This window comes from Tyto alba, unplaced genomic scaffold (assembly GCF_018691265.1).
Source record: "Tyto alba isolate M040663 unplaced genomic scaffold, T.alba_DEE_v4.0 Super-Scaffold_42, whole genome shotgun sequence".
NCBI classification, from domain to species: domain Eukaryota; kingdom Metazoa; phylum Chordata; class Aves; order Strigiformes; family Tytonidae; genus Tyto; species Tyto alba.
In genome coordinates this window covers 14,286,039-14,535,046 of record NW_024881318.1, presented here as the reverse complement: position 1 = coordinate 14,535,046, position 249,008 = coordinate 14,286,039, and the positions used below count along the sequence as shown (strand labels likewise).

The following is a 249,008-nucleotide window of genomic DNA, read 5'->3' as shown; positions in this document are numbered from 1 at the left end:
TGTGGTTTTTTCCTTATTCTTCTGTGTTTTCCCACTGGATTTATGTAAAGACTGTTAGAATTAATTTCAAACCTACCCACAAACACTTGAACGCATTAATCCGCTGATTAATTAGAGTAACATGAGAGTCAAAGCTTTGCCAAAGAGTATTTTCTATAAGGTGAAATTTTCAAAAGTCCTGTCAAGAAGAAGCTATGGAGGACACTGGGTGCTGCAATGGCAGCACTCCAGTGTCCATGAGGTTGAAGTGCAGAGTGGCAATGAAGAGGACCCAACAGCACCATAATCAATTTCTGAAGGAAGAACAAGAGCCTGTGCCCCTTTGCAACGACTCTAAGGTTGTTCTTCCAAGCTACACATATTTGAGACAACGTTCATTGAATTGGCTTCCAAATTCCAACACAAAGGATCCATACAAACAGCCAACACAGGACTTGTCATTCAGGTCTAATCTCCTGAAGACCCAGGTAATTTTTAGATGATTTTGAACTGAAAAGGTCTAACCTGAGAAGGACTTTCCCCTGCACTAGCCATTTCTCACGTTCTCACCACCCACACCCCATGTCAACAGCAACAGCCACAAGTATCACATTTTTTCCTGCAACTGAAAGTACAAGGATGTGGATTAATTTTGGTCCTTCTACATATTTGGAGAACCCCTTGTTCTTGCTTCATTCTGGAGTTCTCTTCATTCTTAGAACTTTCTTCTGCTTCACCTCCCCCTTTTAATATTTTATCCAATTCATTCCACAGCACTCCCACTTTCTTAGCTGCTGTCTTTATACTTGCTTGCTACCTCTTTGACCTCAGCCACAGCCATTTCTTCATTCCTAGACTTAGGTTCATCTCCTTCTTTTGACATGAGGGTGGACCCAACCACAAAATCATCTGGCCATGGGGCTTGTTTGGACTAAAATAGCTAAAAATTGGGTAGGCTGTTCTGTTAATGATTTTTATTGGCACTGAAATCCACCTCACATAGATTGGCAATGACTTTTTCCCTCATCTGTGCTTTCCCCTTGGACTTAGTGAACCTGCTCATGTAGGGAAGCTCAGCACATGTGGGAGCACTTGGCAGAGCAGGAGTGACTCAGCGTTATGAACTTAACTCTGAAGTCTCTTGTCCTTGCCTTACACTTTGGTCCCTGGGTAGCACTGCCCCAATAACCACACCACTCACTTCCTCCTTTGCAAATTTCTGATCACATCAGGGAAGGCTGCAGCCTGCAATGTCAGTTGTATAAATATCAGTGCCTGCATAAAGGGTGTACTTGTATGCTGGGTGTCTGAACTCCCACTGCAGCCAGCATGGTTTGGGCAGAGGTTCAGCTGATCAGCTGCAGCAAGGCAGCAGTGAGTTTGCTGTGACCCATAGCTGTGGGAAGAAGTTCAGTCTGTTGCTTTTCCAGTAAATGAGCTGTTTTTTTGGCCAGGCAGCTACCTCCAAACCATGGTGCTTCACCTTTGTACCCTCCACTTTTCCACTAGTCACAAAGGGCTAGCTTCGAGTGGGATGGATTTAAATTCATGCCATTAGGACCTTATCCTAGGGCTGTATCTGGGAGAATGACCTTCAGTCATTCAGCCTGTGTTGCCTTTCAACAATGATCAAGATACAAAACTGAAGACTTACTGACAGTGATGCTTTCCCAACTATCCTATATAGTTCAAAAGGAGCACTGATGATCTTAGCTTTCCCTTACCATCTTTTAACTGCAGTTTGCAACTCCTGAACTGCAAGGTTTGAAGCTTGTCCTGCTCTAACACGGCCGGTACCAATCACTGCAGAGAAGTGGCTGTGTCTGGTGCAATGTCCAGGGCTCATTTCCTCCCAGACAACTTCATCTGCAGCTCCCAAAACAACACAAGTGCATTTCTCATACTAACCGTGGGAGTCACAACTCCAGAAAAGCCTTTCTGTGTGGTGCTAAGGGTTTCCTCACAAACCCCCAAGGCTCAGCCCTAGATGACTGAATCTCCTCCCATAGCCTATGATTTCCTCATCCCAACTTTTCTTTTTCTTGACTAGTCCTGGCTGGTGAGAAGCTCCTTGTCCTGGCCAGTGAGGAGCCCCTTGTGTAGAGAAACAATAAGGAGCATACTTCACTTTGGGGACCACTCACACGTCTGTTCTTATGAGCACCTGCTGTGGCTACAAGGGGTCAGATGGGCATCTTGTCCCAACTGCCCTTGCTTTGACAGAATTTCTTCATTCTCTTGCTGTCAAAAATCAGTGTATGATACATAAGAAACACAGGACTGAAAGGAACAGACTGGGACATTGATGCCCATCCCTTGAATATCAGAGAGCTGCTTAAAAAATAGTGTAGGAGGAACATCCAACTTGCAAATTTCTGTATTCTAGGAAACAGCAGCACAATCATAAAGTGAATAATGAAAGACCAAAGGTCCCAAAATATATTGTATCACAGGTGAGGAAAGATGATTTGTACTGGCAAGTGTCCTTGATCCCTGCAGAGGATGTGGCAAGTGAAACTGTCCAACTGGTAGCACAAATGACACCATGACACTGCAGAGGAAGGGAGAAATAAATCCCATGTTTCTGTTACCGTGACCAGACTGTGGGAAGAAAGTGAAATGGACACAAGAAGGCAATGTCATGAAGTGACCAGATGCTCTAGGACTGCCCTCGCCTGTTGGGAGCTACTCAGCCAAATCAATTTAACTGCTCCTCCAAGGAACTGATAAACTGGTAGAAATCCAAAGTAACTCAATTTGAAGGGACGCCCTGGATTCCTACACATGTGCATCCATCTCCCGGGGTATGATCTGAAGTGTGCAGCTTCAGCACTGCCAGTTTGTACAGAAATACTCCCATACCTCACCAGCAGCTGGGAGCCAATATAGTGCTGTAAGGTACATGCCAAATGGAAGTGGTCAGAAAATAGTTTCAGTGGGTGTGTGCAGCATAACATGACTCATACTGATCAGGATGCGGTGGAATGCCACTTACCTGCACCAGGGAAGAAAAGGTGCGTGGCTAGAAATTCCCTTTCTCCATCAGAGTGTCCTGCCTGGTACTCCAGGCCCTTAACAAACAATGATCAGCTGGGGAAAATCGTAAGAAAGCCACAAAGGCACAGCCTCTTGCCTTTAAAAAGAAAGCAGCAATTTGCTGTGGTGACTATTGATCTCATCTTCCTGGCACCAACACCTGCCAATGTAATACCTCCCGATGTTCTAAACCAGAAATTAAAATAGTCTCTCTCAATCATTTGCAGCCCATAGGAGATGGAGCAGAGCCAAAAGCCTTTTGGTCAAAGAGCTTTCATCTAGGTTCAGCTGCTCAGATTACACTGAGGGGGAGATAAAGCTAAACTCAATTCTGCAGGGAATGAAGTCCAAGATCATCTCGTCTCTGATGTCCAGATCCCACCAGATTTGGGATCTTATGTTTACAAACTATCTTCTGGCCAAAATTTTCATTGCTCTGGCAGGGGAAGGGCTGTTGCAAGGATGGGAAGCCTCTCGGGTACCTGAAATGTTTGCTGTGATCCCATGAGAAATTAGGTTATTTGATGGACACAGAAATCAGTGGGAGCTGATGGAGATCCACTTGTTTTGGGATTATGTTCTCGGACTATAAATCTGTCTCTTCATTTGCCTATGACACTGCACGTGCCCAGCTGCACAGGGATTAATGAGCCACTGCAGCAAACCCCAGATGTGTCCACACTGCGTTTAGCACGTATTTCCTAATCATCATCAGTGAACTAAGTGCAATCTTGGGGGGGGGAGGGGGCATGCTTGGGAGGGCTCTTTAAAAGCTAATCATGCCTATGTGAATAGCAAATTCAATAGCTGAGGGCAAAGCAACAGCCCAGCTTGTTAGAGCCTCCGACTAAAGTGACCTTTGTAACACGGGTATTACACAAGACCTCCTGCTGTTATTTGCAAGGCAGTAGCTGCCACAAACACATATGCTGTATCTGGTGACACTTCAAACACTGTCACATGCACACTCCTCAGATACACATCAAAAAACCCAGCTCATACCACTGAGGAATTAGGATACCCCTCAGTGGGACCCCATGATTGAACACAGAGGAAATCCAACCCATGCAGAGCCAACAAAAAGCCTTGGCATTTCACAGAGTCTTCCCACGAACTGTGCATATGGGAAAAATGGTCTGCACTCATGGGAGAAACGGCACTTTTGGAATGGTATAACATCACCTGAAGCACTTTATAATGACTATACAGTGTTTAATCTCCTCTAGCGTCACAGAGATGGCCTAGTCCTGGTTGTCCTTAGCCCGTGTACTCTCCCTGTGAACTCCACTGCCATGGGAGAGGAAGCACTGGTGCCTCACAGATGTGCTAGGATTGCTCAGCGGGCAAAGGAGGATGGGGCTGCAATGGATCTGCCCGTTAGTTTTCCAGAGGGTAATCACAGGGGACGCTGAGGAGCAGTGTCCACCACTATATGTCCCATACAGTGGCAGTGCAGCCCTGCCCCCCATTGCCACTTCCATGGTTTTCTGCACCAAGTGTGTGTGGAGGGGTTGGGAGATGCGTGGATCTGCAGGGCGCAGATCGCTTCTGCAGTCCCTGCAGCATCACCCAAGACATCTGGGATTTACTTCTTTCAGCCCCTCATGGTTTGCATTAGATACTGCTCTGGCAGTCGATTATCCTTCACATGAAAAAGTCAGTGGCATTCTGAGAGGATTCCTTTAAATACCACGTCACATCTATTATGCTCATAAACACTTTAACCATAATTCCAAATTAAATACACCATGCGCATGTGTATCTCCACTGTCTCTTTTCCAGATCACAGTCACATCTATCCTGTCAGGAAAAGTATGGAGACAACCTGCTGCCTTCCATTAAATTCTCCCTAGTAACAATGATATTTTGTATATTTTATAGTTGTATTTTCTGCATTAGGTCCTTATTATATTACTACAGCTTTTGCTGGCTAGATGGTGATAAGATGTCCCACTTCAGAGAGGTCAGGGTGAGCTCAGGGGTGTCCAACTGATACTTGCTTTATTGATGTGCAGCAGCACAGCATTCCATAGGGGCAGGATCCCAAAAGGGGACAGAAGCACATGGGAGTATATTATGCTAGCATTGATGACTGGGACTGGGTGACTTCTTGACCTGTTATAACTCAAGTTCTGTGAGCTTTGAGAAGAAAACCTCTGCCTGGTGGCAAAGGAGCACGGTCAGGATGGAGTCAGAAAAAAAAAAAAAAAAAAGCCATCTTATAAAACAACGCCCAGGGAGCCTAATGTATTGGGGAGAGAGTATTTGGTTGCCCTGTGAAACATCAAATTTTAGCTATTTAACCAAAGATCTATAATGTCTGTGCTAATACAACCTGGCATAAATGGACAAAAACCCCATTTATTTCCCTGGAGATTTTCCCAAGGAAACTGCATGACATTTTTATCAACAGTTTGCACTTCAATTGCAGCATCACCTTGGCAGTAAATAAGCTGTATATAACCACAGCTGCGCCAGCACCGCCACAAAACAGGCATGCCAGGTCCTGGCACTGTCAGCTTCTGCTTTTACTCAGTGCAAGTTTATTTTATGTTAGATTGTTCCTTTATCTGCTCTCCAGGTGTTTAACAGAAATTCATGTTCCTCTGCACTTACATGGCTGAGAACAAAGACCTGTATTATTCTCATCTCTGCGCAGACTGACAGCTGGCGTTTAAGCAGTGAATTCCCATTAACTGAAATGGAAGTTGTGCATGTAAATCCCTCTGCAGCCTTATGAGAGAGGAATAACCTGATGGGTGCACAGGACCTTCAGGATGTGAAGACAGAGTTAAGGAGGGCATGTTCTTCTCCCAACAATTTAGAAGAACCTGGAGGGGGAGAAGGCAGCAGCAGCTAAGTCAGTGAGAAATGCACACAGCAGTGCACACAGCCACAAGGGTGCTGGAGTAGTAGCTCTTGTTTGAGGTCAATTATTGCCATTTCTCCTGTTGGGGTGTGATGCAGTATCAGAGAAGATCCTTCTAAAATCTCGGAGATATATGGAAAGGGGAGCAAGTATTTAATTTAAACACCTTATTCCCAGCATTACAATTTGTTATACCATGTTTGGTTTTCATCTGCTGCTTGCAGGGTAAAATTAGTTTCGGGCCCCATAAGAAGAGAGAGCACTTGCTGTTTTTGATAGAGTGATGAAGGTTTTTCCGGTGCATCTCCAGAAGGCAATGACACACAGCCTGAAGCTAGAAATGTGCTAATGAAGGCACACAGCAGAAAACTTAATCAAAGACTCTGAGATACTAAAGGAAGTTAACTAAGATTGCAGTAGTACTTTGTGGCACCAAACACCTAGTCAGGAGAAATAAAGAAAGGAGGCTTTTTAACAAGGAGGTGAAAAAAAACCCACAAAACCCACGTCCCTCTAGTTTGGTGTGGCACCGAAAAAAGCTCAACCTTTTTTGGTGCCTCCTCCCCTGCAAAGATGTGGATAATGTTCAGATAATGACAGGACATCCCAACTGAAAATAATAGAAAGAGAGGTGGAAGCTACATGAGGCGTAGTACAGCCATTGAGAAACTGCATTCTTAAGCATGATATTCAGGGTGTGTTTTGTTATTTTAGCGTCTTTTTTTGTGCCATATTCCATTATTTCCAAATCTGCATTTTTAACTTTCTTATAGCCTTGAATCTTGGCAAGTGTCAAAGTGCTCCTCATCCAAGATGAGGCACATCTCAAAAGCAGAGCTCTGCAATGCTCTGCCTATTGCCCAGGATGGTGCCTGGCACCCTCCTGGTACCCCAAGTGTACAGCTGCCCATGGAACTGCTTAGGCAAGTTTGACAGCTAGTATTTGCAGGGGTTGGGTGAAGAAGAAATGTCTTCTAAGGACCATTAGTATCTGGTCAAGTTCCCTGGGATGAAGCAAGGTACTTCACATGCAATCACATGAAAACACATGTATTCCCTAAAGACCTTTGCAACGATGGTGTAACCAGAACAGAATAAATGCCTTGTGTCAGTAAATGAAACTTGTAATTTCTCTTAGAAAAAGCAGGATTGGATTAGCTTTGGGGGTGAGCGTGGTACAGAGATGTAAACAGATCAGACAGAGGTCTGAGTGTTTCTTTGGATGCCATCTGCTGAACAGGTTGTGTCTGCCCAGAAAGGCGTCAAGATGAATTTTTTCCTACAGTCTGATTGCTATTTTGGCCATGGGAGAAAAAGTAGCATAAATCACAAAGAGGTTCAACAAAAGCAGTGTCCCAAGTGAGTTTGTGGAGCGTATTTGGGAAGAGTATATTTACACTACTCCAGGAAAATTGCTGAGGATAAATATTGTTTGTAAATAAAATAAATAAAAACATGTTAGCCTGTCCAGCCCACCTGCAGCATAGCTTTGCAGCAAGGGTTGACCAAAAGGGAAACTGTGGTGACAACCCAGAGAATTATGATCTCTGACAAGCAGCCAGAGTAAAAGTAGTGTCTGGTGACCAGCTGTAGATGGAAAACCTCTTTGGCATGTGGTAAAGTTGCAGAAAGCATCTCTATACCTTGAGACTCTCGAAAATGTTTGTGACATGAGGCAACCATGCCAGCGAGGCATGAAATTTAAATGTTGCAACCAAGCATAAATTAAGCAAAAGCATTGTTCTCAGTCTCCTCACACCTGTATCAATACCTTTTGTACTGTTGTAAAGCCAAAGCTGTAGATTTAAGATGGAAAAGTAAACTAAATCTTGTTTGTCCAAGGAGAGAAATGGCAGGTGGGGAAAGCATTGGCAACGTTCCCAACAGCAACCAGAGTATAAATGGCACGCAACAGCTCTTATCAAAGGGCAGGGGAAGGAAAGTGAAGGTCTTAATGTTAAACTAGTAGGTAATCCAGATTGCCACTGAAATTGCAATCTGCAGTAGCTGCAAATCCCAGCAAACTCAGGACCACATGAATGGTGGACTAGGAAGGAAGCAATGGATGAAAGAGTAACACTGAATAACCTGTAGAGGCAGGCAGGGAGCTGCAGGGGCTCCTGGAGCGAGGCAGGGAAAGGGAAAAGGAGTCTTGTTTATCTACAAATCATAGTTATCACCCTGTCTACAGGGTATGCACCCAGCCTTGACCTTGGATCTACCGTAGTGTTGGCCAAACCTCAGTGTAAGCATCTCACACTGCTGTTTGTCACTGGAGCACATGGGGGAAAGAAAAGTCTTTTAATGGACTGTGATCTACCTACATTCCTCCTTTCAATGCTCCTGCTCGGGGTATGTCATTGGAAGTACTGGTAAAACCATGTAATTCAATTTTTGAGATGTCAAAATCAGTTTTAAATATATACAACTATATTGAAACATACACACAGCTACAGACATTACAGCAGAACTCACCTCTTTGAGCTTTCCTTCCGACTGAGTCTTGGGGAGTCAGGTGGCTTTTCGTCATCACCTCTGTATCAGTGTGCATGTGTGCAAGAACCTAATCTTGCTCCTCCTGGAGCCAATGCTGAGCACATGCAAACATTTATGGGTCCTAGACTGGGTCCATGAGTGTAAGGGACTGGACATCTATCCAGACTGAACACTGCCATGCCGAGTGTGTGGAAGGTGGGTCACCGGCGAGCACAGAGTAGTCACTCTAATGCAGACAACCAGCTGGCTGCTCTTATCCTGGGGATCTGTCTTGTCTGATGGTGATGAGCTATTCTCAGTGAAACTGGAAGCAGGTTTCCAGGATGACTTGAAGAGAGTCATACTGCCAGCAAACAGTATGACTTACTCTGATATCAGCAAATCAGCCTACTTCACTGTTCCCTTCATTCCAGTTATTTTTTTGTTTAAGCCTGGAATAGTGACTTTCAGTAATGCTAAACTATATGTAGGTCATGCGTAAGCTAACACCTAAAACCAAAGCTAAAGTGCAGTAAGTCACACATTAGACTAAATAGAGTTCCACAGAGAGTTTTTATCACTAAGAAAAATAAGTCGTTCACTTGAAAGGAAGTGAACAGTTACTTCTGTAATGTGAACTGCAGTGCTACTTTCCTCTGTAGGTTTGCAACCAAGTTAACACTGAGAGATAAAGAGAGTGCCTCTATCACAAATAGCATGGACTTAACCTTTCCTTTCAATACTGTTTTTGAACTAATTTATCATTTGCAGAGATATACATTAAGGTTAGTGCAGCAAGTTCACTTTAGCTAAAATCAAAAGGTTTCTTCCCCCCATAGTCTCACTTAGAAAATCTCCTGCTGGCTTCTGTGGGACTTTTGCCTGTGTCAGGATACCTGAATAATCATGTTTTCGTGGGCAGAAAGAGAACAATACTCTGTGGTGAAAATCCTTCAAAACATTCTAGAGTGTCTTACGCCCCCATTGAGAGTCACACTAGTGTCAGATATGGGGGAACATTGAAAGATTTCATATGTCAGAGCAGTGAGGATTTGGGGGAGGGAAGGAGTTATTTTTCTCTGTCATATAGAAGGTACTTTGGATGTGTTTCATCTAGTCATTTCTCCACCTTCATAAAGTCTTTGGGCATCCATGAGTTGGCATGCCTCTTTGCAGTGTGTCACATACTAGTTTAATGAAATAAAAATAGCTACACTAAGAAAAATATATCCAGTTGTGATTTCTCTATAAGGGTCTTAAGCAAGTGGTACAAATGCTCCATCCCAGTCTCACACTCTCCAATTTTAAAGGCAGTGAGACCATTTATCACTTCGTACACAACAGGGCAGAAAACAAGACTTGTTAATTGGCCCATCTACCAGTTTGAGCTAGAGCATCTCCTCTAGAGACAGTCAGTTATAATGCAAAACCCTTTATGATGGAGGCAAGACATTCCTGTGTTTCATGTCCTCACTCTTGAATTAAAATGCAATTGCCAGTCACGATAGGGAGAGCTTGGAGCTCCTTTAGGTTTAAGCACACAGAGAAGGAGAAGCCTGCCTCTGCCTCAGAAATTTTAAAGAGGGAGAGAAGAGGGGCCTAAATCCAGAGCCAGTAAAATGCACATGTACTTTCCCACAGACTATGAAGAACTTTGCTAAAACTTCACCGCAGTGGTCCCAACTCACTCTGTGTTTGGGTGTCACTGACACACTAAAGCTACATAAAGAAAACAGATGCAAGAGCCATTATCAACAACCAACATTTAAAGATGCAGAATAATTCAGTGTGCAAAAGGAAAAAAAAAATGCACAGGAAAAAAATAGCTGAAATTTGGGCCTCTATGCAAATTTTTACATTTTTCTTCTAGAAGAAGGAACAAGGAAATTGTCCTACCTGGCTGTTCTGTATCTTCTTTTGTACCTGAAGCTGTTTGTCACGACAGGCAGAAGCGATTGTTTTCCGCACCATACAAGAAGCAGCAGCTTATTCTAAAGTCCCTAGATGGTTTCTCCACAGATCACGCCAGGCTTCTCCCCAGCTCAGCTGCAAAGCTCGCTAGGGAACACCACGCTTTCCAGGATCTGGAGGTAAATCTGTGCAGGGGCACGCTGAACGCGATCCAGAAGTTACAGGATGTCTTGGTGTGCTTCGTGTACTCAATGGGAACTGCAAGAGAAAAGGCAAAGTTCCTGAAGCTGTGGGTGGAACTGTGTAGCACTGAGTAAATAAAAAGCAATTGATCACTGGACTTGGGTATGACATCAGGTATTACAAAGGTTTATATAGCAGAGGCAGAACTCTATTTCATCTAAGAGAAATGCAGCCTTAAAAACTAGCTGGTGCTCACTGCTTCAGCTAAAGCAGCAGCGAGAGATGCAAACAAGACATTGTGCTCAACTTCTGGCAGTCAACAGATTTATTTTCTTGGACAGCACTCAGATGGATAATTTAAGTCACAAAATGTATTCTTGCTCAAAGCTCAGACATTTCATTACCTCCCATAAGGACATATAAAATGTATGTAACTTCTGTGGGATAATCAATTATTTGTGGGGCTTATGGTGCCAAGTACAACAGGATCTTGATTCAGGCTTCTGAATGCTGTGGGTTATGTGAGTAAAACATGTAGGTTCAGCTTTTGACACAAAGTTATTTGTTTCAAAGCCCTCTTCAGCCTAAAAAATAGTTTACAGAGATAATTCTGAGATAGAGACAGAGCTAAACCATAAAAGTCACCTAAGTACAGCTGTGATAGGTTGCAATATGAAAACTAAAGATAAAAAAAAAAATTATCTAAATAATGACATTTATCAAACCACACCAACATTACACATTTTCCTACAATTAGATAATGCAAACTTCCAGTGCTAATTCACAAGCTTTGATTTGCTCCTGTAGGCTTTTTTGTCACCTTAAGTTTTGATGACATCTTCTGCCTGAAAAAAATCAGAATTCGTGTCAGATTTAAATAAATAAGGATTTTTTTCAAAGAAACCTTTTTTTTTTTTTTTTTTAACATTCCTTGCAATATGCTAAATTATTGAAGTGGAAGGCTTTTTAGAAGGTAATTCACATCTCCTAAACCATCTTGTCTCTTTGGGGGTTTTTTGTGCTGTTTGTTTTTGACTAATGAGAAGAGACTCATCAGTACCACTGTTTTCTGCAGCCTTTTTCAAATTAAACTTGTTCTTTGATTTTCAGTGCAGCAGATAGGCTTGCAAACACAGCAGTGAAATCTTACCATTTTATTTAAAGCTCTCCCAGTAAATAATGGGCCATGGTTATGACTAATAGGTCATATGGACACCTAAAGGAAGGATAGCAGACTGAGCAACACTGAAATCCTTTCTTACATCTGTGACAGATTCTGGGCAAGTCAGTTAATGTTGCTGTGCTTTATTTTCTTATTAATAAAATGAAATAATAATTATTTACTTTCTCAAGAGACCAAGTAGGAGGCATCAGGGGCTACAAGGTGTTTAGAAACACACCAGTGACAACTCGGTACATGAGAATTGCTAAATCTCTCTCATGTAACAAAGGCACAAGCTATCCCAAAGTCCTGGTAAAAACAGCTTTTTTAAAAATGGGAATACTCACCTTTTGGGGAGGTACAAATGAATAAGCTTTTTTCTGCTCACATTCCAGTTTTTGTATTAGTTCATGATACTATTATTGAAACAGAATAATGTCTTCTTAAGGAAGAAGATGCCACACAGTGCAGTTTTCAGGTTTAATACCAATAGTAATATGACAACCTCTCCTGCTAGCATTTTTCCTCCAAGCTCTACAGCTATGAGTCAGTGAGCTGGTAGGAAGACTTTTACACAGCATTCAGAATTGGTCTTGGAGGATACACAAAATTACAATTGTTTCCTGTCTTTGCTGTGTTGGTCACTAAAGTAAAAATAACTTCAAATTAACAATGGTTAGCAATTTGAAACTAAAAGTACAGCTTGACATTAAAGCTTTGATAGCATGAGAACTCCCTCTGCTTGGAGTTAAAAAGCTACTCTTTAAGAATGATGCAATTTTTAAGGGGAAAAGAAAGACATGCTGCTGCCTAATGGAAAGTCATTTTGCAAGAACTGCTTACATGATCTTCTCCCCCCTTAATGACCCTCAGATCTTTCCCAGAAGATTTCTTCCAGACAAGCTCTTCAAAAAGCTGTTGTCCCCTTTACAAAATACAACATATCGGGGAGTGTTTCCCTTCTCTCCCATCTTCTAAACTACGGGTGGGACCAGTAACCTATTCTTCTTGTCCTCTTAAATTCAGAGTCTGTTTGTAAAGAGCTACTGAGCATGTTTCTTCATCCTCAGTTTCTGCTTTAGAAATATCCTGCTCTGTTGTAGCTTCCTCCTGTAGCTGTAATGTGCTGGGAAAGAGGCATGGCAACAGACAGATCTCTCATGATTTCTTGGGGATGCTCATCCTGCCATCAATAAGCACACCAACCACACTGGAATAAGAAAGTTTAGCATGACACTGAAGCAGAAGATATTGGAGTTTGGCCCTGCTACATATCCAGACAGGATGACAAAAACAGTCTAAACTGAGGCCTGGTCCTAAAACACAGACATGTCCATCAGCCATGTAATTTCACCCAACATTCTGAAAAAGGACCAGATCTACTTCATTATCTGGGACCTGCCATGCAGGCCACAAAGACCATGCATGTTATCAGCTGTACTTAATTAAATATCTAAGAACATGTATTGGTTAGGTGTGAAGAGAAATGGGCACTTCGTGTTAAGGCCACCGCCGATGAGACTTGTTTAGTACAAATCTTCCTGCAAACAGAGTAGTTGTACCACAAACCATCAGTGCAGTTTCATGAGACTTTGGTTTCAACACAAAAAAACAACCCCAGCAGCTCCTGTTTGCCCCATCCTCAAACTGGGAGCTGCTTTTGCAAAACAAAACTGTGTTTGCATTTTTATTGGATCAGTTCCTTTATCTAACTCACTGACATAAAAGCAAAATCTGCACCATACAGTGGCAACAAGCTGGTGGGGGTCTGGTGATGTACACTTGAAGTCATCGATACACAAATCAGACCCACAGCCTTTTATTTTTTTTTTCCTTGGTGTTTTTTGGTGTTTGTTTTTTTTTTTTTTTTTTTCAAAACTGAGCTGCACACAGACTTGTGTTGTCACAACCCATGGCACAATGAACTGTGATGCTAGGGCCCAGCAGAGGTTAACTTTTTATGCCAGTATTATAGCTGAAACCAGTGTCTCATGTAAGTGTGCCTTCACACATGGGAATAATACCAGCAAAAGAAGTCTCCCAGTGGTGCCTACAATATGGGCCAGAGAGAGGATGTTACTGAGATTAGGGAAGATGAGAACTCCTGCTGTTGAATATTCAGCTTGACCGTTTACTGAGAACCCTGTTTTATGAAGTGTATTTGCAGCAAGGCAGTGTTAACTTGGCTTCAAAGACATGATTCAAATCTCTGGAGGGAACTCCCATGTATATTCACGACAGCTACCCAAACTCACTTGCAGAATTTAGAAGTCTCCTACTGAGAAATGTGTCAGCAGATGCTTCCTGACATTTAATGCTAAACACCCTATAATGAGGCTATAAACAGCCTTTCAGTCCAAAACATATGAAGGAATAGCACAAGACCCCAGGGAGGGACAGCTTTGTAGAAATGGGGTTGTTGTTCCTGATTAGGATTCAGAAAGACCTTCCTGGCGTTGTTAGTTCTGGTTTGATTCGTTCTAAGGCATGTCAGACATTTGTTGCACAAACAGCCTCCCTTATGCTTGCACCATGATGGAAAATAAAAAATAAAGGTGTAAGTAAAGAAAGGGTGTCACAATCTGAGTCTAAAAGCAGCACATGGTCATGTAATCATTACAGCCCACTGCTGTCATGAGAACTCGTGAGGGAAGTTTCCATTTTAACTTTTGCAATAGTGTAGTTGTCACCTTCCAGTGAATTTCAGGAAGATTCATGTGCCTACTTCCCTTTGGCTGCTGTGAAAAGTCTCAGTTTCCCAGCAGTTTGTTAGAATATCAGTGACATAACCTTTAAAGAGACAATTTCTGAGGCTTCTGGTGAGATGAGGACTTTTAATTGGTGGCTGACTACCCAAAGAGAAACCTTTCAGCTCTCTGAACTATCTTATTAGCAGCTAAATGTAGAGAACATTGCAAGAAAAGAACATTAGAAGTCAGGAGAGACATCTTTACAAAATGTCAGCTAAAGAACAGTAACAGAATAAAATCTGGTCGCATTGAAGGTGAAACTCATCCTCAGATAGGTGTGAACAGTGTATTCAGAGCTCATACTGTTAGAGGTATGACAAGGCTTGTGCAAGCTTTCTGCTCAGTTTCAGCTCACTTTTTCTGTGATTGAAGTTAACATCATTAATGTTACAGGACTTTGAACTTACCACAGGATCATAAATTAGAATTTGACCCCACACACCTAACTGTGCAAACATGTAAAAGATCACAAAATGTGCATTAAACTTGTAGTTGTTTAATACACATAAACTCCTACAACTGAAAGCACTTAAAACCTTATTGCAGGTGGTCACTGACATACCTCTGTCTAGCATCATCCATCCTGAATTAATCAGCAAGCTCTAAAACATCACCAAATACTTTTATAGAACATATCACATATACAGTTACAATAGGGCTCATTAAAGAGAAACACAGTGCATAAAGGAGCTCAAATCCCCCACAAAAGCAGATGCAGACACACCAATACCCATTCTAGTGGAGGAGAAGTTCTGTCAAAGGACTTCCAGGAACATAATGTTTGACAAATTTATAATACAGGATTATCATTAAAATATTCCCTCAGAACAATAGACAAAGCAGAGTAAATGAGACCTGGTTTCCCCTTGAGGAACAAGAAATTAAGGGCTGTTTTCTGGCCCAGTATAAGTCAGAAATGAAGCTACAATACCATGTGCTAGTCAAGGATTGGCCTGAGCTTTCGAATTTTCCAGGACAGGTGGACATCTCCAACCTGCAGCGTTAGGCAGTCAGTGCCAACGGCCCTTAGCAAAACTGACCTGAAGTGTCCAGCAGATGAGAATACATCCCACTGCTCAAATTCCTGTCCGTTGTTCACCTCAGCAGCTTTGGATGATTCAGTTTCCATCCTCAGAAGCTCCTGCCCTGAAGGACCCCTCAAGGCGCATCCCCCTCTTACAGCATGACTCTCACTGAGAGTCCATTTACAAAGGAGTCATTAATTAATTGTCTCATGCCTTAACAAGGGAACAGCAGCAGGGGCACCCATCTCACACCTGGATTTCCTTGCCTGCTCAAATCCACCTTTTTGCCTCAGGAACGGTGGGTTATTATGCAGATTTGAATTACTGAAAATCTCATCCAGATTTTGAATCTTCATTGTTTGATGTGTCCCAAGGGGTCCCTGAGGCTGCCAAGACTCTGGAATAGGTTTATGGAGGAAAAATTAGTCAGGAATTATATTTTTGTAGGACCTTTCACACATTTGCATGTTCTTCTGAGCACATGAATAGTTTTCCCTCTACTCCAGGGACAGTAGAGTTAAGACAACATCACAGACATACCTACAAACTTCTGTTTTCCCCAGCAATGATATTTAGGCTTTTGAAAAGACGCATCTGACAAATAAGAACAAGAGAAATAATTTCAAAAATGACACCCCCAAATACAGTTTATATTCATGATAGAATAAGTTAAACAAGGATGTTATTTTCTCAGCACCATTTCCCATTTTTTCCTAGATGTTTTTGGAATGCCAGAGTATGTTCCTTGTACACTGGGGACATCAGATGTTGAGAGATGCAGATTCAAAACTGCTGTGAAGATGCCTGCGAAATCCCCCAGCTACTGAAATAAACTTTTGGTTTAGCTTTGCAAAATCATCAAACTTCCTGCCCTCTCCCATCTCCTCTCAAGAAAAGATAAAGGCTTGGTATAATAGGTGCCCTACTTACCTAAGACTTTGATCTCTCACAACTCTGTGCTCGTGGAAGTTGGAAATTATTTCTGAAGGAGCCCCAGTGTACATGACTTTACAACCCAGCAAGTCACTGTGCTTTCCAAGAGGGCTGGCTTCAGCATTGCATCTGTGATACTTCAAAGGAGAGAGGAAAGTTATTTTCTATTTTCTGCTCCAGTTTCCCTCTCTGCTGCCTCTGGACACTGTCAGCCCTCGAAGATGTGATGTTTCTTGGGGCAGGCTCTATGCTGAACTTCTAGGAACCATATCCAAGGAGAAATACACTTGTGAGGGGCTTTGGTTTTCCTTGCAGGAATCAGAGTGTGAAGTACAACCCATCAGATATATTTGCCTTTGCCTCAGACACATACACACACATGTATGCACTTCACTTTGAAACAGCTACCTCAACCAGCAGGCAAGCCCATGACTAAGCCAGTGCTCTCCTGCAACCCCATGGACAGAGTGCTTAGACCTTGCCAAAGCATGGACAATATTTTGAAGGCTTGGGTTCCTCCTCCCTCATTTAACTGCAGAGATCAGTTCACAAAATTATGCCTAAACTGGTCACCTGTGAGCCTTTCCAAGTCTCCAGCAATGGTTGTGTACCAGTTCCCACACTGTTGGGTCTTGCCCTTATATGCAGTCTATCACTGCTGGGTGTCATACCCTGCTTTCTACTGGGACAAAACTTGAGTAAATAGTGTTTCTCCTTGGGGACACTTGAGATGTCTGCGTGGCACACTTGGGACAAGTCATTCATCTGGACAGTGGGAGGAAGATGGGGTGTCCCACACATGCCACTGTGCCCACCCTGGGGACAACTGGGACTCTTCTATGCTGGCAAAGTTGCCCTTCCAGTTATGCCTTCAGTTTGGATGGTTGATTTAATGATGAGTGATCAACACGGGGATACATACTGTGATTGCACAGCCCATGGCACCATTGCATGCGTTCATGAAGAGGTAGAAAAGTCATATTGCCCAACAGCATGAAAATTAACCAAAGTTTGAGTCATTCTTCAACCTTAATGCTATTTTAACAATGACCTTATGTATATAGTAAGGCTCTACCATCTCATTTAAAATATTTTTCCCAGAAAGCTGTGATTTCTTATTATTTTTGTCATGTTTTATGAGCCTTTGTTCCAAGTTCTCTAATAATGGACTCATTGTGCTGTATTGGAGCAATATCCCTGCCAGACCTGTCTTCAAAGAAAAACAATAAACCTGGCAGGAAGAACCCTGTGGTTGGTTGGAGTGGCATCAGGCCATCAAAACCACAACACTTGCAGGATCTCATCCCTGTGTTTCTGCACAGCGTCGGATTGTGCAGTATCACCCTACCCAAGGTAGGGTTCTAACAGAGGTAGGACCTTAAATGAGTGGTGGAGGATGTGTTACTTCTGGCTGAAGCCCCCTGTGCAGACCAGGACTTGGGCACACTGATGCAGTGGGTATATGAGAAATCCGCTTGTGCTGCCATGCTATAGAGAAAAGAAGGTTTGCTTTCACACCATTTGACAAGAAAATTACTTTATCATCACCAAATACCCCGTGTCAGAATTTCAGTGTTTATATTTCTGCAGAATTGTCCATTATGTAGTTGCAAAACAGCCAATCCATTCAAATGACAAACTTGGGGGCCTACAGAGCCATAAGGGCCTCCAGAGACCTGTGTAGTCTGGCTAAGAAATCTAAGCAAAGGCAACACAAGTCCTCCAGCATTGTTTCTGCTGCAGAGATAAACTAACTATGTTATTTTCTTGATTGTGTTAGAACTTGATGTTGCATTTTCTTCATTATTTGCAATATTAGTCACATGGAAATAAATCCCTGAAGATTCAGAAGGCTTGTTTTTAATAGGAAAAAAAAGATATTTTTTCCAAAGATTCCTATTCTACAGAGCTATATGGTCAGATTAAATGCTCTGAGAAACTGTCTAGAGAGAAAAGAGAAGGTTGTAAGAACCAAAACCACTGACAAAAATATCTCAGTCCTCAGAGGGCTGACCTGCTATTTACCACAAGCAGGTGACAAGATTAATTGAGTGGCCTCCATCAGGCAAGGCCCTTTTGTTGAAAAATCATTACTTGGGACAGAAATGCCAAAGATGCTTGGAAAGTTACTTGAAGCTGCGAAGAAGAGCTGGGTGGAAGCCTTCCACAGAACAAGTCAACATGACCTGAAAGAATACTTCTGCTTCATCCCAAATCCATTAAGCAGTACAACATCATGTATTTGAGCAAGATGTACCAACCAGACATTTAAGAAAAGGGAAGCTTCATGCTACCCATAATGCATGGAGGAGAGACTAGATCAAGCCTTGCTGCTTTATGGGAGAGGTGGGAGAAGGAAATACATATATTTAGTTTTAGCTTATTTCTAACTAGCTGCTCAGTGAGTTGGAGAGGGGGGAGTACTGACTGATCCTTCCAGGTGACTCCTGAAGTACTGAAGCATACTACCTGGTAAAGATTTGTTGTCTGGCATTTCTTTGTTCTGGACCTAATTGCGAGCTGATTGGGTTTATGTGGGTTGTTTTCAGCAACTAATGCTTTTTTGGTAAACCTGCAACTACACAACCCCAGTCAAACCTCTCATCTTTTGTTGCTCTGAACACCTGACCTCCTGCCACCACTGTGTAAAAGTAATAACCAGTGGCTGGAAGACTCAAACCAAATAAACAAGTGTTAGCAAACTAACCACTTCCAAACCATTAACCAACAGAGTAAAACACCAACAACCAATATTCATTTCTTAGTGTTTTAGCAGCAAGATGAAGAGTATCATTCTGGGAGAGGTGACAGACACATCCAAAGCCACTGAGCTCAATGCAGAATTAACTGGGTGGTGATGAAATTAGATCATTAGATGAAATGATCTACTGGTCCTTCCCTGTCTCTATGTCTATGGATGTTACACATACTTCAGTCATTGCTTTGGTGGAGTATAGGAAAAGGCCATAATAGTCTGTAGTGAATAAGGCAGATGGAGGAGTGGTTAACTATGAGAAAACGGGTGGGTTCTTCTGTCACGGAAGTTGATGGCTTTTAATTGCTCGAGAGGATTACTTTTAAAACTCATGTTAGTGATGCTTTCTGCCAAGTCACGCTTTTCTGTCAATCCTTTGAAACCACATTGTATGACTCATGAAACTCACAGCATGGACAAAATTGGCTACAGCATTAGCACTTGGTTTACTGATGCTCATTATATTGCAAGAGTGGTGCTCTGCAGAACAGACGTGAACTATTATCAGGGGTGAGCTATTACTGGTTTGGGGATGGCACCAGACACTGGAGTCTGAACAGTAACAATGTCGAGGAGCAAAACACATTTCTCTATCTCCCATCTCATCGTCCTACACTGTACAGAGAAAAATTACAAGTAGGATGTCCTCTAGCCACATTCCCTTCTTGTCCCCCTCCACTATTTCCCTTTGGTTCAAATCTCATGCACATTAGCTAACAATTTTCAAATTTCAGCAAAATTCCTGATTGCTACAGTTACTCCAGGTGGCACAGGTGAATCCTGCAGATTTTTTCAACATCAGAAACAAAGGAACAAACACAGACAGAGGCACAACTCACCTTGATTGTCTCGACAAAAAATGTTATGAAATACAAGAAAAAGCCAGTAAATGACTTGTCAAGGACAGAGAAGAAAAAGACTTCCCATGCAAAATGTGTCAGCCTCCATTTTGTTTGATGTTATTTTTAGTGGAGAAAAGCATTTGCTAGCATCACTACATCTGTGAAGTTTAAGGGTTGTATATTGCTTACAGAGGTGTCTTTTTATTGTGAAATGACCCAAAACAGACTGAGGGGGAGGGAGTGATCACTGAGTGCCATCATACCAAGTATTAGGCGACTGCTGGGAAGTATGGTTTGTACTCACTGGCTCACAACCATAGAAATCCTGGCTTCTGCTGGCACAGAAACATAGAAACCACATTTGACATGTGAGCTTGTAAGTCACGCAGTGGAAAAGGTTTGGCTTGTCACCCTCATGTTTATCCTTTTTTGAAGAGTGCTCCCAAAGAAAAGAAAAAATGTCACTGCCCTACAAATCTGTAAAGCAAAACTTCCTCTAGCAGAGGTTTTTCTTTCATTTCCTTCATAACTTGTCACTTTCAGAGAACGGATTTGATAGCATGCAGCACTTGCTGGGTGACTAGAGCCTTTGCCCCTCCTTCATTTGGGAAGAATGGCAGGAGTCTAATTAATTTGGACACCAGCTGAAAGAAGCAGATGTTCTCCAGTTGTTTTTTCTGGTTCCAGTGTCTGGATTGTACTACAAGCTCCCCCTGCAGAAAAATGTGGAGGGATTGCTCGTGCAGTGTTATCAGATTAAATAAAGTGTGGTTTGGAGAAATCAGTTGTAATATAATAGCTTCACATTCAGCACTGGCTTTGGTCTCCAACTTCTGCTGAAGGCTGGTTTGCTAGTTCCAATGGGGAGAAGAGGGACAAGGAGGGAAATGCCCAAAGACTTCACATATGCAGCATGTGGGGGATGATGGTGTCTGTGAGAGGGTGGGTGGTTTTGTTGAAAAATGTTTCAAAATTGAATAAGAAACTTCCCTGAAACACAGAGGGTATTTGTGTCCTCAGACTCCACACACACACACAAGGGAGTAAGTTGTTGCTGCTGCCAAACTTTAAGAGAAAACCTTGGTCGCTATTGTGTGGATTTATTGCATCCGCAGTGGTCATCCTCAGAAACTTCCTCCTTTGATGAAACAGATGACCTGATCTAGGCTTGGCTCCAGGCGCATGAAAATAATTCCAAATAAGGATCTACAGCCTGACAAACTGCTGTGCTTGAGAGAGGGATAAACTGACCATGTTTAGCAGCAACTTAAAATAAAGGAGGTTTTTTTGACTTCATCACCTCTTGCAGCTGCCAAAGCGATACACCTCTCCGTACCTCTAGCTGTGATTTGTAAGGAGGTAAACCACTATAAATTTTATATTCTGCTTCTGAAGATGCTGACAGACAGGGTTTGTGTTCCTCAGTTTGCCAAACACTAACAAGAGAGAGTCCTGGGCAAGAGCATCTCAGGAGCAGGGAGAGAGGGGTAGGAGGAAGATGCACAGCAGGCACTGTGAATGCTGCTTTTTTTACAGAATTCGCATAACTCAGATGTACCTCCCCATTGGTTTGTTCACAGACTTGATATTCTCACACTATCTGAATTATAGGTAATAGATGGAAAACCTTTTGGCTGACAGTTGTCATTACAGGGAACTAGCATCCCAGCAATTGGTGAATAGCTGCTATTAATAATGGCACTACCAGATGTGACAACTGACAGGTTTTGTCACCACATAGTCACAAATATGATAAAAGGAAGTGTTATTCTAGGTATGGTTCCAATAAGCAGTAAAAACACTAAAAAGAGCAATTCATAAAAGCACTATTGTCCAGTGAAGATTTATTTGCAGTTTAAATGCAAGGGTAAGTAAAGGGGGTTTAATTTCTGAAACAACAAAAATCCCCATGTGTATATAAAATCAAGTAAAGATAAATAAGAACTGGTTAAAGTTTATCTGAGTTAATCTTGCCAAGGGAACAGAGAAAATATAAAGGTTCTTTGAGGCACACAGCTAGAAAGCACAGAGCACTACGTACTTTGTCATGGCAGAACTTGAAGCTAATGCTTTTGTCTCAAAGTGAAATCGTTACTGGGCTGGAAGAAGCCTTTGACACAGTTTGATGAGTGCTGCAGGCCTCTTGTCATCCTGAGTGCCTGAGGGTGAGATGAGTATCTCCAAATAAATGCTTTAGTCTCCAAGTACTCTGAATCTTATCTGATATTCCTTGAACTTTCAATATATTTACATTATTTATCACATGGTTTCATATTGTACTGAAATAACTAATGCTACACTTCCAGACTTCTGCTTGTCACCTGTAGGCTGCCAGAAACTATCGCTCTTCTTTCCCAATGTGCAGCTTCTCTAATTTTCAGTGTATTTTGCAACGCGCAAAAGGTGCTAAGAAATCAGCTCAAGCATCTCACAGTCTTGCTTTTGCTCAGTGCTAAGCAGGAGTGTGGGTATGGAGGTCTCCAAGGTCAGACTGACAGATGTCACCAGGGTCTGGGATTAGAGAGGCACAGTTCACCTGCCTGCTCTTCTGCCTATATTTGACTTAGACACATTTAGGAGTGAGTAATTTGCTAAGGGGGGGTTGCAGTGCTATGGTTTTGGCTTGCTCTCTCTTTGTAGCTCATCATGCTTTCTTGAGATTTTGAGGTTGCTGATACAATGCTGGAGGATTTCCTTGGCGCTCTGGTCTAAGGGGGAGCAGAGTGTTTGTTCCTGGAGTCTCCTGTGTCTAAAGCCTATTCTGTGGTCATGGGTGACTGAGGGACAGGCTTCAAAGGGACCCTGGGGTCCCTTCTGTCATATGCTCTTTTTCAAGAAGAAGGTGGTGAAGGACAGGCAGATGAAGAAAATCCCACAAAAGAAGAACTTGGCCTCAGAGGGACCATCCACAGAGAAACAGTCTGGAACAGTAAACGAGGTAACAAAAAATGCTGCACTATGGTCACTAAAAGTTTGGAGGGCTCCAACTCATCTGAATCCTAGGGAAGTATCAATTCCATGCTACCCTTCTGATAACACCAGCATGTGGAACCAAAGGCTTTGGCAGCAACGATCTATTCATCTGTGAATGTGGAGGTTATGTGACTGGAAAATAATGTGCATAATATATAACATATCCAAGTGATTTCCAACTTGTTAGGCTGACCAGAATAGCATGCAAGTCTTTAGAAGAAATCTTGAAGAAAAAAATAATAACAGAAGGGATGGAAATTGAGACAAAAGGAAATGTGGGTTTGGCAAACCCAGAAAGTGCAGGACCAACTTGACCCTTACTCTGACAAATTATTTCCCAGATCTAACCTGTCAAAGACATACATTTCTGTAAGATGTCCCCATTGCTTCTGAGATGACCAGGGAGCAGTGGCTGCTTGCAGGACTAAATGCACGATGGTACGAGGCATTCAATGTATTTTGGGAACCAGCTGAATCCTACCACAGATTGCAGCTGGGCAAACCTAATTCTAGGGCAAAATCTGGCAGCTCAAATCTAGGTGGAGTCAAAAAAACAATTGCATACAATGTCAGATGGGAACTCTTAGTGAAGTTGGAGGAGGCTGAGGTTAGTGTAAGGACTACGAGGTGACATAATGGAAATGGGCTGAGAAATATGAGAAGCCTCCAAAGGCAGGGACTGATAATGAGAAATTATTCTTAAAGCTAGGGAAAAGTGATACTAGAAAGGCTGTACCTTAGAGCAGATGCAAAGAAATTATATGCATATGACTGGAAATTGAGAGCACTGCTTACAAACAGAAACCCAGCTCTTGCCCAGTTTAGCAGAAGAAAATTTAGTGGAGATGGCAATGTTATCCAACATCAGGGGCTACTAAAGAGACTTCATCATGATAAAAACTACTGTGGTGCAAGAACAAGTATTTCTAGATTGGACATAAATCATAGGCAGCATCTGAGAAGATAGTTTTAAGTATCAGAGAACTGAGGTTCTGAAGAAAACCTTCCAGTGTCCACACTCCTGGTTTATAGGGGAGTTTGGGGAATTATTCCACAAACCCCAGAGAGAGCTCAGACCAAGTGTATGTTCCACCAAGCCCTAGAGAATACTGCCAGCCTCATTAGCTGTACTACACATGTTCACAGGCCTACATCCAGAGTTTTCTCAAGGAGGGAGGAAATGAGAGCATAAGAGCAGAAAAGGAGGAAGATGATGTGTCTGGAGGAAGTCCCATGAGCAGCTCGACCTCCTTCACTGCCACTGTGCTGCCTCCTCCCTTCCTGCTGCTCCCAGAAACAGGGAAACTGAAGCCCATGCCTGAAGTGCCAGCAGCCTTCTCAGTCTGTCACAGTCTCTCCCCAAACCCTCCCATTCTCCTGCTTGCTTTCTCGTCTCCAACTCTCAGTTTTCTCATCTCTTCCAGGAAGACTGATAAACTGCCCTGCCCACATCTGCCCTTGGGTTTCTGCTCTCTCCCATCACACACCCAGAAATGCAATGTCTTTTCCCATAAGGCCCTTTTATCCCCATCACATGCTCACCAGCACAGGTCATCCCTTTGAGTCCTGCTATCTCACACCCCCAACTTACTTTTCTGACTAGGTCCCAGCCCTCAGTTGGCCACAGCTTTAGAAGGGAATTTCCCAAAGATCAAAAGTTCTGTTAAGTCCAAAAGCCAGGCCTTCTTTCTCTCTGTTCTTAGAACATTATCTATTTTTTTAAAAATAAAGGCTAGAAATAAAAGGACTATTAACAGCTCTTTACCATCCACCAAATCTCAGCAGGGTGGCTTCTTTCTCAGGTTTGCTCTGAGTAATGCTGATTTCCCAAGTTGCAACAACCTCTTCAACTTCCCCTTCTGGGTTCCTACAAAAGGTCTCCTTGTCACTTGGGAGGTCTGGCAGTGTCTGCTCCCTGCTCGCTCCTCCCAGCAGCCTGCCAGTATCGTCTGCTGGTAGCCTGGAAGCATTTTTTGAACTCCTGACTATTGCTCTTAGGATTAGGAGCAAACTGCTCCCTTCAGAAGGCTTTGCCCTGGAAGCTTGTCCACATTTGGGATGCTGGACACTGTTTTGGTCCTCACAGCTCAGAAATGACCCATATAAATGGAAAAGGTTCAAAGAAGGGCACAGATTATAAAGGGTTTTGGGTAAATGGATAACCTGGGACACTACAGCCTCAAAGAGCAATGACTATGGTGGGATATGGTAGAGGCCTACAGTATCTCCCTTGGTGAAGAAAGGGTGGATAGGACCACACCTTCGCATCTTTCTGAACAAAAGAATGGAGAGCATCAAATTAAATTAGTTGGAACCAGTTTCAAAACAAAAGAAGAGAGGTCTCTATGCAACAACATGTAAATCCACAGAACTCCTTTTCAGGGGCTCAAGTAGGGATAGGAGAAGGATAGATTAGGACTAACTAAAGAGAAATCATGGACTCAGGAACATTCCCCAAGTTAAAAATTACCAGCACCACAAAGTGCATCAGACGTAAGGATCATTAGTTTACCTTGTTCTTACTCTTCTCTGGACAGCTGCTTGTAACCACTCCTGGAGGCAAGATTAGCATAAGATGGGCTCTTGGTCTGAAAGCACTCTGCTCTTCTCACAGACCCTGCAGAAAGCCCTCGAGCATGAAGAGTCAGAGCATCGGCAGAATTCACCCACCTGCCTCCAGCATCCAGCTTCTCTCTCGCCCCTCCCCTGTCCCACCTTAAGTCAGTGTTGCTCCACGCCGGGAACAGACAGCAGGCAACTTACCACTCCCTGATGCTTGTCATCTTTGCCATGATGTTCTTGGAACTGCCTTTTCCACTTTAGGATAGCTGTTTCCACTCCAAGTACACCTACATATATATATATATATGTATGTATGTATGTACGTATATTTATAAAACATGTATTCTGTTTATTAATTTATTACTTAACACACAGAGTGCATATCCTATATCCAGCTGTCATTTTGAGGAGTATTCGGATAGGGTGAAGCTATGTGCACAGAATAGTATTGTTGCCACGGGTACAAGAAAAAGTCTGAGTGTTTGTAGCTTGCATCTGCAAGATTTTTCAGGCAGGAAAGAAAATGTGAAAGTGTCACAATGAGTGTAAACCCAAGAAATGAGGCAAGATGGGCAGATGGTTTTAGACAAACTTATTACAAAGCAATGCTTGTGGAAATTCATTCTGTGATTAAAACGTTCACAAACTTGGTTCGCAGAAGCAGTAGACTGGTGGGTGAGCAATACATTCAGGACCCATGGGTTCCCCAATCTGTTAGTAACAGCCAGACCTCTCACCCTGCCCAGGCCTCTTCACCACAGTTACAGTCAGCCATTTTCCTTTATGTAGCTCTTTATTGGTTTCTCTCCACTGCAGAACTCTCTTTAAAACCATGCTTTAAACAACACATCACATGGGATATGCCATCAAACTCAGCAATTTCCCCATGAAGAAGCCAGAAACAGGAATACAGCTACAAGCTGGACTGTGAGTGAGCCGAGTTACTCACATTGCTGAGCATATGTTACCTAAGGAAAACATGGCATCTCAGATCACAAAATTTTGCAGACCCGCATTATCATGAAATATGAGTGTCTGAATTATGTGAGCTTGTCTGCTGGAAATTGGCAGCATCCCCAAAAATTGAGGAGGGGGAATAGTCTACTTGACATCAAGAAGGTTTATTCTCTCATCTCTTGTCAATACCATCTACAGGGTATTAATGCTCCTATCAGACTGAAAACTATGAATCAAGCTTGGTATATAATTATTTTTCTTCAGGTGTTATCGGTAAAGTAGCCTATTGCCTGCCCAAGTTTTTGCACTCAGCATCTTCAGGAGACTACCTGAGTATAAAGGAAACTTGACTTAAAGGCCAGATAGGAGAAGAAAAGGAAGTTATTCTCTATGCTTTTCTGTGATGTCTCAGTGTATTATCAGAAGCCAAGAAGTTCAGGGAAAGATGTCAAAGATGGAGGCACCGTGGAGGAGCAGGGAATTGTCTGACTCATACCTCTTGCCGGGCATCTACAGCACCAAAGAAATATCAGTGTACTAAACGACAGTAATTTGCAAAGATGCAGTAGTGATTCTGCCCTGTGTGATTTAGCAAACCCAATTAGTTACACTTCAACAGACAACTCCAAATGCTGCTAAAAGGGTTTATTAAAGACTGTGCTAACAGTTCTCATAACAATGGCACGTACAATGATTCAAAATCATGACAAATAGCGTGGAGTTTTCAAGAGCATTATTATAATACACCATGGACAAGAACAAAGCAGATGTGCCGTCTCAGAACTCTACGAGCAGGCCCATGAAATACAGGAGTTGTATCATACAGCTATACAAGTAACAGAGAAAATAGAAAAAAGAAAGAGTCATTGAATATGCAGTCCTTGAATTTATTGACAGTATTACAGTACTTTATGGGCAAGGACTGGCTTGTTCCAGCTGCACTTTCCGGAGCACGAGGGCATCTGGAAAGTGCAAAATAATCCCCAATACAATAAATACCCTCCAACAAACATACCTCAGGTGCAATCACTACTCCAGACCTTCCTGCTTACAAATTTTCAGTCAGAAATTCTGACTTCCCTGCAATCACTTTGCTCAGGACAGTGTTTTGTTTTGCAAGAAAACAAAACCAGGATGCTTCCTTAAGACAGTGCAAAAGTATTTTCAATGGTATTGTTAAATCACAGATTACTGACAATCAGCGTGGGTCAACCACAGCACGGCCAACAGTGACTTCAAGATCTGAACCAAATGGACCTGCTGCACCTTGACCAGTGCTCCAGACTGAGTGCTTGCAGAGGGGAGATGTGTTACTCTCTCCCAAGCAAGCCATCATTTCTGGTGTTCATAGTGAGGAATGGTCTCAGCTACTCCAGGGTAACAAAATGCTACAGAAAGCCTGCAAGTATTATATTATCCAACCCTATGTCAAAAAAACTAACAGAAGAATATATATAGCAGCCATGTTATTTGTCATGGCTCTAATGTTGTTCCCTTCTTTACCGTGTCAGTCACGGTAGCCAAAGTGTGACTTGCGGAGTTCAGCAGCTTACAGCAACCCCATGGTGATGCAGGATTCCCAGCAGCACGTGGGGATTTATATTCTCCGAGGCACACCACTGAATTACAACAGCAGGGCAGCTGCAGTCTGCTTCTGGTGTGTTGCCTTTGCAGCTTTTGGCTATGAAATCTTAATCCCCTCTACACTTGTCCCACTGGTCTCACCCATGCTCAGAGCAGCACATCCATGGTCATACATTCATTTGGTGTGCCTCTTCAGAGCAATTTGCAACTTCCTTTTTAAGCAGACGTTGAGGTGCCTGCATATCACATTGGGACAGTGGCATAATCTGTGCCAAAACATCCCCTGGCAGCTCCACAGTACACAAATTTAATGAGGAATAACTGTGCTTTGCCGAAACCCCAAATCATTCTTCTTCTCCCAATTTCCACACAGTTGTGTATTTGTATCGTAGTGTGATTATGTAGAACCTTTTTAACGTCTGCCAACTTCAGAGGATAAAAATCACAGTGCTGCATATCAACAAAACCCAGCATAATTTATATACACAAAGCAGAATTTGCATCTTAAATAAGAAGATTGTCTTATTCTCTATGGTGTCTTACCCAGCTACTAAAAAATAAATAATTCACATCAGATTGATGGATTTGTTTCCTGTACAGCACACGTGCGCTATTGGAGCTGACAAAGACAACAGGAAGAAAGCTTTTGTAATTAATAAAAGAGAATTGTTGAACACTCGCACATATTGGCACAAGGCAGAAGAGAAAAGGGAACAGTACAGAGCTGAGCTCAGGTGCCTTCCTCTGTGGAGCGGGACTCAGATTTCAACTTTACAAATTCCCTGGCAACTTCATCATTGGCTCTCTGAGAGAGAATCCTCAGGACTGTAAGTCCAGTCTCATCCATGTGAATCCTGCGCCCGAGGGGACACCAGCAAGCACAGCTTCCTTTGTCCGCTATGTCCCTGAGCTGCATCACTGCTATCCCCAGTACCCGGTCCTCCCGCGCAAAGCAGTAGTCCTTCACACAGACTTGGAGCTCATAGGCATCAGGGCCGTCTTCATTCCCCAGTATGCTGAAAAACACACACAAGTTTACTTACAGTTCCTCAGAATGTACAAGTTCCTCCGCAAAATAAAGGTGTCAGCAGCTGACTAGAGTGCTCTGACGAGCCACCGAAAACTCCTTTCTACAGAAGACCCTGGTCAGAGAGGCAGAAGCAAAACCTATGGCATATGGGCACTTTGCTGATTTACAGCTGATAAAGACAACCTGGATACTTAACAAGAAAAAAATGAACAACCCTTATCAAGTTGCCTTTGCATCTGTGTGTGTGTGTTAACCTGTGAAATGAGAGAAGCGGAGAACATTAAAGCCATGCTAATAGATTTTCAACTCAGATGACTTTAAACATTTCTGCTTCTGTTAAGGGTTGCTTCATTTCAATAATTAATATTTTAATTAGATGAAGTCTTTGTTAAAGATTCAGAACTTTCCATTAAAGCAAAAGCTAATAAAAATATATCCCCAACCTTTTTGATGTTTCTAAAATTAAAAGAATAAAAAAAAAAAAAAAGAAAAAGAAAAAAAAGGAAGGGACACACAAAATCTCTTCATTTAGAGGAAGCCTGCCTTTCCTCACGTCAAAGAAAAATTATATGGACAGTCCCTCTCCCCCAGGATGTTTACAGTATTTTTCTGGCCATCTCCTCTCCTCTCATTCTTACTGTACAGCTGGGTGAGCACTAGTCTGTGGCTCCCTTTGTTGAGCCTTCCAAGAAGGAAGATGCCTTTGAAATAATGAAAGCCAAATAAGAAGAGATCAATACTCAGTGTTGAGAAAGACTGCAATTTTAGCAGTGCAACTTAACCAGTTCCAATGGCTGTATCCTTGGAAACATGTTCACAAAGCATGTCCCACGGGTCAAGTTTAGATAAAAACACACATTAAGATTAAAAGAACTAAAAATATGTAATGAATTTTAGCTTCGACTCTACCAATAAAAGCCAAAATATTTATTAAAACTATGGAGCACAGTAAAATATGTTCACAGGACACGCAGTGCACTTCAGAAGGTAGCCAAAGGACACTGCTGGTACAGAACAGACCTCAGCATGCCACCCACAGCAAACACTGCCATCATCTAGCTTTTCCTGCCAAGACACCAAAGACTGGGCCAAGCTACTGGTTCACGTACACATCTGGGCCTTGAGCAGGCTGCTCCTGGACACTGGAAAACCCTGTCCTCTGCATCTGCACTTGTCAGACCCCCAGGCTATTTTTCACACTTACAAGTGAAAGGTTTCATTGTATTTGGGAGCCCAGTTGTTGCTCTTTGACTTGGTTGTAAACTTCCTCTTCTTGTCACTCTGATGGGGCCCAATCATGGTGATTTCAACAAATGGACGGAACATGCCAGACGTTTGCCACTTCAGTTCATTGGCTGCCACAACTGGAAAAGACAGTCACAACCTGTTTTACAGTAAATACTCATTTGTTCCTATTGCTCTGGACACCCTTCTGCTCTGCTCTGCTTTCTTGTTTCAGAGGACAAAGTCCAACCCAAAACATGCCAGTGTCCTGGCATGCATGGGCAGGACACTTTTGTAATGCAAAGATATGCTTTTTTGCTCTAGTTTAAGTTCTGTGAAGGGAATTTAATGCTTGGGACAGCACTTAGCTTTTGCCATATGCATAGTCAAGAAATTAGTCCAAAAAAACAGGCATTCCTGCAGCTCCAGGCAGGCTCCCCTGCCAGTTCAATGCTTACATCTACCTTCTGTGTGGGATGAGGAAAAAAAAAAAAGGGGTATTTTGGAGGCCAATATTAAGGTCTCGAAAACGAAAATGAGACTGCAGGTAAGACAAAGCCCATGAGCTGTGGGTGGTTCCAGAACCCAGAATTATTAGGTCTTTAATGCTCATTCTCTCTCAGGTCACTGTGGGGAACAGACTGAAGCACAGGAAATAGCTCTGAAAATCAGTTTTTGCATTGCAGTGTACATTCAGCCAGAAGAGAGGCCTGAAGAGCTGTTTATATAAATCTTCAGAGGAAATTAAAGTAGTTAAATATGCTGTATTCTAGCAGAGGAGACGAAGGAGGAAGAGATGGATGGGGTGAATCACTGCTTTGGTTATTTTCAGAGCAACTCTTCAGGGACCAACATGGCCTTCAGGACGGGGGAGAGGAGCCTCTCAACTCTTAGTGGCTCTGCGATCTCTCAGTTTACACTGAGCAGTTTTGCAACATCACCCTGTCATGCTGCCCCTGTTCTCTGCAGCGCAGGCTAAACTGCGGTGCCTGGTGAGAACCATCATCTGATTTTTGTTTATTGGCAACAATATGTGAAATTAACAACAGGACTGTACACTGCTGTGTCACTGGCTGGACAAGCTCATTTGCTTTTTCTTTACATCTTCCTGATGGGAAACAGGGAAAACAATTCTGAATTCACATCCCATGATCTAACACAGAAATATAATGACTGCCAAGTGGAGATCTGCCTTGACACAGTCACAGAGCCTGAGCAGTAACACATGCTTTGCCATACCTTTCACCGTGACCTTGTGTTCACCAGTTCCTGGGTGGGTATACAGGTCAATCTGAATGGACACTTCACCCACAGGATCATCCACACCAGAGCCTGTTGGAAGAAAATTGACACACCCCCCCCCGGTGCACGCATGGATTATTGTTTATTGGCACCCATCTTATGGCCTCAGCAAAACCATTTAGTGTTTTCACAGTACACCTTCCAAATCCAGCTTTTCAGTCAACACCGATAATGTTAACATTAACGGAAGATAACATCAGGCTTGCATGCCCAACACTCATAAACACTAACATTTTTTGCACTCCACCATGAAGATCACATCCTGTTGAGAATAGTAGTAAGAATTTTAAAAGAATTTAAAAGACCTAAAGCTCGGCAACAGACCCTCACAGAGAGCAAGGAGTTTTCAGAGGTTCCTGCCAAGCTATTATGTGTACATGCAGTCATTCCAGTGGTGGGCATTGCCATTCCTGTCTGGTCAGGGAAGAAGGGAGGGACAAAAAAAAAAAACAACAAAAAAACCCACACCAGAGAGGAAGTTTAGGAAAAAAACAGACAAAGATGCACGGAGCCATAGTGCAGTCTCACCCTCCAAGAACCTTTTTCCATGTTGTACATCAGATAAAAGTTGTCATCCTGAGAACCCCTTCACTGTTGTGTATCAAAAATTATGAGAGAGAAGCACTCACAACTTGCCTACTTATTTCCCTGCATCAGTTAGCAAGGAAGAAAACAAGATGGAGCTTCAAAGAGCAAAAGAAAGCATGTTGTAACACAGGGAGAAGATCTCATGAACCTTACAATTCATGTATTATGCTGTTTTCAACTTTTTAACTTCTAATCATAATTATCATGGAATGACATTTTTCTGGGAAGGAAAATCAAGATGTCGTGTACATTACAGAAGACTGCTTTGCAAATGAAAATGAAGTCTTTGATAAGGTAGTGAGATTGATTTTACTTTCTCTTTGATAATTGTCTGACCTCAGGTTGACAATTATCAATGCTGTTGTAATTGGGATACCTACAGGGTAATTGAGTACCTATGAACAGCAGTGTTACGTTGTCAATTCTGAGGCTAAGGCACATTACTAAGTGAAAGAATTGGTGTGTTTGAAATTCAAGATAAGGAGCTTGAAGGATATAATTAAACAAACATTTTGATTAGATAGATTTAACAAGTCAACTTTCACAAGAACAGTCTACAGGCAGCAAAAACACTCATTTAAAAACCAAGAGGTTGAGAGCTAATCTGTGCAATTCTCTGAAGAGAATTATATGGCACAGAACGGTAGGCAGTGAAAGTCACATTAATATACAAGTATCTAAGAAAACAAAACAGAACCTCAAATTATTATCTTAGGGTAGTTTCTCATTCTTGACCTGAGTACAATAAACAGCCTCTAGGCTGTGACATTTGTACATGATCTCGAATGTACTGTTTTCTCTTTGCTTAGAAGGGCAGTGTTCCTTCTTTCTGTAAATAAGCACAGAGCTTTGAAATTGCTAGGCTTAATTACTGACCTGACCCATCTGATGGTGCGGGTCTGTCACTCATACTGTTGGCATTTCCCATGGGAACAGACAAGATTACCAACAGTATATAACAACTTTATCAGGCAACATCTGCAGATACATCAGCTGCCAAACAGTCAAGTCTCCATTTTACTGATTTTTAGTGTAATTAATAGGTTGTAAAGGAGACACTGACAGCGGAACCATCCCATTACCTTTGAGGGAGACAATATTAAAATTTTTTTTTTCTATCTTCATTCTTTTCATACAAAAATCGTGTTCTATTAACTGAAATGTTTGGAGACAAAAAACCACTGTGTAGATGGCCAGTAAAAAATAGTCTGAGCATGTACAACTATGTGCATACACATGCTTGCACATTTAGTGACCAGCAGATTTAAATCGTGACATGAAAGTCTCATTGGTATTGCAAAACCGGAAGGTGAAATTGCAGAACTGAGCTCGTGCAATGGGTTACAAAAAGACTTTGGACAGCAAAAAATAAATTGAGAGATGAAACACAACAAGACTTATTTTTTTTAGGGCTCTCCTGGGCACCCAGACTTTTAGCTACCTCCCTTCAAGCCAGATGGTTCAAGCTTGGCCATAACCTTGAGTGCATATCAGACATTACCATGTATTACAGTAGCCCATTTCAGCAAACCATACACATGCAAATCTAGGACTTGGAACAGCAATACACAGCCCATGGTAAAGGGTAGGGGAGCAAGTCAATAGCATCTCTCAAAAAACAGTCCATTTTCGAGACAGCTTTCATATTCCATGAACAAATCTCAAGCTTGGGGACAGGCTCTCAGGCAAGGTACAGACTTCTAAACCGCACAACCTGTGGCTCTGTCTGTAGGATGCAAGCATTCAGTGAAAGTTCACTTCTACAGGGAGCTACAGGGAACGGGTCTCTCGAAAAGATTTCTGAACACGGGCAAGATGACTTCAAAAGCAAGGCAGTTGGCTAATGTTGTTATGGTAACAACATCAGTCTTGAACATACCCTTATCAGGAAGAACGTCCTCATTAGCGGTAAACCTAATACCTTTCCCATCATGCACTGAGACATGAATTCAAAAGGCAAGAAGCAAGCAGGATAAAGAGAGAAGAATATGAATTACAATCCAATTAGCAGTGTCTCTTAAAATACAAGACAAATATTCTAGCTCTTAATAGACAAAATATCCTCACAGATCTTCCGCACCAACACAGGCTTTAGAGAGCAAGGCTGTCTGCGTGTAAGGGATTGCCTGGGTTAAAACAGGAACAGAATATGTGCTGGTTTAACTAAACTGCAAGCCCTGATCTAACTTTGCAGAGCAAACATTTAACAGCATAGTGCTATAGAAGCCTGCTCAGTAAGAAAACGAGGGCAATAGATACCTTACAAACTGGAAGGTGTAGCCATTGATCAGTGAAGTAAGAAAGGCAAACAACATTTAAGTAGTTCTGCATGTAGCCATTTCCTCCGATAGGCTTGTGGGAAGCTCAACGTATGCAAAGGGCAACATCAGAGAGCTCTGGTAAGCAGATGTCAGCTGTAAATACTAGTGCTGCCTCTTCTGTCTCTCCAGTGCACATGCAGATCTCCAAACCAATCTACCAACTGGGGTTACTGAGACACGTATGCAAGCAATATCCTTTACTAGCCCCAATCCCAGGAGCAAGTCATGCCTTTCCCAGAGATACTCCATCATTGATTCCACAGATATTAGGTGGCATAGCTCAAGTCTTTTGTTCCCCAAACAGGGTCCAAAACTCTCAGGCCTACTAATGTAGATGATGATGATTTGGATCAGCTCAGTGGCCTACCATGTCCAGTACCTGTCTCCTAAAGTGGCTTAGATGACCCACAAAGAAATGTCATCAGTCAGCTATGAAATATAATTGATGACCTTGTAATGAGTGTATTTTATGTCCTAAACCAGAGCTTTGTTCTTTCTAAGTGACTTAAAAAAAAATAAAAATACACCCCACCCACTTCTGTGGCAACCCTCTATATTCCTGCTGTTCTTAGACTATGTTCAATTATCTTTGTGTATCTGCTAAACACTCACCCTCAGTGGAGTTTTATAGTCAAATCATGCACTGCATGAAGCTGCTTTATGATCTACATAGAAAACTAGCTTCAATTCATGGTCTGGATATATAATGGGAAACATTTGCCATAGAACAGCAGAGTTTGAAAACACACTGCACAAAACTTCCGAACTAAAATGTGTTTTGTGTAATTCTAATGGCAACAGCCAAGTTCCTGGAGTCCCTTGCGGGTGCAGCAGACTTTTGACCTGTCTGGCCACTGGATGTCATCGTTGCTCTGCTGGGACACAGCCATAAGACCATTCTCTCAAATACAGGCACTGACTAGTTAACTTTAGTGTTTTAATGCAGTATGTTTCAACCTAAGCAAGAATATATCATGCTGCTAAAGGCAGGGATGATTCAGTCCCCCAAAACTATACTCAACTTCTCACTTTAAAAACAAACCTTGTTTGATCAAGAATTCTCAGTACCTTCTCCACTGGTACAGTAATGTCAGTATCAAGTAGTCTCATTTTGCAAACAAGGGAAAAGTATGTTGGCTAGGGACTGCCTTCCCCTTGATTTCAGGGCTCAGTGTGACAGTGTGCTGACACAGGACAGTCTGTGGGGGCTTCCAGCTCTCATAGGCTTGGCAGGATATTAAAGGAAAAATGACCCCGAGCAAAAAGATGGCAGAAAGAGACCCCCATGGACTTGTATGACTTTTGCTGCTGAGATGTAGTAGCCCAATGCCAAGATTTGTACTTAAAGAGCCTGAAAACTTCAGTTTCGGTTTTTACCTAATCTCTAACAGCATCTGTCCCCTCTTCCTTAGAATAGTGAGATTCAGAGTCAGACAGTGAAGGTCCCTGACTAGAGACCAAATTACTCTGCACAACAATCTCAGATATTTACATGAAAGCAATGAAAGATAGAGTAAATGAACTGTTTACCCCTTCCAAATCAATGAAATTGCACCACTGTCACGCCTTCTCAGAGAGCTACCAAAGAACTCCAGTGATCCATCCCAGCAGCTTACTAATGTGTTGTGGTGATTTGTAATCATCTAGCAAGCACATATCCTGTACTGGCTGCAGACAAAACTGTGCTTTCATTGCTCTCCTAAGAGACTTTTCCCTTTACAGGCAGCATGTAGCTCCTTGACTCATCACATTGCTGTCAGTCTTAGTCAGGACTACACAGCCTGCTGGCAGCTGGCCTGTAACACAGGCACTGACTAGTTTCTGTGGTGGTATCTTGCTGAAATGGTCTCTTACACCACTGTGTAAGTCTCAGTACAGTAACTTTGAATTTCAATTAAGTCACCCACCCACATTAATTCATGAAACGTGACTGTTAAGTGAGGATTACAGAAAAAAAGACCACAAACACCCCAGGCCTTATGCTTCACATATTTCTGGTCTCTCAAAATGTAGTTGAGTGGGCAATAACCCCCTTTCCCTCCTTCCCAGTTTCAAAAGCTCTGAACTGTCACGTTTCCAGAAACATTACTGCCAAAAGCACAAACTGGCAGTACAAGACAGAGCAATTACGAACAGAGCAGATAGCTCCATTCAACTTTGCCAACACCACAAAAGAGTCTTACCCTGAGCTGTCTGAGTCTGGACAAAGGTTTTGATGAGAGTGTCTGTGGTCTGAGTGTAGAGAGAGAGAGCATATCGAAGTGACTGCAGGTCCGGACTCTTCTCCAAGAAGGTTTTCTTCAGACCATTCCCACCAGCATGGAAATATTGCTAAGAGTAAAACAGAAACAGGAAAACATACCAAGGAAGAATTGCAACCAGCAATGAACATTTATGTGCTTCTGTGTATGCGGATGGCAAAGAGATGGAAAAATTCTCAAAACAACTTCCGTACTGGAAATCCAGCTCCTAGACCAATTGTTAGCAACTGTCCATGGGTTTCTTCTTCCAAAGCACTTAAATACAAATACGCTGACTCCCAGCATGTGCCAGTCACCTGAAGCTATTCAGGTTTACATAAACATTGCAGTATCACTCACTCAGTGCCTTCACTGCTGTATCAGTAGCAACAGACTCCTGCCATCTCCTGAACTGGGACAGGCACTATCCTCCCAAACAGCATCTGGGGATGGAGCAGGGAACGACAGAGACAGAAATGGAATTACTTACTTTGATCGTATCCAGTGCCAGATCCAAAACAGCACACTGCTTTGGAGTGAGACTCCTAGTTTCTTCTCTCACCATATGATCCTGCAAAAAAAACATTGTATTTGACGTGAGTATGCTGTCAGAGACTAAAGGAAAAGGAGTTCCCAGTATCATCACTTTCTCTGGATTCATGCTGTGGCTATGTGGCCACAGTATTAATTCAGCTGTTTAAAGAACGCTTAATGGAGTCTCTCAGAATCATTTATTACAGCTTAACTTGATAGTAATCTCACTTTCTCTGTCCCTTTCAGGCACAGAGGAGAGAAATAATGAAAGGAACTGGACAGAGATAACTGACAATTTAAAATCAGTTTGTGACTCAGAAAGCTCAAGTCTGCTTGCTACCCCTGTCACTCTAGAGCAGCCACAACAAAACTCTCAAAACACTTCCTAAATCAATGAATTCTGACAACCAGATATTGGGCAAAGTTGTGGGTTGTTTTTTTTGTTTTTGTTTTTGTTTTTTTTTTGTTTTGTTTTTTTTTTTGTTAGTTTGTTTTTTTTTAATTCTTCCATCTACAAAGGTCACTAATTCATCATAACATTTGTGTAGAGGGAAAAAAAAAACCAACCAAACAAGCAATATGCTCTAGAAAATACCTTGGTTAAAAGAAGTTGTTGTTGCCATTAAGACCCACCATCTCTAACAGCAAAGAGCCAGGAATCACTTGGGAAGGGATTCCCTTTCCTGCAGTGGGAGTGTATCCTTGTTAGACTCCTGCCCGACTACGAGGATGTGCCACCCTTTGGCATTTCACTGAGCATTTTCTCTCTGAAAAATGGCACGTTTTAGGAAGTCAAAGCTTTGCACAAATCCAAACTCTAACTGAGCTGCGTGTGGGTCAGGCCAGCAGACTGCAGCCTGAGTGCTGAAAAATTCATGAAAAAGATGTAGACAAATCAGGCAAAGGTTACTTATTCCTACTCTGAACATGTCATAGTCTCCAATATGAGACACTTTCCAGAAGACACATCTACCGAGTTGTCTTTGAGTAAAGCATGCCTAGTGTGTGGCACCATGTGTGTGTTTCACACTGACAAACCTGCTGGCTATCTTGCAGCCTGGTCATCCTTCACACTGCCTGGTGTTCTTCTGATTCATTCATTATCCACCATGATCCATCTCCTGCCTGATGGAGACAGGGCTCACACAGTCTAGGCACAGTGATAGGAATTCGCCACGCTTCTCAGACATCTAGCTAGCACCTTTGCACAGTGCTACATTAAACTGTACAGAGGATGCCTCTCAAATCAGCAGTACCTCAGACAAATTTGCACTGTGCCTTCTTGAGTACTAGAGACATACCTCAACTTGCTTCTTTCCCCCACACAGGATGCTCCTGACCTGGGGACCTATGTGCAGCAGCACAGTGCCCTGTAAGCTGCAACGTATCTTATGTTGTGACAAGCTGTCCTTAGGGAAGCAATAGCTCTCCTCCCTCTTCTTCATGAACTGGGAGTAATTCAATTGAAGATGATGTGGCTTCACGCTTCAGTACACAGAGGGTAAAACATTCTTTTCTCTGTCTGACAGTCAGATTAAGTGCACAATCAGCCAGAGCACACATTCGTGGGAGAAGCCAATTTAGTCAGGGTGGTTTTGTCCCCAAGGCAGAGTGACTTTCATGTCTGTTGAAATGACTTTCTAGGTCTGCCTGCCAGATTCCCCACACTGTGACAGAAACCAGGTGGTCAGTGTTTTTCTCTTAAACACCTAAAGAGCTCATTCAGCCCTGCTCTGAGCAGTCACTCTGTGGTGCCCATGCTGCCAACGCACAGCAACACGCCACTGCTTTCTAAGAGAGTTTCCCAGTGCCACTTATTAACATATTATGTAGATATAACCCAGTGACTGGACCGGTAATGCTTGCAACTACACACAGAGGAGCCCATGACTGTCATTTTCCTGCACACCTGCCCCCTGAAAATCCCACATTATTCCTATAAAGGACTGCACAGAGTGCTACCTTGCACTTCCCAGATTGCTGGTAAGAAGCAAGCAACAAATATTTACATCAAATAATTATGCAACTTCAAGTAGAAGAAGTAATAAATAAATAAATAAATAAACCAAATAAAAACAATTTCCTGGTCTCTGACTCATCCTTGTATCTCCACAGGTACTCTCAGAACCACCTCTGTGGCCAGAGCTCGACTGGTTACCCTGGGGGCAGCACAAGGGAGAGGAGGCTGCTTCGCTCCCTGCTCTGGCTGCTGGCTATTAAGCAAACTGAGCAGAAAGAATTTGATAATAAATAGGAGGCAGATATGCAGCACCAAGGTGTCAGGTTTATGGTTGGTTTTCTGAGCATTTTAAAATATGCTGTGAAATCGATTTGTCATCAGGACAAGAGCCTGTCAGGTCTGTCAGTCTCAGTTTTCAGCTGAGTTATCTGATTCACTAGGTCTCTGTTCCCCCTGTGCTATTTAAGACAAATAAAGCTTAAAATCCATCCCATAATTTCCCCAGGCTTTTAGTGGAACTGCAAAATGCATGGAAGAGGGGCTCTGAAGAGCCATTTACTCTTGGCTTCCCTTGTTAGCTTGTATGTGCCTACAAAAACAAAAGGATGAAAAAAAAACCCAACAAACCAACATCCACAATGCTTGCACAGACCCAAACAATTTACACTGTTGTAACACCTGTGCTCTTCTGGAAACTTTTGGATGCAATGTCAGTTCACACCATCTATTTGAACTAAAGGTCTCCAGAATTCAGGTGGTAGAGTGCTTTCACACTTGTGTATGACTCTCTTGCCACATATAAAATCCTTTGTAACTGTGCTACTCTAGTCCTACATATGGATATGCAAATCAAGGTCTGAACACACACCAGGGCTCGCCTGATTTGCATGATTATGTGTATTTCTAAAAATGCAGTCCAGAGTTACCAAAGTTAACCTTTACAGTAACTGAACTGAAAACAGGCTGCTGCTGAGGGACGACCTTCTTCTGACCAGTGCAAATGGAAAACGGCAAAGCTTCCAACTCGTCCTTGGCAAAAGCCACCTTGTATATATTAAGAAATTCCAGTAATGAGAAAATATGGAAGAAGTCAAAGATAATAGTGAACGTCACTGAGTATGCAAGCAAGACACAAGAACTCACAGTTGCACAAGTGCACAAACTTGTCCTTGTGACGTGGGAGAAGAAATGGAGCAAATTCAGAGCTCTCCCCCTTTGACATCAGGAGTGCGTGTAGAAGGCAGGGATGGCTGCTCTTTCTCCAAATTCAGGGTTCTTGCTGATGTTTTTGAAAGGGGAAGGGGATACTCACAGGAAAAGGGAGTCACATGTGGAGGATGTGGTCCAGCTCCTGTTCTCCCAGGCTGGCTGCGGAGCTCCCCTCTCCCCATTACTCCCATGGAAGCGACACAAAGCACTGTGAGTGCAGGAAGCAGTGGAGGTAGCGCAATCCTCGTCCTCGGGAGCCACCACATCACCAGGGAGGAAGGACAGCCTGGCTGTGGAAGTGCACGGCACCACCCCCCAGCACAAGTGACAGCTATTCCCCTGGGGAATCACCCTTGAAGGTTTATCACTGTTAACTGCTATGTAACAGCCCCAAAATGCAGCTGGAGAAAAGTGTGTGCATCTCAGAACATATCTGCATGTCCAGATCACTTACTAGGATTGTTAATAAGCACTATGTTAAATGAATTGTGTACTGTCCTGGCTCATAAACATGTGTATGTAAAATGTGTCTGCTGTGCAAAGAAAACAGTCGTATAAGGACAGCTGTAACAAGGGCGCAAGACAAAAGAAAAAAAATGTATGGGAAAAGACGAATGAATTTTGAAACTGCACTAATCACTTAGGAGAATGCCCTTTGGTGTGGGAAGATTTCCCTGACCATGCTCTGCGACAGAGTTCACGTTCAACTCCGTTTTCCTTGCAGCACAGTTTGTGCTCTGTGACGCTTCAGATTTAGATCTCTTCTTGCACAATACCTGTTTTGTAGCACAAGTCAAACCACAACATAGTGCAATTTGAATGTTGTAAGGCGTCACTATTTTCATATCATTCCTGTCGTGACCACAGAATTAATGCTTGATTGGCTTATGATGAGGTGGCGTGCACTTAGTAATGCTCATGTCATGCACTGTCATGTCATGCACTGTCAAAACACATCAACATAGCCTTCATGCTAAATGCCAGCTTGCCTGTAAAGAGAGCCCACGCAGAAGGAATTTAGACGCAGGCTCTCTTCCATAAGCAAGCTATTTTTGTAACATTTCATATAATTCATCAATAGCTAGCACAATCGTCTTTCTGACTGATATATTCATTAATGTTATATCTGCATTATGCCTCACATAAGGGACTCCCTTTTATGCATGGGAATACAGAAGAACTGGCCAGATATTAGGAACTCTACTTTTTTAATTTTAAATTGATATACCAAACTGATCACTGTAACTACAGACAAAACTACTTTGATGATTAAACCCACAATAAAGTTTAACAGTTAACACAATGGTATAACTAGCAGAATGCATTTAAAAGCACATTTAATGCATTTAAAAGCATTTCCCTACAATTGCATTCAGCAACGAACCACTGGAAGCACAAGACATGCTATGCACTACTACACTTTCATGCTTACACAACAGACATTAACACAAGCCATGTAGGACAATACCTTCAACTTTGACAAGTGTCCCAGTTCCTTAGCAGCACTGAAAATCAACTGTGTGCCCTACGATTGCAAGAAGTTAGAAGGAAAAGGACAGGAAAAAAAAAATATTATAAACAAGCTTTGCATGTTTTTCCTTTCAGCAAGTCAGTCCACAGCTGGAACTTTATATAACCACCCTAAGGCCAGTCACAAAAACTCGTCTCCTTGCTAGTTTATTACTTAGTATAAAACTTGGCATTTCCGTGGATACCACATCGACAGCTATTTCGGAGCACATTATTCTGCTAACTGGCTTACTCTTGCTTACAGCAGCCACCCATTTAAACAGGATGCACCTTCAAATGGATTGCCCAGGCTGCAGGTGAAGGCAGTGCACTGGCTTTGCCTCCAAATGCTCCTTTAGATTTCAACCCTAAATACACATGAAGATAGCATAAGACTGGCCAAAGCAAAAGATCACACAACTAATGACGATCTCTCTACAGAAGTAGAGCCCAATCAGTGGGGCAGGGGTAAGCATTCACCAGATCAGAAACAAAACTGGATCTGAGCAGTTTTCGGGTGAGAGATCAGCAAAGTCCACTGAATACTACAGCATCACCTTTACGTGTCAAAAGTTTGGCCAATGGCTCTCCTTCCCCCACTGTGGCTTACTGATTCTATATGACCAATGAAGAAACAAAAAGGGAAGATAAATCCCAATGGTGGAAAATCTTGCTTCAAGTCACTTACATGCTAGTGTAATGGATTTTTACATACTTTCTCTGCAATGGTTACAACAAAGGTATTTTTCCTTTTCCCTATCACAGCACTTCTCTGTTGTGTAATATTCTTTTTACCTGGGTAGATAAGTCCAAAATTTATTGAGAAAGCCAAAAGCAACCAAAATAATTCTCCAGTCTCTTCTCCCAGAGATGCTTTATGGGATGTGCTGGAATTTATTTTTTTTCTACTTTGCTCCTTTTCATTCATCTGATCTTTACTTCTTCTTAAAAAAGGTCACAACTGCCTATTACTGTGCTCAGAATAAAACCCCAGCCTACTGTAATTCTGGCTATGAACTGCACATCTTTCACAGCATGAAACTTTGCCCTCCATTTCAGCCTTCTCAGGCTAGTCAGATTTGGGCTTTAGCACCATGACAAAGCTACAGGTGACCCTCTTCCCTAATTAAAACTCCCTTCTTTTATCTCTCTCAGGAAAGCCTTCAGTAGGTCAGGAGCACTGCCCTCTCACATGTGATCTTTGGCTCTCCTCGCTTGTAACTGGTTATTAGAGTCTATGTAAAAGTATGTGCGAATGTCACCACAGGTATCACTTGAGAAGGGCCTGGAGGATGTCCCAGCTGAACGCCTGAAATAGGCGTCACAGGACCAGACACTGGTGGGTGGCACTTCCAGTAGGGTCTTTTTGCTCAGGTAAACACCTGGGAGAAGCTGAAGCTCATTCTATTTGGGGACCGCTGGCTGCATGAGGGCCACATTTTCCCAAAGGTCTCCAGTAAATCCAATACTTTCCACAGCCCTCATTCCCTCTCCTTTACTATCCTTTCTCATCTCAGCAGTCTCACCCTCCCACTTAACAACAACTTCCACGATCACTCCCCACTCCAAAATCCCTCAAATTGTAATGAAGCAAGATGTAAACCCAGAATTATTATATTGCCCTTTGCCCCTGCCTATGCCACTCAGTTTGTTTTCTTTGCTGCCTTTTTTGTTTTAAGTCAGTAGTCTGTGGAGCAGGAACATGCACTTGCAGAGGACACTCTGGGAACTGTGTTCTACCGCAAAGATCATTGCTGAAATTATTTTTTTTTTTTCTAGGAATAAAGTTAATGTCAGCCTCACTGATGGGTTCCCCTCATCAAAAAAGTATCTTTATACCTGCTGCCTCCAGCAGCAGGTTCCCTTTTACAGAAGGAACACAGGCAGACAGTTTACAGCTGTAACACTGGAAAGACTGAGAACTGCTCTAGGGACACTGGGCACCCTCCACCCATTACAACAGCAGTCCAGAAGTGAATTTTTCGATGAGGTACTTCTTTAGTTTTGCCAGCTTCAGAAATTTCTTCAAGCTGAAGGGCTCTGTGACCTGAAATCACAACCTCTTGATTTGCTCTATCCGTAACCATCATCTAACCCTCACTGTTCCTCAGCCTTTTATGTTTGCTGAATACAAGTCAATGCAGAATGAACATTATTGACTTTGTAGCTAAACAGAAGCTGTCAATAACTGATTAAATTCACAATTCTTGGGAGGGGTAGGAGGGAGGAAGTGCTGGAAAGAACAACACATCCATAAAGGAAAGTTTCTGAAATCAGACCGGGAGCTTCACTAGCTGCCAATATCCAACGGGTAGTGTTAAGAAGCCCAGCTCTCAAACTGAAAGAGTGCAAAATTCTCTGTGTTTCCAGGGAGTGAGGTTGAACATGACTGCATGACAGGAGCAACACAGTGATTTCACTGTGGGCCACACCAAATAATCTACCAGGGAACGCAGCTTCATCCAGCGCTCTTGGTACCCAACAGATGCACCTGCTGTTCTGTATGATTGGTCACAAAGTTTGTTTGACTTATGGATCTTAAAACTTAAGGTTTTCATGTCTGTTGACCAAGCAGAAAAAAAAAAACAAACAAAAACATTTTTATAACCTGAATTTTGAAAAAGTTAAGTCAGTAGTCTCAAAACACAGTAACATTAACATTTCTTGATCCAGTATTTTCAACCTTCACTGGACACTTTAGTTTTTAATATACATTCCAACAACAACATTAACTAGCCTAGGCACATATTCTCCCCACTGCAGGCTTCTAAGGAGGGCAGGTTGGTAACACTGAGCAAAACTCAGTGACTTGATTTGCTTCAAAGAACAAAGCTGTTCAGACAACTACTCCTCAGTTCTTGCCCGCTAAGAAAATCCTCATCAATCAGTGCCAATCTCTGCCAATGTGAATCTCTGTCAATGTGTCTGCAAGGAGAAGTTATTTTAGTGTTACACTGAGCTGGTCATCAATGCTGGTAACATCTAATCAGAATCTGGACAGCTTCTTCCTCTGCCAAATGGCATTCTTGTAAAGAAGATGCTATACCTCCTCAGAAAAGGTATTTATTCATGGAAAACATACAATAAAACTCTATAGACAGCACTTATTCCAGGTGCGCCTCTAGGGAATGAAAACAACCAAACGTAAATATCAGGTAGTCTTGAGAAAAGCTACACACAATGGAATTGATTAAAATGTCAAGCATAGAATATGAGGAAAGATTAAGTCCTTATGAATTGTTTCTGCATAGCTCTGTGGTAAATACAGCAGGAAAGGGGACAGACCTTAGTGCTGGTTTTCCTGGTTCTTCCCATGAAATTACTTTTACCTTCCTAAACTTTTTGAAGACATGAAAGACATCTAGAGTCTGCCACACAAAGATTTTAAATTCCTTGTTAATGGTCTGACTGTTTTCTTCCCCTCAGTGAAGGCATTTAGAGAAGGATTATCAGCTGACTCAAGTCTAACTGCTAGAAGCTAATAGCACTGCACTGATTTATATTCCAAGAGGCTCAAACTCTCACAGCTTAACTGTCCTACTGCTCAGTTAACAAAGTTAGGAAACAAAAGCCTACTGCAAGTCTTTTGAATTCCAGTCCTTTTTTGGAAAACATATTATTACTCAGGCTTATTTTTCTGAGACATATCAGTGCAAGGAAATTTCATCTGGTATTGTACATCCCTTTCCCAGATTTTTTTTTAATCCCTACATTCAACAATGAGATTTGATTTTTTTTTATTAGCAGCATTTAAGTTCATTTAAAAAGCTTCATCATCAAGCAATGTTTGCTACCATGCACTAAAAAAATAAGACTATTTTATAGCTGTTGTGCTGTATGAAACACTGAGAAAATGGGCCTAAAAGTGGGGATGAAAAAGGGAAAGTAATTACCTGTCAGTACAGAGATCTGGGCACATGTGCAGTTCACAGACCATCATTTCATTCAAGGCTAAGAAAGCTTTTTCTCCTCATCACAGAGGCAGTCTTGGACTTTCCTGCTCCTAGCTAGCACAAGGGAGAGGATTCATTTAAACTAGCACAAGTTAAGAAAGGTTTCAGAAAACCTCTTAAAGCCACACTCTCCTCCACCACAGAAAAGCTCTGGAGTGTTGCTGCTTGCAGACGAACGTGAAGAACAGCCTGTTTGGAAGTCATGTGTAAAATCTGTCTTCAGCTTAAAGAAAATTTTGTTCTTATCCTGGACCATGTTCTCATTTAGTGAAGAGAAGTCTGACAAGTAGAAAAATGCACAGCAAGCACAAATGGAGCCTCACGTGAATGGCTGCAGCATACTGTATGAAATAAAAGAGAGGCTCCAGAAGAATCGTCTCTGTGTAAATTAAGCAACTGTTCACTGACCTGACTAGTTACTAATGGCATGCCATATTTTCATCCTAAGCATCAAGGGAGAAAGAAATGTAAAACTAATCTGTTAATATCCCCAAGCGTTGTGCACTCAACCCCAAAATAAGGATTCACAGAGATCTGTGTTTGAATATCCATTCATCCAAGACAGACAGTGCTTAATTAAATGGTGATCTTTACTTGAAACTAGTGAGGTGTGAACTGCTCGGTGAGTTACTGGAGATCATGTTGCCACTAATCTCACAACCCACAGGCAGTCAATGCTTAGAGAGGTAGAAGCCAGTCATCTGAAAGTCATTAAGGCACCCACAGCTCAGGTCATCAGAGTGAGAGGCTGATAACCGCCCTGTGCCCCCTGCAGCTTCCATGGGCAGTACCTGACTGCTTTCTCAACCCAGCCCCTCCCTACACAAAAACTTCCAGAAGCAGCAGAGAATGGAAGGAGCTCAGATCTTCCTTCCTGTGTAATACACGCTGAGCTAATTTAAGTGGAATAGATCGGTCTGGGGAGTAACGGGCACTAAAACACTGTGTAGTGACAGGGTCATGGCAAGTGACAAGTGAGACACTGCAGAGTGCTAGGAACCTTCTACTCAATTATGCTTTCTGTGACCACCATCAAAAATGCTTCTGCACCTCTAGCAATTTTACAGAAAGAAAAGAAAATATTCCATAAAAGGGACTCTCTTCTACCATGAATATCCACTATTTCTTAAGGGCTGCAGAGGAGTTTTAGGAGGTAAATCCTCATTCAGTGGTCCTTCAAACATGGAGAGGCAGCACTAGGGCTTTCGATTGCTGAGGGCTAGGAAAAAAGTGAGTTACACAGAAGTGAGTGAGCAGAGAAGTAGAATATGAAAGAGAAAGTACTGCTTCTGTCCACACTGCCAACCCCAAGTTTTTCATTGCCTTGCCCTGCCAGCCTTCGCTGCTAGTGATGATGAAAATCTGGTGGTGACAGAATAAATCACAATGTTCCAGGGGATAGTGGAAGCAGCTCTTTGCCCTTGTAGCACATCTAGCTTCACCACAGGTTCCCTGCTCAAGGACTGCAGACAAGGCCATTTTAATCATTGCATTGTTCACAACCACCTTTCTGAAACAGCAACTCTTTTCCAGTTTCGACTAGTTCAGCCTCCTCACTACGATACAATTGATTAGACAGCTAAAACTCGAGCTATGAACATTTTGCACTCAGACAACTGAAGATGTGCTTCATTACACAAAAAGAGCATCTCCATTTGAAACTGAAGTGATGGCAACAAGAAACAATTTGTAATTTAAAAAAAAAAAAAAAACCAAACACTGATTCCTCTCCCCACCCCCCCAACCCCAAAAAAACCCCACAAAATAACCGAACAAAACAAACCCACCAAACAAAAAATTTGAAGTGGCTTATAGCAACATCCGGCACGTTGGAAGAACTGGGTGACCACAGTTACTGCCTTCTCCATGATACAAGCACTGTCTCTCTCCTATTCCACCTTTATAATTCAAAACTAGCAAGTATGAAGCTTAAGCAGCTCCTTCCTGGTTCTCTCCAAGGCCCTTGATCTCACTGCTTCCATTCTGAAGGGGTCATGTTAATGCTGCACGTACATGATGATTTTGGCACCTGTTCCCAAAGGCTCCTTTTACAGCAATTCAACTGAGAGAAATTTCATCCTCATAAATTTAGACTTTTTTTTCCTTTCTTCTTTATAAATTAAAAAAGGCAAGCAGAAATGATTATTCCAAATTTGAGCTCCGAGCAAGCAGTCTTTAGCAAATTATGCCTCATGCTAATTTATGCTTAGTAGGTATGACAGCACACTGCATCTCAGCAGTTTTGTCTAAAGTTGTCATCATCAAGCCCAGAGACAAGGCCTTCCCTCTCAGAGCAAGAAACACCTAGTGCAATATCCTGGGTTGAGTGAGTGGTGGAGTTTTTTTGGTGGCAGGGGAGGGGGCTATCGGGGCGGCCCCCTATGAGAAGCTTCTCGAAGCTCCCCCAGCTCCATGTCAGCTCCACTTCTGTTTGGGAAATTGAGCCAATCGGCTGCGCCTCTGCGATAACGTATTTAAGAAGGGACGTGCTGACGGGCAGTCGGACTTGTGAGGAGGAGTTGCTGCAGCTGCGTGAACACCAAGGTCAGTGGAGGAACAGAGGAAGAAAGGAGGGGGGAGGTGTGCCGGAGCAGACACCCCCCTGTACCCTGTGGGGAGACGGCAGGGCGGCCCCCCCTGCCACCCATGGAGATCTACGGTGGAGCAGGCACTGATTTATGGCCTGTGGCTTCTGCTTGGAATAATCAAAGTGCTGTGCCCGAAGAAGGCCGGGGTCTCATGGGAAAAGGCAGCCCCGCTGCTGTAATTCAGTGCTGGGAGGATTGCAGCATGCGGGGGAGTCCCACGCCGGAGCAGCTCGGCAAGGGCTGCAGCCGTGGGAGGGAATCCAGTTGGAGGAAGTTAGTGACCCATGACGGAGCAGTGTGGGGAACGCTGCAGCCCATGGGAGGAATTCAAGTTGGAGAAAGTTTGTGGAGGACTGTCTGCTGTGAGACGGGGACCTCAATGGAGCAGGAGGAACAAGTTTTGGACACTCCCCTCACCGAAGATAAGGGAAGTGGCAACACTGACTGCACCCCCCATTCCCTGCCCCTGCGCCACTGGGGGAGGAGGTAGAGATATCGGGAGCAGAGCTGAGCCTGGGAAGAAGGGAGGGGTGGGGGGAAGGTGTTCCCAAGATGTGGCAATGCTTCTCACTGTCCTACTCTGTTAAGTGTTGTTAGTGTCTGTAATAAATGTATGTTCTTTTTTTTCTTCCCCTAACGAGTCTGCCTTTTGCTCGTGATCATAAAGGGGAATTTTTCCCCATCCCAGTCCTATCTTGAGCCTCAAGCCTGGCTCTCTGTCCCTTCTCATTGCTGGAGGGGAAGGGAGAGAGAGCTGCTGCATGGTGGTTGGCTGCCAACCAAGCCCAAACCACGACATGCAAGCTGCAGGTTTGCATCACTTCTCTACAGACTGCAACCCAAGATGTCCACTCAAAATATGTAGGCAACTGATCAATAGTGAAAACCACTATTGCTCTAACCACTACTGAAAAAAAAAAAAAAATCAAACAACCCAGCATCAATTAGCCACAGACTGCAAGTTTACTCCAACACAGAGATGAAAAGAAGTTCTGGATCATCTCCAAATAATAAGGTTGTAGCCCAAACCTCACACTGCCTTCAGCTGAGTGCCATCCCCCTGAGCAGCTGGGCATGCATGACTGACATTTAATCAGTTTCTGTGATTTCTCAAAACTTAAAAAGGGTTAATCTTCCATTGTTAAAAACATGTCTACATTCATGACACACATTCATCCAGCAGGTCCACACAGCTGAACAATTATATAAAAGACTGCCTGTGAAGGCAAACTATCTGGACATCTTTCCAACTCCCCAACATCAGACACAGAAATCATGCCAGCCTATACCGATGTTAAAGCCTTCTGGGGGGTAAGATATGGTGTGGTGTCACTAAAAAACAAGCCCAAATTAGCCCCATCTATACAGAGACACCCCTGACTAATAGATGACAATAACTAGGCAAAACTGTTTACAGATGTTGGTCTAATGCCATGAAGACAACACTAACTGCTCGATAATCCCACATAAATATCTCTCTTTAAAGCATTGCAAATCCCCAATTTGATATACTTGATAGCAACTCCTTACAGATCGTGGATTTTGAATTGTTCTTTTTTCTAGAGTGTGCTCTGTATCTTGCAACCCTACCGTAAATAGAGCTGCTGTCTTACTTTACTAGGTTATAGACATTTTTTTCCATCCTCAAGTAGGCTACATGCAGGCAAATTTACCTGGGCAGATGACTCATTAGGTCAAGAAGATGACTTACACAGGCAATGGCAACACCTTCTGCTATGAGTCAGGAAGGATAAAATGCTTTACCGTATGGTCTGTAAGAGGAGGCAGAACAATCAGCTTCTCCATGGTATTCATTACCACCCTCCAGAGCTCTTTCAGCACCCGTTTCAGCACTGTCTTTTCACACACAGTCGCAAACAGTGTCAGGCTGCAGGGAGAGAGTAAGAACTGAGTAAATTAAAAGAATGCGATTTGCAAGGAAAAGGGAATGGGAGAATCAGTGCCCCATCCAAAGCAGTTTGTCATAACGATTGCTTTAAGGGTAAAAATCTTCCCTTTTCATAAAGTACAGCCTGTCTTCACCCTTGGAGCTATAGCACTAAAGACATTTGTCCAAAATGGATTATTGATATTTCTGGTCTCAATCACTTCTGTTTATTGACCTTGGGATTACAGAAGGTATCACTAAATTAATGGTGGTTGGGAATAGTCCAAATAAGAGCAGGTACCACTGAACTGGTTCCCTTTAAGAAGATACTTCCTGATGCATCAGGTTCACAGAGTATATAGGAAAAAAATTACAAACAAATATAGAATAATAGACTTTAAACTTCAAGGGGTTATTATAATGCTTTTTCTTGAATACCTAAATTAATACTTCCCAGACTGTTATGCAGAAATTCCTGCACAGCTTTGATAGCTGCTGAAGTCTCTAAATCTTCCACCTCTATAACCACCTCAAAGCCTTTCTTGGATTCCTCTGTATTTTGTTGCAATTTCATTCACCACCAATTATCTGCCATATGTCTATCCGCTTTCACATGAAGAAGTTCTGCTTTATCTCTCTAGTTATTCATCCTTTATTATTGTACAAGCTATCAAAAAGGCTAAGAAATGTTAGGATATGTTCTGCTTCAAAATGATTGTTGGACTTTGGCAGTTACTGATCACAGTGGCAGAGCTACAAAACAGGAACTCTGCAGCCAGTAGCAGTGCACAGGTGATAACTGACGCTTCTCCATTGTGTAACATCCCCCAGATTTCCCTTCTTCCCATAGCTGGTTAGACAATAAATGAACAAAACTGAACAGGTACAAGACTGATGTGGACAGAGTGCAGGAAGCATTGAAAAAGACTCTCCTTCTGTAAAGGAGGTAAGAAAATAATCCAGGCTTGGATTATCATAATCAAAATTACTTGCTCCACAGCTGGACAAAAAGCCTGTAGCATACCAAGCTCCCAGTGATACAGAGGAAGGTGGCTTCTCAGGATTCATGAACGCATGCATGCAAAATGCTCAAATGAAAAAGCTCCTAGATGTAATGATTGCTGCAGAGAGTCATTTACAACATGGTGTCCCAAAAGAAAGATGGGGCAATCAGTACAGAGAGCAGCAAAAGAAACTATACTTTAAACCTGTAAAGCTTTGCATCTCTTGCAGCATTTATTATGAAAATTGCTGGAAAATTGCTTTCAAAATAAAGAGCTGGTAGGCATCAGCAAGAAGTTTAACTTCTACAGTGATTAAAAACTATTTCTCTTTGTAGTTCACGGCTTAGCTGATGCAGTTAGCCGCAAAAAGTCCCTGCATAGCTGAAACATGCCGCATGGTGTTAATGGCAACAGTTAATTAAAACAATGGATCAAGCTTATGTAAATCACATAGTTCAGAAGCTTAATTTCTAGTTAGAGCAGTACCAGGTATGATTAGAACACTCACATTTAACATGACTGGGAGACTGAGTAGTATATGTATGAAGTATGTAAGTATGGTTTGCAATATGTTTGCTGATTGGCTACAGTACAACTTGTGTAGGAAAAAAACCCATTGCTAGTAAAATTAAAATTTCAGTCTTTCCCACTACTTGATCAGCAGTGTGTTTTGCTGATTGGTGTAACTGCCAGGGGGAGAAAGGTGAACTGAGAGTGTCCTCTGGCACTGAATGAAAGCCGAAGAGGTGATCCATGGCTTGAGAAGGAAGCAGATATAGGAAGAAAAGCCATTAATTCTTCCTGAAAATTCAGAAGCTGGACATCTCAAGAACAATCCAAGAACATGGACCTATTCTTTCTTTCCCTGTCCTGTTCCCAATCAGATGCATTGTATGTGTAACATACATTTGAATGCGCACTTACTTTCCATCTAGGAAATCCATCAATGGCCTCAGGACATTATCTGCATCTTGTGCAACTGTGTTTCTGGCATTAGCAGTAACATTTCCCGTCCCTTTCACTTGACAGAGTATATCAGACATTTGCTTGACACACTCATCAATGCGAATCTGAAAGCTGAACAGAAAGGAGAGAGGCAAAAACAAGATTATCAGTGGCAGAGCTCTCAGCTCTAGTATACAAGGTAAAATATTGCAAGTTCATAAACCATGCACTCAGTTACTCTTCTTTCATGAGATTTGCTGCTTATTGTATTTGTTACCGGGGGCATGCTATCTGGTTCCTTATGCCCATCATCCACAGACAGCCTGCCACCTCTGAACATGAGAGACAATCGCATTTGAGAGGATTTTGCTAATTCAGCTTGCAAAAAGAAATGAACCTTTCCTGATTTCAAGAAACACTGTTATCCTTAGCTCAAAGCACCCTGCTTTAATCTTTGCTTTCTACACAAGGTGTTACACAGTAGAGATTAGGATACTGTATGGAGCAATGGCACAATGCACACACGACTCCGAGCACCCAGGAGTGCATTGGCAGTATGATGGGTTATGAGCCATCACGGGATAAGTCGTTAAAATAATAGAGACAGCCTGAAGGCAGGCACCGATTGAAACCAGTTCACTACCATGCAGTTCATGCTATATCAAAGTGTCAAAATGGGATGTGGGGCTCAGCTGTGCAATGAGTAGTGTCACTGTAACGAAGTGACATGCAAGGCATTAAAGCAGTTACTTTTCCATTTCTTACTTCTAAAAGGAGGCTCAAAATGAAATAATACAATGGTTAAAATGATTAATAGATCAGCAGAGCTGTCGACATATCAATTCAGTGAATAAAAGAAAATGCTTTGACATTTAAAAGAATAGTTACTAACAACAGGCGTTACAAGTGACATCTAGCTATCCACTAATGGCGCAGAGGTTTGAAACCAGAAGGAGAAGTCAGTGGTGGGAGCTAGGATAAAGAATTAAAAGCAGGTACACAGGTTTGGAAGTCAGCTTTCTAATTCCATAAGTGGCCTGAATTTCTGCTGTGTGAGCCACCTAGGGTATCTGAGTGTTGGGTGCTAGCACACAACTCCTCTGCCGTGTGGCTCTCACCTTCCTTCTCCACCCCATCATCTCTTTCCTCTCCTGCACTGCCACCTCCTTGCTCACTTCTACCCTGCTCCTCACTGAAGCAATTCCAGAGACCAATTTCAGAGCTGTCTCTCCATGCACCCTCCACTTCCACTTTCCCCATTTCTAGCAGAGAGTAGCGTGCAGCGGTCAGTTGTGGCTACAATGACAGCTTAACTGGAGACATAAATCACATCAAATAAAATAGTACCAAGCATTTCCTGTACTGCTGACAGTCCCTGTTCTATTACAGGCTAATCTCATCCCACAGTTCTCCCAAATACTGCATCAATTGCAGGACCCTGCTTCAAGACGCTGTAAACCCCCACCCAGGGGATGAAAAGTAACAGAATCCCTTAAAAGATAAAAATTAATACAAGTCAGAATTGTTGCCAATTGTGAAAAATTATAAATCAGTTATTGTGGCAACAGGTTCACCTGAAAGTGAAGCCTGTGTAGATGTAGAGCTTAACAGGAGCCCTGGGCAGCAGCAAGTCAAAAGACAACCTCACCTATGCTGTGAGACAGGGCCTTCTGCTCCCTAAATCCCACAGGAATTACCTCCTTCACTCCTACAGCCCCCAAGAACAAATCAGGAGCTAGCCTTGTGTGAAGTATAAACTCTTTCAAGGCTCCTTTTCTCTATGATATCCTTTAAAGCAGAAAATTCTTCTGTGTCCACAGGTAATTCTCTCTCAGCATAAAGGTGGTGAGGCTCTCTGGATGTGTACTACTTTCCCAGCAGGCATAATTATCTCACACAGATGAAGAACAGTTAAGATCTGCAGCGTCAGGTGTGCAGTGTTGTAGGAGCAACTGTTTACAGACTCTGCACAGAACATTGTGAATATCTGTCTTACCTCCCACATTTACATCCTTTAGAAGATCCGGCTTATACAGTAAACTGCAGCTCTGCTTTTCATTCCCTAATACTGTTAAGGAATGAGCAAAGCGTCTGAGCCATTTGAGTGGCTAAATTTCTGGCTGGCACATCTCTCTAAAACACTTCCTGGTATATATGCTGATACTGAATAATCTCTTTAAATTATATTTGCAAATGTCAACTGTACTCTAATTATCTTGTAGCAGTGACACCATGGAGACATGTTTCAGATAAGAAAATTAACCCCTCTAATTATGATTTCTCACTCATCCTCCATCTAATTATAAACTTTATCAATTCAGTTCAGTTACAGTTTCACTCTCTCAATTTCTTACTGTAGCATCCATTACTGGCAATGGGAACTCCTCACTTATCTCCCCACTTGGCTCTGTGTGCTGAAATCCAAATAGTTGCTGACAAATCCCACCACGATGTTTTGGTCATAAGTACTGCAAATCTGTAGACCATAGGATGCCAAGTTGGTATGATTTTCTTTATTCCTCTTACTCATGTTTCAGCTATACTACAGTTCATGCCTGCATTAATCTTGTTATATAGCACAACGTGAAGTGAATGGAGCTTATCATGAGAAGTGGATGTTTTTGAAGATCAGTTGGGAGCCCTGTATTTCTGGATTTTGCTTAATTGACATCTTTTATGGTTCACTACAAAATTATTATGAAGTTGAGCACACATTTTTATCCTCAGGTAAATGGTAACATGACTTGCAATAAAATTTAATTGCCATCAATTACTCTGGCAATACTTTAAAGTGTTCCTCCCCTTGAAACATTAGAAAACACCATTCACTGCAATATTAGAACAAGCCGATCTCAAATTCTAAACTTGTTTCCTTCTTATTCCAATATTCATTTAACAATCAGAAATCAGTCAGCTGTTTCATACACTAGAGCAGAACATTTAAACAAGAGTGTTGCTTCATAAATGCTAAGCTGGAAACTTGTTTCTGAGCAATAAAGGAGCAGGCAATTCTGTTACTGACAAGCACTACTTAGTGAAAAAAAATCACTCTGTGTAATTCAAATACATTTCACAGTTGAGAGATCTTCATGTTACATTTCTAAGCAGAGGAATACAGAAAAGAGAGACTTTGAAAACATTTCTCACTTCTTTAGATAGTCTCAGTATTTGAAAGACCATGAATCTATAACAAAGAGAAAAATATAATGCAGTTGACATGGGTTTCTCTTCTTAACCTGACTGAATGAGATTAGACAAAAGAAAGGAATGCTTCAAGGACAGGGACCTTGTTATACTCACCTGTTACCAAACACAGCACTCAGCTCATCCAAAACATTGTTCAGCTTCACCTGGAGCTCTTTGAGATGGTCACTTGCTTCTGCATCCAACTGTGGATGAAATAAGAGCATGTAGCTTGAACCCAGAGGGCAGTCTGCTGTCCTTTACAGTGCTGCTCTTCACTGTTGGGACTACTTTTAATAAGCAGGTGAACTATCTCTACTGGCGATCTGTGAAATCATCAACATATATTTGCCTGAACAGCAGCAAGTGGTTTCCCCAGGCTTCAGTACCCTTCGATACCCTTGCTGTTATTTGTAAAGTTGAGAAAGAAAGTGAATGTGAATTCCCTGTGGTCAACAGAGTAAGCAGGCTAAGAAACCATCAAGCACGGTGCATTACCTTGGGCTCACAGGTCACTTCACCCCTCTAAGGCTAGAAGGAGACAGGGATTTTTAGACTGAATGTTATTTACTTGTGCATTTCTCCGTGCATGGTCTTGAAAGATGCTATTCACCTTCCACCTTGCTGTCAAGAATTCAAACTGAAGACTGATCCAGTCACTGTTCTCAGAAGACTGGACACCAGCTTTTTTGAAAATCTGGCCACAATATCACAGCAGGAACTGGTGTGCATAGATTACTTTTGGAAAGCATGTCACCCGCTATGGGTATTAAGCACAAGTAGCTCTGCTCTCACATAGAGCCAGGCAGCTTTTTGTATACACCTGTTCAGAGGAGACTTCACAAAACAAACAAAAAAATCCACTACATGGGTGCTGCTGCCACCTTGGCACATTCTTCACGAAAGTGCTTGCTCCATTATTATCAGCCCAAAGCCACCTGTTTTTACATTCAACAGTGCCCTGTATTCCAGCTGTAATCATCCCTCCAGCCTCTAAAGAGCCACTTCTGAGCAACCTACCTGTGTGTACTCGTAACAACACATGTTGAATGTTTTGGGATCATTTGTTCTGAAAAAGTAACTTGTAAAACAGATTTACCTTTGTATGCAGGCAGGAAAGCTGCTTGCAAAGAAAAAGCCTTCCAGAAATGTTTGAATTTGGTATTCAGAGCTTCTGAGCTTCTGCTCTATGGCTGAGTATCTATTTGCAAATGGAATGAGCCCGATGGCAGTACAGTGGTTAAAAGTCAGTTTAGATTTTTATGGTATGTTCACGCATGCAGGTATACAGGATTTGAACATGACAGGAACTCCCACTTCCATATTCAGTACTGAAGCCCCCTTCATATTCCTCAGCATCTGTCAGAGAAAGCTAAGCCTTAGGCGATTTGGAATCTCATCCATTCATTCTCCTGTTGTAAGCTGACATGGAAAACTGACTCTGTTAGGCATTCGAACCTGTGCTAATGAAACTCTTGGATCAGAATTTAAAAAATAATTTTTAAAAATCCCAAGAAAATTATGATTACTTAAGCCTTATAACTTTAGGCATTGCTAGCTCTGATTATTTTTCCTTTATTAAATTGAATTTGTATTCCTATTACCGTTATAACTCCCTTGCTCTATGAAGGCTGAGGGAAGCTAAAGTCATGCCAATCAGCAGTCATTTCAGCCAAGATCATAGGTATCAAAGCAAAACCAGCATCTATTGGTGGTGGTTTGTCTTGCCCCTACATTAATCCTTCCCTTCTCTGACTATGTAAAGGCGCAATGAGTCACAAGCTGTCTGATTTGATAGCTACAATTAATGGCACTGAACAGTCCTCTGATTTTGGCCATTTCTGGTAGATGGGAGGCAGGACTAGTTCATGATTCATCAAAACATTTAAAGTAACTGCTTTTCCAGTTGAAAAAAAAAAAAAAGCCAGAAGAATTTGGCACAAAACATTTATTCCTCACTACTTACTTCTACTTTATAAGCTACTGGATGCATGTGTTACATGTCTATAGGATGCCTCAGGTCAGGATCAACAACCTGTTGCCATGGTTCACGAACCATGCAATTAATACCTTGTTTTACTGTGAGGTGACATGGCAAGCTCGCCAACTACCTCTAAGCTTCTCCTTGTTATTGTTCTTGTGCTCCCTGATCTGCCTGCAGTCAACAAGAAAGGCTGATTGCCAGCCCTCTACTGCAGGAAGCGACAACTGGAGCAGGGCTTTGCCCAGGGGATGAGCACCATTATCTGTGGTGAGGAACTCTCCTCCAAAACAGCAGCTCACAGCTCTCTGGGTGCAATTGGCAAGACAGCTGCTCAGATTTAACTTTGAGGTGCCCAGCCTCACCCTCAGGAAGCCAAACCCTGGTGGTAAGCATCCTGGTTCAATATCCACCAAGTCCTCTGCCATCCTAGAAAGGCTGTTGTCTTATGAGCAACTGCTGCTGTGGAAGGAGGAGTCCACAGAACACATTACAGATAGCTAATGCTTAGGTATTGGCATGCTTTAGCTTGAAAGCAAATTTCAGGGAATTACTTGAGTGTGATTTAAGTGAATTAGGAGGGTGCTGGTAGGTGTGTACTGCTGTTTCACATATATAAATTACACATCAGTTACAAAGTCCCTGTAGCATCTGCTATAACTGCAAACTATCCTTTACCAATATGGTGAAGCACTGATAACAACGCTCAAATGAAACAGTGTTGGTTTTGTTGCTGCTGCTCAGCCAATCAATTCTAAGCACATCAGCTATCACTGATAGCAGGAAATGCCATGATGAATCTGGCTGCTACAGTAAAGCAGAAAACAGTGTTAGGCAGTTGGGTCACTGCTGTATGTCACGTCCAGACCATTTCCATCAGAAGCTGGAGCTCATCAGGCTTATGATCTCCATTATGTGGGTGTATTGGAGATGATTCAGAGGAAGAAAGCTAATGAAAAGTTCTCTGTGCAAAGCATGGGACAGAGCCCACAGCAAGGTGGCTTCTGATCTCCGAACCAGTGCTCCGATTCCAGTGAAAATAATGGCAGACACAGCCATAGTTCTGTGTTTGAGACTAACTGTGCAATACAGAAAACTGAGATGTGCATGTAAAGAGGGAAGAGGTAACCCTATATTTGCATTTCGGGGAAGAAAGCAGGGCACAGTTAATTTCCTGCAAAGATGTGGGTCTTGGCACTTCAGAGAATCTGGGTCTCGAATTGTCATCCAAGCACATTCAGGGCTGGAATATCAAGTTCTTTGCTAATTTGAATGGTGGCATTTACAGCATAGTGCTATGAACTTCTGTTTAGATTGATCTTCTCCTGCTTCTCTCATGGATGAAATGGAACCCATTAGTCTAAGAATTTGCTGTGTTGGGCTTCCAAGTTTTCCAAGAGTTATCATTAGTTCTTTGGTTTCTACACACACTGATGAAGCATGAGCGATCAGAACTGGAAGGCTCCTCTGCAGCTGGAGAAACATAGCTCTTGCGTTTTAGAAGGCTGAAGATGTTAATTAATTCACATCTTAAAGCCAGAGAACCTGTGAAATCATCAGGTCTGACATGACATAGCAACAGCTAGAGAATTTTGATTTGCTATCCTGTTACAGCGTTATGTGAGTTCATCTGGCTCCAGCTTGACTTTTGTTGTCCCTCCCTTCACTAGCCCCTGGGAGCTCCCCTCTGCAGCGGTGACGGTGAGGCAGGGAGCTCAACAGAACCAACCTCCCTTTAGGGACTCACTTGCACTGAACTTTCATGCATCTTCTCTCTTTCCTGTAGGATTCAAGAGTAAGGAACCTGGAGTACTGAATCCAAACAACAGCTGCCAGATTCTCAGATACTACGGTGGCTTTAGCTATGGCATGTGGGATGCTAAAGAGGAGCAACCGGTAGATATTGCAAATCCTTTGAGAACATTCCTATCAAGTCTTGGCTGTTCCTAAGCCACCTTGCAATTTATTATTCAGGTAGTTAACTTAGGATTTAAAATGTGGGCTAACGCTGGCTAAGCATTAAGAGTTTCCTGAAGCATTAATTGTATAGATTAGCTTGAAACCGAAGGCATGAAAATTGTACGATGACAATGTGCTGCTACTCAGCAGCTAATTCTTTGGGTTTCCTAGGCAGTGCTTGTCTCTGATACCTCACATTCTTGACTTTGGGGAAAAAAAAGTGCAAAAAATGTCTTAAATGAGGCTTTCACAGCACATCCAGACTCCAGCAGTGGGCAATGCAGTACAGCACATTTTAATTTCAGTGCCCTGAGTTCATAACTCATGGAAAGCTAAGCAAAATAACAGACTGCAGAAACCCATCTCTCAAGCAAAATGAGAAAGGCTTATTCTGGTGTCAGGGACAGCGTAGAGAGCAGACTGATGTCTGCAGGAAAACTGCACAGATGGGTGGAAAATGCAGGTCACATTAGGTTTTATTAGATAATGTATGAATAATGAAATAAATGGGGCCAAGTTCAGGCTAACACTAACAATGAAACTATAGCCCACTTTAGCACAGAGTTAAATTACAATCTCCATTCTGTGGGTGTGTTGGAGATGATTCAGAGGAATCAAAGGTTTCAAAAGGTATTCATGTACCCAATTTCTGTCCAGGATTCACCCCCAAATTCCACTGTTCAATATGCTTTTAATGCTACCTGCCACTGCATATATGCTGTCCTTTCACAATATGCTTCGGGAATGTCTGAGAATGCTACTGAGCTACAGTGAAGCTGTTTTGATCCTGTGAGATCAACACATCTTAGAAGGGAAATAAAAGTATTAATTATAAATTAAAGTATTAATTATAAATCCTAAAAATCATTTAAGATACTTCTGTTTGTATATACATGTCTTGAGATCTCAAGCACAGACCCAAGAGAATCCCTCCACACAGAGCTCTCTAATGCTCTGCTGCTGTCTTTATTGTCTCTGACTCATAATGTTCACAGACTACAGGATGTCAACACATTAAACTCAGAGATGCTGGACAATTTTTGCCCTGTTTTGTGCCTTCTGAGTACTACAGTTGGAAAAATAATAAGAGAGGTGGGGGCAAAGGTACCACTCCTCATTTGTGGAAAAGAAGTCAGGGAAAGACTATATGAAGGAGCCCCATCTCAAAAAATAGTACTGGGCAAGCACCTCCATTCCCCATGTTGTGCCATTATACTGCAGGGTGACTATGGGTGAACCATGCCCCGTCATTTCCCTTGCTGCTAAAAGGAGTAAGTGATATGGGTTTCCATAGGTGTGTGTTTTGGACCCACTGGCAAAGAGCACTAGGTAGCAGCAGCATTTCAAAGCTTTCCAGAGTTGTGCAGTGCTACAGCTGCAGTTAGATCCGTGAATCAGAAGCAGATGAAGACACAAGCACACATTAATGGAAACCAATCCCCAAGATCTGGCTTCACACATGGTACCTCTAACATACCTGCCACAGGAACAATGGAATATTAGGTACCTAGCTCTCAATAACACCTTTGAGAACACAAAAAGGTAAACAGTTCAAGACAACCAGGACATACCACTAAGCTACTTTCTCACTTCCCCAAGGAAGCGGTTTCTCTTTGGGTAGAGCAGTCAGGATAATGCTTACTTTTGTGCAAGCTACTGCGTGATGTATAGTTGAATATAAATCAAATCTGTCACGGAGAGTAAGAACTGCGCTTCCTGAAGGAAAGGATAAAACCCATAGATGCATTGCCAGCAGCATGTTTGTCTACATGTTCTATTTTCAAAGCCATTGTCTCACCAACTGTTACTCACTAGTCAGGTTCAAACTGCATCAGAAAAAGGACTACTGAAACTAGGAGACAACCCTGCTTACTCTAGCAAAAACGAGGACCTAGCAGGTTTCAAGTCAAGAAGCAACGTACTACATAGTCACCAAGAGGGAAACCCCTGGGGATAGCAAATAATGCAGGCACCTAAGACAACATGATTTATTTCTGGTGATCAGCAGCAGCCTAATGAAATAGACAAGCAGCATTCGAAAAGAAAAGAAGAAACATCACTTCCAAAAACCAGCTTCCTGGTACGTTTGCCACATTTCTTCCTGTGTGTTTTATTCCTTGCAGTCTGAGTTTCTCTCCTCTTTTTTTTCTTTTGATTTCACAGTACAGAGGAAATAGTGGGTTCGTTACCTCTGTTTTGCAAGTCCTAAGGCAGGTTTTAAAGGGCAGAATGCAGAAAAGAGATTTAGGCTAGAAAAGGTAGCCAGTCTTAAATACTCTTTTTTTCCCCATATTTAACACATCATTAGGTGATATTTTCAATTTGAAATACAGAGAAACCCTACTAAATGGCCACCACTATGGAAAAGAGTAGCAAATTGATTCCTTAGGGGAAATTAAGTGTGCATGGATTAAAACTTTATAAACCAATTCACAAACATTTCATCATGAGTTGATTTTTTCCTGAAAAATGAGCATTGAGCTAACACTGCTATTACAGCTGTGAACATATAATGCTAGCTCTTGATGTAGGGCTCAAAAATAAGGATTGCTGAGATCACATGTAAAAGAATGACAGCAGTTTTTCTTGCCTAATGTAGTAAATGCATTTGTCGAGATTTTTGCCACTTCATAGAATTCTGCTACTGAGCACAAGGAATATCTGAAACAGCAGTACAGGGAAAAAGTGAGCTGTCCATCAGCCAAAGCTGACTTTCCTCTTGGCATACAGGTCATAGCATAGGCTCTACCACCACACAACCAAAGAAAATGCATTTAAACTTTAAAAGAAATTGTTTCCTAACATCAGCATCAGCAGCCTTTTCTTCATCTTCCTGAATCTTGAAAAGCAATGAAAAAAGAAGAGGAAAAAAAAAAGATACATGGATTATATCAGAACAGAAGTGGTGATCTGGGGGAGGAAAACCTTATTTCTATAAAAATTGTCACCTCAGAACAAATGGATACATCTGAGTATCCAACAACACATGAATACAAAACTCTTATTTGCATATCTACAATATATTAAATATTGGACTTTTAATACCAAAGGTACTGTCCCACATTTAAATGTCATGTAAAATGATTGATCTCAGACCTATCCATCTGCCTTCAGAGTTGTGAAACCACCAGCCATGCCCACATCCAGCCCATGTGAGCACTGTACGTGACCTTTTCTTTCTTTCTCCATGCTATTCTGTGCTTCAAAACATTCACTCCTGCATCTTGTGACAAATTTAGTTGAAAAGTCTTCAGGCATGGCTGTCTCCTCACAGTTCCAGTGACAGGTGTCATGGAGCTCTCCTTACAATGGCAGTCTTCAAGAATCAGTATGATGCAAATAACCTTGTAACAGTGCAGTAGGAATGAGTAATATTCAGTCTCTTAGCACTCTTACCTCTTTACCACCCATGGCTTCAAACATCTTCTCTAGCTGCACCCTCAGTTGTTGGATGTTATTCATCAGGATGCAAGGCTGAAGGGACAAAAGCAGGTGTCTGTTACTGCTCAGGATGCCAACACATTTTCACCCGTGGTACAGTCTGTGCCTCAACACCCTTCCCCAAGTACCACCAAATCTGAGTGTCAAATAGGAAGCAGGACATGCACAGATTTTGGCACTCAAACGTGAAAAAGTCATTTTTTCTCCAGCTTGAAATGGAATGGCCAGCTCCAGAGACCCCAGATCAGATGTCCGCTGTTGTATTTTTCTCCTCAATTTTATCACAAACAGAGAATGAGCTGACAAGACATCAGTGTCAGGACAAGGCCCAACTCTCTGCCATGCCCTGCAGGAGTCCAGTCTGTGTCACTTTCAGACTTAATGCTGCAAGATACTATTGTGAATGGTGTACATCCCAGATCAGAATGGGAACTGCTAGCCAAAGCTGCATTCAGAGACACATCTGGGTCCTGCCAGGCCAAGCCAAGCCTGAGAGCAACTGTCAAGGGCAGCCTGAGCAACAGACTCTTCCCTCTGCAGTTATATCTGCAGTGCAGGTGTAGGAGATAGCAGGACCTGCATGGGACAGACTCAGGGTTCAAAAATGTAAGGCCTTGTTTTATTTAATACACAGAATTTTACTGAATTCAAGATTTAACAGAAAGATAGTTATATGGAGACAACAGTAAACCAAGAGTGCTGCTAAGTACCAGATCTACAGAGCAATCTGTGCCCATTTTTTATTTATGTTTGTCCTGGGTTTGAGTGAGTGGTGGGGTTTTTGGTAGCAAGGGAGGGGCTACAGCAGTGGCCCCTGTGAGAAGCTTCTTGAAGCTCCCCTGGCTCCAAGTTCTGCCCCACCTCTGCACCAAGGCTGAGCCAACCAGCTGTGCCTCTGCAGTAACATATTTAAGAAAGCATGTGGTGAGGAGGAGTTGGACTTGTGAGGTGGAGTTGTGGCAGCTGCGTGAACAGCAAGGTCAGTGGAGGAACGGAGGAAGAAAGGAGGGGGGAGGTGTGCCGGAGCAGAGACCCCCCTGTATCCTGTGGGGAGATGGCAGGGCGGCCCCCCCTGCCACCCATGAAGATCTACGGTGGAGCAGACATTGATTTATGGCCCACGAGGGGCTTCATAGGACCAGTGAAGGTGGCTGCGCCCGCCCGATGGAGGCCAGGATCCCATGGGAAGAAGGAGCCTCGGCTGTTGTCGTTCGGCACTGGGAGGATGGCAGCATGTGGGGGTGGCCCACACTGGAGCAGCTCAGGAAACTCTGTGGCCTGTGGGAGGTCTTCTCAAGATGTGGTAATGCTTCTCACTGTCCTACACTGTTAAGTGTTGTTGTTGTTAGTGTCTGTAATAAATCTATGTTCTTTCTTTCTTCCCCTAATGAGTCTGCCTTCTGCCCATGACTGTAATGTGTGATTTATCCCTCCCGGTCCTATCTCAAATCCCAAGCCTGGCTTATTTTCTCCTTCTCAGCACTGGTTGGGAAGGGGGCAGTGAGCAGCTGTGGTGCTCAGTTGCCCTCTGAGCTCAAACCATGACAATGTTTAATCACCTCTGTGACACACAACCTAGGCAGGCAGCATGGAAGTTAATTTCAAGGGGACCAGACAGCCTTCAAGCCCTGCAGATCATCTTCAGGACCTCATTTTATTTTATGGCCAAGCAAGAATTCAGTATCCAAAAGCATATGAATGATGATAAAAACAATACTGAAAATACTTACATCAACATAGTTAGGTGTAATGTTAGAAACTTGGTTTCATCAGGACAATTACATGATTTCTCAGGGCAGAAAAGAAGCTCAGCACAACTTACCAGTTTCTCCTTGGAACAGTAGGACTGGAAGCCCTTGGAAAGGATGTCAGCATACTGCATCAGCACTTTCCCAATAGTCTGCAAAGATGAGAGCACCGTTACTTGTCCTCTATCATTACAGTAGAACTCCAGGAAATTAAACCAAAAAACCATCATACTGTTTTGCATCCTACTAAGGTAAGATAAACAGCTGGACATTTAGGGTATTACCTTAGCAAACCTCCTGTTGTAATGAGCAACAATTACAGGGTCTGGGCACTCCAGCTTCTTAATGATCTCAAAGCTCTGATTGAGCTGGGTGAAGACATCCACCACCGAGCAAGAGAACAGAGCATGCTCGGATGTTTGCTGGAACTAAAACAGAAGTACAAAGAGTCATTCTCAAATGAAAAAATCTGAAATACATCCACTTCATGGGTGTCTCCATCTGCCTTACTGGAGGCTGGACAACTTTACCAAAACCTGCACCTTCCTCAGAATTAGTCAAAAGCGCTCTGAAAGGCCCAGAGGAGCTAAACAGTCAATTCTGTTGGGTTATAAGTTTACTGTCTTTCACCAACTATGACATGACAAACACCAAGGAAAGGTAGCATGATGCTGAAACCCTTAATGAAAAGCATGGCTTGCCTGTCAGTTAGTGAGGAAAGGAGTGAAGAGCTTTTTTTATATTTTTCTTAAAATTTAGATATTAAAGAGAATGCTTACATTGGCATCACAGACTACAGTGCCAACAGACACTGAACAAATGGGAAGACTCTTTCTCTCCATCAGGAATACTCAGCAAATTAAGAACTAGATTACTCTATCAGTGGATTAAGGTCACATTCTCACTGCATGACTAAGTACCTGCGAGGTGTCTTATATTTCAATTACCTCTCACAAACACAGAGAGATGAGAGAGCACTAAGCCACTGGCTGACAGATTAACAGCAGCAGAAAAGAACAGACATAAATGAATGATATGCACCTTGCTATTAAACAGCTCTCTTTGTCCTGCAGAGAAAAGTCCTAAAATAAATGAGTTTCCGGTTGTTTAGCAAGCAAACTCTGTTTGTACGACACCTGAATTTACAAAGTGGTGTTGTTTGGTTCTGGGCACTGAAGGATGTAGCATCAAGTCCTCAGTTCAGTGTGACCTACATACCCCATCTTTCTTATCTCTCTCCAGAGCACCATGCAGGAATTCTAAGGAAACATCTTCATTTTCATCCAGCCACTGCATCACAAACTGCTCAAACCACCTGCAGGAGGGACAGGAAAGGCAGCAAGTTACAGCAAGAAACAGAGCACCCCAACCCCATTCAGATACTGCTGCTGTTTCAGCAACCATTGTGAAGGCTTGCCACTGTCTGAATGCCGTTATCTGTGTGTGCAGCCAAAGTTCCCAAAAATATTCCTACCTATACACAAGCTACCAGTGGGCAGGACCTGTATCATCACTTGGGCTGGACCAGCAGAACACAGCCTAGCCCAACCTCTGCAGACTTGGTTCTGAGCTGGTTTTGTCTCTCTCCCCTGTCTTTCCTCTTCCTTGGTACCTTACCCCGTTTTCCCCTTGAGCACCACCTTTAAATTCGAATCATCTCAGAGCACTCTGTCTTTTCTTCCTCTTTCACTCATGTGCCAGACTCAACATGGGAGACCTCCAAACCCACTATCTCTGCATGCCAAGAGAGACAGCACACTGTCCTGCTGCCCATTTGGGTGTAACATCTTTCATGTCAGAGTTGCAAATGTGTATAAAGGGAGGAAAAGAAGTGCCTGTTTTCCAGGGCCCTTCAGCCACTGCTTGCAGATACAGACATATGCCTGGAGTGTCAGGAAGAAGAATCAAGCCTAGGATTTTTCTTCAGTTTAATCCTGCACTCTCTCTCCCCTAGCCTTCTCTAGAACACCCATTTATATGGGCTGTTGATCTCACTGTGAAGATGCTTAAGTAAGATTAACTTTTCATGATACCATGGCACATCTACTAGGGCTCGCAGGAAGCTGATCAGCCCTGTAAGCAGCTCTTCATCAGTTACTTCTAAAGAAACACACACTTAGCTCATATTATGTACTGGACCAACAGCCTTGGAACACAGTCAAGTCCCCAGAACAGGCAGGTCATAGAAGCAGGACAGCAAAGTCTGTCTCTGTTCCTTCTCTTCACTTAGGAGGTCAGGCTAAATGGTAGAGCAGAATCCAAGAAACTTAAAAAACAGCCACTGATGTATCTCAAGGAGAGGCCTTACATGAGGTAGTATCTGGAGCTATCTTCTGTGCTGAACAAAAGGCTTCTACATAACCCCACCTTGGCCAAACAGGCAAGGTGAAAAGCAGCTTCAGTGCTGGGATCTTACAGCTGGGTTATCCCTCTGCCCTGTGGAACATATTCACATAGTACAATAGGATGTGTGTGTGTCTGTGTTTAAGCAACAACATATCACTTACAGCTTTATTTAAATGTCTGTCTAGGATTTGTTGTGTGCAAGTGCCAACATACCACAGCTGAAGCAAATCTTAATTTCAAGTATTACTAAACAGAATTCACAAATAAGGGAAAAAAGTGCCCATGTGTGATTTCAGTCCATACAAAAGATTGTTATATGAGCTTCACAGAGTACAGCCTTCTCTAAACAGGCAGCTGCATTCATAGATTGTGCTAATTATGGGCCGAGTTTGAAAGCATGTGCCAGACATGAGAGGGAGATCAAGAGCAAATTCACAGACAGAGCATACTAGATAGCCTTAAATGCTCTCTACACTTTGAAATATAAAGCACATCGATGCTAATATTGAAAATTGTAACAGACACAGTGTTAAATGCCAACAGCAACCTGTCTATGAAGCCCTATTTAATATAGACAGCAACAGTGGAATATTGTCACAGACATATGGACTTCCTGTATTCTGGAAAAATTCTTTCTGACTAGCACTTCAGGCTCCTAAAAGTCAGCACGTTTTGGAGTCTTCTGCAAGTTTCTTGAGCTTTCAACATTTTCATTTCAAGTACAAGAGTGTATTTTAAAGTGACAGCTCAATCTTTAGAAGAGAACTCAGGCAGTTCACAAGGAAGCAACTGCACATCTTCTGCCTGTTTCATAGTTCCCAACGTGCAAGCTGCTGACTGCTTCACATGTCAGAGGTCCATGCACAGGGAGGATTACTTGTTTGTGCCACAAGTTACAATTTTCACTCTGAGAAGTAGAGCAACTTCCTGCTTATCATTCATGCTTATTTATTGCACCACATTCACAAGAAAGGGCTACTCACTGTTGAGAACAGTGATTGCCCATGGCTACCATATGTTGATATACAAAATCAAGTGCGTAGGTACTTACTGTCTTACCAAATACTCTGAACAAAGGTGGCAAGAAAACAGGTACAACTGAGTGGCTGGTGATGGTGGTGTGTTTGCTCCCTCTCTCATTAAAACAAGCATTACCTCCAGAAAGGGGTTTAATATGAATATTTAAGTGCAAAGTGAATCACTCAGGCCAGATCAGGAACTTCTGTGACTACTTTTGCAAATCCAGCCTTAACTTTGTCCTTTATTGGCTGACAGGAAAACACAAGAGATAAATCATCTATAAATACTTTCAGTCCCTGGGCACATTCAGGACTAAAATGTGCTTTGACCTGTAGCAAAAACCTAGAGTTATCTTAGGCCAAATACCCTTTACAGTGTTTTATTATCAGGTCTCAGACAGCTAAGCAAGTGAGGGGGGAACTCTGAGGACTATGAAGGCAATATATCCAATACAATATTCAAAGTTATCTAGTACAGAAACTAGTAAAAATAATCTGATTTCAGGCAGAAGTCGGCTCAAAATGTTGTTATATGGCAAATACCTTCTTTGTTGTCTGCTTCAATTATTGATCTAGACGCAAACAACATAATGACTCACGCACCAGCACACAAGGCAGAGGCTCATGGTGCTGTTTCAGAGACATTTTGTGCTTGCAGGGGTCAGCACAGCCTGACTCAAGATGGCACAGCCAACTTCTCCAAAAAAGGTTTGCACAGAATAAGCCTCAGTTCTGCCTGCCAGGAAAGGGAGCAGTGCTTTGTGACTAAATGAAAGTTTACCTCTGTTGGCTGCAGAACAGTAACATAACACAAAAAGCTGCAATTTTAGCTTGGCCACGAGCCTGGCTCCTGTGGTCTTAGACTTTACAGGTGAATTAATCTTGTTCATTTGCTGTGTTGATGCATGTGGGTACTCAATGAACATCCTGTGGACCTTGGCAAGTGCAGAGGCAGGAAGGCAAGCAGAGTTTCAAAGAGTAAAAGAATAAATGCTATGTTTGATGAAGTGAGCCAGAAGAATTAGACAGGATTTCAAAGGAAGGAATGCCTTCCCCCACCAGAGAGGAGGTATTCTCTACTACAGTTACAGTACTAGCTGCATGTTAACAATCAGCATTAAAACAAAACACAGAACACTTCTTTACACATCTAAAAAGCTAGGGTTTTCCAGAAACTGACACTTTACAGCTTTTAGCTGGCAGCTAAAAAGTGAAGAGAGGAAGTTTTGAAGATCCACTTCCAGCTATGTTGCTACTTCAGTTTCAGAAACTGTTGCTGAATTGCAGAAAATAAGGAGAGGAAAAAAACTTCAGCTTCAATACTTTGGAACCTTCACTATATTCAATCATATCTCAAGGCTATCAGAAACATGTTTTTTCATAGTTTCCACACAAAAAAGGAGTTTGTGGACAGCCTCTTGACTGTGAAACACACAGACAACTCACCTGTTCTCTGGACAGGAACAATTTAGTTTCATCTAAAGAGTTTACTGATGTGCAAACCTGATGCATGGATTCCTTTGTTTAAGGAAGCTTCAAGACTAAAAATACTTGTGATGAAGCAAATCAGAGGACAAGAACACATTGTTGTAACTGATACCAAGGGTGTATTTTCTGGCAGGTGACAGTTATGGTTGAAACAAACATCACCTGTGTCTGACAATGTGGCTATTGTACTAAAACACAAGAGTGACATAACAAAGCCCGCGGCTGCAGATGTACATGATCACCGAAGCTCTACTACAAAGGCCAGCAGAGCAGAACAGTCTGCAAAAGACTGCAGAACAAAACTGAGCATCATTATCCTGATTACACAGGAGAAAAAGGGAGATTAAGAATATCTGATGGCTTGCCTGAGACTGCACTGACTCAGAGGCACAGCAAAGAGAATGGCGTTTCCAAAACTGTCACTCCAGCACCCTATTCACTTGCTGACCTGATTTGTTATGCAAGGTCCACAACCCAAGCCAAACAATTATACCAACTGCCTGAAGTCTTATTAGTACGCAGCTAGTACGAGGCTTGAGGGACTGCATGCACCACAGGATGGGAAGAGAATTCAAAATGCCAAACTGGAAACACAGTCCAAGGAAGAGGTTTTTTTTTTCTAAGAGGGGCAAGTGCAAAATGCTGCATTTAGACAGCAGTGAACAGTCGTATACTCAATGGGAAGAACAGCTAGGTAGGACAGTCTGTTGAGGGTGCCTGGGAGTTGGGCTGTGTCCCACTGGAAGCATCACTAGCCAACAATAGAGCTGAAAAAAAAAAAAAAAAAAAAAGAATAATTCTGCTACCAACCCAGAATGTGAGATCAGCAGTATGGCCTGCAAGGCAATTTAAGGCAAGGTCTAGAAGAAACATCAGTATTTAAGCCTGGGTGTTGTATGTTAAACCTGGGTGTTGTATGTCCAGATACAGAACAGCTGGAGAGTGGTGAGTAAACCTGACTTACGAGGAAAGCTGGAAACAAGAGGGAACCAGCAGAAGAGTGGGAAAAGCATTTTACTCTCGTAAAACAGAAACAATTTATTCTCCATGTCCAGGCTGGATATAACAAGGTCAAACTGAAGCAAGAAAGATTTGGAGGGAGAAAAAGGAGACTGATTAAAACCCCAAAACCTGATGGAAGGGGTAACACTGAAGCACAGGGAAAAAGGCTGCTTGAAGGAGATGTGGAGCAACCATCACTGAACCCCTCTGAAAACCAGTTATATACTGACCACAAACAACACACCTGCTCTTGTCTTAGGTCAAGTGTGGGACTCTAGCTACAATATTCTCTCCAGGTTGCTCAGACAACTTTTGGGGCTCATAAACCTTCTTCAGGCCTGAAATCTATTGCAGCATTTTAAAAGTTAAATAAAAGCTGAGAACAATTGCTTAGAGCTCAAGAGTGACAGCTTGTCTGATGTTTCCAACTAAACCACCTGGTCTTGCTAAAACAAAACATTATATTTGCTTAGAAAACCTGTTGTGTCTGTATACATGGCATTCATATACACACATACATACAGTACACACAGATAAAGCTGTATCTATTAACACAAGAATGTGAGCATGCATCCCGAAGTCTGCTGTTGAAGAATTGACCAAAGCCTACACAGCAGGCACAATGTGGCTTAAAGACTGTCTATGCCATTGCTAAACCTTTTGAGATCTTGGGAGATACAAGTAAGGTACAGTAAGGGATTGACAATGGCACAGAACACCAGAGGGGACAAACATGCACATAAACAGAGAAAATCAGGAGTGAAGAAAGGGTGTGTCATGAAGGCAGCCACAAGAGAACCGAATGACTACCCTCCAGGTAAGACAAGGAGACAGACAGTGGGGATTTACTACAGGGCACATAACACACTCACGCTGGATATTCAGGCACTTTTCCCTTGAAGGCAGGCAGATCACGAACATACTCATTGTACAGCCACTTCACTTTGAAGTGTAAATTCATATAGTCTGCACTTTTACACAGTCTGTGTTTCTCATGCTCTGCAAGGAAGAAAAAAAAGCAGTTAGGTCTGAATTTACCACTGTCATTGTATCAAGGACAGGAGAGTCTTATAAAGCATGTCCGCAGTATGCAATGGTTTTGAGGATAAAGCACCTATAGAGCCACAAAATCTTCACGACAGGATTTCAGCTACAGGCAGGGGTTCTTGGTGGTTGACCATGGGGGCTCTGGATTTTATTTCTGTAGCTCCAGTTAGTACTTCCATTTGTTAAAGATTTTTTGGTTGTCAAAGCAATAAAAATGAAGTAATCTCTTATAGCCTTTCCATTTAAAATATGACAGTCCAAATTTTATCTTTGCAGGAAACAAATCAAGGAGAGCAAATCTGTTTATTCTTGGATGTAAACAAAGGCAATACCAGTATGTTACGCCACATCCCCTAAGAGACAACCGTAGAAAGCATGAAGTTCTTTGAAGTTTGACAGTGTGAGTCACAAGCAAGTTCAAACCCCTACACAGGAGCTGGAGCCTTCTCTGATCCAGCTTGGAGAAATTCATGACACACTTCTTCCAGGAGGTAACTGTTGTTTTCTTTGTATTGCCTTCCTGAGCACAGTCCACCAAAGCAACCCATGGATACCTATCTGCTCTTGAACCTCCTCCTCCTGCCAGTTTTGGTATGCTTTTGGACCTAGGCTATGTCAGGACAATGCAGTAGTTCCTCCTTGTATAACAGACATACCTCCACAACACAACCCTTCCCACACACCTATGCTGCTAAAGCACTTGACATACTCAGACCTACGTTTCTGCAGAGATCATCTCTTTATATTGCTGCTCCCTTTTCTCTCTCACAAGAAGTGTATGCTCTGTGTCTTTGCTCTCAAGGCCCTTCACAGCCTACGTCCACTCTACTACCTTTCAGCAGTTGACTCTCACTTCTGATCAGCCCACAATCTCTGTTTTTAAACTACTTGTTAAATTCTCCCAGAAGCTCCTCAATGCTTTCTCCCAGGCCACCTCTCATGTGCTGACATTGGCAGCTCCTTCTACCGCACTGCTTTTCTTTAAAATCCTCCTTGAAAAGAATAAAACTAATTCATTTTTTTGTGATGCTAAGAGGACTCAGCAGCTGGCTTTTGCCTGCACTGGGATCCTGAATTATCAGCTGACCAATTTTGCACTGCACTCCCTTGCACCGCCTGACCATATCCATCTCTTTCCTCTGCCAGTCTTCAGCAGCATGAATACACTTTGGGCCAGACTTCTTTGTTCACTCAAGCACCACAGCAAGCTGCAAACCCATGACTACAGTGTGAGAGATGAGACTAAAATATACATGGTCCCAGCCTTCTAATCACTTACCTGACAGACAAGCTTATCTTACAGTATCATTTATTTTCATCTAAATATGAATTCCTACAACTATTTCAAAACATTAAGAAACTTCCACATCTCTCTTGAAGTTTCAACAACAAGAAAAAAGGTCAAATAAATTCTGAATTATCCAACTGAAAACACAAAACCCAAAGAACTTTCATGGATAATTATTCCACAAGCCTTGTCAACTCCCAAGCAGTGGAACACTCCAGTGAGTTATTTGCAAACTTCTGTAACAGTGTGATACAGATTTCCCTCTAATCCACATGGAGCAGACCCACACAGATACAATCTCAAAACCAAGAAATCCAACCTTAGTTTTAAATAAATTAATATGCCTGATGTTGTTGGTGGTTCAAATTGACAAATTACTTTACGCATGCTACTATTTCACATGTACTATGATCCATTACCCTCCACAGTGAAACTGCTTGTATTGGAGCCCAAGAAGGTCCATTCCTGTTTTACATTAATAGGTCTAGTATCTTTCTTGAGCACTAGAGAAGTATGAGTCTAAGTGTCTGAACTGCTGACCTCCCTCAAGAACAACCGCAGAAGAAAATGCAAAACTCTCTCCGCAGATCTAAAACTGAAAACAAACACAGCAATAACCATGCCCGCTTAGCTCCCTGTGTGAGTGAGGAAATCAATGGACAATTACAACTTCATTAACTCTGATATGTGCTGCCACCCTGGTGCTGTTCATGCATGCGGAAAGAGCTGTTCCTGCAGAGGGAAAGTCTGACTTGGAGGTAAAAAGGACTCAAATCAGATTTATTTTCTCAAAATTAAGCAGTGCACTAAAAGCAAGTAATTCAAGCCTTTTCCTGGTTTTATGGGACATTTAAAACACTACTAAGTTGCCGAAGAGGATAATGCAAAGCAGCCACAAAAGCATAAGCCCAAGGACTGCTACTAGGACTACCTAGCCATCTAAGCAGCAAAGGAGAGGCTTGATACCAAGGGCATAAAACTACAGGAAAGTAAAAGAAAGGAGAGATCTTACCACCATAAAAGAGAACTTTACGTATGCGAAAGAAAGGTGGGACTTGTGATAGAGAAAAGACAAAAGTGAACTATAACAGCTCAAACATGCTGGAGGACAAAGAAAGCCAACAAAGCCCCCAAAACCCCTCATCCCCAACAGTTCATACCATCTGCCTTCCCCCCTTCAATGGACACTGCATGGTTTTGATCAGCTGCTTTCTTTGTAAAGGGAATGTTTAAGTGCACTTGAAGGTGATACAGAAACACATTGGCCAGAGGTATACTTTGAAAAAACATTTTATTAAAAGTAAAGGGAAGAGCATCGGAGCCATCGGTCTTAGCACATTTCTGTTCTGCTTTATAACCTGCTGGCTTTTAAAGAGCTTAGAAGCAGCATCAGCAGAAGAGTGCACTGATATTTTGCAGCATCTGCTGTGTTTTATCCTGAAAAGACCTCAGAGTTCTGTAAGTCTCTCACATTTCCTCAGCAGATTTCATCTGCAAACAGTCTCCTCTGGAGAAGAGATTTTATGGTCACTGAGGCCATATTATTAAGGCATTAATAGGGAACTGCTTCCTAGCAGCACACTGTCTATTTTTCAGGCAGAGAACAGGACTTCCACCACATCCTTAATCTGTGGATTTTTTTCTTGATTGCCAGCCTACTTTCCATGGGTTAATTTCTAGCAAATAATGACGCATTTCTGCAAAGAAACTCTAATAGTTACTGTGGCTGTTGAAGCGTTAACACTTTAGACAGCTGGCATCTGTGAGTGCATCTGATTCCCCTCCCCTTATTAGAAGTGAAAATGTGGCAGAATGACTTATTTCAATCCTGCCTGCCAAGTCTACTCAGTCTCTCTTCCTATCAGAGATGTTTCTAATTTGCAGCTCTCCTAATGCTGATGTGTCCAAAATAATATGAAACATTGCTGTCAAGGATGACGTGGATTTTCTATTACTGTCTTTTAATGTCTTCCTAGTAAAGCAAGAGCAGAAGCCCTCTTTGCTTGGGGTGTTTGTGCTTTCTGGGTCACAGAGGTTTCACAGAGGACAGAGAGAAAACTAGTTGCCAGTGGGCTCACAAAGAGGTCATCCAGATGCTAAGGACTGGTCAGCATTCAAGAGGTGGAGCTAACTGTATGACTTTGAAAAATCACCCTCTACGCTACAGTGACTCCAGGGTAGCATGATCATGTCAGCCAAGTCTGGGCCACATGACATATCTATCCCATCTGTTTTACTCTTAGGTTGATGGGGAACAAGGGATGATTCTCAGTGCCTTGTCCTGTGCTGCCTTCACCAGCAAGGAGGGAAGGGCCAGGTCTCCTGTTCATGGTGCCCTGAGCTGTCACTGCTTTGGGGGAGAGAGAAAACAAAACAAGTTGGGTAGATCCTGGAGCTTCTTCTGTGTCTCAGAAGCCAAGTCTCCTTAGGGGAGACAAAGGTGTAAAACAGGTCTGCAGTGCAATTGCCTTCCAGCAGTCAAACACACTGCTGCTGTGACTATTACTACCAGTTGCTGAACATATTTTAAAGAGAAAATAGGCGCTTCATTTTTGTGACTTGAACATTTTACACATTAGCAAACTCTTCAGATTGTGCTCAAAGGACACATGCAGCATCCCTAAACTAGCAAGACGTCTGGTTCTGAAGCCCTTATGCACTGTATTTGAGGTATAAATTAGGATTTATACATTGCCCTGCACATGCTGCACGATGCACACAGGGGTAAGCTCCAGCTGGGAGAGGGATGGTTAGCAGCCACCCAGGGGGAAAAAGGAAAACAACTCATGCAGCCAAGCACTGCTGTCCAGCTCAGAGAAGCCATCTTCCACCTGAGCCTCCCAACTCTCTTCCACACTGCATACTGGAGAGCAAGGTGGAAGCAACAGGCTGGAAGGAAGGAGAGGACAGTTTCACACAGCCAAGCCCACACTCTTTCTACACCAAAGCCTCTGCACAGCCTTTCAGCTAGACAAAACTTTACTGCTGCTGCAGAGTGAAAGGGCCAGAGATCCTCAAGTGTCACCCCAGCCTGGAGAGAAGGAATAGAGCCACACATGAACTGGAGCTCTGACCTCAGCAGTTATTCTTTATCAGACTTTATCTACATCTTAATGCCTCTGACCCAGCAACAGGACTACTGCCCAGAGCTGCTCAGTCTACTGAGTACCATTAAAAAACAACTGGAATGACTCATCAGAACAGAAGTCTCCTTACAGCACATACACTCCATTTCTGAAGCAGCAGTATAGTCTTCCAAGTCTTCTTTGGAGATCTACTCATCACTGGCATAAAACTACAGGACACTAAACCTAATATTGGCAACTATGGGTAACAGATGAAAGTCTTTGCCTACTCACAACTAAAAACTCTACCAAGGAGCATGAACTTACCACTTGGTGAGGTGAATGAGCTCATGTTATCCAGAACTTAGGAACATAACATAAGGGAAAACACCATGAAGAAAGTTTGAAGCAAGTGTTATAACTCTGGGTTCATATGCACATATCTCCACAAAACAGATTAGTTTTTGTTGCAGAGCTCCTGATACATACAGGTCTCAGAGCACACCAAAAACATACCCAGGGATTACTCTGCAAATTGACAAGCAGGAATATGAAACTCTAGGTGTAGATAAACTGGCAGAGAAATTAGCAACTCAAACCGAGAAATGACAGAGCCAAGAGCTGAGGACAGCATATCTAATCATCATCCTTCACATCACTTAGTCTGTTTCCTTTAATTCTTTTTTTCTGTCATTGAAAAAAAAAATGGAGTGAGCTAATCTAGTCAACTGTATTTAAAATACATATAAGGCCTGTAATTGAATTACTGTAAAGCTTGCTCTAAAGGTTATCTTCATAAGTTGCTGGAGAGCAAAGCGGTGAGGAACCATGCTTGCCTCAAATAGAATTCTGTACTCTGAGGATTTCTTAAATATATATTTGGAGGAGACACACACCAACCCAGACTCTATCATTGTTCAATCTTCCTACAGGACTTGTATAGCTAGAGTACAAATACATGTACCATGCAGTTTTTCAGCTTTTGTTTAAAATGCAAACCCTTCCCTGTCCGTCAACTGCCTTTGTGTCAACTTTTCTCACCAAGAAATACTTTGAAGGGGGATGCTCTTTCAGCAAGTATTTGCTATACACTGGTGAACTCAGGGTGGAAACATGCCAATCCTTGTCTTAAGGAGCTCACAAGTGACTAGAAGGATGTCAGGAAAAGCTAAAATAAACCCAGATTCATTAGTGAGGACAAAGTCAAAGGAGACATGGTATGAGATGTGAACAGAGAAAACCTGGGAGGCAAGAGTTAACCTGGGCACTGGCAATCAAATAAGGCCATTTAAAAGGGGAAAATATCAAAGACGCCACTTTGACAGTCAAATTCACACACATAATCACTAACTTTTTTGCAGCTGCATTTTGGATAGAACAGGGAAAGGGAATCTTAGTAAAGTCTGCAACTAAATCTGGAGAGATCCAATTCTCATGGCTGCTAATGACGGAGGAAGATATGGCACTTTCAACACATGGAAGAGGAAACTGCATTATAAAATCCTGACGGTGAGCATACATGGGTAAGTAAGGACAAAATGGAAAGGGAAGCCAGAATGTTTCCAGGAGCAAACAGTTTCTAAGAAAAGTGAACATGAAGTTACCACAGTTGTCTTATCTCTCATGCACGAGCAAGCAGTGACAGTCACTATGAAAGAGATTCTTCAGTATAGTTTGTAGGTCTTAGCCCTTCTTCCCAGTGTCTGTTCTTCAACATGACCTCACAAGACAAAGGCACTGTGGGGTACTAGTGTATATAAACAGTTCCTACCATAGAAGTGAGAACATTTCATCCAGACCTACAGACTGCTGAATTCAAGCCTCGAGCTGGCAAAAGGTGTCCACCCTACCAGCACAGTTTCTACCCTTGTTGCATTGACAAAGACTAAGAAATAGATGGAGTTAGTCTTCTTCACTTACAGAGCAACCCCACAGACTGTTCCTGAAGAACAAAATGCAGGAAACTCTCTTAGTGGCAGCAGGTTTTTTTCTAGAAATCTGAAGAAAGAATCTAATAGGCTGTCGCGCTATAAATGAGCTTAAATCAAACTGGGGACAAATGGATTGAGCATAATTTTGTGAGTGACAAAAAGCAGTAGCAACTTGGTTTTGGAATACAAAAAATGCCGCTGGCAGCTCTGGCACTTCTGTTATATCATAATGCTTGACCCTGCAAAATACTGGCAAAACAAGTGCTACTGCAGCTGCAGAGCCAGTGGGAGCTGGATGGTCTCTGAACCTTGTAAAAAGATGATTACATTATGCCAGTGAATTTATAGAACTTAAACCAAGCTCAGAAACAGTAATCAAAACATCAGAAGAGTACTGCAAGTAGTAGAATTCCTTTCCAGGAGTTTGCTAGGGTCTGCATTCCTAACATTTTCAGAAACAGTAAAATTTCTCCTTTACTCGGAGTCTGATGGAATCATGCAAATATTAATTCAAAATTAAGACGTCTGCATCAGGATTTGTTCTAACAGCAAGCTTCTGCCAATGGCTTAGATCGTCTATGCTGTATCATCCAGGGAACTACAGTCATGGCACAACTCAGAGTCGGCCTACTTCTGGAGTCCTTTCTACCATTGTACATTGCATAAAGAAGCTGCAGCTGATCTAAACCATCATATCCTCAGGTCAAAGTAAACTTCTAATTTCAAACCAGCGGGGATGACAATAAACAGCTTGTGACACAGCCTGACACAGAGGTCTAGAGCTCGTGCAGACCTCAGCCTCAATTCTCACCCATAAAGCAGCTGTCCACAAATGAACCACTAGAAATCCCTGCTCCAAACAGTCGTGCTACTAATGTGCTTAAGACTCTTTTATGCCAAATGGATGAAGAACGAGAGATCAGCAACTAGTCAGCTGGTATCAGTGAGGAATTCTCTTACCTTCCATGGCATATTTCATATCCTGGGCAAAAAGACTCCACATCACCTCCGCGCTGATCTTCCCAACAGCGAGCTCCTGAGGAAACCTGAGGGGACATTTGGGAAAGGCTTTGGCATGTATCAAAGCAAAGGGTTATTCTGTATTCAGATCTGAGCTAAACTACAAACTGAAAAGCCCAACATTACAGATGCTTCCTTCACCCTAGATAAATAACCAGGTGGAAATTGCAGATTATGGACTGGACTCTGTGGCATAGATTAAACAACCTGAAAACAACACCGCTGCTGAAACTGGTTTTAACTCAAGAAGACAGGCCCTGCTGCCTCTCCTAGAAGAGATGCATACAGTAATTCTGGGAATGTGATCTCAATGTCCTTACACCTTTTTCTCCTTTCTTGACCATATTTCTTTTTTTTCTTTTTCTTTTTTTTCTTTCTAGGGTTACTAGGCTAACAGGTGAACACTAATCAGGTGTCCCCACCATGTTAGATCAATGATCGCTAAGGCATAACCCATCTCTTTGTGTATAATACCTTGTCATATATCTTCCTCTCCCCTGCCCTACAGGGCTGTTGAAGGAATATCCACCAGTTAAACAGACCGGTTTCGGGTTCCTTTGCAACGCTGTGACAACCCCACCCAATGCAATCTCCCAGTGTTGCACTGAACACGATGTTCCTAAATCACAGCGTAAGGTGTTGTCACCATGGCACCACTGTGTGCATTAATGTGCATCCCAGAACTGCTCAACATCAAAAAAAAACCAAAAGAACTCTCACCCCATTTTCAGGTGCCTCCCTGAGTTCAGGATTGTAATAATCAGGGTGTTTGTGCTTGAACGCCATCGTAACTGAACCTTTTGAAACTCTTCCATCCCAATCAAAAAGTTATTTATATAGACAGAGACAGATAAGACAGAAAGACAGACAGACAAGATAAGTACTTCTATAAATACACAAACGACAGAAGAGATAGAAAGCAGTTTAACAAATAAAGCAGAGCACACAGAGATTAGCATTGGCCATAGAGGACATGGAAGATTCTTACTGATTCAGGACTGGGGTATAAGAATTCTTGTCCTCTTCTATAATGGAAACTATCAAAGTGATGAGCTTAGGCCAGAAATCCAGGTTCCTGATGCTGGGGCCCTGTTCCTCAGGCGGAAGGTCCTGATTTTTGTTCTGGGAAGGAAGCCATTGGAAAACCAGTGTAATTTTAAAGGGGAAAGAAAAAGCTAGAAAATGTAGATCACCATACAAACTCCAAACACAAATTACCTGTGGACCATTTCTTCTAAAGAGCTTAAAATTATTAATATCTTTTGGCAACTTGCGTGACAATGTAAAACACAGTAACGTGCCAAACCATGTTGCTTACTAGTGGCCTCAAACTCAAATAATCCCTGTTTTGTCATTTACAATGCAAAGAGCATGTCAGGCTCCAGGAGACCTGCTGAGGCATCATTTGCTCTAAGCTTGTTCTGAATACTTGCTTTTGAGGCACCTGGATTGATGACTAACTACACCCACATAGATGCATTGTGTGTGCATTACTGCAGGGTGGCCATTAGAGCTTTCATGGATTTGAATCTAATTTGTGTCTAGAGGTACCTCCTAAAACCAGTGCAGGACACTGAGTGGTAGAAAACAAGATAAAATTTCACTGCTTGAGGTTTATCAATATTAAAATCAGTTTTCTTCATCAGTCCACATTTGCACTAATTGGCTTTTCCTCACTCAAAGATGCACCAAACCTTCCCTTCACAAATAACTGCTCATGAAATAAACTAGCTGAGGCTGGCAAAACAAATCGTAATTAATGTAAAACAATTATAATTCTCCACTTACTAATTGCTGCTCATTAACTGATTACAAGTTTTGTGCATTCAGAAGATAACAAGTCACATAATTTTGTTTGTGTTGCCTATCAATTAGTATTGTTATTATCTTAAGAAAGTCAGAAACTTGGATTTTTGCCCACTCATCAGCTACTCACAGGATCTGTCTGGTACTCGCGGCTGTACAGCTCATGACAATTGTTGAAAATGTACTCATAGGTGGAGTTGAGGCAAGCTTTTACACAGTCCTTCACAACCTGGCTAGCTCGGGGTGGACTCTGCAGCTCTTGGACCTGGCAAGGAGACAACAAAGAGAGTCAAACTGTCCATAAATCAAACAGGAGAAGAACAAGACACTGGTTTGGGAACTACCCAGGACTTATCTGCTTTCAGCGACTTGTGCTATCAGTGACCTGAAACCATGAATGAGTCGCTCTCCCCAGGCATAAAACAGCAGTGATAACACTTACATCCCTGCAGGATCATTTGGAGCATAAAAGAGGTTTTGAAGTGCCAAGGAAGATGCTTCAGAAAAATAAATCATGTGGCTTGATAGGTGTATAACCTGAGCTAAGCACACACAATTTCTGCTAAATTTACAGGCTTTTGCTATGAAGCCAGCAACCAATCTTTTCCAGCACTGGAAGAACGTACAAAAGACTAGCAGAGCACTTTACATCTCATCTGGAAAGTCCTGGTGAAGACCAAACACTCATATGCTTTTAAATACAAAAAACTTTCTTTAAGGACACCTTTCATCACAAGATTTATTGAATTTTAAAGCACACCAGAATCCTTAGGGACATGCCAACCAATAGGCCTTCTCCTCTTGCAGCAACAGCTCTTCTTATTATTTCATTGTTACATGGCTTTAAAAAAACACTGCAGGGTTACTTTGAACTAAACAGATATGCAGGCACTACCCTGCAAATAAAACTATAACCTGAGTCAATTTTGATATTGTCACCACATCTAAACTTTTCAGAGTATTTCTATAAAGCAAACTTTCAATACAGACATATTGTCTGATGAGCACTCTCAAAATAAAGTTCTAAAACATCGTTTACCCTGGGGCTTAAGAGAAAAATTTTAAGTACTTCTTGAAATAGCTCAAATGAAAGACTTGCTTTGCTTTTGATAAGATAAAAATTACTAAGGGACATGTGCTAATATACAGGAGTATTTTTTAAAAAGTTTAGAAACAAAAATCAGAATTAAAAATAATCTCATTACACATTGCTAGAACAATAAACAACTACAGAACCACCACATCAGCATTCATAACAACTTTCTTGGATCTCTACTGAGAGATACTATACTATACTTACCCTCCAAGAAATAAATTTTGAAATATCTACTAGACAAAAGATACTGAAGAGACAGTAGTGACTGATAAATGTTGTAGACAGTTTTATAGGAAAAGCTTCCTTATGTTATTAACAAAAGGAAATTATCTTCCTAAAACCAGACAACTTTATTTTTTCCTCTTTAAAAAAAAAATTATTTTGCACCACATTTATGACTGAAGAACCTCAGGGAAAAAAAAAACCTTTCATCTCCATGATGCAAAATACAGTGAAGTAAAGATAAAATGTGGATGTGCATTACATGGTCAGCAGATGATCTCGATTTTCCTTAAGTATCTAAAGCATGACAATATGAAACAGTAGCTTGAAAAAGGGAAACCAACTCCTGTGGCAAAAACTACAGAGGTCCCACTCCCATCCCCACCCATAGCACTACCTTCATCCTGAAAAAAGTGATGCTGGTCAGCAAATCCACTGTCGACTTCAGGTCCTGCAGCCGTTCGCGGCTGCTGGCTGGGAAGTTATTCTGTTGACAAAAAAGGGGAAATCCTGTTGGAAAGCACAGTCAGATCCATGCAAAGCTTCAAGCATGTGCTAAATGAGGAAAGTGTCTTAGAAGCATTTCCTGCTTGAGAAGCTTGTACCAGTCAAAACAATGCTCAATAAAGTAAGGCCTTTTTTTGCTGCAGGAGCTTATCAATTTGCTTAATTAAATAGCTTCTCATATGAATGTAAAGTTTCTGGATGCCAGAAGACTGACAGCCCTTGGTGGCAGCAACAGATTTCTCCTTGGCTGTAGAAGGAGCAAGCAGGAAGCAAAAACCTTGCCACGGGCAGCCCTGGTGTGTTGCTTGAGGTTGCTTGTACAGGCCCTTTCCTTTCTGCACTCACTGCTTGGTTTTTGGCTTCCCTTCTGACACAGCAAGAGGTGTGATATATTTATTAGCAACCTCTCCAGAGAAATAAACTGGACCGAGAAGGAAAAATGAGCATTATTCCAAATAAGAAGTCATGGTAACCACTCAGTCCCTGGTAAGATCCAATCTGCCAAGATAAGCATGTATCCTTCAGTGCCTCCTCTGCTCTCACGAGCATTTGTTTTACACGCTGTGCGCACCACCCTGATGTCCATAGCCATAGCTTCCTCTTCTACTCTCTCCGTTCCACTGAAATGAGAAGTTTCATTGTGCCTTCCAGATACATACATACAAACACACACATATGTATCGTGTATATATGCATGTAAATGCATATGCTGCATGCAGCAAGCTTTGCTTCTTGCAAGAGACTGTTCCCTTTCTGACCTCAGGCACTGTGCCCTTTCCTACATTCCCACTCTTTCCTTCCTCTGTCCTTTAACAGCATTCATGCTCTTCACCATGTTCTGACATTCAAGCTGATGTGATCTGTTTTGCTGCAAGTAAAATAGTAAAGGCAACCTTCACCTGAATTGTCTTTTCATATTTGCACATTCAAAATTCTTAGAGACAAAGGTAGAAAGGGCAGAGGGTAACAAATTTTCATTTATTACTGAAATCTTGCAGAATTGACAGCAATTGAGTATTTCTGTAGTTCAGCTAACCCCTGCAAGTGATTTTACAGTCATTTGTACATGCTCATTCCTTGACAACTCTCCTTTTAAAGTTAAGTTGTCCACATACAGGCTCTTTGGCACTCAGGTTATTTACCAAAATCAAAGACTTACGCGGGTCAAGATTTAAACACAAACCACTGGATCAACGTTGGGGACTGAATGCATGTTCTTGAATAGGAAGAATAATCAGGAAAAGATAACTTAATCTATATTGAAATTCAACCTCCTCTGTGCTTATGTCAGCTAGTGACCAACCAACAAAAAGAACAGCTAACATGCCTACAGAATATCTGCATTTGCTCACAAAACACTTTTCAAAATAATTATTCAGAGGGTGACCTGGAGCTATGCTTGAGAGGGGCTCCATCTCTACTTTCCTTAACCTGCCACCCTGCCCTGGAAGGAACACACATTGATTTGACACTTTTTCACAAATCCACACTGTTGGTTATTTATTGTTTTAAGTGCTTACAAATAGCTTGATTGAACTAGGGGAAGGGGGGTGGCTTAATCTGGGTAATTTAAGATGTAAATTGCCACCTCCTGTCTTGAAAGCTTAGAACTAACACCTTTCTCTTCCAGGACTTAACCTACCCTTCAGGGGTCTTAAAATAATTACTGAGAGTTCCCAAATTGCTTCAGCCACTTCTCTAAATATAATGCCAATTTGATAACATCTAAATTATTTAAACCACACAAATCTTTCCTGGTCCTTTATTTAAGATCTCACTTGTTTATCCAAGGTTTAGTTGCATTAGCCACCGGAAAGCAGCTTTTATTGAAGACCACGCAAACAGAAAAGGCATCACCACTACAGATTCCTATTGCCATGTGCTGATACTTTTCCCCCTGCTACTCAGCGGATGAGTGCTTTCTGTAGACTTTCCTTTACAAGTAATGTAGTTTTAGAATAGCTCTTTACACAGCATTCCTTTTATCTTCTTTTTCACCTTGCCCCTTGTCTTTGTTTGTCTTCCTAATGCACTTCTAATGGCCTTATGTTTCCCTCCTCTATGTTTTATTGTGTTTCAGATAAATGCAGTAACAAGACAAAGATCTACATTTAAATAAATAAATAAATAAATGCATACTTATATTTTACCACCATTTTTGAATTTTTCAATTAATTTGTCACTAATTCAAATAATATAGCAGGGAGGAAAAAAAAAAAAAAAAAAGCCAAGTCACTTATAAGACTACGGTGACTCTGGAGTAGCAAATAAAGAAACTAGAGAGTTTAAGAAGTCTGATGGATTGATGCCAACATCTGAAATTCATTTCTTGCCAATATGCTGAAGTCTGGGATGATCTCAACCTGAGGGCACATCCTGTAAATCCAGAGTCAGGGACAGTGACTCGAGTTTGCCAAGCCTAAAATAAGTGACAGCATGGCTGCAGGTCCTCTATGATTTCTGTTTTACTAAGGGACAAGTCTATTTTCCCTTTGTAGACAATACCTGAAGTGGCTGATAAAAATAATTCAGTTGATGAATTCAATACAACTTGCATTTCTGGGAGAGTATCAGAGATGAGCATAGTTCACAATCCTTTAATTATTTCAGAAGTTTTGAGAAAGTTACAATGGAAGAAAAATACATGGTTTAACTTCTATCCATGAAGAAAACAAAATGATGTATTCAAGCAACAAGCTTGTCATGGCAATTCCGAAAGACACTAAGTACCCAAAATATTAGAAACATAAGAGAAATGCAAATGGTGTGTTTCACCTCTGCCCATCAGAATGCCTGGAAGGCATCTGTTTATTCCCACTCACCCTGTACATTGAGAGATCAATCCGAAGTGAATTATGAAGCTGGTCCAGAAGCTTCACAAATCGTTCTTTCTGTTGAGCAGAAAACACCAATAAGCATTACATATCATCACTGTCCAATCAATGTTCAGAGGAAGCAGCAGGATATCAGGGAATTAGTGTCAGATCTCAGGAGAGCAGGAGAGAGCAGTATGGATGCATGCTATTGTGCAAACAGAATTTTCCTTTGATTTTTGGATTTACTCATGCTGTAATTATTTCTGAAGTCTACGTAACATTAGAATTGTCAGAAAAATACTCCATTATCATTCTGAAGTAGAAGCAGAACAAAACTTGCTCTGATTTCTAGTCTGCAATTTGCACCAAATTTATATTTAAGAGAAAATACTTATTCAGAGTTGAATAAAGCAATTAGATCTCTCCACTGGATTCTGATTTGGCATCATAAACACCACCTCATTCCATCTATAAACTCTCACTCCGATGGGAAGCATGAGCTTTTCCAAACGCTTTTCCAGCACACTTAACTCTATCATGGTATCCAAAAAACATCTTAACCATTAGGAGGATAGACTTGCTTTTTTCTTTCCCTTAAAGCAGTTGCTGTTTTTAAAAACAAAGTTAAGAAATCATCAGATTGCATGCTGTATTTTATCAACAGCATCACCACGCAGAGTTTAATATTATTTGCTCATTCCATACCATCTGTGCTCCAGTGTAATCTGAACACAAAGAATAAACACCACAATGCATTACATTAATTTCTATAATGTGTGATGATGATGACAATAAAACTGTGCTCTTTGTCTAGTCTAGAAGAGCTCCACAGTTTCCAACTCCTCACAGATTTAATGTTCCTTAAACAGAACACATTATTTATTGAAAGACAGAAACACCATAGGCAAGTTACAGAAGTCCAATTGTAATATCACCGAACACTCAAACATACCCCAAAATTGGAGGCTGCAAAGCGGTCTGAAGCAGACACATTTGTGGAGGCAGTGGTGTGCGCATAATAAGCATTGATATTGGCAAGTAAGGTGCTCATCACAGCTGGCACGCCTGGGCACATATATTTAGAGGAGAGACATGCAAAATGCCTGCAAAAGGACAGTTCTGTAAGTCATTGTGGTCTCTTTTGTGTAGCACAACTTGACTCTATCCTTTTAATAGCCCTGGCACCATGAACAGATAAAAGTTATGTTTTCTCCCTTTCTGTTAATTTCCAGTATCTCTGAGTTTTTTCAGAAAGATGCCATCTAGACAACAGATATGCTTGAATCAAGAGAAATCCCTATGCTACAGACCTTTCCTGGTCATAAAATAGCTTCTCAACTATTTGTTGCCAACGGCTTTTGACTTAGGTGATACTCTGGGTCCTGATGCCAGTTCCTAGAACCAAGCCTGACACAAGGAAATCTACATCATTTGCTGACACTTGAGGCAGCCACAGGTTCTGAGGTGACATGAGGCAGCATTAGTCGGAAAGCATTCAAGCACAGCGAGATCACAAACTAGTATTTCTGTGCTGCACTGATATGTGACTCCTTCAAGCTAACCTTTCCAGCCTGCAGGAAGCTCTCACACTCATTTGCATTTGCCCATTTAACTGTTCTCATTAAAGTGCAAGGAACCCTCCTGCAGGGAATCTCAAAATTATGCCAGAAGCATCCATGCTTGTGAAATGATTAAACAATCAAAGAAAATCTGTTAAACATAAGGGGGGGAAAAAAAAAAAAAAATCAGAGCTTAAGAGGTGTGATATTATGGCACATGGCAAGTAAAGTTCATTCCAACAGACAGGAGAGCTGGGCAATTTTAAAGCGGGGATCCTCACTGAGCTCCCAAACTAAATTTGGGAACTATTTTCTAAATGCAGCTTTCTCCCCAAGAGATTCATCACAGACATTAGCTTCTGTGCTAGTTGATCTACAAATTATTATAAGCAAAAAAGCTCCAGTGACAGAATTTCACGGGAATTCACAAGTCAGTATTTCAGACAAATACGATACTGACGCTTGAGGTTAATTTGCTTGCTACATGATACCTATGCACCAGCTGGTGATTTAGGCACTTGGTAATGAAAATAGACACATAAAATAACTTTGTTTAGCTTGAAGAAGGGAAGGCATGAGAAGTGGGGATCTAATCAATGTCTTAACTACTTAGAGGGGAGGGTTAGTGAGAAGATTGAGCCAAGCCAAAATCCTTTTGGAGGTAAGACTTTATAAAAGATAAGTAGCAATATGCAGCAGTTACAGCATAGGAAATCCAAGGTAGGATTTTCCAATTTGGATTTCAACCAGGAATTTCTTCCCCAGACTAATACAGCCTGAGGATGGGAGCCCAGACAGGTGGTGGATCTCCATCCTTGGAAATTTTCAACAAACTGAAAGAGGCCCTGAGCAGTCTGATCCACTAGACCTCTGGAGGTATCTTCTAATTCTTTTCCACTTTGGCTTCAATCAATTGGCAGAAAAGGTGCTTGTAAGGTGACATAAGTAAAAATCCAAGGACCCAGACCCTAAAACGTTCAGCTTCTAAAGTGAAAAAGATAACTTTTGTCTGCTATATTTAATATTAAATTTGAAATAAGAAATGAGCCAAGAATGGCACTACTAGTCTTTAAGAGAAAGAATGACTTATCCCAAATCCAAGTAAAGGCATAGTGACAAGGAAAACGCTCTTTGAAGATCAAGAACTGCATTAGCCTAGCTCCAAAGAGGACAAATCAGTGGCTCCATTACTCAAACTTCCTATAAATGCCTTTTGCAGCACCTGGGAAGTCAGTGACTTCAAAGGACTGTATCAGTTGCCACAGCAGGACAAACCTTATCCATTCTCACATCATCAGAAAACTGCATTGGGATCCTTGGGCAATATCTTTTTAACGAAATTTTTGAGTGCTCAAATAGAGATTTTAGAGTCATAAAATAGGAATGGCTCAGCTATAAATAATAAAATATCATCTACACTACCGAAGTTGGTGTAATTCCTTACAATTAGTTTCAAAGGTGCTCACACAAACTGCTCAGATAGATGGATGCTTAATTCCAGCACCCTCAAACATTAATTTCTAGACTTTGAGGAAGTCAGTGATTCAGAGACAGGCAGTCTCCTCCCGCTCACAGTAAGCCCCACAAGGAGCAGCTGTCACTGCCAAGCCTTCTATTACCAATACATTTAATCTTCTAAATATTAACAGTCACATCAATTAGTTATACAGATTATCTGCACTAAAGACGACATGAAATGCATCTTACGTCATGGCCTGATATATTGACTCAATGCCGTAACGCATTGCAAACTCATCCACAATCTCTTGAGCTGTCTCATCAAAATACACTTTCCAGGCATCATCTCCTTTGGCATCAGGGATCTTCACCACCCCATTCCCTTGCACATCTGTGAGATGGTGAAAGAGGTTCTGAAATACAAAACAGGAATGAAATTACACATGAGGTTGCTGAAGCCTCCAAGTGAGTTTCATGAAGAGCTAGGAACTGTTGAGAAGGCCCTAACACACATTTCTTTCCACTCCTTCCTCTTTCCTTCCCCCTACCCACTATGTATTTCTCTGCCTTTACCTTCTTTTCTTCTTGAGTGCTCCTAGCTGAATTTTTGCATGCATACCTATGACTTTACCCAGCAGACATTGTGAATAACGCAGAAAAATACTTCAATGCAGTGAAATCACAGACTAATTAGTTTCCTGAAACCTACACATTTCTGTCCTCAGAATGAAATGTCTTATCATGGACAAGCTATTTAAACCAACTGACGTAACAGTTCTGTATCAGCTTTGTAGTTATTATACAGCAGAACAGTCCAAACAGATTTTTCTCTCCTGTAAAGGACATCCTTAAGATCACCCCTATCAACTAGGCACTTGCATTATTATTCAGCATAACCTTTCACTTTATCTAACATTGCAAAGGCTTTCAGTTATCATTGCTGTGCAGAAATTGCACATTCAGTTCAGTGGGTTTCTCAGTAATCCTCAAATTCACATCACTTACAGATTCATCGGCCATTCAGACAGCCGGTTCCCTGTAGTAAGGGATGAAAAAAATCTAATGATCTCATTAGGAGCTAGAGGACTATGTTTTACACCACTGTTTTTCCTGATTAAATTATTCTAGCTGTAAATTATCTTCATTTTATGATGCACAAATGAAAGGTGATACTTAAAAAGAGACTTATTTGCAAAAATGAAGGGCAAGTTAACATGCATGTTCAGAAGGAAAAAAAATGAAACATCCTACCAAGCAGAAGCTATCACCGAATTAAGAACCCATTTAATATGTATTGAAGGACACAACACAGCCTATTGAAAGAACCCTACTGATGTTTTTCTAAGCTTTGCATCTGTCTGTTCCCTGGTAAGGCCAGAAGACACCACAGTCCAGTGTCTGGATAGATATGTTGTTCCCGTTGCTGAACATTCCTCTCTGTGATACATCTGTCCTGCTTAAACCTCACTGGACTTCATGATATTCCTGTATGTCAGGTGAAATGAGCTCTGACTATTCTTCCTTATCCAGGCACTCAAGGACTGACCCTGCCACCAGCTTCTCTTTGATAGAAAGACCAGGCATCATGGATATCCTAGACAGGGCTTTCCCTTTAGTCCTTCTCACAAGTAATATTTGGATTTCTCCCAACTTTTGCAGCATTGCCAGCCCAAGTCAGTACCCAGTAACTGCAGCTTATCTTCTCTTCCACAAGAGTTGTTCATAGCTACACACCAGTGCAGTAGCACAGATAAATTTATACAACCAATATCTGCATCACCCAATGGCCAGAGTCAAAGCCTTCTCCAGATAAGAATTTACTCATAAAGCATTTTAGTATGCCTCCTCTGAAGACACACATAGGTACAGTATATGCTGAAATCATCACTCAAGTAGATTCAGAGGTTTCTCCACATTAAACCTGGGAGGGGAGCGGGCAGGCTGTGAGTTGGACCAATGCCTAATCTCTGCCTGACAGCAGTACAGCTGTGACAGTGGGACAGACTAAGCCAGCCAGCCTCCAGCGCGGGGGAGACAGCCTCAAGCCTTCTTTGCCTCCCTGACAAATTCAGGTCTGATGATTCAGCGTGTTTCCAAGCCTACATAGCAAGGAAAAGAAAGCTCATCTAAGGCAAGGAGGAACATTTCCAGGAAATAAAGGTCAGAAAATTGCTTCTTCAACAGACAGAAGGAACGTGGTGATGACAGAGCTGAAACCACTTCTTACCTCATGAAGGCAAGTGTACTGAATGTGATACGGAGCTACCTTCTCCTCGCCTTTGATCTCCACGCTGATTTGCAGACGAATAGCCCCAGACACTGCAGACTTATCTGTTCGCTTCTCTAGAAAGAAAAGCCATCAGCAATTATATGCCTCATTCACATTCAGAACAAAGCCATATTGGGGTGACAACACTGGAGAAGAAACTGCTGGAAGCCCAAGCTTGCGATCAGAGTCACCATGAAGGAAACGTTCTGACTTTCTTTCAAAACACTGAATACTAAGTAGACATCAGCAAAACAACTGCCACAATACACCCTCAATCTGACACATCTAGCTAGAACTATGTACATTTTTAGACGTAAGACAGCTTTTCTGACAGCAAATGTGCTACAGGGTCTTGGATTCAGTCAGCTGAACTACAACCACCAAGGACAGATTTCTTATCTGAGAACAGGGCTGACTGATGTGGAATTTGTTCCTGATTTCACCATAGCCTTGAGTTTCTGGGAACTGCTGGTTGTCCCTATCAAGAAGGTTTTGAACCTCCTAGGTTTATTACTATGCCTGTCAATTCAGCACCATCTGGTTACTTGTCAGTATTTTCTACAACATTCTGTTTTGGTCACTGGGAAAGGTCTCAACAACTTCCCAGCCCAGTGCATTGCACTTGCAGGTCCTACAGACTGGTAAAATGCTTGTGTTGGCACAAAAGAAGGACACAGGACAGTAAACATGTCTCCAGCACAGGTGGAATTCCTATGCTGCTCCAAGCATTTTATCCATTGTGCTCTCCAATGCCCAACAGGAAAAACTCATCACCCTTCTGATATGTTACACTCCTCTTCATTTTAACTGGGATCAAAGCCTTGCAGCTGCTCCCTGGAACCATCAGATGTCCCTTGAAATCATGTGATCTATTCTTTTTTCCTTTCTTGCAAACCATCCAGATGCACCCCAGTGCTCTCAAACGTTCCCAAACTAACATGTGACATGTTTTCAGTCCCAAAGTCCTGCTCACCAAGGTTGTACCACACATCCATTTCTCCACTCAGAGTACGGACTTCAATGATTGTCTGCCCCAGGAAATCGTCTGACTCGCGTTTCAGTCTCTGCTTGACACGAGACTTGATGTCATCATCTTCATCCCACACTCGCACCTTGATCCGGTCAGAAGAATTATGGCACTCACTGCAAACAGGACAAACATAATGTTGAAAAGCACATAATGCAGCCAATATTTGTATGCTATATGCTCCACATTGCTCCTGACCCACTTGTGTAGTAGTAGAAGGATGCATACACAAAATGTAAACAAATGTCTATTTATTTAAAAGCACAGCATCTGATAAGGAATACACAACAAATTTTTGGTGCACTCTAAACGCTCCTCTGACCTGGTAGATACTGCACTTCAGATGCAGGCTGAAGGAGTGCCCTGCCCTGACTGCAAACACCAACTTCAGACTTGATAAGTGGCTGTGGCTTTCCTGCTTCTCTTCACTCTCAGCAGCAGCTCCCTGAACTTGGGAATTCTCTTCACTTCTGTTGCTTTTGCTGGGCAGCCCACAAAATCCTGGTGATAGCTAGGCTGGTAAGATCAGCATACACAGCCCAAAAATGCTGTTAAGCATCTCACTGGTTTCCGATAGCTCTCTCCATCAATGACCTTCTGTTCAGCTGTAGGCATTAAAGGCTACTTGTATTTAAGCATATGCAATATCTAGGATAGCACGGTCAAGGCCTATGACAAACACCCTTCATGCTATTTTCTAATGAAAGATAAATAGCTCAGGTGGAGGAAACTCTCGTACTTTACGATACTCACAAACAAGTAGTTCATTAACGTACAATAAATTACAATCAGATGATACAAACACTGCCTGTGAGAGGAAAAATTACAATCAGATGATACAAACACTGCCTGTGAGAGGAAAAGGGTGGGCTACAGTAGCTATAAAGTTGGTATTTAATTACTAGACTTGATTCTGCCTATGATCCACAGCTCAGACTGATAATCTGTGGCCTGGGCAGATCAGTAAAGACATTTCCATTCAAAAAAGCAATTTACTGTTTGTTGAACTGGCACTGTCTAGCTTAATGCCCAGCCAGAATTTTCAGCCACCTGCTCTTTTTAGGTGTTCAGATACCTTTTGTAGATTCAAGCAGGCTCCTGGATGTCAGAAGTGGGTAGAAGAACCTTTTTATAAGAGCTCTGCTCATTTACAGGGCATGCAATACAATAAAACAATTTGAATGCTCATATGAGACCATGACAATGGTGATTACTCACCAAAACCACTACAAATGTCTGCCCTCAAGGAAATAAAACCTATGAAAACAGGCAACTTCTGCTGAAGGCCTGTTTTCCAGCCTTTTAAACATTAACATGCTGCATCTGTTGCTAAGCAACAGGGAGAAGGAAGAAATGGGTCAGAAGAGATCTGCTAAGCCTGGTCAATAAAATGTGGCAGTGACTGCTATTTGCATGCTCTCTACCAAGAAATCACTTGGGCTCCTATTGCCAGCATTGCAATTCAGGGCTGCTTAACAGATGTCAATGCACCTCCTACTGATTTTTCCAGCACGGAAGAATACCTGGGAATTACATGGAGACAGTTAGAGGCAATTCCATGCAGTTCTGATCACAGGCAGAAAGTATTACTGCTTCCTGCCTTTGCCATGCAACGAAAGCTGTATTTAGAGTTCAGAAGAAAGAAGGTTTGGTATTTCTCTCCTGACTTTATTCTCCCTTTCCTCCTCCTCTACTTCAAGGATATCTTCCTTTACCAAAATCATGCAGCAAGCATTCACAAGCAGAGAATGCTTGGACTGCTGCTCTTTGTAGCTCTCATATTTACCTGAGTGCATTGCCATATCTACCAGCAACACATCATAAGCATGTAAAAGAAATTGTCTGTTCCTGACATGGTGCACTAGTATACATCCTGGCAGTACCACAGAGGCTCAGTGTTCAGAAGTGCATGGGTGCCTAAACACATAGATTGGTACACAGTGCTATTCATGAAGCACCTGCAAGTTAGCTCCTGACCTCAGACCTCACTTTCTGGCACACCAGTTCTTTGTTAGGACCTTTTTGATATTGTTTCTTTTCTGTCAATGGTCAGAAACTTGCTTTCTGCCCTGTAGGAAAACATTCACTGTTTAGACCTAAATCTACCTTTGGTGGGCCCACATGCATCATCCCATGCTCCTGGAGTGGCTGGCTATTATCTTTCACTTGGCTACAGAAGCATAACTCACTTCTAAGTGCTACAGGAAACTTTGCAGTAGCATTTACTGAGCTACCAAAGCTTCTATTTTACCACACCACCTTCTGTTGTTTTTAAGAGATTACTCAATTCGTATTCCTTATACCATTCCCATGACAGAGATTGAGCCGTATCACTTGCTCACAGAAGCTGAAAGCCTTGGGCTGGTGGCTTACCCATAAAACATCACTATCTTAGGCCTGTAGGAACAACAGTCCTTGCTTTCAGTGCAGCAAGACAGTTGTGTCAACACCAGTTCACCTTCTGAAGAGCACCCCAAAACATAACCATGAACACCGGGTGACTTGGGCTTGCTGACCCGTAACAGGCTTTCTAACTAATGAGAAATAGTTTCCAATTTGTGACAGTTTCAAGACTCCATAAGATGGTGACTAACAAGCTCTGCTGCTAGAAACCTTCCCTTTCATTAATACAGGAGCTGGCACATTTCTAAAGATGCCTGCCCCACTTCTTGCTACATTTTTGATTTTTTGATTTCACTGTGTGCACATATACATCCATCTAGTTTCCCACAGCTGAGCTCCCACAGCTTTCCCAAGAGGATGCAGAGAGAAGAAACACTCTGACCCCATTGCTCTGAAGAAATTACCAAATGCTTTCACGCCCATTTCAGAGTGTGAAAGACTGGAAACCAGGTTCCCTTTGTACATGGATCACAAATTGTCTCTTTCTTTTATATCCATATTGTTCTCATTTCAGTGATACCATTTTTATAAAGAACTTACTTTCATACTTCAGGCTACCAAATAAAGTAACATTTTCAAGAAACAGCATACCAAATCTGTAAGAAAAGTTAAAATCATAGAATAGTTTAGTTTGGAAAAGACCTTTAAGGTCATCAAGCCAGCTGTTAACCTAGCATTGCCAAGTCCACCACTAAACCATGTCCCTAAGCACCACATTTACATGTCTTTTAAATACCTCCAGGGACAGTGACTCAACCACTTCCCTGGGCAGCCTGTTCCAATGTTTGACAACCCCTTCAGTAAAAAAATTTTTCCTAATATCTGATCTAAACAACCTCTGGCACAATTTGAAGCCATTTTCTTTTGTCCTATTGCTTTTTACTTGGGAGAAGAGACCAACACCCACCTTGTTACAACCTCCTTTCAGGTGGTTGTAGAGAGTGATAAGGTCTCCCCTGAGCCTCCTTTTCCCCAGGATGAACAACCCCAATTTCCTCAGCTGCTCTTCAAAAGACTTGTGCTCTAGGCCCTTCACCAGATTTGTTGCTCTTCTATGGGCACACTCCGTACCTCAATGTCTTTCTTGTAGTGAGTGGCCCAAATCAAATAAATAATGAATTTTTTTCCATTTAATTTTTCTGCCTGAAGGCAGTGGTTGCAGAAGCAGTGGAAGCAGCTGAGCCAGGCTCTTTTGCTTTGCTCTCTACCCCACTCTCTACCTTCATTTCTTCTGCCATGTACGCTTTGGCCTCAGCCAACCCTGAACCACCAGTTCCCCACACGCATCCCCTGAATTGTCAATATTCTGGCCTCTTCACACACCCAGCTAGCAACTGGGCTGAGGGGAAGCACGCGAGCACACGAAGCTGTAGTTAATTCTGGTCTGCACACACAGTGGCATGCCCACACACACGCTAATTGGTATATTGGTGGCTAAACAGAACAGGCAACTGCTGAATTTACACTATAGTGCCTCCCACAATGAAGTTAGCAATTTGTATCCTCCTAATGTAGTTCCAACTTTTTCAAAAAACAATTGTATAAAATGATCATTAGTTCTAAGACCTCTACTCATCTGTAAAGGCTGGCCCAAATTGGCTCAGGCAATGTCAGGGGTCTGGGACAGAGTATCACATGTGCCTCATCTCCTCTAAAAAGTGGAAACAAAAATGAAGAAAAGTGTCTAAAAACGATCAGAACACCATTTTTGAGCCAGTGATTCATACTTTGAAGCAAAAAACACAATGACATTTGTGCTGAATTTACTAATCATTTGCTGCTTACGGTAACAAGGTTTTCAGGACTGTTACTTAACCTCCACAGGAATGCTAAAGCCAAAGTCATAAGCCTTGTTAAATTATGGCAACACTGACTGACAGTTTGCAAAAGTTCTGCCATAAGAAATACAAGGATATACCTATAAAGCCATGTGTCCAGCAGTTCACCAAATAATCTTTACCCACAGCAAAGATCACAAGTTTAAGGCATGGAGACTAACAAATTGAAAACAAATAACCTTCTGACACCATTAGCTCACGCTGGTGAATCTACACTCATGAAAACAAACAGTCTGGTAAATAACTGTAAGGATGAAGGTCCATTTGTATCACATCTGCATGGACATTTCTTCCCAATCAATTTCTCATCTCAAGGAAGGTGTTATCAACACGTTAACCCTGCAGGACGCACCAAGCCCCCGCTTTCACTCCACTAATGCTGTGGTGAGATCCAGACTGCGAACCTCCAAAATGAACTGTGCACACTAGAGAGGTGGGATGCCAACATGACCCTATCACTCCCCACGCTCATTTTACATAAAGATGTTTCCTTAAATTATGTTTTCTTCTTTTATTTTCTGCCTGAAGAACAGGATAACCCAGAGGTCCCAAATGCAGCCAGGACTCCACTGTACTTGGCAGCTCCCAGAGCACAAGACAGCCCCCCTGCCTTGTAATGCTGACAGGCCAGTAAAGACAAAAAGCAACAAGCAGATGTAGCAAGAACAAACAATGTAAGTGGGGAGCAAAAGCAGCAACAATATTTTGCAGATTTAAAAGTAGATCATTCAAGCCCAGAATTAAATGGTCTTCTTGTGTTTTGATACTAAAAAAAAAAAATAATTATGGTTCAAAGAATCTAGTGATTAACTATCTGGCAATATTCTGTGAGAAGTTTCCCTTCTGCACCATGGCAAACGCAGCTCTCAAGAAGGGCCTGTAAAGTTTCACAGTCCTGTGCAGGGGACACTTCATGCAGTGGTAGAAAAAAATTAAGTGCAAAGCTGCTTGCAGACATAATGAATGAGAGTGCAGGAGGTGGGAAAATGCACAGGTGAGAACAGATCAGCAAGACTTTAGGACCTGTGATCATTTTAGGAGGAAAGTTTTGCTTGTGAGGAGCAAAGCTTCAAATAAAAAAAGCAAAGCAATTGTCTCAAAAATGAGAAAGGAAGGAGTAATTGTAGCAACCAATATGAGAAAGCCCAGTAAGGAGTTGTAACAACATACACAGAGGGAGCAGAAGAGTTGTCTATGGGAAATGATCTGGCTGAAAAAGCAGGAAGATTTGGATGTGGTTCCAATGAAGTGTCTTGACATGGCAGAGTCCAACTGGCAGATCCGTTGTGACCAACCTCAATGGGAACGGTAGGCAGAAAAATTCTCAGGACAGGTACATTTTTAAACAATGCTAAGACTCTACTAGGAAGAAACAAGGGTAGTGGAGGAAACACTGAAGGCAAAATCAGAGTGGTAAGACAACAAAGCTCAAATTCTTAATAGCATAGCAGTTAAGCATGACAGCACCATAATATGCCCTGAGATGCAGCTGTTGCTGTCTAAGAACAAAGAAATGAGTTTTCTGTTCTTACCAGCATGAAGCTCTTTTCATAGGGGAACAAGTACAATAATTTTGCTGTTACCCAATGCTACAACACCAACTGACAAATTCATGGTGCGGCCCTCCTAACGACAAAGAGCAGATAAAGTGATTCGAAGCATTACATCCTTAGCTACATTAACTCAGCCTCCCAACAGGCACTTGCCACAAGGCATCAACTCTGTGTGCCAATTTAAGTTTCACATTGGTAACTGCAAAGGGAAACAAGCAAGATTTTATCAAAGTGCCATTTTCAGCGTCTGCAGTACCTGGAGAATAAAGCAAGTAAGACAAACTGAATGGTCCCTGCCATGCAGTGAAGGGAGGCTGAGGGTGCAGAGTTACAGTGACATTTATAAACACAGTGGTCTCCTAAGGGGAAGTCTTAAAATACAGCTCTGCAACAGTCACTTATAAATAACCACAGTGATAACTGAAAGATGCTGAGCTTGATAACAGGCTCAGCAGCTGAAAGGAAAATCGTGGAACTGAATAGAAACTTTTGGGTGATGACCCAGTGGTTAGCTACACGATAGTAACATTCCCAAAGGATTAACAGGAACGTATATCATGTGGGGGTTCTGCATGTCCTAGTAAAATATTGATTATCTGCTAGCAGGAGACACTGCATTTATTTTAAGTCCATTCTTTCTCACTGCAGAAGAGTAACTAACATGCCTCTTGCAAACTGTTCACTGACAATGTAATCTGTTCCAAGCAATGATTTCACACCAACCATTCAAAGCTTCAGACACAGATGTACTCAGACCATACAACTTCAAGGGGATATTACTGTAAAATGAATGAGTCAGTTTGTGCCTAGGCCAAGAAAAACAACAGTGTCCTGTTTGAAACCAGTAACTTCTAATTCTCACAAAGACTGGGGCACTTTCTGAATAAAAGGTACAGACCAGCAACCTCCAAATGAGTCCAGAGCTCTCCTTTTAAAATGGAAACTCTGTCCTGCAGTCAAGTTTACTCTCCTAAACACTGTCTGCTATTGTAACCCATTCAAATGGATGCTCAGCTTCAGCCTTTACAAAAAAAGATTCTAGGAAGCCTGTATTTTCTACTGACAGTCTAAAACTTGTCTACATGGGGAATTAATGTCTTGTTCTAGTTGTACTGAATAGTGCAAAAATATCCTCCCTCTAAAATTACTGGGCCGTTTCCTGAGGAAATTAGTTACACAGGCTTGTTATGAAAGCTTCTATGTTCCAACAAGTTTCGTGAAAAAATTACAGCTAGATGGAGAAGAGAAACCCATACCAGCTGCCATCCCTGGAAAGTCTGCAGCCACCTGGCTCTCATGTACCAACCAATCCAGGCAACTCAGAACCCACTGCAGGCAGGACATGTGCTGCCTTCTGTCCAGCCAGGGTTAAGGGCAAGGGAAGAGAACCAAGAGCACAGGGGAGAAACGTACATGGCATATGAAGGAGACTATCTATAAGCCAGCTCATCGTAACTATAGGAAAGGTGTTGGGGATTACTGCAGAAGGGGAATATGATGTAAAGCCAAGGGAAGCAGGGCTTCCTTTGCACATGTTCACAGAACATTTCTGTATTGCAGCAATGGCTGGAGTCCCTGATCAAGCTTCATCCTGCCAAGCATCACAAATGCAGAGTCTCTCCATCAAGTCTGCAAAACTCTGAACTGAGCAGGAAGATCAACCCCTTATTTTTTCATAGGTCTTCAAACTCCAATGAGAGATACAAAAATCCCTCTATAACACCACATTTCCTAAAGCTAAAAATGTAAATATACATAGAGATAATTTTCAGAAAGAAACAGGACCTACAAATCACCTGCTCAGAAAACATAATATGCTTTAAGAACTGGTAATCAACCTAAGCAGATGCCTACAGTGACACAGGCTAGTAATGACCTAAATAGCACTTATAATGGGAACCCAAAGTGTTTTCAACCTTGCCTTTTCTAAAATATGGTTCTAAATCTGGACTTCCGAATTGGGTCAAGCCTACCATAACATTTTTTTCTGAAAACACACAGAAAAGGAACAAAGTCATATTTAAGGAGAGGTATTTAAGTTAATATACTTTTCCATCCATCACTGTAAACGAGCACAGGAAAATTATTTGAAATAGGCTAGTGCAGCCTTAAAAATTTTAAAACTTGTGTTAATCTGCTTTTAATAAACTTTACTAAACCTGTGGAAAGAATTATATCGCTCGGCTGTACATAGGATGCCTCAGTTCACGCCATGGATTACAAAACAATGCTATAATTATAGTGACTGATGCACAGATTTCTGGCTCTATAGCCAACCTTTGAAAAGACACTGGAACTGTGATTGTATAAAAGACATTGGGCACCTAATGAACATCAGCTACAAACAAGTCTGTCTACCAAGACAAACAGAAAAATAACAGCAATTGCCGATACACACATTAGCTACTGACCTGACCTCTTTCTACTCACATATCTTGTGCCTATTTAAATGTTTAAGTGTTTTGAACACCAAACTTTTCATACATTTACTGCAAGATGGGCTTTCAATAACTACCAACACACCTTTCTCTCACTATACATTAACTTCCTTCTAAGAAACAAACACACACAACCCAAGCCTTTAAATCTGGCAATCTCTTGATTGTCCTGACAATTTCTTCTAAAAAAGCTTGGTATGTAATGGGTATTTTTGGCCTGCATATGTTCATTTAAATTTCCATTTGATTATAGGGTAGAAAATTTCAGAAATTTTAGAGTTGCAAGCTGAAAAATAATCCATAAATGCAAAAATAGAAGACGGGCATGTAAAAGACCAATGCTGCATACACTTGTAAATGACTCTCCTCATCTAACATAAGGTGAGCTTTGACATCTACTAATGAAACACCACATTGATTCCAATACTGAATGCTCTCTTGCCATTGATCTGGACACTGTGCTCATTTCCTTCATCTATTCCTGCTATTCCAAGGCAATTAAAACAACCACTTAGACATAGGCAAGATAGACTGTAGCATCATCTCTAATGCCCAACAGCACATTATCTGCTGAATCACAGACATGGCAATAAAATCTAAACAGTGGCACTGTTAAAACTGTGACATTTATCACGTTGCACTATCTATCTTTAAACACAGTATTTGTTGAAGCTCCTAAAATTAGAAGGGAACACACTGCAAATACCATGGTAACTACTTGGCATGGTAAATCAAGGTCCTTAAGGCTCCCACACAGACTTACTGCTATTGTGACTAGAGTTATTCAAATGGCACCTAAGTATACTTACTTCTTACCAAGCAGTAATGTTACCTTGGATTAAATTAAGAATAAAACCAAGGGTTTACATGCTCAAAATAGCACCAAGATTTTTATGACATTAATGAGTAGCTCAAAATTACTTTAAAAATAATTTTGTTTGTACTGTACTTTGTAAAGACAAAGCAAGGCTGATATAAGCCTGATTTTAAACCACAGATTTTGGTTGGCAGAGAGAGCTCCACTCAAGGAGATTAGGAAAAAACAGGGAAGAAAAAAAAGTAAAGAGAGAGAAGGTACAAAGGAAGAGTTTAGACATTAAAGGAAATAAAGATGTTTGAGGTTGAATGAGATCATCCAGAATCTTCAAAAAATACTTGCTGGGTTTCATGTCTCCATTTTGTTAAACTGAGTGTAGTGTTCACTTATTCAATAAAAGCAGGATAGAGTAATGCATTCTTTGGCCTTCTGAGAGTACTTGATATCTAAAGAATTGTGCCTGCAGCCTTTGCTTTCAATCCAGACATAGATACATTGCCCATCTTGAAGGCAGATAATCCCTCAAATGATTGTTACATTGATTTTCCAGATCTGAGAGGGGAGACTGGTAGTGCCACCAACAAGTGACAAACAACTGTCTTCAACTTTTGTTGGTCAAACACCAGTAGCAGGTCACAGCAACAGGTCAGGGGAAGTTTGTTTAGTCTTTTATAAAGACTTTTATATTACAAAAAAATCTTTAAAATATGTCTGTTAGCTAGGAACAAAAGTCACTGAGTTAAAGTTTTTCCTTTCTCTTTAGCTTTCTCTAGAAACATCAACATAGAAGCGTTCACAGAGCAGGCAATTTACATATACAGAAGTAAGACAGATGAGATGAACAGGTGTGCACTATATAGCTAAAGACATTGCCGCTCCAGATAGGCAACACTGAGCGGAAAAGAGACCAGTGCACCTCACAGGTGATGTGGGATTGAATACTGACAGAGGAGACAGCTGTCAAAGCACAGACCATACAAACAGGCAAAATGGGGCCAAGACTCATTGTAAAGGCACTTACAAGTAAAATTTCTCTTCCCATACAGGGTTCAGATTCCCAAAAATTGTTTTTGTCCTCTTCTTTGTTTTACCCACTTGAACAGTTACGTATGGATCGCTGGACCCAGTCTTGTCTTTGGCCTGCAGACCCTGAGCACACACCACTGGAAGGAAAAGAGAAGAGTTAGCACCACCATGCAGTATGACAGTGTGTCCACACAGCACATGAAGCAGCAGCTCAGACTGGCCAGAGAAACAGGAATATCACTCATGAGAGCTCTCCTGATAAGCTTTAGCTTGCGGTACACTACAGTGGCCTGAGGGTAGGAGTATCTCCACCTACTACCTGTACACTGAACAGAAAGAGACACAGGTCAGAGAAGCCTTTCCTCTGCATTCTCTGTAGCTTCACACCAACTCTCTTACTTTAGGCTCCTAGGATAGGTCAAGAGAACCCATGCCTCTCTCACTCACCTGTAATTGTGATCTTTGCTGACCATTTTGAGGTGCCATCAAGCACGCTTTGCTTCACTGTCTTCATCTGCTGAGCATGTGTCAGTTTGCTTTCACAGAACACATCTCTTATCAAGTCAAAGATCTCTGGCTTATTCCGCTCCCGGATTTTCATGCGATCCTTCATTGCCATGATGAAATTCTGGGTTCGGTCTTCAGCCCCATGCTTCGAGCTCTTCTCTGCTGCTCCTGTGCACCAGAAGTACATAATGCTCATCAGAAACAGACAAACACAATGTCATGTTTCACTAAATCTGGACATCAGGATCAAAGCCATGAGTTACCCTCCACATGATGGCTCTTGATATTGACTTTTATGGTCAGACTCCCCACATTTCAACATACACACAAGAGAATCTGGACCACTCAGAGCTGGGAGGGGATAATGCCAGAGGAGTGCCCAGATTCCTCTATAACCTGGGGTCAGGTTGCTCTCTTGATGACAGACCTAAGTTTAATACCCTGGCAGCTGAAGAAGACCCAGAAATTAGGTTCTAAGCACGCTCACTACCCTGGACTTCAGGAGAGCGGACTTTGGCTTCTTCAGGGATCTGCTTGGTAGATTACCATGGGATAAAGCCCTGGAGGGGAGAGGGGCCCAAGAAAGCTGGTTGATATTCTCCTGGACCAGCTCAAACACAAAAAGGAAACCTACAGAGGGTGGAAGCAAGGACAGGTAACCTGGGAGGAATACAGAGAAACTGTCCGAGCAGCCAGGGATCAGGCCAAAGCCCTGACAGAATTAAATCTGGCCAGGGATGTCAAGGGCAACAAGAAAAGCTTCTATAGGTATGTTGGTGATAAAAGGAAGACTAGGGACAATGTGGACTCTCTGTGGAAGGAAACGGGATACCTGTACAGTATCTAGCAGCTGGAAACGTAAGAGCCAGGCATAGGGTCTTTACTACATAAGTATTCAACTATATCTGGAAAAAGAGAGGGGCTTCTAGTCACTTGCATATTTCCTACAAGACTGAAAAGTTCATATAATTATGAGATAAGAATGCCCCCACAACCAACTACTCTCTACTCAATTCTGACAGTCATGTTCGCTCTCAATATTCAGCTGCTGACTACTGTCTCAGATGTGAGGCATGTGTTAATAAAAGCACTGACATGAGCTAACAGGGCAGACAAAGCCAGGTGTGAAATGAAAAGCAGGAACCCAAGATTGTACACAGTCTCTCTACATGCAGTCTGCAGCAATTTCAAGTGATGATCTTAAATCAGATAAATGAAACCAGTACAAAAGTTCTGTGAACACATTCAATCATATTTCTGTTTAGTTTAATATGCTTTTGCTTATTTTTCTTCTCTGGGATAATTTAAAGTAAGCTTTGCCCTAGAAAAATTATCTTCATCCAGGTGTTCACCAAATATTAAATTACCTTAAAAATAGGTATTAAAGCAGGTGCAAGTGTATGTAAAGGAACCCATCAATCACAGATACATAAAACTGTTTTCTTCTCGAAGAAGTGGACAAATATGATATCTGGAGCACCTTTCATATAAGTTTTGCAGTTTTGCACATGAAACAGTTTCAGCAGGTAGTGACCAAATACGGATAAAGTTCTATGAACACATACACGTAAAGGACCTCTAGCAGTACAACATAACAGACAACCTTGTTAGCAGGCTCAACAGGGTGCCCAGTGAGTAACACTGCCTGAAGACATCCATTTCCAGGGCCTTCAATCTAACACCTTTCACCGTTACTAAATTCACTTCAATAAAGAAACAAAACTCAATTATAACTTCCACCATCCAAACCAAAAAGAATAAAAACACAGTTTGGAACAGACCGTGACCAGTGAAGTTTCAGAAGTTCATTAAGGACACTGCATACCAAAGCATGCTATTAAAGACCTGGGTATAAAACAAGCCATAACTTCACATTACCTGATTTTTTTTTTTTTTCATTTGGCTCGCTAGAGGCTTATGTTCAGTATTTCATTTAGTACAATTAAACGTATCTGCCCCTGAGTTTCCTATTGTTGGCGTAAGATGAAATGAAATCAAAATACTGGAATTAATTACGCAGTCCCTGCTGTGTCTCCTCAACGGCGATGAAGAACTAGCACCACCCAAAGCGATGTCTCGTATCAGACAATCACCTAGCTCTAGACCCAACATTTATTTAAGGAACATAAAGCCAAAATGATACCAGGGGCTATACTTTGAACTTCAGATAAGAAGTGCAATTCAGCTTTAACAGAACTAGGTCTTCTGCGGATGGAGGTGGACTCTAGGCGGTGTATGCAGAGCTACAGAAAATGTTTGAGAAACTGGGAAAGGCTGAACTGAACAATTTGCGTTTCCTGGCTGGAATTCTGAAATCTGTCATGATCCCAAGAAACCAATCTTACGCTGATCTTTCTGATGTTAAGAAAATTAAGAACCAAATTAAAACATTAAGAATTTATATGGTGCTCTATTTCAAAACCATTTTCTAAATAAATTACTAGTGAGGCAGCTTGCAAATATAAATGTTTCACTGTTAATCACAGTGAGATGGGACAAGAGTTATTGCAGTTCTGGGGTGGCATGGTCTGCATCATTGCCTTAACGCAAGCACTTCAGGAACATCAAATGCTTCTTCAGAATGCAAACTTGCACAAATGAAGGAATTCTACTTAAAAACACATTTAACATGCCCACCACCCCCAGAGACACTGCATAGTGCAATTATTCCTCTGCAAGGCTAGCAGCAGTCCGGGGCATCCTGGGCTGCAGGATGTGTGAGCCATGTCACACAGACCCCTAGAAAGCCCTTCTGCCTCCTGACTTTCAGAGGAAATCCCCCACCTCCATTCACGCTGCTCCCCCCACTCCGCCCAGATAATTTTCCCAGGTAAGAAGGCTCCATTATTCCTTCCTTGGGAAAGGTGTCTCCCCCTGCAGAGGATGCACCTGAACTGCAGTGCAAAAGCCAGAATCAGACAGACACCTTATTTAACAAGAAGGACTAAAAAAGAACAGAAACCCTCCATCTCAACAACATACTCTTAATTTTAACACCTGCTTGTTGGTTCAAAACCACCAGAGATTCCAAAACCACCACTGGAGGACTAATATGATGTATATGATATAAACCCAAAGCATGTTACTATACTGGGTGGCAAAGGGTGCTCTTCCTGCTGTTAGACTTGAACCGTATTTATTCAGCTGCAAAAAGAAGATTTTGGCCAGTGTATCAGCTTTTCAAGTAGTCCTATAAATGGCAATAGAAAGGCACAGGAATATATAAGTACTGTGTACAGTATCATACAAATGCTTCTGGGCTTTCCTTCTCTCTTCCTTTCTAGGACTGAATTATGAATCAATTTATGACTGGAAACAGAAAGCAAATATGTCTATATTGGGAATTGTATTGGTACAGCTATTAGTAAACCACCAGTTCTGTTATCCTATGCTTTAACAGGAAAAAAATCAAGAAAGCAACACTGGCAGGATAGAAGACAGCTGTTCAGTAGGCGGATAATGCTTAGAAATTATATATTCCTGAAACTTAAAATAGATATTCAAGTTTCAAATAAAGGTATCCTTCCTCCTTCTGTGCAAATATTTTCCTACATAGGATTCTAGAAGCAAACAAGTGTTCATCACCATGGTGTCTAATCATGATTTGACCCAGAAGCCAAGATGATTATCACAGGAGTGATTTAATTGGTCTCACTAAAGGTCCACTCACTGAGCTGGTCTCTGGACTGCAGTCTCTGAATTCAGAGTGCAACACACACAAGTTTCTCATCCAAAAAGCTGCAAACATACCTGATTTTCAGTCCTGAGTCAAAAAGCACTGAACAACTCCAAAGGTGAACCAAGACCCCAGGAGCCAAAACAGTACCAAAAACAGGGCATTCAGTAACACAGCCCTGATAGCTCATGTGAAGTTCTCCAAGGTTTGTTCCTCCAGTACACTGTAAAGAAGCTCTAATAAAGATATACAGCTCATCACACTCACAACACAGATTTCATGTTCAACAGTAGTTTGAAGCTCATTTTCAAGATCTCCAGAGCACCAGATTCTGATATCCTAGGGCAATTTCTTTTCTCAGGTTTAATTGTAATCTACCAAGGTCTAGAATAGAATCACTACAAAAAAAAACAAGACACAGTTGCAGAAGCTGATTACAACAACTTTTCAAATGCTAGCCCAGAACTGTATAGGCCTCTCTTAGGAGGATCCTGCTAGCATAATATCTTTCCCTTCTGCCTCTTCATAATTGTGCTTACTTTGCATCTGTTGCTTGGTATCTTACACATCCTTCCTCAGCTTTACTCTCGCTTTCATACCAGCATTGCCCAAGCCATTGCATTTTAGTTAGCGCTACCAGTGCTCAGGGCAAGAGATAAAAGCTCACTTTTTAAAAAGCTTTGCATGCCATGGGGATTTTAAAGAACATCCCTCAATCCATTTTCAGCCAAGAAGTAAGAAGGGAAGTGTACCCATGAAGCAGAGGTTTCAAGTACTTTCAAGAACAGCAGAAAGCTAAGAAGAGACCGTCTTCCCTTGAGCAAATACTTATGACATTATGATAAAAAGGTAAGCACCCCATCGTCGGAATAATATCTTCTGAGTACCTACAATAGAGAAACATTCTCAGAGAAACAACCTTGTGCCAAGAGAACCATAAACCAGGTGGCTGCAGTACGCATACCACAACTCATTTCAGTTTACTGTACTTCAGACATTGCCACTTCATGGAACAGCCCTGCTGAACCAGTCTGCAAATGGATTTTCATTCAAATTGCAACAAAGCATAGCTAAATTTGAGTATTTCCATCACTGCAGTCCCACACATTTGTTGATGGTATCAGATACTCAATTTCTTAAAAATATAGAGGCTAAGAAAAACACCCAGAAGAAAAAAACAAAATTCATTCTAACAGATTTGGGGAAAGAGATCCTTTTATTTCCCCCAGAAAGACTGAAGGATAGAAGATGGATAAATAGCACATCCTGTTTCTAAGGAATAAGACCCCAGGTGTCTACCCAAAATTGCAAGGCATAGACAATGGAACCGTATTTGTGACCAGCCTGAAAATTTGTTTTACTCCAATGCAACATTTTCTGGAAGATTTACAGAGACTGAAGTAAAGATATATCCAGAGGCATCAAGGTTTTTTCAATAGAATTGTATTTGTTACCAGCCTGAAAATTCATTTTACTCCAATATAACATTTTCTGGAAGCCTTACATAGACCTAAGTGAAGATATGTCCTGAGAATGACTTTTTTTTTTTTTTTTTAACCAACAGCAACAACCAAGCTTCTGTTAGGAACATATCCCTCCTGAGTTTAGTATACAAGAAAGTTCATTTTTTAATTTATTGGATCTCTAAACTGTTGCTTGTCCCCAAGAAACTCCATTTCTTATTCCTCAAGCACAGCCTTATGTTCTTCAAACGTATATAAAAATTAATTTAATTTTCCCATTTTCTTCTGTCCTGGTAGGTTAGGTTCCAGTTAGAAGGATTTTAGCATGAACATGCAAGACAAAGAACACAGTTGCCTGAAAAAGCCTTCTAGTAGATATCTAGTGTTGATAACATTTCCCAACCCAGTGGCACATCCACACATTGGCTGCACTGTCTTCCTAATCTCCCAGCACTACCTTTCCTCTGCCTTGTCTGTCTTTTAATTACACAATTGCCATCTTCAGTTTCCTTTATATCTCCACCCCAGATGATGACACCCACCACACTCACAGTGGGTACCCTCACAGAACACCAGCTCACAGTCTCTGTATCTTCCCTGTTCAGATGCTGGGCAGCTTCCAAATAACTCAGTAAGCGAAGTTTTTGCTTGGTTGGGTTTCACCTTTCTACATGCTTCACAAGTTTTCAACGCAGTGTACTCTCAGTTGTTTCCTCTATTTCTTTAACTCTGCATGCTGAAGTATCTTGTGTTTACATTTAGAAAGAAAATGTGCAAAGCAAACATCTGCAGTCCCATAAATAAAATAACAAGTTCTTATCTAATGCTTTGCCATATATGAAAAGTAGAGTTGTTTCCAGTTTTTACTTCTATTCCACAGAAAAATGAAGACTATTGCCATCATCACATCCCACAGCCCATTGCATAAGCTTATTTAATTCCAACTAGAGATTAGAAAACCTGCCCCCATGGTTATTCTTCAGCGGCTGTTCCAGAGACTCCCTGTTCTCATCACTGAAGTTGTCTTCTACTTCCACCTTTAGTTTTCTTACAGTGAATTTATTCAATTTTTTCTTTTGCAATCAGTAAAAGGTTAAACAGACCATCTTCCTCCCTGCTGCTTATTTCCCTCTTCCCCAACATAGTTCAGACATAAACAGGTTCAAGCAAGGATTAAGCCAATTCACCGAGCCAACACTGCCAGCTATTAAACATAGCATCTACTGCTCAGAAAGACTTTAAGCCATGGATAGCTATAAACTGTAAGAGTAAGCCAGAGTCACAGGAGCCCTACATGTGTGTCTTACACCTCTGCCCTGGGCTCCACAACATCCGTTTAGAAACATTCTACTGGGACAGACCTAGCATGGCTGTTTTTACTTTTTTCAAACAGCATTGTTCCTGTCCTCCTCCTGTCTGACACTGCCAAGCCTCTCCTTTGAAAGAGTAACACACGCATATCATCCTCTCTCAAGACATTCTCACATTTTCCCCATTACCACTGAACTCTCTCCAGTATCCATCCCAGTCCAAAGTCTCCCTTCTTGAGCATGGATAGCCACAGCTATCCTCTGCAGTAATATATTTCCTCTTAGTCATTAGCTAGTTCTTAAATTTAGTTTTCATCTATTGTTTTTGACTTCATGAGCTCTGTACAACAGCTTTGTGTCTGTGTCCTCACGGCTGCTGGTGCAATCCTAATTTTCCTCTGCTCTCTACAGCATTTTCCCCACACTGAAATATCACAACTCTGCTGCAACATTATAACATCATGGACGTGCATCTGGATGCACAGATCAGCAGCTTTTCATCTCAAATACTGAAAATCATCACTTAGCACAGGGTTCTGGTGAGCTCCAGAAACAAATAAAGTTATCCTCAGTCTAAGTGACCATCTACAACAGATTGTGTCAGAAAACTGAGTTATGACTTAACTACATTCTCCTGAACCAAATGCAATACAGCAGCTCCTTGCTTAGTCACAGAAAGGTCACAACAAAGCCAAGGTGTTAACGACTCAATTGCTTGAATGCTATAAAGATCACCTTGTAACCCCCAAAGACAAATCCAGAAATGCTAAGCAACCAAGGAACAGAGATGTTTCACCAGTTATCAGCTGTGTCTGACAAATAAGCCATTGCAAATAGCCCCAGTTCTAACTATGACTGGTTTAAAACCCTGCACACATGAAAAATACAAGCATAAACAACATCCATTTGTGGCTATAAGAAAAAACAAGTGACCTATGATTCACAAAGTATCCCTTGCTGGATCATCCAGCCTGACTTTCCCAAACAACCAGAGCTTGAGGCAGATATAAAGAGTCAAATCTTGTATTCCTGTAGTCGCTGGCATGGATTTGCAGTAAGTGTGTTCAATACTTCACAAACTTTTCTGATTCCTTAGACTTAGTCCATCAAGCTGTAACGTCAAGAAAATCAAGAGTGAAAAGAAACAGCCCCATCTTCCTACTCAAGATTTAACACATATGGCAGAAATTTCTATTCCATTTAGACTAAGATATTTTGCTCTCAAGCAGGAAGATAAATTTGAGACCAAACTATGAACCTGTTTTACAAGCAAATAAAAATAAGTGGACCAAGCTAGATGCCTAAATTAATACTTTTTCTATATATATATATTTTGCTTTAATCAAATTCCTTTTGAACTTCTCCATTGTTAGTGTAAGGTCTCATTTATTCTGCAGTCACAGCTCTTTGAAGAGCTCTTTGAAGACAAGGCTTAGTTTTTGAACACTGCAGATAAAAACAACAAAATAAACAGAAATGATGAAATACTGCGCATACACTCAAACAACACCTTCCTATCCGACGCATCATCTCTGCTGACTCAGCCCCAGGTCTCTAGAATGATTCAACCATGAGACCCAACTGTTAAAAAGACAAAATGCCTTGCCAACCTGCACTTGGTACAGAAAATCTGAGCTCAGTCCAAGGACTCTCTCCCCTAAGCAGGAACCCAGTGCTGCTCTGAAGAGCTTAAACTAACAGGCTGATGACTGAAACAAGCGATCTGACTGGGATACCAGGGCAGGAGGGACAGAACAACCATCAGAGCATCCAGCCTAGTACCCTGTTCACTCAGGCCACTGATTCTCTTCTATGCAGGATATGTCAGCAAACAGATGTCCTGAGCTGACACAGAGAAATTAAATATGTTACATAGGTTAAAACAAAAACAAACAAACAAAAAAAAACAACTAGATCTGAAAGAGTCAAGAATTAAACCTTTCAAAGCACATCAAGCACAGTGTGGCAAAGAAGTTCTTCTGGGTCAGAGGAGCTGTCTGCATCCGCAGGGCAATGGGGGTAGGTTTAGCCCAATGGCACCTTTTCAGAAAATACAGTCATTTTAATAAATGCAGCTTCACTGGTCACTGAGGTATCACCTATGCATTTAGCAAAGCTCTGGTAACACTTTTGGAACAGCCACGCTCTACTGGCCATTACTCACTCTGTAAGCAGTCAGCGTTGAGCAAGTCTTGGCACTTCTCGTGGCACTTGACTCCGCATTCCCCGCAGCGCATTCCCTGCCGTGCTATGCCCCATAGCAGCCCCTCGCATTCGTAGCAGTAGGTAGGAGTTGTGGCTGTCCACACTTCAAAGTTGTGCGGAGTTGTACAAGAAATGGGGTAAATTAAGGCTTGCAAGGTCTTCTTATAGACATGAGATTTCTGAAAGCAAGAGCACACATAAACGAACAGCCAAGAAGGTGACTGAACCTATTTTTGCTGGTTAGCACATGAGTTTTAAGGGAAAAGGCACAAGCAGTGCAGTAAATCTACACTTTTGAGGTAGCCAAATTTGTCAAACCTTTACAAGCAGCAGCAGAAGACACCCTTCCAAAAATGTTTTTCCAGGCATTTAAAAAAGTGGAGGAGATGGAAGAAAAGAATTAAGGTTTGTGGATGAGGAATATATTGCATAAAGCAAGTTTTACACACTGTCCCCCATGGTAGATAGCACAGAAGGAAATGGTAAGACTATGTTTTTCAGGATCATATTGACACATTAAATGTTATTTTTTACATGTTTGGTTTCTTTAAACAAATGATACAAGAAGATTTACATCTATATTTTTAGACATCTGTGAAGCTGGCTCTGCATCCCAGAGAGCCAAATTCCCTTAATTTGCTTACTAAAAGTTAACAGGAGCCAAGCAACCCTCCCACTTACCAGCTCTTCATCTTTGAGAGATGTTCTAGTGGCCATTGCTGAGGTAATTCCGGCTTTCCGGGACTGAACCAGTGACTAAGAAAGAAGAAAGTTTGTTATTCATCACCAATTCAGAAATGCACTGACATATGCCCAGAGATGCAACCAAGGGGACTTTGTCATGCCAAACACCAAACCAGCAGTTTATTACATTCAAGTTGGTTTCTTAAATGATAGCTTACATCTCAGAAGAGTCAAATGCATACTCTGAAAGGTCTCCCACTTCTTTCCATCTGCCCACAACCAGTGTCACTCTGGCAAATTTTTATTTGCTTCTCTGGTAAAAACTGGGAATGAAACCTGGGTTCATATCTCCACTTCTATATTCTGGTAGCAATGGTAACTTTGCTATTGCCTAAGGTCACTACGTGGGACTCACTCTTCTCTGTCTAACTTCATTCACATCCAAAAGGAGATTATTTAATCAGTTTTACAACACACACACACACACACACCTCTCTCCAAATGTGACAGTGAAAGGTTTACAAATAAACAGAGTAAAAAGAAGAACAGAATGGGTTGGGAGCACAGGTTTGAATGTGCTGGTATATCACATTCATTGGCCATCACTGAACACAATGAACAGCATTTTCCCCTCAAAACTGCCTCTTTCATATCATGCCAACATCAAGTTCTGAAGTATTGGACAGCACAGGACAGTGCCTTTGCAGCACCTCACACTGGCATACAAAGGACTTCTTCGGCAAGCCACTCCAGTTAGATGAAGCCAGAGAAGGAAATTAAAGCTAGCAACACCTGCTTTGAAATAATGAAACACTATCAGAAACCTCAATTTATGTTCTGCTTTATGTTGTTTGAAGACAGACTGAAAAAGTTCATTCCATCAGTGATGGAGCAGGATAGAGTGCTGGATATGCATGCACTGCAATACTGCAGGTTCAAAATAAAAAGCAAAAAAGCAGAGGGAAAATACGGTAAAATAATTTTTGTTTCTGGTGAAGACTTGCTGGATAGTCTTCAGCTCCACTTACCATGGCCTGTGGAGAGAGAGAATGAAAGCATACAAAGGAAGTAACACAAGTTAATGCCATTACTGCAAAGATTTGAGGTACAAGCAGTCAGTAAGACACACATTAAGCTTCTCATGCATAAACTGTCAGAGAGAATTGCATGCACCTTTCCGCATGAATTATAGGATATGGAAACTTTGGTGTTTCAGTTGTTATAGCATTTCTCACAAGTATGAAATTGCTACAGGTACTTAACACAGCCAACAAAACCATTTGTCCCGCAGAAGCCTGCTTTCACCGTATCACGTAAGCATATGAAACTTGTCCTTATTACTCTCTTGGTTCTTGTGCTTCCTCAGCGCAAAAGCTTACTGGCAATATTGCAAATTGCTTTAAAAATCCAAGCACATATGCTCATTTATCTATCCTCTGAAATTCTAACCTTCTGGTAAGTTGCCAAACCTCACATGGACATTGTAACTTTCCCTAAAGTATGTGATTTTTAGGAAAACATTTAAAAATAATGCAAACCTAAAAATAATCAAGTATTCTGTGCAGGATAAAATGAACATGAAAAAATATCTTAATTCTGCCAAATAAATTAAATTGTCTACAAAACCATAGCTCGTTCTCACTGAGATTTTTCCAAGCACAACTCCTAGCCCTTTAGTGTAAGAATTAATTCAACAAAACAGGAAACTTTCAACTTCTTGAAGTAACAATGAACATTACTGTATGTCAGAAAGTAAAGCCACTTGTACTAACGGCTGTGCGGCAGAAGAAAAACAAATCCCTTACCAGATCACTGACAAGTGGAATTGGCTTTTTTTTGCGTAGATCAGGCATGCTATCAATGCCATAGAGACCACCTGCAGGCCTGGAAATTCAGGAATGAAAAAAAAAAAAAAAAAAAAATCAAAAATCTCACCAGCAGTAAGAGACATTAAAAATATGAACAAAAAACTTCATTAAAACATCAGTCTCCTTGCTAATATCACAGTCAATGAGAACAGGAAGAATCAGTTCACTGGAAATGCAACTTAATAATAAACCTAAGTTGTTAACTTTGTGAAAGTTCATTTTCCCATTCTCAGTTCTGAGGTCTGAGCTAGCTCAGAGTATGCTGGGCACATCCTTGCAGAGCACCCAGTGCTTCAGAGTCACTGCTGCCAGCATGGTGGGTGAAGGCAGCCTTATCCCTACCGCTTCTGTGGGGCACAGTTTTGGCAAAAATACTTACCCTACAGCAGAGTCAAAGCTCTGTGGCAGTAATTCACATGTGGCTTAGTCCGTGATAACTGAACTACATGCCTCTGCTTTCAGAAGTACCTTTTGTTACTCAGGGAGAGCTCAGTTTATAGTTTACTATTGGCATTGAGTGTTATGGCAGGAAGGACTCTGGAAACTTGAAAACATCCTGTCTGCAGTCTTTCTCTATCCCCTGTGTCCATTTAATTAACTTAGGGTTGGGGGAGTGAGTAGGGGGACGCTTTACTGGAGGAAGAAAAATCAGCCAGATTATAGTTAAGAAAGTGTAAAGTTAATGCTAAAAATGATTAAGTGTTTATCTTCTTCACACGCAACAATCCAGGCATTCTTGCCTGGTGTCAGTGGTTGGGAGGGAGCATGTCAAAGTGGATCAAACCCAGGGGGGCAGGACACTGCTACCCGTCATCTGATTCTAGGCCAGAACATACTTAATCCTGACCCTTGAGGGTCCATATAATTATTAGGAAAACCTCACATCTGAGGAGAAAGGAGATTATTTTTATTTCTATAAAAGGTACCATTCATGGTGTTCAGCATTTCAAGTCATGCAAACCTCTACATACAAGAGCTGCCATTCGCTGTTGTAAGTGGAGCTGGAGCAAAAGAGCCATGACCCCAGCAACACTTGGAGCCTGCTGAAATAAAACACTATAACCTGCTTCCTTCCCAAGGAGACCAGCCTGGATAATTGTATCTGGAACCTGCCATTCAAGGGTAACACCACATGGGTGTAAGCCTGTGCTGAAGAATGCCTGTTAATTCAGCTTAAAGCCCCCCTGTAAATCAAATGCATTCATCTGTAAGGCCTGAAGATATTGCTTTTGGCTAAGGTTGGAAACTGAGCACACACTTCTCTGCTGTTGCGCCTACCATATTCATCCGGAACTGAAGAGCAGTCCTGCAATGTGACACCCTCCCTTCAATGACCACCCAGCCCACCAGGCAAAATTCACAGCCCCTCAGTGTCTCACTCATCCTTCCCATCTCCACATTGCCCTTATGTCTTGGTAACACTAAGAATATGGTTCCCGAGGTGCTTTTACTGGCTACAGAGACTGTAAGGGAACCCTTTGCCTCTCTATCCTTAGCCGTTTGTTTTCACCCCATACCATGCTGGCTTACACCTTTTTGCAGTTGCACGATAAACTGGCTGGCACTTTTAACCTGTGTGTTTTGCTGATTTGGTACACCACACTGAGCTGAAATGCTTCAGGAGACCATAACTACAGGAAAGAGGAGTATGGGTCAAACTGTTCTTACTGCAACAAAAGACACACGTGGAGCTACTCTTTAAAACAAATCTAGGAAACCAACTTGCCACTACAAATTTGCCCATGCCATGAAAATCGGGAGGCTGGTGACAAAAAGCAACCTGCACCCCTCAGCAAGCACAGCACAGTCAATCCCACTTTGAATACAGCCGAAAATCAGAACAACATTCAGGGCGGCCAAACCTCTGTTAGAGCAGGCCGTACTCTAGGATGGGCTAGGATGTCACAGCAGAGCCTAGCACAAGGCTGTGACAAAGAGGGAAACAGTCCGTTACAGACCGAAACATGCCATAGCACTTCCAGTGGTAAAACTGACTCTTCTGATGAGGCGTAGGAGGGTGGCACGTCCGAGCCAGGGCGGAGTTGACAGCTGCTGCTGGCTGAACGAGGCTGGTGGGAAGGGGAGCCGTCACGCGCAGCTGCGCGAACGGCGTCGGCTCTGCGTGCAGCGTGAGCCACACCGGCCCCGCCGCACCGCGCAGCCAGCGCGAACCACCCGCCGTCAGCGGGACCTCGCAGCTGGGAACGGAAGACAGACTCGGACAGGAGAAAGGTGGAGATTTACAGCAGTTAATTAAAACTAATGCGATATTTGGCCAAGAATGAGAACAGTTTTCCAATGCTGGAAATCCCTACAGGGAGGCTACGTGGTGTTCTTACTAGAGGCTACTCTCATTTCCAGTTGAGAATTCCAGAAAAACTTTTTGCCCAAGTTACACTGCAATAATCCCTTCTGGCTCATTATAGAAAAATCTGACACATATCAAGAAATATCTGCATAAAGTCTTTATATTGTCAGAACTAAGACTGGTCTCGTTGCAATCAAACATGGAATTTTGTCTGCTGCCCTAATGTCACAAACCCTTTCCAATACTAGCAATACTGTTCTGGGGTAAAATTGGTGTCAGAGAAGACTATCCTGATGATGCCATGAATTCCAGCATTATTTAAATCACAACACAGCTTATTGGTAAGTCTTGGGTTACAGATATATGTCAAATCACTTGAATTATGAAAGCAGATGCAAAACAGAGAGTCTATAAGCTGAAAAGATGCAACAAAATGGTCACAAGTAAAAATCCAGAGTCATTGCTCCTGCTGAAAGTCAGTGGTACAGCTGGGAATTTACACTTCTGCACAATTTCCAATGATTTTTTTTTTTTTTTCAATTGAAAGGAAACTGTGATACTTTGACATTTCCCAGGAAAGAAAAACATTAAAATTGCATGTTTTATAAAGTCAAGATGAGCCTGAACAAGTTATTGTGCTTGAGAAACATGTCCAGTTACAAACTGGTTTGTGGCAAAATATTTATAATAGACTGAGGTTAATGACAGAACCAGTTGTAAGCCAGACTGACAGAGAAGCAGCATATTTGAAAGGTGCTTGTATTCACCAGTGAAGAGAGGTACCCTAGTACCTAGATATTTATACACTTTTATGTATACAAGTTGTATACATATAAGTTATGACCTTTTATCTTGTTAATATTTTAAAAAAATATAAATCAGCAACAATTCTTAATTTTCAAAATTATTCAGCTTGCTGTGCTTTCAGCTACTTCAGTCTCTTTATATAAGAACAATCTCTACTTCACTTAACAAAATTACAGTGTTTGCACAGACAGAAGTACTGACAGTGCCTCAAATACGAACACTGTAGATTTATATGTAATAGGGTAACTCTCCTCTTCGATGCATATAGAATTTATAGCATTATTATGGGGCACTGTATTGAGGAGTGAATAGCATTTCTGTATGAGAAGATAATTTGTGCTAATAAATAAAATATACAGATATGAGATGACATACCCAGAGACTGGTCCATAATACCAATTGTACTTTTTTTGAAGCTATCTCTCCAAAACCACTGATTACAGGCAGGGACCTACTGTTGCATTATGCTGAAAATTAAAATAGCTTGAAGCATGTATTCATCTTTTAATACAAGTTTTATCACACAAATGCTTCCATTAAATCTTGAAAATTTAAGCAAGCAAAGATGGCTTGCAATGACAGAAGATGATTACTTCCTTCAAAGGACACCACTACTCAAACCTTTATATGAAAGAATTTCAAGCCTAAATGCTTTAATATACTTTGTGGCTAATAAGCCACAACATGGCGAACAGTGGAATTAAAAGCTCAACACCCATAACCACCTTTTCTGGAAATCCCTTGTACATGGGGATACGGTGAATAAGCCAAACTTTTTCAAATCTACACTAGCCAGACTGTTTTGTTTTATCTTGCACATAAAGGGAAAAAAATTACAGACTAGAGCAAACACTGCCTTCAATTGACAAAACACATCTGTAAATATTTCAGGACTGTAGGTGTATTCATCTTGCAGGCTGGGAAGTCATTTTGTGTGCGTGAACCAATAAACTCAGTACAACATCTCCTTGTTAAAGCAGGAGAAGGTGCCGTTTATAGTAGAATAAATCACTGTCTCCTGCTCCTGCTAATTGTCAGTTCTCCAGCAGCCTGCTCAGTGAAGTCCCAGGCTCCTTAGGTAAGCATGGGGTTGCTAGGCAGCTCCAGGCATCCGCAGGTGTGGAGGATGCTTTGGAGGAATACGACATTGCAGAACAATGGACTCCAAAAGCAGAAAGCTGTTTAATGAAGCCTTCGATTTAACTGTGCATTTTATGAGGGAAGCTTCCTTCAGTAGTATGAAAATTAACTTACATGTGTAGCAATCCAACCTCTTGCTGAGATTTCAGGGAAAATCTGCTGCTACGTCAGCTCCTAATGAGTGCACCACCACAAAACCATACTGCCCTAATCACGTACAAGGCACATAACCTAGCAGCTTTTAAAATATGTCATTGTCATTTTTTTTTTTCCAGAGAGGATTATAGGGGAGCTACCACGCTGGCATCCATTATGCAGAGTGTCATGCTGAAATTACACACAATCAGAATTTGTCTGCTTCATTTGCTGCAAGTAGCATGTTGTGGAGAGAATGAACAGCCTCTCACTCTCCCCTGTGCAAAAGAGTCATGATGATCACTGCTTCAGAAATAACAAACTGCAATGATTTCCAGAGTTACTGCAGATTTGACTACTACAATGACCACAGAAATCATTGCAAAGGCAGAAGACTTCCCCAAAGGTACTTTTTTCTTCTAAGAGCAAAAGACACAGCAGTCTTTCTGAGCTATTCTTTCCCTTCATTGGTGTCATCAGTGACTGATTCAGGAAAAAGGATCTCATCCAGACCACTCTGTGGTGCTCAGCAAGGATTATTTAATACTGGTGCCATAAGCACTTGCCACCATCATGTTACAGGTTGTACATTACAACTACAACCTTGCTCTTCACAGATCTTGAAGAGCTGCACAGCCTACCTCCAGCTGTTTAAGAGGAGACTCTTAAATACAGCAGCAGCCTAGCCCTAAATGAGACATGGCCACTTGATTAGTCCTGACAACAGCCATTAGAAATATCAGAAGTGCTGCTTTTACTTAGGTTGAAATGCAGACCTCAAAGTACACTGGAATTATAAACACAGGGAAACAAGAACTCAAAATAACACTTACCCTCCTCTGAGCCAGGGTGGTTTTGATGGATCAGCCTCATCTTGACCCTTAAATGGGGGAAAAGAACAATATGAAATAAGTTTCTGAACACACCAGAAAAAGTATTCAGATTAATATTCTGAGAACAGGATAATGGACCACACTGCATGCAGGCAAATGCATACAAAAACTCATTCAACCACCTCCAATGACTAACATGTCAGCACAAGCCATACAAACACAGAAAGGCTATGGGATTTCATTGAACACCTAGGACTGGAACCTGAAGAGCCTGTTCAGTGCACCTCCTCTTTCAAAAGGCAATAACGAAGACCAACCTTTTTTTTTTTTTCCAACCCAACAAAAACATGAGTTATTGGAGAGCTCCTGTTACTGCAGGCCACCACTTATATGAACATGGTCGTAATGAAGATGTTATAAATTAAAAGCACCTGTATGAAATGCACAAATGACCAATCAACGTGAAACTTCGTACAAACACTTGTGAGCTTTGTTCATGATCAAATGTAAAGACTTTAGCTCCCTAAGCAGGGAGGTCCCATTGCAGCTCCACCCATTCATATGCAAGCATTTAACTTCCAATAGGTGTCAAACAAGGGCCATCACTTGCAAGATGACTGTAGGTGAACTGGGATCTCACAGTGTGATAGAAAACACTAGACTGCAAACATAAGGATTCATATTCATTAATTCAAACCATGTTCTTATGTTCATAATAGGAGTGTATTTATAAAGTGATGTTTTGTTTCTTTGAAAATCTTCAGTGGACTGATTACAGCTGAGGAGTGCTTAAACACTTGCAATGTACCTGGAGGAAACAAAAGTTTTCGGATAAGGGGAAAATGGTTTACCTATAACTGGAAACCTCTTTGTTCCAGCTGACAGTTCATACATTCTCCCACACTCCCTGAAATAAAAGCTGGTTTCAAATAGAACGAAACAAGACACACTGCTAACAGCTAACACTCTAACCTCAGATAAGCACATCTGCCAAGAGTATAAAGAGGCTGCAACTTGCACACAGTGGAAAACAACGTATCTCCCAGCAATGGTACTAACAGCCTAAGAATAACACCAAAGCAAAGTAGTGTCTGTCAGGAAATAAGATCCAGTTTTATGCAAGATAAAAGAATACAGCCCAAAAGAAAGATTCTTTTTTTTTTTTTTTCTGTCCTCTGCTTTGGGTGAGCTGCGCAACCACAGATTGTTCACAGGTGACAGACAAGGTCTCCAGAGAAGAGCAGAAATAACCAAGGAAACAAGTTTCTGTCTGAGGTCTCAACTTGTACAGCAGCTAAAGTCCAAGCGTTTTATTTGTTAGTCCTACAACTCCAGGGCTAGGCAGATCCAAAGACTACATAATTTTTATTATTTTATTTCTAAACAGGCATGAACAACATGACATTACCCATGATGGAATGGACACTCCAGTTTTCCTACATGACCACCCATGCCTGCAGAGCAGGCAGGAGCCCAGACCCACGGACCAGTGCAGGTACACACTGCCTCACAGTCGGAGCAGCACACCAGGCTCCAGGCTCCTGCAGCCTGGATGCTCTACACATCTCTCCACTCCAAGCCGGGCTTCCAAAACCCCTCAGACTGAAACCTGCATTTCCTCTGGAGGGATCTGAATCAACGGTTGGTCAAGAGAGATTTCACGAAGCAAGTGCAACCAGACCCTTCAGAGCACACAAGGGAGGACACCTTTACCTATGCATCTGAACACCTAGAAGAGCCGTGTCTAGAAAGCAATCATAAAATGGAACGATGTTCTATGTATGACAGAGAATGTCAAACACACACGTGGCAACTGGCTAAAGGAATTAGTGTAACAGGGTTTTCAATCAGTTTATCTGAGAAATTCTAAATGTAAGCGACCAATATTTGAGACACTGACAGACCACAAATAGCATGGGCAATACAGCAGCTTGGAGGCCACAAAAGCATCAAGAACTCTGTTCAGAGGAAGAAGATCCAGGGAAAGTGGTTACTTAACTGATCAATAACAATTTCCTACAGGCAACCTCAAGTCAACAGAGTATGGCCATGGGTGTGGATGCAGGGAAGGGATCAGGAAATGATCAGGAAACAAACCTCCATTGTCTCTCAGATTTTGACACATGCCAAGAGTCCAGATAAACTGTACTTCTGCTCGTTTACTTTAATTACTTTTGCCACGCCTTTTAAACATGTAAATAAAAAGAAAACTAGATAAGAGAAAGAGAGCTTCTCTAGGGTCAAGATTAAAAATCATCTGGGTACAACAGCACAAAACAAAAGAGTGAGCTTGAAGTAAGTGACTGTATTGATACAGGGGCAGGGCAGGTAATGGCTGTGTGGAAACAGGAATTATCACCTGCTGAAAGCAGAGATAATTTGCTCTAGGCAACATTGTTCCTGGGAAAATGCTGAGAGAACCAGCACCTGACATCCATCACAGGCTGATGCCTTGAGACTATAGAAGAGCCAATGCGGTATCCACAGTTAAGGTGTGTGGAGAATGAGGGCAATGCAATCTAGACTAGCATAGGCTCATTATTGGCTTCAACAGCTGGAAAGGTTTCAGAGCAAACATGAAGGAAAGAATTAACATGCAGGTAATCAGAAAACAGGAAAAAAAAAATACAGGGCACACCAGTTTTGGAAACATACTTTGTTTGACAAAGCAACCATTTTTCTTTAGACCATAAAATGAAATATCAACTCTATTTTCATTTCAGCAAAAAGCTTTTGATGCAATGTCATGTGATGTTAATAAGGCCGGATAAACTAAGAAGGAGTAGGGAGCTTTAAGGTAGGTAAACAAGTAACTGTAACTGAGCCAGCCATGGACAACGCAGTAAGGAAGCTAGTGGGAGTAAGCAGGATCTTCTGATAAAATCTGCCAATGACAAACATAGGAGAATTATTGATACAGAACTCAGATGTCCAGAGGTAAGAACTGATGGCAGTGAAGATTGCAACAACAGTACAAATGGCAAGGTCAGAGCCCCAAAGCCTGCTGTGAATTTGACTGCATACATGGCATTCCTCCTTGGAGAAAAGCACGTGACAGCGGACGTGAGTTCTAGGCATCACACTGGCCAGGAGCCACTATGATACAGCCATGTAAGGAGAGACTGTCAACCATAGAGTATGTCCAGTGAAGTGTGACCATAGAGATAAAAGCATAAATACCTCTGTATTGTGCTGGCGAGATTCCTTCAGAAAGGCATATACAATCATTTTATTCTATATCAAAGTAAAAAGAATTCACAAAGGAAAATGGCAAAAGCAGCATGAGGATGTGAACGCAATATTATAGGGGGAGAACAAGACAGCTTGCTTACTATAGCAAAAAGAAGCTTTTTCTGTGCTTATTCAATAGACAGGAGAACATACCTTATGGAAGAACTGCAGCTACATATGAAGAGGATGAAAATTCGAAGGTGTCTAACCATGACAGTTCTGCAGTAGCCCTTCGAAAGGAGAAGCAGACATCAAACCTAACCAGTTTCAAAGAAGAAAATTGGGCACTTTACATAGAAGGTAATGGCATAATATCACACAGTGACAGAGGGCTGACAGCCACCACAAAGTCCTCTGCAGTGCCTTGTTGCACTGACATATGTAATCAAAGAAGCAGAGACTACATTCCCTACAAGTGATAGCATGAGGGTTAACAGGGTCCAGACACCTCAGGGAGTGCCAGTTAAAGCAAACCATAGTTTACACCACTGTTGTGGGTAGGAACATTTCATATATTGCTCTTCATTTAAAGAGGGCAAATGGCAATGCTGTTTATACAGATTGGCTACAGCTGGGAGTTTCCCCACCATGTGAAGGCAGCACTCCCACCAGGACAGAGGAGGGCTCAGCTGCTCTGGGTCTTGTCACCAGCCAGATCTGCTCAAGTTCAGCCCATGACAACAGCCTGGCTCACTTAGAGCCTAGGTAAGCAGAGGAAACAACTGGCAAATGAGAACACTGGAACAACTGTGAGGGATTTTAGCACTGTCCATCCCAAAACAAGTGGGAGGGCAAAGGGAAAGCAGATACGTTTTAACACCTGGACATCCACATTCTGCATGTCACAGAAAGTGTTTTGCTGTCTTATGCTTCATTTCTCTGCACGGTTCTATCACTTATCTTGCCTTCAAAGCAGCCAGACCAGTCTGAATCTGAAATTTATTCTTTTTTGGTTTTAAATCTCCAGTAAGCACATAAAGCAGCACTGAAGAGATGGAGAAGCAAACATGTAAAGAAAACAGCCCATCACGCCTCTATTCTTTTTGTTTTATTATTTTATTTCTAATGATGATGGATTACAGTTTTACACCTATTGTCCAACAAGTATCTTTAGTCAAGAAAGTGCTCGTCACCCCTAGTAATGCAGTATACTCACTCACAATAAAGCATGCTGCAATCAGTTGCTGAAAGGTCTTCTCCAAGCAAATAAAGTTTCTTATCAGCCGAGAACCAGTTAGCATAGTAATGCCAGTGATGGAGTAGCACAAATTTAAAACTCTGGATTAAACAAGTCAACAGACATGATCATTTAAGGCACAGTGTTCAGTCATAGCGATGGCAATGTTTGGTGAAGCCTAAAAAGGAAACTAATTGGAGCTTTGCCTACTCAGGAAAAGCATCAGCTAGGCTTCCTAGTAATTTGAGAAGTCATTTAACCAAGCTGCAGTTTGTAAATTTTGGAATTTATCTCATATAGAAGAAGATGTTTTAATGGACAGAACAAACAATTACATACTTCTGTAGAAGAGAAAGTCCATAAAACGGACAGAGACATAAAAATAAAAATCACCAAGTGTGGAGCAGCACAAGGAAAATGATGAACATCCCCGGATCTGTTAGCCCTTGCCATGGAAATCCATCTTTCCACAGAAAAGGCTTTCTAACAATGTAACTTTCCATCACATTTAATTACTGTGTCTAGCACATTATCCTCTTTGATAAAAAACAGATGTAAAGCATGGAAAGCTACTTTATTTAAACAGATAAAAAAAAAAAAAATCAATAATTACTTTATTTGTTTTGAAAATCATCCTAACTTGTTTTCAAATACCATGCTTCATTATTAAACCTCAAAGACCTCAATTTAGCTATAGATTAATCGGAATCGGGCTAAACCAAGAAGCAACTGTTTTACTGTCTAAATTAAACTTCTGGTCATGCCTAATTAGACCATTTCTTCAAGGGTATTAGCAGAATCAGAGAACTAAACCATCCCATTTAAACTACTCAGTCTTGTGGTTCAATGTCTTCATTGACACAGTATGCTACGTTTTACGTGGAAACCAAAACTGCAACAATCCAAGGAATTATTTTAAATTCACTGTATTCTGCAACAACACCGATTTAAATAATGACCGAAGGGCCCCAAAGGAAGCTCCTTCCACCTGATATATCTTCCAGTACCAGTCTTCCAGCTGCCAGATGAGCAGCTAAAAGGAAGCTTCAGTGTTTTTGCACTGAAGCCAGGACAGAATTTGATATCACCATTTGACACCAGTTATCTCCGCATTTCTGAAAAAGCAATAATGGACAGACCAGTAGGAATTGAACCAAACTGCTGACACATGAGCCAATAAAGCTTAGAAATGCAAATTTATCAAACCCAAAGGATGAGATACGCATGGAGGCCCAAAAGCCATGCACCATTCAGCCTACTCCAGGAAGGATTTAGCCTGATTCATGCAACTAGAGAAGAGGCAGAAGCACACCAGGCACTGAATCCACACAGCATAGATTTAAGAAAATAAACCAGTTGAGAATCCAAAAGCCAAAAATTTCTCTATGTAGGTCCAGTTGCAAACACAAACTAAGATGTTACACAGCAGTCAACAAAAAAAATTCTGCAGACCCTCTTAGGGCAAGTTACCTCTTGCCCACAGGGTGATAAGCAGAGAGGCAACGGGTCCATGAGTGGAGAGGCAATACCTACAGGTATTAAGGAAGAAGTCCTGCCCTTCCCATGGGGCACACAGTCCTGCTCAAAGCAGAGAGCATCCTATAGCTAGCTATAAAGGCGTGGGATCTGCAGCAGACACCTCCCAGCGTCCATGGTCTTGCTTAATCTCAGTATTATAGCCCATAGTGGTAATTCTGGCTTTAAATACTGTAAGTGTACAAACCAAATAGAGATGGAATGAAATAATACAACTGAGCAAAAATGAGGAAATACTTGGTTTGAACAAGACTCATAAAGAGGAAGACTAGAAAAGACAAGATAAACAATTTGTACTCTGCTAACACAGTGCCTGTGCAAATTACACATACCCCACAGAGCACTGAAGGGAGGAGCTCACTCCAAATATTCGTTTCCCTCTTTGTACAAGGTGATACACACTGAACAGACTCTTAAATCATACATAGTGTTAACAATTCCTCTGACAACCATAACATGCTAAACTGAATCTCAGCGCCTCAGTGGGAGCAACTGGCTACATGAAGACAAGGCATGCACACACAGGAGTTTCAGAAAGATGCTGGTTACAAGGGACAACATGTACAACCTGGAGCTCTCCTCTACCTCCTTCTGTGAAAAAAAAAGAGAAGGAGAGGAACAAAAGTTAATAGACCAGCTTTCTGCCATGAGCTCTGTAAAATGATTTCAGAAAGTGGGGTAAACATTTGATGCAAGTTGATAAAACATTTGTGCAGCGGAGAGTTTTCCCACATGCTCCCTGGGATGTACACCAGTTAACCAATCTCTACCAATTAATCTCAAATTAAATTAATCAAATTTCATCCATAACTGCACATGCATTAGAATATAGCTCTTGAGAGCTGATTTTTAGAGTTACAGTTCCTGTTTTATTAACTCAATTTTATGTGATCTTAGCGCAGAATTGAAGCTGCTGTTTACCATATTGGAAAGAGAACCTGTATTTATTACAAAGAGGAACAGATTTTTTTCCCTCTTTCCCCCAGACTGGATCCACTGCCTGCATCTGAAGCATCCCCCCTCACCCCCTGTACATTTTGCCCATTACGAGGAAACTGGTAGCTCCCACGGAACACATTTTGCTTTTGCAAATACCATAATGCAGAGAGATATTTTCTGGTTTTATAAATCTAGGCAATTCTCATCTGAGAAAACAAGAAAGTCCAGAAGCCTCCTACACTAAATCTCATGTTTATGGATAGGCAATTTTAAGACTAGTAAAGTTATATGAGAGTCATACTCAAAACTTCCGGTACAGACATGATATTTTTTAAGTCTTCCAATCAGATAATTCTGTATCTGCATAGAAGAATCATATTACTCATTTGCGTACGAAAGATGGAAGGGAAGGAATATCTTCATGGCAACAAGGGCCACTCAAATTGGTTTAAAAGCTAAAATAGTTTCCAAAGTTACTGTCTATGTACGTGTAATTATACACATGCAATCACTAAGACAGGAAAATGGAGAAGCTATTTTAACTCAATCACTAAGGAGAAGTCAAATTACTTTAGCAAATGAAGTGCTGGATTGTAGCTAAAATAAAAACCCTAAGACATGCCCGCATGGTTCTGCATCAGGGAGGAATGACTCTGGACCACTCTGCAGGTCCGGAGCTAATGGAGGAGAAAATGCAAGTGTCAGGATGCTGCTGCCTTTTGCATAACAGCCAGTGCTGCAGGACCATCATGTTTTGCAGTCAGCTCTTGTAAAGACCTGCTGACCCGGAAAAGCTGAGGGAATGTGGGGTCTATCCCAGACTCTGACAGGAATATGATTTTTTGGGCACAGACACTTCTGACTGTTACCCTCTACAGTGATTTTCTATATCATCCTACTGACTGTCCTGTTCTATCAGGCAAAACCTGGTCACCTAGACAGACTCAATTCTACTCCAAGTCCCCTGGTTTCATCCTTCTATTTGCAGTCACCCCAAACCCTTCAAACCCAAGCCCAATCCTTGGTCCCTGGGGTTGTTTCAGTGTGTCTCAGGCAGATCCGGACTTCCCTCATTCCTGGGTTTTTAACTGATTTGCACTTGAACCAGATTCCTTCCTGACGTCTCCTGTGAAGTCTCTGAGAGCAGAAGATGCAGAAGACCCGGACTCATGTCCCCTCTCAGGTCTGCCATGGCTCTCAGTCATGCCGAGCAGGGAAAGCCCCACTTCAGCCCCTGGCTGGAAAACACTGAGGACAGATGGAGTCTCTGGCAGTGCAACAGCTCAACTGCAGCAAGCTACCAGTGAGCATATGCAAACAGCACATTTTTCAAAAGCTTATTCATTTCGCTCATTTGGGGTTGATTTCCACTGAAAGATCCTTAACACAGACTAGCACTGCCAACTTTTAAGGCCTGAGGGCACTGGAGCTTCTCAAATACAGGTCAAACCTATTTTTATACAAACACAAAGCAATAAATCTTGCATTAGACTAATTAAAAAAAAATATTTGGGGTTAAATTCTGTATGTATCTTTGATTTCTCAGCCCCTTCAGTTTAAAGCTGTTAGGGACAGTTTCATGCCAAATATAAAGTTTGGCAAAGCTCAGATCAACTGCAGACAAAGATTTCAAAATCTTCTGATTATGTCTCATTACAACAGGTGTGCTCACAGCATCATCAACAGTGACTATGTTAAACCCCAATCACAGAATTCTTTCACCATTCCAATTCTCAGCAGTCAACTTATATCTACAAAAATCTCTACCATTTTAGGGCTATTTTTAGACATACATGAAATCAGACTAGCTTCATCTTAACTTACTTTTTTTTTTTTTTAATTATTTTTTCAAATTCAAACTTGAAAAGCTTGCTCAGATTTTCAGGGGTTATTTTATTTTTTCTCTTTTGACTTCAAATTAAACACAACAATTATTTACATGCATCTGCCAAATTCTAAATTATTCTGGTAATTTGCATTTGCGTACAACTATAAATAATTTAAACCTTTACGCCAGTGCATCATCTCTGATTCACTAAAACACACAGATTTACCAACACCTTCAAAGTTACCATCCATTCCTTTGCTGCACACTGCTGCCACACTCATTTATTAAAATACCTTGAACTGAACTTTCAAACAGCTATGAGTAATGCAGTGGTTCAGGCTCAGAATGAAAAAGCCAGCAGGCAGGACTGGGTTGTCAGTGGACGTGACCCAATAACTTAGAAGTCTATTAAGAACAAATTACATTTTTAAAGCAAGGCATAAACAGTCATCGGCAGCTGAGAAAAAAAGCAAACCAACAACCTTTCACTGTGAGTACAATGCTTTTTCCAAAGGAAGAAAATAAGGGCCTGGCTCAAACTTATTTTGAGTACACTGAAGAAGCACATAAAACTGTTGCTTCAGTTTCTCGGAAAAGGCATGCCAAAACAACTCTATTTCATACTGAATTAGTATATGATTAATTTTACCCTGCTCTCCAGCCCTTGGCAAGTCAGTCATCCCCTTCTCTGTCTGGCTACTGTCAAGCTGTTTTTCACCCACCACTTGTTTGCCCGCTTGCTCCATCCTGCACAAGCACTGCTGCTTTGATTTCACCCCTCGACCTCCTCTCCAGACAGGCATGCTCTTCGCATCCCAGCTCCCCTGCCTTGCTCTGATGGTCTGGGCTGCTTTGCTTCCTCACATCTCCTCCAGGGTTTTTTCCAAGTTCTTTCCCTTTTCTCATTACTAATCCAGTGTTTTCCACTACCTTTGACTCCTGTCTCTCAGAGCACATTTCCTACATCATGATTTCATCCTACACTTACTATTATAACTTCAGTTACCATATCTGCTATATAGATATGGCTTTATGTGAGTGTCACACAAGCATCAACTCTTTGTCACATCATTAGATGATGTTCAGGAGAAATGAACCAGGGAAGCTCAGGAATGCCAATCCACCCTGGAGCTGGATCTAATGTACTGAACTACAGCTGTGATCCTCCTCCTCCTTAACTGTTTTGGCTACTTCTTGCCTTGTGAACACGCCTGTACTGCTCAAATTCTGCTGAGGTGAGCAGCCCCCTCTCACATTCAGAAACAGGTTATTTAAATATTTTTGTTGCACTGCGGGCAAATGCTAATCCAAACCACTGTCTGTTCCCTCGGGTCCTAAAATTAGGACATGAGTCCAGGACTTGAGCACTAGGCAAACACTACCAGGAAAAAAAAAAAAAGAAAAAAAAAAAAGGAAGGGAATTAACAGAAAATAAAAATAGCTTTCTGAATTAAAAAAAACCCCACACTTTCATCTATACTATCTGTATTTTAGTAATCTAAATATTCCCACACAAAAATACGTGTCTGTGCCAAGAAGCCTGCTAACAAATCCTAGAGTTTCCCTCATTAAAAACCTATTGTTTGAATCAACTCTATACTAAGGACCTTGTACAAAATAAGAAATAAGAAAGCAAATAGCTGATTACAACCTTTATGATCTGCATAACTAAGAAGGTCACTGGTACAGAATTCAAATGCTGATTGACAGATTTTTTCTTCATAGCAAAAGCACAGTCCCTGGGAAAGACACTTGGAGTGATGCAACTCTTTCAATGGTAAAAAGAGCACTTCGATTATTCTGACTAGCTTTCATGATGGCAAGGAAAAAGGTTAACAAGGTATTTGATACAAGGAGGTTCACAATAAGGATGTGAAAACTTCAAGCAGTAATTCCAGTATCTTCCACTCTTGAAACAAAGCCTCTTCCATTAACTCTAATGATTTGAAAAGAGATGACACTGAGAAAGTTTTCTCACTGCCTGGAGAGGGAGGGGGTAAATGGATCTATATTTCAAGGTTAGGTTTCATTTTACTGTATCAAGGCCTATCAAAACATGGTCCATCAGAAATATGCTGTTCATTTCTATCTCCCACCTCATCAGAAAGAGTTAACCAGCACTGCTCCACCACTTTATCAGCTTACATCTGCTGTGGTCAAACATTTCATTATCTGTGCTGGCAGTAAGGAATGTAGCTCCACAGGAATGGAAAATTTCTCATCTCTTGGACAAGTTATGGAAACAATACCAAAACACAGGTCTCAACTTTTTTATTTTTATTTTTAAAGGTCTCTACTAGGATAACATCTAGCAGTGATTAAACACTTGAGAACTCCCACTTCGTGATGGAGCCACTTGAAGTCTGGATCCACTCAACTCCCAAAACTGCAAATCTGGCTACTTATAGCTCAAATGCACACTTTGTTATCACATCTTAACTATTTAACAAGAAACCAAGTCACGAATTATGACAAAAAACCCTAACACCTGCTATTTTGAAGATGCACTGCAAATCTCTCAAAAAAAAAAGAAAAAAAAAGAGATGAAGCTTGCTAACTGTCATTTCAGTGTGTTACACAATAAATTTTAGGGTTTTTTGGTCAGTACTGTAAGTACAGTGCATGTACTTGCCTTCATAACTACTTGCTCATAACTTCTAATAAACTATTCACCCACAGATGAAGTGTTGGCTACTGGCTGCACAAATACCAGATTTTGACACGTCCTTAAAAACATTTTTTGGGTTTACCTGAATTTGTCTCCTCAGCAGAAATCCAGTTTCCTTCCTGTGCTAATTCTTTTAAGAGTCTCCTACGCATTTGTCTCTTTTCCCTCAGCACATTTTTGAAATTGTTGATGCATTTGTTCAGGTAGATGGTCTCTGCGCACACCTTGTCAAGGCTCATGGGTCTGCACTCCTTTGTTGGCTCAGGTAGAGAGTTCACATCTTTTCCAAGCTCCTCAGGAGGTGAGCGCTGCCCGGCAGGCATTTCAGAGTCAGATGCTGGCATCAAACTGGAAACAGGAGGCTCATGTGGAACAGAGGAAAGACTGGAAGGAACAAACTGCATCTGAGCAGATGCTTCGCTGTTGACAGTTGTGTTTGCCTGGCTCTCGGAGGACTGACTAGGAGGGGTTTCTGCAAAGTTGTCGGAGCTGCCACACATACCTGAACTGGTCAGCATAAGTGTATTGTCATCATCCATCTGTAAGCCACTATCATTTTCCAAAAGGATTTCAGAATCGCTTGTCTCCAGCTTGTGAAACACCACCTGCAGAGCAGACCTGAAGTGATGAATAGCTTTCCCAAGCTTATTAGTGTAAAACTTCATGTCTACAAGATCAATGTTATCCCGGGAATGGTCGAGGAAATACTGGGAATTTTCCAGGACATCCCTGAAGACCTGGTCAGTTGGATCTTGATCATTCAGGTCCATTTGGATCATATCTTTCAAGCTGTCACTACTATCAGCCATTTCATCTGTTGTGTGATCATAGCTAATGGTCGTCACCCCACTAGAAACATCTTCTCTTTGAGTGTCAACTTTCTCCACACCGGTAAATTTGCATGGGCTATCACAGTCTATTTCAATTTCTTCTGCGGTTATCCCCTCATCTTTATCTAGAAGGGAAGAATAATTCTGAGGGACATTTTCAGTGTCAAGCCTGTGGTCACTACCATTGCTTGAAGCACACATCTGGCTTGCTTGGCCCAAAGAGTCAGATGAGCAGCAGTAATTTCCATCACCTGGTTTGGCCAAATTGGTCACCTGTGGATTTTGCAGAGGTTCATGAAGGGCTTGGTGAACGTCACTGTCATGTGAAGGCTGGTCACTGCAGCTTACTGTTTGCGCTTCCTTCCCAGTTTCAGGTATCAAGTTGCTCTTCTTAGTGGAGGTTGACTTCTGCACAGAATCAAGTCTCTCCCCTACACCCTGTGTTTTCCTGCCCGTGCTTTTATATTTAACTTGGCACGAGTCCGTTCGAATGTGCCCAACTGCATCAGTTCTCTGAGCTGCATCAGGATTCATTGAGTTGCGATGATTTTTCTTGAAGCCAGACTGTGAAGAGACTGAATCTGTTTTGCGGCCCCTCTGGCCATTCTGCCGCTTTTGCTCTTCACTGGTAACAATCCGGACCCCTGAGCTTTGAAGAAGGATGGACTTCTGTAAAATAAAGTCCCTCTGTTCACAATTGACAAGTTTCACAACTGCTGGTCTTGGCATTACTGTCTTGCCTGTACCAATATCTGATCTATAAGCATCTTTTATATACTTACTGCACTGTATACCATTGAAACAGTGATATTCAGACAAGAAGCTGCAGATAAGTTCTACTGTGTTTTCACCATCTTTTTCTGGGATGCCATAAAAATACAGTACTGGTTCTTCCTTGTGTACCTCCCTACTTGGCTCTCGAGCATGCGTACCCTGGCTTTTGCCAGTGGAGCCACCTTGCAGGCCTTCTATCTCACTCAAGACTGTATCGACGCAGCTAGAGACTTCATCCACAGAGCCTTTTATCAAGGTGAGGTGCTGCCGGAGCTCTGCAATCTCTGTCTGGATGCGGCTTATTCCCTGAAGCTCCTTTACGATATAATCAACCACATCAGCTGAGCGATCTCTTGACTGCCGTCTACGACTCTTGTATGTGGTGGACTTCTCCTGGGGAAAGCACCCTTGCCTTTCAGCTACCTCCCTCCAGCTCATGGTAATGCTCAGGGAGGAAAGGTCCTGTCCCTCAGACACTCTGCTCTTTCTTTCAGAAGAGGTCTGCGTTGTACCATCAGAAGAACTTGCCTGCAAGTCCTTCTTGTTCTGTTGAACCGAGCATGGTATTTTTACATAGCCATCCCAGTTCAGTTCCACCTCACCAACACACACTTCGCTCACCCCCTTGGAATCACATCCTCCATCCTGATGACAGTCCCCTCCACCAGTGGAAAACTCACTGCTGGCAGAGCTCCTCTTCATTCCACAAACAAACATGTCGGTTTCAATCTCCACTGGGGAGAGCTGGCAGTGATGAGCGTGGTTTGGATTCTCATCTACCTGGCCTTGAAGAAGCCTCTTCATTTTGTCCCGCAGAAACAAATGGAGTTTTTGCTTCCGGAACTGCTTCCTGCCCCACAGTTTTACAACAGGTTTTCTGTGCCGAAGCGCAATTTCATTTTCTTGCTTTTTCAATCTACTTCTAGCAAACATCATCAGGAGCTGCACCTGTGTTTCTCATAGTGCTACAAGTTGCACAAGCACACATCAATCACTTCCCAATGCACAACTCACATCCAGATTTTATTCTGTCACGAAGCTGCTACTGAAAGAGGGGAAAAAACATTACAGTTTGGTTCAGATCAAAATAGTCAAAGTAAACGAAGAAGCAGAATTAAAAAAAAAAAACAAACTAGCATCCACGTAAAAGCAGACAGAAAGAGGATGTGCTATTTAAAGTGTACAGACATCATCTTGGTTTTGGCCACCTCCCCAGATCAGGTCCTTCTTTGTTGAAATAAGTGCTCCTCACTCCCTCTTCTATCCAAGAAAGTAAAAAAAAAAATTAAAAAAAAAAAAAAAAATTCTGTGGCCATTCCGTTTTTCTACCAGGTTTGAAAATTTCTGTAAACTGAGCTCCTGGCAATGGTACACTGCAATATAATTACCCCTCTGAATACAGAATGCTGACAATTATTAGGTATTCTATCTATGCACATTTCCTTTCTTTTCAAGTTCACAATCTTCATCCTTTCTTGCTTCAAATCAAAGCAGAAATCAAGTTTAACTTGGCACAGTACCAGCTATCCCACAAGAACTGCACAGTGATGTAAAGTGTTAGAAAGACTGGACAACAGATTTTAAGTGTAAAACCTGTTTGCTATTTTAATATTTTGCTACCAAACACTAAAAAAAACCCAAAAACCTCAAAACTCACAAGCTCCCAAGCTAACCTGCAGTTAAATATGCCACACTCAGCATATGTATGAACAGGCTGAGCTGACAGCATGAAGATTCTGCACGTCATTTCTACTCCAACCCTCAAGATATTGCAGTGGATCATTTTCCCAATTTAAATCCCCTATATAAAGAGCAAAATAAAATAAAATAAAATAAAAAAAACAAACCACAAAACCAAAAAACCTATGTTAACTACTTTGAACTTTAATGTGTCTTCACTGCTGTATTTAATAAGCAACATCCAGCTTTCTCCTCCACATAGTAAGGCAGAGACACATACAGAAGTCCTCATGGAACCAAGGTGATTAGAGAACAACAAAGTTTGGACTTGCTGCTGAAGCACATATTCCTTCTTATACCCTTATTTAAGATCTATAGTAACTGCCTTTCAGTTTCATGATTTCCTAGTTCCATAAAAACATTTTTTCAAGCTCCACAGTACACAAACAATCATCACACCCAACTTTCAGCCTAAGTTATATCTTGCCAAGTGTGTCCAACTTGGCACAGGAAGGTTTTCTGCCATTTTGAAAGGAATAGCAACAGGGCTTCTAGCCTTGGTTTTGGTTTAGCTGTTTTCAGGCTGATATGTTACAGTTCACAGCGGGAAGTTTTTTGCTGCTCCATTCACACCTTCTTTGAGATATGGCTACCTTGGCTCTCCTAACGTGGTCTTTGCAAAGGGAGGGTCACAGGTTGTCCCAGCAGCATCCACTGGAGAATGCCAGACCAGGTGCTGAGCCCAGATATTTCACACTCTTACGCTAAGCAGAGGACTGAACACTACAATAGGTCAGTTTGCACTGCATGGAAGCCTTGATATAAGGCCCAGAAAACTTCACGGCCCAAGGGCCAGCTCCAGAGCTCACAGCAGCTTTCACCTGGTGCCTCTTTCAGACATCATACAAGTATGGCCATTTTCAAAGCATTAACTCAATATTTCTACACCTGTACTGATCCAAAACATGCTGCAGTGCAGTAATACTCCCAAACACATCCTCCAGCTCCACCTGACAGCCATTTATGCTACTACTAGCATTTTTCTTTTAGGGAACATATTCATCCTGGTGAGTATCTGTTTTAAATTTCTTTGTTTCACTTTGGGGGCAGCGAAGGAGCATGTGTTTTGATCTGGAGGAAGCAGCATTTGCAAAAACCAACCTCTATAATCAGAGCTAGTTAATATGCTATAAACAGAGGCTATGTCTGCGCTTCAGGTTTAAGCCCCATCATTCAGCACCTCAGCTGAATCTCCATATCAAAGGCAGTATCTGCCCTTCTGCAAGGTAAACAAATTCCCTGTTAGATTGATTGTCAGCTTCTTAAAGAAAACGAGTTTTAATTTTATAGACTTTTCAGGCCATTGGTCCATAAAGATCAGGTTTTCTTTTTAATGTCTTTCTTATTTAACTACTCCCTCATGGAACAGGATTGACCCAAGAAATATTTGCTCACACTTTCTTCTTCCACCACGTACATAGTTTACCTTTCACTTGAGTGGCTAACCGGTCATTAACTACAGAAAAACACTTTTGTATCCGTCTTAAGAACTTAGCTCTCAGAGAGCGAGCACCTGAATTCAATGGCAGCCAAAAAGAGCAGCTCTACAGTTACGGCTCCCTACACATGTTGCTTGAGGGTAGCAGAGATGTTCATTTCAAATATTTTCCAGCATATCGAACCCAAGCACTAGGAGAAAAGCCTACTCATGCTTGTGCAAGGATTCCCTCAGAAAGCTCAATGTTCATCATGCTTCCTTCTCCACTCAGCTTTCAAGGCACCAGCAGGGCTTAATGATCACTTTAGTTGAAAAAAATAAATCAATGCAACATGGAGTTTGCTCTCATTTCCGTTGTCTGCTGCAACACTCAACAGAAGCAGTTTGTTACAGATACGGAGAACGCTTTTTCCTGCTGAACATTTACTTGCAGGACTACAGCCGTTCCAAAGCAGGCAGTTCAGTGCAAACACTACAGTGCTGTAATTTTCATTTAAATATATATATATATATATATAGTGTTTGTGGTATATGTATATGTAGATATACAGAAATGCTTATTTCATTGGAGAATTTCGAAAAAACATCTTTGATTTCAAATACCAGCATTACCATTCCAGCTTGCCCCAAGAGAGACAGAAACCATTTCCTCCCAGGCTGGGAACAATGCCAGAGCAGAACACAAGGACAGCAGCTCTGGCTCAGAGGGAAGCCACTCTACCTATCCCTACAGTGGGTGGAAATGAACAGAAATCTCCATTTTCACCAAGAGGCAAATCACCACCCACTTACAGAATGCCAAGAAACAGGTTAAGAGAATGGCCCTCTTTGCACCTCTCCCACAGGCCTTCTCCCTCCATTCCCCCTGCTTCTACCACCCCAGACTCATGGTCAGCCCTGCAGCTCTGAGTATTTGCCCACTTCATCCTGTGGGCTGGCCCCACAGTGCCTCTGCACCTCCTGCCTGGGTCCTTCACCCCTCCTCTCTACCCAGGGCTCTGTGTGTGCTCCTGTTCCCTTCCACTGCTCCAGATTAGGTGCTCTGCAGTCACCTGTCCCCTGTAAAGATCTCTTAATGCCTCTAATGTTGCCCATGTAAGGGGCTACTTCTTTGTAGCATACGCAAAGTGACAATGAAGGCTAATGCAGGTTCAGCCAGGGGAAAAAAAAAAAAAAAAAAAGTAGATCCTAATCTGGATTCAAATCCTTGCTGAAATCTTTTTCTCTTCCAGAATCACACCAGGAGTCACATTAACACATAACAAGAAATCAAGTCTTGAAAGAAAGAGTATTTGCATCCTGGTATCCTGCCAGATACTGCACACCCTCGCTGACTACACAAGCTTTGTTCTGACTGCCTTTTTAGCAGTCATTTCTCTCCAGGAGAACTCCATGATCAGTTCAGCACAGCTGTCTCTCGGTGTGCGTGCACAGGTACCACCATTTCTACATTCCCCAACTTCCTAAAAGGAAGACAGGCTCAAGCTAAGCAGGAGTAAGATATCACTAGCTTTACCTGGGGATGCTTGGGTTGTTTTGCTATTCCCATGAGTGCAAAACTGACAGATTAAGATTTTAAACAGGGGAAACAGGTGAGCTACCACAAACACACCTTATTACCTTGTCACTGGGCACACTTCTAAAATATTCTTGTAATACATGAATAACAGTTATTTCTCCTCCTGACGTATCGATTTGCGATGACAACAGGAGCAAAAGCATAGCATGCCAGAATCGAGTGAGAAAAAAGAACATGAGAAATCCCACGAAGGAATAAAATGTAATTATGAGATCTCTGCTCATCAGCTGGGGATTGGTTGTACTTTACACTTCTAGCACTCCTGGGAAGGTCAGGCTCTCACCAGGAAGAGAAGAGATGGCTGTGAGCAGCACCTTTACTTCTGTGACCCACTGGACAAATGTGATTCAAAACAAAGGCAGCATTGTGGTATCTTCAGTACTGCTCCACACAGCAGTGAGCTGGATGCAGCTGAGTGGAAGACTAGGGGGTGAGAGCACAACATCTATGTCCATTAAACCTCTGCTAAAATGAGGTTCCATTAAACCTCTGCTAAAATGAGGTAGGTTATCTGGTTATCTGGCTTTTATCACACTATGGGAAATACTTAGACACCTTTACCCCACATCATCATGTTAGAAGGTGCTGGTACCTCAGGGTAGATTTGATGTTCCATGTCACCAGCAAAGAGGTATAAAACCAGTTAACTATGATCAAAACAACATCTCACAGCAGCCTCTCTGGCTATTGACTCATGCCACCATGGTGTTGAATGAAATCTTTTAGATCAGATTATATTTACAGTATCTTCCACACAAAGTGGTACTGAATTACCTGTACTAGCAATTACATTAGGAAAAGCAATAAAATGGCTGATAAATGGTCTTGCTACTTTATAAAGAACCATTTAAACATGAAGAATACGAAAAACTAAAATGCAGGACATTCTGGAAAAAAAAGGTTTTGGCATTAACAACAGAAAGAAATCATGGCTAAGGCTGCCATAGCAACATCGCCCCAGCGTTCTGCATGCTGAAACAACGACTCTTCCTGGGAATATTATAGCATTTTTGAACACATTAATTGCTGAAAGAATCCTAACAACAAGGCTTGACAGATATGAAGGGTTACTGCCAGCTTTGCTGATGTATGACTTCTGGAGGTGAGCATGCAATTTTCTAATTAACATGATTAGGCTTAATTTTGGGTTGGATCATACCTAAACATGGCACTACTGCTTGTTTCTGAGAATATGTCTCTTTTCAAACCTTCTCCTGATAATTAACAAAAACACTAACTTTTGAGCCCTGGCATGAATGATCGGAACGAGAAGGTACTGAACTGAGCGATCCTGGGTGAAGAGCAGCAGGACTGGAGAACAAAACATACTCTTGAAAAACATGTTTACCTCAGGACATTTCAGCTAAAAGTAATAAGGTATAGAGGAGACACATGACACTTCACAGTGGATTAAAGAAGAAATACATCCAAACCACTGAAAAGATGGTAGTTACAAAAGCATGAAAGTTATTTTCAAAACATAACAATGTGAGCAAAGAAACTATCACACAGTCCCTTGGTAGCCCTTTCACAGTCCCTTTGAAGACAAGCCTCAGTTTAGGTTCTTGTTCAGGAAATACTGCAGGAGCCGAGTAATCACATCCCAGCACCACTTGTAGAACTTCCCGAAATTTTTAGGCACTTCCAATTATGTTCTCCAGGCTCTGTCTGCATCTACAGGTTTCTTTTATATCAAGTTGAGCAAAGCCTGTCAGAACACTTCAGTGCAGGCATCAATGAGAGCCAGCCTTCCTCTCTGTCATATTTTAGAAAAAACACACACGAAATCTTCCCAGAGTGGTTTGACAGATGTGACAAAGGGTCAGGTTTAGCCAGTCAGTCACCCTCATGGTGGAAAACTGATCCAGGCAACACTGCATATTGGCTGAATCAATTACACAGTGCTGCACCTCCCACATCACAGTTATTTCTCACCTTTTACACAAGGCCATTCAACTGAAGCAAAAAACACCTCTGAATATTATATTGCTGTACCAGTGTTGCTACAATGTGAAAGAACAGTAAAAATCACTAAGTATGAGGGTAGAACACCCACTGAAGTGCTGAGAGTGCATTCACCAGTGTAAAAAAAAACGTGTTGTGAAACAGCATGAAGTTAAATTCATGTAATTAAAGGATATCACTATGCAGTAGAGCAAGGAGATGGCACACCCTGACTTAACTCACTAATATGCCCTACAAACGTAAACAAAAGTTGGGAAGTGTGCCTCAGCTTTCTGTAAAATGGGACTAACGTTGGTCATCCACCTGGCATCACTTCTGTGAGCACAGATGGAGGGGGATTGAGATGTTCAGGCCTTTTAAGTCCAGCTGTCTTAGGAGCCCCCAGAGCACACCTCAGCACCAGGCAGACCTGCCGTTCTTTGAGACATGCTCATTCCCTCTGCAGTCACATCCTTTTATCACAGCTTTCTCTGCGAGCTAAAAGCAGCAGTGGCTGGCATAGTGATGCACCAGTTGTGGTAATAAATGAGGTCTGTCATTACCTGGTGGCCAAGAAAAGGCGTCATCCCAAAACAGAATTAGGGGTTGTCCCTGAGCTCAGAGGGAGGCACAAGCTGGAAGCTGCTGACTGTGGAAGAGCAAGGTTTATGTCTAGCCAGCAGCAAGCTCAGTTTAAGGCACCTACCTAGTTCTGAGATGATCCTGTGTTGAGAAAAAGGCAAAAAGGATAATTGACTACTAAAAAAAAGAAATCACATCTGCTTCTGTCGTTCTTACCTAAAGTTAGTTCACTCCTTAGCAGCAAATACAAAACCTGAGCAGCAGCTATGAACAATTTAAGAGCAAACTGAGAAGCAATTAAATTCAGCAGCCGCCTTGTTTCCAGAGCATGGGGGTTTTGTACACAGCTGAATCAATCAGTAAATGGTTTACCCATGACAACCTAGAACACTAGTTGTTTCTTAAAACAGATTTTTCCCAAATCAGGATACTGAGGACCAACTATTATATTGAACAGGTGAGCCAGGTGCAGCAATCAACTTTTTCTTTAAAGGCAACAGCACCAAGAACTGAAACACAAGTACTGGAGCGTACTGACAAGCTGGCTGGCCTTGGAATCAGAAGTGTAGGAACATCTGCTAGGCTTCGGGGAAAGGTTTCTAATTATTCAGCTAACTCTAACCAGAGAGCAGGCAGACAGCACTGCCAGTATAAACTCAGTGCTTCGGGTTTAAATAAGGTTTGTGTGCATCAGTATGAAAATGCTGAAGGATGCTAAGAGCTCTGCCTAGACTAACAGAAACAGAACATGCTGTACCTTTCCTCTACTTGTAATCCAATTTACAACACAGTGCTGAAGCAATAGTGTGAACTCTCCAAGTGCTGCATTTCTGACAAGAACCACCAGGAATCACTCATCCCTAAGAATGTTCTCAAAACTCTGATTACTCACTGAGGAGGTCTGGAGCTGGTTTTCCAGGAAACCGTGCCTCAGCTCACAGGGACACCCAGGTAGGGGAGGGATAGGTAGCACTCACCAGCTCAGAGTGACAAAATAGGCGATCCAACTTCTGCTGTCAGGGGGGTTCTAGCACAGCTGCAGTACAGGCTGGTGCTACATGATCTTGGTCACTGTTTCTGACCTGTCCTGCACTCCTCTAGAGCAGACACTTGGCAGCATTCAGCCAGGCTGGGTGACAGTAACGTAGGCAGCTGATGGAATAATTAGGGTTTTCCAGCTCAGGCTGCTAAACTGCAGTACTTGGCAACTAAAATCCTCCTAGGCTAAAACTGAAGCTTTACTTCTATAAGCTTTTTCCTTTTCATCTCGAGGACAGAAGACCTGAGCATTCTGTATTAAGTCTCGATGTTTATCCCCTGAAGGCTCGCTTCATTAGCAAAAGAAAGCTGCCCGTATAAAAGGAATGAAAAGTGAAAAGGTATCTGAAACAGTCACACCATCTGCTCTGATTCACGAGCTTGTACAGGATCCTCATCGCTCCTGCATGCCAGTCATTTCATCTCATCTCATCGACTCACAAGCTTCTCAGCACAGGAAATCAGGCCAATGATAAATACCCTGAGTTAAAAGCAAGCCCAGTTTTAATGACATTGAAGGAAGAATCAAACCAGTAATTTAATTACTCACTAGCTATTTGCTTTTCAAGTGATCATATTTAAATTATCCCCAAATCCCTTTCCCTTTAATTCTTCGCATAGTGATTCTGATGTCAAATTCCATCTGAGATACAAACCCTCCTAACAGAAAAGTATGAGAAGTAAACAGACACAACCTCAATTATACCAGCAATAAGATATCCACAACTGGTGTCTAATGGGTGAACACAGAAACTAAGAAACAGAGCATACAAATGAACAGACTAAGAGTAAATTCTTTTTACAAAGCACGTGTTTAAATCAAGTCAGCTTCCAATTGAGCTATTGCACTGCTAAAGTAAACACACATGTACACAGAGCCCACTCAAAAAATAAAGAACAATTATCCTTGGTTGACGCCTACTTGCAGTTTATAGTCAACTACTTCATTTGTTCCAATCATTCACTTACCTTGCTGCTTCAAAATAAAAGCTTAAAATGTAAAGGAAACATATAGAATTAATATAAAACTACAGAATACAATTGTTTGTTCTCATAGAAAAGACAAGTCCTGAAGGATTCCTAATCTTGTTAAAGGTTCACCAGATAATGAACTTTCACTACGGAGATTATCAACATAATGTTGGTGTCCCATCTCAGGTATCAGGGAAAGAAACATTAAAGGCACTGAGAGTATCCGGTTCCATGGCAGCACTAGGATGAGAAGCCATGTAAAGTTGAAGGCATGTTTTGAAGGGGGCCGGGGGGGAAAAAAAAAATGCAAACAGCTACTAAAAATCCAAAAAGCAGCAAGCAGCAAAAGCCAGTGAATGTAAAAGCCAAAAATGCAGAAATCCTGTCAGCTTCCAGGAGTATCCTTTAACAGAAATTCTTTAGTTCACTGCCACAGTGCATCTTTTCCTTTTCTCAGCCAGTACCAAGTACAGTTAAAACTTGATCCTTCTCTTCAGTTGTGACTCAACAGAAAATATTGTACTTCAGAGGCAGAGAGAAAGCTGTGCAGCTATTGCTACTTTACTCCTCCTCGTCAGCTGCTTACTGCCTAGCTCCTCACACACGCAGCATCCCCGCTTCACTCGCGCACGAACACTCCTCGCCTCGAAATGATTCTCTACTTTATTATCCATTCAGAAGGAAATACGAACTGATGGAGCCAATCTGACTAAAGACAAAACGCACTCCTTTAGCATTACGAGAGCAGGCAGTACAGTGCAGAGAGCTGATCTGTGCTGGAAGAGCACTCTGCCTGACTCCTGACTGCGGAGCAGGGGGGCTGGGGAAAAAAGCCCAGGACTCAACATAACGAACCAGCTCCAAGAAGATTCTTTACCCAAGTCTGATATAGACATTTATTTTTATATCTCCTGTTCACCCCCAGACTAACCCACAAGATTCAGTGATGCCCTTGCTGAAATGAATTGTATCCAGTTTCCAAGGAAGGCTAGTACCAGTTCTGCTACTAGTGTGGGGGATTGAACACCCGTTGATCTTGTGTTTCCCAAAAATAAAAGTCACTTTGTTACATAAAAGAATCACTGCAGAAGTGTTGTGCACAGATTCAGATCCACTCACATTGTACCGACACTTCTCTTCTGTGAGTGAGCAGCAGCAGGCACTCATCTTGCAAGAACTGCCTAAATTAAAAGTACCATTTACTTGCCCCACAAACTGCTCCAGGGGCATCCAACACACTGCTGCTAAGAAAATCCCCCTGGCCAGTGGATCTACATTCACATCCTCCTTTTCACAAATACTCCCTTCATCCTGTCCCACTTCCTCATGCACCAAACACAAGCACCCACCTCCTTCCCAAATGCTGTTTCTCTGCCTTTAGTACGAAAGGCACCCTATGGGAGCTGTGCACATTTCCTGGTTTTGCTCAAAGACAACTCACTGGATCTTTCAAAACAGAGTCTTTTCACAGTGTGGGGTGGGATTTTGAAGAGGCCTATATGACTTAGCTGTGGAAATGCCACTATCCTCCCATCTGCTCAAATACCTCCTACCTCCTTGTGAGCAAGCCTTGTTGTGAATTACACTTCCCCTCCAATCTCTTACCTACACCAACATGAACTTTTATTCACCACTTTCTCCACGAGCATCACTGTGCTCCCAATCCTGCCCTTGCTGCATTGGATATTCTCCTGGCACCTCCTACCCACTGGTTCCACAGCTCCATCCCAGCACCTTCCTGAAGCGTCAGCTGACAACAGCCAGGCTGGTGTCCCCATCAGCTCATTCATTTAATGGATGTAAGCACAAGTTTTGCACACAGGTAGCCTAATGCCATGGTTCACAATACCTTGTCTCAGCAGTACCACTGGTGAACAGTACCCCCTTGCTCTTTCCATGTGCAGCCACAGCATTGTCCCTTGCAGCCAGGCACAGAAATCAGACCAAATTCGTTTCAGACCTCCTGTAAGGCTGGCATTCCTCCGTGGTCACTCATATCCCTCCATCCCCCAGAATACCCTCCCTCTTTTTGCTCTTTCCTTTGCTTCAGGGGCAGGGACCATAGGTCAGATTTTCAGAAGCGCTTTAGCTTGAAATGATTTTAAGAGTCTGACACCGAGTTTCTCATTTTATGTTTGCACCCCACCAGCAGAACAGGGCTCCTACCCAACTGAGGGCACAGAGTTCCACTGCAATAGAAATCATTGCTGCTAAACACAACAATTACAGCGCTTGAGCTCAGAGCTGAAGCTCCGTATCAAATTCATCCGCATAAAGATGAAGACTACCCAACTGAGAAAATAAAAACACAAGCCAGGATTTGCACAGCACTTGGTATCTTCAAAGCTCTGCATATGAATAAGACAAAAAAAGATCTTGCCGGGGGTCTCTTTCACAGCAATAGTTTTAAAAAAAAAAAAAAAAAAACCATCCACCAGACAACACATTAACTCTCTACAGCACCTGAAGCATCCATCAGGCAGCCTCCCAGGCTTTTACATGGCTTATTTCTTCCAAAGATCCTACTAAAATTGGAGCCAAAGTCAACTTGACATGGCTGCCTCTGTCCTCTACATCTCTTCCCTCCTTGGTCTTTGCCCACCCCTGCAGCCATCAACACCAGACATTACCACATCCAAGTCAAAAAAGTACTGGGGCCAAACACAATCCTCCAGTTGAAACTCCTGAGACCCAAAGAGCCTGTGCAGATTTCCAAGCACCGCCACGTAAAATCCCAGTATTTCCATGACTGTCTTACAAGAACAGAAGTAGAAAAAAGACATGGAAAAAGTGAGCAAGTCTTATTAGACAAAGAGACAGGAGACACTGCTAATGGGGGTCATGAGCAATGAAGCGCTGGAAAATGTCACAGCCCTCACCATAAGTCACACAGAGCTGGAGAGGAAAATGTGGCTATGAAAAGACCAAAACACAGATGCTCTCACAAGCAAGGAAGATTGCACCTTTCAAACATTTAACAACCCTTACCTAATGCACAGGAGATTGACACAGGCCCTGTTTTTCAGGGATGTTTTGTCTACTGAAATAATGAAGATAATTCAGGTTTGAGAAAAATAGGCACCACCTGAACGCCAAAAAAAAAGCCTATGGAAAAGAGCATGGTTTACCATAAGTCACAGAGCACTGAATTATTTGCCTTCTACTAAAGAAATAAACTTCCACTTAAAAATTTAAATACTTCTTACTGCGATTTTTAAGTCCACCAACAGATTTTAATTTTAGGTTGAGCCAGCAGGGAATTATTAAAACTGATAAAACCAGGCTCAGCTATATAGGCCAAATGCTTTGATGTCTGTGAGGTATACATTACTCTCTCTTCTTTTTTAATCCTCATTATCTATTTCATTCCAACTTCCTATAAAGTTGTGAATTACTGATGAAATTATAAAAGTAAGCAATTCCTTCATGAGCATGAGTGGATTAACCAAAAGAAAATGAGCATGCTTTGAGCATAGGTCCTGCTCCTCCCTCTCCCACACTCACGCCTTCTCCCTGGAGGAAGACAAACAAGAACACTTCCAGTGTCCTGGCTCTTGGGAAAGTACAAAACTGGGTGGCTAAGTAAGTTAGAGGATAAGAATGGTACATAGAGAGATGAAACAAAGAGACAAGAGGGGAAAAAGAGTCAAGAGAGAAGAGGGAAAATGTCAATGGAGAAAGTCTGTCTGGAACATCAGGGATAAATTCTGTCCAACTCACACTCAGGTTTAATTCATCTCACAAATGGCCTCAGACACCTCTGACCCAACAGTTCTCTAAATTTTTTTATTTGTTTCACTGGAAAAAAGCTAAGAAGTGACTGTCGCAAATAAAACTGCTCGCTGCATCTCCCTAAAGATTGAATTCTCAATAAGGTAGTTTAAGTTCAGTGCTGCATTAGACCTTAGAAGTTCAAATATACAGTGTAAAGTTCATCAATTGATTCAGCAGTGAAAACATGTTGTTTATTATCTTCTTCAAAGCCACAAGAAGATCAAAACAATCAGCAGTCTAAAAACAAAGTGTTAATGGAAAAGCAGTGACCTCCTGCTGTTTGACAGCTGTCCTCAGTGTATACCATGCTTTGAGGAGCTGTGTAACACCACAAGCCAAGCAGTGCTGCTGGGACAGAAGCCTGGCAGAGAGGAGACTGTATATTCCAATGCATTTAAAACCACCCTGTCAATGCTGCTTCTGTCATTACAATAGCTCTAGAATACACTTACAAAACAGATGCTTAAGGTGTTACTTTCAGATGAAAGAACAAGTTTCTTTAAGGATTCTTTTCCTCTTCGGAAAGGGTAAGGCAAGGTGCAAGGGCAACCTACAAGCACAGAAGGGAACAAAGGCTCAGGTACCTCATACAGCACCTTGAAAACTGATAATGGCCAGACATTAGCCTGGAAACACTTGAAGAAAAGGAAGGAGATAATGTTCTGCAAAGCTCCAAAAGTTCTCCCTCTTTCAAAAGGTTCTTCCTCTCATAAAAGAAAAAGTTGAATTATTTGGTTTATAGAAAGACAACAAGAACAGCACTGGCATGTTGAAAATCTGCTAAAGATCAGAGGTATTGGGACTGTTTACGTTCCAAAGACAGGCAACATAAGTCTATTTGTTTCGAACAGGTGAGACCAAACCACTTCCTGACTCATCTTCACAGGAAAGACATTCACACTCCACAGTTAACGTTATTTGACTGTAAGGATATCTGCTGAACCTTGAGACATGAACATTTCTGACCTAATAGAAGGAAAGGCTTTCGCACAGCCTGGGAATAAAGGATATTTCCAAGGCCAAGAATTAGTAAGATTCAAGCAGTGGGATTTTTATAAGGTTAACGAAAAAATGAGTTAACATAGCACTAATATTTTTGCAGAGCTACAAATCTTAACACTTCACAGTGTAGGCCAATCTTTATCCGGCAGGAATTGATCAGAGACCTTAGAGTTGCCTGCAATGAGTCCTCCCACCTCCTTCCCTCTGAGGCTGATGCTGCCACAGTCAGAAACTCCTCCTGGGGCTAGAACAGATCTAGTCTGACATGGGAATTTTTAAGCTGCAGAATCCTTAAGGGAGCGTTGGTCATAAAGTTAGAAAAGCTCAGATTAAAATCATCCTCCATTTGATTTGTTTATACTCATCAGTGTCACTCACAATGACAAAGCCTTTCCTAAGAGATGTGAGGCAGCCCTTTAAGTACACGGGCTAAACCTGATTACCCCTTTCTTGTCTCCATGTGGATGTTCGCACTCTTGACTTTTGGGATACAGAACCAAATACTATCAGCTCTGCAACCCGGTGCTTCACAGAAAAGGCTATTTTATTCCTCATCCAGTAAGTTCCAGACACTTCAGGGCACAAATAAGCCTCACCTCCCAGACATCATGCTCCTTTCAGAAGCTGCTGCTGAGACAGTGCCAACCCCACTTGTCAGGGCTCACGCCGGCCTTCAAAATCAGAGTGAGACTTTAAAAGCAAAGCTGTCTCAGGTGACAGCTTCTGGGGTAATATGTTGTTTTCTTGTGCCCCAGCAATGACAAACACAAAACCTTCCTTAAGTGTGTTCCCGAATACAAATGAATGCACCCAGAGCTCTTGGGGTTTCGGTTGCCCATCCAAAAGCATGGGAGCCCTTCTCTAGCTGAATTGTCATTCTCTGTTTTTAATCAAGAAGTACAAGTAGAAGATGGACTCTTAGCAAATCTGTGCTGTCCTCTGTAACTCACTTGACTTGAAAATTTTACCAGCTGGGTCTCCCCATTCCAGAAACAATTATCATACTGGCTTTTTAACTAGAGTCGGCTTGAATACCTTAGGTCAACAGGCAGTGAGGAAGCATTTATTGCAGAGAAAACCCTCCCTCTGCTGCTTCCTCCTTCAAATTACATCTCTCTCCCTCCTAATGGCAACCAAAATATAAGGACTAGATACTTCATTAAATTGGAAAATTACAATCAATGTCTTAATTGCACATCTAATTAAATAATCATCATCACTAAAATGCAAAGGCATCTGAGCACAGGCACGTGCTGGGACTGGAAAAACCTTAAATTATACTCTCAGAGTTGTAATTGCTTTTTTGATCAAGAAACCTGTGAAGGAAAAGTTGCAGATGTCATGAAATGTAGACCTCAGGTAGACATAACAGCCTTCAAACATGAACTAGTTGAGGCAAACACAAGGGAAGTAAACTATTCAGCATTTCTGTTGTAAACACATAAATAACAGGCTTAACTTGCATCAGTGGAAAGCTAGGTTACACATCTGGAAAAGCTTTTAATCACAAGCGAGCATGGATTGTCTAGGGAAGCTACAAAATCTCTATCCCAGAAGGGTTTAACGAGAGAAAGTACATACATTTTTCAGGCATGTTTTTAAGAAAGATAGTCTAGTTAATCTCTTTATATACTGCCTGGGTCTCATTTTTTTTTTTTGCTTCTTACTTATAAATCACTGCAGAGCCTGTCTCAGGTAGGAAACTACATGGTAACATATATACCTGCTAACAGTCACAAAGTTGCGCGAGCCCCCACGAACGGTCTGCACGACAGCCCAGCGGTCCACAATACAACGGTTTAGTTCAAAAACTGTAGATAGAGCATGCTTTCCTACCTGAGATTGACAGTGAGAACAGGGAAATGGTTTCTGACAAAAGTGTTCGCGCATTCTGCAAAAGGTAGGTCCAACACATAAGGATTTGGCTACAGGAATTCAGTGCCTTGATCCTTACAGGGTAGCACCCAGTATGAAAGTAAAGACAATTACTTCTCCAGTAGTTGATAAATCCCTTTCTCAAACACCAGAGAGGGTGTCCTAGTGCCCACTGAACAAGAAATTATTTAATACTGTTTCTTTCATGTTACTTGAAGCATGACCACATGCATTATTTATTGTACCACAGTCAAGCCCTACCAATACATGCAGTTACATCACCATTACATGCAGTGAGTTAAGGAGTGTTCTTTGCACTCGTCACCATATTACTCAAGTCATTCAAGCTTTAATTAATGTTTCCATAGCATACCTGTGAAGTGAGAGAGTCCTCATTACAAGTGAGGAATGAGGGCAGAGTCAGGTCAAGACCTTCTCTGTTTGGACAGCTGTTTCAGGATAACAAAAGCCTGACTTAAGCCAAAAAAAAGCCAACCTTAAGTTTGGAGCATATCAAACACTATGAAGTCTGGCTTCTAGCTCATTCACTTACTGCTCTGGTAGCTCATTTCCAGAATCTTAAATCAAATAAGCAAAAAATCAATTAATGGATCAGAGGAAGATGCAATGGAAAAACCCCTTCCAAAAGTCACCATGGTTTGTCCAGCATCATGCAACAACGTGGCAGACGAGTAACAACTAATAACCTGATGGAGCAATGCCCAGCTACCTCTGCTGACAGATTGGTCAGATCTCTCAGGCTAAGACAGATCAGTCTACTAGCACTTTCTTCCTTATCTGCCACAGATGCACCAACTTTCAAAAAGCAGAGAAAGAATCTTTTTTACTATCCTACCTTCATCTTTATGACTTCTGGCTTAAATAAGTAGGAATAATTTCATACATTTATACTCCCTGCAGAAGGCAGTGGTTGACTAATGAACCAAAACACCCCATAAACACTTGTTATGAACCTCATATACGCCTCTGTCAGTCTCTGAGGACACTTAGTAGTGTAGGCACTGAAAAAGAAAAAAGGGCTACTGCCACGCTGTAGCTCTGACAAAACCGACTCCAGCAATCACTCCCGTATTAATAAGCCCAGATACAGCTTTCACACCTCTAGTAAGGGCACTTGACAGGCTCTACAAAATGAGCCTGAATTAACTGGGTCTAGAAACTCAATCAGTCTGCTCCCCTGATTGGGAGGGACAGGGGAGGAAATTTAATGCAAAAATTGAAAATTACTGGATTTAGAAAGCCTCTGCAAGGGGATGAAAATTGCACTACAAACCAGGTTTTGATGACACAGCTGACCTAAGTCAAGGGACTGAGAGGCCAATTAGCCCCTTCAGCAAGACTGTGACAGGAGGGACAACTCACCCAAATACTGAGCAGGGATGGCAGGGGTCATTGCAGTAGCTGCTGCCCCTGCTCTGTGCTCTCAGGTCATGGAAGCCACCCCACCTTCACCGAAACTGGAAACAGGATGTGAAGACTGGATGAAAAGGGGATGATTCTAGCAGTTGTACACAGTTGTATATTAACTAGCTATTACTACTGCAAGCTAAAAATAGAATGACTTAATTAGGATGAGTAACATGCATCCATGTCACAAAACATGAAGGAGAGTTGCACTTGCTTTAAATTAAGTTCCTTAAATTAGGCATAACAAAATTCAGAGTGAATACACCAGCCAATTTATAGGTATTTGTGTAGACAGAACTGGATCCTTCAAGTACCCGTTATATGAGTTATCACAAAAACACTTGCACGCATTTCAATCTGCTGCACTAACATGATACATTGAATAAAAATAGAAAAATTTAAATGAATTGCAATAAAATTTAGCACTCAGTTTCTCAATAACAGTTTCTCAAAAATGTGTGTTATCTTAAAATACAAGGTGAGTATTGACTCATTAACAAAAATAAAAACAGATGGAAACATGGTTAAAATAGACTGATCTTTTACATAAAGCGATCTCTATTTGTATTTCATACTCCTGTATGTAACAACTTAAAGTACTGACCAAAGTGAGGCTAAATAGATAAATCAGTTCAAGGCTAAATCTAAATTCCCTTCTAGCTGAATAGAACTATTATCTCCTTTTTAGTACACATCACCAATTTTGTCTTGATATTTTCTGCTGCTTTTCAAGCTCTCCTAGAGAATAATTTGCCAGTGTTAGCTTTTAAAACTTTTAGTGAGTATAGGTTCAGTTGCAATTTACTGTCTAAATAAGCAACTGAAATCCCATAGGGAATTTTTTAAAATCTCATTTAGAACAAACCTGTTTACAGACTACACCATATTTTCTGAAACTTAACACTTGAACATTTGTCAGAAAACAAAATTATATCTATGACAGGTTCATTAGCAGGCATGAACTACTAATAACTACCGTTCTTCAATAAACCCCTTACACAGTCTAGCATCCTTAATATCTTCTTTACAACTGCACAGAAAAGCCACCATCCAAGAGGGGCTGCAATACAATTTTCACAATTTTGCTTCAGTGGCAGCATTTAAGTAGCAAATACCTCTCCTATGCACCTCTGGTTGTGCTCCGAAACCCACAGGGTCCTGTGGCATGGCACAGCTTGGCAGCAAAGGCAGGCAGGTGGGCAGTGTGAACACGGGGAGGCCACACTATGAAAAATAGTTATGGAGGCTGTGGTTCCACAGACATTTCTCACAGCCTACTTAGAGGCTTCCCGGATGATGAAGTACCATTCTTTGCTCCCACAAGCGACTGTCATATAATAGCTTTCATAAACAGACTCATTTTTAGATTAATTAGAAACAGAAAGGGCAAAGAAACCCATTTGGAAGCTGTTCACTAACAATTAGAAAAATCAGTTTCTGATTTCTAGCCTGGGTCTGTTCATAACCAGCTTCTATCCCTCTGTTCTTGCGCTAACATTAACCTTTAGCTTAAATAGCTGTAAACTTGCCAATATTTACTCCCATGCTCTATTAGTACATGGCACCAACATCTGCTCTCAGCTTCCAGTCTGCTAAGCTGAGCCACAATTGTTTGGTCTCATCTCACACATCCTCAGCAGACCACCCCAGTGTCCCCTCTCCCGCTTCTACAACTTACTCTCTGATTTTTGCAATAGCCTCCATCTTCTCCAAACTGTTTGCTGGTTTCCTACATGGCATATTAGAAATACCATAGAAATACAGGCAGATGAGACCTACTGCCCACCTGGTCTGTCACGGTGTAGCACAGAATATAAAGCTGCATGCAATTAGTGTTTTTACTAATTTCCCAGGCGGTAACACTTTCTTTCCCAATTATTTCTACAGCCTCACACACTAGTGAGGGCAGACTAAACGAGCCTACAGTTACCCAGAGCGGCCCTTCCTTCTCTCTTCCTGATCCAGTGCTTAAACAGGATACTCCCATAGGCCCGACAGTTGCACCGCTGCTCACCTGGTACCTCATCATCTTGCAAGCCTGAATGCACAAGCCACCCTACACAGCAAGACTTGCTGCCTATGGCTTCCCAGTAAATTAGCACTCAGACTTATCACATCCCTTCCAGCATCTGGTACCTGCATGCTTGAGCAACAGATGAAAATCTCAAGCTACATTCGGGATTTCACCCCAGCTTTATGACTAAATTATCTTTAGTTTTAAGGCACACAAAGGATGAAGCTGTCAGTGCGCTCAGGAAATTCTCCCTGCAGGACCAATAACCAATAGCTCGATGTTCTCCAGCGCCTTCCAGCAGAGGATGTACGTTACAAACCCTGCGCACAGACCGCCAGAAACGGCTGCAGGCATTTCCTTACAGATTCAAAAGCCAAGGAGAGGAAGAACTGGTCCCATGTTTGTCACATACAGGTTTCAAATGAAACCAATGGGGAAAAGCCCTTTTGAAAGTGCCAGTGATTAACCATCCCAGCAGTGAAAATGAATCCACAGCTTAACCCAGATCAAGCTCATCTGATCAGTTTTCCACAATGTCACAAAATTGTTCAGACTCCAAATATGAGCAGGCAGTAGACAACTTGTTGGTGGCCATGATATGTCTTAAAAATCCTGTCCGGATGCCAAGAAACCTGGATGCAAAGAAAGTTCCTGTATCACCTAGAAAGAACAATGTCCTAATGGGCAGCATTCATTTGCTGTACCAGAAGACCTTCAAGTTGCTTGAATTCAATAAATAAGTGACATTAAAATGTGTAGAAAATAAAAATGCTACTCTATTTTACATACTATGTAGAACTAGCCAGAACTGGAGTCCCGCTGTCTTCAGGCATTATATTAAGCATTATTAACAGAATTTTGACTTCCAAATGCCACTTTTACAATGAAAGGGAAAAAAAGCAATCACTTTATTTAAACCCAGATGTACAGTACTAGAAGATTCCAGTTACAACAACCCTTACATAATTCCAAAAATTAGCTCAGAAGCATGAAAGGCAACAGTGCCCAACATCTAAACAAGTTGTATAACCAAGCAGCTTGGAAAACAAGAAACAAGTGAAAGAAAAACAATATTAAAAGGCAAAATTATCATGTAACAAACCCCTTTTTTTCTGACATACTGCTTTTTTCTATTAAGTTATGATGTTATGCAAAGCCTTTACTAACATTGCATGACCAGTTAATGCTTTGTTTATGATACCCTTATCCAGTGATGGTTAGCTCATCCTTTCCCCATGCTTTGTAAGCCGAAGCCCACTGCTATCTCTCCAGTGCAGCATTTCTTGTACAGATTGCTTCAGTAATACACAACACAGGGAAATATCCCCTCCTCCCACACAGAGCCTTAAAAATAAGAGTGTGAAGTCTGGCTCTCCCAACAGCCAATGCTATTTTTAAGGGCTGCGTATGTGGCAGGTAGGAGTCCCCCCTCCCACCTCTCCCATTGCACCCCTATTCTGAGCAGAAGGAACTCACTTACTCCAAAGCTAGATGAAGCTTTCTCAGTTTCTACTGATGAGCATCATTCACGAGTGCCATGTTGAGGTGGTTGGGACACCGCCGGTGTCTGCACCCCACTCTATAACAGATACAAGCCTCAATCAACAGAGCACACTGCTGTAATTCTTTCTGCCATTACATCCCCAAAACAAGGTGTAAAGAGAGGAGTTTTGTGTAAGGTAGCAATGGTTGTCTCAGCTCCAACATTTTTAGTATTATTCTACAGCCTCTGGCATATACTGTTTAGAGGACTTGGTCCACTGTCCAAACATCTGTGTTCCATTTTTCCTGAAAGCTTCAGACAACCGCTGCAGCAGACCCTGGGAAAAGACAAGCACTTGCTTGAAAAAGTACTAAAAAAATCTTGGTACAAGTGCAATCCGGGCAGCACCAGACAGGGGAAAATAGTTCATCCTGGTTCAGAGCTGCTCTATGCACATGGATAGTTTCTTCAGCCTGCAACACAGAAGTCACTTCTGGAGATAACAAACCAGATTGCATAGGAGAAATGATGCCAGAGACAAAAAGGCAGCAATTCTGGGTACACAGTCTCACTGGGAACCTAGAAGCTGTACAAAACGTAGGTCATCTATCCACATCACATCACCAGCCCTCTGTTGCCACCCACATCTTGCTTTCTGATCAGCAGAGGTACAACTTCCATGGAGAAGAAGGAAGGTGACTAAGACACCTTTTCCTTCAGCAAACACCCATTTATCAGAATCAAAATCTGTTTTACAGGATCATGATGAATTTGAGCAGGAATATTCATCTGGTCTAAGATGTCCAAACAGAGGAGGGAGTGCAGGGAAGAGTCATTCTCTAAGAGTGTTACAGCTCAGCAGCCAATGCACTTATCTAAACCATGAGAAATCTAGGTTAAAATCTCGTTTTAGGTCAGGAACTAGAGTCCTATTCCCCCTCATATTCTGGAAATAATCTAGTTTTAAGTGTTTGCTCTTCTACAGAGGGGTCTCCCATCTGTCATATACCAGTTAATCTCAAAAAGTCAAAACCAGAAAGTCTAACCCCTCACTCACCCCCAAAAACCACCACACTTTCCAAAAGCAGCAGCGACTTTCCATCCAGCTTCACTCCAGAAGTAAAACATTCACACATGCAGTGTTTCAAACACAAACAATGAGATAACAGCTGACTATTCACATTCATCCCAGTACTGTCATGATGTTACAAGTCAGATAAAGAGAAGCATACAGTTCAGCCAAATTGGATTACTTGAACTTAATGTGCAGTGCTTGCACAAAGTAAGAGAAGCACCTGGTTGTGGCACATCCTGTATTTGTAAACTATATCCCAGATGTTGCACAAAAACAGTCCCTTTTTTTTTTTTTTTTTTCAAGGAAATCAATGGAATAAACCTTGGAAGAAAAGCAAATTACAATTGGATTCCTATTCAAAGGCTTCATAAGAATTTTGACTTATAGATATGTAGAGTTTACAAGACAAAACTAAAGAATCAAAGTTATAGTCCTGAATACTACTATAGATCAGTAAAAGAAATAACATGTCAGGATTCTTTGCCTTCTCATAGAGACAACCCCTAGTCTTGCAAGCCCACAGGAAGCTTGCAGTGAAAATGTAAAAGAGCATTATAAAAATTTAGCTATCCACTCTGCAAACTCCTGCAACAAAGAAAACTTTCCAAATTTGTTTGGCTTTTTTCTAACCAGCAACAGGAAGGTATGGAGGAAATCTGTTGTCACTGAAGGGGACAGATGTCCTGTGTGTCAGGGAACACAGACCATCAACACCAAAGCTGTTTTTTAGCAGAGCTGAATAGAAGTTGAGTGTCAGTACATTGATATGTTGAGAGAAGCTTGCAGAAAATCCTGTTAGCAAATGAACAGGCTTCTAGCTGCTGTGGTCATTATGAAAAGCATTTCTGACCAGCATGTTGCTTCATAAGAGACCATTTCTCTTAATTTCAGAGTAACTACTCTAAAAAGGGCAAGCCTGCTGACTTTTCCCACTGGAGATAAGGTTATCAAAAAGCTACTCAAAAATTACAACATCAGCTAATAGAGATACAACACTGTTTTCTTGTGTGTACATACAAATGATTATCTCTTTGCTGTAATACAACTGTGAACATTCACTGTAAAGCAAGTTAAAAAATTATAGTAGGTCTCAGAGAATCTTAGTAAGGATAAATAAACATGCATTTTATTCCAAAGAGATGCAAATATGCAGGTGTCTTATTTAAGCCACTCAGAGATTAAAGAAGCTTTTCTTCCTCCAAATACAGCATGTCAGCTGAACCTTCCCTTGCACAGAGGTAACCAGAAGTGACAACAGACAGAGTCTGTTCAAGCACCAAGGAATTGCTCTGCACTAAAGCAGCCTTGGGAAAGCCGTGAAGGGCTTTGGGGAGTCCCACAAGACTTGCTAGTCTGCAAACTCAGATGCAACATGGGGAAGTAAGATTATGGCATAGGGAGATATACTATGATATCTACAACCTCTATTACTGTTGTATTTAAATGCTTTCTAAATAATTATTGTGCAACCCCTAGGGGATCTGAAAGCCGCATATGCATTTTATAGATAAGGTATGCAGAAAGCACTTGACTGCCATTGCAAGCACAGGCACCTGACAGCAGACTGCACTACAGCTGGCAGTGACCCTCAGATCTCACCTTCCCTACATAGACTTGATCTCCTCTCTGGTGTAGGAACAACAATTTCATGAACACAAGGGTGTCCTGGAGATCCCCACCAACCCTGATTCCTGGGACGTTTGATCAGCAATGCTGGTATTCCAGTGGAGGTTGAAGATAACCTTCATAAATACAACAGGTAGAAAAGAAGGAAGACATTTAACTTGAAATGTTTTTTCTGTATCAAGAGAAGTTTCTAGTAACTCTCTGTTAGAGTCACAGAGCTTCAGTTTGCTTCTTTGCCACTGTGTAGGAGGCTTTGAAAATTCAGAGCTTACTCATCTTCACGGGACTGATAAGAAGACACCTAGGCAACAAAGCTTAAGGGAAATAAAATGCCAAAAGTAAACTACTGCACAGACTGCAGTTCATGAGAGGTGGAAAGGAATAGTTCCTAATCTTTTGGTGACTGGCTCAAAGCAGGCATGTCTTGGCACTAGCCATCTGTACTGGTGTACAGCACGTGGTTTTACTGATCAGGTGGCCCAGATTCACATGTGGGGAGCTGGGGCAGGCAGATAATTTACAATCAAACTAGGAACCAAAACTAGCACCAGTTAATGCCTTGCTGTTCTCCTCACTAACAGTGGAAATCCAGAAAGGACCCTTCAGGGCACCTCACAGCTACATAGAGAACAATGGTGGTTTGCACCAACAACTTGCTTTCTCAAAATCAAATTACGGCTTCACACTCCAAAATCACCAATACAACACCCACCCTGGACAAGAGCTTTAAAAAGTAAGACCCTGATGGTTCTTAAATATTTGTAGGTATTTGATTAGAAGTGCTGACTGTGAAGCTATGGGGCATGGGAAAATAAGACTGAGGATACAACTGGATAATTGTAAGACGAGAGGATAACAACACCATGAACTACATCTGCCACCTTACTATATGATGTAGTTACATAGCAGTGAAAAAGAACAGACTATTGACATTCAGCAGGGAAAGACAAAGATTAAAATCAAAATAATTGGTATAAAATGGTATCTAGAAGAAGAAAAAACTCAAGAGAGAACACTACTTCAATGACTTTGTTTTGAAATGAAAACAAGTAAATTGATGTATTCAGTCTCCTGATGTAAAAGAGGAAAATGGTGCATAAGACTTTTTCCCCCATAAAAAAATTCAATGTAAGTGGATAAAATCCCAGACCCCGCATCCTCCTTTAATACTTAAATAGGCTTGAAAGAACTGGTGAGAGGGACAATCTAGTGATATAACTGAATTTTTGCTCTTCACCAGTCTGCCCATTCTTCTGTTATACAAAATTCCGGATTCAAATTTGTGTAATTTTAAGTCACACGGCCATGTCCCTAGCTGAAGGCTATTTCAGTTAGAGGGCTGTAAGCTGAAGATGCAATAGCTATGTGTTTGCTGTTCTGGAAAAGAAGCTCCCACAGAGTAACTGCAGCAGACGAGCTATCAATTAATCCCTCTTTGTAGACAAAGCTCTCAGTGTGAAGGTGAGAATTATTGAGTCACTCCTCTCGGGACTGAAAACTCTAGTTTGATTCTGGCATAATTAAGTTTCCTCTTCACAAACACAGAAGGAGAACAAGCAAAACAGCAGAAGTGAAGAAAAAAACATGTATGCTACCACAAAGCTTTTATAACGTGCACAGTTACAAATTTATGTGCCATTTTATAACTGTCAAGTCTTAATTAAAATACTACATTTCTCTGACTCATGGTGCTGTAGGATGTATGTATATTATTCACATGAATATTAATGTCTTCCCAGGTAGGAGGCTGAATTGCTCAGGGGATTTATAATCACATCACATATGGAAACTTCTTGGGTGTCTTTTTTTTTTTCCCCCCCCCCTTTCAAATTTCAGCCAGATCATTAACAATTAAGAGTCATGAGAACAATTTCATCAGCCTGTGTGACAGAAATCCAGCAGTTCAGATCTGTGAGCTGGATCTCCACACGTATTAATGAAATTATATTGCACATTGAGGAAGGGGTACATGGAAAGAGCTGGATACATTGCTTTGAACAATAAGCATATAAGCAGTTGCTCTAAGCACTGGAACAGATGAGAAGGATAGTCCACTGGAAAGCTTCTAGGTAATGATGGAAGGTAGGAAGATGTTAACAGGGTGACTGGAGAAACAAGACATGACCTTTTCTAACCACCAACACCAAGAATCACCTGGTTAGACTATTATCACAGGGACCTTTAAAATCCTGATACTTTTCTGGATAGTCTGTGTTTGTATCACTGACTTTCAAATAAGGCCTAAGAATAAGCTGATGATGCACAAGGTGCAGAAAGCAATTAGCAGAGATGCTCTTCTAGATTTGAGCAAAAGTACCAAGAGAAATGAGGATGTAAATGCATCTGAGAAAATGGTGACTCTTCCTGATACCTTACAAGGAAGGGAATTAGACAAGCTAGGAAAACACCTTTGTAATTCAAGAACACAAACTAATAAAAACCTAGAAAATTAGTAGCTAGAGCTCATGAGAAACAGGCTTAAAGGACCAGGGAGTTCAGAAATTGTTAACAGTTAATAAAACAACATTAACACAGAGAAATCACAAGGTATCCCAGTGAAGAGGAAGGAAAGGACATACAGTGAGACCTGTCCTCTTCTTCAGAGGGCTTGAACCCCTCTCTTCATGAGAAAGTTTTTAAGGACAAGCATGATTGCACAGGAAATAAATCAAAAGGCTGAAGCACAAAATTAAATGTCTAGCAGTGAACACACAATACAACAAAAGAACCATGGCTGCTACTCATAGGAAGACAAAGCTATCATCAGGTGGCATTAAGAAGGCTGGAACATTTGATGCCTTAATTGCTTCAGATCTTCACTGACAGGGACAACTGCAGTCAGGCAGCTGACAATTAATGTTGGTTTTTTTTAAAAAAAGGAAAAAAAGCTTAGCAAGTTATAAAAAACAGGCTGCAGTAAAGGAAAACAATTCTGCAAGGAAACAGATAAGGTAGTTATTTCTAAGCCAGCTGGCCCTGGTAAATCTTCATCTCCAGGCACTAGGTTGCAACACTGAAAAATCACAAAGCACTAAGAACTTGAAAAAGAATTTGAAGATTTTAAAAGGGCAAAGCAAGCATTTGTAAGTAAAAAATAGGAAGAGGAGGACTTAGATAATTATGAAAGCACTGACTTTTTCCTCCCTCCCCATCCTGGGAATTGAAGACTGGAACAAATAACCAAATTATTTGCAAATCTTCTAGAACATAAGGAGAGCAATAACAGCGACCATGGTTTCATCAAGAGTAGAACTGTGTCAAATGCATTTCACTTCCCTCTATGACAAGGTAAATTAGTCTTAGAGGTGGGAGAAGAACAGTAGAAGTTTTCTATCCTCAGGTCTGGATGAAACTGCTAAAATAGATGCAAACACACTGGAAAAAATTACACTCAGTGTAACTAAATTCAAAGAATGCATCAAGCAGGGTCCCTCAGGCACCTCTGGTAACACACAGCCTGGCAGCCTGGGTACTACACAACTTTTTCACATACAACTTAAGAATTTGTAGGAATAACAGAGCAGGAAGAGATAGACAGCAATGTGCTTAAGGAGTGAAAAAAACAATTCTGTAAGAACAAGTGCAAAGCCATATTCAACTGTAATCCAACACAAATATAGCCTAGGGAACAACTGACAAAGCCCTTCAGAAGGAATCTGAGCTCTGGAAAGGATAAGAGGGTAACTATGCATCAATGTTAGTCTGCAATATAAAGGCACTATCACAGCAGGATACCTGATATCTTGGGATATCAGGATCACAGCCTGGAGAACAAAGTCTTCACTGCTCTGTAGTACACATGAGCAGGCTCTCAGATGGGTTTCTACATTGCGATTTAGACACTGAACTTCAGGAAAAATAAAGAAAGGAGAGGGGGAAAAAAATAAATAAAGGCTGATTAAGGAGTGACTGAAAAAAAAAAAAACTGACAAGAAAAGGCTAAAAGAAAAAGGGTCATTTAGTGAACATGAGAAGAGTGTGTGGGGCTTCATCCTCTCTTTGCAGCAGCCCTTCACTATTCCAGAGAGGAAGGGAATTGTTCTGCTCCTTTACTACCTGTCCTAATCATGAGACATGGATTTATATGGCACAAGAGATATTTAGAGCAGAGGTTAGAAAAAGCCTTTGGACAACAGAGACAGCTAAGCCCTGGAGCAGGCTACAGCAAATCTCTATCTCCTATGTTTTTTGTTTTAAGGGAATTTTGGATCAATAGCTGTTAGGAGTGGTCAAGGAAAAGCAAATCATGCCATTTTGCTATCATAACTAGTGTTTCTCTAACAGTCATCTCAAAGCAAGTCTTCCTTCCAGTTCAGCAGAAACACGGAGCTTGATGCTGAACCACCTCATGGACCTTGTGCTCTCCTAAAGAATAAAGAAAAAAAAAAAAAAAAAAAAAAAAAAAAAGATATCCAGGGAAAGGCATCACTGACTCTCTTGCCCCTTCTAGTACGTTTGTGCGCTTGTTTTAAATAAGGCACAGAACTGTTTTGCTTCAATACTCTACAAAACCACAACAGAAGTTCCTTTTCTTCTTAGATACTAGTAGCATTCTCAATTTTCACTTTCCATGTCATACTGAGAGTTTTGACCCAAATCCCTTCTGGTCAGAAGTGAAATAAAACAGTAATTGTTAAATGGGCAAGAATTTACAATCCATATAAGCCAAGGGGAAAACTATTTCTGCTATGGCTCTTCAGATGCCTCTCCAGATAAAAAAAAAAAAAAAAAAAATCCTAAAAATTTGCAACAAATCCAGAAGAGAAAGCAAGTCTTGCTACTGATAGATAGATACTGTAAAATAATTTATTATAAAAACAAGGGAGCTCTAGAAGATAGTATTTCTAAATGAAGTATATTAATTTTGCACTTTGGGTAGTAAGCAATAGTTTATCATCTATAGAATATGAACACCATATGTTATCTTTCTGTAGGAACACAGATGGATGAAAGCATAAGACTTTTTTTTTAAAAAAACACACAACAACTTTTTGGGTCTTAATCGCTGTTTTCTAAAACAAGAGTGTTTATACTGTTGAAGAACATGTCACAACCTTTTCCTTTTGACTTTCCAAATCAAGATTATTTATTTTTAAATCTTACTTTCATGAGATGGAAATACCAAGACTTCTTATACACCCACTTTCAATTAGTATATATAAAAATATTTGATATCAAGTTTCCCAAGGAACATTTTCACACGACAAATAATACAGATAACTCCTACTAAGCTAGCAAGCTATCCTCAAGTTGCCTTGAGAAAAAGTCTTTATTTCGAACAGTTTAACACACATCATTTAGTCTCAGACTTTATTACTATTTACAAATTCAGAGCTAATTTCTCTGCTTCTGCATCTTTTCTAATATTAATCTCTAGTTCCACACAATGACGCTCAAAATGTTTGACAGAATTAGATAGCTTTAAGACCATCATAGTATGTTGCAGTCCTATACAAAATATTTGACTGAATTTTTGTCTGAAAAACATCAAAACTGTAAGAGGTGTCTTACAAAGAAGAAAAAAATGAAACCTTATACCACAGATCTAAAACCCAGGTAGCACAGAGAAGGAGTGGAGCAATACTCCATCCTACCTCTTGAAGCCGCAGTCGAACTTTGCTAATGGCTCTAATCCAATGGGCTCTTGCTGGAGGAAATGGTGGTGCCTCGTTGTCACCACGGTATCTTAAAGGCAAGAAACAGAAAATCACTATATGAAAAACACTCACCTGTAGCATTAAAGATTCAATGTTACACAGTGTAATCACAGCTTCAGCTCCAGAAGCTGAAGTAACCAACAGGCTCCAGTCATCATAGCCCTGCACATGCTCTGGGAAGTAAGAGGCTAAAGCAGAGGTTTCCTTATACACAGGAACAGTCTTGGAAACTGATGAGCTGAAAGATATAAGCTAGGATACAATCCAGCCCTGGGAGCAAGATGTCAGTCAGAATATAAGGAAAGCAGTCCAAGAGACCTCATCAAGCCAGTTCAACACATTGGTATTGTAACTCTTTACAAGGACATGTAGTGACAGGACAAGGGGTCATTAAACATTCTTCCCTGTGAGGGTGGTGAGGCGCTGGCCCAGGGTGCCCAGAGCAGCTGTGGCTGCCCCCTCCCTGGAAGGGTTCCAGGCCAGGTTGGACGGGGCTGGGAGCAACCTGGGCTGGGGGAAGGTGAGTTGGGACTAGATGATCTTTAAGGTCCCTCCCAACCCAAGCCACTCTATGACTCTATGAAAACTGAACACACAAAGAGGTAGATGGAAGGTTTTCCAAATCCCTGCCTGTTGCAGGTCCCTTCTAACCACTCACTGCCTCTTTCTACTCATCCCTACTGCAACAAATTTATAGTCCCTCTTTAGTGGCAACACTGGCAACAGGGCTCAGCTGTGTTTCTCCCCATTCATTGCACCTTTCTCACTACCTTTTCCTACAGTTTTTCAAGAGGGCGTGTGCATCTGGCAGCAATGCTCCATCTCAGTGTCTCCAGTATATTTTACATCCCCTAATCTCATGATACATTGGGCCTTAGGTTGCATTCCTTCTTTTGTATATTGCTGAGCAGCAAGTCACTGAAACAAACTTCCTTCCTTGTCTGCAAAGCACCCTGCACTGCTGTCAGTATTTAAAAAAAAATAAAACAAAACACAGCTGAGAGCAACATGCATCCATGCTACGTATCTAGCTCAGGTGCAACTCTAAAGATCAATGCTCAGAGCTCAGTTCCATGCATACTCCATGGAGACAGGAAAGCACTGCCAGAGAGTGGAGAGAAAGAGAGCCAGTGATGCAGGAGTATCTGAGATAGATGCCTAAATTAGCCTGAAACAGACTATGTGAATAACCTTCCCTGTGAACAAATATAGGCCAGCCATTCTGGGACAAGATTCCTGTGGCTCTGTAGGGAGAAGAGGAAAGTGAGTCAGAGTTTAAAAACAGTTTAACACTTTTTCTAGTCTCGTTTTCCTTTTTTCATCCTTAGTGTAAGGGTTGCCTACACAAGAACTACTGTGGTTAATTCTCTCATATAAGCACAGTGACACCAGCTGCACCCTCTAAAGGGTACAGACAGGCAGACATCTTTCCATGGATCTAACTGAATCAGATCAAAATAGTTCCTCACACTTATGAAAGTATAACCATATCCATGCTAGCGGCTGCAATGACTAGAATACCTCAGAAGAAAAAAGTCACTCCCAAAGTTAAGCAGTGAAATTTGAAATTCCTGTAAAACCTGTACAAAATCCAGCAGATTACTGCCCAAACTTAGCGGAAATACTTTTGAAGACTGTCTTCAATACTGCTGACAGCTTGGAAAGCCCAAGTACAAGGACAAGAAAAACTGCCACAGTGAGTCAGAGCAACATGTCTGTTCGTACTGTAATTCTACAACCTACAACTACATAAACACTAGCTCCAACTGTGGTAGCCTACTACACAAGGAAAGAACTAGTGCAGCTCTAACCATGATAACTATATGTAGTTCTTGGTTGCTCACATGTAAGTTTGATCACACACAAGCAGTGGAAGCAGCTATCTTTGGGCCAGACTACATTAATCAAACCAGAAACAGAAAATACAACAAATGAGCTTCAAAGTACTAGCAGACATTCCCCTTTACATGCATAGCATCCATAGTTTAAGCTTAGCCCATGTCTCACAAGTAACTGGTCCTGCACACAAAGATGTTTCACAGATCAGCGGCATCAAGTTAGTTGTTAGAGAAGGCTGCAAGAACAATGTATGTAATTTGCCCCAGGAAACAGCAGAAAGAGGAATCCTCTTTGAATTAGTTGAAAAGAACTTAGTCGTAGTTTCACCTACCTCACTTGGGGTGCTGCACCAACATCCTTAGGCTTCTCAAGTTCCAGAGGTAACTTAGCTGCAGAATGGTCTGCACATTTTTCCTCTGCCTCGCAGACCTTCTCCTCCTCTCCTTTACCACATGGCTCCTCTTGCTCCCTGAGCCATGACTGATCATTCTTCTGGTAGCTACCTGAGCTGTAGTAGGAATGATTCGACTCTCTTTCCTGGTGATCATCTTCTTGCTCAGAGCCATGGGCACTTTCATGGGAATGGTCCAGCTCACTTAAGTGAGAGCTCCCCTGGCTGACATTACAAGAGGAGTCATATCTACTACTGCCAGCAGGACTATAAGAGAGTAAGAAAGTCCATTAGAAAAAACAGCGGCTTAGAGAAACACAAAGCAATCTAGACATCTAACAAACTGCGTGGGACACTAAATATTCCTGAAAAGATGTGTTATGAAGTCATAATTAACTATTATGCTCCCTGAACTAGATCTAGCATTCCGAGCCTCAAAACTTTGGTAGGGAGTAGAAATACTTCACACATAGCCCACCAGTATATAGACTATATGGGCCAATGGTCTTTCTTGCACCAACTGCCTATTTTTTCACTTTACATCAGCCAGAAACTGTCAATGAAGATATTCTAATAACCAAACAGCAGTAAGAATGGAAACATAGCAATTCAGAGTGGAAGCGTTTCTGTCTTTTGCAGTTTCACTGCAGCTAAGGTCTTTACCATGACCATTTAAACTGACTAGTGTTAAAAAGTACGGTTAACTTAAAGTTAACTTTATTTTTATATATATTATACTGTTATGATAAAATACATTGCAGTCAAGATTAAGGTTATCAAGACTATCAACTAAAAACTTTTTACATAAGTAGAACAATTGTTCAAAGGGAAGCTACATGTCTCACTAATAGAGCTTTTTTGAGAATTAAATGAATACTGAAAACCAATGCCACAGGGGTATGAACTCTGTGATTTAGGACATCACTTCCAGGACTGAATTCCTAGAAGCCTCACACAAAACAGTGGACAGAAATTTATCATGCAGTCAGGAAAACTACAGCCAAGAATTAAGCAGCACTAATGTTTCTCTCACTTGCACACTTAGGAGAATTTGAAGCCAGATAGAAAGCTTTGGGAGTGCACTGTTGCAACTGTATAATCAGAGGCACAAGTTTCACCTACATCACACAGAGATATACATTTAGCAAGTGTCTGTTTTGATTTTTGAGGGCAATTGTAACTTAATGCATGCACAAGACTGAATACAGACTCATGAAATACTGATAGCTTCCTCTAGTGGCTTTCCTAACTGCACAAAACAACCTTTGCACAGATTTTAAGAAGAGCAAGCATTAGAATACCTTCACTGATATCTCTGGAAATGTTTTAAAATCTTCAGTAATGTGAAATGAGCCTAATTTGTTCTATAATACATCAGCAGTAACTTAGACTTCTCTCTAAAAATAAAATCCTCTGCCTTGCATTTTGAAAACAAAATGCACATTCCTTCCAATACATTCTACCTATACTGTTACTTTTACCATTGCAAATACAACATAATTATCACTCAACAAGAAAGCAAAGTGAGTTGTATGCATCAGAATTAACACAGAAAGAATGGAACTTCTGAAAGGCTAATGAAATTAGCACTAAAAGGATCTGAATCAGTGCAACAGAGTATAAGAACATGGGAAATGCAATTACACTTACAGAAAAAAGAGTGGGAAATGGTGAGAAAATGATCTCAGGGCTTCTACATAACTAGTGACCTCAGTTCACCACATCCTCTGTGACAGCTATCAGTAATACTCCAAACACTTGACAACAAACAGGGATGGGATTGATCTACAAACATCAGACATCAAGGCCAATATCTACTGCTGCAGTATTGCATTATAAATGGTCAAAAACGTGAAACCATTTATTATGCCACATTTGTAACTAGCCTTTTCTCATCCAGTTGTTCCACACTATTCAGAGCAGCAGCCTGCATGCTAGGATGAAGCACTGCTCCATTAGGAGCAGAATCAAGCTCAGTTTCTTTCAGTTCGGGCTTGTCTGGTGTGTACTCTTCTGCCTGATCTTCCTGCTGCAGTTTACCCGAAATCACGTTCTGCTGATCTTCTGACTTATTATCAAACTTCTCTCCCAGTTCTTTGCTGGATGTATCATCAACAGGGCTTGCACCAGATGGTTCTTCGGCAAGTTCATTGTCCATAGAGTCAGGCTGCTTTGAAGACAAGTTTACTTCTATATTTGCATCAGTCAGTTGATCTGAGGCTGCAGATTTTGAGTTTTCATTTGAACTGACTGTTCCTAACACCCTGTCATCTGGTTTTGACAAAGCCTGTGGTGGTACATGTGGTTCCCTTTTGGCAGAGGCCTCCCTGTTGTCTTTTTGCCAGGGAAAGGAGAAATCTATTTTTTTCCCAAATACAATTCCTTGGGCACTCTCTGGCTTACTCACCTTCTCCTCACTCCCTCCTTCAAACAGAGTTGAAGAAAGTTTCTTAAAGCTGGACATGAGGCCCTGATCCACCCCTGCTTTATTAACAGAAGGTTGCTGCTGAGAGAAGAATGACCCAAATGGCTTTCCACTATCAGCAGATGACATAAAGCTAAATTTTGGCAAACTGGGCATGTTTGGTATTTCAAAGACTGTTTTACTACTGTCTGCATCTGGAGGAATGTTATTAGGTTTACTCTGTTTCTTCAAGTCATATTTGGGAACAATCCCTTCTGCAGGCACCTCATCATTTGCTAAATATTTCTCTTGTTCAGCAGTTTGCTGTTCTACCTCACTTGTCTTCTTTTCATTCGGCTGGAGGAGATGAACACTGGGCTCATCAGCTGGAGCTGTAGGTTCTCTCCCATTACAACTGATCATGTCTTGCTGATCAATACCAGCATTGGCCTGATTCCCTGTAACAGCAGGCTCCAATTCAAGTATAGCGCACTCATCCAATTGGGAAAGGTCTGTGTGTGCCCTATCAGTTGGGGCTTCCATTTCCAGGTCAAGCCCATCAGAAGAGCCAGTCTGAAGGATGTCAATGGCTGTCTTGTCTGTAGGAGGAGCAGTTTGTTCCTCTGTTACAGGTGAAGACCCCACATCTAGTTGGCATGTATTTACATCTGTCTGATCAGTGACCTCAGTCTGCACTGCATCAACTGCATCATTGAAATCAGCCTGGCACGGCTTAGTATCTACCAACTCAGAGTGTTGTCCTTCGTTATCTAAATGCAAAAACTCAGGGGCTTGATTTTCACTAGAGACTACCGTTTCTGGAGTGATCCTCAAAGGTTCCTCTTTACAAGTTTCTGAGTTCCTATTTTCCTCAGTTTCTGTTTTCATAGGAGACTCTTTTGTGGAGTTCTCTTCTGCTGAAACAGGTAATATATCCTCCTTCAGAGAGCTCGTGACATCTCTTTTAGACTCTCTGGCTGCAGCTGTATTTCCTGTCTCCCTAGAGTCTTTTGCTAGAACAGACCCAGTGACATCTTTTACACTACTGCTTTGAGGTTTAGAGGTAGATTTTGGAGGCATCTCTTTTGGAGATTCTTTTGGACCTTTAAAGATGCCAAAGAGATCATTTGTGAAAGCTGGTGCTGGGCCACTTGGGAGGGATGTGAAACTAAAGAAAGAGGAGCTTTTCTTCTGTGCAGTAGGAGGTGCCATAGGTTGAGGTTGGGAAAAGAAATCAGAAAATGTTTTAGGTGGTTTCATTTTTGTCATGAAGCTTGAAAACATTTCAACCGAAGAATCCAGTACTGATTTATCACTCTCAGATTCTGTAGGTTTGTTTTGCCAATTAGATGCCTCTGGCATTTTAGGAGAGGAGTGTAGCTCTTGTGCTTGTTGCAACCTGTCACCAAGAGTTTGTTCAGGTAATTTGCATTCTGGCAACTCATGCTGTACACTTACTTCTTCAGAGACCGCTTCATTTTTTGTGTCACTTGTAATATTTAAGTCATTTAGAATCTGGGTATCCATTTCATCACCTAAGGCCATGCTATGATCTTTCTTTTCAGAAGCTTGATCTTTTGAAGAATAAGGCTCTTCTTTATTAATAGGAAATGCAGAACTGTCCATTTTCCCTGTGCTACCCAAAGTGTCATCTTCTGCCTCTGAGGAAACAGTCTGAAGGCAAGGACCAGAAGCAGCTAAAATGGTTACTGCAGTGTCGTCAGTCTGTGGAAGCTTCTCTAGGTCTCTCTCTTCAGTTATCTGAGCAGCACTTTCTACATTTTCCACTGTCAGCATTTCTGATTTATTTTCTGGGATCATGAGGTTATTAGACACTTGTTTGCCAGTCACTGCTGCAATAATATCATCAACTTCTTTTTTATTGTCCGCATCTTGTCGCCTGGCAGAACTGCTGAGTTTGACACCAGAGTCAGTGGAAATACTTTGCTTCACATATGGCTTAGAGTTCACTGGTTTAGCTGGTTTTGTATTATTCTCCTGTTCTGGAGCAGTTTGTGGCTTTTCATCCAAAAAGGATGTTAAATTGAAGAAGCTAAAGCTAGTACTTCTTTGAGGTGTGCTCTTCTCAGCAGTTGGACCACTGGAGAAGAAGGAGGGCAGATGAAACAGCCCCTCAGTTTCCTGCTGCTTCCCACTAGCAGGAGCAGTAGCAGGTGCTGAAGGCTTTGGCTCATCTGATCCAGTGAAGAAGGAGAATATGCTCCTACTGACTGACAGTGCTGGCTGTGATTTTGAAGCTGTGATATCAGGAAAGCTGAACGGCAAACTGAACCCTGACTCTTCAGATGTCTGATCTGGCTTTGGTTTTGCCTGGTTAACTGTGCCTCCTAAGCAGTTTCCTCCTTGTTGCTTTGGTGTAACCATGGGTATGCTGCTCTGCTGCACAGCTGACTGACTCAATTGGCTTAATTTGGGACGTACACCCATTGGCATCTGTGAAGAGTTTCCAGGAGGCACTTTTTTATTCTCAGGAGACAACTTCTCAGCTTTTCTGCTTCCTTGTTCCATTTGCACACCAGGGCTAGGAGAGACCTGCATGGCCATGCCTTCTGTTCTCACCCTTTCCTTAGGGGTAGAGGACAGACATGGAATATTAGCACTCTGAAGACCCCCAGACTTCTCAGTTTGTTGTCTTGACTCAGCCACAGTTCTGCTATTGTTTTTTGGCGGAGTCACAGTACTTGAGGTTTGTTGAGAAGACACAGCCTCCACTTTAAAGAGCTCTCCAAGGGATCCAAACAGTGAAGAGATGCTGGAAGTTGCCTTCTGTTCTGGCTGTATCATCTTTTCTGGTTTATCACTTTGATTTTTTTCCAAATCTGGTGATGGCTGTGGTGCTTTGCTTACTTGCGTTTTAAAGAAATCAAAAAATCCAGAACCTTGGGTTGTGTTGGCAGTTGACCTTGCAGGAGAATCTTCTCCAAGACTGAACAATTTCAGAGCGCTTTTAAATAATGTCTCCTCAGGCTCAGTGCCTGTCTGGTTCTGATCTGGCTGTGACTGACTAGGTTCATTAACACTTGCATGCCTTTCAAGATGCCTGGAATTTGGTGTTGCTTTAACAGGTCTCTCTTCGTGTATGGGCCTGCCATCTGGAGCAGTTTCGCGCAGTTGAGATTTTGTTAATCCTGTTTTTTTAACATGGATGTTTTCATTCTGATTTAATTCTGGCTTTTCATTTCTAGCAGCCTCCAAATTAAGTTCTGATGAAGCATTTCTTCTCTGTTCTTTTGTAGCAGGAAACTTCAGCCCTGCTCGTGCCTCATCTAATTTTCTATTTGGTGCAAGTGATAAAACATCAGCTTTATTTTCAGATGATTTTGACTTTGTGTCTGTTCTCTTCAAGGTAGGATCTTCTGATGTAACAGGGTCAGGACCTGAAGGCTTTCCAATTAGTCCACCCAAAGCAGAAAATAAAGAGCTAACTTTGTTCACTGGTGTTTTCTTATCTTCCTCAGTCTTTTTTGCTTCTGTTACTATTTCAGTAGGTGACACTGTTTCTTCAGCTTTAGGAGCAGATTGAAACAGATGGAAACCAAAGAATCCTGATGACCCACTCCCAGTAGTTGTCACAGGGACAGCCTTATCCAATTCCTTGGTGTGGACTTCCTTACTCAGTGATTTATCAAAAGCCACTCTGGAATGTATTCTGAGATCAAGGGTTAGTGGTGACTCCTCTGAATAATTCAAGGTTTCCTTCTCAGGTGTAAAATCTACTTTGAGTTTTTGAAGTTTATAACCTGAGAAGTCTAATGGCTGCTCTCTCTGATAATAAATGGACTCTTCAAACATTTGTGAAAACGTCTCCAAATTCATATTCATTAGCTGATTGCTTCTCTGCAAAGCTACTGACAAATCCAGAGGTTTATTTGTTGTATCATCATCTAAAGACTCTTCTTCAGCAAACCAAAATAGCTCATCTTCACTGCCAAGAGGGACTTTAAAACCACAAACAGCAATTGTGTTGTCTTCTAGCACAGTTCTTGGAATGGAATCCATCTGAAAATTATAATCCCAGCAGTCCAGGTAGGAATACGTTTCAGGAGCACACACATACACATACTGTCCAGTGGGATCAGTGAGCAACGAATACACATACTGGCTATCACTGTACATGTAGTATCCACAGTCACCATCTTCTGATGGCCACCACATACCCTGTTCAAGCAACATTAGCCACTCTTGATACTCCTGGCTACAGGATATGTACACAAAGTTCTCATCCATACTTAACGTTTCTTGGTCAATTAGAGAATACACAGTCCCATCACAGCCAGAGGAGCAGCTTAAATCCATGGGCAACTCTTCGAACGAGTAACTCCCATCTCTTTCAAATGGTGGAAAGTTACTATAACTTTCATTGAGAGAATTAGCAGTCCATACATCATTTTCTTCTGAACAAACATCTTGAAACGCTAACTGATCAAATGACTCATATGACATCACACTTAAATCTAAACTCTGTCCATCAAAATTGGCATTAGTCTGCCAATCCATCACATTTGCATTTCCATCCTTTTTACAGAGATTCACTGCCATATCATTTTCAGGCCAGTTCAAGAACTGAGGGGGTGGAACAGAGTTCTGGCTTAACACATAGTAAACCGGTACTGCTATCTTATGAGTGTCAGCCAGTTCTCCTACCTCATAGTCCCATTCAAAGCTAGAATGGCTTCTTGTTTCCTGATAAGCTGAGTACTGCTCTGTAAGGTTACAGCTTTTATTAGTCAAATTGAGAAATTCATTTGATCCTTTGTCTAAGAGAGTTGTAAAAACTCCGGATTCTTCATCCTGATAAAGGATATGCCTGTTATTTACAGGCTTTCCAGATAAGTCCTGTATCTTGTCTTGAGGATCTAGAACATCAGGGAACACAGGATGCCCGCAGTGGGGAACATGGGGCTCAGTTGTTCTATTTATTCTTGCACTGGACAGGTGGTCAGTAGTTTTGGAAGATTCCATCGTTTTCACATTATCTAGCTTCTCCTTTGGTCTGGGCAGGAGATTTTTTAAGAAGCTGGAAGCTTCTTGCTTTTCTATCGTGCTGCTTTGAATGTCAGAAGTCATTCCAGAGTCGCTGGGTTTTGTCTCCAGGCTAGAATCTTCACCTCTGTCAAAAAGCTTCACGAAGCCTAGAGAGTTTGTCTTCAACTTCTCTTGCTTACATTCAGATACATTTTCACTTGAAGCTAATTTAAATAAACCAGAAAACAATCCAGGAGAAGTGCTTTTCTGGCCATCACTCTCACTTTTAACAGTCAAGTCCTGATTAGTGGCTGTGTTTTCATGGGAAGAAATGCGAAGAAACCCTGAAAGAAAACCTGGTGTGTGCTGCTTCTGCATATCATCTGTACTTGAAGCTTCTGGCCCTCTGGCTGAAGAGGTGGATTCAACTGAGATGTCATTTAAGGCTGGTGCATTTAGTCCTTCTTTTGTCAATCTTCCTTTTAAGTTTCTAGGTTCTTCCTGAGTAGTCTTAGTTCTCTGCTCATCTCCTGCAGCCTTACAGGTAGCAGAGGCACTCTCCTGGTATTTTTCTCTATTGACTTGGGCACCAGATAGGTTTTCGTTGTTCATGGTTTTTGTTTGCTTGTGTTCCTCTTTATGGTCTGATAAATTTGGAACAGAGCTAGATTTTAATGAAATGGCACTTTTTGAATTACTGGTTTTGTCTTCAAGCAAAGAAATGCCACTAGAACTCACATGACTTCTTTGGTGCTGTGAAGGTGCTAGATTTTCTGCAGAAGAAAATTTAAATAATGAAGGAATAAAGCCTCCTTTTTCATTCCTTTGTCCTTGCTTTTCTGAAAAACCCAACCCACTGAAAAAAGGAAGTTTTCCAGTGAAAGGAAATGAGTGTTCTTCATTTGATGAACTATTTTGTCTTATATCTTCCTCAGACTTAAGACGTTTAAAAAGCCCAGATGTACTTTCTTTCTGCTCTTGTTCAGTAGTATGAAGCAACAATTGACTGAAAGACTTTTTCAGTGGACTGAAAATGCTTTCAGATGGTGTACCCTGATCTTGTGACTGTGAATTAAGTACTGCATTACCTCTGTTTTGATTGTTTCCTAGTCCATGACCCGTAGTATGCTGATCCCCTAAGCAATTTGCAGAAGGTTGTTCCCTGGCAGTGGGCGCACCCCCTTCCACAGTGGCATCTGGCTGATTTGTGACATAATGCACATCTGACTGCTTCTGTGGCACGTCCTGCTGCTTGGGAGTCAAGAGACCATCAAAATTGCCTTTCAGACTGAAGGAACTGACTGAGTTTGCAAGCCTACCAAAGATTGAAGACACAGAAGTGCTATCTGCATTCACTTCTGCCTCGCTTCTAGTCTCACTCAGCTGTATCTCTGGAATAACACTGCTGGTCCTGACTGCTGTCTGTCCAGATGGTGTCTCATTTCTGTTTGCCCCATCAATGTTCACAGCATGGCTGTCCTCTTTGGTGTGCTCCTCTTTCATGACTTCTTGTTTTGGCACTTCCTTCTCAGAGAAGATCTTTAAAGGATTCAACATGCCTAGTACAGAATTCATAACCGAATGTTGGCTCTGCTGGCTGCCAGCAGTAGTTTCTTGTGATTTTTGGAGATGTGGTGCAGAAGCGTGACTGTCCATCTCAGTGGTTTGTGGCTTGCTGGAGTTTACGTTGTGGGCTCTTTTATCACCACTCACCTGGGATGGTAGCAAAGAGTGAATGGAGAACTTTGTGTCAGCTTTATTATCTGCTCTCACTCCAGAAGATGAACTCTCGCTTTGGGACTTACTAGAAAATACATTCGGGATTCCACTTTCTGATGAGTTTCTGGTTTCTGTCTTCTCTGGAGTGGACGAAACAAGCTTTTCAACAGAGGCTGTGAGATGTTTTGTGCTTGACCCCACCTTTTCAGTGAAAGAGCTGAACAGAGAATTCACTGTACTCTTCACACCTGACAAGTCTGGGAGAGATTCATATTTGCCCTTGGTACTCTCCTCTGGAGCAGGATGTTTGGTCTGTTCAGTCTTCCCACTTTCCACTGAATTATTAGCATTATCCTGCTTCGGTGACATACTCTCAACATTTTTTCTCGTCTCTGGCAATGTACTGAATTTGCTGATTTCTTCCTCCTTTTCGGCCAAGTATTCTGAAACAGACTCTACCAGACACTGAAGTTCATCCATCGTGTCTATGTACTCCTTGCTGGGCTCTTCAACAGGAGACAGTGCTAAGTCTTGCATAGAATGGCCCTGCTTGATCTCTTTAGTCTTGTGGTTTTTATCACAGCTAGATTTTAACTGTGAGCCCAGATTTTCAGGGTAGTTAACAGTGAAGTCTCTCAAATGGCTGATGTCAGAATCACACCACATCTGTGAAAGTGTACCTAGTTCCTCCATTTCATCATCTGAAACAGGCGAGTACTGTAACTCATCAGATGCACTGCTGTCAAATTCCTCAAGGATATCCACAGGCACAAAAGTGTTACCTGGCATCCCCATGAGTTTCATGTCTTTACTGTTACTGAGGTGCAGTGAGCCCTCATGGTTCACTCCCTGCTTGGGCAACTTGCCAGTTTTAACCATTAAGCCATTTTTGTACGGACGCAGGATGGGATAATCAGGTAACTGTTCCTTACTTTCAGAGCTGCTGGTATATTTTCCAGTTGCATTATATACTTGGAAACCATCATTAGGTTCAGAACTAGTTGCCACGCCATTGAAATAAATCGTTTTTTCCCCAGGAAACTGCAGACCTTCATTACTTTGCAGGCTTATTTGTTCACTCTCTTCAAAATTGTATCGCAGCTTCTTTTTTCTTCTCCTATCTATTGTATCATATTCCTGAGGATACCTAGGGACATCTACTGACCCTGACTCCACACACACATTTTGGCAGCACCTTGATCCTTCATCGTGATTGAAATTTTCAGGTTTGGAGAGAGTTTGCATCTTTATGTTTGTTTCCTGCCAACTTCTATTTTTATGATTCTTTTCTAAGAATTCCTCTATTAGCAGTTTTCCTAGATCTTCATAGTTACTCTCCTGTTCTTCTTCTCCATCTTCAGAGTTAAATGGAATGATCCTGACTCTTTCGTTTCTATCTAGGGATCCTTGTCTAAGATGAGAAATAAAGAGGGTGGGAGGGAAAGGAAGAGAGGCAGCAAAAAAAGTAGGAAGGGGAAAATAACAGTTTTTTAAAAAGCTCTAAAAAAGACAAAAAAAAGAAGTAATGAAAAAACATACATTAAATAAAGGAAAATTAAAATGAGAAATGTTCAGAGATAATAGAACTGAAAACCTGCCCACCTACCACCATTACATTTCAGTCAAGCAGTCAGAAAGAAGCAGCATGAGTTATGATATTCTACCGGTTAGAGTTTCACAAAATTTAGAAATGGCTGTTTGAAGAACAGCTTTTCGTGATCAAGTAAGGGCACACAGCCTTGGCTGTACAAGTTGTTACTTTTTTAGGCATACTGAAAAAAAGTCACTTATTACAGTAACAGGACTACTTTGAGATACAGTGCCTACACACAGCATTCCACTATGCTGTGCGTGCACTTCGGTCACTCCAGGCTGCTGACTTTGTTTTAGCAGTACTCATAAAGCACACAGGCACTTCATTTCTCCCAAAGGTGGCTACAGAGCAGAGACTGCACGCAAAGACACAGGAGGCATTGGACTCCAGTGAAGTAGGTATACGGGACAAAATGCAAACAGTGCACATGAGCAGCATGAGAAGCTCCAGCTACACCACCACTCTTCTCTGCTGGGAGGGCTCTCATTGCAGTTAGTGCCCTCAGGGGACTCGTATCAACACAGAATGAAGATCCTCAGAGCTGTTACTGGATCAGAGAGCAAAACAAAACACTGGCTATGAATATTAGTCCACCGTAAGTTACAGATGCTTTTGAGGATCTGCACTTCCCATTTATAATGCATCTAAACAGATCCAGCAATCTCTTTGTGTCCATTGTGGGAGAATGGATTAAAGCAGCTAGTGCTTTGCTATCAAGCAATCTGAAGTTTCCTAGAAACCCAAGTAAATGACCCTTGGGATTTTGGAATTAATTCCTAGCCTTTGATCAGAAGGATTATCTCAATTGTTCAACCACCTGAAGCCTAGTAGCAAGAAAGCTTTCTCTTTACCTAAATCTCACAAGAGTTTCTGCCGGCCTACATAAACAGGTAGAAAGTGGATGTAAAAAAATCAAAATGCTCATCTGAAAGATGCACTTCTGCAGCTGCACAAAGCATCTTTGACTCTCAGCATTCATTGCTGAGAAGCAAGGAGCATGAGGGTATGCATGCCCTGACCCCGTAAGAGCAGGGCAAGAGAAGGGAAAGGACAAAGGGCATATGAGCATTGTATGGATACTGCTAATACAACAGTCTTCACCTTGAGAGTTGCCTGGGGCACCCCAATATGGTACTGATGGGATAAACCTGAAAAAGAAATAGGTCATTGCATTTTCACTACTTCTGGCTTAGTGCTTCATTTCTACCAGTATTATCTAACTTACATTATTTGGAAAGATACTAATTACTTCAAATGAGCCCTGTTGTATACAGTTTAAAACACTTACTACACTTCTTGCTTGCAATTTTAAGCTGGTAATTGAAATAGTTTTCTTGAAAAAGCTAATGAAATTTAAAAGACTCCCAAGGCCACTGTAGTTACTGGATCAAGCCCTTCCAAATCTCAGCTGAAAGCAATGGGAGCTACATGAATGCCTGAAGAGCCATTAGCTGTAAATGCTGAACCAACAATTGACTAGTTTAGGCGTAAAGGAAATTACTTTTTTTTTTTTCTAATTGAGCTTCACCCCCCATAAGTGTTTCCCCTGCTATTCTACAAAGCATTCCTTTTACTAGAAATAAAGCAATGACAAGAAGTCCAACACCTTAGAGGTGAAAAAGATTACAACATCAGCCCAGCATTAAACTACCACAGATCTGAAACAGAGCCAAGGCAAACAGCGAGTATCAGCTGAAATGTACCACAAGACCACTTCACAGCAGCAACAGCAAGGAGATAAGCACACAGGCTGCAAAGAGGTTAACCCACCTATCAGACAGTTCTAGAGAGCGCCTGCTCTCTAGCGAGCACTGGCGGCTTGTCATTTGGCTAGACTCAGATGTAGACTCTAGGTCAGTTCGGCCACTCACAGTAGAATCTATGCTATCATATCTCCTTGGAAGTAAATAGAGCAAGAGCAGGGAGACATGGAGGACACATGGTTACACAAAGTGAACATTGCAATGAAAAGTTAATGTTTCTAAAAAAACCCAAGGAGAAGATGTCTGCTATTCCAAAACCAAATTGGCTGTTGGCAGCAAAACACACTGCAAGCATAAATAAGAATAATGCTTGTTATCCTTAGGAGAGGGGGAAATAAAATACATACACTTCTATCAAAGGAACAATCATGTGTAACAGCTGATAAAGAGGATCAGAACTTTCCCAGCCAAATTCAAATGCTGTAAGAAAAAATCCAAGGTGATAATACAGCCAATTTCAGGTGAAGCATTTTGGCATAGACAACTTCTTGCCCAATTCAAGATAGCGATCGCCAACCAGAGTCTCCAGGAGCACTGATTTCATCAGGTGGCTGCCTGGTCCATGGCACTTGGAGCTGCTAGGAGCAAAAGTCAAACAGCAATACTCAGCTACAACTGTGTTTTGAAAATATTTAAGATCTACCCACGTGCTTCTCTTCAGCCAGCTCTTGTTAGAAATACCTTTCTGGTAAGAAAGAGAATCCCACATAGTTTCTTTGGAAAGCTTATTTGCATTTTCTGAGTTTTAAGACTAAATATGTAGCAAAAAAAATCTTGCCAGGCATGTGGAAAATGCACATGGGAACAGGAATGCTTAGAGGGAATCAATCACTATCTAGGACTTGCCTTCCTGGAGTGAAAGTAATTTTAGACCAGAGCAGACTACAAAGCTCATAGTTTTAAATAAACTTTATCAGTCCAGATCCTTTCATATCAATTCCTTCAGGATATCAGAAAAAGAATACATATTCCATCTTGGTATTCTTTAACAATTCAAACCAGAAGTGCTTCTTTGGAAGGTCTTACACATACATTTATCCATTAGATATAGTTAGCAGTTCACACACCTCTGCTTCCAAGCAAGGTGAGTCATGAAAGGTTACTTGTATTATCAACACCACACCAAGAAATCACATAACTGCAAAAACATCCAGCCACTATTGGCTTCCCCAGACTGGAGGCCCAATACCACTGTTCAGCTTGGCTGTTCCATAAAGAAAAAACTTCAGGTCATCATCCCTAACTCTCAGTAAGATCTTCAGCAATTTTACCACAGCCAACCAGCAGTACAGAATACCATGGGAAAGGGAATAACTTGCTTATATAAAGATATTTCATGGGCTAGAAAAAGAGCACTAAGAATGACATGTCACACAGCAGTAAAAGCATTTTTGTTGGAACATTTGCCTCTGTTCCCTTAAGTCTCAATAACGGCAACAACATTGAGTTACTATTAAACTTCAGCTTTTACTGTTAAAGACCATAAGGCAAAAAGAGTAAAATTTAGCCACAGTCATACAACCATGAGGATAAATGAATTCAGGTTCAGGCTTCAGGAAACAAGAACATTCTTATCAAGGGGAATAAAGTAGAACAAATCCATTATAACGTATATCAAAACCTGCACCTCTAACTGTAACAGTGTTTAAGTGACTGCCCTTTCCTCCCACACTAAAGGCAGAAGCAGCAGCACGGCCTCTTCTACACACCCACTCTTACCACTGACCAGCACTGTCCAAGTTCTTCTGCTTTACCCTTACATTTAATTCATCCTTTATTTGGAACAGCAGTTTTATAAAGTTTCTACAGTTCCCAGCATAACCAGGTCTAGTTCATAGCCATTGATCCTGGTAAGTTAATGCTGTAATGCTGTAATGCTTAAAGAAGATAAAAGCAGCTGTGAAAGTACTGATATATGGTCAAAAAGCTAATTTATAGCAAGTAAACAATCTTTCATACAGCTGAAAGGAAACCAAAAGAGAAAATACAGTCTTCAATGGTGCTACTTGACAACAGAAAAAAACCCAACCACCTAATCAGTTATAGACTGTCTTCCTGAATATGCTGTTTTGGCAGAGCTAGCAGAACAGGACCTAATCTGTAACAGAAAATAAATCTGCTCAAAAAAGTACCTTCTAATAAGATAACTCTGGTAGTGTGTGTTTCACTGGCTTGGGAGGCACACCCATGCACTCATACCAGAACAAGCAACTACCCAGTGCTCTGGCTTTCAAAAGGTAAGGTGAAAGTACAACCAAAAATAAATTACCTCAGTGTTCAGTGTGTCTTTAAAAACTAGTTCACTAAACTGCCAGATCTAGTTTAACATATAGCCTTACAGGTTCTTCCTGGTTCACAGCAGAGTCTCGGGGTTAACAAAACACTTAACACCTTCCTAACAGAAACCTTTCAGAGCCCTTTAGCTCCTCTCCTCTGCAATCATGGCACCTTCAGCATCTGCTATGGAAAAATCAGTGGGAAAAGAAGAGGTACCCAGAAGACAGCACCCACCTGATAGCCACATGCTTCTGATAATCCAGATCATAATTATGTAGGGAGTCAGCACAGGATTCCCGCAAGACCCCTTGCTGCTGCAGGCGTGACGGTACAGTGAACTGGTGCACAGAGGCATTGGGCTGCGCAGTCGTGTGGAACGGGGGAGGAATGCTGTTACTTGTTTCACTGCGATAGTCACTATCTCGATCATCCACAGCACTGTCAGCATCTTCAAAGGCTAAGAAACAAAAGCAGTTAAGGGCACAGCTCTCTCAAGTTGCCTTGCTGGGACAGTGAAGCCCATTTAGCTTTTAAAGAATGACAAAAAAATGCTATTTCTGCTATGGATGTATCTCCAACTGGTAGCTGCTTATAACCTCCAGTTCTTTCAAGTACGTATCAAGAAATTCCAGTGATCACCTCCATACCCTTGTTTTCCACTTCCTATCATAGGAGTTTATTTCTCTTTATTTATTCCTAAGAAGCAAATTAAGATATTTTTATTTTAAAACAAACAAAAAACAAATAACCAACCACAAAATAAAACAAAAAACCAAGCCACCCCGATACCCAAAATTTCAAGTTCTTTGCTGCTGCCAAAATGAACATTTAGAAGTTGTGGAAAAAAAACCCAAAACATTCCTTTGTGGAAAGGAGCTCTTTCTTGGAAACTTTTCAGCCTCTAAGCTGTAATACTATCTCTTTGTCTCAGCTAACTTAACCAGTACTCTGGGATTCTGGATTTTTTTTTTCTTTTAGTACCTCTTTTTTTTTTGGTAAAAGTATTACTTTAAGATAAGAGAAACTAATGAAAAGCACTCAGTAGGAAAATCAGAACTGGGAAAGCAGCTCTGCTTATAAACAATTATACTACTTCTTATAGGGAAAAAACTGCTACATTAGCTTAAGTTTAGTAGTCAGCACTAATGATAACCTTCACAAGGGTAAAAACTTCTTTCCATTGAGCCCCTTTCCCTGCAGAAATACTTTTGCTTGCTAACCGTTCAGAAAAAGAGAACACAGAGTTATAGCGGGGAAAGATATCAGTAATACAATATTGATGTATGGCTGTGTTTGGCTGTGCAGGATGCAAGGCTGTCTTTGCTAGCTTGAACTGCAATACACACACCATAAGGCAATAGAGTGCACCATTAACATGCCTGAAACAAAGGAAAAAAGGATCAGCCATTATAGACACTCTCCACCACCAAAAACCTGTCTAAAAAGGACAATCAAATTAAAGCCCCCTCTGGTAAGGTATTCAGTGGTGTGTGTCCTGCACAGCCTACATTCACCATGAGGCTGACCAACAAAGTGAAAGTGCTGTTTTCATGCCAGATCATTAAAAAAACCTGAATTTAACTGCTGAAATTCAAAGTAGATGGAATTTAGCAACAGGGAACACCTTTTCCTTCCACTGACGCTTCCCACACCTCCAATTCAATACCCATTTTTTTAATCCAAGGTCAAATTTGTTCTTAGTGATCTTTACAATTTCTTCCCAACTGAGTATGACTATATCAGTGTCCTAAAGTGGATGGAAGAGTAGAAAACAACCTCAGCAGAAAACATGTCTGCAAAATACAAACCACTTGAAAAAAGCCCAGCTCTAGTCTCTTAAGTACAATCAATTCAATTTGATTGTCCACACTGAAAATGGAGTTAAACCTCCTGCTTTTTAGTAGATTAAATGCTGCAGAATTCTTGTCAGTCTCTAGTCAACTGAACAAAAATGAATAACAATCACATAATGCTTTACTCAGCTTTATTAAAAGCATAGTATCCATCAGTTTTCTCCCAAGCACTGAACTGCGATAAACACTCAAGATGTGCTACACAAAAATTATTTGATATGTCAAAGTGCCAAACCCCTCTGAGCAGGGGCAAACTGACAGTCTGTGGAGCAAGGGCTGATCTATTTGTAGATCACAAGGCACACACCATCCTCAGAAAGATGAGCTCTTACTCAGCCGAGCAATGTCATTGCTCAACACTAGAGCCATTACCATCTTACTGCACAAGAATTAGGTTTACTGGGACAGAAACACTGTTTCGAAGAGCTTCCTAATGCCTGGCTTTGTTGCTCAACTAATTTCTTCTTCCCATCAAATGTAACTCTCATTTAAGATAAAGCATAAATAACTGTTGTGATACAAAGTTCTTCCAGCTGTGGCTGCATAATCATAAGCAGTTGTAGGGGCTTAAGGCAGCCCACCTGAGTTACAGATTCCAGATCTGCTAAAAGACACAGACCAACAGCTTTAGGGATAAACAATTTCTCACCACAGCAGTGTAACAAATACAATTCAGTAGTACAGTTACCTGGGTCAAAAAAATAGTGAATCCACTAACTCACTACTACAGGGCTAAACTTAATATCAGAGTGTGAACAGACTTACACAATTATGGTTATCAGGAAGCAGGACACAGCTTCTCCAGGTCAGCAACTCTGCCCAGCTGACAGGCTCAGAGATTTCCAAATTCCCTGATCAGACTGTTGCAGAAGTACAAACTGGATTTGTTAACTAGTCATCACATCTCACCTGTGCACTATCAAATGAAGATTTCCCATATGAACCACAGTATCCCTAAGCAACACCTAAAAATAGCAGATTAGCTTAAATGTTTATCAAACATTTACAGCATATATGTTTATAAAAGGTGGCACCAGAACTTACCCAGTTCTTACTGGTATTCAGCATGAGGGAGTCTCTTAGAGGTCATGACACAAAATGCCTCCCTCATGACATGTTTAAAGGATGCAAGGGTCCAGCTATCACAGACATTGATGAGGTGGGAACACATTGCTTTTTCTGATGTATGCACCATGCGCCTACGGGCATCCGTAGATGTTAATGCCAGGCAGAAATCCTCAACTGACTCATAAATAAGGGCCAACTCCAGAAACTCTTGTTCATTCTGAATTGCACCTACCCTATAAGCAATCTCACTTTATTTAGCAGAAGTGTTCACAAATAAAGACATTGCTCAGCCTGATTAACAGCACCAAAACCTGGTTCATAGATGGCTTATACCATATTACCTTTCACAAGAAAGTATAATGCGAAATGCCTGCACATGGTGATGGTCCCATTCATTAACATACCTGACAAATTTTCTTTATGCAAGAGACTGACAAGAACTTGCAGAAGCAGCTTAGGGGATGCAGCATCCCTTCAAAAGGAGAGATCAGGCATTACAGCCCATGTTTCAGCAAAACAGCCTTCACAACACACATGGCGTGATGAATTCAAGCACCATCTTCTTCAAACAGGTGATACAACAAGTCTTTCATAAGGAAAGCTGTAGCTTAGCCTCAGTCTCTGAAGATCAGTTAATTCATAACAAGATACATAGCAATAAATATAAGGAGTCGGTAATTGTTTTATCAGTTTGAAAAATTTCATATATACCAAAGAGCTCTCAAGGGTTGAAAACTGTCTCTTTGTCACTGGACTCACTGTGTAAAAAGTGGGGAGTAAGGCCGAAGGGGCCTGGCAGAATCATGCTGTTCATGTTTAGTAATTGAATATTCATGCATATAGGCAGCATAAGAAGAAAACTCATTGGACATTCACATCACACAACAGGATTTTTACAAAGAGTAGGGAAAACCAAGGAAGGAGATAGCTTCTCTGAAACAAACTGCTTTCTGGAAACCCTGTTATTCCTCCCCACTCCTGCCTCTGGAGGTTGTTATTTCACTGCTACAGGGCAGAACACATACAGCTTTTAATACACTGACCTCAAAACCACTTTGCACAGTCCTGTCATGCCAGCTCTACCAGTCACATTTAACCTCTGGCAACCTTCTTTACATCAAGCTTCAGGACAGAAAGGAAAGCTAACAGGAAAAATTATTACAGGTGGCTGGATGAATGCACTTTCAGAAACGTTTTTGTTGTTTTAAGGTTCCAGTGCACAGCAGTAGCTCCTCTCGAAAGGTTGAAATTGGCTCCTGCTATTCTAGCAGTGATGTGTCATCAGCTGCTGGGAGCTGTGGTCCAGTCCCTAAATTCAGTTATCCTCTACAAAGTTGAGCAAAAACTTGGACAAAAGCAGTAAGTGCAGCACAGTCAGGGAGACAGGAAAAAGGGGGTTAATGTAAGGTTCTGGATCCCCAAATCCACACTATTTCTCCAAAATAAACCACCAAGCTTTTCACAGATTTTGTCTATTTTTATAACAGCTCAAGAAAGTATACTAACTGAAGGAAGGACTTCCAGCCCAAGTCCAGAAGAGATCTCTGCCAGCTCCACACCAGAGCCTTTGCAAACCCACCCTTCATCCATTTAAATGGCTTTTCATGATAGCTGCCAACAACTTATCTCCTTAAGTCTCAGACCCCAATACTCCATTGTCTACCAAACCATCAGACACTTCTGACAATCACATACACATTCTGAAATCTTATAATCAAAATGCATACTAGGTTAAAGAGGACTGTTGAAGTAGCAAGGGGGGATGGGGGGGAAATCTCAAAGACACAAGGGAATTTTTTTGAGGCTCTTCTACAGCTCTCCATGGCTCACAGGCTTTGAGAAATTATTTAAGTGCAACTTTGCAGGTCATTATTCCACCCCATTGCCCTCACCATTTAAAAATCCATTAGCAATTTGCATAATTTTAAGACAGCAAGTTAGCAATATCCAGTCTTTATTTTAGAAGCTTTCATAACCTTGTTTCTCCCACTTGAAAATACTTGCTGCGGCTGAAACACTCAACAGTCAAGAACTGGACTGACAGTCTGAAGTGCAAAGACTGCCTTGAACATCTATCCTACTTCTTTCAGTCTATGCCTTTCCTGAAAATGAAACCAGGTCAGCAGTACAAGATGTCCCTTTTCTAAAGAGCCCTCTGCCCAACCAGCAAGGCTCTAGGCTACAGCACTCCTCTTGCAAGAAGCTCTCACCAGCAAAAAACTCTTCCACCTACCAACATGTTGTTTCTGCTGCTTCCTTCTCACTTGCTGTTGTAAGTTACAATTAGAAATATATTTTTCATTATATTGTCAAGCTAATGGAGTTCACTTAGAAACATTATCAACACTGGCTAAAACATGCCTATAAGGATGCTAATATGATTTCAAAGAGGACAGCACAGGAAAGGTGAAGTAGAAGGAGGAAGGGAGTGAGCTTCATTAATACAAATACCTTTTAAAACACCACACCCCAACACTCCAGGTAAACAGGAGAAATATCCTCTGCACAACCCTCCTAAACCTCTGACTGACCAATGCCTAAGCACCACACTTCCCTCCCAAACACACAAAATTGGGGAATAAAAGAAAGCTATTTAGGACACTAATCTTTGCTTTAGTAATATACAAAAGTTTAGTTAATTCTCAGTTATTCTACCACACCTCAGAATAACACCAAACAAATGAGACATCCAACATTGACAGCATGAAGAAGTTGGTCAACACTGCTGATGCCTAAAGAACTTATGGTTTGATCAAAGACAGGAGAAAACAAGGAGGACAAAACATGTTGTGGGAGAAGAAACTGGGAAGTCACTGGTGAAACTTCTAGAATGCAGAACAGGTTCATGAGTGAAAAGCAGTGTAATATTAGCTGGACGTTAATCTTAAATTACTTGGATGTAGTAAGAGTGTCATTTCCAAATTCCATTATGTCAAAAATGGAAAAGAATCAGGCAGAATCTCCTCTCTGCTGGCTGCGGTCACAGGGATCTTTCTCTGCATGCTTTCCTCAGCAACATCCTAGCTCTTGGTTTTGACACAGGGAAGAGATACCTTCATTTTACGACTGATGGATTAACCTTTGCAGGTCCAACAGGCAATAGAAGCCATGCACTGCATCTTGAGCAGAACCCTTGCCTGGTGGAACCTGTAGGACTTCCATAAAGTTAAGATTCTTCATGCACATTTTCTGGAAAAATAAACAAAAATCTCACAGCCTCTGCAAAAGTTATTACACCAGTCTTCAGGTGCAGGCACTAGCTCTGCAGATCACAGACAGCTGCAGCATCTTAGTTTCATCTTTCCAAGGATGGTAAGCACTAGTTAAAACAAAGTTCTATCACTTTTGTCATGATACTGTCACTGAGCTTGAATATGCTACAATACCTGCAACACTTCTGTCACATTGGTGTACACCAGCTATTTCTGATTTCAGATTAGCTCCTATTTGTAGTATTTGGAATTTCCATGACCACTTCCAGCATATCTTTGAATCTTTGTAAAACAATCACTACAGATTCCCTTGTGTTTTGCAGTTACTCCAAACACTGATTTGGGTTTATTTGAGTATGAAGACGAACACAAAATTTGTATACAAGTGAAAAGACAGAATCACCTTCACAGGAAAAGAATTGTAGTCCCACTCTGCCACCTCATCCTCAAATTTCAGTAAAAGGCACAAGCAACTCATTTAAAACACAGCCAAAACAAAGCTAAATGGTGAAAAAAATGTATGGCCATCCATGCAAATATGAAGATTCGATGAAAGTAGAAGAAAATACAATGAAAGAGATTTTCTATATGCATGAATATTTCTACTTTCCTCATACTGGAGCATGCTGTATCACTATAGGATCAGAAAACTTGCAAGAAATCAAACTGTTACATACTCAGCTGCTCTCCCCATCCGAAATAACTCCAGTTGCCTGCATGTAACACAAATGACAGCAAAGAATAGGATTGGAAAAAGAAAGCTTAGAAAAACAAACCTCAAGCAAACTTTTAATGTATTTAAAGTGCTTTACAGATTGCAAGCTTGAAAAGGTAAGATAATTTTTTCTTTATAAATACAACATTAAATTTATTTTGGGGCTTACTCTTCACTGTCCAGTTTGTTTACAAGACACTCTGAGATGAAGGTCACTATAAACTCTAGGAATTGTTAAGTAATCATGCATTCATTAACACAAGTAGACAAAATACTTATCAACAGACTACTTAGCAAGAGCAGTTACACACTGTTACATTTTAGTACACATGTTATCAGAATTACAGACAGAATGTCCAAGAAATCAGAATCCAGTTAAGAGCAGTATCTGATTCTAGGCTAAACTATGCCAGTCAAGTGGCAAAAGTTGCTTCATGTTTCCGCTTCTGCCCCCTTTCCAGAAAGAACCACACCAGTAATAACAGTGTGAAAAACTATCTTTGTGCATGTAAACTAGTGCTAATTGAAAAGTACTCTCTTAGATAGGTATACACACTGGTAAAAAACTTAAGAGCTCTCATGGCATCCCAGGGATGCAAACAGTCACAAGTTAATTTTATGATAGTAAGCAAATCTGTCCATGATAAAATTGAAGGTGACAACAAATTCTTGATAAATCCAAACTGCAAGTTGGTAAGACAGCCAAGTTATTACTTATCAGTATCCATGTTGTCACCCCAGAGTCACACTCAGTATGATGGAGGTACCAAACTACTACATGCAACTCTCAAAGCAGCTTGGAAGCATGCACACAACTTGCAACTCCTGAAGAAGCTTCAGAAACACCACTTCTAGAAGATAGTGTGCAAAAAATGCTTTAAAAAGTGAAGTTTACAGAAGTGTTGATGAGTAAGTACAGCAAGCAATAAACACATTCTTCACATGCAGGCAGAAAACAAGCAAGAGCTTTCTATCCTGGCTACCAGCTTCATCTCTAGCTACCGGTCAGACACACGTTTCCAGGAGGGAGATAGCACAGGGGATTCTACAAATCCCTCTCCTTGTCCTCATTAATGAGATTCACGAAGTTAGAATGGGCTAGTTCTTGCTTTTAGCTAAAATTGCAAAAAACAGTTCTGGAAAAAAAAAATACCTTTGTCCTTAAAAAAAAAATCACCACCAGACTAGTACTTAAATAAGCAATAACTGGACCTGGTGAGTAACCTGGCTTCCAAAGGGTTTAGTCCCTATGCACATGTATTACAGAGGGGCTTTATTACCATTTCAATTCTATAGGGAAGGAAAGGTGGACAGGAAAAAGAAAAAATAGGCACAGATGTGGACTATCCCAAGGGGAAAAAAAAAGCAAATCAGGGTCTAACCCTCTCTCCCCACCTGGGAAATAATAGTGCATCAGAGCTACAACCAGGTTGGTGCTGTCTTCTCAAACACAAAAAGTTTACAAAGCAATTCAGTTCCTCAGATACATCTCTTCAGGGTCCATGGACTCTAGGCTCTTGCACGCACGTGTGGTGTTTTACACAGGCAAAGCCATAGCTGAAGTTTAAGTGGCACTTGTATTAACTAGTAAAGCTTCAAAGGTGGGTCATTCCCTTCTAACTCCTATGGGAGTAGTAAGAGGAGAAAAAAAGTAACACGTATATGTTTGTTTTGGTTATTAAAAACAAGCAGCTCTGACCAAGTATGTGCATGGAACAAATTCAATGATATTTTTTACTATGTTGATTTAGAAAGAATCACTTATTAAACTGGTACAATGCTGAAAATATGCTGTGTCCATGAAGCATAAAAGGGTTACTACTCTCCTGTCTACAGGAATAACAACTTTTTTCTTGTTTACAGAATTTAACAAGTGAGAAAGACTGAAGTCCAGAGTCGAGCACCAGCAGATGACAGCGTGAGACATGACAAATGCTGCTTCTCTGGTCCACAGCAGCAAGAGTGACAACCCACAACTTGGACAATGAATCTGAGCCACCTGTGCTGGCAAGATGAAGACGAATCCAGATGCATCAGAAGCCTTACAGGATCCACCAGCCACTGTTTACATGACCCTGACCACAGGGCTATTATCTCAGGCTTGTTTTTTATAAAAATCCACAGAGCGTCTAATGATCAGCTTTGACAGAGGCCTCAGTGTTTTCCAGGGGAAAAGGAGAGAAGAAAGAAGAAAACAACCAAGCTCACAAAGCAAACAGAAGTAAAACACATACAGCAAAGAGAGATAAGAAGGGGAGTCAACCAGAAGAAAGGGTATGGAAACAAGAGGCAGTGGGAGCAGGACCATCAGAGAGGAACATAGGGAGAGGGCTGAGGAAGAAAAGCAAAAAGTTGACAGAACTCTGCACTGAGCTCTAATTTGCTGTAATAGTTGACATTAAAGAAAAGACAATTTCCTATTAATAAGTCAAACAATAGCTTCCACGTATCTCATTTCTGAAAAATCTCAAGCCACTAACAGATGGGATAGCAACCTCAGCACCTCCTTCCACCATAAGGTTCCTATCTCTGGTAAACAGTATGAGGCAAAGGAAGCCAACATTCAGGCATTTGCAGCCTGGATTACTATTAAAGATCTGGGAAAACTCTGCAGCAGCACAACATTATTCCACTCAGACTACCTGCTAACTGAGCCCATGTCATTATTCACAGATGAATGCACATGCAACATCCAAAAGCAACTGGGGAAGCAATATCAGAAAATACTATAAATTTCCAAAAACAATATGCAGTATGTTGGCCCAACACTACTCGCAGTTTCAAACTACAAGGAGAAAACCACCAAGTACTAAAAACAAGCCTTGCAGATACAAGGTCTGTCCTTGTAAGAAACATTACCACCTCCCCTACACAAGAGTCCTCAAACTGACAGTGATATTCCTGAGCCAGCTACTCACCTGTCTACCTTACCAAGTTCATAAGGAACAGCATGAAAACCCCACAAACTTTCAAAAGCAGTTTAGAGTCTAATGTTTCCATGCCTAAAACAAATAGCAGTTGATGCCAAGTAGGGCAGGGTGGAGAGAAGAGCAGCTGCATTTAGACACTGGCTCCTTATCCTGCAAGTTTTCTCACACTGAGAAGTTGGGTCTTGGCTAACCAGGGCACACTACAACTAGAGACTAACTGGGAAGGCAATGCTGCAGGAGCAAACAGAAAGAGATGCAATAACAGAGAGTAAGGGATTTTCAGCCAGAATCTCAAAACTCCGCTTTTGTTTGTTTTTACTAACACCCACTTCACTTCAGCATCTAACATTTTGGATAAAAGATGAATTTATTAAAGATTCAACACATATGCTGCTTCATTTAAGATTCAGGAGCTAACAGTATATATCTCGGTCCTTCAGCATAATCGCAGAAGACCTAGGCTGACAGTCTTGATATTTTGAAGGTTAATGAAAACAGAATTTCTTTTTAGCCTTTTGAAGTTGTTTTTCCGCTTCATGAAAGTAATATGCATAACCTCCATTTGTTAAGAAAAAATCCCTTCCAGATCACCTTCATGAACAAATTTAAGCCTGTACAAACTTGAATTGAAAACACAAAGAAGTCCACAGAGATAGAAAATGTAAAGTTGTAATTCTAAAAACATACAACAAAAACATACATTAACACTGGAATAGATGATACAGACAAGACAGACTAGTTACCCTGTGTGCTCTTACATATCAACAGTGCGTGTCTCAGTTATCACATTATTTTGTATTCATAAGTTTCAGTACTCAAAAAATGAGGTTTCATATAAACCTCCAATTAAGGACTAAGTGATACCAGCAGCCTGGTGCCTTGGAAGCTACAACATTCTTGTCGTTAACACATTTAAGTTCCCACAGTTAGCTGAACATAACATATGCTAGTTCTGTGTCTCAATTATGCAACTATTCAAAGAGGAACTCCTCCTCTCCACTTCACACTGTCAAGCCTGGATCAGCAGGGACACTGTAGAAAAGCAGAATATTCCAAGTTTTTAATGCAGTTTAGTTTGATTGCCTGTGTGCCATTTTGTTTCATTTCTGTTTACAAGTCTCGGAGTGGCTAGGACATACTATCCCTGTCAGAACATTATCATTTACTGCTGTCCACTTCTTACAGTCATGCTGATAAATTATTTAACCCTCCTGTTATATCCCACGCTGAGTGAAGACAGAGAACATCTAAACAAATTTATGAAAGCAAACCGAGGTCAGGAAATTACACTGTATTTGGTGCCAATAAAGTACTGTTTATAGAAGACAAACAGAGTTGAGAAGGTCCTGGTCAGTTCTTTCTTCTAAGTTCAATAAATCCCCTTTTCCCCTGGCTGAGACCCTCACCACAGTGCACATAAATCTCAGAGTCCATAAAAATGTGCATTCTTCCAATATTCAATGTACTTCCAAAAATCAAACATGGTATTTTAGTGGAATAAGCTTCTAAAATACAAACCAAACTTTGAATAGCTTTTTATCATGAAATCAAGTTTTCAGTAAGCAGGATGACCATGAAAGTTTCATATCAAGTACCACCATTTCCAGTTCAGTTTTGGAACATCACAGCTGGGGGCTAAGACCACTTCACAAAAGGAGATGAAAAAGCACAGGAGGGAAACAAGCTAGAAGGAACTGGCAGACACAAGGACAGACACTAGAGTATGATGCTCAAGTACTCTCCTTGCTCATTACTCCCTCTTTTACACCACATTTTATTTTAGTTTAGCATTCAGCTTATGCTGAAATTTTGGAATGTTTTATTTCACGAAGCGAAGTTGTCTTTCTGGCCACCTTTACTGTGGCTAAACAAAATCAGGCAAAGCTGAGAATTTAAGTAGGCCTTGGATCACCATCAAATCACTGAGTATCCACCAAGTTATTACAAGCTTGTGCAAGTCATTAATAACTATGGTGAAAAGAATCAGGCAGAATGCCACTTAATTTTATCTACAATGGAAAAACTGTAACATTTCTATCACTACATTCTAACCTAATATAGCTGTCTCTATCTTACAAATTTCTGGACTACCAAGTTACACAGACTTTTAACTATGAGATGTAAACACAAGAACTAAGTTTTATATACTCCTCATGAGATACAATTTTGGACTACAGTGGAGCACCTAATGTTACCTATATGCACAATAGCAAAGAGGAATATAATCTTGTACAGCATTTAAAATAAAAGATTTGGTGCCTTTTTTATTTCTGATTGTCAGTAGAAAGTGGACTTTCAGTAGAAGCCTCATTGCTCAAGGACACATATCTATGGCTTGTGTATAAAGTTGAACAATAATTCATCTATCAGTTTAAAATCGTTAATCTATTTTTTTAAAAAGGTTATATTCCACTGTGGAAGCAAATTCAAATTAATTTTCTATTATTGCTATGACATTAAAGGATGACTAATAAAGTTTCAGAAGCCTTAAAAATAATCCCCAGCAGAAAAAAAAAAAGCAGCATTCATGAAGAGCATTAAACAAATTATGAAACCTACGGTGATTAACCAAGCATTTACTTTTTTTGATCACTGGTTATAGAGAAATATGTCAGTATTAACAGTGTTCAGCATTTAGGGAAGAGCTTTAGGTTTGGGGTTTATTTAAAAGTCAAAGCTTTATTTCCTTGTCAACACATTTCAGAATACAGCACCTACTCTAGGAAAACAACAACTATCCAAGTAAATTTAGAGGATCAGCAGCAAACCTACAGATCTGTTCTCCTCTAGAGTTCAGCAGTAAGTCAAACTTTGTTATTGTACAATCTAATATAACCAGTATTTTTAACTTCCATTTGCTGTGTACTTTTCCTTAGACATATCCAGTCCTGAGGTAGAAGCTTTATCCTAAAAATGCAAGCAGACATTTTAGAGAAAGACCTTGAATCTGTGTTCCTTCAAGCAGATCTATCATGCCTTCAGCCAGCCCAGGCAGTGAGTACTGCAGAGCCACAAGAAAACAAGTCTCCCACATGGGATTTACCCTAAACAAAGAGGAACAGGAGCTGCCAGTCACCCAGAAGCAGAAAGGCCAAGGAACTCTGTTTCCCAGCCCGTCAAACTACTGCAAAACAGCTCATACAATGGTTTCACTTGTACAGACAAGCAGTTTTTCCTCTGCCTAGCTTAATTTAAAAAAATGAAAGAAAAAAAAAAAAAGGCCATTCACGTATCCTGTTTTGAATTACACTGAACATTTTTTTGAGGACTGTTGTAAGGCTCAGTGTTTGCACCGTGGCCAGCAGTTTTACTCTTACTAGAGCACAGCTTTTCAATGACTGCAGCAGGATCTTTAGTGCCACCTACCCTTGAGAAGGGTAAAATAACCATTGACCTCCTCCTTTACTCTTCCCTAATTGGCCTGATCCAGAGATGTCACAAGTAGCTGCTGACCTCTGTTGTTTGTAACTGCAGAAGCATGTTGGTAACCGGAAAAATAAAACGGCAAGTATCTAGACATGTGGCACACATCTCCAAAACCAGGAGGGCAGCCTCACCTCTCAGTAATTGCAGCCTCACCTCTCAGTAATTGCAGCCAACTATGCTGCCTGCCACTGCACTATTACAGATCATATATCACTATAAACAATTAAGATGGTCAAGCTGTGGCCTGTTTAAAAGCATCTTGATGCTGCCTAGACTTGAAAGCCTGCTATAGCAGATAACTTTTTTATATATTGTTACCAAAGGGGGGGGGGAATCTCTTAATAGGATGTCATTTCAGCACATTGGCTGTCACAGGGTTAGTTCATCCAGTTGAACACTGGTGGATTGCACCCATCATCATCTTTGACTAGAATAAACCGCAAGATTCAACAACAGCACAAGATGGCATGCTCAAGTGAGTGCCCATGTATCCTTGGATGGCTACAACTTCATTCCATGAAAACAGGCTGCAGTGCATACCCTGGTAACCAACCTCTTTCAGCAAGAGCTTTGCCCAGGTGCCTTGGACCTACAGCCTGCCCAGATCTATGCATGCAGTGCCACCGCTTCTGCTGGCACCACACCACCTGTGCTGTGGAAATCCTAGCAGCAGGGTTTGAAAGCTCCAACCCAATGGCACATTAATGGCAACATAAATATGCTGGTATCCACACTGCAGCACTCTAAACGCAAAATCATTCCGGATGTTACAAGGGCTTGCTGGGGAGTCAGGGGCAGCAAAGGCAGTCATTTGGCTTTTTAGCAAAGCTCCTCATCAGTGCCATGGCAAGCACCATAATCTCAGCATTAGAATCAGTCTACGCAACAGAATGTACAAGCCTTCCTGATGCATCACTAGAATTGGAGCTCCTAAAAAGAGAACTAATGGGCATCAGTAATGAAACCTCTCAAAGTCAGCCTTTGGTACTTCTGAAATAGTAGTGAATATACAGATATTAACAGAATTTTGCCTTACACATTTTGCAGAAATAGATTTCTTCAAATATTAGTGGCAAAGAAGGGTCAACAACAAATAAGTCTGGAATCAAATGACATCTATTCATATTAATGTGTTTAAAATGTTTTGCCAAATTTTAAGGAGTTAAAAGTCTGCTCATGTATCTACAACAAAGCTGTAGCAATTTCTTCCTGCATGCATGTGCACACATACACACCATACACATTCCAGAGAGCATTTAGGGTTCCTTCTTATTCTTCTGGAGAAGATGTTGTCTTGCTCCTGTCTCTTTGAACTGCTGGCCGACCAAGCACAGACTAGCTTTAGTTCTTTTGCTGGTACAACAGTATATCAGAAAAGTTATTTCTTCCCTCCTTGGACCAATTCACAATCTAGATTCAAGCAACAAATTTACCTTCCTCTGAAAAAAAAAAAAAAAAAAAAAAAGAAACCCAGCAAAACCCACAATGAAAAAAACCCAACACCACAGCTTTAGTAGACAGGGATTTTACAGAGTAAAAGACAGGCAAGTCAGACTATGGTGTGCTGTGGTCTGTCAGGGTCTTACTGTGAAAAGAGCAACAACACAGATTCAAGGAATAAAAAAGTATATACAGACAAGGGAGGATAAAGCATTCCCAGAAAGATTATCAGTCAAAGATAAGAGGACAGACATTGGTTGACTCAGCAGCACTAAGGTTATCTTTTCTGAGAATCATACTAAACAAACCTGCTCGCTTCCAGATTTGCAAACTCCCCAACAAAAGCTACAGAGCAGTATTTACAGTAGCTGATATGAACTAAGACTACCAAATCTTCTCTGCAAAGGTAAAGAATACTTTTCTCATTCCAGTTTGCATGGTGTCTGTTGCAAGCCAGAGCTGTGTTTAAAATACTGGCAGAGTAACTCACTTATGGATTATAATGGACTTTTATGTTGCCAGAAATGATCTTGAGCATACAAAGAAAATAGATCTATACCTACCACAATAAATAACTTAGAGCTTATTGACTCAATGAATGCCATAGTAATCAAATAACATTTTTCAATCTGTTTCATTTAAAGTGAATTTCCAGACAGTAAAAGCTTGCTTTCTTTTTTAATTTACATTCCATTTCAGCTTTTGGGTAAAAGCCAATATGAGGATGATGCAGTTATCTAACAATGAGGTATCAGAAAATTAAGAATTACATTTAATAGGAATGCAAGCAAAACTGAATCCATGGCCACTACAGTGCTTTGCTTATTGCTTGGGATCACTGAAAATTAAATCAGCTGGAAGCATATGATCTTTCTAGGGCAGGAGAAATATATAGGGAAGCACAGAAGTTAGAAGGTAAAAACGAAATGGCTAAGTATCATGAAGGAAGAGGCAGCAAGTGCCAAAATCAGCAGGACTTAGAAGAGATTCCGTGTACAAGAACAGACCCACCTGCTTCATTTAGGAATAAGTAGGAAGCCTGAATCCTACATTACCTCAGAAATCACAGGTCAGGCTCTTTTAAGAACAAAGCAGCAGTTGAGACTGAAAGTGGGCTTGAAAGCTCCATATCTCCAGAAAATTAGAGCACCTAGTCTGGGTTGAGATTTCCCACGGCACCATTCCAAGGCAGCAGCCCACACATGACCAGAGATGAAAACCCACCCTCACAGACCAGATGCTGGCTTTCAGACATGGCCCAGCTCTCTTCTCTCACATTCTGCTCCATCGTTCTCCCCCTCTTTACTCAGGGGAGATACTAGAACAAGTTGCATCCATGCAGGAGATGGGGAAACAACCATGGGAAAAGGTGGTTTGGGAAAGGGAACGGACGTGTGGAAAATACAGCAGAACAGGGCAGAAGTGTAATCTGATGTTAACATATAAGGACATGTATTTCCCTGTTCCATGAACCTTACCCTGTCTGCTGGAGTAGTATTTTCCCCAGATAGAACAAAAGCGCCAGAATAGTCTTCTGAAAGTTTGAAGAGGGCTAACCAGGACACCAGTGGCATGTGCAGTTATATCGTTATTTCTTTAAATAAAAGCCATATGAAGTGTTTTGCTTCACTTTCGCTCTACAGTTAAGATAACTTCATATGTTTTAGTATTTGGAAAGATATTCCCATGGGTCAAAAACTACTCACACTAAAGAGTTTTTTTGCTCCTTCCAGATACTTAGTCTGTTATCCAGCTGATTGTGTCCTGCTCCCAGCACTGATCACATCTCATCTAGCACATTGTGATGGAAAATTGGATTAGTCTTACAAATGTTCTTGACGATATTTTTATTATATCTAAAAATGTATCTATCAATTATTTACCCACACGGTAAGTAAGAACACTCTGTATTCAACGTGTTTTAGGCTCCTATGTAAAAGGGGATTCATCTCCTGCGTCATAACCAAAGGTAAGGTCAGATTTCAATAGAGACACAATCAATGCATCTTCTGGGCTGAATTCTTGAGTTACAAAGCACAATGCTGCATTCAGGCAAGCTTACAATTCTTATGCACAGATTGATGCAGGCAAAACTCATTTTTCAAAAGTACCTCTACATTAAATGTCCATTTTATAATTGCCCATGTAAATAATTAGGTATTCATAGATGTTGGATACTTGCAGGCAGTAGATGAGCAAAAGTACATGCAGTGCCACAAGCTTTACTGAATTACTAGAAAATTCCTAAATACATTAACCACATACTGCTATGAAATATTTAACAACAATTCTAACGATTGTTTTAATCCCATGAATGATTACATTAATTCTTATGTGATATTAATTGTTCAAACCAGGGGCCTTCGATTAATCACTGTAAAAGGTCCCTTTCCAGGAAGATGCAGGCTGTTAACAGGTAACACAAAAGGGCAGCTACAGTTCTATTCTTCACTATGTCTATTTGCAAGAGGAGTTGGTCCTCCAGGGAGGAAACAGGCTACAAGTACTTGAGGATGTAAAAGCACCATGCTGTGGGAATAGGTGCAGCTACCTTCCCGACACAAAAGCCTTCTCCTTAATTTACCCATACATCCCCATCCCAATACATAGAAGAGTCCATCAAACCAGTCCCTCTCGAACAAAGGCAAAGTCCAGGGCACGTAGCCAGGAATGTTCATTTCTTAGACACTTCATAGTAGACTGGTTTTCTTTGATCTTTTGACACTAAGGGTTCTGCACACTGTGCCAGCATGATTTAGTCAAATATTAGTTTCTCAAACAAGATTTCTTATTTGTAGGCTTTACAAATCAAATGTACCCCTCTGTTTATTAAAAAAACAAACAAAGAGAGTGCTTTATTCTTTACATACACTCTTTTTTTAAAAAGGGAAGACACGCTTCGTGTTACCTAGTGTACCACTGCCGTAATACTTTCATATAGCTTTGTAAACGTTCCAGCTACACAACACATTCAGATTTCCTAGGCAACGGGTTAATGTCCATGTTTTGATGAAGATAGTTTTAAGAAAACATAGTAACAGTACACAGATAAATTCATTCTACTCAAAAAAGGTAAACACTACCTTTTCCTAATGTTAACATTTCCTAATGTTAACAGTTTTGTATAGATCCTAAAGTCAGCCTAACAGATAAACAGCCTGCAAAGTGTAATATGCACATCTTACAGGATTTGAAGTAGAGGATAAAAGATTACTTTAAATTATGAGGTTTGAATTTTATTACTGTTCTTGCCAACGGTAGATAAGACATTCATAAGAAACATCATTGATCTTTCATCTCTTGGACGTTAAAAGCAGTGTTTCAGAAATCTAATTCTGCAGACCATCAGACACAGTATCTCCTAGGTTACTTTTCCATCTATGTTTTCAGAAGAATAAAAAAATGCAAGATGAGATAAGTAGAAATTAGAAAAAATACTTTTCATCCATCAACACAGCATTAAAAAGCAGTATCAAAGAAATTAGGCATCAAGTACACAAACCTCTGCTGCATTTTGAAAGGCTACCTGCATTACCTTTCTTCATCTGTTCTCCTCCTCTTAATATGTAAATAAAAAGTCATAAAATTAATACTCAACACGTGATGTTTAAAGAGAACATATTGTGTCAAATATTACAGGGGTCTGACAACCTAGGTGACTTTGAAAACATTTTGTGTTCCTATTCCACATGAGGACACAAACAGGTTAAGGACTCAATGCATGATTTCTTTTTCCAGCATCAGAAGCTTCGGATGAACATTCTGAAGGGCAAAGTTTTTCATAACTGACAAAAGTTATTGGCTTCACAGAGATTTAAGTACTTCTAACAAGCAAATCTTGTTTGGGCTTACCATCGTTTGATAACTAACCAGAGAAGGAAATAAAGTACACTAAAGAAGAAAGATAATACCGAGAAGAAATAAAGTCTAACTTACAACACTGGGAGGCAGCACTGGGCAATGGTTTCTTCTGGACTTCCTCCTGAAAGGAATACTAAAGCGGGGGGGGGGGGGGGGGGGGGGGGGGGGGGGGAAGGAAAAAAAAAAAAAAAAAAAGAAAGAGAGAAGGAACACAGACTAATAAGAAAGCGAATAGTAACTTTATGAAACAGCTTTCAGAGTACAGCATACCACACAAGATAAAACATCCCTGATAGTATCAAAGCATTAAATATTCTCCTTAATATCGTATTCAGACATACTCCCAGAAGTCTCCTCTTTTCTCATGCCAACACTAGGTGTTAAAAAGTGCACATCTGGTTAAGGTGAAGTCTGCTTTACTACAAGCACAGGCCCTATTCTCAGTTGCCAAACCTCAAATTAGACATCTAAGAGATCTGATTGTTCACACCACAATGTCACTGTGACAGGGAGTTCAGAACAGAGTATAAACCCATTTATGTTTAGACACTCAGGCACAGCTTCAACTGTTCAAAACTTATGTTGGCTCACAGCAATATTACTGTAGGAGATTGAAGCGGTTAGATAACTAGTGTGCCCAGCAGGGCAGTAATGCAATGTTTGCCTAGACAACACTTAAAAACTTTTCTGTGATCCACTGTACATCCAAAGTGAAGAATTTTTCATCTCATTTAATACTAAATTAGAGAACATAGAGTTATTTCAATTAGCCAGCTCTGGCATTTTACAAAGCTGTTGCAGCATCAAAGCTTTCCCTAGGGGGATGCCAGTAGTTTTATTTTGTTATTCTCTGTCTCCTATTACAAAGAGATATCAGAAAACTAGGACAATTGAGCAAAATAATTGAGAACAGTATTTGCTAGGAAGAAAAGGTCTGACAAAAAAAGAAGTGTCAACCTTAGCAACCTAGTGCTGCAACCTGTGCAAAACATGGCCATCAGACAGCCTCTCCTTGGATTTGGTAAGGATTAATGACCAGCTCTCATTACATGGAAGGTGACAATCTGCAGACTTCCCTTGTGGCTATCTTACAATCTGTGCTATTTAAAATGCACAAGCAATCCTGAAAGGTGGTTAGTCTTATCATCAGCAAACTGATTGTGAAAACACAAACTGCTGGATCTCACAGCACTGACTGGTTGACAAAGTGGTTAAAGGAAGTCTGTTGACAAGCAATTTCAGCAGCACGGGACAGCAATAGGTTCTGAATTATTATACTCAGAGATCAAAAAATGGCCGTAGTTTGTTCTTTTTAAGGCATCAGCCCAACAGCTATCAGCAGTCCCAAAAAGAAAACTGAATATGATGTGTTTATAGGTTTGTGTCTTATGACACCATATAAAGTCTAAATGAATCTGCTTCTTGAATATTGCTGTGCAACTTCAGTCTGTTCATCCATTGTCTCAAACACAGATAGCTGAACTTAATGTACAGTAAAGAAGATAAAGGTACAAAATTGAAATGTGCTAAATACCACTATGCAGACTAGGACTCTGTTGCCCAAAAGCCATGCAAGAAGGTCTGTAAAGCCAAGTCACACAGAATGGATGAATGAGGATCAGTAGTTCAATTTCTCCAAATAAACCTGCTTCCAGATGGTTTCACAACACAGGGTTTGTTTGCTCAGAGCAAATAAGGTATTTCTTCAGGTAATGCACAATTAAGGTGCTGAATTCCTTTGCCACAACATAACTGACCTGGGTGCGTTCAAGAGGCAACTGACATCCACAGAAGAAAAATTCATCAAGTGTTGTTGAACACAAAAATACTGCCTCTGGCTCTGGAAGTTCCTGAGCTACAAGTCAAAGCAAATTAGGGGAATATGTAAGAAAGATATCAACCCCATTCTGGGTCACTGTCAGACATGGGACAAGATGAACCTTAGGTCAGGCCCTGCACAGGTGTTCTTACATTTTTTCATTTTCTCACTGGTGACAGGGAACATCCAGAATAAATCTGAGATCATGAGGTCACAGATACATGGTTTTGTTGCTAGTATTTGATAAACACATGCACTGAGTATGAAGATGGATTGCACTCCAGGAAAAGAGAAGTCTCACAAGGCTCAGGATACATTTCAGCAAGTACCAGTTCGATGAAGCACTAGAGGGCACCTACTCCGCACTGAAGTGCCTGGCACAGACTGATGATACAGTCCACAGGAGCAGGGAAGCACCACAGCAGCATCCCTGGCTGGCCAAGTCACAGACTGAGCTTATGAACTCCAAGAGGTGCTCAAACTTCTAGGAAGGCAGAAGAATTTGTCCTCAAGAAGTTATGTTTTTATCCACCCAAATACTGGTCTATCCTCAGTCAAAAAGAAAACCCACCTTATTTTTCTTCATCTGCACAGTAAGCCAAATGACTCACATAAGGAACAGAAAAGAATAGAAGGACCCCCAAACAAAAATGTCCTAAAGCCACTGTCAGAACATTGTGCAAGTTATCTTGCTAGGGAAAGAGACCTACCAAGAATTTAAGCAAGCACCATGTTCCAACTCAATGATGTTGACCTCGACACATGAGTGTTCTGGGCTTTTTTTAAATGCTGAACTTCTGGTACAGGCATATGTCAAATCTTATTTTGCAAACAGTATGAACTGTAAAGAAAAGTTTTAATCATGTAACAGTCTCTCTTTAAAAAACAAACAAACAAACAAACAAACAAAAAAACTCCAACTTTTAATTTATAGTTGTTTAGTCAAGTACACACTGGAAAAAACAGGAAACCAAAAGCATAGCTAGCAGGTATTGCAATATAAGATTCGTATAAACTGAGCCATTAACAGCTGGATTAGGACAAACCTAACAGCTCCAACAGCCCTCAGTTCCAAGAAAGATTCAGTATTTTGCTTTGTCTTCTTCCCTGAACCAGCCAACTGCAAAAATATCCTTTTTGACTCGATTTCATAAATGTTGAGGACCTTCTATAGCTTGTCAAAAATGGTTTCATTCTCCTCTGAGGTAAAGCATAGTATTACCTTTCCTTTGAGTGTACATGCATCAACAAAACAGTTCTTATTATTTAAGCACTTCCAACATGCAGAAATACTAACAGTACCATTGAGAAAAGTTCTGTAAAAAGTTTGTGGAAGATTTGTGAATGATGAACATTTAGTAGTTACCTTAATTACAGGGATCCAATACAAAGAAAAAAAAGCAAGTTATAAGGCATTCAGGGCTACCTTCATCTTTCAATTTAGATATTTACCTCATCATCTCCCAGCGAATTTATTTGTTCTAATTTTCTGGTCCAGTATTTGGCCTCTTCTTCAGGGATATCTATATCAAAAGAATAAGTCACACCATCTCATTAACCAGGCAAATTTGTATTTATCACCAGTAGCATTTAAACCAGGGAGGGTATTCCAATATCACACCGCAAAAAGCTACATGTAATTTTTAAGTAATAAGACTATCTTATGTTAGCACTCAGATGGAAAATGAACATTGTACATAGTACAGAGTTCAAGGACTTACATTGCTTTCTTGCTTAAAGCTGATTAACCAAATGCACACTTCACAAAGGTAGGAAAGAGTAAGACAGATTGGTTCAGATTTAATCCAAGTATTAGTTTTATGAAATGCCATTTCATACTGGTATTAATACACTTGCTATATGCATGTCAACACATAGTAAGATCAAGAGCCTCTTCCAGAGGTTTTTATAACCTCTGTAGAACATGGGCTCATTTTGAATAGCACATCTTACTTATGTACCTGGTGTAACACAAATTAAGTACAAAAAAAATAAACAGTCTCTTGTTTTCATTTGCAGGCAATATGCCAAATTTTTTGAGGTAATGAACAGTCATATTCACATGAAAGCACATTCCTATTTTTACAACACATTGTAACTTTGTTGTGAAATGAATCACAACAATCCTTTTACCTTCTAGAAGATTTGCCAAATTGATGACTGACATAAGGGGCATATCTAACCTATATATGTCCTCTCCTCTCTCAGCCACACAAACTGTCATCTTATGAAGCCAGTGACCTCAAAACATCTGGAGATAATAGTGGCCAGTGTATTAGAACACAACCTGCTTTCAACAACAAGGAACACACTGGATTTAGCAGAATCTGAATTTCAGAAGTAGGTTACTTCCTTGGACTATGAATTAATGTCTACACCTTTAACAGAAACACCACTGTATTTTTAGGCAACTAGTCTCACCCAGAAGGGGGGGCTAAACCAGGTCCCACTTGAGAAAGTTTTAGGGAATTGGAAACTTAGTGACTGGCTCTAGAAAACTTGCATTAAGTAACAAAAAGACAACTGATTTCTCCTTGGTTGAAGAGAGACTAAAGTTAATTTATTTTTATTATAATACCCAGAGTGAGTTTCTCTTTCTGATGTGATTGCTTTGTTGTCATATGCTATTAGAAAACAAGGCAAGAGAAACATGAGAGAGTCTTCCAGAATTAGAGGAGTTGTAGAAAAAACATACATGCTTTTGATCATCAGGGCTGTGGATCACAGCTGTACAGACTTATTAGATGAGCTCCACACAAATGAGGGGCAGCATGCAAAGGAAATCTGGACAGAATAGATCTAGAAAGATGACATCAATTAACTGAAGGGCTATCAGCATACGACCTGATGAGATTTAGGAGAAGAACTCCAACAAAGCAATCCAAACATTAAAGCAAAGCCTATGGAATTTTGTCTCTGAAAGCCACCACTCCTCTAAGAAATGAAGAAAAACTCATTAACTGAGGACTAATAGTCAGAGTCAAAGGAACTCAACTCTGAAGCCCAAAATCAAGACCATAGAGATCTAGGAGGGATGAAGCAATGGACTACCACCAACATTTCAGAAACTGCAGTTGTCGTACAGTAGGCTTCAATGCTTTCCCATAGATCAAGGTTTAGCAGAAGGCCCAGGCATTAAGGAGCACCATGCGTCTCCTGGATTTGTTCCTATCTTGTATTCAAGGTGCCCATTTCATAAACAGGGCTATCAGATTTTTAATGCAGGATTACTGCTACTCTATTGAAACAGCTTCTTACAGAGGTCATAGATAAAAATCTGCTATTGTCTAGATACTGGCTGCTTCAAGGACATCATCTTGAACTTAGAGAAACTCTTGTCATCAGTACTAATGCCAGTACAGTTACTGCACTGGAAACTTTAAACATGAAGCAAATGGCCTATGAACTTGAGTCAAGTTACCTGCTCAGAAGAAGAAATACCCAATGAGACAGAATTCTCAATTTTTTGAGGATGCAGTTTATAACTATTTTTTAGTTTCACCATCTATTTGTGTCTCACCTCTGCTACACTAACTTTTGCTTACAAGATAAAAAGCTGAACTAGTCCAAACAGAAGCCATCTGATGCCAGTTCAGGACTCAGCTGACATCATGCTTGGTAAACAAAAGGAACAAGGCCATATGTCAGTGAAACAAAACTGCTGGACAAAAACAGAGGGGAGATGGGCAGATATGTTCACTAGCTTCTGTGGCTTTTTAATTTGATACCAACACAGAAAGGCTGCAAGCTTTGCTGTCCTTGATCCTGCTGCCATCTTCAGCTGGAAGCTGAACCCCCTGTCTTCTCTGGGCTCCTGGTGTCAGGATGCAGTGAGGTCTGGTTGCTCCCTAAGGGAGGGGAGGCAAGGGAGACCCATGACTGGCAGGACAGGGGACTTGCGAGCCAGCACCCTGCCCTACAGCACCTGAGCAAGGTGAGCAGGGCAAGCCCAGAGATCATGGCCCGGTTCAATCAGGAGCCCAAATCAGCAGGCAGGTCCACAGTGACAAAGCAGGTCTGAGGTCAAGCCAGCAAGTCAGTCCACATCTGGTCCTGAATCTATGGGGTCCATAAGCAGGCAGAGACATGGTTATGACTGAGGAGAGAGATCAGTAACTTCCACAGCATCACTCATGAGTGAGGGTTTGGAGCTAAGCAGAAGTGGGACTCCTCATCCCAAGAGCAAGGGGTATAGGTGGAGGTCTCAGCTGAGGGTGCTCAGAGCAATTAGAACTGATCAGTGCACCCAGGGCCCTGACACCTGGAAACACTGCACCACCAGAGAAATAGCAGCATTGCAGTACAGAGACTTACTAGACTGAGGAAGGAATTAGAGGAGATTTTGCTGCATCTACACAGATCACCTCACACAGACACCCTCAGGTACCTAAACATGACAGTATTCCCACTTAGAGATCTCTAGCTTGACAATAACCAGGAGTTTCAACCCTAAAACTTTTCTTCACCTCAGGCCTGGTGGTCCTTGCTCTACTCCTTGGACATCACCTTGTGCCACCTGAGTTTTTCCCTAGTAGTAGTAAGTCCTGAGTTGGGTCATATCCCAGGTAGGCGTGAGTGAGAAGTGCTGGAAGTAAAAGTGATACCCCTTCTCTCTCCTCACTTTCCTACAAGCCTTCACCTGTCTTCCTCTCTTCCCAGCCCCAATTTCTTTCCTTCCCAGAGGTACGGGAATCTTCACAAGTCTGCACTGAAATAACTTTGCAGAGACGAGCATTTCTCTTTCTGTACAGTTCCCAAGACAATAAAACAACAAAGCACATTTACTCCACCTGATGGCTGAATGCAGATCAGCACACTCCCAGCCTGTGAGTGCTCAGAACACTAAAAGCATTTTCACTCCAATAAACAGCCTGGCACAGACCCAAACCACTATAGTTTGGAAGCCAAAAGCATTTTTGAGCACTCTAATCTGTGATGGACTTGCACATAGCCACTTCACTTCTAAAAAAGGGGGAAAGATTAAAATTGCTTTTAAACAGCACCATTTTACACTTGAAAAGTAGCATCTTGGAAAGTCTGTGCCAGCACGCATTGACTACATCAAGACAATAATAGCTAGACTGTCTTCTCCCTACCAGCAAATGTTGTAAACCAACCAAGAAGAAAAGCTGTTTCTGTTCCTTGATATGTCTGTCTTGTCCTGAGAAGAAACAGATACAATCAGCGGAAAAAGCTGCTCTAGCCTGTCTTTGCTAACAACCACTTCCTCCCATCAGGAAGGCAGTTTATTGCCATTTTAAAAGACTACAAAGCATAAAAATGCTTTGCACCATACAGGTTAATATCAACTCTCACTAACACTTCATATTTTAAATGCTCGTGCTCTGCTGCACTTTTCTAGAAGATTTACAGTCATTCTGTTTCTGCGAGATTGAACATTTAAGAACATAGGGCTGGCAGAGAACATTAGAGGACAGTCCCATCCCCAGCACCACAGTCCATCACATGCAGATGCTCACCACCAAAGGCCCCACAGATCTGCTCTCTCTCCTATACAACACAAACTAACGTCACACTAACAACACTACTGAACGCAATGCAAGAGCTGCATCTGGAACATCCAATGGGACACATGGAGGATCTATCAAGGCCACCACACATGTTCTTTGTCCTATTAGAAATCTGGTCATTAACAAAGTTTAACTGATGGATGACCTCAAGAAAGGTTATTTTATCTCACCAGGAGCAGAGACTACAACTCTCACTAGCATCTCTTAGGAAATACTTGCTTCCCAACTCCAAACTTGATCAACAGTTAAAAACAACTTCATATGAAGTAAAACCACAAAACCCTTTAAGTTGACTTCATCAGGTAACTACCATTAACAGCATCAGCATGTTCTGCATTTATTTCATCTTTAGCTGTTGCCAGTCTCCTAAGTACCAGGAGAAGACATACTGAGGAAGAAAAATTCTGAACACATCAGGTGAATGCAAAAGCAGTAAGGTAATCCAAGATAAATACAGTGCAAATAACAAACCAGTTTCTAAACCTCTTTCCATCTACAATCGTGTTTTACACCAAGAACTTCAGCTTTTCTGGTTTTCAAATTCATTTATTCTCTTTTACAACCCCTTGAAAACTTCTCAAGCTCCACCTAAATACAGAGAAACATTATAAATACGCAGACTGAATAACCTGGGATACTGCATTCATGTGTCTAACCTAAATGAAACAGAGCAGCCAGAAGCAATAGAAAATGCACAGAAGCACAACCAAACAGAAGAACACACTATTTTTTTAAAGCTGTTACCCCACACAGCTGTATTTTACCAGTCTTGGAAAGCTGCACAAGCTATGCATTTGCACACGTATCACACTGGTTCTCATGTATCTACAACAGCCAGGAGATCTTCACCTGGGAAACAAAACATGATACACAATGTCCCTAAGTGTCATTGCAAACATGCTATTATTAAAACACTACCTTTACAGCAACTGGAGCTGCTGGCATAAGAACTTTCACAGCAGATCAGTGATCCATGTAGTTCTCTGTGTAGGTATAAAGCAGCAGTTCCCAGCTTATATGACAACACAGTCTTAACGCGTCGTGCACTAAGTGTCCATACTGCTATCCTCCACTTAGAGGAAAACTGACCTGCAAAACCATCAGGAGAGACACAGAGGCAGTGCTGTGAGCTGAGATACCTACATGCATCTATCCAAGTCTGCAGGATACTGTACTGCAAGGGCGAGGAGGCAGAGCCTAATCCATCTCGCAGGGTCCTTCTCTAACCTAGAGCCGATGGCAGGAGACATTGAGTCATGGGGTAAAAGGAAGCACTGCTGGAGAAGGTGATATGGGTAGACGCTATCTTCTAGAGGAATATCCCACACTCTTGGTGCCTACTGCTTTTCAATATGCTTCTGGCCTTGCCGTGGCAGGACAGACAGAAAAAAGAAGTTCTAAGAAAAACTGCAGCACTCTTCAAGTGAAGAGCAGAAGCTTTGAGAGAGTGAACTGATGCACCCATTTTTTCCTTGACATTATGAAGCACTGGAGAGGGAGGTAACTTTTCACACTCTAAAATAAAAGCCCTTTAATACAGCACTGTGGAGTTGCTGTTATTTCAGTGTTTGGCATAGTGAGCAAAAGTAACAGACATGCTTTAAAGGATCAATTGTATTAAAAACAGAATAGTCACAAAAAGCTTGTTATTTACTAAGTGTTTCAGTTTTCTGCGTGAAATCATACTTCTCAGAATTCTATGTTCTATAGAACATCATACATTTAAAAACAGTAGTTAAAAAACCCAAACCAGACAAAACAAACAAAAAAAAGAGTCCTGTATTTTGAGTATAGTAGTAAGGAGAAAACACACTATTACCTGAAATATTTTTTGCTTTTTAAATCCAGATGCTCTAATACATAATGGTTTACAGGGAGTGTGTTTTCCTATACTTGAAAAAAACCCAAACAAACAAAGAAAAAAAAAAAAACAATCACAAAACGTAATGCAGTCCGAAACATGAATTGCAGAAGAAAGCTAATTCTCTTTTGGATACTCTCCGAATATATAGAGATCAGAACTTCGTTTTCTTTTAAAGCAGAGACAGTTTACAAGCAACTATGCCAGAATGAACTTATATGAGAAGCTAGCAGCCACAAACCTTGCCTTCAGCTATGTATGCTCTCCCTCCCAGAAGCCTAAACACTTGCCTCAAAGAACCATTGTTTCACCTCACAAGAAAATCGAGTTGTTCCCCTTCTTACATAACAAGCAATTTCAGCAATAAACTTCCTACTGACAGGGTGACAGCAGCAGTGCATCACCAGGACATTTTCATGAGGAAGGGGGATGGCTCCACACCAACATTTAGACAGCTTAGTTGCCAGATACCTTTTCCCCTTTACACACTGGACTGTAGTTAAAGAGCAGCACCTATTACATCTATAAAACACTGCACTCACCCTGAATTGCACCATCCAGTGGACTGTGTGCTCAAAATAGCACACTCGGAGCACAAGATACAATTTATATTGATTGCAGTGCTGCAGGGCCAAAGCCTGCATCCTCCCTTGCACAGGGAAGGGGGGTATAAGGCTAACAGACCACCTAACTTTATCCACAACAGATGGCCAATCCTGACAGTTGCTGGCCAAATGCCAGTGGGGCACAAATGTTCCACCAGTGCTTAGAGCATGATACAATTTGCTCACACTGCCAGAGGGTTGGCAGCAAAAAAACAAGCAACAGGCAAAGGGGGAGAGATGAGCCTTGCAATGACAGACAACTTTGAAACACTTCAGTGCCCAATGAAGACAAAAAATACCACCAGCCGCCAAAACACCATCTCTGTTCTTGGTCCCAAGAGTCAGCTAAGGCCTTACTTTTGGGGTTTATTTGTTTTGGGGTTTTTTGGTTGCCTTTTATCTGGGGGGGAGGGGTGGGGGAGGGGTGGCATTAAGTAAAATTAAAAAATCACACTCAACTTTACTTGAGGTGGGTTTGCTCCAATCATCTATTTTTCCACATTCTGTACTTTTCAACTGCAAGTAATTGCCAGAAAGGCAGTTCTTACAACACCAAGTTATTTATATACTCAGCTAATGATAATGTTCAGGAGCACTGAGCATTAAATGTTTCACTAACTGAATTGCACACTTCTAACAGGGTTTAAGTGCACCTACCACAGCACATCTCTAACAACACACCTGATCTCTTCTACAGCCAAATTTGTTTAGATACAAAGAAGTGAATGTTCCCTGCTCAGGAACAAAATGTCTGACTGCACAATCCTGAAATAGTATTAATAGTTTCTTAAACTGCTGGTAGTCCAAACATTCCAGCATTCAGAGACCTCAAATCTTCCCTATTTATTCTGATCTTGTTAGAAAGAAGCCAAACAAGAAATGAACAGTAGCAATTTGATCTGCACTGAACTATTTTGACTGAACTGAAAATGAGCACAACTTGATTATAAAACTCAAGTTGTTTCCAAACACCTTCTCTCCACTGTTAGCAACCTGGGTAAGTTATTGAAATGCACTCACCAAATGGCAATTCAAATCTTGTGTCCAGCAAAATTTTATGAGGAGTCGGGTTTTTAGTTCCACAGATTTCATCATGTTTCATTACGACTTCTGCCTCCAGCGTAGACCACTCCCCAGGACCCTCCTGCGAATCACAAGCCACAGGAGAAGTTTCAAGTCTGGCAGATCCTTATGCAGTGAGTCTTACAAATCTGTTAACATAGAAGACTCCAGGAAGAGCCTTACAGTATTATCAAGGCCTGGTACCCAATTTTTACATCAGATGACATCCATTCAGCACATGCTGGCAGCTTTTCCTCCAAATCTCAAAGGCCTTTACCAAAACAAGCAGCAAACGCATCCTAGCAGAAGTACTGCCTTGCAGTGGAACTGTAAAGGTAAGCCCTCAAAGGCAGGCACCAAGGAGCACCTGGACAGCCAGATGAACCGAGCACCAGCTAGACCTTATGGCCATACTGATGAGCATCCCCACTCTTACCCTTTTACAGAAAATATAAACTCTCTCCGTGCTCAAATTCATTAATCTTAAATAAATACCCTGAAATTTGAGGTGAAAACCCCAAAATGTCTTGCTTAGCTGCAAGAACCACCAAATTCAGGGCAGTTACAGACATTGGCACATTCCATTTCCTACTTTTTTCAATTCATATTAGCATCACTAGACACCCTCTAATACTGCAACCAAAAGCTTTAAGATGATGATGTAGACATGCTCTGGGACTACCTCAAAGGCTGGCTTGCCTATTATCAGGGCACTCTCTTGTCTTTAGCAGGAACTCATATAAATTTGAGCATCAGACTAAGCAGTCAGTCCTTAAGACTTCGGGTACTCTCAATTATATGTGTTCCTTAATAGATTAAGCCCTTTTTTTTTTTTTTTTTTTTTGAGACCCTGGGAATGAACGGACACCAAAGACCCCTACTTAAACTCAGTTTTGGTCTCACTATAGGCAGCCTTCTTCAAAAACAAAACCAACAATGTGATGCCAACAGCCCTCTCCCCTCACCCAGCCTTCCTGACTTTGCAAGTGGAAGTTTTGCTGAGGAGCACAGTCCTGGGCTGCACCAGGCCAGATTTGTAACACGTTAACTATCAACATTGAAGCTGTTAGAATAAAGCTTCTGTGTCAGCTTAACCTCATCAGATTGGTGAATGGCCTTCAGAGCAATCCACACAGTCCCAACCAGGGTGTCCCAGATCAGTCCTTTGTTCCATACTTCAACAATTAGGCCCAGGTCCAGCCGACTGATCTCACTGCAAGAAAAGAAAAGGCAGCACAGGTGAGAAAAAAGCAGAACATAATCTATTTCTGCTTTAGGTTCTGTACCATGACCATGATTATACTAGTGAACTCTTTCCACACAGCTGTGTTAAGCTACAGAATGCTTCTGGAAGTGTCTAGTCAAGGTCGCTCACACCCACGGGGAACACTAGTTTCTGTGGACTGAATTCTCACAGTTTAACACAAAGACTACGAATTAAAACCCTGATCTATGCCATGCATGGAGTGCCAGCTGGGAACTTGTCTCTGCATCTATGTACACAGCAGGAGGAAATGTGTATCTTGGGTGAAAACCTAGAGGTGAGCTGTTCTTTGTCATCAGGCACGCCATTTCTAACAAAATGGGTGTCTCCTTTCCCTTGGCAGTGCACCAACACAAGTGTACTCTGGCACGTCCAAACAGGCCAATACTTATCTGTGAGTGGAGCTGCTGCATTCCCAAAGTAACAGTCCCAAATCCAGCATATAGCTGCATCAGCAGCACTACCTGTTGCTCAGAGCTGCACTGCACCACTTCTGCTCCAGCACTAGCTTCTGCCTCTGCGTGACACTGCAAGGTTTTGAGCCATGCAAATCTGTGGCAGCAAATGGCAATACAGCCACATGACCACCAGGTGCTAAATTCCTGGAAATACTTATCTAAAGGTTTTCACAAACATCTGTCTCAATAAGGAAAGGATGCATCTCAAATTTGCTTCTTCCCAATGCTTCATAGCATTTATGCCTCATTCTTCGATGCTGGTTTATAACATGCCTACTTAAGAACAGTGTTAACAAACACACAGCCTGAATGCTAGTAAAAACACGAGAGCTGTCTGTTGATTTGCAACTGTCTCACACTTATCATGAAGAAAGGCTGCTGTTCCTACTTCTTTGAGCTCAGGACTTCCCTTTAGTGCAACAACTAATCCCAAAAAGTAGGTATCTTGGACACACAGTGCTGCTGCCTGCTGTCCAAATGTATCCATATTAAGTTTGTCAAGGAAATTTGAAAGCACATTAATTGCCAATTCCTATAGACTGCCATCATGGCCAAAAAAAAGAACTGCTGTAAATCCCAGCAACTATTTGAGCTTTGCCCCAGAGACTTGTTACAACTTTCAAAGAGAATACTTTATCTACAAGGTTCAAGACAACCCCTACAGCTATAGCAAAGTACATCATTACCTATTTTAAACACAAATGCTTCTGTTCTTGTTTAAGACACAGAGATTGAGGTCAGGAGTGTCCAATACTTGGGTGACCCAGCCTACAAAGTTCAAATTCAAGCTATTACACAGGCTTATTATGAGTTTACTGATAGCATCTTGAAATTGAATCTCCAGCTCGCTCAGTTTGGATATAGCTACTCAATACGGCCAAACTAACAACTAGCCACCTGCACCATCACTGCTCTGCCCTCCCTCTGCTTGTCTTTTGGAAGATGATATTTATCTCATTGCGCAACTTGAAATAACAACAGAAACAACTGATTTTCTGCTGGCTGGAATAGTGTGAAGCCTGAAAGGGAAGGAAGAAATACTCTATTTTCAGGCATACTATAAAACCATGTTCTTTGCTTCAACATTCATTGACAGACACTGATCATAAGACACATGACAGGCTTCTGTACAGAACTCCGCAATACAGGTCACCAGATAAGAACAAAAAAATAGAAAGATTTTCAGCACAGTGGCTCTGATTGCCTTTGTGTCTCCCTTTCTCCACCTTCTGGTTAGATGCAGAATAACTTCAAAGAACAAAAGAGCTGAGATTGGAATTTGGTGTCACTCCCTTTCCACACACACATTGAATTTAAATGAAAAACGTTTCCAACAACTTCAACACCGATTTAATCATCATGTTCTAAACATTAGTTTGCACTTTCACTCAAGAGATGCTTGCCGCAAATATGAAGTCCTTTTAAAGATGCTTCAAAATTAGAAGATGTCCCCCAAGAATATATTAAAGTGCTTTACTGGTCTGGTAAATAAGCAAATCTCAAACAACCTCAGAAGCCCCACATTCTGAAGTGTTATGTCTCACAAGGAGTTTGAGGCAAAAACAACACACACAGATAGGAAGCATTTTCTAGGTTGTAGTCTATTCTACTATGCCTCATAAAAAATGTAAACACAGACAGTAAAAGCATCCTTCCCTCAGGGAAAAACCATGGTGCTCAAAAGTCTTTTCCAACTCCAGAAAGAAAAAGAGCAAACCAGTGAATAGTAGTATTGGTATAGCGGTGTTATTTCTCCTGGGACAACTCAATGTACACAAGATCATGCAAAACACTTTCCCTGCCACATGTAATATTTTCATTATAAAGAAACATCAGAACAACTGTGCTGTTGCCTGGCTAAAGCAGGGACAATAAAGGAGAACTAGTTCTGTTAATATTCTACTTCCATATCCCCTAGCAACTAATTATGGAGCAGCACGGCGACCTTACAGCATGCTAGCTAAGCTCACAGCTGATACTGGAGAGCAGTTCCAGGAGCTGTTTGAGATGAAGGAGAAAGAAGAGCAACTGGGAGAGCCATCATCCAGCACAAAAAAGTGCCATTCTTAAATCACTGGTTAGCAGCCTCTTCCATAGCTGGCCACGTTTAAAGGTAGTTCCTGTCCACAGGATGAGCACAAATAGCAGAAGAAATGAGTCAGTAATTTGGCCATGTGCATATGATTTGGCAGACAGGTACAATTCTCTGCCCCAACCTTACCCCAGTCCTGCATGATTTACATCACTGATAGTCACAGCCTCTGTCTGACCAGAAACTGAAGAGCTGACAAGATGGTGGCATTCAGGAGCACACATGTTTCACCAGATGCCAAAGGACAGGCCCAGATTCTCCATGAAGAAGCACACATCTCCTGTGCTGCTCCAAAAGCAGAGTACCACCAAAGAAGTGAGATGTGAGCACAGCTATGATGACAACACTGCACCGACACAGGTGAACTCCTCAAGCAGAGGCAAAAGCTTTCCACTTTCAGCAGAGAACTACCTGCTGTTGGGTTGGGAAACACACTCACTAAATCCCATGCAGGTCTCTTGCTACTGATAGTATGTAAATACCTCCGACCCACTCAAAAACAACAGCACTATCCTTGACTCCACAAGATGACACATCAGTCCCCCTGCAACAGCAGTATCCATGCCAAGTTCAGAGAAAAGCACTTCAAGTCCAGGATTTAGTAAGTTTAGTTCACTTCATCTTACAAAGCTACAGAAGCAGATGCAATATATCAATGTCATTCATCTGCCAGCAAAACAACCCCACCATTCTAAAAGATACTGGGAAATCCCTGGTTATGTGTCAGGACTATGAGGACCAGAGCAAACCAGAAGTGCCAACTGCACCAGAAACCCTGGGATTGCTGGAACTGGTTCTGCTGCTCATGGCAGGGACTGGTAGCCCCTCACACTGTAGCAGAGGAACTGGAAAACATATTCATGGGTACCGGGTCAACACACAAGAGCAGCTCCCATACTGAGGCAGCCAATCTCAAGGCCCTGAGTGCACTAACACCAGCCCTTAATTGCCCTGACCAGCCTCACCAGTGGTCTCTACCCACACCCTCTTCGTATGACCCAGGAACTCCATTTAAGCTTGGCTATAGGCCTTCAGTTCTTGCCTAAGCTATGTCATCGGTGTGCTTGTCTCTAGCTTAGCCATCCATGGATCCCATCAATTCAGACTCAACCCACAGACTGACTTTCCAGCTCAACCTCAGACTTGCCCTGTCACTATGGTCCTGACTGGCGATTGCTGGAGCATCTCTGACCCTGATTATCATTACCAGACACAGTCCTGAGCTTGACTTGCTAACTTGCACTCCCAGCTTGACCTCAGACCTGCCTCACTACTACAAACCTGCCTGATGACCTGACCTCTCAGCAGACACTGGCCTGATCCTTAGGCCTACCCTACTTGCGCTGCTCAGGTACCGTGGGACTGAGCCCTGGCTGGTGAGGACCTTGCCCTACCAGCCATCCTACCGCATTCTGCTTCTGGCTCCCTGTCCCTGCAGAAGCAGCCAGCCCTCACTGCATCCTGACACACAGGTCTAAAAACAGGAATACAGGTAACCTGGTACTATAAAAGGACACACACTACTCCAGCCTGTCCATGGCACTGGCAGAGACAATCTCTCAACACACATCTCCTTCAGCACAGGCCAGTGTGTACAAAAGAAAATAAAATTACTTAGGTTGTCACCAGGCTTGTGTATTTTACATACTTAAGTACTCCAATTTCTACAAGATGATAGCAGCTTGTTGTGGTTTAAACCCAGCCAGCAGCCAAACATCCCACAGCCGCTTGGTTACCCTCCACCCACCCGGGTGCTGTGGGAGGGAATTGGAGAGGCAAAGGAACACTTGTAGGTTGAGATAAAAACAGTTTAATAATTGTAATAAAATAACAACAATAATAGAAAACACAAACAGGTAACACACAATGCAACTGCTCACCACTCTCCCGCTGATACCCAACCTGTTCCCGGCCAGCGATCTCAAAATACCAAGATCCCACAATCACAGAAGCAAGAGGGAAGCCCCTCCTTTACAGCCACCCGTCCTCTACATACTGAACGGGATGTTACATGATATAGAATGTTTCACTGGCCACTTTGGGTCCAGTGCTCTGGCCGTGCTCCCTCCCAGCTTCTTGTGACCTGCACACGGGCAGGACATGGGCAGTTGGAGAGCCCTTGATCTCTCAGCAACAGCTGGAAACATCAGTGTGTTACCAGCATTCTTCTCATACCCAATCCCATACTGAATCCAAAACACAGCACTATTCTAGCTGCTAAGAAGAAAAATTAACTCTTTCCCAACCAAAACCAGTACACAGCTCCATACAAACAACAGTGCTGTGGAAGGAGTTAACCACAAGCACCTCATTGCTGCACAACGCCATACTTACAACATGAAGTCCTGTTCCCAGCAGGGCTGGTCACCTCGTACAGCTACCGTCGTGCTCTTCACATTTTGCACTTTCAGGGTCACATATGTATTGAATTTATCTGGGGAACAAGAGACAAAAAGTTACCTCCCTCACTTCACCCTTTCATCACATAAGCACAACATTTCAAGGTTTCCAGTCCATATATTGCATCCCAGGAGGATCTGAAAAAAGAAGCCCATATAGGAAGATATCACTGGGTTAAGAAGCCAAACGCTCAAGATGTTTTTCACCTGCCATCAGATTTCCAATCACAGTTTTTTAGAAATTCATACATGAAAATAAAACCAGGCAACTAAGCACTTGCAGTAAGTCAGGGACAAAGAGAATGTAAAATCCTGAAGAACACAGACGCTTTGTGTGTAAGATGCTGTTACTGAAATGCAGACCAGAGGAAGAGGCAACAGTCTGAAGGAATAGGTCCCATCATGTGGACCACACAGAGCAAGAAACAAATTCGCAAAACATACAAACAAGAAGCAGCTGGGCTGATTATATCTTCTCTTCCCTTTTGACCCAACTGCTCTTTGCATTCCAACCCAGTTTTCCACCCATGAGTCCACCAAGAACTTTACAGACCAGTCAGGGGCAGAAGGAAAATAGAGTGATTTATGCTAAATGTGCTAAACTGATTTCTATTGCTTAAACCAGCTGACCTAGAAAAACTGTTACACACATGTCTTGACAAGACAAGCTTTGTTTAGATGTTTTGCTTTTTATTTTAAATCTGAAGAAAAAGCCTGGAACAACTTTCTTCCTAGTTGCTGCTATCTCTTTGCTAATGAAATCAAAAGCAGCCCAGCACAGACACATACAAAGTTTGACTATTAGCATCTAAGAATGAACAAACTCCCTTTTAAGGGGAGTTACCACCTCAGACCTGCCTATCAGTTTCATCAAGCATGGAACAAGGCATATGCTAAGTAGCTAGAAAGCAGTGTACATATTTTAATATTTCAGTGTTCTGCTGCATCTATTCCCAGCATAAGTTACAACACAGTTCATTTTAATACCGTCAAATTTCTCAAGCATCATTGATGTGGGCTACTAAAGCATGTCTCAGCATCTAGCTTCATAAATCCTAACAGGGAAGAAAGAGAAACTACATGATCCAGGAAGAAGTGGGAGTCACTGAAAGTCAGATTCCCTCATATCTTGCTACATCACTTGAATCATCCTGGGGCACTGGGCTTGTCACTGAAACCACATGCTTCAGTTGAACTAAACCTAGACTACAGGACAAATATTTTACAGCCATAAGCAAGCTTCTTGATTAGAGAAAGCATAAGGCACACACTATCTCCCTTCCAGTCTGGGCACGCTGCTTTCCTTCCCTGGAAATTCAAGGCTGGTGCACACACAGATCTTGACCTGAACACGAAGTATGGACAAGGAGACCTGGGAAGCTTTCCACTATAACAAGAGAATAAAGCTGGACAAATAAGTCATGAATACAGCTGTGCAATTGCTTCAGATCTAAACACCTGAATGGGTGTTATTCCAGAAGCAAACTGCTTATTCTTTTGTAAACTGTACATGAAATTTCATTCAATAAATATATTTATAATGTAGCCAACTAAGTCCTTGCTAGCTACTGAACCACAGCAAAATAGCTGCCTAGACTGTAGATTTTGGGTGTCACCAGCTGCTTATTTTTATTTTACTATGCAGAAACAAAACCTGACAAATGGGATTTCAATCCCAAGCACAGCCATTATGGACTGCCACATAAAAATAATCACTTCTGCAGTACCATGCAGCAATCCCAATCAGGATCAAGGAGGCACTGAATCCAGACAGGCATGCATCAGTTCTGCTTGGTACACATTTTCAGATCCTCTTTTTAACAGGGACAGATGAAGGATGAGAGGAAGGGTCAGGGTGGGGTGGGAATTGGTGACAATAAAGGAATATCTTTCCTTATCCATCACCTGTTAAGATCAGGTGAGCAAGTAGCGGTGTCTTAGCAGTGTGGCACCAGGTCACAGCTTCAAGTTTGTTATTAACCCAGGCTGTCTGGATTCTCAGGACAGCTTTTGTCACTCCTAAGGAGAACATGGAGGAGCTGAGAAGAGGCAGATGAAAACTGGAGGAAGCAGCATGAGCAAGAGTGAGAGAGGTGGTGTTACCACTGCTGTGAGCAAGTAGAAGATGGCTTACCTGGCGGTCCTTGGAGTTTAGCTTTTTTTACTGTAAAAAGAAAAAAGGAAAAAAAAAAAAGTCGTTAGTGATTTTTGTCCTGCTACAGTTTTGCTTGAGTCAGAGCATCACAGGTCATTACATTTACGCAACATCTCCAGTGGAGGCCTGTTAGCTGGAAACCTGCACTTGTTTTAGCAGTTTAACAATTATGGAGACAAAACCTCTTATGTACCCCATGTCACTTCTCTAAATCAATGCATTTTAAAAATAAACATAGGATTAATGTTTGGAAAGCACTGTGATATGGCTAGATCAAAGGAATTTCAAAACAAGTCCTCTGCAACCAGAAGTTACTGCTGCTTAGCACAATGTCATTTCATACCATCTCACTTACAAAGTTACACTCTAGAAGAAATAAACATTTCTTTATGAACAAAAAATATCTCTTAACAGTGCAGAGCAGACTTTCAACCACAACTTGAAAATAATCAAGCCTGAATAGTATCTCTCTAGTAGGACATCTGTAAAACAGATTAACCCCCTATGCTAAACAATCTGCAGTGTAAACTCAAATGTCACTTCTCTAAACTCTCCTCTGTTAAATTCCAGGATAGTATTTATCAAAAACAATGGTTAAAACATAAAACAGCACTGGCTCTTATCTCACCAGATGGAGAAGGTTCTCCTAGGGGAGATTTTGTTTACATTTCTCTTTTGCAAGCTCATATCCTCACTGGTATTGCTAAGTGTAAGTACTACGAGAAGACATCTCTTATGCTCCAGCCAGTTTTCCCAGTGGAAATACAACACTAAGAAGAAAACATATTTAACAAGAGAGTAAGCAAGATATACCAGAGAGCAAAAAGATTTAAAAACTGTTGTAGCAAAGTTTCCTCCAGAAAACAAAGCACCCACAGCTTCCTAAAGGCTCACAGAGTCTAACTTCCAAGATAAGTGTGCTAGAAATGAACATTAACAAATAAAAAAAATAATGGCCCTTACACAGTTACATGCACAGAGCCGCAATGGAGTGTGATGCTGGAGAACACGCTTGCTATTTGAGAAATTCTCCTCTGTAAACATTTACAGTTCAGGTAGATGTTTGCATGGAAGAAATGCTGTACCAGGTATAGCATAAGCCAGAGGCATTTCAATCAGAAGTCAGAAGAGCTGTAGCCTTTACCTAGACTGCCAAGGCCCATGAGTCTTTAGGTCCAAAATAAACAGGTTCATTTTGTCCCTGGTTCAGGGGCTGAAGCATTCCTGATGCTAAAGCTAATGATGCAAGCAAAACACAGAATGATGGGGGCCAGTGTTCCTGCTGACTGAAGATACAGATTATTTTTTAATCTCCAAATCAGTCTGTTAAACCACTGAGGAACAGGCAGGGCAATCTACCCACTTTCTAGGTGCCTTTGGATATCACACAAAAGAAGGCACTTCGTTAAATACTGCTCTGGTGTGAGCAGACACCAGTTTATCCCTGAACCTCCTCTCTCCTCTCCTTTGAAAGAGGCAGGAGACAAAGAAGTGCAAGTGGTTGGGGGAAGGGAAAAAAAGAGGAAAAGGGCAGGGGATGCATAGCAAACTTCAGCTGGTCTCTCTCCCTGTTGGTAACAAGCTCCACTGTTGCTAGCAGGGAAGCAGAGGCAAACCCAGTGTGGAAATCTGTTATTATTTGTTAAAAAAGCAGCCAGAGTGGGCTAATGGCTCCTAGACAGAGACAAGAGACTGTCTCTGCAGCAAGCAATAGGCAAACTGAGACAGGTGCTGACTGTACATAGTGGTCTCAACTTCTAAATATTAAGAAGTTTGTTTGATGGAAGGCAGCAAACCCTGCACCGCCTTGGCATGCTGAAAAGGGTGCCTGTGTGGGGCTTCAGCAAGAGCTGTCCCACAGCTTGCAGCAACAGGGCTATACTGGGACAGCAGCAAGGCTAAACAAAGATCGCAAGCCTGCTACAGACCTACATAACGAAAATGGAATCTTGTACCTTTAGTAACTACCAGGAATGAACCCCATGCCTCTGTACAACCTGCATGTAATAAATTACACCTGTAGCTGCAGCAGGGCTTATAAGTAAGAGCTGGATCACAAACCTGGGATTCTCATCTCATCAGCAACTTTTGCCCTATCTGCAAGTTTCCACAGTATGTCCAAAGAGTTACCATGAAGACTGACTTGGACATGTTTTTATTTTGTTATCCCACTGGAAAACACTTCCTAGGGATGTGTAAAAATCATTGTAAAGGTGCAGTTCCCACAGCATCTCAGGATCAGGACTAGCTGTGAGACTGTGGGGTTCCCCCTACAACAGGGTGAGTGGCCAGGAGTCCAGAGCTGGAAGGACAGCCTGTGTGTCAGGATCAGGTACCATGTGCAAAACAGCGTGCACCATGCCACTGCTGAAGGACCACTGCTTTGGAAAGGCACATTAAGGTAGCTTCCCTAAGCAAAATTCCGTACCCATACCTGCTCCTTCTGTCTGGTATGCCAAGTGCTCAAGAAAGGACACAAAGGAGTAACTAAGTTGTGAAGAAGCCTGATGCATTAACAGCTAATTACTCAGTGTTGGAACAAAGGCTGAAAACTCATCACTACTCCAGGGGCAGGAGGACAGCAGGCTGATATCAAGCCATGTGAAACAGTACATTTTATTTTATAAAATCTGTATCACAAAAGGAAACCATTCTCTAGAGCTCTCAGCAACACAAAGTTTTACAGATACAGTTGCTTCTGCATTGCCACAAAGTACAAACCTGGAGACAAACTAAGTCAAAGGCCTACATCAGACATGTCCTGACCCACTCCCATTTTTCCCACAGAGACTTCTGCTCTCCGGGGAAGCCACATTTTTAAACTACCTCAAAATGTTCAATTTCATTCTGTATCAAAAGGCTTCTCTCAGCAAACTGGGCAGCACAGAAAGTCCAGCCATTCAGAGACAAACACTGAACTATGCTGAACTGTAATCCTTGCTGTCCTGGGAAGGATATCAGGGAGGGAATGAAAACAATAGAAAATTAGAAAGTAAAGTGAGACCCAGTACTTTGCACTGCCATGTGCCATCACTGCAAGATGCAGATGCACACTGATGCACCTGCTCTCACTGTGCAAAGATTCATTTAATCACTAAATAAGATGTGTGCATATTAGAGACAGCTATTGCACCTCAGTTCACGGAGCTATTAGAAAGCAAATGGGTTGATCTGAAATAACCAGATCCAAATTAGACAAATACAAAAGCAAATAAAAATGATGGAAACATTCAATTCATCCATAGATTTTTTTTTTTCCCCTCTAGAAATATCTCATCAATTTGGTGTTACTCCAAATAAAGAGATCAGGGGAAAAAAAAAAAAAAAAGAAAGTTGAAGTCTTGCTGGCAATGTAAAAAAAAAAAAAAAAAAAATCCATGGCAGGATTTGAGATGCTCTACGGCTGTCAGTTACAAATGTCTGTAGAGTCTGACGACTCCTAAAAACTTGGAAAGGAAAATACAAGCTAGAAATTGCAAAAACGGTCAAGAACCACTGTGTGAGGATGGAAAAACAACAGCAGAACATATATCAGAGTATTCTTAAACTCAGTTTTACCAAGAAATTCCTGCTATCCACTGAGTTTTTAATCAGAATGAAGGATATATATATATATATATATATTTTTTTTTTTTTTTTTCCTGATGAATTGCCCCATACACCAGCCAGAGAATTAAAATCAAGCATGCCAAATTACTGTGAGGTTCGGACAACACATTGCTCAAACCTCCTAAGCAGGAACATGCTCATATTCAGTTAAAGGGAACCTAAGTGTTGTGAACATCTGCAGATTCAAGATCGCCTTTAACATTTGCTTGCAAATCAGAGGGATGCAGACACAGGGAGTGCCTGAACAGATGGCCAAAAGATTACATCCTAACTAAATCCAGCACATGACTTAAAAGCTGGTCACTCACCACACTACACAAAATCTACATTCTTTCACAGAGGCCAATAAAGTGCCATGGAGGGGCTGTGGGAGAAATTAGAAGGATGAAAGGGTGCAGTTTAATTAGCACTCTTAAAAAGAAATGCAACACTGAAAGCAAAGCATTCAAAACGCATTTTCCTGATCAGCAAATTGACAAATAGCTTCCTCTTCCCTGTGAAACATGAATGCAGTTTTAATGTGTTTTTGAGAGCAGTACAACTTCTACAGTAGCTGTCCCCAACCGAGCAACAGAATCAATACGTATTTCCATTTCACCCTGTGCTTTTCCCACCTTTTCCACGTGCCCAGACTTCGGTGCACAGTGATATGCAGCATGAGGTGCAAAGGTTGCTTAAGCAACAGAAACAGGAGAGCACAGCAAAACATGCATACTACTCACTACTCCAGACTAACCCAACACACCAATTCACAGCCTGTGCACCCTGCAGCACGGACACAGAAGGGAGGGAATCCCTTCTGGGAGGGAAGACCTGGCTAGGCATTGCTCTAGCCCTCTGAGCCTGTTACATTTGCTGTAACTAAGCCTTTGGTAATAATTTTGATATCTGAACCCTGCACCAACAGCTATAGCACATGTCCTCACTGCAGAGCCAGAAACTTAACACCTCCCACACACTTCTTGAAAGCGATTTATAAAATCCATGAGCGGCTGGCAAGTGGTGTGAGACTGGTGCATCTAACAAGGACTGTTCTGGCCCTGGGGAATCCACGCAGGGACCTGTCTCTCAATCAAAGCATTTTACATGCACAGCCCCTGCACATCCTTCACCTCCCACCTAAGGGCAAGGAACCTTTGTCTCTCCCAACACTTGAATCCAAGAGGTGCTCCAGGCTGGAGGAAGCAAAGGCCATACAGTGATCTCATCCTGGATTTTAACTCAATCACTGTTTTGTTTCACATGATCCCTATAAAAGCCCTGCAACATCAGAGGTATGCTGTTAAATGCAACTGCACGTGCCACAGCAGAACAGCAGTACTGACTGTGCTGTGAAAATCTCCTCATTCCTTCATAACTCTAAGAAGGAAAGAGATGGATAAAACAGCAGTTTAATGGTTCTCCAGGCCTGTTACAAAGATTTGACATGTCACAGCCACCTTGGTATTCGCAGCCTAAAACAGCTCTAAAAATAAAGGCTCCACTGCGTTCTCATACCTTCACAGCTAAAGTTATGTTCAGAAGAAGAGGTTTTCCTGAAGTAGCTTAGAGGGAGAATAATTGCACAGGAAGCCCCAGGGAACCGCCAGCACTCAGCAGCACCTCAACAGCCTCTGCTGTAACTGCAAATAGCCCAGAGCAGGGCCTGTGTGGGCTCCATCTCCTTGCACCATAGTCCTGCTAAGCTGGGGTGGTTATTGCAGTTGAGACATTCCTTCAGCCTCAGGGGCCGTTGAGGGACAAGAGGCTTAATTCATATTTATTACTTCTGACTTTATACTTTGCTTTTCTGCCAGGGAAAACAAACTGCTGGTTTACATGCAAGCACTGTTCCACTCAAGCAGGAAAGAGAGCACTTTATGCCCCAGTGTATTTCCCTTCCAGAATGACGTGAGGGAAACACAGTGAGCACCTTCATGTACCAACAGATGTAAAAGCTGAGACCACATTCACAGTAAACAGAGGATAGCATTTTGTTATTGCTTGATGTGAATGAAGGGCTGGGCTGACCAGAGAACTGCTCTGATGCCAGAAGTAAAAAGAGTCATTGCAAAACGACACTTTGTTTGCTAACTGGCAGACAGCAGGAACATACCACAGATTTTCATCAGTTCCTGAAGAACCAAGGTTGCACCTAAAGGCAGAATTTTTATGACTTAGTACTTGAAATAGTCCTTCAAAAATCCATCACCTGTTTGACTGAGACAACTGTGGAGGAACCCAGATAGCCTCAACAGCAAGCAATCAGTACCACTCAATTTACCTCAGCTGAACAGAGAGATCGATCTGCTTTAATAAGTAGTCCAGAATAAATGGAATGGACACAATAAGAGTTTATTAATTTTTAATAGTTCATCAAAGTTAAAAAAAAAAAAAAAAAAAAAACAAACTACTTTTACATTGCAGTTCCTGTTCGCGTAGCAAAGAGCTTTCTACAATTTGACCACTCTAAATGCCCACAGGACAGCTTGACTCGCCTTTCTCAAGGCCTTGGTAATGACAACAAAGGGAAGGTACACTCCCTTCAGCAACCAACTACATTTAAAAAGCAACTACTATCATTCTTGGATTCTTCTCAAGAAGGAAGGGTGGGGGCAGGAAGAGATTCTATTCTGTTGCCTGTGGTAGCAAATTGATCTATCAAAGGGATTTCCATTTTGCCAGATGTCTTGAGAGTGAATTAGAATCCCTCCTAATTCACATGAATTAGCATTTTCCTGCTCAGATGATCTGCAAATTCATTACCCTGTCCTGAGACACACAAAGGTACTAAGTTTATTTGATTTACAACACAATTTCCAACAAACAGCTTTCTACCAGTGACTCCACCCCTTCTGCCCACTGGACAGTGACTGACAGCAGCTGGGACATGTGTGAATGCTTGGAAGGATTTTCCAGATTCCTGTGCTAAGAGGAGACACACTCAATACTAACCCCGTTTAACTTCAGCACTATCTTGTACAGGAAATCCGGGAAAGCACTACATAAAGTACACATCCCAATAACCCTCTCACACTGCCAAACCTCACTAAATGCTCCCCTGTTCATCTGTAAATTCTCTGGTCAGTTAAGATTCAGGGCTTGCACACACACAGGTGTCACAACCGCAGGTAGACAGCACCCCCCTTGCTTCCCTTCACAGCCCAGACACCCCATACCCCGGGTCTGATAGATGTTTCCAGTCCCGATAGGACACTGCAGCTGCTGCCTGGTTCTGCTTACTAAGCTTCACCCTAAACATTTGTTTCCTGACAGAGTTTTCACAGCCCCAGGGTCAGCATCCCACCACCTGTATGGACTGAACTTTGGTGAGCAAAGTACTGAAATGTACTCAGAAAAAGCCTACCTTTTATATAGAAAAAATATGTATCATTGTCTTGTTTAAATCTCCCTATTACTGCCACAGCCCATGGGCAGTGACATAGCACAGCGGCAGGATATCTGGAGTATTCCTTACTGTTTCATTCACATGAACTTGGGATAGATAGCAGGACAACATGCTGGCCAACCTATACTAAACTGAGCAAATCCACAGTTAATATACACTGCTGAACCCATTATCAAATGAAAGATATATCTGACTATTTTGCTCAATCATTCAGTCTGATCACCTTAGTGAACTAGGCAACTTCAGACCCCCTGCAGATAGTGTCACTTTTCAGCTCAGCTCTTGCATAAAACTTGCTAAGTGTACACATCACAGCTTGCACCAGAGGTTCATAGTGTTCTCCTTCTTCCATCCTTACCAAAGTTACCAGATAACTTAAACAGAACAAATTCAAAAAACATGGTAGGAAAACCTTTCTGGCAGTTGCAAACACTCCAAACAAAACCACATTCTTATGGCATACCTGAAGCAGAGGACCAACTTTGAAAATTCTCTGGCAAGGGTTGTTTAATTTTTTTATTTTTAAATACAACTCAGTCCTCATCAGCAAAAGAAGCCTTCTCTTAAAAGACTCTACTTCTCTAAAAGGTACTTCATGGAAAAGAAGGGGTGACAATTCAATTTACTTTGTACGACAGTTTAACCTAGTAGGTAGTTAATATAAGTAGGCTTCTAAACACTTTCAGTAACAAAATAGATTCAGACACAACACCTGGGTCTTGTTTACAGGTTAATCTGTTACCAGATTTGATGTGAGACTCTGACTTAACATCACACAGTTTTTCAGCCTCCTGAAGAGTTTCATATGCATTCTTGTTTGTTTCTTAGCTCAAGAACTCAACCATCTGAAATATTCCTTGAACTATTTCAGCAACATAAATTCACAGGTGTAGAATTTTTTTAATTGCTGTAGCATTTTCTAAGTAGTGCTGCAGAAGATATGCCACAGGCATTGCAGTTGTGAACAGAGTTTTGGACAGAAAAATTGAACATGTATCTCAAAGAAACACAAACTGAAAACAAAGTGTTTTACCAGGAGTACATAGGACAGGAAGAACAGAACTGAAACTATGTATGCAACTTGCAGAAAGCAACTGTGACAGGGAACAAAATGCAAGAGGAAAACTAAAAAGGTCTGCAACTGGTTGCTTCCCTGAAGTTAGAGCAGACATTAAACTGCTCTTCCAGGATCCTTACACCAGCACTTCTCTGGAAAATAGTATCAGGCAGCAAGGTCATGCTGTTATATGTTGGTTTGAAAACAAAATTTGAAGTAGGGCAACTAGGACAGGATAGTTTCACAAAGCAAAAAGGGAAGGGGGAGATTCACAAAACTGAAGGTTGCAAAACCTGGAACTGCCCTTACCTCTTGAGTTTGTAAGTAGGTACCATGATTTTACTAAAAAGCTAGCATAGAACAGGATCTACACTGGCACAATACAATCAATATACCACAACCATTAGATACTGCAAAAGGATTCCAGCACTTTAAAACATGCATATCATTTTATCCAAAAAGCCTCAGGAGATCTTACCAATAAAATGCTTAAAACATTGACAAGTTATTTTGTAAACCACAGCTCAAATCATTATTACATTAAGCATTCACACTTACTGAAACTTCTGCTTTGCAATATTGAAGCTGCCAGAAGTTTACTTACAGCTGATCCCAGAAAAAGCTTCCTGAAAGGCAGTAGGAAGCATGTAATTTATTTCAGGTAAGCAGCAGCTGAAATAAACTTGATAATATTGTCTCTTCTGGGAGGTGGGGGGTGGGGGTTGGGGTGTGGCAGGGAGGGAAGCATATTCATAAACCATACAGTCAAAAAATCTGGAAACAGATGCTGAGAAGCAGTAAGGAAAGTAGGAACATGCAAGACTTGAACTTTACAACCTCCTGAAACAGATTAGCACTACCAGTGAATTCGGAGTGCCAACAGCCCATAAAATATTCTCTAGTTTTTACATTAAATGTACTTGGAAATGAAAGAAGTGCAGAAGCTTCTACTTCCAGGCAGTTTGTATGGCTAAACACTGCACAGGAAAGAGGAGGCAGCGACAGTTTGAGGAGAGGAGTGGTACATGTCATGCTGGAATTCCCAATACCAGGACACTCTTCCAGGAATTCCAATCACTGCAGATGTTCTTCTAGGCTACAGGGCTATCTATCCCCACTTCTCCTGCCTGCATGGTCCCACAGTTCAGCTGACAGGCAGGCAGTCTCAGCACACTTCCCAACCAACACAAGCAGATCAACTCTTTGAGCTCAAGTCACCTTTCAGGTAACCAGAACAAGTTGAGAATAAATCATCTTCTGCCTGCTTTGGGACTTGCTGGAATGATAGTCTCACAGTGCCCAGACACAAATCTTTTCTCTAGCAATGCATCTCAGTATCATCCTTAAAGGCTGCGCAGAAAGTATAAGCTCCATCTCTCACGAGTCCCACAGCATGTGCTGAAATACAAGGTGCCTCCAAAGATACACCAAGTCTGCATGCTGCTCTCCAGAGAGCCCTTTACCTCATTACTCACCTTTTCAACTTATCTGACAATAATCATGACCTCAATGCAAACTGACAAGTTAATTCTAGCGAGGCAAGAGCCAGCATACTCAGATGCTTATATAGAATTGTGTTTTGCTGCTTTATAACCTTCCCACAAACATGCTAACATCTACCTGAAATTTTAACTTCGCTCCTAGCTGCTACTCAACATCTCTTTGCTACTCAAAACCAAAGGCCCACGCTCTGGGACACAATTAGTGGTGCACTCAAGCTATCTGCAGATGGTTTTCTTCACCAAGGAAAGATTCTGAAGTATTGGTTCTCCTGCCCTATTTCTCCACTGAGCACTCCAACCAACTCACAGGAGAGTATTCGCAAATGATACTCCACAGAGACCTTTTTGTCATATCACAGATGTTTGACATGTGGTTATTACCTCTCCCCCCACCAGCACCATGACAAAGACAGTCGGATTCATAACTTACTGTTCACAGAACATCAGTTGTTTAAGCCCAATGGTCTCACTGCTCAAATTGGATGCTGGAATTCCCTGAGAGCCACTCTGACATCAATGACATCTTGCACGTGTGTCCTAAACCTGGTATCTTCTACCCTGCAGACCAAGTAGCTCTTTGCACACCTTCAGCAGGAGTTTGCACTACGAGAAGTCATACCACAATAGGAAGGGCTGCAGAACAAATGCATTTAGCCGGGTATCTTGTCCACAGAAACACCTAGACAATTCCTAGGAAGGAAGATGATACAGCAGTACTTGCTCTATATGTTAATATGCCCCCAGCTTCTAGGCTTGGGGCCCAGAGATGACAATTTCAGAACCAGAGTTTCATACAGTCTGTTCTGCCACCAAATCTCCTCCATCCTCAATATAAGCAAGGCTTAGGGATGACAACAGGCAATTTCAGGTGAATTCCACCTTGGTATTTTTTCAATAACAAGGTGGAATACATGTTTCAGAGACCTTGCTGCACAATTTAGCCTCTTTGCTATACATCTTTGCTGTCATTTGGCAGCAGTATCAGATGTTTCAAAGCAGGCAGACAGCACAAGCAAACTCATATCACTCTCCACTGAGAAGAAAGGGACTATCACTCAGAGAGGCAAGAGGTCTTGCTACCTGTTTGACACAGCAAAACAGACTTTAAAAAAAAAAAAAAAAAAAAAAACAAAACAAAACAAACTAACCTAGATAGCTACCCTGCAACCACAACACACAAAAGAAAATCATTCTTGAAATTTTGTGTTCCTATAAGCAAACCTAAATCCCTTATTACTAGCACCACCGTTCCTCAAGGGTAGATACACACACATTAGCTGACTGAGTAATCCCTTCTAGCTTTGGCCTGACCCAGCACAGTCAGGCAAGCATCATCTCCGACTAATTGGTCTGGATCAGTTACATTTTTCTTGAGAACTGGGAAAACAAGCACACACTGAAGTTTTGTTATGTTGTACTTACAAATCAAGAGACTATGCCTTTGTGCAAAGTTCACTTTCCAAGAGGGGGGTGGGGGTGGGGGGGATGGGAAGCAAAGTGTGGAGAAATGGCTGTGATACTATTTGTGTAACAGAATATCTTTTAAACAAAAAGGAAATTTGAGGATGTAGCCAACTTCCCTGATTACATACAACAGCTCCACCTATATATACTTATCATCCAAACACTGAAGCCAGTTGCTAAAAAGCACAGCTAGGAAAAATCCTCTAAAACATATTTCTTCTTTTTTTGGCTGACCAACACAGACACAGATTCACTGAAGTTTCTGCTCAGCAGCTGCTTTGAACTGAGCAGTGAGGACAGGAACTTATTCAAATCACAGAGATTATGAGAGGTTAATCCTCCTGACACTGGCAACACAGACAACTCTGTCAGGTGACCTGGTTCCCCAACCAAGAGATGAACTAAGCAGTAATCTGAAATGTCCTCTTCTCTCCAATATTCTGTTGCAGCCCTTATTTTATTAGTAAAAAAGCAGTTTGAGTGCAACATACTGGAGTGAGTTACTGTGTTCATGGCTTTCAGAAGACATTCTGTTTGACTGTGCTTTGGTCACTTTGCTTTAAGGAGTTCCCTGCAGGTTACAGATTTCTCCAGAAATTTTAACTGGTTTATGATCAGAAGAGACAGCATCCTTACTCCTGAATCTGTACCTGATTAAGGAGAAAAAAAAAAAAAAAAATTCCATCAAATCTCCCAGAATTTTTAGATATAGAAGATAAATACTACTGGGCAGAGAATAAAGAGGGTTTCCAATTTCCAGTGGCATGAATTATCCTTCTTTCAAGTTCTGTGAGGTTCCGAAATACATTATTTTATATTAGTGGAAATGCTTTAATTGAATAAGGGAACAAAACCCATGCTACTTAATTTTACACAAAACAGAGTGCAACTCATATATGCCTCCAGCTGCCAAAGACTAAGGAACTGTGTATAATGAAAGCCATATCCTTGCACCAGAATGCAGGAAGACAGACAGACTGATAATGTATTAAGTCTGCTAGGAGCCAGTCTGGGTTGATAAACTGACTTTGCTGGCAAACCAATAGTTCAACTAGTTTAAAAGAAAAGCTTCAGTAAAAAAAAAAAAAAAAAAAAAGTAAAGAACAAAAATAAAATAAATAAATAAATTTAAATTAATTCAGAAACCAGGCGAACAGTCAAATTGGTTTGTTTGGGTTTTTGTATTTTGAAAATAAGACACACGTCTTTACAAAATAATTTCTTCCAAGACACAAAGCATATGCAGCTGCTGCTCAGACATTGTACATACAGGTAAAAGCCATAAAATCGTGCCAGAGTTACTAGTTCAAATCACAAGGCCTGGTCATGACAAGGTAATAGCTGCTAGAAGACACAAGTACTCTGACACCAAAGAAGAAAAAGCAGTAATTACAGATGGAATAAAACAATCTGTGTGGTTTTTGTTTGGCTGGCATGTGCTTCTCTCCTCAGTCAACAAAAGCACTGAAGTCATTTGTATAGTTTCCCAAATGACTCAGGTTTCCACACTCTCTGTTTCAGATTTAGTTTAAGAGATGCACCGTGAAACAAGAGTTGCTGACTAACCACACCAGAAGTGATCACCACCTAATCATAACCTTGGTATATTTTCCAGTTGTTTCTATTTAAGTTACAGGATTGTAAGCAATCAACCAACTGGAACACAGCTACTTGTCAAGCAGGACTGAGCACAAGCTTGCCCTGAAAGGCATCAAGCTAAAAACTGATAGCAACAAATATAACTGTTCAGAAATCTAGCATATTCACTGAAAGAGTGAACTCAAAGTAACAGTACATTTATGGTGGATTCAGTAATTTATTTTTTGTTCTTTCAAAGCAAAAACATCCTACCACACTACAGCAAACTATAGGCCCCCAGGAAAAACAGCACCTGTGTTTTCCTGCACCAAATAATCAAGCAGGAATGGTTTAGTCTGAAAAATGGTTTTAATGAAAACATTAACATTGTGTAACTTAAATATTTACTTCCTTGAGTTCACAAACAAGAGAAAAGATTAATATCTAGGAGATAAAAATAAGCTGACCATGAGCATTAAGAAAGAGTAAAGAACTATTTAGCATATGAGTTACAGTGTAACTGAATGAGATTCCCAGGAAGGAATGGGAGATCTAACACAATACTATTAGCAGACTAATTCTTTGTCAGTCTGACTTTACTCTTAGCATTCACAAATTGCTCAGACAACACTGGTCCATGGAGGGCATACACAAACTGTAAGAATAGGACAGTTTGATTGGCACCAACATTTTCTTGCCTTTTTTTTTTTTTTTTTGCTTAAGGTCTTGGGACATTGGTCACTTATAATATTCCCCCAGGAGGAAGCTGAAAAGGATGGTTTGGGGGGAATTCATTTTTTAAAGTTAAGTTTGTATAGACAGAACGTGTTTTATAAAATTCAGCTTAGAGACTGATACCCAAGCAAGCACATGATTATAACTCCACCTGGGAGAAGCAGCCAAATGGCTGCTCCCTATGGCAGTTTTACAGCATCTGAAGGAGCTGCATCTCCCAAACACAATTAGCATTCACCTGCCAATACTTTTGTTTTGACACAGCATGTACACAAAGAACTGAACCACAACCAGGTCTTACTAATGACAAGGATTACACCCAAGACTGTTCTCCTGAAACCCACACTGTTTGCTTCCATAAAAATCCAAGTGAAATTCCATCAGGCTAAATAACATTAGAATCAAAATCATTAACTAAAATAAACATCCTTAGGTAACAATTGAGTATGAGCAAGTTCCCTCACATGTAGTTTGGGTTTTTTATTATTAAAATTTCTAACTCAGCAAGATGCTACATCAAAATTTTACCTTAAGTAACAATTTGTCTATAGCAAGTAGTTGTCAGAGCACTAATTCACACCATAACAAATTTAGTGCTGTGAAGCTCATAAGACTGGAAAGGCACTTTGGGGTCACCAACTGTAATGTTGCATCATCTGTACCATTTAAGCCACTCAAAAATCATTCTTGACATCCAGCCTACGCTTTAATTAATGGCACACTTATACCTTCTATATCTTATGTCAACACTATCCTCCACCTTAATGCTTTTCCTCCCCCTGTGTTTAATTTCCTGATGGTTTTAATGGACAGAAGTCATAGAACCCATCAGTTTCTGTTTATTAGCACCATGGTGCTAAGTCACAAGGACTCCTCGACACCTCTCTTTTCACCAAGCTTTTCTTTTCTCAGAAATTCTTGTCACTTGCTTTTAAGTGCATAGCTCTTCTACATAATATCAACTCATTTTCATTAGGTCATTGAATCCTTCATGCGTTGTATTTACCTACTTCCAAATAGATTATGTCATTCAGACTTGTCTTAAAAACAATTTTGACACACACATTCCTACTTTTATTGCCATGCCACAAGCAGAAGACATCTATCTGCTTCTCCCACCAATCTTTGCAACATTGCTAGCTTCTGCTACAGCTAGTGTCTTACACACTTCACATGTATTTCACTAATTCCAATTTTCTTCAAAAATAGATGTATGCTATGGTGATTTGTGAGATATTACAAAAGTCTAAATAGATGCATGCTTTCATCGAGAAACAAAAGGCTAGCCCAGCACAATCTTCCTTTCATAAATCCACACCAGATATTATATCAAATGACCTTCCATACTGCTTCCATATGACTATAAAGTTTTTATTATTCTCTGTTTAAAGTTTATTTTAAACATTGCATATTATCACAGTCATGACTGCTTTTTAAGTCAAGACCCATACTTACCCACATTTATCACCTGTCTCCTTATCTTCCTACCAACTCACAGAAACCACCTTTCTTGTTCTCCAGTTACATGATGCCACTGCTTGCTTACAACAGTAGTTAAACTTTTAACAAAATTCAGATATCAAGTGTTGCATGTTTTATGTTTTAGCACTATGGGATACAGATTACCAGACTCAAATTCAACGTATTAAAAGTTTTGCTTCCACCCCACATATCCACACATCTTCTTCAGGGTCACCCTCATAAGAAACAATTCCTATAGTTCAGATTATATCCAGATCATCTTTACTCAACTCACTGTCCCTAGTCACAGCAGTCTGATTCCTTCCTCTCTGAGACTGGGTATTTCTGCTTTTCATGTGACCAAAGCACCTTCTGCTACCTGTTTTAATATGCTTTGCAACACATCAGCTTGTCTGCTGAAGTGGAAGCCCCTGCCTCAGCCCTGGACTTCCTGATCCTCAAGATACACCTTCCTTTACAAACTGATTTGTTGCCCACACCTCTCAGAGGTTCTGTGTTTGCTCACCATATCCTGACGCAATGATCAGGTGAATCACCAGCTCTGAGGTCACTTCCTAGGTGGAGCCTTTTCTGTTATTTGAGATGCTAATATTTACTCATGTAGCTTCACTGAATGTCATGCCCTTCTCCATATCCAAGCTCTTCACCAAAAGCTTCTTCAGTTTCTCTAGAGGCTTGACAGTTACTGGTCTACAGGTTTATCTGTTTAACTTAACCTAGTTTCAGTTGTGATCACTCAAACCAAGTTCACTTTATGTCCAGTTTCCCTGAAGCATCTTCTGTGCTTCTTAAAGCTACATCTACAGTTAACTCCATTGATTTTATGGCTTCAGTCACTACCTGATGATGAAAACGCCAGATAACACAGGTCTCTCTACCCAGCCGTTATGAAAAACATTCATTCTCTGGTGTGGGGAGTTAGTCTCTCACAGTGACAATACCCAGAAATACTTCTCTCTAACCATATTATGAGATTTCTACCCACATTTAAATCCTGGACTACGTGCAGTAGATCTCTTGCACTATCACAGTAAAATCTCTTATCAGCTCTTCCCAAAGCAATTTCAGCCCAGCTGGTTCTCTTTATCCACACTAATGCTGCTTTACAATTTTGCATCACTAACACACAGTGGAATTTTCCCAGTCACCTTTATTCCTCTCTTTCCAGAGCAGGGCATACCCTCCAACATCTCTGTTCCCCTCATAACCCCACCTCCTCGTGGCTCCTGCTAACCTTATGAGGGCTAGTTCTGAGTCCTACACCAACAGCCCTCTTCCCACCACTTTAGTCACAAGCTCCCCCACTTGATCACACTAGTGTGTTTGTACCCTCTTAAAAACAAACTCAGAACTACTAATGAAAATGTTTTGCACTTCTTACTTTATGCAACTGTATCATTTATCTCAGAATCATGTAATCCCTATTTCACTTCAACACCTTTATTGATGCTCTTCAAGCTCTTTCTTGATGTTCTATGAGGAAAAAAAAAAATACAATGTAGGCCCCCAGCAAGTATGCACAGGGTTAACTCACACATATTTAAACTTATGTCATGTTCTGCTCTGCTCCAATAAAACCTGAACACATTTCTATATCCTTGACCAAAGTGTCAGATATATACAGAATGGTAACTTCAAACTCAAGTTTACGGTAGAAGTAAAAGGTTTCTCAGTAGAGCTCTGTTAAACCACACTCCTCGCACCTAGCCAAAGTGTAACAAAACAGTGATTTAACACTGCAATCCACTGGGTCATGGTATGTCTTGATCTCTTTTTAACCATGGAATAATAAGTAAACACTTCTCATTATAGTCAGATTAGTCATAGTACAACAGTCACATACCTCTACTCAAGTAACAGACATTACCAAACTTCATTTTTCCCAATCCTTAAATACTGTAAGGGTGAGGAATATAAATTTTGTAATAAATTCTCCAATCTAAGGAAAGGCACACCAACTTCTGCTGTTGTGATGCTGAAGCTAGAAAACCAGTCAAAAAATACAAATTTGTCACATATGATGACAAACACCATAAAGTTGCCAAGAACTACAGAAAATGCTTCATCAATTTTAATTCAAAATCTGATCTTTTTCTAGATGCCTAGGTTGTTATACTAAAAAATACTATGTCCTACTATACTAAAAAATACTACGTCCTACAGAAGGTCATATTAGATGATTGCAACAATCCATTCTGGCCTTATAACTACAGCGTTTCTAATCAGTTAGTCTCCTCAAAAAAACCTCCTACTAAAATGAAGCATACACAGACTCCACTTATTTAATTTGATATGTCAAAATCTAATAATATTTTGCACATGCAGCAAGTTATACCAAGTAGGAAAGGCTGAAATAAAATTACCGTTTCACATCCATTTTTCCCTCTCCACCTGTCCATATCCATTGTTGAATGCCAAATTCAAGTCACATACTACAAGTTTAGGTTCAGATCAGGAGTTCAAGGTTGTGGGATGTTTGAACCAGAAAATAACAAGAATTTATTTAATTAAAACCCCCAAAACTTTATTAATGTATGAAGTGGCATTATGACTTTGGTAGCATTAGAACTCCCAAATCCAAAAATGAAGGCAATGTCAGCTTTCTAGTAATTTATGGCCCCTCAGACTCTCAAAGAAGAGCCACGTGAAGTGTGCTTTTCAGAGAGCCCAAACAATCTTCTGAAGTACACCACTTACTTTCCTTTAAAGAAGTCTGGGGATGAAGAATAACTCATGAAATTGGGAAGGTGAACAAAACAGGAAAGACAATTTTCTCAGAATGTGTAGTAGATTACCCAGCAGTCAAATTCCTTCCTTACCCAAAGCTACCTCAGCATCATTTCAATTAGTGTCTGGTACTCCTGGCCCTATAGCAAAAAACAGTTACTAAAGATTTCCAGAATAACAGTTTATAGATCTCCAGTATATAATTGCAGCCATAACACTCCACAGGGACTTCATTTGCAAAGGACTGTGGTTATTGCAACAGAAGATTGCGTGACGACTAGATGTGTATCATCACAGGTAATGAAAGTCTTAAGTCCCTGGACATTTCCTGAAAACACCTTCTGAGGTTTATACAAGCCCTCATGAAAGTAAAATGTCTCTAAAGGGTTTCTCTCTAGAAATATAAATATCTATGTATTCATATATAGATATTTATTCATTGGAAACTACTACATTTAAGAAGCAGAAATTTTCAGTTTACAACATAGGTTAAGTGAAATTTGACCCACAGTTTCTTCATCCCTTGCTTTTCCTGACTATATAAAACTGTTTTGAAATATCCTTCAAACATATTTTAGAGAAATTAAAAAAAAAAAAAAAAAAAAACACCACACAAAAAAACTACCAAAAAAAAAAACACACAAAAAAAAAAAAAAAACACAAAACTCTGAAAGAACTCAGTTTGCACAACAGTCTTTGAATAATCTGGTCAATGATTTGCTGAAAAAATGCCTTACAGTAAGTAACCTTCTTGTGATACTCAGGATGCCGACAGTTAGTAGAGAGCAGAATAAAGCACGCAGCTCCCTATGCTTGAAGTTTATAAAGCGGTCTGGCCCTGATCACGTATCCAGTGGCACCAATTATAAGATGAATCTCTGACAGATCCAAAAATTATGGCAAGACAAAAGAGGTGGCCAGTGAAAGGTCCCATGAAGGTTCAAAAGCACAGTGCACCTTTATCAGCACGAGGCTCCAAATCAGTGCCTCACTCTGGGGCTTCGCTCTCTGTGCACAGCACCACTACCCACCCCACTCCCCAGCTCAAGTGGTGCCCTGGTAGAGCTGAGCAGAGACAATATCTGTTGGCACAAAGTCACAAAAATGCCAGACAGCAGGACAACACAGGACAGATTTGCTGCAACATCACAGAAGTTCAAGCAACAACCCTTGTCTGTTCCTAAGACAACCAACCATCTCCCAGCCCAGGCCTTGGACAACAGCCCTATATCATCCTCCAGAAAAGGTTTCAGGCTATGCAGTCCCTTCATCGGTTCATTTTGCCTTATTCAAGCATGCCTGCATCCCTGCCACAGGGCCTGTACTACTGTGCTGCCATAAAAGCTTAAAAGAATCAAGGGTTTAATGGGCCACTATACTTAACTCCAGATCTAAACTCATTTCGTCAGGAGAGGCCAACAGAGGTGACAGCAGGTTGGTTATATATTGCAGACTTCATCTGGACAGAGAGGTGACCCAAGAAGTCCTTTAGCATGCAGTTTATTTTTTTTAATTATGTTTCTTAAACCGAGTATTACTACATTGGCTTGAACTGAGAAAATAAGCATTGAGTATTACAATACTCTAAAGTGTAATTCTGCAGTTATTTTATACCTAATAATTATGTCTCCGTGGTGGAAATGCTGGAGTCTGCTTAACAGAGCATTTAGCTGTAAAGAATTAATAGCCTTAAGTCACAGGAGCTTTAAGTAATAAGGTTAGAACCAGTATTCCTTAAAGGGACATGGTCAAATATGGAAGCCAAACTTCTTTTAAAACTCACCAACAGTTTTAGGCTAAAGATTATCTCAAACGAGACACCTCCTCTTATCTTTCCATCAGACATGCCATTCCAGCCCAACTGACTTTCCATTCATATGGGGTGTTCAACTGTAAGGAGGAGCATCAGGAACCTGAGGTCAGCACAAAGTTGTTGAAAGATCTTACCTTCTTTATGTTTCTAAATGCCCGAACTCTCTAAATACAGACAAGCAAAAATAGAACAAAATCCATTTTTAAAACACAGTTTCTAACCTATGCACCCTGCTCACAATGTTAATACAAATTTAAGCCTGGCCAGCAAAAGTAAGACATGCAAAACAAAGATGGTGAGGTTTACACATACCTGACAACACCTCAATTTAATTTTCTCTCAGCACAGGATTTCCATAAACTGGATGTCTCTGAACATACGCTTCCATGTTGAATACAGGTACCCAACTCCCTCATGGTTCTTTCCAAATGCCACCTCAACTCATCTGACAAAAGGATGAATGTATCGACACTCAAAAGCAGTGCACTAGACGGAACACAAACTAAGTCACAACTGTTAACTGGCAGTATTTCCTTTTGTTTTAAAGGTGCCCTCATCTAGCTGTCAGAGAGACAGCATACCTGCCAGTACCATGCTCCTCCTCCTTGTCACTTTCCACACAGCAGGACATGAATCCATGCCACAGCTGGTCTGTTGCACTCCATGCTGCACAAAAAGGAAAAGGTCACTAGTATCTGCAGGTACTCAGTGTGTTACTTGTTAGATAGAAGTGTAATTATTCAGCTACTCTAAGTTAATAATGGGCAAAATAACTTAAAAGGACATTAACGAACTGATTTTGAAAGCCTGGTGAAGTATGCGGTAAAGTATGCCAAGTAAATTTCACTTGCATCTTTTCATTAATCTATCAACCAGAGTTTTCTTGGTTTAACTTTTTTTTTTTTTTTAAATCTGGATTAAACTCAAAGCTTTCTCCCTAGCTGTACTAGAAATATAGATGCTCATAGTGTATTCCATAATATATTTAACTGAAATCTGTGAACTCATCACAGAAGACAGCATTAGTCATATAAAGACAGTTAAACAGAGAAATGCTGCAGAGTTCATATGCCTACCAGTACTACTTCAGTTCTTTTAAAACCTGTAAATAGCATTCCAACTCAAAAACTGTTAAACAGGAGGATAACTATTTTGGATCCCCACCACAGTTTACTTCTACAAAACAATTATTTAAGAGTTACCTGCAGTATTTGTGATCAAATAAAACACAACAGATCTGCAGCAATACATGACATTTTAGAGGGGGTTAATTTCATAAAGCTGAGGATGATTATTAGAAAATTGACTGAGAAGAACAAAATTGAACCAAAACTGCAGTATCAGATACAGGAAACATTTATTAAGAGTTTTCTAGGGGGCTAAAACATCACTCCTGGCTGAAGTCCATTCCACACCTAAGGACTAGAAGCCATGGTGAAAAACAAAAGAAATAAACAGCATTAACACAGGTTGGGTAGCCCTAGGCATAAGAAGTTAGATGCAGATGAAAGTGAGAGAATTAAACATAACAAAAAAATCTTAATTACATTAGAGGAAACACACCAACAAGGATATCACCCTTCCATCTCATTAATTGACTTAACTGCTAATAGTGAAAAAGTAACAGGCATCCAACAGACATTTGCCCTGTGCTTGGGGAGAGGCAAGTATCTGTGAGACCAAGTACTTTCCAGCTTGTCAGTAAGCAAAGATGACATTAAACATTCAAGATGCAAATATTAAAAATCAGAAGGTCTAGATAACCACTACTCAGGTGTCAGTGAGGAATTCTGTAGCCCAGTGACATTTGCTTTAAATGCATCCTGAGAGATCAGAAAACAGGCTCCAAGGAGAGCAGAGTATGACACTTGAGGTAACACTCAGTGCACACTTGGAGGACAGGTACCTACAGATGACTGAACACACCAGATACGTGTCTGAAATGTCTAAGGAGTTAAAAGTTCGGAAAAAATTATGCCTATTATTCAACAGCAGTTTGGAAAGACTGATTTAAACTGCGTAGATTTAACATGCAGGATTTTTGGAGGCATATGACTTCCTACTGAAGGATAGTCTCATTAAAGTGCAGAATGACATAATATGGTGGGAAACCAGCAAAACATAGTAACAATTAGCCATTTGAGAGACCAGTCATAATTAGTGAACTTTCCAATACCAAATGCCTGCCATGTTTCAATATTTTTGCTCCTAGACTGAGCATTTGCCATTTATACAAAACCAAGCAGGACACACAAGCCAGAGAACACACAAATAACGAAAATAGCATTATACATAGCGGCCTAGTCAGGTATAAGGAGGGCCTAAGAGAAAAGAAAATCCATCTGAAATCCTGCTAAATTGTAGAGATATCTGATCCAAACATTTTAGTTCTCCATTTAATGATGATGAAATCAACACAGGAATATTAAATGTAATTTTCATTTCTATAGAAACTTTATAAGTATGGTGAGAAAATAAATATTGCAAAGAAGAGCAAATTCAAATGCTCGAAAGAAACCTTTCAAACTACAGACTCCAGAAGCCTTTCTGTCTAGCAAAAGACAAGAGTAGCAAATTGTTTTCACATACTTCCATACCAAGAAAATGCCAGGTACTAGTAAACTTTAACCTACCAAAGAGACAGAGTAAGGGAAGACCCTACACACCCTCACAGTAGTTTCCAATCTGTTTGCGAGACCACATAATGAATTATCTGAATGAAAAAGCCAGAGAGCAAGAGTTATTAGGCACATCACTCTGGTTTAAGCTCTCTTGGAAGAGCACTGAGAACAGCTTTTACCAATTGATTAAAGTATTTTTCAAAATATCCAGTAAAATTTGATCACAAGGCATCAAAAAAAAAATACGCAGGAGGAAGTTTCAAAAGAAATTCATAAAAGGATCATTTGCCATCACACATATGCATTTCACATGCCTCCAAGTCAAATATTTGAAAGAAGGTCCTGGATTTAAAAAAGCAGTTTCATTTGCTTAGACTTTATATGCCATTGTGTAAATTGCAGCTAGCTCTCAGACTGTTAGAGTGGAAAATTAGGATCTTTCAGTGTTTGGATTAAATCCAGCACTTTGTTGCATATTAAAACCGGATGTTAATAACAACTTTAATAAGTTTGACCTGGCAAATCTCAAACTGAAGGAGTCAACTGAGAGGACATCTAGTGAACAAGAAAGCAGACACTATTCAAATTCAGGAAGCACCTCTGTACATTTCCTTCATCACACTGAAAATTACAGGGGAGTTTCAAGTAGCTCTTAGGCCCTAACTACTTAAAACAAAGACTCCACACTGCTGAAACTTTTGTAGTAACACCGTCCAAAGCTGAAGGAGAGAGGGTTTAAAGAGGAAAATGAATGACAGCCCATGTTTCACAAGCCAAATGTGGTTTGTAAATTTTAAACATTCGAATTATTTAGCAACAGAAGATGCTCGAAAGTTTGAAAGTTTTCTCCCCAATTAAGCCACCAATTACAGCTTTACAAACCCCAAATTTAAGTCAAAACACAAAAAAGCTCCTTTAGTAGGAAAGACTCTTTCTTAGTGTTATTATCCAAATTTCTAATGCATCTTGTTTTGTTCCAACACTACATACACTGGTAGCTTCCTGACTAATCAGAGCTAGTGAAAAGTAGTTCATATTTACATAGCAAATTCTTCATGAAGCATTATATTTTTATTAATATACCCTACCTTTATAATCTGTACTTCTGCTACTGCTTTTAATGTCCGTTTCTGTTCTTTTCCATTTTGATCTACACAGACAGGCAGGTTTTTTTCAATTCTGCAACCATTTCAGAATACTGTCACAACACAGCAATCCAATTACCTTACTGCTAAGAGTACTTTTTACAACTGTGCAATGTAGGGAGCTCCAGCTAGAGACCTTCACCCTTGAGACAGAAAGAGCTGGAGGCACTGTGTTAAGCATTACAGAGAACACTGAGGTAAGTTGAGGCTATTGCGTTGGGGGGGGGGGGGGGGGGGGAAACACCTTTAAATACAAATAAAAAGCCCTCTCATTTGATTACCAGGCTTCTAGTTATTGATATTTCTAAGTACTCCACAAGATGCACAAGTTTAATTTCTGTTACTGTTAGCATCCATTTCCATTTTCCCTGTTTGCTTCTTTCACATGGATATCAGCAGAGTTCAATTCAGTGGACTGGCAGGTACTAGAACTCAAATTTTGCTGGCAACACAGGGATGCACAGTTAAGTTCACAGAGTAGTATTCCAACGCTCCAGCTGTACTGACAAAAATGTCACCAGATAAGCAAGCTTTCCTAAGTCTTCAGAGCAGCTGCAAGATAAATGGTAGGCAAAAAAATGAATGTCCCCAACCTCCAGATGGTGTCATTTCACACAGCAGTCAACAACTTACAATTTTAGAGTGCTAGACCAGAAGAGATCACCTAACTCAATCTCCTACATATCTCAGGCAGACCAATCTCACACAGGCCTCATGGGACTAAACCAGGTATGAGGGAAGATCCCCACTGCCAACGTCCTTGCAACAGAAAAGCATTTCAGGCATTGATACAGTGAACAGGACAGGCAAGGTATGAGACAAACAGACTCAGTTCTTACTTTAATTATCAGATGGATAAGGTAGGTCAAGGTGTTAGGAATACAACAGCACTGAAGACACAGCATAAGCTGTTATAAAGCAGAGAGGAAGAAAACTAGAAGAGAACAATCACTATCTTGAGACAGCAAAAGGTGGGGACAAAGTAAGACTTAGTAAAAGTAAGCACGTGAAAGGGTTCTGAAATATGTATTGGGACAATGATGCAAACAGAGCAAAGGAACCTATGACAGAGTACCCAGGACTGAGTGATCCAACCTCCGGAGAGTCCTCCTTTGCTATGACCCTTGCAAGCTGTCCCAAGATACACATAGAAATAACTGCTAAGTGAGAAGACAGAAAAGAGCAGAATAAGAAATATAATTAAGTTGAGATCTGAGGTAAAATCAAGACTTCCTAGAGAAGGCCAGGAAAGTTAATGATTCAAGACTGATGTGAGAAACTAGACCGCTTCACTGGGATTAGTTTTATTTAATATGTGCTATTTTCACAAATACAACACTAAATGCAAACTAATATAGCAACCTGTGCCAAGAGAAGATTATCAGACATAATCCAGACACAGCTGCTCCAAACAGGAGAATATGTAATTTCTTTTGCACTTAAGCAGTAGAATCAAAATACGAAGAAGTCTCCTCTAAAAGCCTCAATCACGTCATATTCTGGAATTTTTTTCTCCTTCACTTACACATTCTGAATATTTTCCCACTCCAAAAGAATCCCTGAATTTACTCCTATAACAGCCTGTTACAACTGCCTCACTTCACACAGCTTCTGAACTCTTGCAGGTGAGCCCAGTCTCGCAATTCCTCCAATCTTAGATTTTCTGTCAGTTACTTCTATGGCAGATATAGCTCAATGATTCTAAAAAACAAACAAACAACCAACCTGATTTGATCTCTAAGAGGAAAATGTAAGAGAAATATACCACTAAGCATGAGATCATGTATGTTAGCTTCTCTTTCGGGAACAAAGGCAGCACTCAGACATATTTGGTGTGTACTGTTTTAGATTAGCCACTCATTAAAATACTATTAATGTGCGTAATTCAAGAGGAAAAAAAAATAAATCAATGAATTACAACACTACCTTTCTGGCTGCCAGGCATCTTGTTACACTGCCGCTTAGGGGTTTTTCCACATTTCCCTTTATCTGTTAAACTGAAATTCAGAGGCTATTAACAGTGTCCCAATCGCCTACATTTATTTCACAGGTTTTATTTTTTATTGTCCTACTTTTTTAATCACAAATCTACAGCATCCAACCCCACATTACTATGCAGTCCTATATGTGCACTATTTTTAATTGAAAAAAAGAAAAGCACTTTTCCAACTTTCTTATTCACAGTTGCACTGCTTTCTCAGCAAGATTAGTTCATTTCAGTGGAAAGGGAAAAATGCAAAAGCACCACTTTAAAAAAAAGAAGAGACAGTTAATAGAGCTTTCTTCTCATTGACCCAAAACCTATTCTTATATATCAGCTCATGGTATCTGTTTTGCTTTTCAGACTGCTCTACCTCACCATCCTTCCATTTCATGTTTAATAGTTTATACTTGTGAGATCCTACCAGCTCATTTTTTTGGTCATGGCTATTTCAGAAAACATGTTCTTCAAGTTTCGTAAATTGACTACATTCTGCATTCTTATAATCAAGTTGCGCAGTATTATCTATCTAAATTACTGCTGGTATTTTCTACTGTCTTAGCTCAGCAGATGGAAATGAAAGATACAATTTTCACAATAATTCTCCACCACATACAGTCACCAGCCACCTCAAATTTCTTCTTTAGCTCTTTAAACATAACCAATGAATAAGCCAAACACACGAGTGCATCATTCTGGGCTGCTGAAATGCTTTTGTCCCAAAGACTCTACAGACCAAGAATTAACACCCTGAAAAGGCAAGACAGTTTCAGTAACTCAATCATCCTGTTCATGTTCTTTCACTATTCTTAGCAGATGTGGTATAAATACATCTTTAACACAGTCAGCTCCGAGTATCATTAAAACCACATTTCTTTAAAGGACAGCCTGAGAATGTTTTGAGGATGTAGCACCCAAAAGAATGAACAAACACCTGTAATGTGTAAGCATCCCTGAGCTAATAAGAATCAGCTTCAGTTAAGATATTTTTGCAGAGCCTTCAAAATGGACCAGTCTACCAGAGGTGCTATGTGTGCTTCACAGTTTACACAGAACTACATTAAAAATATTTTTAACTTTGCACTTTATTTTTTGTTTTTATTTTTTAACTTTATACACATCTCCTAACTCTTTAAACACAATACATGTTTAACAAATGGGCTGAAACTTGATTTTAAAATGCTCTCCCACAAGAACAGCGCTCTCCCCAAAATAATGCACACTCAAGATACTCCGCTGGCATCTTTTTATTAACACCATCATCAAAACCAGGATTTTTATTCAAAGTGACAGACAGCTGGATGACGAGCTGCTGCCAATTCAACCGATGTGAGCAAAACTAAACTGCCAGCCGCGCACCGGGGCCATTTTTTTTTTATCATACCTGGCAAAGGAGTTAAGAACGTTAAAACTACACTTTCAAGCTGCAGGGCACAAATGGCATCTGGGGACGCCTTGCGACCACAGCGCTCAGTGCAAAACGCTGATGGGAGGCACGTCCCAGTAGCGTGAGTCCCGGCAGATGGTCTTCTCCAGGGATATTATTTTTTTTTTATTATTATTTTTTTTTTTTTTTTTTTGGCAGAGGGTAAGAAATTGAAAACTGGAGCTAGAGAGCAAGCTGCTAGCACTATAACCCAGCCCGCATGGGAAAGCGCCGCCTTTCAGTAACCTGTTCAGTCGGGGAGCGAGGCTTGATAACAGGACGGGAAGGTAATTGGTAACGTATCTGAAATAACACCGCGTGTCACGGGCGGGAGAGCGGCAGCCGCCCCGCTGACGCCCGTGACAGCGACCCGCTGCCTGCGAGGACGGTTTCCCCCCGCGGCAGCGTTTCAGCTCCTGTTCAAACAACGGCGAAAGTCAAACACACGGGCTCCTCCTCGCTCCCGGGATTTCGGCAGCGGCTGGGGCTGCTGCTGCTCCTCCACATCGCCCCTGCTCCCCTCGCCTTCCCTCGCTCCGGCAGCCCCGCGACTCGGGGTGCAGGTGGGTGCCCACACCCCCCCCAGCCCCGAGGCCGGCTGTGCCTCCCACCCGCTCCCCACGGAGCACGGGAGGTCACCGGGGACGCCCGCCCGTTTAAAACAAGGCAAACCCGCACCAACGCGTGGGGCGTCCCAGACGCGCTCCCCACTCAGGAGCGGGGGGGCGCCCGGGTGACAGCTAACTTTGAAGGCAGGCGCGTGGGGCGGGAAAACTCGGCCTCCCCTTTGTGGGGGTCGGCGGCTTCGCCCCACGCCTCTCCCCACAGGTGAGAGGCAGGAGACCCACCCCCCCCACACACCCCCCCCCTCCCCTCCCCTGAGGGGTGACCCCGCGGCCGCCCCAGCGCCCGGCCCGGCCTGAGGCGCCGCCGGCACCGGCCAGCCCCCGGCGCTGCCCAGCCGGGCCGTTTCCCCCCCACACGCCGCCCCCGGGAACCCGGTCGCCCCACTCACCTCGCACACACAACAGCGACATGGCGGCGGCGGCCGCCTCCCCTCAGCCGCGGCCCCGCCGGCCGCCCCCGGCTCTCCTCATGCCGCCCCGCGGCCACAGGGCGGGCGGGCGGCGGCGCCGTCAGCGGGGGCGGGGCGGCACGGGGCGGGGCACCCCGTGGCGGCCGGCAGGGGGCGCCGCCTCCCACCCCCCCCGTCGCCACGGCAACCGCGCTGCGGCGGGTGGGACGTTTCCCCCCCCCCAATAAACAAAATAAAATAAAATACAATTAATGCAGCCCGGCGGGGAGGTGTCCCTGCCTGAGGAATGGGAGAGCTGTACGTGGTTGGGGTTTTTTTTTGGTACTCCACCTCCTTTTTTTTTTTTTTTTTTTTTTTTTTTCAGCTCTCCTCACTTCTGTTTTACTCCTGCGAGGGAAGAGAACTTAACAAATAAGTAACATCCTGCCCGTGTCTTTGCAGGAGCCATTCCTGCCATCCACACTCCACCCGTCCTGGGACAGGCTCTGGTTTATCACCATAAGAAGCTCAACTGACGCACAGCAACAGCCACCCGTACTGCCCCCGCGTAGCAAAAGCCATAAGCAAGCGCTTCGGGAAGAGCAGGACAAGTAGGTGTGATTACTGTCTCTTAAGTTCTCCCTCAGTACCCTTCCAGCTCCAAAGTGCAACCAGCTCTGAGGGTTTACAGACCCTGATGTGTTTGTGCAGTTAGTAACCCCCCAATCCATCTCTCTGCCTGTCCGCTCTTTCTCAGACCCATGCAAAGTCCTTGCATCCCCATCTTCTGGCAAGGCGATTCACAGGTCTGCTGCCTGTTGCAGGAAGAACCACTCTTGGGTCTCCCCTGAGCCTGGTTCTAGTAGTTTTCTCTGATGGCCTCTAATGCTTTTAGTGCTGCCTCATCCCAACCTATAAATAACCATAACACTGCAGGATGTGCTGGTAGTTCCAAACAGAGGGTCCAAGGTGAAACAAGTTATTTCTGATACTGAAACTCAACAGCGAAGTGTCATATAATGTGATTGCTGATGCATTAATGTTTTGAATAACTCAGAAGTCTACCCAGAGGGTAGAGGACAAGACTCCTAGGTGAGTTTTTCGAAGATACAGCCAATCGTCCTAAAATTCAGACCTAGACAGGAGAGATTTGATTTTTGTCCTGACTAGCACAGCGTGTTTTACTGCCCTTATGTTTGCTGCACAGAAGTGTATTAGACAAGGAAATGTGTCAAAAATCTGCGTAAAGCTTCTGAGAGATACCAAGAGGAACGACTTGAAAGGAGAAACCATGATGTTCCTGCAAACAAACAAGCAGACTGTGTGCTAAGGGTGTTACCAGAGGCAGTCTCAAGAGACTGGCAACACTTCCACTTAGCAGTGTGAATGGGAACTGTCAGTGCAGGGAGCTGCAAGTGCCAGCACCGAGCCAGGCAGGAAAGGAATCTCCTCTTCTTGCCCCAGAACTGGCTTCAGCACTGCTGAAATGCTGCTAAACTCCTCAAAAACTCTGGTTTGTTTCTTTATGTTTTATTCAAGTGCAGCAGTGGCAGACTGTAAGAGTTCTGACATACCAACCTCTGCATTTTATCTGTACACCATCAAACCCTGTCCTGCCTGTGAGCTGGGCACAGCACTGGCTTTTCAGTTAACTTGAGAGGATGTTAGTGTTTTGCTCTAAGAAGTCTCTTATTATTTCTCTCCCGTGTGTCTTAATGTAGGACGCCAAATCCCCCAGACTTTTCAGATCTCCATTGCTCCTCTGCATTCAACAAAGCCTCAGAGCTTTTAATCAGCAAAAGATCTGCTCATGGGTCCCTGAGCTGTTCTGATGACTTTCCTTTCCCATCTTCCTTTGCAGACTCACTGCAAACGAAAACTCTTAAACTGTGCATGAGCTAATCTCTGCCATAACCACACAATCCCGTCATGGTTGCTCTCCTCCCTTTGCTGGGCCCCATTGCTCTGCCTGTTCTAATTTAAAAATTAAAGCCTTTGAGGCCATGATTGTCACCTACTGCGTCACACAGCACCTGGTACAGCAAGTCCCTATCTTGCCCAGAGCTTGTAAATGCTACCACGATACAGAAAATATCTCATCAAGAGCAGATGATGTCAGACACATTTTAAAATCATAGTAATGTGTTATTAGCAAGCATGGCAATTAAGTAAGCATCTTGTATCTAGGATGAGATATCTGACTACCAGCAGTAACTGTGAAGGCTGGAATTATCACAGATGTTATGAATTCCCTGCAGTTCTGAGGTCTAATTAGTGTTCTACCAGTCTTTCTCTAATCAAAAGAGCTTATTTGTATAACTCCCAAGGACCAAACATAGTGCTTACTTCTGTGTGTATCAATTCCTTCTTTCCTTTCAACTTCAGATAGCCTGCAAGAAGGACCATGCCACTACCATGAAACTTTCGCAAGGTAGAATTACCTCTTCTGCTTGCTCCTTGAAATCAACTCCCTTATCTTTTCCCGGTTGAAGTGACACTCCCCAATACATCTATCTGTTATTTTTTCCAGTTCTTCCTCTGGACATTGTTGTCATAAATACAAAAATAGTTTAGTGATAAAAACACTGCAATAGAAAGAGAAACAAACCCCACCACTTCCTGTGTGTCCTCGGCCTCTTAAGCATGAGCGATCTTTCCAGGTCTATTTCTATAAATCCACAACAGGGAACGCCAGGTTCACAAATACTTAACTACAAGCGAAGCCCCAAATCCTGTTGTAGCAGGCTGGATCTAAATTCTTCAGCTGGCAGCATGCACTAGTAGCACAGACAACATACTCCATCAGCAGTGTATTTTTTGTAATGGAGAATTCTACTGAATTAAAGAGGAAAAACACAGTGCAGCAAGAACGCTACAGTAACCTTCACACACACTGAAACTGTATGCCTTTCTGAACAAAGAATGAGGTACTCTGCAAACACAGAAAGGGGGCATCACTGCCAACTCCAAAGTGTTGCTCAATTTTCACTCCCTGCAGAGCAAGAGTTAATTTTCTGTGTCTACTCAGACCCCAGCTATTGGTCTCGGCTCACCTGCTGTTTGATAGGAAGGTAATAAATGGGTGATTCTCCACTCACTGCAGCTTGCCAGCTGTTTTATATCTGCTTATTTGCTATAGTTTCCCTGTTCAGAAAGTAATACTGTAGCTGTATTTGCAGTTTAAGTATACAGTGTTTTTTTCTTCCTTCTTATTCTTCTGCCTTCTTTGAGTTTTACATTTCTGCCACTGGAGACTGGCTCAAGCTGAAATTTGGAGTGTAGCAAACCCACGTGGGCTTTATTTTAAATCAAAGAATTTAGATCTGTTAAATCATTTTTCTGTTATGCAACTGACAAAAAAAAAAAAAAATCTCAGACCTGGCTTGGGGGCCTAAACTCTGAAGATAAGGAAAAAGGCTTTTAGTTTACCCTGTGACATTTGGCAGGAATTGAGTGCTGAATATAGATTAAGTAGTTGATTGATATTCTGATATTGGGGAGTAGCCCTCAGATTTGACTGTAAAGGTAACAGGCTACTGAAATGGCTTTCACTGGTATTTCTGCTCTGTTTATTAATAAACTGTAACATTTGCAGAACAGCTAGGGGATCACAGGGTCTTTTTCACAACACTGGGTGGTGTCTTACCTGTGTGCGGGGACCATTTCAATAGCATATTGAAATGCAGCTTTCTCTGGAGTGGATTGCAGATGATAATCAGTGCAGTAGCCGAAGAACGCCATATACATGCACTGAAAATTTCAGGGTAGCAGCCTGCAATCCTCCTAGTTATGTGTAAACCAGAATGTTGGTTTTAACACTCCAAAATACTCAAACAAAATGGTACCCATGAAATTTTAAAGGTCTGAGAATGGATAGGACTTCTACACCTGCAGGACAGTGAGGTGAACAGAGCAGCAAGGGACAGCAGCTGCCACGGAACAACCAGCCAAACTTGGGGTTGCAACTTGGGTATCTTCTTTCCAGTGTCCTAAAGATCGTTGGCATCTGGAAATGAGAGCGGTCTGGCAATTTAAGGCATCAACTGGTGGCTTAATTTTAATTGCATCTTGAATCAGAGACTCTCCAACTGCCCTCTTCAACCTGCCACCATGCCAGTGAAATTCCTGTACTGAGTTTTTCCTTTTGGCATACTCAGGAACTCTCTACAGCCATTTAGCTTTCCACCCTTCATAGCATGGGAACTTGGGTAAGGTTTAGTCTTTCTGCCTTAATTTTCCACCCTCAAAATGGAGATTGTGATCATTCTTTAAGGAACTAGGCATTAAAGACAAGGGAAGTCCTGATTATAAATATGTTAGTGGTGATGAGATGCTTGAACACTGTCACCGCATAACCATTTAAGACAGATAGCACAAAGAGATCTGCCAGCTTTTAGATTACAAATCCGTGTTCAAAAGGCTGGAGAGGCAAGAAGCATCCTTTCATCTCAGAGAAATGAAATCTGCATAAGAGGCCAGCTTCCATGGGAACTGACCTTTCAATCGCAGCTGCTCCACAGAAAAGTCTTTCAACCACTCATGCTGGACTCCATAGAACTGAACCTATTTCTCATGCAGTTATCCCAAGCATCTCAAACACAACAGTTCTGGTTCATATTGGAGCGCTTTGTCTTTGAGCAACACAGTGGGATTGCACTGCAAGCTACACCCAGGGCTACACACGTGCAGCACAGGATCTCTATCCAAGCAGTGAGCAGCAAAGCCAGCAACACAGGTCTGTGTGAAATACAGAGGGTATTTCCCTGGGATCTCATCATGCATGGTAGGACTGATGTTGTCTCCTAGTGATCCCACACTTGGCCAGCATGGATGCTGCCACTATTGCTGCTCCCCCAAAAGCAAGTGTTGTAACATACCCATGGGCTGAAGGATGTTCAGGTGCTCTGAAAGCCTCTGCCTTATGCTGAAGTGATCTTTCTGATCAGCAGAAATACTGTTCTTTGAGCAATACTTATTGTTGGCTATATTTTGTCCTTAACTATCCCTTACTCGGCACATACTTGCTGTCTGGCAGTCAGGAGCTAGGGACATAGGGACACAGGGCTGAAAAGACCTCTGGAGTCAGAAGCCCTCTCCCTGCATCCACACTGCTCTCTTCCCCAGCCCTGTCTCTTTCACTAACAGCTTGGGGGTTTGCTCTGCTACTTTACAGGAACCGCTCAGCAGCCACCATCTCCAACATATTAACTGTTCCTCCTTCTGCCAGCTTCACCTTTCAGCTAAAATAATGTTTCTCTCTTTCTAATACTTAGCCACAAGACGATAACCCCATCCCCTCTCTAATTTTGCTTTGCCAGGCCTAAAAAGGCATCTTTTCCGAGTAGTCCAGAGATCACTGGCTACGACTGTATGATTTATGTTTTGTAGCTCTTTCTGTTTGAGTTAACATTTCTCAAGTATGGATGGCATGTATTGTGCACAGCAGGTCACATCAGGATCAGGCCAATATTTCCTGATGTTGATGCCTCAGATGAACTACATGGATCTATGCAGTCTTGTGAGATGGTCACCTTCTGATTTAATAGGAACATGTGACACCCATTCTTCTATTGCATACTCCACTTTGCTCAGATTCGTGTTTAAATTGAGCCATGGCTTCACTATTACAAAGGGAAGGAATAACTATTTTATTTTAAATAGATCAGATATCTTGCCTTTCCAAGAGAAGTCACTTTTAACTTGGCAAGGTGCAAAACCCCTCACCCCAGCCAGCCTTGTTTCCTGCCTTACAGCTGTGTCTTCAGTTTTTGTTCTGTTCATATTAACAGATATTTGAGGAGTGCAGACGGTTATTCTTCAATAGAGAAGCCTAGGGGGTAGCTTTTCTCTTACTTTTGTAGTTTTTATTCATTGAAGACTAACATTTGTCAGAGATAAAAGAGGAGCTATTTGTCAAAGTTAGAGAAAAAGTTGTCGGCGAATATAACTCA

At 41.4% G+C, this 249,008-nt stretch overlaps 1 protein-coding gene across 17 annotated transcripts; it reads right to left on the bottom strand.

The window, feature by feature from the left end:
- Window positions 1-27,042: 27,042 nt before the first annotated feature.
- UNC13B (unc-13 homolog B) lies at window positions 27,043-243,151 on the bottom strand. 17 transcript variants are annotated; one of them, XM_042804534.1, is made up of 46 exons: window positions 243,058-243,151; window positions 215,494-215,523; window positions 213,295-213,394; window positions 208,242-208,359; window positions 207,105-207,228; window positions 199,540-199,610; window positions 196,344-196,401; window positions 184,574-184,609; window positions 177,998-178,220; window positions 175,494-175,619; window positions 164,907-173,540; window positions 162,961-163,287; window positions 160,728-160,818; window positions 118,581-118,627; window positions 113,295-113,373; window positions 112,518-112,523; window positions 111,487-111,561; window positions 110,765-110,984; window positions 102,092-102,319; window positions 101,640-101,781; window positions 91,516-91,685; window positions 90,501-90,616; window positions 88,523-88,686; window positions 86,209-86,359; window positions 85,263-85,331; window positions 82,331-82,420; window positions 80,746-80,880; window positions 79,798-79,931; window positions 78,750-78,835; window positions 76,186-76,221; window positions 73,806-73,847; window positions 71,331-71,457; window positions 65,822-65,918; window positions 64,888-65,031; window positions 64,678-64,755; window positions 62,811-62,888; window positions 55,592-55,680; window positions 52,271-52,423; window positions 50,219-50,342; window positions 41,873-41,929; window positions 37,192-37,272; window positions 36,645-36,792; window positions 34,020-34,076; window positions 31,490-31,582; window positions 30,231-30,390; window positions 27,043-29,012 (listed from the first exon to the last, which is right to left on the bottom strand). In XM_042804534.1, the coding sequence occupies exons 1-46, from the start codon at window positions 243,077-243,079 to the stop codon at window positions 28,727-28,729; spliced, it is 13,722 nt and encodes a 4,573-aa protein (XP_042660468.1). In that variant the 5' UTR covers window positions 243,080-243,151; the 3' UTR covers window positions 27,043-28,726. The 17 variants fall into 17 exon arrangements, with proteins under 17 accessions (XP_042660468.1, XP_042660479.1, XP_042660471.1 ...); XM_042804545.1 differs by lacking the exon at window positions 243,058-243,151 and adding an exon at window positions 225,501-225,533; XM_042804537.1 differs by lacking the exon at window positions 34,020-34,076.
- Window positions 243,152-249,008: the final 5,857 nt, after the last annotated feature.

Coding starts and splice junctions, on each gene's coding strand:
- UNC13B (XM_042804534.1), bottom strand. CDS start 243,079: ATGTCGCTGTTGTGTGTGCGAG. Junction 86,360..88,522: donor TCAATATATCAGGCCATGAC/GTAAGATGCATT, acceptor GTCCTTTTGCAG/GCATTTTGCATGTCTCTCCT. Junction 71,458..73,805: donor TAAAGTTCTCTTTTATGGTG/GTAAGATCTCTC, acceptor TCTTCCTTGCAG/AGCATGAGAAACACAGACTG.